General features: G+C 34.5%; 8 protein-coding genes and 2 pseudogenes across 24 annotated transcripts; 6 read left to right on the forward strand and 4 right to left on the reverse strand.

Annotated features, from left to right (window-relative positions):
• Positions 1-3,962: 3,962 nt before the first annotated feature.
• LOC127801611 (ABC transporter G family member 1-like) lies at positions 3,963-7,251 on the reverse strand. The gene is given in 9 exon segments (XM_052336883.1): positions 3,963-4,195; positions 4,198-4,783; positions 4,885-4,971; positions 5,063-5,257; positions 5,365-5,493; positions 5,596-5,682; positions 5,794-6,258; positions 6,374-6,453; positions 6,869-7,251. Coding segments are annotated over 9 exon segments (2,037 nt in total). The 5' UTR covers positions 7,188-7,251; the 3' UTR covers positions 3,963-4,106.
• A 9,504-nt stretch (positions 7,252-16,755) lies between these two features.
• LOC127801612 (ABC transporter G family member 1-like) lies at positions 16,756-20,131 on the reverse strand. The gene is made up of 8 exons (XM_052336884.1): positions 19,739-20,131; positions 19,285-19,364; positions 18,706-19,170; positions 18,502-18,588; positions 18,271-18,399; positions 17,969-18,163; positions 17,791-17,877; positions 16,756-17,692 (listed from the first exon to the last, which is right to left on the reverse strand). Exons 1-8 carry the CDS (start codon positions 20,055-20,057, stop codon positions 17,021-17,023), a joined length of 2,034 nt encoding a protein of 677 aa, XP_052192844.1. The 5' UTR covers positions 20,058-20,131; the 3' UTR covers positions 16,756-17,020.
• Positions 20,132-27,327: 7,196 nt separating this feature from the next.
• On the forward strand, positions 27,328-30,947 carry LOC127801920 (phospho-2-dehydro-3-deoxyheptonate aldolase 2, chloroplastic-like). The gene is made up of 5 exons (XM_052337452.1): positions 27,328-27,905; positions 28,764-29,041; positions 29,177-29,453; positions 29,702-29,947; positions 30,314-30,947. The coding sequence occupies exons 1-5, from the start codon at positions 27,384-27,386 to the stop codon at positions 30,569-30,571; spliced, it is 1,581 nt and encodes a 526-aa protein (XP_052193412.1). The 5' UTR covers positions 27,328-27,383; the 3' UTR covers positions 30,572-30,947.
• An 861-nt stretch (positions 30,948-31,808) lies between these two features.
• Positions 31,809-33,019, reverse strand: LOC127801921 (protein EXORDIUM-like 2). The gene has a single exon (XM_052337453.1). The coding sequence runs from the start codon at positions 32,923-32,925 to the stop codon at positions 32,017-32,019; it is 909 nt and encodes a 302-aa protein (XP_052193413.1). The 5' UTR covers positions 32,926-33,019; the 3' UTR covers positions 31,809-32,016.
• A 10,775-nt stretch (positions 33,020-43,794) lies between these two features.
• On the forward strand, positions 43,795-48,104 carry LOC127801908 (uncharacterized). Of its 3 annotated transcripts, none has more exons than XM_052337437.1 (6): positions 43,795-44,017; positions 44,338-44,538; positions 46,256-46,351; positions 46,514-46,659; positions 47,416-47,635; positions 47,747-48,104. In XM_052337437.1, the coding sequence occupies exons 1-6, from the start codon at positions 43,883-43,885 to the stop codon at positions 47,936-47,938; spliced, it is 990 nt and encodes a 329-aa protein (XP_052193397.1). In that variant the 5' UTR covers positions 43,795-43,882; the 3' UTR covers positions 47,939-48,104. The 3 variants fall into 3 exon arrangements, with proteins under 3 accessions (XP_052193397.1, XP_052193396.1, XP_052193398.1); XM_052337436.1 differs by having other exon boundaries at positions 43,800-44,017; positions 44,338-44,550; XM_052337438.1 differs by lacking the exon at positions 43,795-44,017 and adding an exon at positions 44,049-44,248 and having other exon boundaries at positions 44,338-44,550.
• Positions 48,105-82,552: 34,448 nt separating this feature from the next.
• On the reverse strand, positions 82,553-84,596 carry LOC127802280 (uncharacterized). Its single transcript, XM_052337996.1, has 5 exons — positions 84,407-84,596; positions 83,238-83,470; positions 83,035-83,148; positions 82,826-82,876; positions 82,553-82,723 (listed from the first exon to the last, which is right to left on the reverse strand). The coding sequence occupies exons 1-5, from the start codon at positions 84,594-84,596 to the stop codon at positions 82,553-82,555; spliced, it is 759 nt and encodes a 252-aa protein (XP_052193956.1).
• A 7,936-nt stretch (positions 84,597-92,532) lies between these two features.
• On the forward strand, positions 92,533-220,755 carry LOC127801906 (7-deoxyloganetin glucosyltransferase-like). Of its 13 annotated transcripts, XM_052337426.1 has the most exons (5): positions 123,793-124,469; positions 124,790-125,107; positions 125,399-125,859; positions 220,099-220,275; positions 220,368-220,755. In XM_052337426.1, the coding sequence occupies exons 1-4, from the start codon at positions 123,956-123,958 to the stop codon at positions 220,267-220,269; spliced, it is 1,464 nt and encodes a 487-aa protein (XP_052193386.1). In that variant the 5' UTR covers positions 123,793-123,955; the 3' UTR covers positions 220,270-220,275; positions 220,368-220,755. The 13 variants fall into 13 exon arrangements, with proteins under 13 accessions (XP_052193394.1, XP_052193395.1, XP_052193386.1 ...); XM_052337434.1 differs by lacking the exons at positions 123,793-124,469; positions 124,790-125,107; positions 220,099-220,275; positions 220,368-220,755 and adding exons at positions 92,533-93,074; positions 93,395-93,712; positions 147,591-147,881; XM_052337425.1 differs by having other exon boundaries at positions 220,099-220,384.
• Positions 109,960-113,220, forward strand: LOC127801909 (uncharacterized). 3 transcript variants are annotated; one of them, XM_052337439.1, is made up of 6 exons: positions 109,960-110,225; positions 110,435-110,647; positions 111,561-111,656; positions 111,819-111,964; positions 112,434-112,653; positions 112,764-113,220. In XM_052337439.1, exons 1-6 carry the CDS (start codon positions 110,091-110,093, stop codon positions 112,953-112,955), a joined length of 1,002 nt encoding a protein of 333 aa, XP_052193399.1. In that variant the 5' UTR covers positions 109,960-110,090; the 3' UTR covers positions 112,956-113,220. The 3 variants fall into 3 exon arrangements, with proteins under 3 accessions (XP_052193399.1, XP_052193401.1, XP_052193402.1); XM_052337441.1 differs by having other exon boundaries at positions 109,962-110,225; positions 110,435-110,635; XM_052337442.1 differs by having other exon boundaries at positions 110,060-110,345; positions 110,435-110,635.
• LOC127801910 (uncharacterized) lies at positions 131,340-135,600 on the forward strand (annotated as a pseudogene).
• On the forward strand, positions 198,876-199,541 carry LOC127801436 (7-deoxyloganetin glucosyltransferase-like; annotated as a pseudogene).
• Positions 220,756-222,250: the final 1,495 nt, after the last annotated feature.

Raw genomic sequence — 222,250 nt, forward strand, 5'->3', positions numbered from 1 at the left:
ATAATGAATTATGAGCTTCCTTGAGTCTTGCTCCTTGACAGGAGAGACTATGAAATCCATATGCCGCAGACACCTCATGAAGTAGGTACTTGGAGAGATATCACGGAGAGCTTGGGCCTGAAGGGAGCGCTTCTAGAGATTCACATGTCACCTCATGTTGCAGACACTTGGAAAGATGTAGTAGGAAGTTCAATCCCTGAAAGGAGAGACCGTAGGGAGCTAGATAGTGACATGGAGCCAATCTAGTATGCAACCTCAGAGCAAGTAGTTGAGGGCATAGTAGTTGTGTTGTCGTAGCACTAATTTTGATCAGGGTATCTCCGAAATGATGGGACTCTTTCTCCTCTCTGGCTATGTCCATAAGAGCTCACAAGCATAGGGCTTCAATGCTTTGTGGAAAGATCACAAGGCAGTAGGTTTGATAACGCAACCTTGGAAACTTCTTTTCTAATTGCCTTGATCTGCTGAAGAATACAGACAGTAAGGAACAGATTAAATTTGAAAGGATCAACATGACAGATGACTTGATATGCATTAGAGTCATAGCTCATTGTTTGGAATTCAGGACCAGATCAACAAATTATCAATAAGAGGGTCTGCTGTAGAGCATCAAACTTGAGATTCTGGAAGTCTTTGGATATTGTGGAAGCCAAGAAACATTAAAGAAATTGGACTTAGTACAGTGGATAATTGTACATGTTCCGCCACTCTCTGAGGCATATCTAAGAAATTTATAGGAATAGAATAGCAGAAGCACTGGCAATCAGGGAGGGTAATGCTTTACAAATACAGTTCTTTATACAAAATGATTTGATTATTTGTCTATTCATTGCACACTAAATGTAATGTCTCAAAATTTGAAGATAAATATTGATTATTAATTTTGAAGTTTGAAGCCATTAAGGAATATTTGGGGAATTAAGAGAAAATAATAATTTAAGTTGTTTGAGAAAATAGGAAATTAAGGGTAATTAATTAAATTATTTGAGGATATTTTGGAGTATTTAGAGATGCTGGAGAAAATATTTATTTAAAATATTTTGAGGAAATGGGAAAATTAAGGTAATTAATTGAATTATTTGGGAGTATTTATGGAAATAGTAAAATAATTAATTTAGTGTAATTTCTGGAAACTATGGGTGTTAGTTGAATAAGTGAGAAAAAAGGAGTTAGGGGTGTGAGTGTGTATTTCGAAAGTGCTGGGGGTGTTGGTGTAATTTCTGTAAAGGGGCAAGATGTCTCTTTAAAATTAATGGAGGGCGTTTAATTAATGAGGGAGGTGGTAGCTCAGGCGGCACGGGTGCGCGAGGGGGGACTCGGGGTTGCGGGTTCGATCCGCGGGGGAGGCAGCGCGCACGAGAGAAATGGCCAATTAATTTGGCCAAGAGGCAAAGCCAAAACGAGATGGCGCACACTGGCTTTCGGCCTTGAGATGGTGGTCTTCCGCGCCGCCTAGCGGCTGCCACGTGGCACACGCTGGGCCATTCTTTTTGAGGCTGCCGGGCAGCCTTCATGCATGCAATTTAAGGCCAATTTTGGCCATTTTTGAAGTAGAAACATAGAGCAATTGAGGAAGGAAAAATTGAAGAAGAAGGAGCAGCTAAGGCTAAAATGGTGGAAATTTAGGAGAAAAATTGAAGATTAATAGAGGTTTAATCGTGGTTTAATTATCCAGGTAAGTAGAAAAATAAGTATTAAATATTCTGTATGGTTAGGATTTTATTTTGGCTCTCATCTTGTTAATTTTGGGAGTTATTCTATTTTACAGCGTGTATTATTTTGGTGGCATTCAAGCGTAGAAACACTGTAATCAGCTTAAACGAGGCAAGCTCTCTCTACCCTTGCGATATCTTCTCATTTTAATAACCCCTCACATTCCCTTAATTAGTTTTGGTGTCGCGTATTAATTATAAATTGAGGACGTTATTAGCGTGATTTAATTTAAATTAAATATGAGACTTATTGAGATTTTATTTGTGGTGCGCCTACGTGGGATTTTAGACAGCTAAATTATTTATACTACATGGTAGATTTATTTAATTAAAGTAATAATTTTATTAATTGCTAGAAAATATTTCACTTCGCTACGGGAGCACAAAAGAGACAAGAATCAGTCAATTTCAAGCAAGCTCCTAACCCTCTCCTCGTGTTTTTTAATTCCCGTAAAAGTCTCCGTGGTTTCTAGTATTTTATTCCCTCTCTCACCATGACTCGGTTCCACGCATTAATAATAATACTCCGCGTGACAACCACCATATGATTTATATTTTATTAATAAGGTTATTGTTGATGGAATAAGTTAAGCAAAGATATCTTGGTGTCTTTCATTTTGAACGTTACGGAGCTTCGTATCGCTCTGTTTTCCTTGGGAATGATGTCGAAGCCACTGGGGCTAGGTTCTTAGAAAATGATATGGTATTATGGAAATATGTTAAAAGTCTATTATGTATGTTGAGATGGTTTTCTACAAATGAGAATGGTATCATGATGTTATGTGGTTATGTACATGAAGAGTTATGGAAAAATGTTAAGTAATGTTAAGTTTAGAAGATATAAAGTTAATAGTGTCATTAAGTGTGTTTAAGGGTATGGGGTACAAAGCCACTGACTGTCGACCGTGAGTCGTGGCAGTTGATGGTTGGATGTATGGGCGCCAGTCATTGGTTGTTACGATAAACGCTAGACGGCCAGAAGAGCTAATACTCTAGATTTCCGACTTGGTTTGTGCATATCATGATGTGTGTACTACAGGGGGCTGGGTTGCATTCACATGGGGACATGCTTTGTGTGTGATGGGATGTGTGAGCATTTGCATGATCCGGTTGGTCTAAGAGCCAACTTGTGTATCCTAGGTGAGCATATGCATTTAGAGCATGCCGCATGTGTGTATTCCTATATGGGCGTAGCAGGGCCTGATGTTTGGTTTATGGGGGTCTTGTCATCACGTTTATGCTACAGAAGCCATTGTATTTTTTATGTGTTGCATTGCATGGTTCTATTGTTACTGTTATTCTGGGCGAGAGTACCGTGCCAGGTATCGAGAGTACCAACTCGGGCAAGCTTCAGCTCGGCTTAGATATTAGCTCGGTGTTGGCCCGAGGGAAGACCAAGATCGCAGAAGTATATGACAATGTGATGGATGACAGGAAAAACACATGAGAGTATGATGGGTATCAGGAAGAGTATGAAACGAGTATTAGGAAAAGCCGACTAATGTCAGGAAAAGGCAAGTCTTTATGGATAATGATATGGTAGCCTATGTTAGGCTGCAATAGGTTTGTATGCAGGACCTGGGTGCCAATGTATGACTTATGTGGGCCCCTAGTTCCTTATGTGCAGTTAACTTTATGTTATGCATGTAGAGGTAAGGCACGTATAGATCATGACATGGTGTGGTTGCATTGGCATGAATTGCATGGGGTGTCATGGGAAGAGTCATATCCTAAACCTATAGCCTTTCTTTTATGAGCTTGCTGAGTTTCGCAACTCATATTTACTTTACATCATTATAGGTAAGAGCATCCTGTGACCGCAAGTGTGTACGGGCAGAGTTGGGTCCAGATAGTCGTGTCATGGTAGCAAGTGCAGAGCTCTCTCGAAACTAGATCCTGGGTATCATTGTGCCTTTGTTAAGGTTAATGTTTACGTTTTTGAGATTGTCGTATGTTATGTAAGCTCAGGTGGGCCCAAGTGAGGAATGATTTTGTAAAGATAATTATGAGATGTTATAATAAAAAAAAAAATTATGATTTAATAAGGGTTGTATGTCAAGTGTAGTTGTGTTATTGTTCGGTATCATTTTAGTAATGACCTTCTCACGAATCCTCTTGGTGCACGGGGGCTCCGGGAGACGGGCCATTACACTAAAACACCTATTATTCCGACGATAGCATCGTACTGGTAGATATTTCAGTGCAGTCTTTCTAGGCACACTATATCCCTGATTGCTATTCTCATAATACTTCAAGCCTAATAAAATTTCCTTGTTATACATATTGAAACACATATGCATATATTCCAGATGCTAAAAATTAAAAAGGATTAATGGTCCTCCGCTACTTGGTGATAGTACAGCTTCTTTGACTAAAGAGCTAATACTGAAGATATCAGATAGTCAGCTTAAAGGAGTTGGAAGCATTTGGGTTCTCCATGATTTGATTTCCCTGCTTAGGTGGTGCAGACATGAATGTCTGGATTTAAAAGTTTCTGTCGCCTTGATGATGCCAAAGAATAGGAATCGGTAGAAAACCACCATTCCTAACAAGATGGCTAGGTCTACCCACTTAGAGTATCCCATTTCTACCTGCCATTCATCTCTAAGCACATATTCACCATTGATGGGAGGCCCTCCTGGTTGATTACTAGGAAATGTTAGTCCTTTGAACTCATTCTTATACAGTCCCTGATATGCATATTTGTTGAAGGATATGTAGTATAGAGGGTATCTCCAGAATGGATTGGGCATGTCATTTGGCAGCCTGAAGAATCCACCACCTAATATCATCATGCCTTGTATCCCTGCCCCAGTTATTATGCCCATAAGGAAATTGGGCACAATACTCGCCACGATCATCATTAGGCTCTCCACCAGCATAGTACAAGCGAAAAGAACTGAAGCAAAGTACAAAAATTGTTCATATCCTGTTTGAAGACCAGCCAGGAAATAAGCAATAGCTCCAGGAATTAGTGAAATTAGTAACAAATATGGTGTTGCAGAAACTGTGTTGCCGATTACAAAGGCACTGGAACCATAGTGCCCGTTCAACCTTTCCCGTAAAAATACCTGGAGATTTTTGAGTTGGGAGAGTTGCGTGTGTTACGTTCAATGAATTCAAAGCAAATTAAACTTTAGTAGTAAGATGAGAATTACAACAATCATTATACCTTCATGTCCTCCACAAATGAGGGGAAGCCACCAATAGCCATAAAAGTCAGGAATGAAGCTACAAACATGATCAATGATACTCTGGCCTGCAATAATAAAAAAACCGTACTGATTCCCGTTGAAAATGCACTCTATTTGTTGGGTGTCCTACGTTTGGGCACTGTCCATCTCTCTTACCTGAATGGAACCGTAACTTGAGCCAAGTTTATGGAAGATAGTGCCCAGAGCTATGCCTATTGCCACATATATTGCTAGGCGGAGCCAGTAGTAACCAAGATCTCGGTACATGTTGAGGAAAGATCTTTGGGTTAGAACAAGGCATTGAGTAAGAAAACTAGCATGGCTGTTGCTCTTTCCAAGCGCTCCGCCTTCCTGAAATGCCCACAAATAGCATTATAAACATAAATTCCAGATTCCAGTATTTGCTTGCTTGTCTTCTATTTCATCAGATGTATTTTGTATGGCAGTTACTTGTTTACCTTTTTACTTATACCAGAAACTTGTCTTCTAACATCTTGGTAGCTGTCAGATGATTTATATGATTTTACCAGAATATTGATCACTTCCTCTGTTGTTTTCCTTCCAACAGAACCTTGTTCAATGTCCTCCTAACATACAAGTTTACCTTCCTTTAGTATCACATAAGGAAGATATAGAAAGGTGAAAATACTGTCAAAACCAAGGTACAGTACCAAATACTCCCTATTTACCTGATCGAAATCCTTGTTTATTGTTTTAAGAAAGTGGTCCGAAGGATTCTGCTGAATTGGGCAAGGGAAACCATTGGATGCAAAGAACTACACACATTGAAAATAAAAAAAAAAATTGAGACTGGTTAATAATCATCGATCAAACTTAAGAACAAACATTCTCTGTGAATAAGTTCCAAGGAATTCTCTTTTGCTAACCTCATCTGTTGCATTTGTGGGGCCAAAATAAACAGTTCTGCCAGAAGACAGGAGGCAGAGATTGTGGAACAGCCTGAAAACTTCACTACTAGGCTGATGAATGGATGCGATGATCGTCCTTCCCTCCTGTTGATCAAGGTGTGCAATCCTGCTCATTACATAATATGATGCTGCACTATCCAGCCCGCTTGTTGGTTCATCGAGGAAGAGAAGTTTAGGGCGTGTTAGAATCTCGATGCAAATGCTTACCCTCCTCTTTTGGCCCCCACTAAGGCCCTTCGCTCCCCATCCCCCAATTCTCGTGTCCATAGAATCTTGCAAGCCCATCTCTCTTATTGTCATGTCTGCTCTCTCTTTTTTCTCAGATCTCGGCATGTAGTTTGGCAATTGGAGTTGAGCAGAATAGTACACGGCTTCTCTAACAGTTAGTGTTGTAATCAAGGTATCATCTTGAGTCACATAAGCCTATTTTGTTGGAAGAAAGGCAAAACAAAAAATTATTCCAAGTGAATTATCAGCATACTAGTTTTGATGTTCACAAAACCAATCAAGACAATCTTTGCCCCTCTTTTTCCCTTACCGAAGTTCCATAAGCCAGTGCTTGTTTGTGACCGTTAACTAGGATATCACCAGCCTGTCTTGTGTTGGCTCCCAACCTTCCTGCAGCATCAACATGTTATACCTTTTTTTTATTTTTTTTATTTTTACGTGCATGCAGGATAATCAGGCACATGGCAACAGCATTTAAGTACAAAATTGTATGGTAAATTTGAATATCTAACGTTCCCTTGTTATCTTATGTGTCTTCATTTTCATCTATCCCTTTTGTTTGTTCTTGCAGACAAGCAGGCCCATGGAGAGAGGTAGACAAAATAAACTGTTTTGGGAAACTTGGATTTTTTTTTACTGAAGTATCTTAAGTTTCAATGAGCTTAATTCTTCATACTCCTTGACATCAATTTCTGTAACTATAATCCATATTACATCTATTTTTCCCTCCATAGATGAATTAGAATATTGAATTATCTCATTCTGCATAAAAACTTGTGTATTTGCTGATATAACATGTTGTTACCTGCCAATGCATCAAGCAGAGTAGACTTGCCACAGCCAGAAGGACCCATTATGGCCAAGAGCTCGCCGGGCCGGGCATAGCCTGTAATCCCCTGAAGGATTGGTCTGCTGCCGCCCTTTCCATTTGGTACTGTCACCCACAGATCCTCCCATGTCAAGAAAGCTCCCTCTCCATGATCTTTCACCCCACTTCCCAGCCTTGTTGCCACTGCATTTTCTTCTCGTTTGTGGGCTGCCATTGGAGCAGTAGTGTCCAGCTCCAATGAGTACCTGGTTTCTAGGTTGGGTGGTGGTTGTTTAGAGTGACTATAAGATGCCATTGGTATGAATATATATATATATATATGTTCAGACAGAGAGAGAGGGGGTGCTGCCGCTCCTCAATGGTATTAAAAGGGCAGGAAGATGGGTTTATATAGACTTTCAAGTTGCAGTGGTGTATTGTTTTTTAATTAACTGAATTGACAAAATACATATTTTAATTCTCGTATTTGCATGTTTTTGTTTTTTATTTAGATAGTTGAATTTTTTATTATTTTAATTATATTCTTAAATTATGTAATTTCGAATTAATTAAACATCTTGACAAATTTGTTAATGACGATGAATAAAAATAGTTTAAAAATATAATTAAAATAATAAAAAATTTAAGTGTTTAAATGAAAAAAAGTACAAATACAAGTACAGAGCTAAAATACATATTTTAATTGAGTGAATTCTATAATAGAGTACTAAGGATGGTTAAATCAAGTGAACAAAAATAAAAACTCACACATTATTATCTTAAATGTGTGGACAGAACGATATCTGTGTCTTTTCTGTGAGATAACTTGTTTTATTTAACATTAGTATCTTAAACATGTGAATAGAACGATATGTCTGTGTCTTTTCCGTAAAATAACTTGTTCTATGAAAAATACAGGTGCATTGTCTTGAAACCAGCCGCCCTAGGGTTGATGATGGGAAGATGGGATGACTAGCTGGTGGTCAAGGGCCATGCATTTGGCTTAAAACGTGTCTCTTGTGGACAAGGTAGACCTGCACTGATCCATGCTCGTGAGCAAACAAGGCCTGTCCCAAACAAATCCACATAATATAAACTTTTAATATAAATTTTATTATAAATTATCACATTCTTAGATTATAAGCTAACCACATAATATAAACTTTTAATACAAGACAAGACCTACTAAACACTACAATGTAAAAGAACTTAATTCAAGACAAAATTATTAAACTCTACAATGAAGCTGTGAAATAATCTTTTAGAGAAGTCTTTCGGCCATTATTCGATATGTCTCTTGTGTCGAGTGAATTTCATTTAAATTAATATATCAATTCGGATTTGAGCAAACTCAAACAACTGGTCCACACATCGTATTGATTTGAATTCCACAACAAGACTTTTGTAATCACATTGGGTCAAATTCTGTACAAGAAAAATTAAGAGAAGAAAGGAAATTAGCATATATGATTAAATACTACGTAGTTACCAACATCTATACATGCACCTTTCTTTTCTATTGTCAAGATTTGGAGAAAAACATACCAACAACAACAACATTTTTGAGAACCCATTCATATGTGTGGTAATAGTCACCATACACAATGATCACATTGGGGAATTCTCTTTTCAACTCTTTGATGGTTTCTTATAGAAGATTATTGTGATATTTTGCAAAATCATTTAACTGCTTGAGACATTGATTTTCATCATAGACTGAAGTGGAATTGGTCTCGAATGTTGTTAGGTAAATTGGAAGGCAACTTATTGGAAAGTTACCAAGGATGACAACTCTAGTAGCTCTATAGTGTATAACTCTCTACAACCACACCGTGAAATTATAATAAGGATGGATGATTATTTGAAATGAAATTCAAAGAAAGATAATAAATGTGAAAATTAAGATAAGAGAAAAAAAACTTTAAAATACGTACTCTTGTGGCTTTAGCTATTTCTTGGACAATCTCAGGTGCCAAATCAATCTTTACTTGCTCAATCAAGGGCGGAGCTAGGATTTTAGTTCAGTGAGGGCAAATTTAAATATAAAAAAATATAATCTTAAAAATAAAATAATATTATTATTAAAATAATTTTTTTTACAATTATTCCTTACAATTTTTCATTTTAGAAATTGTAATTGTTCAAGAAAGTTACGTTGATTTTTTAAATCTTTAGACTCGTCATGACCACGAAAGACTAGTTCTTGTCGTAAAAGAAATATAATTAATTGATGCATTTAGACAAATTTGATAATCACATAGTATTTGTTTTAACTGTCTAAAAAAAATAATATTTTACTCTTGATTCATTAAGGTTTCACAGTTGTTTCAAGCTTAATTGTGTGCATTATTACTATCTCCAACATAAACTTAAATTCTTATTTATTTTTTTAAATTACTCAACCCTTCTTTCATGAAAAAATCACCATCTCCTTATTGCCCATTATTTGTTTTAAAAAGATAACAATATAAGCAAAATGCGACATCTTTACTTATACTTTGTTTCAACTAATCGCCAAATTTATTTAACCAAGTTGGAATGAATCGTCTTGTTTTTTAGATTGACAGAGATCTCTTTGCAAGTAGGCTCTTCTAATTTGATCCTAAAAATTAATATTGTAATCCATTATTGTAGTTCTTAGTTCGGGATCTATAGGAATTTGTGTAACATCAATTTGCTCAATACTTACTTTGTTAATTTGTTTATTTTTTTTAATATAAATTTTCTTCAAGCATACTTTCTTTACTTCACAATTTTTTTCAATACTTAGTTTTATTTACATCATCATTGTAAAAAAAATAAAATTATAAGCAAATTGTAAAAAATGCTATAATGGTTACTACTAGGTCATTATATACTTGTTTTCTTCAATACTTATTTATTTTTTTTAGTAGTAAAATATAATATATATATTTTATTTTTAGTAGTAAATTATTGTAAAAAAATAAAATTTAAAAAAAAAAATATCTGACCCATTGCCCCCACTGGGCCTCAAGTGGCTCCACCCCTGTGCTCAATACTCTTACCTTGAAGCAACGCATAATTATAATCGTTTCCTCCTATCTCTCCAACCATTAAAAGAGAATCTCTAAGTTTTCCAAACACTGTCAATCAAAAAATAAGTAGATAAATAAGTAAAAATATGTCACCTATAATAGGTTAAAAGATTGCTTAAATTAAATTTTATCACCAACCTCTTTCTAAATAGCAAGTTGAATTAAAATGGGAAGACATCCAATCAAGTTATACTTTACGAGAGTTTGTAGTTATTAGAGAGACAATCTTCTTATTGGCGAGATTTTCTATTGGTAATGCAGTAGACCCCGCAATGACAAAGTTCAATCTATGTCTAAAGTTGGTTTCAGTGTCCTTATAGGGGTTGAGAAGTGGGAGTCCAACTGCTTTGGTTGAAAAAAATAAAATTAATATTTAATATAAGTAATCGACAAGAAGAGTTAATGTTAAATTAATATTGTCAATGACCATACTCAAGAATTCTTGCACTAATTAATTAAAAACAAGTGTGTGTTTGTGTATGTGCGCGCGCGCGTGCGCGTGTATAGGGAAAGAGAGTTAACTCATTAAACTAAAAAGTTATAGATTATGTACTGATATAATCGATCATAAAGAGACCGTTGGAACAACAACCAATTGTGCTATTGAGGAAGGTTTCCATGTATGGAAGTTTAGCAAAGGGAGTGGTAGTCTCGATAGGCTCGCGAATCAAATTGCCAATGTCAGAGATGGAATCTCCGAGTTGATAAATTTGGTTAAAGTGACATTTTGAGGGGTTAGACATTGCATGAGTGAGAAAGAAGAAAAAAAAAAGAACAAACAGTCATAAGCAAGACAAAAAGGGTTCGCTTGACAACCACTATTAGTATTAGTTATTGCAAAGAACTAAAATTACAAGTACAAATGCGCCCTAAATAGTATGTAGTTAATCAATGCATGGATGTGCATTAGAGTAGTGAATGTATAGGAAAAAATATGACAAAAAAAACCCCACCAAAATATGGTTTTGGATTCCATAATCCAACGTAATTTTTAAAGATATGACACAAATGAAAACCCACCAAAATACGGTTTTGAATTCAGTAATACAACATAATTTTTAAAGATATGGCACAATCAAATACCCACCAAAATATGGTTTTGGTTTCCATAATCCAACATGTTATGGTTTTGCACCGAGTATAGCCTAGAAGACTTAGAAGAAATCAGTACAGGCAAGTCGGTCAAGTGGTAGTGATTAGTTAGGTTTTTTCGTCTAACAGTAATTGAATTATAAGGGGCATTTTAGAGATTGTGTACTCTTTAAATTAGACCTTGTAATGTCCGCCCTATTTTTCTATAAATAAAAGGCATAGGGGGCGGCCGCTGATCAACATTCATTCTATGTGTATTAGTGCAGTGAAATTGAGAGAAAAGTCGAGACAAGATAGAGTTTGTAATCTTGGTTGTATATTGTACTCATGTGGGAAGATTCTCATACTGATTTCATCAAGTTTCTTAGTGAATTGCTCTCAGGACAAGAGATTGGATGTAGGATCACTATTGGCGGTTTGAATCAGGATAAAATTGGTTGTCTTCTTTGCGTTTTGCATGTTTTGTCTTTATTATTTGAACTTGTGTATGTTCTTATTTTCTGTTTCTGCTATTGAGGATCCAATCAAATTGTGTGTGTGTGTTTGTGGCTGTGTATTGACAAAAATTGAGAATTCAGTGCTCCCAATTCAACAAATTGATATCAAAACAAGGTTAACTCATCAAGAAAGCCAAGAACCATTAGAAATCGATAGAAATAGTTGTAGGAATGACTTTTACAACTTATGCTACTCGATATGATATCGAAAAGTTTGATGGTCAAAATAATTTTAATATTTGGAAAATAAAGACAAGGGCCCTATTAGGGACTAGAAGAGGTTCTCGAATGAGAGTCTAAAATGCTAGCGACTTATACCATAGAGAATAAAAGGAGATAGGAAAGAAGGCTTTCACTACAATGATTTTTAGTTTTGGAGACAAAGTTTTGTGAGAGATTTCAAAAATGAAAATTGCTGAAGAAATCTGGTTAAAATTAGAAAGTTAATATATGACAAAATCTCTTTCTAGTAGGCTATATTTGAAAGTAAAGTTTCACTTTTAAGATGCAAGAAAGGTAGAAACTTCATGATCATATTGATGATTTTAATAAGTTATGTTTTGACTTAGAAAACATAGAGGTGAAATATGATGACAAAGACAAAGCCCTAGTTTTATTGCATTCATTGCCGAAATCCTATGAAACCTTTGTAGATATTCTAAAACATGGTAGAGACACACTGACTTTGGATGATGTAATTTGAGCCTTGAACTCCAAAGAATTGCAACAAAAAGTTGAGGGCAAGAACATAACAAGGAATGTTCTTGTAGTCAAGGTTAGGGCAGAATGACTTTGGATGATGTAATTTGAGCCTTGAACTCCAAAGAATTGCAACAAAAAGTTGAGGGCAAGAACATAACAAGGAATGTTCTTGTAGTCAAGGTTAGGGCAGAATGACTTTGGATGATGTAATTTGAGCCTTGAACTCCAAAGAATTGCAACAAAAAGTTAAGGGCAAGAACATAACAAGGAATGTTCTTGTAGTCAAGGTTAGGGCAGAAAGAAAGAGACCCTAGGAGTAGGGGTAGGTCACGATCTAAATCTAGAAATGACAAAAAAGTGATTAAGTGTTATCACTGCCATGAAAAAATGGCATATTAAGAATCATTGCCCTAAAACAAAGAAGGAATTCCAAGAAAAATTAAATCTTGAAATTTCATCATTCATTTGTGAATTTAACTATAATAGTGCTTATGCATTAGTTGTATCTAGGAAGGAAGATAGAGAGGTTGGGTGCTTGACTCGGGTGCATGCCCATTCCTGATATTTTACTCTTGTGATTATAGAATTTTGATAATGATAAATTTTCAAGGATTTGGTGTTTAGTGGCATTCAAAATCAAATTCATTTTAACTCGACTTGAATTCAAAAGAAATAAAGTTAAGTGATTTCTAAATGAAATGATTCCATGGGTTGAAATCTTAGAATGTGTTTGATTGCACACATTTACCATAGAAAATATGTAATTATTATACATTTTTTTATGGAAAACAATCAAATACTCTTAGTTTTTCTATGAAAAAATATGTATGGTATAATCATTTAAAGTTTATTTCTATGGAATTCATTTTTCAAAGAGGTAGGGTGATTTTTATTTTCTAAGCAATATTACCTAAAATTAAATTCTAGATAATGCAATCAAGCATACCCTTAGATGAATTAGTTTAAGTAATCTTGAAATGGTTTCAGATGTTTGTGAATTAAATATCTAGCTTTTCTTTCAATCTGTTAACAAAGTATTCATTTTATGGTGGCATCTGTCGACTAAGTACAAAAATCTGTCGACTATCAAAGTATCGAGATTTGATTCTGTCAATAGAAGACCTTGGCTTTGCCGACTAAGTAAGTCTATTTTATTGTATATGGTGACTACTACCACACATACAAAGCGGCTTCTCAAGAATGTTGTTGCTCTTGGTAAGTCAATAACTAGAGACAAAAGAAAACAAGTTACACTGATTTAACTAAGAGTAATACCTTTTTTTTTTCTTTTTACTGAGAAGTAAAAAGTTTTTAATTGTACATACTAACTTTTTTTTTTTCTAAATTTGTTTCGTATAGGATTTGACTTTGATCCAATGTCAACACAGAAGTCTAGTTGTGAAACTAGAGGAAACTATAATTTCAATCTCAATAAAATGTGCGGACAAGATGTTTCAGTTTGCCCGAATCCAAGCTAATATATAAACATGGATGAGATTCACTCTACGCAAGAGGCATATCGGATCATGGCTGAAAGGCTTCTCCAAAATATCTTCCCGTAGCTTCATTGTAGCATTTAGTTGTTCTGTCTTTAGACTAAGTTCTTTTTCTTTTCAAAGTAGATTAAGTTGTTTTTCATTGTAGTGTTTAGTTAGACTTTTCTTGGATTAAGTTTTCATTGCAGTGTTTTTTAGATTGGTCTTCTCTTAGATTAAGTTCACTTATGTGGTTAGCATATAGTTTAAGAATTTGACTGTACAATATTTCTATTTTGAAGACCTAAATATTCAAGCAATTCCGAGCCACCCTCTGTAACCTTTGGAGACCCATCTAATCCATCGCCCATCTCAGTTTGATTCCCATGGCATCACATCTACACCAAATTGAAAATGTAGACATAGTTAGTGAGAATGTAGATCTGGTGGGTGTCGAATCCAATAAATTATAAATTCTTGCTCTTAAAAATGTAAATTATGATAGTGATGAACAAGGTCGTATCCACAGGAACTAGTTAGATCTATTCCTTTGAAAAATTAAAATAAATAGAAGAAACGATTGGGGGGGTTTGAATTTTGGAATTTAAACAATTTAAAATAAAACAAATGTAGGGATATGAATTAATAGCAAGTATCCAGTCCAAGGTATAATCTTAGAAGTGATTTGAGGAATTGATCATTGATGCAAAAATAAAATCCTCAATTCTTTCACTAAATTTGTTATAATTATTAACAAACTCTATTAACGTATCCCTCCTTACTTTGATGATAATCAAGACAAACTCATTGATTATTTCACTTGTTAATAAACAACCCTAAACAAGCTCTTAAGGTTTAATTTATCAACAACTTTAATTACTAGAAATACAACCAATTCTAACCAATGAATACATAAGCTCGATTCATTTAAGCTAGATTATATATCTCCTTAACATAAATTGAAAATTTATCCGTAATCAATTATGTTAATTGCCACTAATATTAGTACATCTAAACAATTACGGATTCAGATTTCTAATTAGCAATATATTGTTTTGACAATTATACAACGGGTTCTTTGTAATAATTAATCGAAACAATAATTTCAACAAATATAGAAGATATATAAATAGAGAAAGAATAAGAGAATAATGAAAATCAATTCGATCTCACAATTCCCTCATAATCAAAACTTCGATTATTCTTGTACTAGAATAAAACTTTAGCAACCCAAATCATGATGTGCCAACTAGGTTACGGCTGTGAATCTACAAGTGCCAAAATGGAAGAATCAAATCCTTAAAACTATAAAAATCTCAATCACCATTTCCATAGAAGAATTTCGGATCACATTTAAGATTTTTTGATATGCTCTTGAAGGATTGTGATCCTACACAATCCTAGTTAAAGCAACATTCATGTATAGAAGGAGAGGATCTTTTGCAAGCCAAAATCCATATACCTTGTCAGGACCCCAGGCCTAACTAAGGTTCGAAAATAGAGTTGGAAGTGAGGGAGTAGGAAAAAATGAAAACAGATAAAATTATAGAGATAAACAAAGAGAAATGAGGGAAAGATAGACATAAATAAATGAGAAACAAAGTAAAATGGGGGAGAAACTGAATTTTGGTATTCCTTAAATTTTGATTTCATATCCCTCTCAAAACTGTGGTATAGCCTTAAAATATAGTGGAAAGAAGAATCCATTAAAATGAATTCATATGAGAACTCTTGCATTGAGAATCTTTGAAAAATGTTTTATTATTTAAATAGAATCATGCTAGATGTACACCCATTTTGTACATTTTGGGTTACATAAGAGGGTATTATGACCAAAATACCCTGTGCCTCACATGCACCTCTATGCGCCTCATGAGAGGCTTTTTTGTCATAATACCCCCTTATGTAGTCTAAGATGTACAAAATGGGTGTACAAATAACATTTTTTATTTAAATATAAGATGCAAACTCTTATAAATATGATTGATGATATCAAACTAAACCTAAAAATACTTCTATGAGGGTTTTTCTTCATCCAAAACATCCCAAATCAATGCTTGGGCCTTAGAACCAATTTTGATATCCTTCTTGCATGTATTTAGAGGTTGCTTCCAATGTCCCCCATCACTACTAACCACTACATTTTCCTTCAATTTTTTAAAACTTTACTAGATCAAATATTTTTAATATTTTTGGAATAAGATCAGAATATTCCTTAATTTGTGTTTGCTTCTTGAGCTAAACCCAATCACCTAAGCCCAACGAACAGCAAAAGACATACTGGTTTAAAAAACAGTAAATAGGCATACAAATTTAGATAAAATCTTATGTGGGTTATGGGTAAATTATAGTGGCATTTCTACAATTATAAATCATTTTTCATTTTTTGTCATTTCAATGGATCTTTATGCATCAATGAGTCACTTGGTTCTATTTTAGATTTTGTGCATCAATGAGTCACATCCTTTTAATGAATATTTATATATGACTGGCTATAAGGGAACAAAATGGAATACCAAAAAAAGGAAAGAAAACAAGAGGCAAGCCGCATCACTGTTACACAATCACTACCAGGCCTTGCCCTATAACATGTAGACTGTATTATTAGCAGAATAACTGAAGTTAACAGAAAGCCTATTGATATCAATTCACATTCATACCTTTTAAAAAATCTGTGCGAATAAGTTTATTCCATCAAAGCCATAATTAACATAACAGAGCTGACAATAGGCTTAATAAATTAGAGACACAATTTTCTTGTTACTAGAGACACAAGAAAACATAAGAGATGGCTTGTGGAAAGATCACAAGGCAGTAGGTTTGATAGCGTAACCTTGGAAACTTCTTTTCTAATTGCCTTGATCTGCTGAAGAATACAGACAGCAAGGAACAGATTAAATTTGAAAGGATCAACATGAGAGATGACTTGATATGCATTAGAGCCATAGCTCATTGTTTGGAATTCAGGATCAGATCAACAAATTCATCAATAAGAGGGTCTGCTGTAGAGCATCAAACTTGAGATTCTGGAAGTCTCTGGATATTGTGGAAGCCAAGAAACATTAAAGAAATTGGACTTAGTATAATGCATAATTGTACATGTTTATAGGAATAGAATAGCAGAAGCACTGGCAATCAGGGAGGGTAATGCTTTACAAATACAGTTCTTTATACAAAATGATTTGATTGTTTGTCTATTCATTGCACACTAAAACACCTATTATTCTGACCATAGCATCAGACTGGTAGATATTTCAGTGATCCTCCACTACTTGATGATAGTACAGCCTCTATGACTAAAGCGCTAATACTGAATATATCAGATAATCAGCTCATATGAGTTGGAGTAGCATTTGGGTTAGCCATGATTTGATTTCCCTGCTTAGGTGGTGCAGACACGAATGTTCTGGATTTCAAAGTTTCGACGGCCTTGATGATGCCAAAGAATAGGAATCGGTAGAAAACCACCATTCCTAGCAAGATGGCAAGGTCTACCCACTTAGAGTATCCCATTTCTACTTGCCATTCATCTCTAAGCACTTCTTCACCACTGATGGGAGGCCCTCCTGGTTGATTACTAGGAAATGTTAATCCTTCGAACTCATTCTTATACAGTCCCTGATATGCATATTTGTGGAACGATATGTAGTACAAAGGGTATCTCCAGAATGGATTGGGCATGTCATTTGGCAGCCTGAAGAATCCACCACCTAATATCATCATGCCTTGTATCCCTGCCCCAGCTATTATGCCCATAAGGAAATTGGGCACGACACTCGCCACAATCATCATTAGGCTCTCCACCAGCATAGTACAAGTGAAAAGAACTGAAGCAAAGTACAAAAATTGTTCGTATCCTGTTTGAAGACCAGCCAGGAAATAAGCAATAGCTCCAGGAATTAGTGAAATTAGTAACAAATATGGTGTTGCAGAAACTGTGTTGCCGATGACAAAGGCACTGGAACCATAGTGCCCGTTCAACCTTTCCCGTAAAAATACCTGGAGATTTTTGAGGTGGAAGAGTTGTGGGTGTTACGTTCAATGAATTCAAAGCAAATTAAACTTTAGTAAGACTACAATTACAACAATAATTATACCTTCATATCCTCCACAAATGAGGGGAAGCCACCAATAGCCATGAAAGTCAGGAATGAAGCTACATACATGATCCATGATGCCCTGGCCTGCAATAACAAAAAAACCACACTGATTCCCATTGAAAATGCACTCTATTTGTTGGGTGTCCTACGTTTGGGCACTGTCCATCTCTCTTACCTGAATGGAACCGTAACTTGAGCCAAGTTTATGGAAGATAGTGCCCAGAGCTATGCCTATTGCCACATATATTGCTAGGCGGAGCCAGTAGTAACCAAGATCTCGGTACATGTTGAGGAAAGATCTTTGGGTTAGAACAAGGCATTGAGTAAGAAAACTAGCATGGCTGTTGCTCTTTCCAAGTGCTCCACCTTCCTGAAATGCCCACAAATAGCATTATAAACATAAATTCCAGATTCCAGTGTTTGCTTGCTTGTCTTCTATTTCATCAGAAGTATTTTGTATGGCAGTTACTTGTTTACCTTTGTACATATACCAGAAACTTGTCTTCTAACATCTTGGTAGCTGTCGGATGATTTATATGATTTTACCAGAATATCGATCACTTCCTCTGTTGTTTTCCTTCCAACGGAACCTTGTTCTATGTCCTCCTAACATACAAATTTACCTTCCTTTAGTATCACATAAGGAAGATATGGAAAGGTGAAAATACTGTCAAAACCAAGGTACAGTACCAAGTACTCCCTATTTACCTGATCAAAATCCTTGTTTATTGTTTTAAGAAAGTGGTCCGAAGGATTCTGCTGAATTGGGCAAGGGAAACCATTTGATGCAAAGAACTACGCACATTGAAAAAAAAATAAAAATAAACTGAGACTGGTTAATAATCATCAATCAAACTTAAGAACGAACATTCTCCATGTGAATAAAATTCCAAGGAATTCTCTTTTGCTAACCTCATCTGCTGCATTTGTGGGGCCAAAATACACTGTTCTGCCAGAAGACAGGAGGCAGAGATTGTGGAACAGCCTAAAAACTTCACCACTAGGCTGATGAATGGATGCGATGATCGTCCTTCCCTCCCGTTGATCAAGGTGTGCAATCCTGCTCATTACATAATATGATGCTGCACTATCCAGCCCGCTTGTTGGTTCATCGAGGAAGAGAAGTTTAGGGCGTGTTAGAATCTCGATGCAAATGCTTACCCTCCTCTTTTGGCCCCCACTAAGGCCCTTAGCTCCCCATCCACCAATTCTCGTGTCCATCGAATCTTGCAAGCCCATCTCTCTTATTGTCATGTCTGCTCTCTCTTTTTTCTCAGATCTCGACATAGACTTTGGCAATTGGAGTTGAGCAGAATAGTACACGGCTTCTCCAACAGTTAGTGTTGTAATCAAGGTATCATCTTGAGTCACATAAGCCTATTTTGTTGGAAGAAAGGCAAAACAAAAAATTATTCCAAGTGAAATATCAGCAAACTAGTTTTGATGTTCATAAAACCAATCAAGACAATCTTCGCCCCTCTTTTCCCTTACCGAAGTTCCATAAGCCAGTGCTTGTTTGTGACCGTTAACTAGGATATCACCAGCCTGTCTTGTGCTGGCTCCCAACCTCCCTGCAGCATCAACATGTAATACCTTGTTATCTAACGTTCAAAATTGTATGGTAAATTTGAATATCTAACGTTCCCTCCCTTGTTATCTCATGTTTCTTCATTTTCATCCATCCCTTTTGTTTGTTCTTACAGACAAGCAGGCCCATGGAGAGCGGTAGACAAAATAAACAGTTTTGGGAAACGTGGATTTTTTTTTTTTTACTGAAGTATCTTTAAGTTTCAATGAGCTTAATTCTTCATACTCCTTGACATCAATTTCTGTAACTATAAATCCATATTACATCTATTTTTCCATCTCCATAGATTAATTAGGATACTGAATTATCTCATTGTGCATAAAAACTTGTGTATTTGCTGATATAACATGTTGTTACCTGCCAATGCATCAAGCAGAGTAGACTTGCCACAGCCAGAAGGACCCATTATGGCCAAGAGCTCGCCGGGCCGGGCATAGCCTGTAATCCCCTGAAGGATTGGTCTGCCGCCGCCCTTTCCATTTGAAACTGTCACCCACAGATCCTCCCATGTCAAGAAAGCTCCCTCTCCATGATCTTTCACCCCACTTCCCAGCCTTGTCGCTCCTGGATTTTCTTCTCGTTTATGGGCTGCCATTGGAGCAGTAGTGTCCATCTCCAATGAGTACCTGGTTTCTAGGTTGGCTGGTGGTTGTTTAGAGTGACTATAAGATGCCATAGGTATGAATATATATATATGTTCAGACAGAGAGAGGGGAGGGGAGGGGGGGTGTGGCTCTCCTCAATGATACTAAAAGAGGAGGAAGATTGGTTTATATAAACTTTCAAGTTGCAGTGAAACTGTGGAAAACATGGAACATCTGCATCACAGTGCATGGAAGCCGGTGTCTACCGTGGACCTACATCAGCAGGATCAGGTGACATTTTTCATCTTTCTCTCTCTCTAGTAAATTGCACTTGGCATAGTAAAGGTTCTCTAAATTACATATACCTCCACATTTTAAAATTAGACTAATTTTTCATCTGTTAGACAGCTGAAAATAAATTCGTACAAGTATCTAAAATGTAAAATGTACCACCTACAACGTAAATTTAGCAACTTGGCTAATCAGTGTAATTTTAAAAACACGAATACCATTCTCATTAAGTGAACAAAAATAAAAACTCGACATGTTATTGATTTAATGTGTGAACAGAGCGGTGTCTACCAACTAACTTGTTTTATTTATGAAAAACACTGTTGCATTGTCTTGAAACCAACTACCAAGATGATGAGAGGATCGTTAAACCAAATGAACAAAAATAAAAACTTAACATGTTATTGATTTAATGTGTGGACAGAACAATGTCTATTAAATAATTTATTTTATTTATGAAAAATACAGTTGCATTGTCTTGAAACCAGCCGCCCTAGGCTTGATGGGAAGATGATGAGAGGACTGGCTGGTAGTCAAGGGCCATACATTCGGCTTAAAACGTCTATCTCGTGGACAAGGTAGACCCCCCACTGATCCATGCTTGTTAACAAACAAGGTCTGTGCCAAACAAATCCATGCTTGTTTGGATGCCTACATTATGGCAATGTTATTTTTAATTTGAATAATTTATTTATTGTGGCATATTTTTAGTATGGAGATGGGAATTGTGTGATAAAAATATATGGTTTCATGAAAAAAATAAAATGAAAATTGAAATTATTTGTAATTTGACCTTTCACTATTAGAGATATCATGCGTAGGGGTAATTATTCTGTTTGAACTGGTATTTGTTGAGATCTTAAATTGAAAATCGGTCTGATTAAGGTGGTCAGTACTTTTTTATTTTTTTCTTGTTTTTAATATAATTTTTTAAAAAATTAGTGTCATATATATTTTGTATATACAGTATATTATTTTTTATTTTAATAATTATTATTAATTTTTCATCTTAGATCCAATTGAAATTTGAACACTCTTCACCATATGATTAAGGGATAAGTCTCGAAAGTCAGAGAAGGTGATCGATGGGGTTACCGAAAAGGGGTAAAAAGATGAAATTGCCCCTGCTCAGCCTTCTCCTCTCTGCTATTCTCCTTCTCCCATGGTCTCGCGCCCAGCCCTCGCCTTTCTCGCTTCTCTCATGGCCGCCGACCACCACGCCTTGCCTCACATCGTCGCATCGCCTCGCAACACCTCGTGCGCCCGTCGCTGCATCCAGTGACGGGCGACGAGACGAGGTGATGATGCTGGCAACGAGGTGAGGCGAGGGCTGACAATGGCATCTATTGAAAATTTGTATTTTGAGTAAGGGTGTTTTGGTTTTTTTAATTATATTTTGTAAGTCTCTCTGCAAGGTTATTCGACCTTATAGTACAACTCATGATTAAGATAATTCGTTGGAACTAATGAAAGGTTATGATGAGTTGTCCTTTCGTAAAAATTTTTAAAAAAATTCTAAATGTCGTGATTGATGATGAGTTTCAATGAAACTGAAACAAATTTCATTTTGAATTTTTCACAACTCACCATGTGAGTCTCCACAAACTTTTTTGTAGGTTTCGAATGAAACCCAAAATGGTATATTTCATTGTTAAAGACAAAGAACCTTACTACTTTTCACTCGAGATATAAAACATAGACAATCATGGCGTAAAAAAAAAAATAAAAAAAAAATAATAGGTAATGATATTTAAAAAAGAGGGAGGACAAAATGATCGATTGTCATCGTAGACGGCTAATTGCGAAGTCAATGACATTTTTAAAAACACAAAATGGTTAATAAAATTCAATCAAACAGGGGAGGTTGTGAGTGAAATTTTATCTTTAAATTAATTATTCTTTATTTTAATAAATAAGCATTTTGTGAGCAAATTAAATTAATTAATTATATGATTAGGACAATGGAATGGAATGGAAGGCCATGACACTCTTGGCTGTGGCTGCTATTTCCATACATCAAAGTCTCTGTTGTTTGGTTCACATCTTCCGTCAAGAGGCCAAGTCTGTCTACCTTTTCCCACCTTACTCAGCTTTCTTTGACTACAAAAATAAATGTATTGGGTCCTTGTGGGCATAGCTAGTAGTTGAGATCGTACATGACTTGATACAAAAATTTTTAATTTTAGTTGTTATATAGTTGGTGTGAGGTCCCATATTTAAATTTTGCTTTGAATTCCGTGATTTACGTTTCTTGTTGAAATCTTAAGGCTAAGCAGTGGAGATCCTTAAAGTTAGGGATTTTTTTTTGTTTTTATATACAAAAATAAATGCATTGAAAATAATATATATGGTAGGGTAGAGGCTTACTTCTATATTTGGTATTTTTTCTTTCCTTTTACAATATATCAACTTCAATAATTCAGAGTTAAAGGTTTTACAGTATTTGGTAGGTCGCTTTCTCCATAAATGTTGGGGGGGAGAAATTGTTTATGATCACAATTATTATTTCTTTCATCACAACCACATCAAATTTTCAAACTTTGGAAACGTTTTGCACATGGAAGGTGAGAAATTAATCTTTTTCCATTGACGGTCACCAATATATCTTGACTTTGACTTTTGGGTAACTAAATGTTATTCTCTTAAAAAAATAAAAAATAAAAGGTAAATTACGCCCACCAGTTAAGATGTTTGATAAAAACACAAGTGACATCGATATTTTAAAAATAATAAAAAATCTTTTGTAACTCCTATTATTATTTCATAAATGTTAAAAAAAAAAATTAGTGAGATGAAGATAATACCTCACGTTTTCTCTCTCCATTCTTCTCGTGCGGTAAACTAACTAAAATTTAATTGTTTGTTTGTCCTTTTCTATTTCGTTCAACAATAGTTTAGATATTGTCAAACTAAAGATTGAGAGAGAAAGATTGATAAATTGTCAAATTTTAGCTAATTCGCGAGATAAACGAGGAGGATAGAGAGAGGGGAAATAAAATGTAACATTCCAAGAGTTCAGAAAAGTGATAGTATATATCGATAATAAGTAAGAAAAGAAACAATACCAGATGGATACCTTTTAAGCTAAATGTAGGCAAAAAACTCTCAGGTTAAGCATATTTGAACTGTGGAAGCTTAAGGATAGGTGACCCCCTGAAAAGTTCGTGTAGATCTATCAGGATAAATTGTTTCGATTCTTACTATCGCTCGATGCAGGATGTTACAAAAAATGCGAGAGAAAATTGTGACTTCCATTATATCTCCATGAAAAATCATGTGGTTGACTATGTTTATTCAAGGGGTCAAATTTTTAGACTTTATTTCGCGACGAAACCTATTAGTTCACATAGGTGAACTGTGGGTTTTAGATAGGGTAAAATAGGTCCGAGTCGAAAATTAATTGTAATTGAGGGACCTCTAGAGTTTTTCACGTTATAAAAAAAGTAAAAAAAATAATTTTAACAATAATAAGATAAAAGTAAAGTTAGAGTTTATAATGTTAGGAAATATTACTATTATTTGTTTAATATCGAGGTGTCTTCGTTTTTTTTTTTAAATCTCAAGAATATTATGTGTAATTTAATTTTTGAAAATTTATAAAAAAAAATATTTACATTCTCAATATTTGTGTGACTATGAAAGAATTTATTTATTTTTTAATATCTACCATTCATTAATCCTTAATTCTCCAAAAACATTAAATACCACGTGATGTTGTCCTTGACCGTTCCGCCTTTTTCGTGCGACAATAATTGGCTCATATTTTACATAAAAATAAAATAAAAAATAAAATTAGTGTACCATTTATCTTATTCTTGACTTTTTCTTCACAAAAAATTATTTTTTTATAGTTGTCAATATAATAATAAATCTATAATGGCGGCGGAGTACTCCTCTTGAACTTCCAATCTATGAGAGATCTGTAAAACAAAGAACGATTAGGAGTGCAGGGTATTTATTATGTGGGCCCTCTAATATTTTCATCAGTCTTAACAAAAAAAAATAGAAAATTATTTAAGTTTTATAATAATTATTGCGTATCTCAGTTAAAAAGATTATTATTTATATATAGAGATTGAGATTGTAAAATAAATATATATTTAAATTTTTTGAAATTATCTATTATAAATTTTTAAATACAAAAATTTTAAAAATTATTTAATGTATTCTCATTGTATTATATCAAAGACTCGAAAAAGGCTCCTCGGAGGGAGGGGAGGGTCTTCTGATGGACACCCGAGAAAGACTTCTAATATAGCTAGGAAGGAGAGACCTGTAGGAAGGTTTTTTTGGGAATTGTCCTGTCGAAAAGGTTCACTTCAGACCCTTCCTCTTGGATTTAAGCCCATTTTGTTAGGCATAACCATAGTGATTGATTGGAACGCGAGCCAGGGGGTTTTTATATTTAGGTGACGTCTCAAATTTTGATTAATTTAATAAATATTAAAAATAAAATATTAGATATTAAAAATTTACTAAAAAGTACAACAAAATTGAGAGCCAGTGGGTTCCAAGCTTTGTCTTCTTATTTTGTGGTTTATATATTTTACATCAAAATAAAATAAAAACAATAAATTTACAGGTCTTTATTTTTTTAATTTTTATTTTAGATTATGTGCTATCACTCATGTCTTATCGAACTCACTCCATGATCATTACGAGGGAGATAAATCAGAAATGTGCCTGGGTGACTAAATTATTTACGAGGTAGTATACCAAATAAGAGGTATAGTACATAATACCCATAAAGAATCATCCCCACAAAAGAGTAAAATTCTGATACTGCGACTGTCATGACAACACAACCGTTATTAATTGAGTAGGTGGATGGTCTAAAGACAGAAGTACTTGATAATAGTACGATGAAGAACGTGAGGCTAGGGATGGTCTAAAGAAAGAAGTAAATATTGTAGTTTGACATAGTATAATGAATGTTAAGGTACGATGAATTTGAAAAAAAAAAAAAATATCAAATTTGTCATTAGTACAGTAAAATATTAATGTTCTTTTCAATGGATGAGTAGGAAAAAAATAGCTCGTTTAAATTGATTTAATTAAATCGATCGAAATTATCAAAGTGTTGAATCATAAAAGAAGTCGATTATGACATGATAGTTTTAAAAATCGTGTGAAGTGGTTTGATTTGGACTTTTAACTTTCGTAAATTGACAAATTTGATTGCCCGCTGAAATTTCAAATAAAATTATATTTTTTGTGATTTGAATTTTTTACTTAATCATAAAATTATGAATTTTAATTGATTCTCGAGTAAATAACAAATTCAAAATACCATCAACTTTTGTACTTGACTCTGACAATATTAATTTGTAACTTGAGTGGTTGGGTTGGTTTAATCGATAATTAATGATTTGAATAAATGGATTATGAGTTCGTCAAGTAAATCGTAGAGGTGAGAGTGACAAGAATTAAGAGCAACTCCGATGAATGCACTAAACTCAACGCCAACTTCAATAAATACATCATTTTGGTATTTGACACAACTCCTAATTATCAAATTTGGTGTTGAGTAAATAGTGTAATATTAATTTTTTTTTTAATTTTATCTCTTTTCGTATAACTTCAAAACAACTTATTCATTTTTATATTGTTTATCACTTTTATTATATTTATATATTTTAATTAATAATTAAAAATATAAATTAAATTGTTATAAAATATATATATCGATAGAAATATTTTATTAAGATCTATAAAATAAATATAATATTGAATATATTTTAAAATATTTAATATATTTCATAAATATCATGTTAATATAAAATGAACTAAGTTTGTTTATGTATATGAAAGTTTTTTATTTTAATAATTACTTGATAGAAAGAAAATATTTTTAATGTAAAAATTTAATTAATTAATACTTAATATTATGCTAAGTTAAATAAATAAATTAATATTTATTAAATATTTATATATAAAATATCCTTTAAAGATTATCTTTGCACTAATTTAGTGTTGCACATTGGAGATAAGACCAAATTGATGTTGAAAAAATTGGTATCGGAGTTGCTCTAAGTAGAGAATGGCAAAATAGAGTTTGACAAAAGAAGAGAAAAGTCAAACGTAGAAGCCTATTTATACCCTACAAGGGCCTATATGTAATTAAAATATAAATATAAGGACATTTTTTAAAGAGTATTAAAAATTCAATTAACTTAGTTTTTAACCAAATATTTTTATATAGTCAAATTGAAACCAAAAATCAAATCTGTAATTGTTTTGTGAAATAACTCGTCTTTCAAGAGAAATTTTCTCATGAAAAATATTTGTCCGAGAGAAGTAGAGGGAAAGTCCTTCAGGATAAGAAGTTCTCGTAGGAAAATAACAAATATGTCCTAGTAGAGAACGAACAATAACGAGTTGCCTCCACGGGTGTAGCACAGATGGTTTACAGGGTAGAAAATTGCACTCAGTAATGTAGGTTCGAGTCATGACAATCATAGTGTGGGAGTTTCATCCTCTTGTGGGAGTGACTCCTTGTAGGCATTATGCACTGTGTTTCCTACCTTGGAGGCGGTCATGTACCATGATTAACCCCTCTCACGTGCGTGACGCAGTGTGTGAGGGGCCCTTAAGATGATGATGAATTTCACCTTTTACGCCCAATAAGGAGTTCTCTCAGAGAGACATACTGCAAGCCATAATCCACGCAGTCGACCCATCCGACCTTACAACACAAGTAGCTTGCTTGAGACATTTTTTCTTCATCCTCATATGGGGGATTTCTCACAAATGTCATTTCTGAGCTTAAATCTTAGGACAACACAACACTGTATAAAAATGACCTAAAAATATTTTGAAAACACAAAAATGACCCTGATGAGACGTTTTCGTGCATCATCATATGGTAATGCTGCAGTTACACTGAATAGTTTCTTCGCAATAGAGCCTAAACATAATAAAACAGAGATTGATCGTGGGCTTGGGCTTGGGCTTGGGCTGTGCGTTCAATGTGAGGCCCAACCGAAGCCCACGAGGCCCGACCACTGGACCGCCACACAGAGAGAGAGAGAGAGAGAGCTTATATATATCCATGGCTTTCTCTTTCGCTGACCAGTTCATATCTCTCTCTCTCTCAGCGGGAGATTCAGTGGAAAGGGAGAGACAAGATGGCTCTGCCAAGCGCCAATTCAGTCCATCTCCTCAACAATCAAGGCCAAATCTTCTTCTCCCCGCCACCTTCTTCCTCCTTCTCTGCCTTCCAAACCCCCGCCGCCGCCGCCGCCGCCAAGGGCCGACTCATCACCGCCGTCCACGCCGCCAAGAAGTCGTCCGATTCGGCGCCGCCGGCGACATCCACCGCCAAGCCGTCTCCATCTCCGCAGAAATGGACCGTCGAAAGCTGGAAATCCAAGCAGGCCTCTCAGCTTCCCGAGTACCCCGACAAGGCCGAGCTCGAGTCCGTGCTCAAAACCCTAGAATCGTTTCCGCCGATCGTCTTCGCCGGCGAGGCTCGCAGCCTCGAGGAGCGCCTCGGTCAGGCCGCTCTTGGGAACGCTTTCCTCTTGCAGGGCGGCGATTGCGCCGAGAGCTTCAAGGAATTCAACGCCAACAACATCCGGGACACTTTCCGGGTGCTTCTCCAGATGAGCGTTGTTCTTATGTTCGGTGGCCAGATGCCTGTTATCAAGGTCCTTAATCTTCTTCCCCCCCTCTCTCTTCCTTTCCCTTTCATTCATTTATTCATTCATTCTCTCACTCTTTGCCCTTTTCTTTCCGTGCCCAAAGTTTATAATATGGTATGCAATCAGCTCTGATACCAGTTGTTAGACATTATCATGCCGATTGGAGCAGTCTGTTTATGTTATTCTGCATCAAGTGGATATCAGAACAATGTTAACAAGTGATCTGATTTATTTCGGATTAAATGGTATCAGTATTGTATAATATCTGAGAGTAGGAATTTGAGTGTGGATTGAATATCCGATTTTAAAATCATGGTTGTTGATTCTTTTTCTTTGAAAGGTAAGGCAAGTGGATATTTTTATCTTTTTTGTTTGTGTTCTATGTCTCAGGATATGACAAAATAGGAAAGGGGTTAGAAATTGTGGACAAGAATATTCTCAAATAGTCTCATGGGTCAAATTTTGAGCATGAAGCTGTTTCTTTGTATCTTTTTACGATTTCGGTTCATCATGATTAAAAATCTCTGAGATGATTAGAAATGGTAGTAAAAATTAGTAGCAGTTAATCTTAATGATATTTTGGTAGTAAGAATAAGAATTGCAGGCCATTGTCAAAGCCGAGATTTAAACTGTTTTGTGTTATGCTAATTGGGTATTTTTGAGATGGCTATTGATTGAATGGTTCACTCTAGTAAAAAACTTGATGGGTGGATTTGGTTAGATCATAAGTTCCTTCTTATTAGTTGCAAATTTTATTTTTTTGAATTAATCTTTGTCCTATTTTTGATAATTGATTGATATGAAAAATTCAAAGACTGCAGCTTTTGTGATAAGGGACTGATAGTTATGAGGATGGCTCGTTAGGTTGGAAGAATGGCAGGCCAATTCGCAAAGCCAAGGTCAGATCCATTTGAGGAGAAGGATGGTGTGAAGCTTCCTAGTTATAGGGGCGACAATGTCAATGGGGACGCTTTTGATGAAAAGTCAAGAGTCCCGGATCCTGATAGGATGATCCGTGCTTATACACAATCTGTGGCGACATTGAACCTGCTTAGGGCTTTCGCTACCGGTGGGTATGCCGCAATGCAGAGGGTTAACCTGTGGAATCTTGATTTCACTGAACACAGTGAGCAAGGTGATAGGTATGTACTAGCTCCTTCAAATGAACTTCAATTTCCTAGGCAGAGTTGAAACTAGCTCCTTAAGTTTAACTTAAAACTTTTAGTTGGCTGGTATCATTGATTTAACTAGTTCTTCTCTATGGGGATGTCCTACAGGTACCGTGAATTGGCTCACAGGGTTGATGAAGCCATAGCTTTCATGGGCGCTGCTGGCATCTCGGTCAGCCACCCAGTGATGGCAACAACAGAGTTTTGGACATCTCATGAATGTCTGCTTCTACCTTATGAGCAGGCACTTACAAGGGAAGATTCAACTTCTGGTCATTATTATGATTGCTCTGCTCACATGCTTTGGGTTGGAGAGCGCACACGACAACTTGATGGGGCACATGTTGAGTTTCTGCGGGGAGTTGCTAACCCACTTGGAATTAAGGTATTCCTACGTATGAATATTGTTTTTTGTCTTGCTAATGCTTGTGGTCTATAGTTCCTAATTGTTATCTTTGAACTCTTTCTACATGGTATAAATTTCTTTTTTAACTTGTCATTTAAATCCGATAAAATAAAAAATGATATCATTTTTATATATCTTTTGCTTTTCAAATGGTGAAATTTGGTTTTCCTGTATTTGTGAATTCTGAATTAGAATTAAATAAGCTTTAGCAAGGCATCTGAATGCAGGTCAGTGATAAGATGGATCCAAATGAGCTGGTTAGGCTTGTAGATATACTGAATCCACATAACAAGCCTGGGAGAATAACCATTATAACTAGAATGGGGGCTGAGAATATGAGAGTAAAGCTTCCCCATCTAATCCAGGCAGTCCGCAGGGCAGGCCAAATTGTCACATGGGTCAGTGACCCCATGCATGGAAACACCATTAAAGCTCCTTGTGGCCTGAAAACACGTTCCTTCGATGCAATCAGGGTATGTTTGCTATACTTTTATCTCAGCGACAAGTTTCCCTATCGTGGTGAATTTATATATTAAATCCATTGGTGGATTGTTTTCTGAAAGTAACTACTGGACTTCAGTTTCAAGTGTTTGCTACTCATGCTGTTGATTTTGCAATTAGGGTTCTAGTTTATAATATTCTCTGGCTCAGAAACATTGTCTTTTTACAACCTACTATAACTGCTAAATCCCACTTAGAACATGGAAAGTTTATTATGAAATTAGAGTTCTCTTCTTCTTCTTCTTCTTCTTCTTCTTCTTCTTGTTTTGAGTTAAAAGGCCGTCTTTGATCTCCATGAAGAGGAGCATTGATCATATCATTCAATACTTGATGGACAGGCTGAGGTGAGGGCATTCTTCGATGTCCATGAACAAGAAGGAAGCTATCCTGGGGGGGTGCATCTGGAGATGACGGGGCAGAATGTGACCGAGTGTGTGGGAGGATCGCGAACTATCACTTACAACGACCTGAGCTCGCGCTATCACACTCACTGTGACCCGAGGCTCAACGCTTCGCAGTCTCTGGAGCTCGCCTTCATCATCGCAGAAAGGCTTCGAAAAAGAAGGCTTGGACCACACCCCTCTTTCAGGCTGTAGGAAGCAGCCAGCCACCTCTGGTTTGTTACCCTCTGCTTGAATTTCCAATACCTCCTTACTCTATGCATGCTTTAGTGAGTGTTTTTTTGTTACGAGTCACCAAAAGTTTTAAGTCTAGCTTCCAGGTTTAAAGCCATACCCTATATATCCTTGTGAAATGGATGTTTAGACCCGCAATAATAAACGTGGTTTAGTATCTTAAACCCTGAGTTACGGTTATGGAACATCTGGCAATCAGATCAGTTTTAGTACTCCACGAAACAAATATTGTCAGCTCTTCATTTGAGGGGGGGTCCCTTCTCTTTGCTAAATGTGTTTAATTTTCTAAGCTTGGAAAGTGCTATAAATAAATAGGATAATGTTGTTTCTTTGTGAAGTTCAACTCTATGGGTTTGAGTTGTAAAAATAATTATTTAAAAAATAAAAAGAGAGGAAAATGTTACAGATAGAAATGACGTGCCTTTAACGAATTAATGGTTATTTTTGAATGTTGTCACCTGGCCTTATTATTTAAAATTTAAAATTCCTTGTTTATTAAATTAAATATTTATCAAACACTTGTTTGTAATTAGTCTTCTTTTACTTCATCTTAACTTTACCCACATTTAGTTGATTTAGTTACTAAATTGACTAAATCGTTTAAATTGAATAACTTAATTTTTTAAAGAAAAATTAAATTAAATTGAAAAGTTTAAAAAAAAAAAAAAAAACAGAAAGATTGAACTGATCTAAAAAATTAAAAATTTGGTCAAATATTATTTTTGATATTTTGATCATTTAATTATTCGGACTTTGTTAAATATAAAGATTAAATTAAAATATTTAAAATATAAGATTGAACTGTCAATTTAATTATTTTAATTTAATTGTTGCCATCCCTTGCATCCAAACACCACGTCTCATCTTTTTGAGCCACCGACTCCAACCTGTGTAAACTAAAAATTGACAAAACTTATGCCCTTAAAACATGAAAAACGTAGGAGGATTCCCTTAAAAAACTATTAAAATGTTTTACAAACTTTTAACATTTTATTACACGTGAGTTACCTGTTAACGTTAATCTCTTGTTTATTGTATCAATTAATATTTACTTACTTCATATGTAACTCTTTAATTACGTTAAATATGTTATTTAATTATTATTTTCCTAATCATTTTTAAATGTGAATAATAATAATAATAATAATAATAATAGAATTTATAATAAGATATTGTATTTTAATGATTAACTCCCAAATAACAACGAACATATTTTTTTTATTTAGCTAAATTACAAAATACCAGAAATAACATATATTTTTTCTTCTGGGTTTGTGGAAGGAACAGGAATGTACACGTCACGCAAAACGACAACACGTACTCCCCACTCGTTTCGTAGTAGTATATCTACATTCAGACCACGTGTCCGCACGCAATCATTTCCCTGGTCCATCTCATCAGCAGCATCACACCAGCGTCGAGCACGCATATGTCTGCGGGTCCCACATCGCCGGCAGCAAAAACTTCCGCCCGTTAACCCCCCGCGCATTGTAGCTCGCCCCCGTCGTCTTATCCACCAGCACCTGCCCCGCGTATCCCGGGTACGCGCCCGACCCGAACACCCCTGGGCACGCCGTCACGGCCTCCAGCGGCGCGCTCTCGGGTCCCTGGAAGTACCCGTTGTTGAACGGGTTGGTCACCGTACCCGCCAGCACGGTTGCCAGGTTGATCACCATGCCGTCCACGCCGACGTCTCCGTTCGGCGCCACCAGCGGCGGCGTCTGCGGTCCATAGATCGGCTGGTGGAACGGCCACGCGCACTGGCCCGGGCACTGGGTCTCCGAATTCCCGACCCATGCATAAGCGAACCGGGCCTTCCCCCGGGTCGACCCGTGGGTGCCGCACCGGCTCATACAAAACCCCTCCACGGCGACGTCTTTCGCCGTCAATACGATATTGACGGCGTTAGGTCTCGCTCCGGCCTTAGAAGCCAACGCCACGATATGAGCGTTTTTCAAGCTCTTTCCCAAGGAGTAGCTCTCGTCCAGGACCTGTTTCCCGACGACGAGGGTGGAGGATCCTCCCTTGTACTTCTCTGTGGTGCCCCACCACGACGCGGCGGAAGGCCGGGGCCCATTGCCGGAGCCAAGCGAGCGAATGAAGTCGACGACGATGGATCGCTGGGCTGGAGAGAAGCGGCCGTACCAGACGAGATTGACGGCTACGTCGCCTTTCAGGAGAGCGCCGTTGTGGTACTTAAGAACTAGCGGCTGCTGCTTCACGAGCGCTGCCGACGATGGCGAAAACGCCGCGGCGGCGGCGGAGACGAGGAGCAGCAGCACCACAGGAGTCCAAGAGCGAGTGGCGAAAGCCATTGTTAGAGTGGAACGATGAATTGTTTTGACTGGTTAAAGTGCGAGTGGGTGGAGAAGGTATTTATAGTAGGGATGGGGTGAGGCCACTAGACCCTTGTTCCGTCTTAAGGTATTTATAGTAGGGATGGGGTGAGGCCACTAGAGCCTTGCTCGCCAAGACGGAACAGCTGGAGGGGCACTGTTGTTCTTGTCAGTGGACGCCACGTGGAGAGAAACGATTGGGTTTCAAGTCTCTTTACCAGGCTGTAAGGTTGTTCAGAGGGCTGGCTGACGTTATGGTCTCATCCTTGATTTTGGAAAGCCCCGTGCTATCCAGTATCTTATATTACACACTTTAGTCTAATTTTAATTTTAATTTATTTTTTTAAAATTAATAATTAAACTACTTATTTTTTATACCATTTGAAATTAATTAAATATTTTAAAGTTTAATATATTTATTGTCAAAGTACTTTGATTTTTTAAAATTTAAATATTTTATATTATTTCAATTACATTATTATACTTATATTTTTAAATTAATTTGATTTATGTATTTTAATTTTTTATGTGATAATTTAAAATTTTTATTTTTTAATTAAATTTATATAATTATATTTTTAAGTTAATTTAATTTTTATATTATGATATATATAAAATGTTGAGTCATCACTTTATTTTTTTTATACATCAAAATATAAAAATTAAATTAATTAAAAAATATAAGTATATAAGTGTAATAAAATAATAAAAAATTTAACTGGTCACAAAAAATAAAAATATAATGATTAAATTAAATAAAAATATATATTTAATGATATAATTAAAATAATAAAAAAAAATTAAATCATCGTAGGAAAGAATATAAAAATATCGGGGAAAAATATAGATTTTGCTTTATTATTTAAGGGGAATTGGGGGCACGGAGCCTGAGATGATAAGCTGACATCAGCTACGTGGATTAGGTGCATGAACTGAAGTAGACTTGGAGGGCAGGTGCGAAGTGCAGTATGATCCTATTATTATTATTATATATTATATCAAGCGAAGGCCTGCCATGATCATCAGGTCTGAGCCGTCCGATTAGACCCTCTTTCCAACCGTACTCTCCCTAGACTAGGTTAGAGTGGGGCCCTTGTCCCAGCTCGTGCTCTGTACCAAACTCTGCGCTTTCCCCCCCCCATCTGATGGCTCTAACCTCCAGGACCGTAGATACCTGTAGCTTTGCGTAATGGCTAGGCCAGATGGCAGCATCGTAAAATAAGGCGGTGAACAAGGGTGAATGACTAACCAAAGCGGGCCAAACCCATATTTTTATTTTTTAAATACTTACTCAAATTTTTTATTAATTAAAATTATATTCTTAAATTATATTAATGTTTAGTTATTTCATTTACATTTATATATTTATATTTTTAAATTAATTTTTTATATATGTCAAAATATATTGATTAAATTAATTTAAATTGATAATATAAATACGAGTGTATTTAAAATAATAAAATTTTTAAATAATTATATAAAAAATATAAATATATAGAGATAAAAATACTAATTTGGCCAACCAAAGTGTGAGATTCTTCTGGGAAAGATTTTCCCACTTCCCAGGCACGCCTTCCTGGGGGCGGCCACAACCCTGCCGACTCCTTGCTGGCACGTGACTTTTAACGTTCAAAACAATGACAACGAGGATCACGTGCGCAAGTGAAGGTGTTGGAAGCGCATGTATTGCATTGCGTAAAGTAAACCTCCGCGTTTAACCCGACCCGCTTTGCATGGTGCCGAACTTTATAGGGAAATTGGAAAGCCAAGCCCTCCTTTTTGACCGTCGATGTCACGAGATGGTATCGCCGGAGAATGATCGGATCACTTTAGATTTATCTGTCGCCGACCCAATCATATTTAATAATAAGGTATATATTAATTAATTTATTTATTTAAATAGATCATCATAATACTTTAATTAATATTAAATAATTATGTATAATTTTATTTACAAAATATAAATATCAAACTTACCCTCAAATAAAAAAATGGCAACAACTAATGATTTGAGCGGGAAACTAGAAAATTGTAACCCTGTAAAAATTATGTTATCTTTTTTAAAATATTATATAATTATTTAAAACATAATCTGCCGTCGTGAAGCAATTTATAGCATTTTTTTGTCACTTATAGCTCTTGAACTTAGAAACACAAATATAATGTTTGAAAATTTAATTAAAAATCTTTTTTATTGATATAAAAAAAGTAATAAAATTCAAAGAATTTGTGTATTTGAAATTGAATAAAAGATCATATTTATAGATAAAAAAAATTAAAAAAATCAATCAAAAATTAAATTATTTGGAAATTACTTTGTTTTCATGGGTGCAAATTGTTCGGGAGAACTGAAGTTGACCTTAGAAAAGACCTACAAGGCAAAAAACAAGTTAAAGGCACTCAAGAATTTCTCTCGCATGAGTCTGTTGATGCTTAAGTCTAACGAACATGTACTGAAGTTCGAATGCATATAAAATTTTGCAAAAGTGTGCAATAAGATGCAATGGAGAGTCGTCTAACATAAATATGCTTTTTCAGGAAAACTTATGTTGTTGATGTTCTCGAAATCCAAAAATCAAGAAAATGAAGAAAAAAGAGTCATCAAATATAAGAGATTGAGGGCTATTTATAGCCATTAGTTAGTAATTGGAACACGTGACACGCACGTATGAGAGTGCGGTGCCCTTTCAAATGGCAGATCCAGTATTGTTAAAGAAAACTCTTTCTCGAGGGAGAACGCTCCTAGGAAAGATATTTTCTCGGGGATAATGCGTTTTTTGAGAAAACTCTTTTTCGGATAATAACAGATTATAACAAAAATAAAATTATAAAAATATTAAATATTTTAAATTATAAATTAATTTAATGAATTTGAGCCAAATACTTATCTAAAGACTTTCATTTTCTTTGGGTAGACCAGAAGATTGCTTAGATGGGGAAAGGTCATGGACGTACATTAATTTGCCTTAATCATTTGCGGGTGCGCAGGTTGGCTGACATCGACTCATCACTCTCTCAAGCCTCTTCCACCATTTATTTTTATAGCTACAATTGCTTCACGTCGGCCATCAAAATTTATCTTAATCGAAGTTGTAGTGAGAAGTGAGGGGATTGAATTTTTAAGTTTAATTTTCAATACACAAAGTAATAGGTGTGTCATTTAAGATTTCTCAAATCGGGTTAGGATAACATCAAATCTGCCCGATTCATTTTAGATCCTTTAAGATTGAGATTCGAAGGTAAAATTCTTTAACTTGTCTCTTGAATTTGAATAAGGTAGAATGGCACGTGTTACTTCTTTATTACTTGAAGATGAAAACACATGACAAGTCATTTTTATCGTTGCATATGTAGGAAAGTGACCGTTTATTTATACCTTTCAACTTTTTATGACTTTTATTAATAAAAGATTGCCCTAGTTCAAAATTTCAATTAAATATTTAAGAGTTTTTATTATATCTGGCGCAAAACATTCTCCATTTTAATCATAAAATGTATGAATAACCTCTTAAATCGTATTGATATAAAATTATCACTCTTTGATGATGGATAGAGTCGATCATTGAAATTTATCCCATTTACTCTTGATTTAAGCACTTGCAATAAAAGGCATGGCTAGTTCTTCCCATTTAGCCTCAGACAGCAAAATAATGACAAATTACTTAGATTAGTGTCGAATTTTTGAGAATTCATATTCATGAGTTGAATTCTATTAACCTATCTATTACATTTCGATTGAATAAAAAGGCACTTATCAACATTTTATTACTTGACGTTGAGACATGCGATCGTCTATTTTTCATAACTCTCAAAGGTGTTAAGTGATTTCACTCTTTTGACTCATGCTTTTTATAAAATCGATGTGTTTAAGAGTTTTTAGTTAATAAAATTTTAGTAAAAGTGTTAATATTTTTGTATTAAAAATATTAAAAAGACAACAATGCCCCCAAATAATGGAAGGTGTAGGGGGGGTCTACAGTGTACAGCGCCGGCGTAGAATTTGGGTGGTAGTGAGGAAGATACATATTAATGGCCCATCATTTTGCATCACAGCCAGCCAGCCAGCCAGCCATCCAGCAAGCACTGAATTGGCCGATAAGCCTCTCATATATATCCATCTCATAAATGCATATTTGGGGACCTCCACCTGCATAATATTTATAATATTGATATTGATATTTATTAATCTATATTTAACCTTTTAAGATATATATATATTTATATGAAATCACTCAAAATGTCCTCTTATCCATAACCATTTTATCTAGTTATTGATTGGGTTTAGTATTTAATTAATTTGATTATCGAATCAATCGAATCGATCAAAATTAAATCTTTTTTCTAAAGATTAAACCTAATCTAATTGATAAAATAGTTGACCCAAAAAATAAAAAATAATCAAATAAAAGTAATTTAAAGAATGAAATGAAAGCTAAAAGATGACTCTGTTGAACAACTTCTTCTAATCTTTCTTTCTTTAATTTTTAATTTAATAAAAAATGACATTATTATTAACATAATGATAAGTTCAATTTTTTATTTTTTTTAATAAAGAGGTCGAACTAAACTAAAATAATTAAAAAACTTAAATTTAAAAATCAAAACAAATTAATATATAAATTAAATTGAATCGAACACTTCAATTATTTTGATTTAATTAATTTTTTTATCTTTAAATATAAAATATAATATATTGTTATAAAAATATAACATAAATTATCACAAAAAGTGTCGAAATAGCATTTGCCATCCATTCCATAAAAAACAAAAGTGTAGGGTGGTGTCAGTAAACCCCACAAGTGGGTGGCGAAAAATCAATTTATTTAATGCAAATATTCCTTAGAGATTTGATTGGAAGGAGCACACGCGTGGCGTGAGTGAGACGTGGATTTGTGTGCATTAATTCCCTAAAAGGACAACACGTGGCCGTATTTGATTTATTTAAATTTACCCGACAATTTATTAAAAAAATCACGTCACTATTTAAGAAAAAATAATTTGTATATTTTTTTTAAAAAATAATAAATAATTTAATAAAATATTTAAATACTTTATAATTTTATTATGATTATTTCATATCTCGATTTAAAAATATTCCAAAAAACTAAGATATGCCAAAAACATATTTTTGATCTGTTTTAATCATTTTAAAAGTATTTTAAGATTATTTTATAATATTATAAAAATATCTAAAATGCTTTTTTATTCATAAAAAAATTAACTCAAAATTTTAAATTTTTTAAAAATTGATTTGAATGTATTATGAAATTTATGTTTATTTTTAAATTGAATAATAATTTTTTATATTAAAATTTTTATTTATAAAATTTTTTTATATATATTTTTTATTTATAATTTTTTTGCTTATCCGTTTCTTTTTTTTTAAAAAAAAATTTATTTTCATTTCGTATCAATTTTTCATTTTAATTTCCATTACATAAGCAAAATACTCATTTTCGGTTTCATAAAATCTTGTTAATAAATTATATTTTTATCTTATTTTTAAAAAATAAAAATTAACTACACTAAAAAAATTTAAACTTATAACTCCCCATTTGGTCAAACAACTTTACCATTACATTAAGCATCATTTTGTTTAAAATTTTGCATAAAAAATAAACTGTAACCATCAGATGTTATAAAATGAATTTTTATTTAAATATATTTTTTTATATGCATATAACACGAGCCTAAAGGTGAGTAACATTTTAGTTAAATCAAAATAATTGAATTAAACTAAGCGAAATTGATGGTTCAATTTGTTTCAAGCTATATGTGGTTTGGTTCGATTTTTAAATTTGACAATTTTGATTATTTAAATTCGATTTGATCTCCATAGTTAAAAAAAAAAAAAAATTGAAATAGTCAAACTAATTGAAATGTCAAAAACATAAACTCTGTTCTTTTTGTTATTTTCAGATCGTTTTTAGTTTTTTAAAATAGTAAAAATGTGTTTATTTTTATATTTTAAAAAATATATTTTTAAAAATAATAAAAAAATTATAATAAAAACTTAAAATAATAAAAAGTTATTTTAACTATTTTTATCACAAATACACTTAAAATTTCTAAAATCCAAAAAATACTATAGATAAAAAAAACATATTTTTAACGATCTTAAAATAAATATTCAAAATATAAAATTAAAAATTGAAATACAAAGAAAGCATCCCCTAGTTTTTTACCAAATTTTTGGCTTTTTCAATTTTTTTTGGTTTTTTTAGTCCATTCAATTTTTTTCAATTAATTTGATTCAATTTTTAATATAGGTTTAATTTAAATAATTTAATTAATTCGATAAATGATTTAAACAATAGTTCACTTCCATGAGCCGCTCTCTAATTATTAATTAAAAATAAATAATGTGAACAAAATTTGGCCACATATTTTAAAATTGAATTTCCAGTACAAGAGTGGATGAGGATGATTTGTAGGAAGCAAAGCAGTGGAGTTGGATTTGACAGACAGGAAGGTGGCGAATTATTTATTTATTATTGTTTACCAGAAGAAGAAGAAGAGGAAGGAAGAAGCAAAAAATAGTGAGACCGTGTTTGGCACTTCAGTGGCGTGTCAATTCAAACAAGCCTTCACTTAAGGCAGGAGGACAGAGTCAGAGTGAGCAATGACCTGAGGCCACGCCCACGCTCACGCTCACGCTCACGCTCAGGCTCAGGCTCGGCAGGGCAGATAGATCACAAGGAAGAGGAAAATTCATCTGTGGCAGTGCGTGTGTGTGTGGAGTACATCAAATAAGTGACCCGTCATTTCACTAACTACACTCCATCCCCCACTTGACACAACAGGAAAATTTGGCATTATTTGGACTTGGCCTTTTATATGTAGACTCTCTTAAACTCACACTTGGCTTCACTTAAGTAGGTGGACAGGTGCCTCGTAGGCAGGCTGAATCTGGAGGACTAGACTCATCGTCTTCTTTTTTTTTAATCACACTCTATCACGGATATCTCTGTTGCTTTGTTTCTTGAATGAATAGACGTAACAGTCGTACAAAAATAAACTTAATCTCACGATCTTATATAGTAATCTAGTTTTACTTTGACATTTTATTAGAGTTTCAAATGTATTGATTGGTCTCTTAAATTTAAAAATTATTTTAAAGTAAGAATTTATGGTATTTATTTATGTGATATTAGATTCGATCGATCCAAAAGCAATACCGAGTGGGTGTGAATTAAAAAAAATAATTTAAATTGCCTCGACTTACATTGAGATATATGAGATTTTTAACATAACCACAACGCTTGAAATTAAAAAAAAAGTAAGGCTTTTTTTTATATATATATATATATATACACGTAAGAGAGAGGAGAGGAAAGAACAAAACTATGTAGTTCAGGTTGGGTTTCTAAATGGGCAGGGCATTAATTCGGCCCAGTTTGAAGAAACCCAATACCGGCCCTTAGCAATCTACAAGTTTCTAGCGCTAGTATAGCTAAGCTTTTTTTATTTTTTATAAGCAGTGTTTAAGTTGGGTAACATTTAAGTGGTTGATAGCGTTTAAGTTGAACAGCATTTAAGTTGATAACGTGTTTGGATAGATGTGTTTTTAAGCTGTCAGTGAATATTTACATGTTTGATTTGTAAAAACTAATAAGCTATCAAAATTTGATAAAAAGACTAAAATAGACATACTATTAAATAATAAGAATAAAATTTTAAAAATATTAATTTTTAATACAAATAATTAAATATATTAATATAACATATATTAATATTTATAATATATATGTTATATATATATACACACACATACAATAAGTGAATGATGGGGGTATGGGTTGAAAACGATGGAGGCAACGGGATTGGCAGATGGGGGATGACGACGATGGAGGCAATGAAGGCGATGGACGACAGGTCGGGGTGATTGACGACAGACGACGAGCTGGGGTGACGACAATGGCAATGGTTGAGGTGACGAACGACGGGCGATAGGGACAATTAGGATGATAACGAGGGTGATTGCGATTAACAATGTGATTGTGGCTATCGAAGAGGGCCTGGCGGCAAAGGGGAATGGCGTTGCAAAGGATGAAAATGAGGGTATGGGTTGAGAATAAGAAGAATCTATGAGGGTAAATCGATAAATTAATTGGTCAACTCAGCTTTTAATCTGTATAGCTTTTGCAAAAGTTGGCCCCATATAGCTTTTTTAAAATGCTGTTGGAGTAGTGTTTAAGCTACCTAACTTAAACGTTGTTAAATACATCCAAACATTTTGTCCACTTTTCTTAATAACGTATAAGCTATTGATTAAGCTTAACATAACTCTTGGGGTTGTTCAAGTTGCTCTTTTATCATAATTTCAGAGTTAGTTGGTACAAATTTGAGTCACTTGACAACACGAAGGGTATTTTTGCACAGACGTATAAGATATGTGTGGCTAATGTTATGTTTCGCTCATTATGTTATATTATGAGGTCTGTGCAAATATTGAATGCCTCTTTTGTTGTTGTTGTGCTTCGTTTATCATATGATAGTACTTTATTTGGTTCATATGGACAAGGTGGTTTGCATGGACTCATCGAGATTAGTTGATTTAAAGCTTCAGATCCTCTATATTAAAAGAAAAAAAAGGAAAGGGAGAAATGAAAAGAAGTCTCTAGACCTATTAACATTATGGGATTGTCCTTCTCCAAAGATGGGCTAAATTTGCTTGGCCTTGGCGTTGTTGGGATTGGAGGGGTGTGTTGGACATCTAGAAAGTGGAGTAGCAAGCATTCGTGACAAGTGTGCAACCATTTTGGCCTCCAAGAGATGGTCTACTACATATGGCGTGAGTGCAATAACTAGTATTTTTTTATCAAGTGCATTTATTGGACCAATTGGCTTATTTGATCGAGAAAATTGTCTAGATGTGTCTATCTACTTTTCAATTCCTTCAATTCCCCCGGTCTCTTCAGGGGTTAGTTTTGGTCCACTTATGGCATTTTTTCCTAAATTATCTTAGATAATAGTGTTTTTTTGGGGAGGGACTTATGTCCTTTGAGTCACTGTGTGTTTGGTCTATATTTAATTTTTTCTTGTGCTTTTCTTTCTTGCTCGAGATATATCGTAGCCATACTTGTGTATAATTTCACTTTTATTGTGTTATAAATTTCTACGAGAAAAAAAAAAAAATACTAGATTATTTGTTAATCTATGCTAAAAATAATTTCTTACAAAGGTCTGAGAGTCCAATTTGTATACAACTACCTAATTTTAAGAAAATTGGAATGAATTCTACTATAGGACAAGAAAAGGATATTATTAACTATTATGGGAACCTAATCCAAAGTATTTTTTATGGTATTTCCTTAAAAAGTAACTCTTTATCATTTAATAAATCTCAATTAAAGTTGATGCATTTGAAGATTTTGTATTAATAGAATTTATCGAGTCTTTAGTTATTCTCAATCTAATCTTGATTTTCTGCCTTTTAACACTTTTAAATATTGAATTCTTTTGTTAGAATTAACTTGCAAACATGAAACAAAGTAAATTGTCTAAGGCACCTCTGAATCTGTCTTCTTTTACTTAGGGTTTAATCTTGATATTTTGATTTTTGATTTATTAAAATTAAATAGATCAAAATTGTATAAAAAAAAAAACTGAATCAACCAAACAAACTAAGAAACTGAACAAATATGAAAAAAAAATTAATTGATCGAAAAAACCAAAAAAGCCTCAAAATATTGAAAAAAACACTGGACAAATAAAAAACACACACACACACAAAAAAAAAAAAAAAAAAAAAAAACTGAACCAAACAAACAGATAAAACAAAAAAACCCAAAAGAAATTGAAAAATAAAAAATTTTGATCGATTCGGTTTTTTTTAATATGAAAATCAAACCAAACTAAAATTACCAAATTTGATGACCGAACCTTATCAAAAATCATATTATCAGTTGATTCGGTTCGATTATTTTGATTAAATCAATTTTTTCCACATCTCTACTTAAATCAATTATGATATAAATAGTGCATTGTAATTTAATGGTTCGAGAAAGAATGTGTTTTTCCGCGAGTGTTTTGAATGCTCAAATGACTTTAGTGCCTTTTTTATATATATTTTCTTCACTTATCTCATAACTTATATACTGTTTTGTCTCTTAATACACATCATACCTCGAGGGAATAGACTATCGAACCATTTCTTAATCAAAAGTCTATTACCTTCTACCTTTCTTAAATAAATTTTATCCTTAAAATTCTCTTATTCTAAACCTCAAAATTACTACAAGTCCTCCAAATTCCTCTTAACCAAACATTATTTTCTAAAAATCTTAATGAGAAGTAATTGTGCTTTTAAAACCGAAACAAATACCAAACAATCTCTTTATAGGTAAAGGGTTGAAGTTGGGGTTTTTTTTTTGGCAAACACAGCAAATGCAGTTTAAACACTAAAACTTGATATTTGTGATGACAATCTTGATTGATGTCTTGAATATTTATATTTAATATAAATTATCACAATAAATATAAAAAAATATCTCAAAATCAGTAACCTCTTACATTTCAAGAAAAACTCCGAAACAAAGCTAAAAATGCATTCCCTAATGACTGCTAAAAACAGCACTTATCCAAACTCCCATTTCCCTAATAGTCTCCGTTAAATATAATTTATGTGAAGAATTTATACAAAGAGTTCAATTTGTATAGAAATACCCAATTTTGGGAACATTGAATCCAACCATTACCCTACTAAAAGATGAAATAGACTATAATGGCAAAGCGATTTCCTATTTGCCCCGCCCGCATGCAGGGTAAGAGACAAGGGCCGCCGCCTCACTGCTCCAAGACAGTTATCTGTTCCATAATTCTATATATATATATATATATGTTATATATATGTGTGTGTATATGCACAGCGATGATCGTCGGTGTATATATATATATATACATATAGTGAGATAGAAGAGAGTGAAAAGGAGAGATGGGTTGGAGAGGGATACTGGGTTTTGAGTATGGAATAGTTCAGGCGCCGTTGGGACCGGATATATCCGGGCCGGAGCTGGTCGCCGCCGTAGCCAACGCCGGCGGGCTTGGTCTACTCAGAGCTCCTGATTGGGTCACCCCTTCTTTTTCCTTTTCCGTTTATTTCATTCCTTAATTTCTTGTTCTTTTCGTTTAACGTCATGTATTTTGGTATTGATTGGTGTAAGGGGTTCTGTTTGGGGGTATCTAATTTCCCGATCATGATTTCAAATTACCCTAATTTTATTGTAACTTTTTATTATATCCAATTACAAGATTTGGGTTCCTCTGTGAAGTCGAGTAAATCAACATGTGTTATGTCGTGGTAAAAAGCCTGATCAATTTCTTAGTATTCTGCTATGAATTGCAATTTGGGATTTGGCATTTGATGGAGTGAGTGTGTTTGTGTACCAGGAAGCTCCAGATTACTTGAGAGATCTAATCAGGAAGACCAAGAAGTTGACTGGAAAGCCATTTGGGATTGGCGTGGTCCTAGCATTTCCTCATGAGGAAAATGTTAAGGCCATACTGGATGAAAAGGTTGCAGTTCTGCAGCTTTACTGGGGTGAATGTACAAAGGAGCTAGTCCTTCAAGCTCATCAGGCCGGCGTAAAGGTTGTTCCCCAGGTAGTTACCCCATTTTATTCAACCTTCTTCTCGTTTTATTACATGTAATGCGACGACGTAGAAAGGATATGAGTATTGATAGAGATGATTAGAACACTAGAATTCATATAATTGCTCTACTAAATCGAAAATAAACCACGATCAAACCATTAAACACATAAACGAACACAAAAGTTTCGCGAGTAGAAAAAACAAAATATTACTATAATGATATTGCTACAATAATTCTAAGGTATTGAGTACCTATTTATAAATCTACCACTTATCTATAGATGTATACAAGAAAGAATTTATATAAATCTATATTCTGATCAGAAAATGAGTGACGAAGAAGATAAATCTTCAATTATAAATGTGTCCCGGTCATAGTTAAATTTGAAGTCTTAATCACAATCCAATTTGAATTTCAGACCACAATTATCACATAAATATTAAATTTTATCTTGTGTGATTAGGGCTTATATGATGAAGGTGGCGCCAAACTTCCACTAGGTAGTCGTAGGGCTTTTGGTCAGCATAGTGTATAGATTTATTAATGTTTTGTAACAAGGGTAAAATTGCTCCATTGAGTGGAAGATCATGGTTGGAGTTGTGGACATTACATCTTTGCAAAGGAAGGGTAATGCCATGTATAAAATCGACAGTCCTGTTTACCCTTGGAAAGTGAGGAACCTTCTATACGAGGGACACCCTTCATGTTATTAGCAAAATTAAAATGCTCCTATAAACTTAATATTTTCTTATTAGTGCCAGGTACCCAATCTCAAGCTGAATCCCCCTAGACATTTATGTACCAAACCTAAAGAGGGCGTCCCTCGTGCACAAAGCTTCCCACTTTGCAGAAGATTGGAGAGAGTCGTCTTTGTACATACACTTACCCTTACTTTGCAAAGATGTAATGTCCAATCTCAAACTTATGGCCTTCCAATCACAAAAGAAGAACCTTACTGTGCTACTAAAGGTCACTCTCATTTTGTGGTCCTAGCCTAGCTACATACTTGAATAAGGCAGGTGGAGCAGATTATTTAGTATTTACAGTCACTCCCCAGATAAAACCTAGCTACACACCCCAAGTGGCCAAACACTCTCCATCAGTATGCAAAAATAAGAGCAGGTCATTTAGGTTGATTCAAACACTCTCCATATACAACCTCTTGCTGTCCCTACTCATAAATTTAAGTAAAGGGCTCATAAATTACAGTGACCATCCCATCAATATGCCAGCTTACGTGTCAAAGATTAGTTAAAGGGTTTCTGTTGAGGTAATTGACCACTGTGTTGGGGAAAATTCTATTCTACCAAAAATTTGTTTAGAAATCAATTGAAGAAAAATGTGGTTATAGCAGTTCTGAACATATATGCATCTTATTGTCATTTATATTAAAAGTGATGGAATATCATTTATTTGTTCGAAATGATTTGGAGCACGAAGACAGCCTATGCCCTGTACTTGTGTCAGGATGCATAAATCTGATTCTAGTTACAGCAGTGATCAGTGATCTGAGTTCTGTGCATTTCAGTATCCTCTTGTTCTTTGTTGTAAGTAACTTATGCATGCTAAATTTGGGGTTTTCTCCTAGGAGTTGGTCCAGTTGATATAAAAATGTTTTTCCCCTCTTTGTTCTCTTCCTCACTAATTTATTAGAATGCAGAAGCATCTATCTCTTCTTCTTTGTCTGATTAGTCCCATTTAATATCCTTTGAGGTTGGGAGCGTTAAAGAGGCAAAAAAAGCTATTGAAGTGGGCGTAGATGCAATAATTGTCCAAGGGCGGGAAGCAGGAGGGCATATCATTGGTCAGGTATGATATCTGTTAAACTATTTCAGGTAGATATATTCAACTTCACATAATTTGTCAAAGTTTGCCATGGGTTGCAATTATGGGTACTTAAACATTTCCCTAAGATTGTTGATATAGTTTTTAAGAATCCGTATTTCCTTGTTCTTGGCTTGTTTGGCTCAGGAGGCGTTGATTTCATTGGTTCCAAGAGTAGTTGATCTTGTTGGTGACAAAGATATTCCGGTAATTGCTGCTGGTGGCATTGTGGATGCACGTGGTTATGTTGCTGCTCTGGCACTCGGTGCACAGGGTGTCTGCCTAGGAACTAGGTTTGACCATTTAACCTTTGCTCGTGTCTAATGATCTTGTTTTGGGCATTACTCAAGCTCTCTTCTTGCCCGATACAGGCCCTCTAAGTCCTGCAACCATGAAACTGTCCCAATTTGTTCGCATGGAAAATGTTTACAACATATATCTGAATCTGGATTTTAGGACAACCTGGATCGACCTGAGAACTTTAACTCAATTCATCTGAAACTAAGTAAAGATTGTTAATAAAATTAAATAAACTGTATTAGTCCAAGATCAGGAAGATGCAATGGATTGGGTCGTGTTAACGGAACAATAGAAGTCCCAAAAAAACAGAGACTATTAAGTTAGCAGGAGGCAGAGTGTTGATATTAGATCTTTTCGTGAACATGTAGCTAAGGATTTCGTAGTCATGTTAGTTTGAGCAACTGGGAAATAAAGATGTACCCAGGATTGATTGGTCGTGTTTTTGCTTAAAAAACAGTAGATTACTCTGCATCTGGAGTCCAATGATTGGTCATGTTAGATCTTGGACTTGCCAAAAAAAAAAAAAAGGAATATGTGACGAGTTTCTTTTGATAGTAATGTGTGAACTCAAGCAAGGAATTTACATCTTGAACTAGTTTTAGGTTTGGATATTCATGAAACTGTTTCTGGATATCCAATCTTGCATTTGTATCTTAGTTTTTCGAACTTTTTTGAATTACTTGTATTATTGTTTACTTCTGTTGCGATCCCTTTTTCTCTTTATATCGGGTTGTATATTCCTTCTGCAGATTCCTTGCCACTAATGAAAGTTACGCGCACAAAACATACAAGAGGAAGCTGGTCGAGATTGAGAGAACCGAGTATACAGACATATTCGGGCGTGCAAGGTGGCCCGGGGCACCACATCGAGTCCTAGTAACACCTTTCTTCAGGGACAGTAAAACTCTGCCGGGCCATGAAAATGAGACCAATCAACCGGTCATTGGCCGCACAACCATACACGGCGTGGTAAAACTCTCTACCCTAGACCTGAACCGATCTTCTAACAGTACTCTCTTTGATCATTGTCAAAAAAATGCTCTCATTGGGTGGTTTGATCTGACTGAAACATGATATCAGGAGAAAGTGATTCGTCGATTCGCGGGCACTGTTCCGAATGCATCAACAACTGGGGATCTTGAGAGCATGGTGATGTTTGCTGGGGAAGGTGTAGGGCTGATCAAGGAAGTTGTGGCAGCAGGAGAAGTGGTGAAGAGGCTGGTTGAAGAGGCTCAGCTGCTCATCCAGCAAAGATTTAGCTCTGAAATGTAGTCACACTGTTTGCAGATCAATGGATGATCTTCTTCTCTAGGAAATCAATAATTCAATGAATAAAATCAGTTGGAAGGGTGCTTCATCCTTCTGTTGTCTTAACCAAAGCCTATAGATTTCAATTTGGAAATGCACGGGGATGTATATACTCACCCCTCAACTTTTACCCCCCTGCCCCCCGCTTTTTATATTTTTTTATTGTGGTACTTTCAATTTTGTTTGATTCTAATTATATCCCTGCATCAGCTAATATGGTATAAATTCACCTATCAATTTTTATCTTTTATCTTTTTTTTTTTTTATAATTATGACACTCTTAACTTTATTTTATTTCAATTGTACTCTTAAATTAATTAATTTTATATCCTATGAACACTTGGTCAACGTAAAACCTGTGATGTGCAATTGCTTAATAAAGAGTGATAAATTATTGCCGTTGATGATGTGAATTTTATTTGTATTAAAAAATTTAAAATCAAAAGAACAAGTAAATTTAATTTTTTTTTAATTTTCCTTCCATTTAAAAGAATTCTATTTGTAACATCAAAATTCACCTAACAAACCAGAAGAATCAGGCAAATCCTTAACTCAATTTTCAATCCAATCACTGTAATTTCATTGTCTTCTCATTTCGTTGGAAGACAGAGTAAGATTAGAAATAATATTATTTGGCGGGGTTATATTGAAAAGTTTCAAAATTAGAATGAAGATGGTGTCAAATGTTTGAATTCTATTTTTATTAATATCAACAATAGACTATAAAGTCGATCCAAACCTCGAGGCAATGGACCTCAAATTATCAATAATGAGTAAATATCAATTGTAGCTCTAAAATTAGTCAAAGTGTTCATACGATAAAAAATAGTTGATTTTGGGATATAATTAGGACCAAACAAAGTTGAGGGTATCTCAATAAAAAAAAAAAAAAAAGATGAAAGTTGAGGGGTGAATTTATATTATATTAGATGGTTAGGGTTGTAATTGAATTGAAACAAAGTTAAAGATACCATAATAAAAAAAAAAAAAAAGGGTAAAAGTTGAAGAGTGAACTGTAAATTGTGAATAGCAATGTAAATGTACAGTGAACAATTCATTTGACTTCTAAGAGGTTGTTTGGCTTATTATTTTTTATTTGAGTTTTTAAGCTAGTTAGCTTTCAACATAAAAGTTATATAGCGTTTAAGTCGATAATATGTTTGGATAAATGTGTTTTTAAGTTATCAATTAATAGTTATGTGTTTAGTTTATAAAAATTGATAAGTTAAATTTGACAAAAAAATTAAAATAGACATGATACTGAATAATATAAATAAAATTCATAAAAATACTATTTTTTATAAAAAAAATTATAAATTAATTTTTAATTGATAAAATACTTACAATTACAAGTTGATAAATTATACGTAATTATTAAAAAAATATATTAATACAATACTTAATGTTTATAAATTTAAATTTAATTCATAAAAATATTAAATATATATATTGAGACATTATATATAATTCTTTATTTTTATATTTTATCAACACATTTAAAACATTAATATTTAAATAAATTATTTCTAAAATATTTATTTGTTTGGTTCATAAATTTGATATATATTATAAAATTATAAAATTAGATAAGATTATTGTAATTGATAATCACAAAATAGATAAGACACAATATGCAAGTAGAGCCAGGTGATCTGGAAGAGAGAGGTGGCAGGAGATGATGATAATGGCGACGGGCAGCTTGCAGCGGCCTAGTTGGAAGTAAAGGCAGCGATGGAGCAAACAAATAGGAGACCTACAAGGTAACAGCAACGACGGTAATGGAGGAGAGACGATGGAGTTGGGCGGCGGATCTAGAAGCAAATCTAGCAATGGCATGACCCACTAATTCCTGTCAGCTTGAGTCGACCCAATTGGACGACGAAGATGATAGTTATGGAGGAGGGGCAATGACGATAGCGATAGTAATGGAAAATGTGAAAGAAAGATGGGAGAAGAAAGCAATAGAGGAGAAGGGGTAACGTTATAATAGCAGCGACAAATGGTGTAAATATTGAAAATATTTAAGGGCAAAATAGTAAATTAGTCGATCAACGCAATAAACTAGTAATAGTGTTGTTGCAAAAGTTGGGGGCACAAGCTTTTTTCAAACGTTATTATAATAGTATTTAAGTTACATAACTTTTAAACTATTTGGTGTTGTTAAACACATAGGAGGTGTTTGTTAACTAAGATAAGAGGGAGAAAATGTCAGATATGAGAAACATTCTGGATGTTTGGTTTCTCTAATGTGTTTGTTAAACTTATCTGATCATCTTTAAAAAAGCTCTCACACGACCTCTTATCTCTATCTTTCAAAATAAATTTATTTAACTTTCCATCTCAGATAAATTTATTTGACATTTTGCAAATAAGCCTCAATTACCTATATGTCCCTTATAAGATAGTTAATGTCATTTAATATATTTTAAAAATTTAAATTTATTAAAAGAACTTAGTTATTTACGTATTATAATTAATATTATTTAATACATTTTTAAATTATCATATATTTTGACAATTTTTAAAATTTAAATGACATTATTCCTTTTACCGATTTTTAAAATTTAGATTTCTCTCTCTCTATATATTTTATTAACTAATACAATTCCTTTTACTAATTTTTAAATTATTTTATTCAATTTTATATTTTATTATCTATTATGAAAATATGTTTTGGCCATTTTTAATTATTTAGGAGAAATTATTATAATTCCAACAATAATTATTTCTACTTTTTCAATTCCTTTTAAATCTATTTTTAACATGGATTTAAAAAATAAAATATTATTTTTATTTTTAATTTTTTTGATAATTTATATTAATCATAAAATACTATTTTAATCATGAATTTATTATTGATGTTAACAAATAAGTTTGAATGAATTTGGTAATAAAGATGTTTTGATAAAAAAAAAAAACTCTTATATTGGTGCATATGATATATATTAACAAATACATAAAAAAAAAAATAATTATCAGTAGATTTTAAAAAATTTAATAAACAATTTAATAAAAATTTTAAAATATTTTTCAATCTTACGTCGATTATTTTATATTTTAATTTAAAAATTATTTTAAATTTATCTTTTATGTTTATTATCTTCCACGTCTCTTTATAAGAGAACAACGTTATACGCTGCTTGTAAGCAATCAAACCGTTTAGCCCCACACCCTCTAAGTCAGCAAGTGAAAAGATAAGAGAACGGCATTGAATTTTCAAACTTGGCCCCCAGGCTTAAACGATGTCGTTTAATATGCTTCAAAGGTTTGAATAAATGCCACCAAATCTGTTTGGCCTTTGCCTCTGGTGTTGAGTTGAGAGGGAAGCCATATTTTCCAGGCCACTTTGATTTCAATTACTTATATCTTTAAAAAAATTCTAATGTCCAACTCATAAGAATAATGCAATTAGTGAACATTTTGAATTCCCGCAATCCAAACATAAGATTTATGTTTCAGAAGTACATATTCACCCCCTCAACTTTTACCCCCCCCCCCCCCCCCCCCTTTTTTTTATTGTGGTACTTTCAACTTTGTTTGATTCTAGTTATATCCCTGCACCAGCTAATATGGCATAAATTTACCTCTTAATTTTTTTTTATTATGACACTCTTAATTTTATTTTATTTTAATTATACTCTTAAATCAATCAATTTTACGTCATATGAGCACTTGATCAACATGACTCTCAACTTGCGATGTGCACTTGTTTAGTAAAGAGATAAATTATTAGCATTAATGATGTGAATTTTATTTGTATTAAAAAATTCAAAATCAAAAGAACTGGTAAATTCAATTGCTTTCTTTCATTTTCTTTCTTCCTAAACGAATTCTACGTGTAACATCAAAATTCACTCACCAAATCAGAAGAATCGGGCAAATCCTTAACTCAATTCTCTATCCAATCACTGTAATTCCATTGTCTTCTTATCTCCGTTGGAAGACAGAGCAAGACTAAAAATAATATTATTTGGCCAGGTTATATTGAAAAGTTTCAAAATTGGAATGAAGATAGTGTCAAAGTTTGAATTTTATTTCCATTAATATTGACAATAGACTATAAAGTCGATCCAAACCTTGAGGCAATGGACCTCAAATTATCACTAATGAGTGAATATCAATTGTAGCTCTAAAATTAGCCAATTGTTCATGTGGTATGAAATTAGTTGATTTTGGGATGCAATTAGAACCAAACAAAGTTGAGGTATCTCAATAAAAAAAGAGTGAAAGTTGAGGGGTGAATTTACTTTATATTAGTTGGTTCATGATTGTAATTGAATTGAAACAAAGTTAAAGATACCATAATAAAAAAAAGGGTAAAAGTTGAGGAGTGAAGCGTAAATTGTGAATAACAATGTAAATGTACACTTAGTCTAAACAATCCGTCCGACTTCTCAAACTAAGAGGCTGTTTAGCTTACCTTTTTTATTTGAGCTTTTAAGCTAGTTAGCTTTCAGTATAAAAGTTGTTTAGCATTTAAATCGATAACGTATTTGCATAAATGTGTTTTTAAGTTATTAATTAATAATTATGTGTTTAGTTTGTAAAAATTGATAAGTTGTCAAAATTTGACAAAAAGACTAAATAGACATGATACTGAATAATATAAATAAAATTCATAAAATAGTATTTTTTTTGAAAAAATTATAAATTAATTTTTAATTGATAAAATACTTACAATTATAAGTTGATAAATTATACATAATTATTTAAAAAATATATTAACACAATACTTTATGTTTATAAATTTAAGTTTAATTTATAAAAATATTAAATATATATATTGAGACATTATATAAAATTGTTTATTTTTATATTTTATCAACACATTTAAAACATTAATATTTAAATAAATTATTTCTAAAATATTTATTTGTTTCGTTAATAAATTTGATATATATTACAAAATTATAAAATTAGATAAGATTATTTAATTGATAATTACAAAATAGATAAGACATAATATGCAAGTAGAGCCTGGTGATCTAGAAGAAAGAGGTGGCAGGAGATGATGATAACGGTGACGGTCAGCTTGCAGTAGCCTAGCTGGAAGTAGAGGTGGCAACGGCGCGACCAAGGAGGAGACCCACAAGGTGACAACAACGATGGTAATGGAAGAGAGGTGATCGTGCTAGGCGACAGATCTGGAAGCAGATCCGACGATGGCGTAACCCACCAACTCCTAGCTGCTTGCAGCGACCCAGTTGAACGACGAAGATGACAGTTATGGAGGAGGGATGACGACTACAACGACGATAATGGCAAATGCGAAGGAAAGATGGGAGAAGAGAGCAATGGAAGAGAAGAGGTAACGTTATAATAGCAGGGACAAATGGTGTAAATATTGAAAATGTTTAAGGGTAAAATAGTAAATTAGTCAATCAATGCAATAAACTAATGATAGTGTTTTTGCAAAAGTTGGGAGCACAAGCTTTTTTCAAATATTATTATAATAGTGTTTTAGCTACATAACTTTTAAGCTATTTGGTGTTGTTAAACACTTAGGAGTGTTTGTTAACTAAGATAAGAGGGAGAAAATGTTAGATATAGAAAGCATTCCGGATGTTTGGCTTTTCCAACGTGTTTGTTAAACTTATATGACCATCTCTAAAAAGGTCTACACATGATCTCTTATTTCTCTTTTTCATGATAATTTTATCTGATATCCCCTCTCAGATAAATTTATTTGACATTTTGTTGATAAGTGTCAATTACATATATGCCCCTTATAGGATAGTAAATGTCATTTAATACATTTTAAAAATTTAAATTTATTAAAAAATATTATTCATTTAAGTATTATAATTAATATTATTTAATATATTTTTAAATTATCATATGTTTTGACAATTTTTAAAATTTAAATAACATTATTCCTTTTACTGATTTTTAAAATTTAAATTTCTCTCTCTCTATATATTTTATTAACTAATACAATTCCTTTCACCAATTTTTAAATTATTTTATTTGATTTTATATTTTATTATCTATTATGAAAATATGTTTTGGCCATTTTTAATTATCTAGGTAAAATTATTATAATTCCAACAATAATTATTTTTACTTTCAACTCTTTTTAAATCTATTTTTGAACATGGATTTAGAAAATAAAACATGATTTTTAATTTTTATTTTTATTTTTTGACAATTTATATTAATCATAAAATACTATTTTAATCATAAATTTATTATTGATGTTAATAAACAATTTTGAATTTTGAATGAATTTGATAATAGGGATATTTTGGTAAAAAAACTCATATCTTGGTGTTTATCATATACATTAACAAACATATAAAAGAAGTACAATTATTAGTAAATTTCAAAAAAAATAATAAATAGTCTAATAGAAATCTTGAAATATTTTTCAGTCTTATTTTGATAATTTTATCTTAGTCTAAAAATTATTTCAAACTTATCTTGATGCTTTTTATCTTGCACACCCCTTTTAAGAGAAAAACATTATATGCTGCTTATAAGCAGGTAAATCGCTTAGCCACACACCCTCTAAGTCACCAAGTGAAAAGATAAGAGAATAGCTTTGAAGTTCCTAGGGCACAAATCAAGTAGTTGGCCCATGATAAGTTGGGATTCGTACCAGTAGGTCATGGATTCGACTCCATGCCCTGCATAATGAATCAAAACCTCAACTTGTAATTTATCTCTTCTACTAAAATTGAGAATGCAAGTGATGAGAGATCATGCAAGGACGATAATCCCAAGAAAACGACTTTAAATTTTCAAACTTGGCCCCCAAGCTTATGCTTCGAAGGTTTGAATGAATGCTACCAAATCTGTTTGGCCTTTGCCTCTCGTGCTGAGTTGAGACGGGAAGCCTTATTTTCCAAGCCACTTTGATTTCAATTACTTATATCTTTAAAAAAATTTTAATGTCCAACTCATAAGAATAATGCAATTAGTGAAAATTTTGAATTCCTACAATCCAAACATAAAATTTATGTTTCATGTTATAAAAAAAAAGAACCAATGCCATGTTTTCTATTATCGCTATCCATTTCAAAGAAGAGTGAATCACGACGCACCATGTTTCACCAGCCAAATCACGCAATGTTATTGTTAATTGGAGAAAAGTCTACACGTGAGGTATCTTGCCGGAAGTTCGAGAATCTCAATGGAGAATCTTGTCCCAGCCATTGCAGGCTCAACCTATATAATGACTAAGACGTTACCAAGTAAACACATTTAATTTTAGAAACTTGCTCATGTATACTTACCTCAACTCTTTCCCAACTACTAACCTTATCGTAAGACGTTATACCAAAAAATAAGTCTACATTTGCCTAAACGTAAATGTTGTTGGTCCCTTAAGGTATGACTACTCAAGAGGGAGGGTAAATTGAGTAATTAATTTTTTTTCTTTTTTAATAAATATTATTGATTAATTATTTTTTTAAAGAATATATATTTGATAATTAAAATAAATTATGTTTGAGATTAATAATTAATGTAAATCACAACATATAACAAAAATAAATAAAATGAAACATAAGACAATTTATAGTGGTTCGATATTTTTACACATATCTAATTCACTCTCTCAATGTTTAACCACCATTGGGGTTCCATTAAATCAATTTCACCAAGGTTTCCATACTATTTTACCTTGAAAACTAAATACACACCTAAATTACAACGGATTTTAGGCAACTACTATACTAAGGTTTCTATACTAATTTATCTTGAAAACTAGATTCACATAGATTTTAATGGTTCTAGGAAACCTATACAATTCTCAATAATAATTTAAATGTTTACAAATAATTTTTCCACATTTAGATACAAATAATCAATTAAGAACAAATTATATAAGGCAATAATATTTAAATAAATAAATTTATAATCTCAAATGAAGAAGTTCGGATTTATTGTAGAAGATTTGAAAAACTTTTTTCCTCTTACCTCGTGGCCTTTCGATGGATGTGCAATAATGCTTTGAGAGTCTTGAATTGTTTGGATACTTTGCTTGAGAGCGTTTGAGAGCTTTCAGGTATTTTGAATATGTAATGGAAGCACTTGGATACTCAAAAAATAACTTTGAAGGATATTTATAAATATTTTGAACGCTTTTCAATGATAAAAAATCTGACTGTTATGGCAAGAAAGCTCAAAAGTATAATTTAAATTCAATATGTGCACTCATGCAAATAAGGAAGCTTATAGATCAACTAACATGCGAGCACAAGGAAAAACTTGAAATCTTGGGTCCAAAACATGGTGCATGTATTTAGTTTGTTAATTTTTTTTTGTTATATAATATATTATGAAAATATTTTATAAATTAATTTAAAATATATTTAAAAAATATTTTTAATAAAAAATAATATTTTTGATAATACATATGTTATAAAAAGGTATTTAATAAATTAATCTTAAAAATATATTAAAAAATATTTTTAATAAAAAATAATATTTTTATAATACATATGTTACAAATAAATTAATCTTAAAAAATATTTTTAATAGAAAATAATATTTTTGGTAATGCATATATTATGAAAAATATTTTAAAAATTAATCTAAAATTATATAAAAAATATTTTTAATAGAAAATAATATTTTTCATAATACATATAGTATGAAAAAATATTTTATAAATTAATACAAAATAATTTAATATTATATTTAATATAAATACTTTTTTATTAATCCCTAAAAATATTATAATTTATATACTAATATTTTTTATTAATCATAAAAACTTAATTAATATGAATAAATTGGCTCAACAAATGTTAGCGTGCCTGGCAATCTTTCCCAACATCATCATACACCATTTTATCCACCAAAATTCTAAAATAAAACAATTGAAATTGTCAATTGAACACAAAAACCTAAAAATTAATAGTGAGTAGATATGAAACCAACATGTAAATCAAACAAACTTTCTTATTTCTTTTTATGGGTCGGCAATATTGTCAACTAATTTAACATGCCCAATCAGCGTACTTGCCCTTATTCTTGTCTTTTCATTTAATTATTATTATTGATCCAAAACCTACCCTACAATTTAATAACTCTATCCATCATCCTAACAGCTATATATATATATATTATTGTTAATGAGCTCCTGCGTCACCCATGACCAAGTTATCACAGATGGTAAGCGCAGCAGCCCACAATTATATATAGTAATATTAAATACAAATCATTTTCACAGGACCTAAAGTTTTGTGAATGGGACAAAAAGGGTTGAGATTGGAAGAAAGAAATAAAAAAAATAAAATTAAAAGGGTGCAATGGTGCATTTAAATTAAGGTCCATGGCCATCAATAATTGAGAAAATTTGGTCAAAGCTCATAGGCTTTCTTAGAATTATTATTTTTGTGCGATTTTTCATCATTCGTGCTTTTAATTTCGATAAAAAAAATAAATTATAAGTAAAAATTTTATCTCATTATCCAAGACAAAAATCAAACTCACGATCTATACGAATCCAACTTATCGTGAGCCAATCACTTGACATGTACTTTAAGAATCTCATGATAATTTCTTGGAACTATTAGTAGAGATGGCCCTCATCTTACCTAATTTTTTATACATTTTGGGTAAGGAGTTTTTTATCTCTTTTATTATTATATTAAATTTTTTTTCTCTGAATATTAAAATAAGTAAGAAGAAGAAAAATACAAAAAAGCCCACATGTGTGAGGTAAACTTTCAATAACTGTTACAAGTAGGGATGAACAAAATTTTAGTTAAATCTAATTAATAATAGAATTGAACAGGTTGAAATTGGCAGTTTAGTTTCTAAATTTGAGATTTTCAATTGTTTTGCTTTAGTCTTCTTATCGAAAAAATTGAAATAATTGAATTAATTAAAATGTTAAAAATGATATCGTTTTTGACAAATTTAAGAAGTAAAGAAGGGTATATTCGACAGAATTGTAAAAGAAGAAGTAATTTAACAAGATAAAAGAGTTATTTTTGATTTTTTTTTTCAATTTGAACAACTATTCAGTTGATTTGATTAGTGCTCACCATTAGTTATGTTCATTCATTTTCACACATTTTAAGGGTAAAGCTTGATCAACCATCATTTTTAATATTATTAGTTTAGTTTAAAAGTGTCAATTAGTTGATGTCATAAAAGGTGATTTTGTAGGTTTATAGATTTTTTTAATACATTGTTAATGTATTATGATTGGGTCATGGTAAACTTTTTTTGTTTTTTAATATCCGACATTCTCGCTCAATAATCTCATATTGATCAATTAGACTAAGTCAGACTCTAAACATTTTCTAACTTGTATTTATCAATAGTTTTGAGTGAATTTCAATGTTATTTATATTCACCAAAAATGATAATTAACAATAATATATATATATATATTATTGTTAATGAGCTACTGCGTCACCCATGACCAAGTTGTCACAGATGGTACGCACAGCCCACAATTTATATAGTAATATTAAATAAAAATAATTTTCACCGGACCCAAAGTTTTGGGTTTAGGACACAAAGAATGGGACAAAAAGAGTTGAGATTGGAAGAATGAAATAAATAAAAAATTAAAAGGGTGCAATGGTGCATTGAACTAAAGGTGCATTGAACTAAGGGTTTCTTGGAACTATTAGTAGAGATGGCAACCTTTATCCCCCACCTCACCTAATTCTTTACACATTAATTCTTCACCCGTGCGATGCATGAAAAGTGGATTCACAAATGAAGATATAAAAAATATATAAACTTTCAATAAATATTGAAAACATAACAATTTAATTTTATTATATTGTAAATATCACAAGAAATAAAATTTATAATAAAATTAAATATTACAAATTCTGAAAAACTTTTTTGAATACAACATTTGTGGTTGAGTTTGTTTGTTTTCCTTCCTTATCACATATTAGTATCTTTAAACCATTCTGACTTGTAACTCTTGACACAGCTACATATAGCTGACCATGACTGAATATTGATTTTTTCAAATAAAGTCCTACATGCGATAATGATTGCCCCTGACTTTTGTTGATGGTCATAGCGTAGGATACAATCAAAGGAAATTGTCTTCTTTGGAACCTGAACGGCAATCTTGAATCTGATGGAGTCAATGACATCCTTGGAATGAAGACTTTGTGTCCTGCATTATTTTTCGATAGAATTTTACCCTCTAGAATATGATTTCCAAGTCTTGTGACAATAAGCCTTGTCCCATTGCACAACCCTACGGAATGATCAATATTTCTCAGTAACATCACTGGAATTCCAACTTTCAAATTCAACTCATGATTTGGCACCCCAGAACACCTAATATTGTTCAAAAATTCTGGTGAATGAATATATCCTAATAAATCAATGTTGTATTTGACCTACAAGTCGTATCCGAACTTAAATAGGTCTTTCCTTCAGTTTGGTTTAAAAAAACCATATACTCATTGATGGATTCAAAGACATCAAGCGTCGGCGCTAGTATGGCCCTTCCTTGCAAATATGATATATCATTAACATGGTCTGAGAAGCAAGGATATGTAATCTCCACAATTGCTTCAAGCAATTTATCAGACCCATTTATTAGAATATCATCTGGTATTTCAACAGATGCATGACCGTCATTTCTACCACCTAATGTTCTATCACCAATTTTCATAATCCACTTGGAAAAATTTTTCAATTACATTGACTGATCATCAGAATCAAGACCTTGTAGCCTCATGTTCTTTGTCAAATTCAATACCTTGCAGTATCTCCATAGATATGAGGAATTGATAGTTGCAAGAACAATATCTTGTCTACTCCCTTTTGGGACAATTGGCAGAATCTGTCTAAGATCTCCACCGAACACCATTGTTTTTCCTCCAAAAGGTTGATCCTGGCTCAATGGATTGGTGAACCTTAAAATATCCCTCATACTTTTGTCTAGTGTCTCGAAGTAGTATCGATTCATCATAGGTGCCTCATCCCATATTATGAGCTTTGTCTTTGCTATCAACTCTGTGAATGCACTCCCTTGTTTGATATTGCACGTTGAATCTTCATTGGGATTAAGAGGAATTGCAAACCTCGAATGTGCTGTCTTATCGCCTGGCAAAAGAAGTGATGCTATGCCGCTAGATGCCACATTCAGTACTATTTCTCCCTTTGATCGCAATTCAGCTGATAGAGTTTTCCAAACAAATGTTTTTTCAGTCCCTCCATAGCCGTACACAAAGAATACACCTCCCTTATTAGCTTTTACAGAATGCATTATAGTTTCATAAACATTTCTTTGTTCATCTGTAAATTTTTGCACAAAAACCTTATGATCTTCTGCCAAAGCTTTCCTGTCATACCTAAGCTCATCCTGAATTAGCCTATTTTTAGCGAGCGATGCATCGACAATACAAGGAAAGGGCAATGATGGAAAATCATGAAGACTTCTTCTAGTGCTCCTCAATATCTTCTCAATCTCCAAGAGAGCGTAGTTTTTGGTTTCTTCCTCGCTCAACTCCAAACCTATTTATTACCAAAAAAAAATGAAAAAAAAATATTGTCATGGGTTAAGAAAATGATTAAAAAAAATGCAAACCAAAAACCCTGAAAAAAATATGATGACATTTTACCTTGGTAGTTGAAAATGATTCTTTATCTATATAGAATATCATCTGAAAGAAATTGCCAACATTGTTGCCATACATATTCAGGTCTTGCCAAGGAGTTTGACATCAAGAGAGTTGAGAAAAGATTCCTTAACGAATGTGCAGAACCCCAATGACTTGCTTCAACTATGCCATTTACGTTCTCTTTATCATCGTCAAGTAAACCGAGTGCATAGCAAGCATCCCGAAATGATGAATATTGAATACCATTCACACATTTAATTTCTTCATAACTCATAGGGCCCCGTACAATATTCAATAGAGTTCTCAAGTAATACATTTCCCCACAGCCTGGAGGAACATAAAATACTCAACCTATTGAGAAACCACGTTGTCTAGGTTACCATTCTCGTTGACCTTGCTTCCAAACAAATCTTGTTGGGAATTTTGTGTACGTGAGATCCTTTGCATCACTGTACTTATTTGCATCCATCCACGCAGTGAACATGCTATGCTTTACAGTAGGACGACTTAATACATCATCTATTGGGTCCAAATCTGAAAAAATAACATTCTGCTCGTCAGGAAGATGAAATGACAACCTCTCAACCAGTGGATCTCTGTAGTGAATGTCAAATCCAAACATTCTCCAAGCATCTTCGGATGGGGAAATATATCTGCAATCGTAATACATATTTATCTCATAAGTCTTTTCAGCATTCCCATCGTCGACACTTTGATAAAAACTTGCAGTAAATCGATCGTGTCCCTTATTTACATACTTGAAAAGATATTTAATTGACCTTGACTGATTGCACCACTCCACGTTAATGTGAGCACCGTATTTCAGTAGCAAGTACTAGTTATGGGGAACCACATATCGATTATCAAGTTCAATACCATTCTTTTGTACAGTCCTTCCATTGTCTCGTCGTCGATAAACGGGGTATCCATCTTCATCAACATTGGTAGTATCAACAAACTTTTTTGGGAAATGTTTAGTGCATTGACCATTAACCATGCATGGTGAGCTGCTTCGCAAACTGCCACACGGACCATGAATCATTAGATCTTTGACGGCTACATAATAATTCCTCTCACTTGCTTCATCAGGGATTTCGGCCGATATGATACGGTCAATATTATCACCAGATGGAAACTTTACATTTTTAGCCAAAAAAAGCAATATGTGTGCATGTGGCAAACCACGTTTCTAGAACTCAATGGTATACATTACTACAACAAAATGTAATGTTTACAAAAAAAATTTAAATAATGATTAAAAATTCAAATAAGTAACATGACAAAAAATAAGAGCACATATATAGATGTAAACAATAAAAAAATAAGTACCTGCTTTAACTGTTCCAAAGACTTTGTTATGCCTAAGATCTTTCATCATATTATCTAACTTCATCTTGAATACTCTACAAAGTATATCAGGTTTGTCCTCTACTTTTAGTCTTCTTTTCTCTAGGAAACGCACAATCTCTAGCCATTTTGGATTACATGTGAATGTAATAAACAAATCAGGATATCCAGCCCACTTGCATATAACCATCGCATCTTGGTAGTTTTGGATCATATATCGCGCCCCACCAATAAATGTAGACGGTAAAATAATTCACTTGCCTTGAGAAACAGGATTAGTTTCACCTCTTAATATTGCTTCAGTTAAACCTCTATACATCTCACACCTCAATTCCTTTTGGTGCGTTCGTACATATGCCAATCTTGAAGACTCGACCATCGTGTAAGCATCGACCAAACATTGTTGGAACAACCATCTAGAGAATAAAATGATTGGTGATTCACATACCTTTTCCTGCAAACGATATGCAAAAAACTCTCTCATGCTTATTTTTTTTCGTCCAGACTTTGCTTTGGAATTTAAGTTTTTTAGTTCGACATCTTCTCTGTAACCGTCTTGACCATACACAAAATAGAAAACAAATAATGCAATTCAAAAGAAAAAGATTTATACCCTACAGCATGTAATCTATTTGCGACTTCGTTATCTGTATCGTAAATGTATAACTGTGCAAATTTAGGCGAAGATCCCTCAATCGGCAACAAACTCTCAATCATGTGATAGTTTTGACCGTGCAATCTGAACACAGGTGGTGAGTTCCCTCAGTTTACACTGGAGTCAATCTTTCCTCCATTGATGTGAAGGAAAACATCATGTTGTACATTCGAATGTTCTCAACAAAATGCTTGCTTTTCTCGTCACTCACATAGAGTAGATCATTTAGAATTTGAGGAGGGCATGGCATACGTGGAAGCTCAACTTTCCCTTGCATGCAGCACAATGAGAATTTTGGTTTTTTTGTATTATAATTTTTGCCAACTCTCTTGTCATACCAAAATATAGCACCACAAAATTCACATGTGTATGATGCATCATCGATGTCAGCATATTCTATCAAATAAAAAATAAAATATATTTTTAAGTTTTGAAAAATTGCAATACACTATAGTAAAAACATTAGTAAGAGAATATACCATAAATAGTTAGGAAAGTCATTTCAAACTTGTGAAAAGTATCAAAACATCATATTCAAATTCCATTATATAGATTCTCAAAGTTAGGTGTATTTATTATGTATCAAATGCAAATTACGATGCATGTTGAACAAAATTTTGTTAGATTTTTTTTTCTAATTTTTTACAAAATATATAAAATTGGTAAGTAAATTTATATGGGAAACTATATGCATGGCATTGAGCATTGCAAGTAGAAATGTTTCTGGAAAAGAAAAAAAAATGAGAGAACATATTTAGTGGGTTATAAAAAAATATTTAAATTTAAATTTAAGTATACAAATATGTTATACTATATGTAAATTTAAGAAAAAATGGTTGAAGCCCAAGCCCACTTTGTTGAAGCCTAAGCCCACCTTGGTTAACCCTAAACCCCTCATATATAACCCTTGAGTAGCCTTTCTTGATGTTTCCCTCTACGGTCGAAACCCTATCTCCCCCCCATTTCCTTCTTCGACCGATTCATGCTTTTTTGCTTTAGCTGATTGCTTGTGGGTTCTTGGGATTCTTGCCTTTCTTGGTTCAATCCTCTCGGCCTCCTTTCCTTATATGCGATAGATGATCTGTTAGGGCGATATCCTTCTCTATATATCTGAGACTTTGGTCTCTTGTTCGAGAAGTTGCTATCGACTTCATGCTTTCAACCCATCCCCTTTGTGATTCGTTTTTACCTTAGTGGTGACCTACTCTTTCTCGGTTTAATCAAATGGGGGTGAGAGAGCTTCTATTGGTTTCTGCTGAGAGGTGTTCGGGGCTTTTGTTTGGCTCTTTGTGATTCCTGTGTGGAAGACCTATTGTGTGTGGGTGCTTTGTTCGGTTGGGGTTCTGGGCTTTCGGTTGAGGGCTTTTTGTGTGGCTTTGTGGTTTCGTTGGCGTTACCTAAGTGGTGAATAGACCCAACCAGATCAGAGCCTTGGCCGATTAACATGGAAATCTATATTTTGTTATTCTTGTTCTTGATTATTTTCAGTTTAATTTGGTTTTGATTTGATGGTTGATTTTTTGTTGTTACTCTCAGATCTAGGGAATAAATAAGATCTATGTAAGTTACTCTCAGATCTATGCATTTTCAGTAGAGTTTTTTTGTTACTGTCATATTTATGTAGTTTTTTATATTTATTGCTTCTAATTTTTTTTTTAAATTATGTGATTATGTATTTATGGGATTTCGGTTGAGGGCATTCTGTGTGGCTTTGTGGTTTCGTTGGCGTTACTTAAGTGGCGAACGGACCTAACCAGATCTGAGCCTTGACCGATTAACATGGAGATCTATATTTTGTTCTTCTTGTTCTTGATTATTTTTAGTTTAATTTGGTTTTGATTTGATGGTTGATTTTTTGTTGTTACTCTCAGATCTATGGAATAAATAAGATCTATGTAAGTTACTCTCATATCTATGTAAGTTACTCTCAGATCTATGTATTTTCAGTAGAGTTTTTTTGTGTTTTCGTTGGCGTTACCTAAGTTACCTAAGTGGTGAACGGACCTAACCAGATCCGAGCCTTGACCAATTAATAGGGGAATCTATATTATGTTCTTCTTGTTCTTGATTATTTTTGGTTTAATCTGGTTTTGAGTTTGTTGGTTTTGTGTTTCCTAATGAGGCCCAAGGCTGTGACGATTTTTCGGGTGGGTTTTATCTTCATAGGCTTCGGCCCGGGACTGAAGAATCCAAGTCCATCACCACTTTTAGGCAACTCATTTTAGAAGTCAGGCCACAAACCCTATTCCCACTTTAGAGGAGAAATGGGCCTTAGCCCATTTGCTCAAGTGGGGGGAAGCCCATTATCTTTAAAGCCTAAAAGCCCTCATATAAAAGGCCCATTTTGTGCGGTCCATTCCCTGTTGTTTCCTTCGGCCGAACCCTAGCTTTTCTCTCTTTCTCGTTTCCTTGCTTGGCCAATTGCTTCCTTCGTGGTTTCCTTTTGTGGCTGATCTTCGATGGCTTTGTTTCGATGTCGGTCTGATGCTTCTTTCCATGTTGAGAGATAACATTTGTCCTTGTTGATCTTGGACGATTTGTTGGTATCGCATGCCCTATTTTGGGGGTTTCGATCATCCATTCTCGGTAAGCTTTTCTCTTTGCTTTGTGCTTTCTACCCTCTGTCTTTGTGATCAATCTACCTTCTGTGGTAACCTACTGTGTGTGGCTTTGATCGATTAGGTGAGAGAGGGCTTCGTTTGGGTTCGACCGAGAAGTGTTGGGGTTTTATGGGTTTTCGGTTTGAGGGTTTCGTTGTGGCTTGTGGTTCCTATTCATTAGCGTTACCAAAGTGGTGAACAGACTCACAGATCTGAGCCTTGAATCGATTTTATACAGGGAGTTTTTTACTTCGTGTTCATCTTCTTGTTGTTGTTATCGATACTTTGTGTATTGTTCTTTACATTCGATTAAATCTGGTTCGATGTTATTGCACTAACCCTACTATTTTGTAGAGATTTTCCGCAACAATTGGTATCAGAGCCTTGTGTGGCTCCTGGGTAGTGCTTGTTCAAATCAGATCTGAAAAACCCCATCATTTTTAGATCCGATTTCACGGTGAGTTCGTTCTATATCAGATCTGATCTCGGTTCGATTATTCTTTGCAGGTTGTGAGTTGGGTCGAAAGGACCCCAGATCCGGATCTAGCAAGTCGTGGGTCATCTCCCCGAGCAGCACATGGCTGCTCACTCGCCTACCGGCCAGTGGCGTGTGAGCTTACATGTGGTAGCACGTGGGGGCCGGGGTGCCCTTCATCTGTTCTAGATCTGATCCTGCATCACTCACAGATCTCAGCCCTGAGATCTGTACTGGTAACCTCTGTGGTTTTAAATTCTGTAATTCTCATTTTCAGCATCTAGCAAGTCATCGTGTGGGGGTGGCCATTAGGTTTGGGGTTATCCTGTGGTGGTAACCATTGCTTGTTGCTAGAATTAGGATTATCTGTGATTTTCTTATGCTAGCATAACCTGTTTTGGTGCGGTTAAGTCTTGCTTAGAAAATCAGTTGCTTAGTGTTGTGTGTGACTTCTGCCCAGTCTGATCCTTTGTGGGTTCCAGTGGCTATTTTTTTATTTACTGTTATCTAAACTGCTTAGTGTTTTTTATATATTGTTGAGTAAACCTGTGTTAATCTGTGTGATTACTAAAATTGCTAAGTGCTTGAAAAATCTTTTGCTAATTGGCTCTTTGATTCTTTGTGAATCTGCTGCCTAAGTTTTCTTTAAATTAAAACTTTGTGTTTTCTTTAAAGTCTCCTTAGTTTGCATATCTAATTTCTTATACTCTTAGTGGGTATCCAGTGTTTGTTTTGAAATTTTTTTTTTATGATTTACTTGAGGCTATTTTAATTGCTTAAGTACTTTAAAATTGTGCCTAGTAAATCCGCCCCTTGATTGCTTAGTGTTTTAAAATTTTTATCTCTGTTAAAAATTTTGCCCCTTGATTAAATTTGTTTTGTGCATATCCATTGTATAGGATATAGTGTGAAGAACTTAGTGTTTTGTAGGTTGCACTACTTATTTGTGTTAAGCATTTTCTTTGTGAACATGGCCACACATTATGAAATAGGGATTTTCAAAGGGGAGGGGCATTTTGTCTATCTTTTGAAACAAAAATGAAAGGGATACTACCTTGAGTGAGGTGGAGTCACTTAATCACCCTAAGTGGGAAGATGATGAGAGGGCCTAACCCTAAGTGGGATTAGAGAAAGAGATCTTAACCCTAAGTGGGAGAAGGAGAGAAGGCCTAACTCTAAGTGGGAGAGGGATCCTAGCCTAAGTGGTAGGATGAGGAATATCCTAACCTAAGTGGGAGGATTAGAGAAATCCTAACCTAAGTGGTAGGATGAGTAGATCCTAGCCTAAGTGGTAGGATGAGTAAGATCCTAGCCTAAGTGGTAGGATAAGTGAGAAATCCTAGCCTAAGTGGGAGGATTAGGGAGATCTTACCCTAAGTGGGAGGATTAGAGAGACCTTTACCCTAAGTGGGAGGATTAGTGAGATCCAAATCTAAGTGGAATGGAGAGAGAGCTAGCTCTTATTTATGCATTTGTTGCATTTCCTATATGGATAATATGCATTTGTTGCATTTCCTATGTCGATAATATGCATTTGTTGCATTTCCTATGTGGATAATATGCATTTAATGCATTTGTTGCTTGTCTAAGCTTTTGTTACCTATCGTATGCATTTGTTGCATGTTTATGCTTTTGTTGCATGTTTATTTCCTATGTGGATGAGTAGGCATTTGTTGCATGATTAGACATTTGTTGCTAATACATGCATGTGTTGTGCATTTGTTGCATGGTGCTTGTGTGTGTTGGCCTCATTAGGAATCAAGGTGGAGATTGTTGGTTTTGTGTTTCCTAATGAGGCCCAAGGATATGACGATTTTTCGGGTGGATTTTATCTTCATGGGCTTCGGCCCGGGATTGAAGAATCCAAGTCCGTCACCATTTTTAGGTAGCCCATTTTAGAAGTCAGGCCACAAGCCCTATTCCCACTTTAGAGGAGAAATGGCCTTAGCCCATTTGCTCAAGTGGGGGGAAACCCATTGTTCTGAGCCCAAAAGCCCATTATCTTTAAAGCCTAAAAGCCATCATATAAAAGGCCCATTTTGTGCGGCCCATTCCTTGTTGTTTCCTTCGGTCAAACCCTAGCTCCTCTCTCTCTCTCTCTCTCTCTCTCTCTCTCTCTCTCTCGTTTCCTTGCTTGGCCGATTGCTTCCTTCGTGGTTTTCTTTTGCGGCTGATCTTCGATGGCTTTGTTTTGATGTCAGTCTGATGCTTTTTTCCATGTTGAGAGACAGCATCTGTCCTTGTTGATCTTGGATGATTTGTTGGTATTGCATGCCCTATTTTGGGGGTTTCGATCATCCATTCTCAGTAAGCTTTTCTCTTTGCTTTGTGCTTTCTATCCTCTGTCTTTGTGACCGATCTACCTTCTGTGGTAACTTACTGTGTGTGGCTTTGATCGATTGGGTGAGAGAGGGTTTGTTTGGGTTCGGCCGAGAGGTGTTGGGGCTTTCTGGGTTTTCGGTTTGAGGGTTTCGTTGTGGCTTGTGGTTCCTATTCGTTGGTGTTACCAAAGTGGTGAATGGACTCACAGATCTGAGCCTTGAATCAATTTTATACAGGGAGTTTTTTTACTTCGTGTTCATCTTCTTGTTGCTGTTATCGATACTTTGTGTTTTGTTCTTTACATTCGATTAAATCTGGTTCGATGTTATTGCACTAACCTTACTATTTTGTAGAGATTTTCCGCAACAAAGTTGATGGTTGATTTTTTTTTTGTTACTCTCAGATCTATAGAATAAATATGATCTATGTAAGTTACTCTTAGATCTATGTATTTTCAGTAGAGTTTTTTGTTACTCTCAGAGCTATCTAAGTTTTTTATATTTATTGCTTCTGATTTTTTTTTTTAAATTATATTTGGCAGATTATACATTTATGGGCTTTCGGTTGAGGGCTTTCTGTGTGGCTTTGTGGTTTTGTTGGCTATGAGATCCTAAGTGGTGAACGGACCTAACCAGATCCGAGCCTTGACCGATTAACAAGGAGATATATATTATGTTCTTCTTGTTCTTGATTATTTTCGGTTTAATCTGATTTTTAATTGATGGTTGATTTCTTTTTTTTTTTGTTACTCTCAGATCTATGGATCTCATTGCTCCTTTGAATAAACCCTTATTTTGGAACTAAAAGTCTGCCTCAACACTGCAGTGTAAGTTTTTTATATTTATTGTATCTATTTTTTTTTTAAAAATTATGTCTGATAGATTATATATTTTTGCTCATAGTCTATATTTTAACATATTTATTGGTTTGATGTGTTTGAATGGACTGTACTTACTTGATTGTGGACAAAACTGAACATAGCAGCCATTTCCTTAGCACCGTCTATTAGATCTGCATCTTTTTTTTTATTTATTTTTCTTGCTCAAATCTACGTGTTTCTGCATTTTAACATATATCTTTTATAAAAATGATTTATCTACTATATTGGACACAAAAAGGATTTTTTTTTAAGTTTCTCTTATGTATATGGGGTTCATTACTCTTTTGAATTAACCCTTGATTTCAAATCAAAACTCTGTCAAAGACTCATTTATTTCAAAAATAAGGGATTTTTTTTTTATTTTTTCTCCATATGAACAAATTAATGTTGTAAATAAAATGTTTACAGAAACTCATCATTGGATAATCGGTGTCTCAGAAATTCATTCTAAACCTGCCTATATTTAAGCCTTTTTGTGTAGACAATTATTTTAATATACATAAAATCTTCATTGTTCAATACTAATTATTGTCTTAATTTGAACATGAGGACAATGTCATTTGCTGAAAAAGATAACACTCACTAGGAGAAGTGCGCAAATCTTCAATCTACTTCAATCACATAAGGTAAGTAATTAAAAGAACCTACTTGTTTATATTTTTGTCGAAATAATTTTCATTTTCATATATACAAATGGGTCCATAAGTGAAAATTTAAGAAAATTATAAATTATTGTTTGAACTACTCTTTTTATACTTAATTTGATCAAACTGACAATCTACTTGGTTTTCCGGTCACACTTTGGTGTCTAAAAAAATTAGTGCTACAATACGGTCACATGTACACTATGTAATTTTTTTTTAAACATCAATAATCACTTTTAATTAAATATTTTATAGAATTTATTATTGTTATTCAAATCTTTAAGAAGTGATTCAAAAATCATTATAGATGCCAGAATTTCGGAATGAAAAATACCATAAATCCAGAAGTGATGCTATTCAATTATAATCGATCATCGATTATGCGACAATACTTTAAGATTTTTTAAATAATAGGACCAATAAAAAAAGTTCATATTCATATATTTAATTAAAGTCTATCATCTAATGCCAAACATGATTGCACACAAGTGATAATATATTATCATTCATGACATATAACATTATTCTATTCAATGATATATCTAATTAAAGGGAAATTTAGGAAAAAATATAAGTTGGCAGTTAAAGATTTCACTTGTATTGAAAATCACTGGAAATTCAACATCATCACCTAAAGAAAATAAAAAATACAATTACTACAAAATATGGGGGTGCCATTATACGGACTTTAGCACCATGTGATAGAATTGTTACCCTTATCTACAATTTCTTCGAAAATTGGAACTTGCATTCCAAAATCGAGACAACTGTTTAATCTTGTAGGTAAAAGATATAGCAAGACATTGGTAATTTTTTAACATGCAATTCTCAAACTGTCACTGAGATGGTGGAAAGTTTATTTATATAAAATGAACAATATAACTCACATTTGGTAAAAATTGCATATTCTTGCATATTTGGAGTAAAAACACCATCGTCCACAGACAACAATCTCATTTATGGTGAAGACGCAATACATCTTCCCTTGGTTATCTTGTGCTTATCGGAAAAAAGTGTTCTCAAAGTCCCACATGTGCCACTACTTTCTTGGCATTGAAAATTATCCGATAATGTAACTGGTGCATCACCAATGGAAAAACCAATACGTTGGCATTGTGAAATTGTTAAAACATTAAATTATAGTTTCCATAAACATTATTTTTTCAAAATAAAAATTAAGCTTTATAGTAATAATAATAGGTCATTACCATTTGTAATAACACTGAAAGGCGTCCTTGACAGTTTGTTTGAGTTAATCGTCAAAATTTTCCTAGAACAACTTGCCGTTCTGTTAATTTCTCCCAAACATTCAATGGAGTTTGTTTTTGAATGGCTACTGCACCAATTTTTTGCAGGAAAATTGAGAGACTAAATGGGTAAATTATTTCGGTTGTGTCCTAAAAAAAATGGGATGATATCACAATACTCATCACGCTAACAGGTAAGACCCTCTTTCCAGACTAAACTTTTTCAATATTTCATTCATGTTTTCTTCCACATTAATCACATTGTTTTGCTTTTATGATAAATGTTAGAATAGCAACAATATAATAATGATAACAACACAAAACACGATATGGTATCTACTAACTGCTACAACAGTATAAAAAAATATTGTATTTAATTGTAGTCTTTTGGGAAAATCCTAACTGCTATACATGACATTTGTGTATATTGCCTTGTGAATAGTAGGGAAAAAAATAATAATATAAATTTTAATAGTAGATTAAAAACTTCATAAGTAGCGATTATTTAAAAAATTAATGAGTACATATCGAAAAAAACTGTGAAAACAATATGAGTGCACAATACTAATGAAAATATTCATAATTATAAACACAGTAACATAGATATACAGGAGAAATCACAGTCAGATTTGGGGAGAGACGAATAGAAAATAATACTGATAATCTTAACTTAAATGTGTGTAAATTGCCACATAAATAGTAGGGAAAAAAGTAATATTAAAAAAAAGTACATTGTATGCATGTAAAGATTTTCATTAACAGAGATATAATGAAGCATTTTCAAATCAGTGAATTTGCATTGTCTAACCCTATAGAATTTTTTTTTGATAAACAACTTCATAAAAGAATGTAACAATTTAGCATTAAGTAGTAACATCTCTAATAAGACAGTATTGTTATGGATAGGCTTAATGAATAGAACAGTAAGAATTGAAAAAATAGTATAAACACAAAAGAAGCAGTAGGGAAAACATTGGATCAAAAATCATTTACTTGGCCCGGTTGCTTTTATCTTTTGTCGCTTGCCTACTCCCCCATCCATATTCTTTGATCGTTGTCTACTGGTAGTTTCTGCTTAGATATGGGCGATAGAAATTGTAACGCCCCGTAAATGGAAATTTAATTTAATTATTCGTTATTGGGGTAATTTAATTTAAAAGGAATATTAATATAACTTGTTGTTATAAATAATAATAAATTATGTGGTTTTAAGGAAATAAGAAATTAGGGTAATTAATTATTTATTTTAGAATATTTCTAGAATAAGAAAAAGATTGAAATAAATTAAATTGTGTGATTTTTGGTAGTTTTGGACGTTAGTGTAATTAATAAAGGGGGTGTGTGTGTGTAAATAAGGGAAGTTGGAGGGGGCTGGTGTGTTTTCGTAAAAAGGATCGAAGATCCCTTTAAATTAAATGGGGCGCAGTATAAGGTTAAAGGCGAGCGTGGGCGCTGGTGGTTCGCGGGCGTGCGGGCGTGGGTGTGGTCACGGGTTCGAGCTCGCGGGTGTGTGCGCGCGAGGCAGGGAAATTCGGATGATTTTAATCAGCCATAGGCGTCCCAAAACGACGCCGTTTTGGGTTAGAGGCGGTGGCCTCCCTGCGGTTGCCATGTGGCCGCGCCTCAACCGCTCATTTTGCCTCAAATTAAGCCCGATTTCGGGTGTTTCTTTCACCAGCAGAAGCAGCAAATAAATTAAGAAAAGTTAGTGCGTGCGCGAGCTCAAAATTTGGAGAATTTTGGTGGAAAAATCAGGATTTAATCAAGTTTAATCAAAGATTTAAATTGCTAGGTATGTAGAGAAGCTAGTAATAAATATTCTGTACAGTCAAAATTTCGTTTAGAGTCTAATTTTGTTAATTTTGGTAAATTATTGGGGTGTTGCAGTTTGTATAATTTTTACCGTGTTGGGTCAAATCAAGCCTAAGGATATCTTCGTAAAGGCAAGTTCTTTATACCCTCCACGTTGATTCTTTCGTTGTCAATTTATTTAACCTCCCTTCGTTTGTTTCGGTCGTTAATTAATTATGAAATTTTAAATGCTTAGTTTTAAAATTTAATTAATTTATTAAACTAGTCTCGTGGATTTTATTCGTTGGTTGCCTTACGGGGGTTTGTTCCACCCCCATGCCTATGGGAATGATGCCGTACTCACTCGGGGCTAGGTTCTTAGCTGTTCGGGTATTATTATGGATTTTGGTTGTTTATAGGCTAGAGCGGTTGTGCAGTGGGGGCTAGGATCGGCTGATCGGTGACGGAGTGACTGTTGTACGGTCTTTTCTAGGCCGTCGGCTGGTCTCTCCTATTCACTGACCGTTGACTAGTGCCAAGCACTGTTGACTAGCTCTGCCGTTACGTGATTATAGCATGATTGTTTACATTCTATTCTTGTTGCATGGTTTGGTGTGCACATGGGTATGAGCTGCATGTTGGGGTTTTCATGATCTGATTATGCTTGGTCACGAACATCCTAGCTTGGTTATGATGCATCCAGCACGAGCATATGCATCGCGTGTGGTTTACTATGTGGGCGGAGCATGGCCTGATGCCTGGATGTATGGGCGCCAGTGTATCACGTTGATGCTCACTACGCCATTGCATTTTTATGTGCATTGCATGGTTACTGGTAGTTATTAGTTCTCGGACGGGAGGACCATTCCGAGGGAGCCTATGGCTCGGGTGTCGGGAGTACTGACATGGACATATGGGTGACGGGAGTACCGACTCGGGACAGCACGCGTAGGTTTGTGGAGATTTCTGTTGCCTTTCAAAGCAGCGGCAGGTTGGTATGGGACTTGGGTGCCAGGTGTCTTATGTGGGCCCCAAGGACCGGTATGTGCTTTTATTATGTTGCACTATTGTATTATGGCGTCACATGACTTGTATGTACGTGCGGGACTATGTCGGGGGTGATTTCCTCTTCTGTTTAATTTATAGCCTTCATTTTCTTATAACTTGTTGAGTCTTGCGACTCACCTTGCTTTCCATCATTCCACCTAGCAGCCAGCCGTGTCGGTAGGGTGTACATTTGGTTTGCCCCTATTGTCTCTGATATTTTCTCAGGATTATGTTTTTAATTTTTTACTGTGCCGGGTCGTTCCTTGTGTTTTTATTTACTGGCATAGGTGTCTGTATATATTTTTATATACTCCGTGACCGCTGTTCTAACGGGGTACTTGTGTGCGTGAATGTTAGTCATTTCGCTTTCGCTATTGTTTTCCTTACATATGCATGCCAGAGTATTTTCATCTTGTGTTTATTTCTCTTTCCTTATGTAAGCGCTTTCGTTCGGATAGACCGGGTGGTTGGGATATCCGGGCAGGAGTGCTTACATAAATTATGGTAGAACAACAAAAGAAAAGCAATCAGAATGATAGTAGAGAAGCCCAACCATATATATATATGAGGAAGTTGATAGTGAATAATTAATGTAACTAAACTACCCCCAACTGATTATCCCAAAACGTGTGGCTCCTAGGAAGTGTAAATGTCACATTGAAAACTAAACCAATAAAAAAACAAAAGAACAGCAAAAAAAATCGTGTTTATTTTTTAAAAAAAATCGTGTCTATATTAACTGTGTGAATAATAATGATAGTGAATAATTGTAGGAAGTGTGAAGGTTACATTAAAGAGCTAAAACAAACCGTGAATGTACTGGACGTCAGAGTTATGGCTGTGTTTACTGTTCTATTGCTTTAGCTTCATATTGAGCATAATTTTGTAATTTTTTTAGTTTAATAATTGTACAAATTTAAAATATTAATTATTAATTATTTGATTAATAATAATAGTGAATAATTATTATAACACCTTCAGAATGTGTGGGTTTTTATACCAGCTGATTGCCCATCTTCTCGTGTTTTTGAAAGTGGTTGCCAGATATTTGCAGAAAATTAATTTAATTGCATAGAAACTGCTTATTTTAATTAATGTAATTGCATAGAAAGTTGTCCCACCAGATTATTCTAAAACGTGTTACTGCTAGGAAGTGTGAAGGTTACTCAGAAAATTAAATTAATAAAAAAAACAAAATTAATAATGGTAAATAATTAATATAAGTGCATAGAAGCTGTCTCCAGATTATTCAAACGTGTGAAGTGTGAAGGTCACATTGAAAATTAAATTAATAAAAAATTAAAGATGAGTATAAAAAATTGTGAAAGGTGCCTCGTTTATCTGATTATCTATCTATCTTTCAATGACAGTAAAAATTAATTGTCTGATTATCTGTCTATCTTTAAATGATAGTAGAAATTAATTGTCTAATTATCTGTCTATCTTTAAATGACAGTAGAAATTAATAACATTAGAAATTTTTTATATTAATTATTGAAACACATTTTTAGAAGCTGCAACTGATTAGTGATTATCCCCAAAAAATTGTGTATACATTTTAAATGAAGTGTTATCTTAAATAATAATAGTAGAAAATTTAAATATAATTTATTTCTTGAAAAAGGAAAAAATTAAACCAATAAAAAATAAAAGAGCAAAAAAAAAAAAAATGAAGCTACTGGACCGTCAGAGTTATAGCTGTGTTTACTTTTCTAGTGTTTTAGCTTCATATGGAGCATACTTTTGTTATGTTTTTATTTTAATAACAATAGGAATTTAAAATATTAATTATTTGATTAATAATGATAGTGAATAATTAATTTAATTGCATAGAATCTGTCCCAACTGATTATCCCAAAATGTGCCACTGTTAGGAAGTGTGAATGTCACATTAAAAATTAAATGATGTCTGATTTCAATAATAACATAAATTTAAAATATTAATTGTCTGATTATTCCAGCTGATTAATAATAGTAGTGAACAATGAATGTAATGGCATAGAAGGTGAGTTGATTAGTGAGTAGCTAAAAAAAATTGCATATACCTTTTAAATGAAGTGTTATTTTAAATAATAAAATCAAAAAATTTAAATATTAATTTATTTCTTAAAAAGAAAAAAAAATAAAAGCTAATTTTTGGGTGGGAAAAATTTGTGCAGCAATCCTGCTACTTTTATAGTGCTTTAGTTTCATATGGAGCATATTTTTGTTATGTTTTCATTTTAATAATAGTAGAAATTTAAAATATTAATTATTAATTATATGATTAATAATGGTAGTGAACAATTATGTAACTTTATAGAAGCTGCCCCAAGTGAGGCCCAAGGGTATGACGATTTTTCGGGAGGATTTTATCTTCATAGACTTTGGCCCGGGATTGAAGAACCGAAGTCCGTCACCACTTTTAGGTAGCCCATTTTAGAAGTTGGGCCACAAGCCCTATTCCCACTTTGGAGAAGAAATGGGTCTTGACCCATTTGCTCAAGTGGGAGAAGCCCACTGTTCTAAGCCCAAAAGTCGTCTTGTCCCTTAGCCCATAAGCCCACATATAAAAGACCCTTTGTGCGGCCCCTTCTTTTGGTGTTATTCCCTTTCTTGGCCGAACCCTAGTCCATCCCTTTCTCTCTCCTTCATGGTTTCCTTTTGTGGCTTATCTTCCATGGCTCTGTTCCTATCTCGGTCTGATACCTCTTTCAATGTTAAGAGGCAGCATCTTTCCTTATTGATCTTGGCCGATTTGTTGTCGATGCACACGCCCTATTTAGGGGGTTTTTGATCATCTATTATGGGTAAGCTTTCTCTCTTGGCTTTGTGCTTCATACCCTTCGTCTTTGTGACCGATCTACCTGCTGTGGTAACCTACTGTGTGTGGTTTTGATCGCTTGGGTGAGAGAGGGTTTCGTTGAGTTCGACTGAGAGGTGTTAGGGCTTTCTGGGCTTATGGTTTGAGGGCTTCTGTAACAGCCCACCTTCTTAGGGCATGTTATGCCTTAGGAAATTTGAGTCTTATTTATTTATTTTTTTTTCTAATTTACGTTACACCCGAAATTTCCTAAGACCTATCTAGTGCTTAATTTTCACACCAGAGATAAATATAGTTTTATAAAGTGGAAGCTGAATCGAACCTGCTCATGGCATAAATAGCTGAACATGACATTTATTACAACATCAGTTACTGAAGATAAATTAAAACGTACATAATTCTTGAACTAACAGTCTTTCAACATATCATGGTACATTTACTTGTTTCTTGACGTCTCGCGTCACTACACATCTCCAATCTCTGTATCATCATTGCAAATCCCGGCTGGAACGTTGAATGTTCCAGGGGCAAAGCCCAAGTTAGATGATGAATCATCTAAGTAAGGGTACAGAAACATATTTCGTGTATGAATGCAATGTCTTTCATCGTAGGTGTCAACTGCACCCCTCATGCTACCTACCATTTTAGCGGCCCCCTTCTTTCGAAACCGAGGTGTATGGGTGCACCCTTGGTAAGGCAGCGGTGCCAGTTCATACTCCCTACGGCCTCATATGCGAGTGATCAATGATATCAACGTGTATTTATGCATTTCATAGTCATGTCATGTATGCAGTCTACGTGATGGATTCATATCAGGGCATGTCAATATGATGAAAACATTTTCGAGGAAACATAAACCACTTACTAACCAAGCATTTTTCGTAAAACTAACTTTAATTGGGGAGTACCACTTACCTTCTAGAGCTTATCAAGCTACCTCGATATTCGTGCCTTACCTCGATTTGCGTGCCAACCTCAAAATTTACACGAGTCTCTTCAACTTCAGCCTCAAAGTATCCTAATCACCATAATTATTTAAATAAACATTAAAACCTATTTTTTTCATAATTTCTGGCATTTTCTATAATTTTCTCTCTATTTCTTTCTATTTTTCCTCGATAATTCCAAATTAAATATTTCTAAAATATTTTCTCAATTATTTCACTACGAAAATTCATAAAATAATATTCTTGAATTTCTGAAATTTTCTAGAGAATTTTACTTACCTTGACTTAGCATCTCGAATTTTCTCGGTATGCGTGCCCTATCCTTGAAATGCTTGCCCGGGCCGTTTTTCTCACCAAAATCTCTGGGATATCACCAAAACATAATTTTCTATTTTTCGGATTTTTTTTTTTTTAACATTTCCCTATTTTTCTTTTATTTTCCTTTTTCTTTCTTTTTCTTTTTCTTTTTTTTTTCTTCTTTTTTTTTTCTTTTCTCTTTTCCTTCTCTTCTTCCTCCTTCCTCCTTCTTCTTCCTCCCCTGCCCCTGCAGCGAGCGCTGCCATGCGCACGCATGGCCGAGCTCCGCCGGCCTTCTTTCCCGCGTCTACCGGTCGCCATGATCGCCCTCGCCGACCGCTACCGCCTTCATCGATCGCTGCACCTGCCTCCCGCCTCGCCCATACGCACGCCCAGTATTCCTACCCACCTGCTCGCTTGCTGCCGCACCGCCATGGCCATCTCTAGCTTGCGGTTGCGGCTTATTTTGGCCGCCTCTGGCCGATCTCGAGGCTATCTCTAGCCCGCGCTCAGCTTTCCATTGCTACTCGACCCGTCGGCCTCCACTGCTCCGCTCGAGCGCTTGATGTCGCTGCTGCCATGGCCGCGCTGGTGCTGCTCGCCTGCCATGGCTGTTTTTGGCCATCTCTCTCTCTCTCACTCTGATCTCTCTCTCTTTCTCTACCTCTCTCTCGATCTCCCACTTGTTTGCTGCCCTCAATCGGCTAACTTCTTTGCCTATTTATAGGCAGCCATGGACGACCGTATATATATGTATCTATATATTTTGCATTTCACATTTAATTGCTAAATCTCTCAAAATCGGCTGCCATATCCCTTAAATCCAACTACAATTCTCTTCCTCAATCCTTGCTGCCATAATCTCCCCATTTTGCGGCTGAAATCTCGGCCATTAAAGCTTCACAGAAGCTGCCTCTGCCATTCTCGCACACACGCACACGGATGTGTATATATATTTATATATTTTGCATGTTACATTTAATCAAATCATCTTGTCCTTCCTACACCATGTCTCTTGGAGATTTTTTCCTCAATTCATGCTCCCAATATCTCTCCCATTGCAGCAAATCTCGGCCATTAAAGCTTCTCTGGCCACGCGTACGTGCATATATATATATATATAACTATTTATTACACTTTAAATTAAGAGAAATTATATATTAAACCCCAATTTTATCATAATATCACTTAGGTAATTTTCTTATTGCAACCATGCCCTCAAACACTGATTAAACTTGCATTTTAATACCGAAAATCCACAATTAATAACTTAAATTTTACTCGATATAGATGATTTTTGCCCCAATAACCTTACCGGGCTGCCGATTCATCCCAAAACCACTAAAGGGTTGATCGTTACACAAAACCGGAGCCCCCCTAGGGTTCCGTTGATTTTTCGGAAGTCTCCTACGATAATTCAATTTTACAGCCTAAATGGCAATTGTATTTTAGTTGTATCTAAAACTGTTCCCAATCTGATTTCTTTCGATACCATAAATTTTATCTCGAAATACTCATCAAAACCATATAATTTTCCTTAGACAATTTCACTCCGAGGCATTCCCTGTAGCCGATTCGATACTAATAACTGCTATTAAGCCAATTTTTTGGTGTCCTAAACTCATCGAAATTACGTGGCATCCTCATACGAACATGGGATATTACAGCTTCGTTGTGGCTTGTGGTTCCTATTCGTTGGCGTTACCAAAGTGGTGAACATACTCTTCAGATCTAAGCCTTAAATGATTTAACAGGGAGTTTTTACTTTCTGTTCATGTTCTTTACGTTCGCTTATATCTAATTCGATTTGTTTTGCACTAATCCGTTTGTGTTGTAGTTGATTTTTCGCAATATAAATAATAACAACAGATGTAAGCACCCCCGCCTAGATATCCCCAACCACCCGGACTACCCGAACGGAAGCACTTACGGAAGGAGAAAGAATGAGACACAAGACAAGAACCACCCTGACATGCATAAACAAGAATAAGAACAGCAGAAGCAAAGCTATATATACATGCATGCACTACAGGTACCCCGCTAGCATAGCGGTCACAAGATAAACAAATGGATACAGACTCCTGTGTTGACATACACGAGACACGAGGAATAACCTAGCACAGTAAGAATAATAGAGTAAATCATACTCAACCTTCAGAGTTGACAGGGACTGATGGGACTACTTGTACACCATATCGAGTCTGCTGCTAAAAACTGACTCCCTTGCTCGGACCCACGCTGCCACTACCTGGAATGATGGAAAGCAAGGTGAGTCGAGAAACTCAGCAAGCATAAGAAAAGAAAGGCTGAAGGCTGGACATAACCAGAAAACTCTCCCCAAAATCAACCCCCAGGTACACACAAGGTATGGGACGCTACAACATATCAGTATAGTATAATAAAACACATACCGGTCCTTGGGGCCCACACAAGACACCTGGCACCCAAGTCCCATACCAACCTGCCGTTGCCCTGAAAGGCAACATAAATTTCCAACAAACCTGCGCGCGCTGTCCTGGGTCGATACTCCCGTCACCCGTCCATGTCGGTACTCCCGACACTTGAGCCATAGGCTCACTCGGAACGGTACTCCCGTTCGAGAACTGTATACTACCAGTAGCCATGCAATGCACATAAAAATGTAATGGTGTAATGAGCATCAACGTGATACAAGGCGCCCATACATCCAAGCATCAGGCCATGCTCCGCCTACATAGTAAACCTCACGCGATGCATATGCCCGTGCTGGATGCAACCTGACCAAGCTAGCATGTCTGTGTCCAAGCATACTCAATAAATGAATATCCAAATATGCAACCCATACCCATGTGCATATCAAATCATGGACAACAATGTAATAAATCTAAACATGCAGTAAATCATGTACTCGCAGAGCTAGTCAACAGTGCCCGGCACCGGTCAATGGCCAGTGACTAGGAGTGTCCACCCGACGGTCCACTTCAGGGCCATACAATAGTCTATTCCAATATCACCAACAACCGACCCCTGCCATACTGCTTGATAGCTCTAACCGAACCATAAATAAATCCGAGAAAAACTGTAAAGAAACCCGATAAAATCGTAAATAAAGCCGCACGTCTAAGAACCTAGTTCCCAGACTGGTTCAGCATCATTCCCAAAAGGAGTGGGGGCGGTACAAACCCCCATGGACTCACAACGAATAAAATTCTAAAAGCCTCGGATTTAATTTAAATTAAAGCAGATGAATAATAATTCAACAAATAAGGCTAGGTGCCGAATTAAAGTAAGGGAGAAGATAAAATACGGGAAATCACGGGGTCTTTCACGGGAATTAAAGAACAGGAAGAGGGGGTTAGGAACTTGCCTGAAATTAGCTGCTTTCAGCCTCTCTTGTACTCCCGATGCAAATTAAATCATTTCCTAGCAAATAACACAACCGAGACTTAAATTAATTAATTCTAATCGCGTAAAATTTATAATTTAAACATATCACGCTTCTACTAATTTTTACCCACGTACCTGATCACTTTCCATGCCGACAAAATCCCAAAATTCTATTATTTTTCCTTTATTTTTCTTTTCTTTCCTTTTCTTTTCTTTCTTTCATTTTCTTTCGTCTTCTTCCTCTCTTCTCCTCCTTCCCGCGCCCCTGCTTCCTGCGCCTTGCTTCTTCCTCTTTCTTCTTTCCTTCTTCTTCTCCCTTTCTTCTTTCTTTTCTTCTTCTTCTTCTTCTTCCCGCGGCTGAGCCAGCACTGCCGCGGCCTCCTTCCTCCAGCCACCGCTGCCTCCAGCTCCGCCTCCCACGGCCGCGCGCGCCGCCGTTGCTACTGCCTCGCGTTGCCGCTGCCACCGCCGCTGCTTAGCGTCGTCCATGGCCGCGACTTCTTCAATCCGCTGCTGCTCCTCGTCGGCCATGGCAGCGGCTGCCATGGCTGATTGGCCTTCTAGCTCTCTCTCTCTCTCTCTCTCTCTCTCTCGCATCAGCTCTCGGCTCGCTGCTCTCTCCCTCACCCGATCTCCTTCTCCAACTCTGTGTGTGTGTGTGTGTGTGTGTGTTAATTCTCTGGTTTCCATTTGACAAAAAGTGGCCACTTTGCTTAATCTCTAAGCACATGTGTGTGTTAATTCTCTGGTTTCCATTTGACAAAAAGTGGCCACTTTGCTTAATCTCTAAGCACACGCGCACCGCCACTCATTTTAATTAAATTAATTTTATTTACTCACTTTTATTATTATTATAGTTATATTATTATCCCTATTATTTTTGGGATATTACAACAGAAATTTAAAATATTAATTGTTTGATGAATAATGATAGTGAATAATTAACGTAACTACATAGAAGCTGCCCCAGCTGATTATCCTAATGTTTTTTTGGAAAGTGGAAATTTTTTTTATCTTATTTTTTTGTGGTTTGTATCTGTTATATGAGTTGTTAGTTTAATCAACTTCTGCCAAATGTTACTGGAGCTATTTATGTCAACATCTTAATTTAGTGCAACTACTTAATTCAGCTCAATATTATTTTGTTAGAAGTAATATAATTAATATGTTAAATAATGTAAATATACTTAAAATTAGTTTAAAAATTAATTTTAAATTAGTCCATGTGGAAAACATTTTAAATAATACCTACCAAATTGAATAACTTAAGAGTTGTTCGTTTTCTTTCTTTTCCATTTTCAGGCCCAATGCCTTAAAACAATAAAGTTCCCAATTCAACATATGACCAATCCAATATCTTCCAATCATTAAACAATCAAATTGTAAATACTGTAGCATATAGGCATATAAATAAGTAAGAATAGATAAAAGTCACATAACATTTAACAGCAAAAGCATAATCAGGTTACCCAACAAAGTACAATAATAATGATGACAAACAACTTGAAGATACCTAGAACAACCAACTATAATAGAACCTTAAGTGCTTAAAGATTAACGGTCTATTTGCTTGAGAATATTCTTAATTTGTTTATATCTAGTCCTTTTCAACTTTCACGAACTTGCGAAGCTTATTGCTTGACAACTGCGTGGACGAACCCTTGTCTTCGTTTGGAACAATGCTACTCACATCATCGCACGTAGAGGGATGAGTACGTTTCGCTGGAGTCTTTACCGGCGTGCTAACCTCATTGTCTGAAACAGACCCCTGTAAAATAATTTGAAAAATAATACTGATTACAACTTTGAGAATGAAACCCATATAATTGATCACCCTTACACATTACTGACATTTCAAGGCAAATAGTACCTTGGAATCAGCATCAATAGTCTTTTCCAATTTTGACAGCAAGTCAGGTTCCTATTGATGTTACACACAATCAAACAATCATTTAGCGGTGATCATGTGTGTTTTAAGAAACACAATAGATGATGTGAACTATATGTAACCTAATTCTCAGTGTAATCATTTATCTGATATTTCATGATCAGGTCATTGTCCTCAGTAAGTCTTATCACAGTGTACAAATCATCAGTTCGAGATAAATTCTGATCTCTTATCTGAACCTTGAACAATAGCCTCATATTCACCAAGGTCTCTACCTCGCCTGGATAGTAATCCTCAGCACCATCCTATGAGAATAAAATTCAGGCAAATTAATGTAAACATTAATTATTGTTCGATAAAGGAAAATATTTTGAAGATAAAATATATCTCTCACTCGTGCCAAACAATCCCTTAGCTCGCTGGTAGATTTCCCAATCAGTTGCAGGCACTCACGATCCCACAAAAGAAAACTTGCACTTTCCGTTCCATCAACAATCCTAACCCGTATCTTAAACCTAGGATTGCCTGACGTGTCGAACCTTTCACACTTCTCCCAATAGAAGCGGTTTCCATTTTCTTTAACTTTTTTTGCACATTTCTTACAACTTAGATACCACCAACCTCGATCTGATTCAACATCAACAATTGTACAAACTACCCAATAGCTACCAGCCTGCGGTTCGATGCGTTGTTAGATGGTTGTAATATGTGTAGTGTTAAATATATATGCCTAACAAAGTGAAATTACCTCAGTAGACTCAAGCAATTGTTCAATTGTTTTGACTTCACACATTCCATTCTCTAAATCATTAGTTATAGAGTATGTAGTCGAAGAAGAAATTTGACTAATCCTCTGTGAGAAACACTCTACATTGTTCAACAACCTAAAGTTTTATAACAACATTGGTTATGTATGATAATGAAGCATGATAAATGAATGAATATATAACAATAGCGTATAATGGTAGCCCCATACTTGTCACGGAAATCCTCAACCTCAAAAACTGCTGCATTGACAAACACCTTTGTTACGTAATATGTACTTGTAATCCTAACTTCTCCTGATATTTTAAATTAGGTCATCACTCTACCGTGCCACACATTTAATAGTCTAAACAATCAAAATTTAGAGATAAGGAATTAGAAGATATACCCCTAAAAATCTTCGTGTGACACATCTAAAGTAGAAGAATAATAGGTTCATCCTTAGCAGATTCAAGGTGAGAGTTCACCAGATCAGCGTGATCACCCCAGAGGGTACACGGAAGATGATTTTTCCTAATTAAGGAAAATCTGTTTACTAAAGTAGATAAATAAACACCAAATATATAGATGAAATGTAAGAATTTTCGTACTCCAAATCTTCTATCATGACATCAATTGAATTGGTAACAGACGCAGATGATGCGTGGAGCCAAGCATTATCCTTAGCTACAATTTCCCCTATCAAATCTATTTTTTACAAAAAATAATAATAATAATCAATGAACCACAGGGTTAAACAATGTGAAGGTAAAAAAAAAAAAAAAAGAAGAAAAACAAAACATTAAAATTAAAACGTACCAAAGAGCCGTGTTTCATCCACGTTTTCTTCGCTCAATATATCATTAAATGCTCTGAAAGCGAATATAGTAGCAGGAACGGTTACATCGTGCACCTCAATTACTTGCGTTGTTTTTGTAAAATTTAACTTGTATGCGTGCGACGTAGTCTTAAATTTCATGGTGTTTTGAACAATAACAAAGTTTCGCATGACATAGACTAAGTTTTCACAGATCTTATCCGTGAAAGAACTTATAAAATAATTTTTTATACTTGCATGCATCCTTGTGCCCTGTGAACATAAATAATTTTTATAAGATAATTTTGAACAACAACAGTCTTAAAAATCCTAATTGATATACTACTTAAACTAACAAAGATATAATAGGCTCACATTCTACCAATAAGAGCAAAATATATATATATATATATATCACTGTAATAATAATAATTTCAACTCGTATATAGTTTTCATGTATGCACGACACTAAAAAATTTGCGGATATCGGGGCTGTTTGATATATATATGGTTTGATACTAATACTTTACTAAATCGCCTACAGTGTAAGTTTTTTATATTTATTACTTTTAATTTGTTTTTTTAAACTATTTTTGGCAGATTATACATTTTTTCTCATCCTATATATTTTATAAATTATTGGCAGATTATACATTTTTGCTTATCCTCTACATTTTTGCTTCTAATTTGTAAGAGATTTTTTTTTTTTCTCTATATGAATAGATTAATGTTTAGTACCATTTGTTCATGTAATAGTATGAACAGATTAATGTTTTTTTTTAATTTTTACTCACTGGCAGTGAGTAATCCCTACCTTAGCTTGCTGCTTACTCACTGTTTGTAACGAATTTTTTTATTTTTTTTAATTTTTACTCACTGGCAGTAAGTAATTCCTATCTTAGCTTGTTGCTTACTTGTATGCTCACTCACTGCCATACGACCCTGCCTTACTTACTGTTTGTAAGGGATTTTTTTTTATCTATATGAACAGATTAATGTTGTAAATAAAATGTATACAAAATTATTGTATGCTTCATTTATGTGTGTAAATAAGGATCAACAGGGGTAAGAAGTAGTATTATCGGGGTCTCACTGTTATCATATAATAGGCTCACATTCTGCCAATAAGACAAAAAAAAAAAAAAAATCATTGTAATAAAAATAATTTCAACTCGTATATATTTTTGCTCATCCTATATATTTTATCAATCATTGGCAGAGTATACATTTTTGCTCATCCTCTACATTTTTGCTTCTAATTTGTTTGTTTTTTTGCTCATCCTCACTGCATTACTTAGTGTTTGTAAGGGATATATTTTTTTTTTCTACTCACTAGCAGTGAATAATCCCTAGCTTAGCTAGCTGCTTACTCACCGTCTTGCAAAAATATTGTATGCTTCATTTATGTGTGTAAATAAGGATCAATAGGGGATTGAAGTAGTATTATTGGGGTCTCATTGTTATCAATCTCTCACAAATTAGACAATGAGGACAACGTCATTCTAAGGATAATAGAGGTAAGCATCAACAGGGATATGGATCACTATTATCGTTCTTTCACAAATTCATTCCAAATCTGCCTATATTTAAGCCCTTTTGTCTAGACGACTACTTTAATATATATAGAATATTCATTGTGCCATACTAATTGTTGTCTTAATTTGAAAATGAGGACGTCTTCATCTGCTGAAAAAGATAGCACTCACTCAGAGAAGTGTGCGAATCTTCAATCTACTTCAATCATATAAGGTAAGTAATTAAAAGAACCTACTTGTTGCTACATTTTTACACACATAACAATGTCTAATTTGTGAGAGATTAATGTTTAGTACCATTTGTTCATGTAATAGTATGAATAGATTAATATTTTTTTTTTTTTTTTACTCACTGTTTGTAAGGGATTTTTTTTTTTATCTATATGAACATATTAATGTTGTAAATAAAATGTATACAAAATTATAGTATGCTTCATTTATGTGTGTAAATAAGGATCAACAGGGGATTGAAGTAGTATTATTGGGGTCTCATTGTTATCAATTTCTCACAAATTAGACAATGAGGACAACGTCATTCTAAGGATAACAGAGGTAAGCATCAACAGGGATATGAATCACTATTATCGATCTTTCACAAATTCATTCCAAATCTGCCTATATTTAAGCCCTTTTGTCTAGACGGTTATTTTAATACATATAAAATATTCATTGTGCCATACTAACTGTTGTCTTAATTTGAAAATGAGAACGTCTTCATCTGCTGAAAAAGATAGCACTCACGCAGAGAAGTGTGCAAATCTTCAATCTACTTCAATCATATAAGGTAAGTAATTAAAAGAACCTATTTGTTTCTGCATTTTTACACACATAACATTGGGTAAAAAACTTACCTCACGGTCTATTAAGACCATTTCCACAGAGTTAATCTAAGATTTATCTTCGAACTTTGGCAGATCCCACTTACGTACTACACGTACTTTTATTGCCCAATTAGCTCGAGTAGAATCCACAGTCTTCAACATTTGAAACAATGAGACATTTCAAGACCGGATACAATATCAAATTAGGTGATATGAAATAAAAGTGAATATGGTGATTCTCTCAAAATTTGTGGGTTTTTATACCAGCTGATTGCCCATTTTCTCGTGTTTTTGAAAGTGGTGGCCAGATATTTGCAAAAAATTAATATAAGCTACCCCATCTTCTCGTGGCCAGATGTGTTTGCAGAAAATTAATGTAAGTTGCCCCATCTTCTCGTGTTTTTGAAAGTGATGGCTAGATGTTTGCAGAAAATTAATTTAATTGCATAGAAGCTGCTTATTTTAATTAATGTAACTGCATAGAAAGTTGTCCCAGCAGATGATTCCAAAACGTGTTAGTGCTAGTAAGTGTGAAGGTTACTCAAAAAATTAAATTAATAAAAAAATAAAATTAATAATGGTGAATAATTAATATAAGTGCATAGAAGCTGTCTCCAGATTATTCAAACTCGTGGAGTGTGAAGGTCACATTAAAATTTAAATTAATAAAAAATTAAAGATGAGTATAAGAAATTATAAGAGGTGCCTCGTTTATCTGATTATCTGTCTATCTTTAAATGACAATAGAAATTAATTGTTTAATTATCTATCTTTAAATGACAGTAGAAATTAATAACATTAGAATCCATTTATTTTAATTTTTGGAATACGTTTTTAGTGGAAGGAATATTATTTATTGAAATATATACATAAAAAAAAAATAAAGGCTGGTTTTGGGCGGGAAAGTTCTTTGCAGCAACTCTGTTACTTTAATATATATTAAGATATTGGGTGGGGGTTCTTTATCTCTCTTATTATTATATTAAAAAAATGTTTTCTCCAGATATTAAAATAAGAAAAAATAAGAAAAATACAAAAAAGCCCGCATGTGTGAGGTTAACTTTCAATAAGACTGTTACGAGTCGGGATGAGCAAAATTTTACTTACATTAAAATAATAGAATTGAACAGGTTGAAATTGGTAATTTAATTTTTAAATTTGAGCTTTTCAATTATTTTGCTTCAATCTTTTTATCAAAAAAATTGAAATAATCGAACCAACTGAAATGTCAAAAACAAAATGATATTGTTTTTGACAAAATTAAGAAATAGAGAAGAGTATATTCGACAGAACCATAGAAGAAGAAGTTGTTTGACAGAATAGAAGTGTTGTTTTTGATTTTTTTTTTTTCAATTTGAACAACTATTCAGTTGATTTAGTTTGATTTGAGCAATTCAGTCGGTCCGATTAATGCTCACCCTTGGTTATGTTCATTCATCTTCATACATTTTAAGGGTAAACCTTAATCAATCATTATTTTTAATATTATTATTAGTTTTAGTTTAAAAGTGTCAATTAGTTGAAGTCATAAAAGGTGATTTTGTAGGTTTATAGATTTTTTAAGTACATTGTTAATGTATTATGATTGGGTCATGGTAAACTTTTTTTTTTTTAATATTTGACATTCTCACTAGGTCAGTAATCTCATATTGATCAATTCAACTCAAGTCAGACTCTAAACATTTTTTAACTTGTATTTACTAGTAGTTCTGAGTGAATTTCAATGTTATTTATATTCACAAAAAATGATAATTAGAAAAGCTTATGGACTCAAGATCTCCTAATAGTTATACATATCTAAATATTTATTCTTTTGGATGTTAAAAATTATTTAACTTAAGGGTAAAGTAAAATAAAAAATGTAGAATTTATTGTTTAAGATCTTATTTATTTTATCATAAAATAGTAATACCATAGCTCAAAAGTGTCAATTTGATTGTACATGCACACCTCCATGTGGTTCAAAGTCTGATGTTGTGAGAGGATAGATGAATTTCACGTTGAGAAGTCATCAAAATTCATTTTGATGATGGTTGGAGTCTATCATCACTGAGCTTAGATTTGCTGTTCTCAAATGGCGTCTTGCTTCTCCACCAATCAGAAATTGTCACATCATTAAAATATTATACATCATCAAATCGTAATTATCCCAAATTAACAACAAAAAAACTTAATATTCTTCTTTTAAAATTTATTTTATAATTTACAGAAAAAAATCTCTCTAATATATGAAAGTATTCTGTCCGAAAAAACCCATCCCTTCATCTAGAAGAGATGAATTTTTTTTTTTTTTTGTAAATTATAGAATGAATTTTAAAAGAAGAATATTAAGATTTTTTGTCGTTGATTTAGAATAATCACTATTTGATAAAAAATATTTTTTAGTAATGTGATAGGTTCTAATTGGTGGACAACCAAGGGGACACTATTTGGGGACAACATATATGGGCCCTAGCAACCCACGATCATCTAAAACTTATTTGATCTGGAAAGTTGAGTCTTGATCATTTAAGTAGCGTTTGTTAAAATAAATAAGATAATATTATATTAAGATAAAATTAAAATATTTTTTACGTAAAGATATAAAATAGTCAAAATAGCCTAAAAAGTATTCTAAAATTTGTATTATACTGTATATTAAAATTTTTTAAATGCATTGGGAACGTGTAAATTATTTTTTCTTATCTGTAAGATTCAAGATAAATTTATTTGAAGAGAAAAAAATAAATTTATTTAAAAAATCCTAGATAAGAAGTTACATGATTTATTTTCAATGGATTTTCATATAAATTTAATAAATATAATAAAAAATACTTTTGTTTGAAATATTTTTCATATCTCGTTTTTCTAATCCATATCTTAATTAACAAACACTAACTTAGTATATTATCCAATAATTAAGTTAGTCTCAATACCTAAGATAAAACCTGACAATCATCACTGAAATGATACATAATAAATGACGTATTTATCTCGTGAAATTTGTGCTTTTATATAAATATATTACAAGATAGAAAATAATTATAATTGTGCCAAGTGAGTCAAATCATAACTCATGAGTCTGTTTGGACAAGCAAAGATCCAATAAAGTGGACTAAGTCGAGTTAAATTCATATTCAAATTTAAATATCTCAAGCCATTGTCTCTAAATATTTAACTTAGATGAAAAGTATTTTCATAATTTTAACCAAATACTCCCTTTGTGATAAAAACTAATTTTATATATAATGACGAAGGAGACATGATTATAAACATGGTCAAAATCAAAATAATGCTTAAAAAATCATCTCATTATTTTTAATTATTTCTTTGCCGCCGACCTGTTTGGATTGATCGTTAATTTTATCTCAATTTTTGGTGCCTAAGAGAAACATGAGTTCATGAGTTTAGAGATATCTAATTTATTAACAAGAAATAAAAGATTAATCTAATAAAGACAAACACGTGAATAAGGGCTATAGAGACAAACATATGAAGGGTATTTGGTACCGATCCAAACTTGTCCATTGCCATTATTGACAAGTTGATAGATGCATGTGATACCTATTTTTGTTTTTATCCAAATATATTATATTTTGAAATATTTACTTAACTAAATAAATTATTTTGTTGTGAAAAATAACATGCAATAAATATACTTTAGTTGTCTATAAATAGAAGGATAATGCTACACGGACGAACAGAACGACAAACAGATTGACAAACTTAGATTAAATGACAAATTTATCCTTTACTTTAATTACAAATCTACCCTCAATCAACTAAAAAATTAAAATCCCGCCCAACCGTTGTTTCTTCTTCACCTTCTCTCTCTCTCTACTTGCCTCACCTCGGTTTCTTCTTCACCTTCTCTCTCTCTCTACCCGCCCAATAGTTGCTTCTTCCTCACCCATTCTCTTTCTCTCTCTCCCGCGTGCGACTGCGTCTTCTCTGGCTTCCCATTGCACCAGCTCAACAGCTGCCTTTATGTCTTAGATCGACTCGAGCATCTCAAGGCCCACCGCACCGTTTTGTACACGGGCAGCAACATCAAGAGGTCCGGGGAGCTCAACAAGATGTTCAACATCTTTACCACCGACCCCACCCAACATACACTCGCCCAGCCCTCATGCCCATCCACATTCTCTTCTCGGCACAACAGTGGATCCTTTAGATCTGGCTCCAACTCCACTCGAGTATGTGACCAGCGATTGTGTCTCCTTCATTTTCGACGGTCCAGCATCCCTTGGGTTTCTCACGCGTGTGTGATTGACTAAAGATTTCCCTTCCATGGATTCAAACCCTTCTTCTTCTGTATAAACTTAATTATAATATTTGAACTTATAATGTTGTTATATCAGTGTCTACATTGTGTATGGTTATATGTTTAGATGAGATGTATAAACTTGTAGAGTATATTGATTGGTTGTTAAGAGTAGCTTGTGAAGTGGTTGTATGATTGTGAAATGGGTTTTGTATGGATTAAGAGTAGCTTGGAGCCAGGAATTTATGCTTTATATATGGTGTTTGGCAGATTCCATAATCAGTATTTTGCTGGTGATCATATGTGGGTGCAACTTCTTTTTATTTTATGTTCTCTTTATGTGATTCTTGTTGGCTGTCCAAATTTTTGAAGGATGTTTAAAATTAACAGAAACAATCCAACCTAACAAGTAAGGAAGAACATCCAACAGAGAATTTTAGCACAATGGGTTTGGGCGTATCAGAGATTAGCACCAAAAAAGAAAGACTGTATCAAGGCATATCATCCAGCAATCCAAGTTCTCATTAAAAGACAAGGCCACTCAGCACCCACAATCATCCACGATTCACATACTATCAATGGTCCATGGTCTTCCTACAGGTTGCTTGCACTTATATTTCAATCCATAAAATGTGAAAACTGGAGTCAAGGTTCTAGTATATTGTAGTTGCAACAATAAAAGAACACTTTGTAGAATGACAAATTAAATTATCTTATTATAAGTTTCATATGTTAGGCCTAAAACAACAATAAACAGAAAAAATAGAGAGATTAAACTTCTTAAAATCTTGCACAATCTCTCTCTGAAACAAAAGTTTCTTGATAAGGAGTTCTTAAACATCGCACGAAGAAATCGAACTTCTCAAATCAGCAACCTTGTGACGATTTGACGACGATAGTGGGCATCGTGCATCGACCACCGACCACCGACTTAGGTGAGCTCGCCGGCAACGTAGGCAGCTCCTTCTTCTTTGAGCTCGCTGGCGATCGATTTCCTTCGTCTTCAAGCTCGTCGATGGCTCCTTTGTCTTCAAGCTCACTGGCAACGTAGGCTAGGTGGGTAAGGAAGAGAGAGAGAGGCACGCCGACGCCCAACGCTGTTGCTAGTGGAAGTCCGACGACGGCAAGAATGAGCACCGAAGGGTTGTAGGTGGAGGAGATCCATTGGAGGTGAAGGAGATGCAGTGGAGAGAGAAAGTGAGAGAGATAGTTGGAGATACAATGGAGAGGAAAGAAAGAGAGACACTCTGAAGTGAGAGAAAGAGGGAGAAAGAGATAGGGGTAGAGTACAAGCGCCCAATTTTGGGCGCTTCTTCAAATAATTTGGATTCAAGTTCTCGCGATATTTTTGTGTCAAAATCTCGTGAGAATCTGGGTTAGTCAACCCGTTTGTCGTTGTGTTCGTTCGTGTAGCATTGTCCTAAATAGAAACCCGTCAACCCCAGCTGCTTCTGCAACTTCATAAATACATCTCAAAGAGAGAGAGAGAGAGATCTTCATCTTCATCTCCGTCTGCATCTTCATCTTCATAAACATTTGAGAGAGAGAGAGAGAGAGACGGGTTCGTTAGAAAGAGGTAAAATGAAGGGACACGCAGTGTGTATTCCGTTCCCCGCGCAAGGGCACATCAACCCAATGTTGAAGCTGGCCAAGCTTCTGCATTCCAGAGGCTTCCACATCACCTTCGTCAACACCCACTTCAACCACCGCCGCCTCCTCCGCTCCCGCGGCCCCCGCTCCCTCGACGGCCTGCCGGACTTCTGCTTCGCAGCCATCCCCGACGGTCTGCCCCTCTCCGACACCGACGCCACCCAGGACATCCCCTCCCTCTGCTCCTCCACCCCCGTCCACAGCCTCCACCCTTTCCGCTGCTTGCTCTCCGACCTGGCCGCCTCCTCCGACGTCCCACCCGTCTCCTGCATCGTCTCGGACGGCGTCATGAGCTTCACGCTCGATGCCGCCAGAGAATTCGACATCCCTGAAGTGCTCTTCTGGACCCCCAGCGCCTGCGGCTTCCTCGGTTATACCCAGTACAAAGCCCTCCTCCAGAGAGCCCTCGTTCCTCTTAAAGGTAAACCATAATCATATCTCATATACATAGCATCATTTCCTAAATCCTTAACCGATTCTCTGTCAAACAAATCATCATATTATCTTGATTAAAAGTATGATTTCTTTGCTTATTTTTCAATGATGAAAATGATTCTTTTGATCTCTCTCTCTGTGCTTATTTTTCAATGATGAAAAGGATTCTCTCTATCTCTCTCTTGCCTTCTTCTGTGCAGCGTTGTGCCATCAGTAACTGTAAACTGTTTCACATGCATCTCACTAATCATTGCATTTTGCTTAATTTTCTAATAATGAATCGATTAAACAAACTCAATTGAACAGATCGGAGTTGCCTCACAAACGGGTATTTAGAGACGAAAATCGACTGGATGCCGGGGATGATGAAGAACGCCAGATTGAAGGACATTCCGAGCTTCATCAGAACCACAGATCCAGACGACGTCATGATCAAATTCTGCGTCACTGAAACGGAGCGATCCTCCAAAGCCTCTGCCATCATCATCAACACGTTCGATTCTCTTGAAAGAGACGCCATTGACGCTCTCTCCGCCATGTTTCCAGCCCCTGTTTTCACCATTGGCCCTCTCCACTTGATGCTCAATACCCACATAAAAGACAACCACCAACTCAAATCCATCGGTGAGTTAGTCACCTCTTAGTTCGTCTTATATATGATATCTATCATTCACGTATTAAAGGACACCTCAGTCCAAAATGAGCCCTTAGACATGCATGGTAGATTGAGCTAAGAGGCGTAAATTTAGTAGGATTCCTCGTTCAATCACCTAGATCTCACCTTGAAAAACTAACTCCGGTGACCCTGTGGTATGCCCTTGAAGTCGCCGGTCTTCTCCCTTTTATACACATATAAGATAAGATAACAGAATGCATTATGCATGCATTTCAATGTTTTGTCTTTCAAACAGGATCAAATCTATGGAAAGAAGACAGGGGGTGCATGGAGTGGCTGGATTCGAAGGAGCCCAACTCGGTTGTGTACGTGAACTTCGGAAGCGTCGCCGTGATGACGAGCCAACAACTTGTTGAGATGGCGTGGGGGCTGGCCAACAGCAAAAAGGACTTCCTTTGGATCATCCGGCCAGATCTCGTCACAGGAAAGTCGGCCGTCCTGCCGCCGGAGTTCTTGGAGGAGACGAGAGGGAAGGGGAAGCTGGCAAGCTGGTGCCCGCAGGAGGAGGTGTTGAGCCACCGGGCCGTGGCCGGGTTCCTGACGCACAGCGGCTGGAACTCGACGCTGGAGAGCCTGGGCGCCGGCGTGCCGATGATCTGCTGGCCGTTCTTCGGCGAGCAGCCAACCAACTGCCGGTACAGCTGCGAGGAATGGGGGGTGGGGATGGAGATAGCGAGCGACGTGAATAGAGAGGAGGTGGAGAGGGTAGTGAGGGAGTTGATGGACGGGGAGAAGGGAAAGGAGATGACGAGGAAGACCGGGGAGTGGAAGAAGGCGGCGGAGGCGGCTGTCGCGCCCGGTGGCTCGTCGGACGTCAACTTGGAGACACTTTTTAGTATAATGCAAGGTCTGTCCTTTGATCCCTAAACAGACATAATGTCAGATATTTTGAGATATATTTTTGTAATTATTTTGAATAATTTTTATAATAATTAATTGAATGAGAAAATACCCATTTCATGTAAATAATTTTTACCTAAGTCTTGAGATTACATTTGAGCAATCCCCTATTTGTACCATTGATTTCGATTAAAAAGATAAATCTTAAGTGAAGTCTTTGTCTTACCGCATATGACAAAGAATTAAACTCACGACTTATTGGTACGAATCTTATTTTATTTTGACCTATCTACTTGACCTATATTCAGAGGACATTTATTACCTAAATCTTCAAATTATAGTGGATAAATGATTCATGTATTCGTTAAATTTTGATTATTTTATTTAAAAAGTTGTGATTTTGAGAATTTCATTGTGATATTATGAATAAAGTTAGAAAACATATATAGATTGAAAGACTAAAAGTTAATGGGTTTTGTCGCCTAGTCAATTTAATTACCTAATAATAATCCCTAATAAAAATTTTGTGTAATTTTGACCGTGCAACGTATGTTATTGTTGCCAAAGTTTATTTATTATATCCACATATATATATATATATATCCTAAAAATGTGGTCCACGTTCATGGGTGATGATAACGAGGCAAAGAATTACACCTACAGCCTTGAAGTTGGAGGGAACGAAAGGAAGATGATCTGGCAAAGGGCACCTAGAAGCATAAGGGACAGCCACGGGAAGGTTCGTGATAGTTTTGACGGTCTCATCATCCAACGAAACATGGCTCTCTTCTTCTCAGGAGGAGATCGTAAGGAACTGAAGCTCAGGGTTACTGGAAGAATCTGGAAAGAACAGTGATGCTGGGTGTATCCTTCATCATCTTCTATTCAACCAAACCGTTAAGTACGGTGATTCCTTTTAGCAGTCTAGGTCAGCTCTGGTCATCATGTATTTTGTGGGATTTTGGAGGCAAACTCTCTTTGCTTGTCCATGCTTTACATGAGTGGGAAGATAGCTAGGTTCTGCAATGACAGGGATATATGTTTATCCTATGGTGGCCTTTCCCTCTGTTTTGTTTACATGCATGAGCTATGTAGTTCGTAGAAGAGAGGAAAACTATGTGATCAGTTTACTTGCAGTATTTACTATAAATAATCTCCAGCTGCTTGACGATTGCAGTTTGTTGTATAACCTGATAAAACTTAGTAACACCACACCCAAATGACTCTTTTCTTTTTTATATCGGAATAGATAATCAGAAGAGAAGCCTAATAAAGGATATGTCAGGAAACTGCCAAAAAGATTTAAATAAAATCGAGAATGGTTGGTTCCCTTTGAGGACATGGACAGTCCTTCAAAAAACTCTCCCCCTTCTAGCTCGGGCTGAAACCTAACCGTATGAAACCAAAATCAATCCCTTTTATGCTACATCCTATTGTTGAAAGTTGATAAACCTAGCTAGTAAGTTTGTCATAATCTAGTATTCAATTAGCAATTTAGTGTTGAAAACGTGTACATGAATTCCATGGATTAATAATCTAGTATTCATATGAAGTTATTAATTAACTATATGAAATACATTTGATTAGAATTATTTGATGTCTTTGCACCTTATCTATATGAAACGTGTACATGAATTCCAATGCAATCAATTCCTGGTAGCTGCTGAAGCTTTGGTGTAACAAACAAATAAGGCAGCAGAATCTGCTGCCATTAGCAAAGTTTCAGCAACTTGGTTGCTCTCTTGTTTTGTGCGTACGCTGCATTTATAAAACGAGTGTTATGGTTGCACACCCCTAATAATTTGTATGACACTCTGAAAGTAGGCACCAACCGAACCCAATTCAAGTTGCGAGCCGATCATGCATGAGCCAAATTCCCGGTTGTTACACATTTTCATCAATTCGTAGTTATAAGCAATAAAAAGAAAAGCCTTTGAATGCTACAATTTCCATGAGCCAAATTCGCGGTTGTAAGCAAGAAAAATAAAAGCGCTATAATTTCAAGCACTAATAAACGCCTGAACGTCTCTTTTTTTCATTTCAGAATAGCACATTCATATATCCATCAACAGAGAAGCATATAAGGTAAGGTAATGTATAAAAATGATGACCCTAGGCAACAGGAGAAGCATTGAAATGCCATTAACATAACCATTTTCCATGCCAGCCAGACTCCACCAAGCTGCCATTAAAAGCATTCAGTGATGGGATACATATTTACATGCCAGCCAGGCTTGACCAGTTGGGGCAATACATAATTACATCAAAGCTAAGTATCTAAATCTACTTCCATCATTTTTCATCACCTATAAACTAAGCAAAAAATATAACAATCCTAACACTATCATACCCCTAACAAACCTATTATACTCTTGAAGTTTTATTTTCAATTTTATATTTTCTTCTATAATACAGTTACGTTCTTTCCGAAACTTCAGTAACTTTTTTTTTTTTCTTAATTTTTTTTTTTTTTCAAAATCCTTGACTTGTTCTTGTAAAACTCTCTCCTTATCCAACAAGACTCTGTATAATGCTTTCTCACGGACTGTGCATTCATCATCAATCTACTGAAACTATTTGCAATCATCATCCTGTCCACCAAAATATTCAACAATTACTATAATTCATATTAACGACTTATACATTTATAAGAGAATAAATTACCTTCCAGAATCGACACCTCAAGAATTTTCTTCCAGGATTACGTTTAGTCCATGATGTTTAGGACGAAACAGATACACCGTGCTTACACACAATTGTCTGATGTGAACTAGAGAAGTTAATTGAGGCTTCACTCATTTTGAAATTGGAAGTCATGAATCCTAAAATAGTAAAATTCCTAATGATTTCCTATATCCAGAAATACTTTTTATTTGTTTTACATAGTATAGGAAAACACAAGTTGATGAAGGAATTCCAAACAATCAAAGCCAATGAGAAGGGTCGCACAACGGTCGAAACGAACTTGTGCTATAGGGAAGGTCGAACGAGAGAGAAGGAGTGAGAGAGAGAGAGAGAGAGAGAAGAGAAGAGAAGGGAGCGAGAGATTGAGCGATATGGTAGGTCGAAAGGGAGAGGGAGCGGGGAGGGTTGTTCCGAGTGGTCGAGAGGGAGAAGGCCGAAAAGTTGAAAATATTTGGGCTTCTAGGCGGGACTTCATATCGCAAAAGGTCGCGACTTTTTAGCCTAGAGATATCGTGATATCTCTTCAATGGGCACTTTAATGGGCCGAATAACATTGCTCTTATTATACATGTAAGATGTAGTCATAGTTTGAGTTAGAAAATGGACAGGTCGGGCCTGTTTGGCTAACCCATTTCGTGGGCCAGGCTGAATTTGGTCCTCAAATGAGGCAGGCTGGGCCAGGCAATGGGAAATGAGGGCCTGACACAGCCCTATGACCCTTAATAAATGGGCTAAGGTGGGCCAGGCCAAGCCATTTTGGTGGGTCACTCCCATTTTGGTCACCACCCTTATTTTTGATGGGTCGAGCTAAGCTGGGCCATTTTGGTGGGTCGGGTTGAGGGCCATAAAGCACTGGCCCGGCATGACCCTGCATTCTTAGAGCAGACTGGCTCGACTCATTTGCTATAGTACTAGTCGAGTCAGGTTGCATTGAGAGGCAGGCTGATCGAGTAGGCTCATGGGCCGCCCAACCCATTTGCCAACTCTAATCATAGGGATTGAACTATCTTTTCTTTATTATTTCAAAAGTTGATAAATGTATAGTACCATTAAGTCAAATGGATTGCACATCACATCACATCACATCACATGCCATGGCATTGGATGATGAATTAAAAATAGACAAAAGGATAAGGCTTAATACATTTTTTAGTGGACTAATCAAAAAAACGGCTTGAAGGATATCAACTAAATTGTACTCATTATTCATCCTTGGACAAAAAAAATTTATACACTTTTAGTCCCTGGCTTAACCGACGTTAACTGAGACGTTATGTAACACCCCAATTTTCTTGAACGTGTTATAATTTAGGATTTATGGGAATATAAAAATTTTTCATATCACAATAGCTGTCATACATCACACAATATCCCAAAAATCCTAATTTTCACCTTCTCAGCTTAACAAACCCAATAATCAAATAGCTAAGACAGGCGTTAAAATCTTGAATGCGGAAGCTAGATCGAACCTAATATGGTTCACAACCATAATACTTTATTTATCATAAAATTGTTCAAGACGTCTACAAAATATATTACATGGACATCATCAAGTGATAACTGAACATCTTAAACATATCCAAAATTACATAGGTTCGCACATAAACAAAAATATGCTAAACATGATACAGACAGCAGATTAAACTTATTTTTCAGCTACCTCCTTTCCCTCAGAGTCGCTCGTCGAATCTGGAACGTTTGAATATTCCAGGGACATAGTCCAATTAGAAGATGAATCTTCTAGTGAGAAACTCCAAAAATAGTTTATATCGATGCATGATTAGATATAAAATGTATGAGAAGACAAGGAGAACTATTCTGAAGTGCCTCGTGAACATGTCAGCCTCCTCCAACGAGAGCTTTCTCAATGGCGCACGCATAGCGCCTCTCGGGAGGTCCCTAACCATGTCACTTTGGCCCGACTTCATAGCACTCATGCAAGCACCACATCCGTTGTCCCTTAGGCTCACGGTCTTCCCCACGAGAGCTTTCTCAATGGCGCACGCATAGCGCCTATCGGGGGATATTTGACTTTTGCCCTCAGCAAACAACAAATAGGTACAACAGTATGGCCACACGAATTTTATAAATGCAACAGTTAAAAAGCCAATAGCATATAATTTTCAAAAAAATACATTTTATATATGTATCATGATTTCACATAAGAGAATAACAAGCGTTTATGTGTAAGAACTTCACGAAACACGTCTCATGCAATAGAAGTCTCTCATAAGAGAATAAAAAATAGGATTTGGAGTATAGGAGTCTCACCTTGTTGGTTTATTTCTTCGACAGTATAATTTCACAGCAAACGGCCTAGGTTTCTACAGAAAACATGCATTTTGGTAAACCTAACCTTAAATATTTGTACATAGGGTTGAAGTGTATTAAATTAGGGGCATAACTAAAAATTTTCATAGAAAAAGGACCCCTCACGCGCCCTAAGAATGCTAGCCACGCGCCCTCACGCGCTGCACAGTAGTCTCGGATTGCTTCACCTCCGGTTGGTATTTCGGCCATAACTTCCTCATTTTAACTCCGATACGACCCCCGTTTGAACCTACGCGACCCTCTCTTCCCCCTCTATAGGATTATCAAAAAAAATCTGACTTACCTAGCTTTTTTGCTGACTGATTTTGGCGAACTCCGGCGAAGACCCGCAACTCCGACGAGGCTCGTTCTCCCCGGCTTCTCCTTCAATTCCTTCCCGCCTTCTTGCCGAACTTCCTACTCTCTCTCTAGAGCAAGCTCCTCCTCTTAGAGTGATTCAACTCTTAAGCTTGCTTGGAATGATTTGAGAACAACCCATGTTGCCTTTTTATAGATTTCTCCAACCAATCACATTATGCCACTTGTTAAAATCTTAGCCATGGACTCCAAATACTCAAAGCCATAATTGAGTGGCTTTTGAAATCCAAAACTAGAATGAATTGATCTTTTGACATCCAAGCTAAAACCTAAACTTCTTTCAAATAACACTTTGGCCCTTATTTCAAGTCCTCAACTTCAATATTTTACCACATAAGCTCTTAATTTTATTCTTATTTCGTTTGAATAATTCTCTAATTACAATTACACCCTCAAACATCAAATTTATCGAGATACTTAAAATCCCAAAATTAATAACTCAAAATTACTCAATATATACGATTTTCGGAAGCCCCTTACCATCATTCGGTCTTTTTAGGCTACAACTTAGCTTAACCGAAAACCATTTCTAATTTGATTTCTTTCAGCGTCATAAATCTCGCCTCGAGACGCTCATCAAAAATATACCTTTAACCTTAGGTATCTAAGCTCTAGGGTACTCCCTACGACTAATTCAGTCACTCGTTGCCAATTCAAACATATTTTTGGTATTTTAAACTCACTTAAAATTCGTGGCATCTTCACAAAAATATGGGGTATTATACGTTAACTTTGCCTTATCACGCTACCACGTCACTCCTATTATCTTTGTCAGCATTGCCATGTCACCACATATATATACACACACCTAGCCAATGGGGAGCCCGGGTTTCCCTCTTCCCCATTTTTCTTCCCTCTTCTCCCTCTCTCCTCGTTCTGGGTCATTGATTCAGCCACCGTCTGTCGCCTCGGACGTAGTAGCTGCCGCTGTCTTTATCTTTTTTAGCGCTAGTCACCTCCGTTGCTATCAATCAACATCGCTCTAACATTCTCTGCATCATGACTGCCATCGTCGTTGATGTTGTTCAACCATCGTAACTGTTCGCCTCTATGCCATCAAACGTTGTTGCCTCTGTCATCCTCGCTATCGCCTTGCCATTTGATTGGCGGCCTCGCTTCTTATTTTGAAATCTACAACTAACGATTTCAGCCACTAACCGTCGCTGCTTCTTGTCTCTGTCGACAGCCATAGTCGGCCGATCTCTTCCTTATCCTCCCATCTTTCTCTTTATCGTGATAACCGGCCACCGTGACCACCGACCAAGCTTCGTCTCCACCAAATCAGGTCTTCGACCAAATTGGTAAGTTCAACCAAACCCCCACATAAACATGCAGATGCCTCTCTCTCTCTCTCTCTCTCTCTCTCTCTCTCTCTCTCTCTCGCCTAGATCTGTTCCTCGACCGTTGGGGGTCGAGGAAACTTGGGCTCCCCGACCCCCAACGGTAGGGGAATGGTTGGGGGTCGAGGACCAAGGTTATGGGGTTCCTCGACCCCCAACAGTCAGCGACCATGGTCGGGGATCTTAGCTTCCATGGCCCCAGGTAGGGAACCTAGGTTCCCCAACCCCCAGCTGCCCGACCGCTGGGTTCCCAGTCCCTGCCGCGGCTGGGTCGGGGAACCCAACCTCCCTATGGCTACGGTCTGGGAGCTTAACTGTGGAGACGTTGTTTTCTTTTATTTTTATAAAAATATGGATAGTAAACGTGGATATTATGAGTGACGTGGTAGTGATGTGTCATTGATGTGGCAGCGTGATGAGGTAAAGTTAACGTCTCAGTTAATGTCAGTTAAGCCAGTGACTAAAAGTGTATAAAATTATTTTATTCAAGAATGAATAGTAAGCACAATTTAGTTGATATCCTTAAAGTTATTTTTTGATTAGTCCAAGGACTAAAAAATGCATTAAGCCAAAGGATAAATATGACTTTCAAATTTAGTTTTTTTGCTATTTTAACACTTTCAACTTTAAAATGAATTTCTTCTGCCCTAAATTTTTAATTTTAGCACAATCGCTCCATAACTTTTAATTTTATAATAATCACACACTTCTTATCCAATCAACATAACACGTGACTTTAACGCATAGTTGAGAAGTATGTAATGGCTAAATTTTTCAACTTATTCTTCCTTATTTCTCGTCGACACCAATCTCTCGTCTTTCTCGTGGCCACCATCGACGATTAAAATTTTGCTTTCTTTTTCATCAACCAACCTCTCTCTTACCTCATTGTCGTCGCCAATAACCTATTTCCTTCCTCACCGTTGTCGATTAACCTCCTGTCGACTGACCTTTCACCTACTTCACTGCTAACTGACTTCTTGCATTCCTATTATCGACCCATCGATTTGTGTTGCACAAAACGACAACACCGTGCACGAAATTGTTGATTCATGATGGTTCAACCTAGTTTGTGTCTGTGAATCGATGGAGACATGAGCAAATAGGGTTGTTGTCTTCACCTTCATCGTCCGTGAGGTTAGGGTTGCTGGCTCCGACCTCTACCTCCAACCCCAGCTCTGCTGTGCATCATTTTACACATGACACACTCTTATTGGCTTGATCAATGCCACATCAGACATGTGTAACTCACACACAATAAGATGTGTGATTGTTACAAAATCAGAAGTTGAGGTGTGCAATTGTTCCAAAATTAAAAGTTCAGGGGCACAAGAGGTCCACTTTAAAGTTGGAAGGGCTAAATAGCTAAAAGACCAAAGTTGGAGGGCACATTTATGCTTTTGCCTTCAAAATATGGTAAACCTATATTTTTGTTATGTAGTTTCATGCATGACTATTCAAATTTTTTGTTATTTTAATTATATTTTTTAATTTGTATTTTGGAGTCAATTTAATCTCTGTACTTTGACTCTATTTTTCGTATGACAACTCAAATATTTCATTATTTTGATTACACCACTAGACTTGCATTTTTTAGTCAACTTAACTTATGTATTTTGATATGAATAAAGTGTAATGTGTACTTTGTTATCTCACTTTATTTTTTTTACACAAAAAAATATAAAATTAAATTGTCTCAAAAATGTAAGTTCAGAAATGTAATCGAAATAACAAAAAATTTGAATAGCCTTACACACAAAATATTCATATTTAATCTATTAATAAACAAAAAGATTTTTTCAATTCGATTTTGGAAAAGAGAAATGCTACTTTTAGAGAAAGTTCAGAGAAAGGTTTACCGAAAATAATAATTTATTTTTAAATAATTTTTTAGTCATTTTCTCTTAAGCCCGCCCAACTTCATTTTCTCTCCCATTCTTTTTCCCTCTTCCACTATCTCTCCCTCTCTCTCTCTCTCTCTCTCTCTCTCTCTCTCACTCACTTACTCACGCACGATTGCCCAAACTTCACCCATTCTCTCTCCCCTCTCTCTCTCACCCTTGACCTTGAGGGAGGAATGTGCCACCGCTGTCACCCCGGCCACTACTGTGACGGTGGGGGGTTTCTATGGCTAGTGGGTGTGTAATACCCGGGAGGTTCTTGAGGCTATAAATGACATTTAATGAAGGGTATAAGTGGAATTTTCAAAAAAATAGGGCTATATGGTACACTATCATAGTTGTAAGCGATCAAATTGATCGAATGGAGTACCTTAGACCATAGATAGCTAAGAAAAATGGGATAGTATTGACGAGTGATTCGAGGTGTGATTTTAGGTGATAAAAGAAATTGGATCGGGAATAGATTTTGGTACACCTATCGACTGGGCTGAGAAAACTAAATTGACGTAGGGAACGTTCAAAAAGTCAACGGAGTGTCTTGAGGACTTAGATTTTACATATTAAACAACCCTCTAGCGATTTTGGGTTGAAACGAAAGGATTTAGGGTCAAAATGATTAATCGGGCAAAGTGTAATTTTCTAAATTTGCCTGAGGAAGGTCAAAAGGACAATTTTTTGGAAATTTTGAGGATGAAACGAATAGCACAAAGCTTGTGGGTCTTAGTGCTATTGTTGGATAGTTCAAGGGTGTTTTAGAAATGGCCAAAATGGCATTTGAAGAAAACAGGGGGTCAAAGTGTAAAAAACCAAAGTGTGGTAGTATGAACGTAAGCCAAAAATCGGCTGCCACCTTCCACCGCACATGGCCGTCGTTTTCAGCGATGGGACGGGCGAGGGAGAGCTGGGGGAGGTCGTATACGGCCAAGAGATGCTTGGGGGCTAAGCTTTGGCCTCTGATTGGATGCAAAACAGTTAGAAATCTTCTATAAATACCTAGGTTTTTGGCCAAAAATTAACACACAAATTGCTCACGTTTGGGAGTGAATCGAAGGCAAGGGATAGATGGATTTTGTTCTCGAGGGATCAAGGATCAATCCTGGAAAATTTGGTTAGCAAATGAGTGGTTTTGAAGTTGTTTTGGAGCTTGGCCGGAAAGACGAAGCGAACTGTCACCACCGACCTGCAACTCGTCGTTTGAGGCATTTTTCTGTGGCCTTTCGGCCTGAAAATTGTACCATCATGATCGACTGGATAAGAGCTTCAAAGGGGTACCCTCTGATTAGCCATCGGAGCCGTCGTCGGCGACTAGAAATCAGAGAAGAATGTGGCGCGTGGGTTACACGCGCCACACTTCACACGGAGGGTGCGTGAGGGTGAGTAACATAGGGGATTTTTAGATATTTTCTCTTAGTATTTTTCTAAATTTATTTTAGGAATTATCATGTTGAAATATTTGGGAAAAAGTTTGAGGAGATAATTATTTTTGAATTATCAAGGTGAAAATTAGCAGAAAAAATAGAGAAAATTATGAAAAAAGTAAGGAAAATGGATTTTGATGCTCCTTTAATTAAAAATGGTGTTCAGGGAGTGTCATGACTTCAGGTTGTGTATAAAGTTCGGGTGTGTGTGATTTGACACGTAAATCGAGGTAGTGCACGAGAATCGAGACATTTCGAATATGTTCAGGTAAGTGGTCTGATTCCAATCTTACCCTTGCTTGGAAGTGTCTTGGTGTGCGTGTAGTGAGTTTAGGTAAGTAATTTTACCCTCCCGAGTTTAGGTTACACGTAATTAAACCAGTTTAAGTGAGCGATTATACCCTCCAGAACTTAGGATATCCTGCATAGATGTTTTTCTTATATACTTGTGACCTCATATGCATATTGAACATGTTGTATATTGCATCAACTATTTTTACTTGTAAAAGAGTTGGTGCATGACGTGTGGTTTTCATATCATCGGTGTGTTGATTTCGTGTGGTGTTATGTCTGTGTGGGACGAGATGAGGTCTTCTTGAGAATGGGACAAGGTTAATCCAGGTGAACGGGTGACACAGTAGTGGCTGCACTCTCACCCTGCAATTAAAACACAAAACAAAACACAATAAAAATTTTATATTTTTTTTCTTTATTTTGGTGAGAGGTTTATACTCGTCAGTGTACGAGTGCAGTTGTAGTCCAAATTTAAATTTATATTTATTGGATGAGTCCAGATCGTTCACTGAGAGATTTATTTATGGCAAAAGAAAATGAATGTCACACACACGCACATGCATTTGGATGAATTGGCAATAAGATTTTTTTTTAGATTTTTTTAGATAACAGATACTAGGAAATAAAGCAAGGCAGAAGTTGAAATAAACGCTAAAGGTGTGAATATGAAATTGGATAGCACTTGAGTTAAGACAATTTCAGCACCAACCCATTGATTCCCAAATTTTAACAGAAAAGATTAGCAACATTAATTTAATTTCAGATATGAGAGTTTGTTATTAAATGCAATTAGAGATTATGATGGTTCTAGTTTAAGCAATCCCCATACATGATATTCGGGATTCTAATTTAAGCAACTACCATAAATTCAATTGCAATTAATACACAAAATAACTAAATTAATCATCAGAGTTTGGATATGATAGCGTTTCCAGTTCTAGTAAGTCTTATGTGTGACATGAAAGCTCCAAGTTAGGCTTACGCTCCAATCCAAACCTAGTGATTTCTCAATAATTAAGACACACTTATACTGAAATTTAAATTACTGTTACTCATTTAAAACGCAGCTTTTTTTGAGAATCATTGGCGTTGGACACTGTCCTTGTCTTAACCCAATATTAGATTTAGCTACTCATCTCCATTTGAAAGTTAATTGACAGGAATTTAAATGAAGTAATTTAAATAACAGAATTTAAATGACAGGAATTAAAATAGTAGAAACTAACCGGCCATTTAGGCGGTGAATAATTAAATGACAAGAATTAAAATTATAGAAATTTAAAGGCATAAACTAACCGGCCATTTAGGCAGTGGATAATAAAGTAACAATAAATGATATAAGAATTTAAAAGAAGAAAGAAAGGAATTAAGATCACAAGAGAAAATAAGAGAGAACAAAAGTAATTCTCAAAAAGAGAATTTTAAGAAAACAACAAAGTTTTGATTCAAGAATAATAATCACCCTTACAAATGCAACCAAGTGAGCTATTTATAGCCCACAAGATGCAATATAAACCACACAATTTTAATTATTCAACTAGACATAATTATATCTAATGGGCACTCACATACTTAAAGTTAAATGGATTTTAATTATAATACACTCCTAATATTAAATGGATTTTAGCTAAAATACATATATAATAAAGCACTCATAAAATTAAATGAATTTTAGCTATAATACACACCTAATAGTTAAATAGATTTTAGCTAAAAAAACACACCTAATAAAGCACTCACAAAATAAATATTAAAAAAAAAATTCTACAATTGGGTTTTTGATCTTTCTTAGAATTAAAAATAATGTTTGGGCATTCTCCAAATGATATCTTCCATGGGTTGCTCAAGTTGAGCCTTAATTTTTCATGAGATTTAATTCTTCATTCTTCAATCCAATTTGAGTCTCCAAGCCCACATTCTTCATGCCTACAAATAAGCAATTGAGTGTTATTAAATTATATATTATGTATGTATTTATATGATATATTATATAGTATATTATATACTTATACATTATATAGATGCTCCATACATGCACTCCATTGAGTATATGTATTATGTTATAATATATATTATATTTACATGTTTATTATATTATATATATATATATTACACATAACTATTCAATTAAACCAATTTAAAATCAAAATGGGGGTTATAATTATAACAAAATTTTACAAAATTAACCACTAATCAGGTAGGGCACTCGAGGATTAAGTATGTCGTGGCAATGTCAACCCCAAATGTGTATGGAATGGATTTTCCACGGGAGGTTGAATATGTCAGGGAGATTTCTCAAGTTTGACGTGCTGCATGTTGTCGTGCCTACAAACAAGCAATTAAATGTTATTAAATTATATATTATATATGTATTTATATGATATATTATATAGTATATTATATACTTATACATTATATAGATGCTCCATGCATGCACTCCATTGAGTATATGTATTATGTTATAATATATATTATATTTACATGTTTATTATAATATATTGTATATTATATATATATATATTACACATAACTATTCAATTAAACCAATTTAAAATCAAAATGGGGGTTATAATTATAACAAAATTTTACAAAATTAACTACTAATCAGGTAGGGCACTCGAGGATTAAGTATGTCGCGGCAAGGTCAACCCCAAATGTGTATGGAATGGATTTTTCACGGGAGGTTGAGTATGTCAGGGAGATTTCTCAAGTTTGACGTGTTGCATGTTGTCGTTGTCTGTATATGCTATGCTCATGTGTGTTTCATGCATTCAGTAAACTGTATCATGCCATCACTTAGATGTTTTATCATCTAATCTAGGTTATGCCCCTGGAATATTCAACGTTCCAGCTAGGGACTGCTGCGAAGGCGAGGATGTGGCCAATTGAAGGCCAACTGTGTTTAGTATGATAGATGTTGTAGCTTTTGAGGCGATAGTATTTACTTTGATATATGTATGAACGACTGTATGATAATGTTGTTAACATTTGGTAGCTTTATACAACATATTTTATTATGGAAATACTATGTAAGAATCTCGTGGAAGGCCACGACATTTCAATGTTATTATATTCGTTGCGTTATTCTATGACTCGTTTAGTTTAAGATTATTGATCTTATTAAGTTAAATAGGCATGACTAGGGTCTTCTAGGATCTTATCTACATGTGAAGGTTGTTCTTGTAATCACCGCAGATGCTGGCCATCGTATGTGTCGGGCGTGTTAAAGCATGTGACGATTGATCATGAAGCACTGTGGATGTAGAACTTGAAAAAAAAAAAATCCTAAGAATTCCCTTATAGTGACACGCCTGACGAGGTGGGGTGTTACATGATGGGCGATGACGGGGATGGGACGTGCGATCGTGTAGGGGCGAAGGTGGTGCTATGCAAGTGGCTGGCGAGGTGGGTAGGCGATGGTAGTCGGAGCGACGGTGTGGAGGAGGGCGACGGTGGTTAGTGGTGGAGGCAACGGCTGTGCAAGCGGCAGAGGGAGGGATGACGGCTATGCGAGCGAAGGGGTCGACAACGAATAGTGCTCGTGGTGTTGGTCAGGGAGATGACGGTGGCGCCATCATTGGGCAACTACGGTGCGAACAGTGGTGGCGGGGGTGACAACACGTTCATCCCTCAAGGTAAAATGTGAGAGAGAGAGAGAGAGAGAGAGAGAGAGAGAGAAAATGGGTGAAGTTTGGGCGATCGTGGGTGAGTGAGTGAGAGAGAGAGAGAGACTAGAAGAGATAGTGAAAGAGAGAAAGAGAGAGAGACTGAGAGTGAAAATGAAGTTGGGCGGGCTTCACAGAAAATAATGAAAAGATAATTTAAAAATAAATTATTATTTTCAATAAACATTTCTCCGAAACTTTTTCTACAAGCATTACTCTTTCAAAAAATGTTTGATCTATTCGATTTGAACAATTCAGTGTTCAATTAATGCTGACCGTAGTTATCTTCATTCATCTTCACACCTTTTAAGAGCAAAGCTTGATCATTCATCATTTTTAATATTTTTAGTTTTAATTTAACAATGTCAAATAGTTGAAGTCATAAAAGGTGATTTTTGTGGATTTATAGATTTTTTAGTACATTGTCATATTATAATTGGGTCATGATAAACTTTTCTTTTTTTAATATTTGACATTCTAATTAGGTCAATAATCTTATATTGATCAATTTGACTCAAGTCAGACTCTAAACACTTTCTTAATTTGTGTCTAACGGTGATTCTGAGTTAATTCCGATGCTATTTATATTCATCAAAAATAATAATTAAAAGTGGCTTACATACTCAAGATCTAATATTCATGCATATCTAAATGTTTATTCTTTTAGATGTTAACAAGTTATTTAAGGGTAAAGTAAAATGAAAAATGTAAAATTTATTGTGTAAGGTCTTATTTATTTTATTATAAAATAACAATACCTTAGCTCGAAAATGTTAATTTGATTGTACATACACACCGTCATGTGATTCAAAGTCTGATGATGTCGAAGGATGGATGAATTTTACGTTAACAAGTCATGAGAATTCATTTCGACGATGGTTGGAGTAAATTATCACCGACTTTATCTTAGATTAAATGCATTTAGTAGCAGCCCTCATCATTCAAAATTTATTTGATATGGAAAGCGGGTCTTGAATCCTAGTGTTCAAAAAACATTTTTGCGATAAAAAAAAACTCAAAATTGGTTTCTTACATTTCAAGAAAAACTCCCAAACAAAGCTAAAAATGCATTCCCTAATGACTCCTAAACACAACACTTATCCAAACTCCCATTTCCCTAATAATCTCCGTTAAATATAATTTATGTGAAGAATTTATACAAAGAGTTCAATTTGTATAGAAATACCCAATTTTGGGAACATTGAATCCAACCATTACCATACAACAGGTAAAAGATGAAATAGACCATTCTGGCAAAGCGATTTCCTACTTGCCCCGCCCGCATGCAGGGTAAGAGACAAGGGCCGCCTCACTGCTCCAAGACACAACTATCTGTTCCATAATTCTCTCTCTCTCTCTCTCTCTCTCTCTCTCTCTCTATATATATATATATATGTTATATATATGTGTGTGTGTATATATGCACAGCGATGATCGTCGGTGTATGTCTATATATATATACATATAGTGAGAGAGAAGAGAGTGAAAAGGAGAGATGGGTTGGAAAGGGATACTGGGTTTTGAGTATGGAATAGTTCAGGCGCCGTTGGGACCGGATATATCCGGGCCGGAGCTGGTCGCCGCCGTAGCCAACGCCGGCGGGCTTGGTCTACTCAGAGCTCCTGATTGGGTCACCCCTTCTTTTTCCTTTTCCGTTTATTTCATTCCTTAATTTCTTGTTCTTTTCGTTTAACGTCATGTATTTGGGTTCCTCTGTGAAGTCGAGTAAATCAACATGTGTTATGTCGTGGTAAAAAGCCTGATCGATTTCTTAGTATTCTGCTATGAATTGCAATTTGGGAATTGGCATTTGATGGAGTGAGTGTGTTTGTGTACCAGGAAGCTCCAGATTACTTGAGAGATCTTATCAGGAGGACCAAGAAGTTGACTGGAAAGCCATTCGGGATTGGTGTGGTCCTAGCATTTCCTCATGAGGAAAATATTAAGGCCATACTGGATGAAAAGGTTGCAGTTATGCAGCTTTACTGGGGTGAATGTACAAAGGAGCTAGTCCTTGAAGCTCGTCAGGCCGGCGTAAAGGTAGTTCCCCAGGTAGTTACCCCATTTTATTCAACCTTGTTCTCGTTTTATTACATGTGATGCGATGACGTTAGAAAGGATATGAGTATAGATAGAGATGATTAGAACACTGGAATTCATAGAATTGCTCTACTAAATCGAAAATAAACCACGATCAAACCATTAAACACATAAACGAACACAAAAGTTTCGCGAGGTGGAGCAGATTATTTAGTTTTTACAGTCACTCCCCAGATAAAACCTAGCTACACACCCCAAGTAGCCAAGAATATGTTAAGTAAAGGGCTCATAAATTCCAGTGAACATCTCCATCAGTATGCAAAAATAAGAGGAGGTCATTTAGGTTGATTCAAACACTCTCCATATACAACCTCTTGCTGTCCGTACTCATAAATTTAAGTAAAGGGCTCATAAATTACTGTGACCATCCCATCAATATGCCAGCTTACGTGTCAAAGATTAGTTAAAGGGTTTCTGTTGAGGTAATTGACCACTGTGTTAGGGAAAATTCTATTCTACCAAAAATTTGTTTAGAAATCAATTGAAGAAAAATGTGGTAATAGCAGTTCTGAAAATATATGCATCTTATTGTCATTTATATTAAAAGTGATGGAATATCATTTATTTGTTCGAAATGATTCGGAGCACGAAGACAGCCTATGCCCTGTACTTGTGTCAGGATGCATAAATCTGATTCTAGTTACAGCAGTGATCAGTGATCTGAGTTCTGTGCATTTCAGTATCCTCTTGTTCTTTGTTGTAAGTAACTTATGCATGCTAAATTTGGGGTTTTCTCCTAGGAGTTGGTCCAGTTGATATAAAAATGTTTTTCCCCTCTTTGTTCTCTTCCTCACTAATTTATTAGAATGCAGAAGCATCTATCTCTTCTTCTTTGTCTGATTACTCCCATTTAATATCCTTTGAGGTTGGGAGCGTTAAAGAGGCAAAAAAAGCTATTGAAGTGGGCGTAGATGCAATAATTGTCCAAGGGCGGGAAGCAGGAGGGCATATCATTGGTCAGGTATGATATCTGTTAAACTATTTCAGGTAGATATATTCAACTTCACATAATTTGTCAAAGTTTGCCATGGGTTGCAATTATGGGTACTTAAACATTTCCCTAAGATTATTGATATAGTTTTTAAGAATCCGTATTTCCTTGTTCTTGGCTTGTTTGGTTCAGGAGGCGTTGATTTCATTGGTTCCAAGAGTAGTTGATCTTGTTGGTGACAAAGATATTCCGGTAATTGCTGCTGGTGGCATTGTGGATGCGCGTGGTTATGTTGCTGCTCTGGCTCTCGGTGCACAGGGTGTCTCCCTAGGAACTAGGTTTGACCATTTAACCTTTGCTCGTGTCTAATGATCTTGTTTTGGGCATTACTCAAGATGTCTCTTCTTGTCCGATACAGGCCCTCTAAGTCCTGCAACCATGAAACTGTCCCAATTTGTTCACATGGAAAATGTTTTCAACATATATCTGAATCTGGATTTTAGGACAACCGGGATATTGTTTTTGCTTAAAAAACAGTAGATTAGTCTGCATCTGGAGTCCGAGCCCCAGATCTTGGACTTGCCAAAAAAAAAAAAGAATATGTGATGAGTTTCTTTCGATAGTAATGTGTGAACTCAAGCAAGGAATTTACGTCTTGAACTAGTTTTAGGTTTAGATATCTCCATGAAACTGTTCCTTTGCTGCCAATCTTGCATTTGTATCTTAGTTTTTCGAACTTTTTTGAATTACTCATATTAGTGTTTACTTCTGTCGCGATCCCTTTTTCTCTTTATATTCCTTCTGCAGATTCCTTGCCACTAACGAAAGCTACGCACACAAAACATACAAGAGGAAGCTGGTCGAGATTGAGAGAACCGAGTATACAGACATATTCGGGCGTGCAAGGTGGCCCGGGGCACCGCATCGAGTCCTAGTAACACCTTTCTTCAGGGACAGTAAAACTCTGCCGGGCCATGAAAATGAGACCAATCAACCGGTCATTGGCCGCACAACCATACACGCCGTGGTAAAACCCTCTACCCTAGACCCGAACCGATCTTCTAACAGTACTCTTTGATCATTGTGAAAAAATGCTCTCATTGGGTGGTTTGATCTGTGACTGAAACATGATATCAGGAGAAAGTGATTCGTCGATTTGCGGGCACTGTTCCGAATGCATCAACAACTGGGGATCTTGAGAGCATGGTGATGTTTGCTGGGGAAGGTGTAGGGCTGATCAAGGAAGTTGTGGCAGCAGGAGAAGTGGTGAAGAGGCTGGTTGAGGAGGCTCAGCTGCTCATCCAGCAAAGATTTAGCTCTGAAATGTAGTCACTCTCTGTTTGCAGATCAATGGATGATCTTCTTCTCAAGGAAATCAATAATTCAATGAATAAAATCAGTTGGAAGGGTGCTTCATCCTTCAGTTGTCTGAACCAAACCAAAGCCTATAGATTTCAATTTGGAAATGCACGGGGATGTATATATTCACCCCTCAACTTTTACTTTTTATTTTTTATTTTTTTTATTGTGATACTTTCAGCTTTGTTTGGCTCTAATTATACCCTTGCATCAGCTAATATGGCATAAATTCACCTCTCAACTTTTTTTTTTTTTAATTTTATTATGGCACTCTTTAACTTTGTTTTATTCCAATTGGACTCTTAAATCAGTAAATTTCACATCATATGAACACTTGATTAGTGTGACTCAACCTGTGATGTGCACTTGCTTAGTAAAGAGTGATAAATTATTAGCATTAATACTGTGAATTTTATTTATATTAAAAAATTCTAAATCAAAAGAACAGGTAAATTCAATTGTTTTCTTTGATTTTCCTTCTTCTTAAATGAATTCTACCTGTAACATAAAAATCACCCACCAATCCAGAAGAATTGGGCAAATCCTTAACTCAATTCTCAATCCAATCACTGTAATTTCATTGTCTTCTCATCTTCGTTGGAAGACGGAGCAAGACTAGAAATAATGTTATTTGGCTGAGTTATATTGAAAAATTTCAAAATTAGAATGAAGATGGTGTCAAACATTTGAATTCTATTTTCATTAATATCGATAATAGACTATAAAGTCGATCTAAATCTTGAGACAATGGACCTCAAATTATCACTAATGAGTGAATATCAATTGTAACTCTAAAATTAGTCAAGTGTTCATATAATATGAAATTAATTGGTTTTGGGATGCAATTAGAACCAAACAAAGTTGACGATATCTCAATAAAAAAGGTGAAAGTTGAGGGTCGAATTTACAGTTACAATTGAAAGTTCAGGGTTGTAATTGAATTGAAACAAAATTAAAGATACCTTAATAAAAAAAAAAGGATAAAAGTTGAGGAATGAATTGTAAATTGTGAATATCAATGTAATGTACAGTTTGCCTGACCAATCTATCCGACTTCTCAAACTAAGAGACTGTTTGGCTTATCGTTTTTTATTTGAGCTTTTAAGTTAATTAACTTTTAGCATAAAAACTGTATAACATTTAAGTTAATAACGTGTTTGGATAAATGTGTTTTTAAGTTATCAATTAATAGTTATATGCTTAGTTTGTAAAAACTGATAAGTTGTCAACATTTGATAAAAAGATTAAAATATATATGATGCTGAATAATATAAATAAAATTCATAAAAATACTATTTTTTATAAAAAAATTATAAATTAATTTTTAATTGATAAAATACTTACAATTACAAGTTGATAAATTATATATAATTATTAAAAAATATATTAATACAATACTTTATGTTTATAAATTTAAGTTTAATTCATAAAAATATTAAATATATATATTGAGACATTATATAATTTTTTTATATTTTATCAATACATTTAAAATATTAATATTTAAATAAATTATTTCTAAAATATTTATTTGTTTCATTCATAAATTTGATATATATTACAAAATTATAAAATTAGATAAAATTATTTAATTGATAATTAAATAAAATTGATAATTACAAAATAGATAAGACACAATATGCAAGTAGAGCCGGGTGATCTGGAGGAAAGAGGTGGTAGGAGATGATGATAATGGTGATGGGCAGCTTGCAGCGACCCAGCTGGAAGTAAAGGCGACGATGATATGACCAATGAGGAGACCCACAAGACGACAACAACAGCGGTAATGGAGAAGGGGTGATGGTGTTGGGCAACAGATCTGGAAGTAGATTCGGCGATGGTGTGACCCACCAATTCCTAGCAGCTTGCGGCGGCCCAACTGGACGATGGAGATGACAATTATGGAGGAGGGGCGACGACGGCAATGGCGATAATGGCAAATGTGAAGAAAATATGGGAGAAGAAAGTAATGGAGGAGAAAAGGTAATGCTATTATAGCAGGGAGGTGTAAATATTAAAAAATTTAAGAAAAAAATAGTAAATTTGTCAGTTAACACAATAAACTAGTGATAGCGTTTTTGTAAAAGTTAGGGGCGCAAACTTTTTTCAAACGCTATTATAATAGTATTTAAGCTACATAACTTTTAAGATATTTGGTGTTGTTTCACTTAGGGAGTGTTTATTAACCAAGATAAGAGGGAGAAAATGTCAGATATAGGAAATATTTCGGATGTTTGACATTTCCAACGTGTTTGTTAAATTTATCTAATCATCTCCGAAAAAACTCTCACATGATCTATTTTCTCCATTTTTCAAAATAAATTTATCTGATCTCACTCCTCAGATAAATTTATTTGACATTTTGCAAATAAATCTCAATTACCTATATGCCCCTTGTAGGATAGTTAATGTCATTTAATACATTTTAAAATTTTAAATTTATTAAAAGAACTTATTCATTCAAGTAATTAATATTATTTAATACATTTTTAAATTGTCATATATTTTGATAATTTTTAAAATTTAAATGACATTATTCCTTTTACCGATTTTTAAAATTTTAATTTCTCTCTCTCTCTCTCTCTCTCTATATTTTATTAACTAATACAATTTCTTTCACCAATTTTTAAATTATTTTATTCAATTTTATATTTTATTATCTATTATGAAAATATGTTTTGACCACTTTTAATTATCTAGGTAGAATTATTGTAATTCCAACAATAATTATTTCTACTTTTCAACTCTTTTTAAATCTATTTTTGAACATGAATTTAGAAAATAAAATATTATTTTTATTTTTTTAACAATTCATATTAATCATAAAATATTATTTTAATCATAAATTTATTATTGATGTTAAGAAACAATTTTGAATGAATTTGGTAATAAAGATATTTTAGTAAAACAAACTCTTATCTTGGTGTTTATTGTATACATTAACAAATACATAAAAAGAAAAAAAATAATTATTAGTAAATTCAAAAAAATTTAATAAACAGTCTAATAGAAATCTTGAAATATTTTTCAACCTTATTTTGATCATTTTATATCTTTGGCTGTAAAGTATTTCAAGCTTATCTTGCTACTTCTTATATTGCATACCCCTTTTAAGGTAACATTTGTTAAAATGAACAAAATAAGGGAGTATCAAGATAAGTTTGGAATGATTTTCAGACCAAGATATAGAATGACCAAGATAAAGTTGGGAAACATTCCAAGATTTTTATCAATTTGTTTGTTAAATTTTTTGAAATGCATTAGAGGATACAAATGTCATTTTTTTCTTATATGTAGGGATCAAGATATGCTTATCTTGAGAGGAATGAGAGATATGCATATCTTGAAAAATCAAGATAAGAGGTTATTAATAATTTTTTTAAGAATTGTCTAATAAGCTTAACAAACATGTTGAAAAGGATAAAAATGTGAGATACATCTCATATCTTGACTTTTTCATCCTATATCTTAATTAACAAACGTCTCATAAGAGAAACACGTTATATGCTACCTAGAATCATTCAAACTGCTTAGCCACACACCCTCTAAGTAGGGATGGCAATTGCAACCGAAACCGTGAGGAACCGAACTAAAACCGAACCGGTCAACGCGGTTAAAAACCGTTTGACTAGGTAATGGTTTGGTTCGGGGAAAAATCAAACACTGTTTCAATGGGTATGGTTTGATTATGGTTTTCATTAAAACCAAACCAAAACGCGAACCGAATGGTGGGTAACTGAATCGAACCGAATATATATAATATAATATGTATAATATGTATATATGATATATATTATATACAACCCCGCCTACCTGAGCCCAGCCTACCTGAGGCTAGCCCACCCCAACCCAATTGCCTTGTTTGCAAACCCTTTTCCCTTTCTCTTCTCCTTCCTCTCTCAACCTCACTCTCATTTTCTCTCACCTTCGCTGCCTCTCGCTCGTCCGCCCGCCCTCGCCCTTGCTCTCTGCATGTCTCTTGCTCTCGCTCGCCCTCACTGGATCTCTCTTGCTCTTGATAGGGCTCGGCCCCTACTCTCGCTTGCCCTCAATCTCTCTCACATTTTCTGCCTCATTTCTCTTGCTCCTCCCCGCGAGCTCGCCAATCGCCCTCGCTCTCTACATCTCTTTGGCTCTCACTCACCCTCGCTAAAATCTCTCTTGTTCTCGCTAGGGCTTGGCCCCTCTTGCTCTTGCTCGCCCTCGATCTCTCTCACCCACGCTCTCTGCCTCATCTCTCTTCCTATTAATTTATTTTTTATATTTATAATTTTGTTAGATGAAGTTGGCTCATTCATTTCAAATGGATATGCATCAATTTACGAATAATATATTAATGTTGATGAAGGTATTAATTTTCGTAGCTAATTTTTTTTATCTTAAATTACAATTTAATTATGCACATATTAATTTATTGATTTTAACAATTGTAGGTTTGTAAATATGATTTTATATCCAATAAGTTTTGTAACTTTATGCAAGAATAAGGTAACTTTATTATAATTTATCTTTGTTTGTTGTGAAATTATCAAAAAAATTTATGAATGCTATTTGTCGTTGTTTGTTGATATGGATTAAACTAAAAAAATCGTGGTTAAACCGAAATCGAACCGAAACTGAATGGTTTGATTATGGTTTTAAATTTTCAAAACCAAATGGGTAATGGTTTGGTTTTAGTTTTAGTAATTTAAGTTTAATTTGATTATGATTTTGACAAAAACCAAAATCAAACCGAACCATTACCAACCTTACCTCTAAGTCACCAAGTGAAAAGATAAGAGAACGACTTTGAATTTTTAAACTTGGCCCTTAGGCTTAAATTGCATCGTTTAATATGCTGCAAAGGTTTGAATAAATGCCACCAAATCTGTTTGGCCTTTGCCTCTCGTGTTGTTGAGTTGAGAGGGAAGCCTTATTTTTTAGGCCACTTTAATTTCAATTAAAGTGGGTTTGATTATATATATTTATTATAGAAAATATATAATTATTATATATATTTTTTATAATAATAATTAAATATTTTTAATTTTTTCATGAAAAATATATATATATATGATATAAGTATTTAAAGTTTCTTTCCATGAAATTTATTTTCTAAGGAGATGAGGTGGTTTTTGTTTTTTGGGCAATCATTACCTAAAATTAAATTCTAGATAATGCAATCAAACACACGCTCACATATATCTTAAAAAAAATTCTAATGTCCAAGTCATAAGAATAATGCAATTATCGAACATTTTGAATTCCCGCAATCCAAACATAAGATTTGTGTTTCATGCTGATAAAAAAAAGAATCGATACCATATTTACTATTATCGCTATTCATTCCAAAAGAGAGTGTATCACGACGCACGATGTCTCACCAACTAAAGCACGCAATGTTATTGTTATTTGGAGAAAAGCATACCTCTAAAGTATCTTGCCTGGAGTTCGAGAATCTCAAGGGAGAATTTTGTCCTATCCATTGCAGGCTCAACTTATATAATGACAAAGACTTTACCAAGTAAACACATTTAATTTTAGAAATTTGCTCATGTATGTATACTCATCTCTAACTCTTTCTCAATTACTAACTTTATCATAAGACATTATACCAAGAAATAAGTCCACCTTTGCCTAAACGTAAATGTTGGCGTGCTTGGCAATCGTTCTCAACATCATCAGACACCATTTTGTCCACCAAATTCTATAATAAAACGATTGAAATTGTCAATTGAACACAAAAACCTAAAAACGAATAGTGAGTAGATATGAAACCAACATTTAAATCAAATAATTTTTCTTATTTCTTTTTATGGGTCGGCAATATTGTCAACTAATTTAACATGCCCAATCATGGTGCTTGCCCTTATTCTTGTCTTTTCATTTAATTATTATTATTGATCCAAAACCTACCCTACAATTTAATAACTCTATCCATCATCCTAACAGCTATATATATATATATATTATTGTTAATGAGCTCCTGCGTCACCCATGACCAAGTTATCACAGATGGTAAGCGCAGCAGCCCACAATTATATATAGTAATATTAAATACAAATCATTTTCACAGGACCTAAAGTTTTGGGTTTAGGACACAGAGAATGGGACAAAAAGGGTTGAGATTGGGAGAAAGAAATAAATAAAAAAATTAAAAGGGTGCAATGGTGCATTGAACTAAGGTTCATGCCCATCAATTAATAATCGAGAAAATTTGGTCAAAGCTCATAACGGTTTCTTGGAACTATTAGTAGAGATGGCAACCCTTGTCCCCCACCTCATCTAATTTTTTACACATTTTGGGTGGGGGGTTCTTTATCTCTCTTATTATTATATTAAAAAAATGATTTCTCCAAATATTAAAATAAGTAAGAAGAAGAAAAATACAAAAAAACCCACATGAAGTTAACTTTCAATAAGGCTGTTATGGCAGGGATGAACAAAATTTTAGTTAAATCAAAATAATAGAATTGAATAGGTTGAAATTGATAATTTAGTTTTTAAATTTGATCTTTTCAATTATTTCGTTTCAATCTTCTTATCAAAAAAATTAAAATAATCGAACCAATTGAATTAAAAAATAGAAAATGGTATATTCGACGGAATCGTAGAAGATAAAGTTGTTTGACAAGATAAAAGAATTCTTTTTTATTTTTTTTAATTTGAACAACTATTCAGTAGGTTCAATTCGATTTAAGCAATTTAGTTGGTTCGATTAATGCTCATTATGTTCATTCCTCGTTACACATTTTAAGGTTCGAATCGATTTAAGCAATTTAATCGGTTTGATTAATGCTCACTATGTTCATTTCTTTACACATTTTAAGGGTAAAGCTTGATCAATTATCATTTTTAATATATTATTAGTTTTAGTTTAAAAATGTCAATTAGTTGGAGTCATAAAAGGTGATTTTGTAAGTTTATAGATTTTTTTAGTACATTGTTAATGAATTATGATTGGGTCATGATAAATCTTTTTTTTTTAATATATGACATTTTCCTTAGTTCAATAATCTCATATTGATCAATTTGACTCAAATCAGACTCTAAACATTTTTCTAACTTGTATTTACTAGTAGTTCTAAGTGAATTTCAATGCTATTTATATTCACAAAAAATGATAATTAGAAATGCTTATGGACTCAAGGTCTTCTAATATTTATACATGTTAGAACGGGAGGTGCTATGGCACACACCAAGAGGGGAGATGAATTGGTTATTTTAAAATTCTTGATAGAACTTGAAAACTTTTTGACTCAATTGAGGTTTTAGTGATTTAAAACATAGAACATATAAAATGATAAATGTAAAGCAAGAAGAATAAATAACACAAAGGATTTATAGTGGTTCGACTTAAACCAAGTCTAATCCACTACCTTAGCTCTCACTAAGGATTTTGAACCAATTCACTAAAACCTTTTACTTACACAAGTAGGCCCTCTATCTACACAAGCTAGGAAATACAACCTCCTACTTAAACCAAGTAGGCCCTCTAGCTACACAAGCTAGGAAATACAAGAAGTGTACAATTGGAGAGAATCTAAGAGATGAATCTCTTAGTTACAATGTCTCTCAAAATGAAAACTAGGCTTAAGAATAGATTTACAATGATAAAACGAAGCCTTACATAGAAAAATATAACAATGAAAGAACAAAACACTGTAAGCTCAAATAAAACGATTTGTAATATTTAGATCATCTCATTTCCATCCATTAGCCGACTCTTGATCTTGCTTGAGTTGTATATATAGGCTTCCCAAAAGGTTGAAGAGAAATGTAGCCGTTTGTGACCGTTAGAGTTTGAAAAACTAGCCGTTGGAAGCTTTCTGCAAAAGATATAGTCGACAGAAGAAAATGCATAGTTGACTATTTTTACAAGTAAAACAAGACATAGTCGACAGACAAAAAAGCATAGTCAACTATCTTCTAACACAAATTTCTCATAGTCAACAAACACAAAGACATAGTCGACAGATGTAAAAATATAAAGAGAATTTTGAATTTTATGAACAAAAATAGTCGACAGATGAAAAGCCATAGTCGACTATCCTTACCTGATAGTCGACAGATGCAAAAATAGTCGACAGAACCCTTAAATAGTCGACAGATCAATCCAGCATAGTAGACAGATCAATCCAGCATAGTCGACTATTTTCAGGCATAGTCAACAGAAAAAACCACATAGTCGACTATCCTTTTTAAAACATGAAAACTTAACAAAATCTCATTTTAATTCTTTTAAAAGTAAGTTGAGATTATCAAAAATATATTTATTTTGAATCTAAACACACTCAACCATACTCAACATATCTCCTATATAAATTTTCATAACTTTATTTCAAGAAGATTTAAAGATTGATTTTCTCATACATATAATCCATATAATAGAGATTGATTTTCATATAGTCATTATCAAAACTATTTTATTACTAAGAGTAACATATCAATACTTATCTAAATATTTATTCTTTTGGATGTTAAAAATTATTTAACTTAAGGGTAAAGTAAATAAAAAATGTAGAATTTATTGTTTAAGATCTTATTTATTTTATCATAAAATAGTAATACCATAGCTCAAAAGTGTCAATTTGATTGTACATGCACACCTCCATGTGGTTCAAAGTCTGATGCTGTGAGAGGATAAATGAATTTCACGTTGAGAACTCATCAAAATTCATTTTGATGATGGTTAGAGTCTATCATCACCAACTTTTATCTTTAATTAAATGCATCTAGTAGCAACTCGAGCTCAAATTTTCTCTTCTCAAATGGTGTCTTGCTTCTCCACCAATAAGAAACTGTCACATAATTAAAATACTATACATCATCAAATCGTAATTATCTCAAATTAACGACAAAAAATTTAATATTCTTCTTTTAAAATTTATTTTATAATTTACAAAAAAAAATCTATCTCATTATATGAAAATATTCTGTCTAGAAAAAACCCATCCCTTCATCTAGAAGAGATGGATTTTTTTTTTTTTTTGTAAATTATAGAATGAATTTTAAAAGAAGAATATTAAGTTTTTTTGTCGTTGATTCAGAATAATCACTATTTGATGAAATATATTATTTTGGTAATGTGACATGTTCTAATTGGTGGACAACCAAGGGGATACTATTTGGGGACAACATATCTGGGCCTAGCAACCCACGATCATCTAAAACTTATTTGATATGAAAAGTCGAGGCTTGATCATTTAAGTAGTATTTGTTAAAATGAATAAAATAATATTATATTAAGATAAAATTAAAATATTTTTTACGTTAAGATATAAAATAGTCAAAATAACCTAAAAAGTATTATAAGATTTGTATTATACTATATATTAAAATTTTTTAAATGCATTAGAGAACATGTAAGTTATTTTTTCTTCTCTGTAAGATTCAAGATAAATTTATTTGAACAATCTTAGATAAAAAGTCACGTGATTTCTTTTTAATGAATTTTCATATAAATTTAATAAATATAATAAAAAATAATTTTTTCTAAAATATTTTTCATGTCCTCATTTTTTAACCCATATCTTAATTAACCAACACTAACTTAGTATATTATCCGATAACTAAGTTAATCTCAATACCTAAGATAAAATCTGATAATTATTACTAAAATGATACACAATAAATGACGTATTTATTTTATAAAATTTGTGCTTTTATATAAATATATTACACGATAGAAAATAGTCATAATTGTGCCACGTGAGTCAAATCATAACTCATGAGGGTTTGGACAAGCAAAGATCGTGGACTATGTCGTTAAATTTATATTCAAATTTAAATATCTCAAGCCATTGTCTCTAAATATTTAACTTAGATGAAAGGTATTTTCGTAATTTTAACCAAATACTCCCTTTGTGATAAAAACTAATTTTATATATAATGACGAAGGAGACATGATTATAAACATGGTCAAAATCAAAATAATGCTTAAAAAACCATCTCATTATTTTTAATTATTTCTTTGCCGCCGACCTGTTTGGATTGATCGTTAATTTTATCTCAATTTTTGGTGCCTAAGAGAAACATGAGTTCATTAGTTTAGAGATATATAATTTATTAACAAGAAATAAAAGATTAATCTAATAAAGACAAACACATGAATAAGGGCTATCCATTGTCATTATTGACAAGTTGATAGATGCATGTGATACCTATTTTTGTTTTTATCTAAATATATTAAGTTACGTTGTTTTACTTTTTAATTTTTAATTTTAAAATTTAAATTTATTTTTATTTTTCTATTTTGATAGTCTATTTTTAAAAAATTAAAAACGCGTTCTCTTTGTTATTTTAAAAAATTATTTATCAAAACAAAAAATTATAAAATACGTTCTATTTGAAATTTTGAAAATAATTTTTTAATGATATTTTATTCAATAAATTTGATTATTCAGTAAATTAAAAATATTTAATGTTAATATATTATTAAAAAATATATACATTTTAAAGTTAATGAATTTTGTAATATTTTTTCTTATTATAATAATAAAATACAAATAAATAAATGTGTTTTGAGTTTTGAGTTTGTTTTGGATGAAAACACTCAAAACAACTTTTTGTTGTTTTGAGTTTTTTTTATAATTTTTTTTATTTTAAAAAATGTATTTTTAAAAATAGTAAAGAGAACGTGTTTTCATTATTTTAGAAAATTAAAAACTAAAATGACTTGAAAACAACAAATAGAACGTAACCTTATATTTTAAAATATTTAATTAACTAAATGAATTATTTTGTTGTAAAAAATAAAAGGCAATAAATGTACTTTTTTTTTTTTTGTCTATAAATAGAAACCCGTCAACCCCAGCTGCTTCTGCAACTTCATAAATACATCTCAAAGAGAGAGAGAGAGAGATCTTCATCTTCATCTCCGTCTGCATCTGCATCTTCATAAACATCTCAGAGAGAGAGAGAGAGAGAGATCTTCATCTTCATCTCCGTCTGCATCTGCATCTTCATAAACATCTCAGAGAGAGAGAGAGATGGGTTCGTTAGAAAGAGGTAAAATGAACGGACACGCAGTGTGTATTCCGTTCCCGGCGCAAGGGCACATCAACCCAATGTTGAAGCTGGCCAAGCTTCTGCATTCCAGAGGCTTCCACATCACCTTCGTCAACACCCACTTCAACCGCCGCCGCCTCCTCCGCTCCCGCGGCCCCCGCTCCCTCGACGGCCTGCCGGACTTCCGCTTCGCAGCCATCCCCGACGGCCTGCCCCTCTCCGACACCGACGCCACCCAGGACATCTCCTCCCTCTGCGCCTCCACCCCCGTCCACAGCCTCCACCCTTTCCGCTGCTTGCTCTCCGACCTGGCCGCCTCCTCCGACGTCCCCCCCGTCTCCTGCATCGTCTCGGACGGCGCCATGAGCTTCACGCTCGATGCCGCCAGAGAATTCGGCATCCCTGAAGTGCTCTTCTGGACCCCCAGCGCCTGCGGCTTCCTCGGTTATACCCAGTACAAAGCCCTCCTCCAGAGAGCCCTCGTTCCTCTCAAAGGTAAACCATAATCACATCTCATATACGTAGCATCATTTCCTAAATCCTTAACCGATTCTCTGTCAAACAAATCATCATATTATCTTGATTAAAAGTATGATTTCTTTGCTTATTTTTCAATGATGAAAATGATTCTTTTGATCTCTCTATCTGTGCTTATTTTTCAATGATGAAAAGGATTCTTTCTATCTCTCTCTTGTCTTCTTCTGTGCAGCGTTGTGCCATCAGTAACTGTAAACTGTTTCACATGCATCTCACTAATCATTGCATTTTGCTTAATTTTCTAATAATGAATCGATTAAACAAGCTCAATTGAACAGATTGGAGTTGCCTCACAAACGGGTATTTGGAGACGAAAATCGACTGGATGCCGGGGATGATGAAGAACGCCTGCTTGAAGGACATTCCGAGCTTCATCAGAACCACAGATCCAGACGACGTCATGATCAAATTCCTCGTCACTGAAACGGAGCGATCCTCCAAAGCCTCTGCCATCATCATCAACACGTTCGATTCTCTTGAAAGAGACGCCATTGACGCTCTCTCCGCCATGTTTCCAGCCCCTGTTTTCACCATTGGCCCTCTCCACTTGATGCTCAATACCCACATAAAAGACAACCACCAACTCAAATCCATCGGTGAGTTAGTCACCTCTTAGTTCGTCTTATATATGATATCCATCATTCATGTATTGAAGGACACCTCAGTCCAAAATGAGCCCTTAGACATGCATGGTAGATTGAGCTAAGAGGCGTAAATTTAGTAGGATTCCTCGTTCAATCACCTAGATCTCACCTTGAAAAACTAACTCCGGAGACCCTGTGGTATGACCTTGAAGCCGCCGGTCTTCTCCCTTTTATATATACACATATAAGATAAGATAACAGAATGCATTATTCATGCATTTCAATGTTTTCTCTTTCAAACAGGATCAAATCTATGGAAAGAAGACAGGGGGTGCATGGAGTGGCTGGATTCGAAGGAGCCCAACTCGGTTGTGTACGTGAACTTCGGAAGCATTGCCGTGATGACGAGCCAACAACTTGTTGAGATGGCGTGGGGGCTGGCCAACAGCAAAAAGGACTTCCTTTGGATCATCCGGCCGGATCTTGTCACAGGAAACTCGGCCGTCCTGCCGCCGGAGTTCTTGGAGGAGACGAGAGGGAAGGGGAAGCTGGCAAGCTGGTGCCCGCAGGAGGAGGTGTTGAGCCACTGGGCCGTGGCCGGGTTCCTGACGCACAGCGGCTGGAACTCGACGCTGGAGAGCCTGGGCGCCGGCGTGCCGATGATCTGCTGGCCGTTCTTCGCCGAGCAGCCGACCAACTGCCGGTACAGCTGCGAGGAATGGGGGGTGGGGATGGAGATAGCGAGCGACGTGAATAGAGAGGAGGTGGAGAGGGTAGTGAGGGAGTTGATGGACGGGGACAAGGGAAAGGAGATGACGAGGAAGACCGGGGAGTGGAAGAAGGCGGCGGAGGCGGCTGTCGCGCCCGGCGGCTCGTCGGACATCAACTTGGAGACACTTTTTAGTATAATGCAAGGTCTCTCCTTTGATCCCTAAACAGACGTAATGTCAGATATTTTGAGATATATTTTTGTAATTATTTTGAATAATTTTTATAATAATTAATTGAATGAGAAAATACCCATTTCATGTAAATAATTTTTACCTAAGTCTTGGGATTACTATATTTGAGCAAATCCTTTTGTTTCGTTTGTGCCCTCAATTTCGACAAAAAAGATAAATCTCAAGTAAAAACTTTATGTTACTATGCGTAGAACAAAGAATCTAATTCACAACTTATTAGTGTGAATCTTATTTTATCACGACCCACCTACTTAACGTATGTTCATAGGATATTTATTATCTAAATCTTCAAATTATAGTGGGTAAATGATTCATGTATTCGTTAAATTTTAATTATTTTATTTAAAAGGTCTGATTTTGAGAATTCCGTTGTGATATTATGAATAAAGTTAGAAAACATATATAGATTGCAAGACTAAAATTTAATGGGTTTTGTCGCCTAATCAATTTAATTACCTAATAAAAATTTTGTGTAATTTTGACCGTGCAAATTATGTTATTGTTGCTAAAGTTTATTTATTATATCCATACACACAAACACACACATATATATATATATCCTAAAAATGTGGTCCTCACTCCAACTCACAGTCTAAATAAATATATATATATATATCTTTATATTTATAGATTGACAAAGTTGATTTATTATACATGTAAGATGTAGCCATAGTTTGAGTTAGAAAATGGACGGGTTGGGCCCGCTTGGCTAACCCATTTCGTGGGTTGGGTTGAATTTGGCCCTCGAATGAGGCAAGTTAGGCCAGACAATGAGAAATGGGGGCCCGACACGACCCTATGACCTTAATAAATGGGCTAAGATGGGCTGAACCAGGTTATTTTGGTGGGTCACCCCTATTTTGGTCACTACCCTCAATTTTTTATGGGTCGGGCTAAGCTGGGCCATTTTGGTGGGTCGCGTTGTGGGCCACAAAGCAATATCCCGACATGACCCTGCATTCTTAGGGCAGGTTGGCTCGGCCCGTTTGCTACAATACTGGCTGGGTCGGGTTTCATTGAGAGACGGGCCGATCGAGTGGGCCCCTGAGCTGCCCAACCCATTTGCCAACTCTAATCATAGGGATTGAACTATCTTTTCTTTATTATTTCAAAAGTTGATATATGTATAGTACCATTAAGTCAAATGGATTGCACATCACATCACATGCCATGGCATTGGATGATGAATTAAAAATAAACAAAAGGATAAGGCTTAATACATTTTTTAGTTCGTGGACTAATCAAAAAATAGCTTAAAGGATATCAAATAAATTGTACTCATTATTCATCATTGGACAAAAAAATTTACACTTTTAGTTCCTTTCTTAACCGACGTTAACTTTGCCTCGTCACGCTGCCACGTCACTCCTATTATCTTTGTCAATACTGCCACGTCACCACATATATATACACACACCTAGCCATGGCTACAGGCAACCATGGGGAGCCCAGGTTTCCCTCTTCCTCCTTCTTTTTCCCTCTTCTCCCTTTCTCCTCATTCTGGGTCATTGATTCAGCCACCGTCAGTCGCCTTGGACGTAACAGCTACCGTCGTCTTTATCTTTTTCAGCACCGGTCACCTCCGTTGCTATCAATCAACATCGCTCTAGCATTTTCTGCATCGTGACTGCCATCGTCATTAATGTTTTTCAACCATCATGACTGTTCACCTCTATGCCGTCGAACGTTGTTGACTCTGTCATCCTTGCTGTCACCTTGCCATTTGATTGGCGGCCTCGCTTCTTATTCTAAAATATGCAACTAACGATTTCAGCCACTAACCGCTCCGACAGCCATCGTCGGTCGATCTCCTCCTTATCCTCCTCATCCTCTCTCTCTCTCTCTCTCTCTCTCTCTCTCTCTCTCTCTCTCTCTCTCTCTCTCTCTCCCTTTCTCTCTTTGTCGAAATAGTCGGCCACTGCGACCACCGACCAAGCTTCATCTCTTCCAGATCTGGGCGACCGCCGACTAAGCTTCGTCTCCACCAAATCGGGTCTTCAACCAAATTGGTAAGTTCAACCAAACCCACACACAAACACGTGGATGCCTCTCTCTTTCTCTCTCTCTCTCGCCTAGATCTGTTCCTCGACCGTTGGGGGTCGAGAAAACCTAAGCTCCCTAACCCCCAGCGATCGGGAAATGGTTGGGGGTCGAGGACCAAGGTTATGGGGTTCCCCGACCCCCAACAGCCGACGACCATGGTCGGGGAACCTAGCTTCCATGGCCCCAGATGGGGAACCTAGGTTCCCCAACCCCCAGCTGCCCAACCGCTGGGTTCCCAATCCCAGCCACGGCTGGGTCGGGGAACCCAGCCTCCTTATGGCTACGGTCTAGGAGCCTAACTATGGAGACATTGTTATTTTCTTTTATTTTTATAAAAATATAGATAGCAGACGTGGATATTATGAGTGACGTGGTAGTGATGTGTCATTGACGTGGCAGCGTGACGAGGCAAAGTTAACGTCAGTTAAGCCAATGACTAAAGTGTATAAAATTATTTTGTCCAGGAATGAATAGTAAGCACAATTTAGTTGATATCTTTAAAGCCATTTTTTTGATTAGTCCAAGGACTAAAAAATGCATTAAGCCAAAGGATAAATATGAATTTCAAATTTAGTCTTTTTGCTATTTTAACACTTTCAACTTTAAAGTGAATCTCTTCTACCCTAAATTTTTAAATTTTGCACAATTGCTCCTTAACTTTTAATTTATAATAATCACACACTTCTTATCCAATCAACATAACATGTGACTTTCACGCGTAGTTGAGAAGTATGTAATGGCTAAATTTTTCAACTTATTCTTCCTTATTTCTCGCCGACACCAATCTCTCGTCTTTCTCGTGGCCACCATCAACAACTAACATTTTGCTTTCTTTTTCATCGACCAACTTCTCTCTTACCTCATTGTCGTCGCCAATAACCTCTTGCCTTCCTCACCATTGTCGATTAACCTCCTGTCGACTGACCTATCACCTACTTCGCTGCTAACTGACTTCTCGCATTCCTATTGTCGACCCATTGATTTGTGTTGCACAAAGCGACAACACCGTGCACGAAATTGTCGATTCATGATGGTTCGGTCTAGTTTGTGTCTGTGTATTGATGGAGACATGAGAAAATAAGGTTTTTGTTTTCACCTTCATCGTCCGTGAGGTCAGGGTCACTGGCTCCAACCTCTACCTCCAACCCTAGCTCCGCTGTGCATCATTTTACACATGACACACTCTTATTAGCTTGATTAACGCCACATCAAACACGTGTAACTCACACACAATAAGATGTGTGATTGTTACAAAATCAGAAGTTGAGGTGTGTAATTGTTCCAAAATTAAAAGTTCAAGGGCACAAGAGGTCCACTTTAAAGTTGGAAGGTCTAAATAGCTAAAATACCAAAGTTGGAGGGCACATTTATGCTTTTGCCTTAAAAATATGGTAAACCTATATTTTGTTATGTAGTTTCATGCATGACTATTCAAATTTTTTGTTATTTTAATTATTATTTTGGAGTCAATTTAATCTATGTACTTTGACTCTTTTTTTCGTATGACAACTCAAATATTTCATTGTTTTGATTACACCACTAGACTTGCATGTTTGAGTCAACTTAACCTGTAACAACCTATTAGGGGGTCTAAACGTTTTCGAGTATTTTATTTTGGGTTCAAAAAATTTTGATTTAATTAATTGAGGCTTGAAAATATTCTCCTTTGTTTATTGGATTAAAGAGTAAGTGGAAATAAGAATTTTGTAGCCTATTTAAATGGGATCCAAAAATGTGGGGAAAGTCCAAATAAATTGGGCCATTGAGATGTGTTTAAAACTTTAAGTATATTATGAATGGGCTTGGATTATGATAATTTATTTAGGTTAATGAGTTGGGCCATGGAATGGCCCATGGTATGGGCTAAGTCCAATTGGGAAATAAGATTTGAAATTTTGAAAGAAAATAATAATAAATTAAATTGGCCAGCAAATGTCAATAGTGCCCTTGGTCTTTCTTTTGACCATTGTAAGGATGAGGGCTAATTAAGTAATTTGTCATGAAATACAGGGGCAGACCTGTAACCATCTCTTTATCCCTTCTGTTACGCCGAGGAGTTCCTCTTTGGTATATCATTTCTGGCGCCCAACTTCCCTGCCTGTATTCTTTCCTCGTTCATCTCTGTCTGCAACTTTATCTTCAGCCTCTTCTTCTTCTTCTTCCTATTCAGCATCCTTCTTCTTCTTCGCTGTTCATTTGTTACTGTTGCAGCGTGGCTTCCATTTCGCTGGAGGAGGCATCTTCATCAGGCAAGTTCTTCTTGCACTCCCTCTTCATTTTCAGTGCAAGCTTGTTTATACATTCAGTATTTCACTTCCTTGATTTCCTGCCTTTTCATTTACTGTTCTGCAAGTTCTTCACGCACTTCCACTTATTTTTAGTGCGAGTTCTCCTATATAGATATATTCATTTTCAATGCAAGCTTCCTTGATTTTTACCTTCTGCTTTAACTTCATGCTGCAAGTTCTTTTATACATCATTTTCTGTTAATACGGTTCAGGTGTACATGTTGGTTCACTATAACACCCCAATTTCTGGGACGGCGTTACGTAACGTAAGATTCCAGGGATATATATATATTTTTTTCCAAACAATCAACAACAGAAACCCAACACAAATCGTACCCCAAAAATCTCGTTACATCTTCTTAGTATATCAATTATGAACCATCAATAAACTAAGATAGGTTCACCAACTCAAATGCGGAAGTTAGATCGAAACCTTAACAAGTCATAACCAAAACCACTTTATTTATATATAAAGTTGCACCAACATTTACATGACATTTTCAAAAGTAAACAACATTATTGAAAAAACATAATGTAAACTATCCACTAATCGTCGTCACTCCTCGACGATCCCTTTTCTTTTGCACCGCTGCCTTCACCTAGAACATTTGAATATTTCAGAGACATAGTCCAAATTAGATGACATCCCTAATGACTCCTAAACACAACACTTATCCAAACTCCCATTTCCCTAATAATCTCCGTTAAATATAATTTATGTGAAGAATTTATACAAAGAGTTCAATTTGTATAGAAATACCCAATTTTGGGAACATTGAATCCCACGATTCCTACCATTACCAGACAACAGGTAAATGATGAAATAGACTATTATGGCAAAGCGATTTCCTACTTGCACCGCCCGCATGCAGGGTAAGAGACAAGGGCCGCCTCACTGCTCCAAGACAACTATCTGTTCCCCAATTCTCTCTCTCTCTCTCTCTCTCTCTCTCTATATATATATATATGTTATATATATATGTGTGTGTGTATATATGCACAGCGATGATCGTCGGTGTATATTTATATATATATACATATAGTGAGAGAGAAGAGAGTGAAAAGGAGAGATGGGTTGGAGTGGGATACTGGGTTTTGAGTATGGAATAGTTCAGGCGCCGTTGGGACCGGATATATCCGGGCCGGAGCTGGTCGCCGCCGTAGCCAACGCCGGCGGGCTTGGTCTACTCAGAGCTCCTGATTGGGTCACCCCTTCATTTTCCTTTTCCGTTTATTTCATTCCTTAATTTGTTTTTTTTTCGTTTCACGTCATGTATTTTGGTATTGATTGGTGAAAGGGGTTCTGTTTGGGGGTATCTAATTTCCCGATCATGATTTCAAATTACCCTAGTTTTATTGGAATTTTTTTATTATATCCAATTACAAGATTTGGGTTCCTCTGTGAAGTCGAGTAAATCAACATGTGTTATGCCGTGGTAAAAAGCCTGATCGATTTCTTAGTATTCTGCTATGAATTGCAATTTGGGAATTGGCATTTGATGGAGTGAATGTGTTTGTGTACCAGGAAGCTCCAGATTACTTGAGAGATCTTATCAGGAGGACCAAGAAGTTGACTGGAAAGCCATTCGGGATTGGTGTGGTCCTAGCATTTCCTCATGAGGAAAATATTAAGGCCATACTGGATGAAAAGGTTGCAGTTCTGCAGCTTTACTGGGGTGAATGTACAAATGAGCTCATCAGGCCGGCGTAAAGGTAGTTCCCCAGGTAGTTACCCCATTTTATTCAACCTTGTTCTTGCTTTATTACATGTGATGCGATGACGTTAGAAAGGATATGAGGATAAACGAACACATTTATAGATTTACAAACGAACACATAAACGAACACAAAAGTTTTACAAGCAGAAAGAATAAAATATTACTATGATAATATTGCTACAATAATTCTAGGGTATTTGGTACCTATTTATAAATTTACCACTCATTTATAGATGTATATAAAAAAATATTTATATAAATCTATATTCTAATAAGAAGATAGCCACGAAGAAGATAAATTTTCAATTATAAATGTGTCGCACGGTCAAATTTGAAGTCTCAATCACAATTAAATTTGAATTTCGGGTCACAATTATCACATAAATCTTAAATTTTATCTTGTGTGATTAAGGTTTATATGATGAAGGTGGCGCCAAACTTCTACTAGGTGACTGTAGGGCTTTTGGTCAGCATGGTGTATAGATTTATTAATGTTTTGTAACAAGGGTAAAATTGCTCCATTGAGTGGAAGATCATGGGTTGGAGTTGTGGAAATTACATCTTTGCAAAGGAAGGGTAATGCCATGTATAAAACCGACAGTCTCGTTTACCCCTGGAAAGTGAGGAACCTTTTATACTAGGGACACCCTTCATGTTATTAGCAAAATTAAAATGCTCCTATAATCTTAATATTTTCTTATTAGTGCCAGGTACCCAACCTCAACCTGAATCCCTCTTGACATTTATGTACCAAACCTAAAGAGGGCGTCCCTCGTGCACAAAGCTTCACACTTTGCAGAAGTTTGGAGAGAGTCGTCTTTGTACACACACTTACCCTTACTTTCCAAGAAGTTTTTGGAACTCAAACTTATGGCCTTCCAATCACAAAAGAAGAACCTTACTGTGCTACTAAAGGTAAGTCTCATTTGTAGTCCTAGCCTAGCTACATACTTGAATAAGGCAGGTGGAGCAGATTATTTAGTATTTACAGTCACTCCCCAGATAAAACCTAGCTACACACCCCAAGTAAAGGGTCATAAATTCCAATGAACATCCCCATCAGTATGCAAAAATAAGTGCAGTTCATTTAGGTTGATTCAAACACTCTCCATATACAACCTCTTGCTGTCCCTACTCATAAATATAAGTAAAGGGCTCATAAATTACAGTGACCATCCCATCAATATGCCGACTTACGTGTCAAAGATTAGTTAAAGGGTTTCTGTTGAGGTAATTGACCACTCTGTTAGGGAAAATTCTATTCTACCAAAACTTTGTTTAGAAATCAATTGAAGAAAAATGTGGTAATAGCAGTTCTGAAAATATATGCATCTTATTGTCATTTATATTAAAAGTGATGGAATATCATTTATTTGTTCAAAATTCGGACTGTACTTGTGTCAGGGTGCATAAATCTGATTCTAGTTACAGCAGTGATCAGTGATCAGAGTCCCGTGCATTTGAGTATCCTCTTGTTCTTTGTTGTAAGTAACTTATGCATGCTAAATTTGGGGTTTTCTCATGGGTTTTCTCCTAGGAGTTGGTCCAGTTGATATAAAAATATTTTTCCCCTCTTTGTTCTCTTCCTCACTAATTTATTAGAATGCAGAAGCATCTATGTCTTCTTCATTATCTGATTAGTCCCATTTAATATCCTTTTGAGGTTGGGAGCGTTAAAGAGGCAAAAAAAGCTATTGAAGTGGGCGTAGATGCAATAATTGTCCAAGGGCGGGAAGCAGGAGGGCATATCATTGGTCAGGTATGATCACAGTTCAACTATTTCAGTTAGATATATGCAACTTCACATAATTTGTCAAAGTTTGCCATGAGTTGCAATTATGGGTACTTTAAGCATTTCCCTAAGATTGTCGATATAGTTTTTAAGAATCCGTATTTCCTTGTTCTTGGCTTGTTTGGTTCAGGAGGCGTTGATTTCATTGGTTCCAAGAGTAGTTGATCTTGTTGGTGACAAAGATGTTCCGGTAATTGCTGCTGGTGGCATTGTGGATGCGCGTGGTTATGTTGCTGCTCTGGCTCTCGGTGCACAGGGTGTCTGCCTAGGAACTAGGTTTGACCATTTAACCTTTGCTCGTGTCTAATGATCTTGTTTTGGGCATTACTCAAGCTGTCTCTTCTTGTCCGATACAGGCCCTCTAAGTCCTGCAACCATGAAACTGTCCCAATTTGTTCACATGGAAAATGTTTACAACATATATCTGAATCTGGATTTTAGGACAACCTGGATCGACCTGAGAACTTTAAATCAATACATCTGAAACTAAGTAAAGATTGTTACTAAAATTAAATCAACTGTATGAGCCCAAGATCAGGAAGATGCAATGGATTGTGTTGAGTTAATGGAACAATAAAAGTCCCAAAAAAACAGACTATTAAATTAGCCGGAGGCTGAGTGTCGATATTAGATCTTTTCTTGAACATGTAGCTAAGGATTTCATGGTCATGTTAGTTTGAGCAACTGGGAAATAAAGATGTACCCAGGATTGATTGGTCGTGTTTTTGCTTAAAAAACAATGGATTACTCTGCATCTGGAGTCCGAGCCCCAGATCTTGGACTTGCCAAAAAAAAAAATATATATGTGACGAGTTTCTTTCGATAGTAATGTGTGAACTCAAGTCTCAAGCAAGGAATTTACATCTTGAACTAGTTTTAGGTTTAGATATCTCCATGAAACTGTTCCTTTGCTGCCAATCTTGCATTTGTATCTTAGTTTTTCGAACTTTTTTGAATTACTCGTATTATCGTTTACTTCTGTTGCGATCCCTTTTTCTCTTTATATCGGGTTGTATATATATTCCTTCTGCAGATTCCTTGCCACTAATGAAAGTTATGCGCACAAAACATACAAGAGGAAGCTGGTCGAGATTGAGAGAACCGAGTATACAGACAGACATATACGGGCGTGCAAGGTGGCCCTGGGCACCACATTGAGTCCTAGTAACACCTTTCTTCAGGGACAGTAAAACTCTGCCAGGCCATGAAAATGAGACCAATCAACCGGTCATTGGGCGCACAACCATACACGGCGTGGTAAAACCCTCTACCCTAGACCTGAACCGATCTTCTAACAGTACTCTCTTTGATCATTGTCAAAAAATGCTCTCATTGGGTGGTTTGATCTGACTGAAACATGATATCAGGAGAGGCACTGTTCCAAATGCATCAACAACTGGGGATCTTGAGAGCATGGTGATGTATGCTGGGGAAGGTGTAGGGCTGATCAAGGAAGTTGTGGCAGCAGGAGAAGTGGTGAAGAGGCTGGTTGAGGAGGCTCAGCTGCTCAACCAGCAAAGATTTAGCTCTGAAATGTAGTCACTCTCTGTTTGCAGATCAATGGATGATCTTCTTCTCAAGGAAATCAATAATTCAATGAATAAAATCAGTTGGAAGGGTGCTTCATCCTTCAGTTGTCTGAACCAAAGCCTATAGATTTTCAATTTGGAAATGCACGGGGATGTATATATTCACCCCTCAACTTTTACCCTTTTTTCTTAATTGTGGTACTTTCAGCTTTGTTTGGTTTTAATTATACCCCTGCATCAGCTAATATGGCATAAATTTACTCTTCAATTTTTATCCTTTTTTTTTTTATATATATATTATGACATTCTCAATTTATCAATTTCACCTCATAGGAATACTTAGCTAATGTGACTCTCAACCTGTGATATGTACTTATTTAGTAAAGAGTGATGAATTATTAACGTTGATGATGTAGATTTTATTTATATTAAAAAATTTAAAATCAAAAGAAGAAGTAAATTTAATTGTTTTTTTTATTTTTTTTTCTTAAATGAATTCTATCTCTAACATCAAAATTCACCCACCAAACTAAAAGAATTGGCCAAATCCTTAACTCAATCCTCAATCTCATCACTGCAATTTCATTGTCTTGTCATCTTCGTGTTGGAAGATAAAACAAGATTTTAAATAATATTATTTGGTTGCGTTCTATTAGAAAGTTTTAAAATTGAAGTGAAATATGGTATCAAATGTTTGAATTCTATTCCCATCAACATCGACAATAAAATATATAAAATCGATCCAAATAGATTTCAAATTATCAATAGGGCACGAATATCGTACTTTCAAAACTAACTAAGTGTTTATATAATGTAAAATTAATTAATTTTGAGAAGCAATTAAACCAAATAAAGTTGAGTGTATCTCAATAAATAAAAAGATAAAAATTGAGGAATGAAGGTTATAATTGAATTCAAACAAAGTTAAAAGATATCATATTAAAAAAAAAAAGTTAAAAGTTGAGGAGTGAACTGTAAATTGTGAATGGCAATGTAAATGTACAGTCGGCCTGAACAATCCGTCCGACTTCTCGGACTAAGTCACCAAGTGACGAGACAAGAGAACGGCTTTGAATTTTCAAACTTGGCCCCCAGCCTTAAACGGCCTCGTTAACATGCTACAAACCAAACATTGTTGACTAAAGGCAAAAGTCAACATTCCACAAAAGCAAGTAGCAATGAAAGTCAAAGGTTTGAAAAAATGCCACCAAATCCGTTTGGCCTTTGCCTCTCGTGTTGAGTTCAGAGATATGCCCTACTTTCTACGCCACTTTGATTTCAATTACTTATATCTTTGAAAAAAATTCTAATGCCAACTCATGAGATTAATGCAATTAACAAATATTTTAAATTCACGTAATTCAAATATAAGTAAAATTTATGTTTTATGTCGATAAAAAAGAACTAACATTATGTTTACTATTATCGCTATTCATTTTATAAGAGAGTGAATTATGACGCATCATGTCTCATTAGTCAAAATATGTAACGTTATTGTTATTCAGAGATAAGTCTACACCTAAGATATCTTATTTGAAATTCGATAATTTCTTATGCCAACCTTCGGAGGCTTAACCTATATAATGACTAATATTTTCATTTAATTTTAGAAATTTACTCATGTATACTCACATCAATTCCTTTCTAAGTACTAACCTTATCGTAAGATATTATATCAAGAAATAAGTCCACATTTGCCTAAACGTAAATGTTGGCGTGCTTAGCAATCTTTTTTAACATCATCAAACACCATTTTGTCCACCAAATATTAAAATAAAACAATTGAAATTGTCAATTAAACACAAAAACCTAAAAATGAATAGTCAACTAATTTAACATGCCCAATCAGGGTACTTGCCCTTATTCTTGTCTTTTCATTTAATTATTATTGATTCAAAACCTACCCTACAATTTAATAACTCTATCCCTGATCCTAACAGCTATATATATATTATTGTTGATGAGCGACTGCGTCACCCATGACCAAGTTGCCACAGATGGTAAGCGCAGCCCACAATTATATATAGTAATATTAAATAAAAATCATTTTCACAAGACCCAAAGTTTTGTGAATGGGACAAAAAGGGTTGCGATTGGAAGAAAGAAATAAATAAAAAAATTAAAAGGGTGCAATGGTGCATTGATATTAAACGTGTGTTTAATTGTATTATTTAAAATTTAATTTTAAATAATTATTATTTAAAAAATAAAAATCACCCATCGCTTGAAAAATAAATTTCATAGAAAAAAGTTTTAAATATTTGTATCACATGCATATTTTTCAATAAAAAATTAAAAATATTTAATTATTTCTATAAAAATATATATATAATAATTATATATTTTATATAATAAATATGTATAATTAAACACACTCTAAGTTCAATGGCATTAATAATAGAGAAAATTTAGTCAAAGCTCATGACTATTTCTTGGAACTATTAGTAGAGATGGCAACCCTTATCTCCCACCTCACCTAATTTTTTACACATTTTGGGTGGGGGTTCTTTTATCTCTCTTATTATTATATTAAAAAAATGTACGTTTTCTCCAAATATTAAAATAAATAAGAAGGAGAAAAATACAAAAGAAGAATAAGACTGTTACCATTAGAGGTGAGTAAAATTTTAATTAAATTGAAATAATAAAATTGAATAAGTTGAAATTAGTAATTTAGTTTTTAAATTTAAATTTTTCACTTATTTTGATTTGGTCTCTTTATTAAAAAAATTAAAATAATTGAACCAACTAAAATATCAAGAATGATATTATTTTTAACAAAATTAAGAAATAGAAAAAAACATATTCAACACAACGGTAGAAGAAGAAGTTGTTCGACAAAACATAAGGGTTATTTTTTATTTTTTTTATTTGAGAAACTATTCAATTAATTCGGTTCGTGTAATATCCCAAAACTTGGGAATTAAATAAATTATTATTAATTTGGTCAGAATAATTAATAATTGTTAAATATTTTTGGTGATTATTGAGTGTTTATTGTTTAAAGAAAATAATTATTTATTGGGAAGTATTTATGAAAATAGTAGAATAAATTAATTTATTGGATTTCTAAAAATTTGGATAAAAGTGGGATTCTCAGAAGTTTTGGGGTGTTTGTGTAATTAAATGTGGGGTGCAAGTGAGGTTTTCAGAAGTTCAGTGGCGTTGATATAAAATTCGGAAAGTGATTGGGAGTCACTTTAAATTTAATTAGAGGCATATTATGGTGGAAGGTGAGTGCGGGCGCGAGCGGCTACGCGTGTGCGTGTGCAGGTGGCTGGTGCGGGTTCGAGACGTGGGAAAAGCAACCGCGCGCGACTGGGGGAAAAATGCTGATTTTAATCAGCAGCCCAGCCCCAAAACGACGTCGTTTTGGGGCTAGGCGGTGGCACCAGCTGGCTGCCACGCGGCAGCTTCTGGTGGCCCAATTCTTTGGCTTTTTAAAAGCCAATTTCAGCAAAGTTCGTCCCAATTTTTAACCGGCAAACAGGAAGGAAAATTGGAAGGAGAAGAAGCGCGCAGTGAGCTCGAAGAAGGAAATTTTGGGAGAAATTAAATGTTTAATCAAGATTTAATTGGGTTTTAATTAGCAGGTACTTAGAGAATTATGTGTTAATTAATCTGTATGGTTGGAATTTAATTTTGAGCCCAATTTTATTAATTTTGGGAGTTTAATTTAATTTACAGCGTGTATTAATTTGGTGATGTTTAAGCGTGAAAACACTGTAATCAGTTAAACGAGGCAAGTTCTCCTCTACCCTTGCGATCTATTTCCATTTGGTGAACCCCTTGTCTTCCCTTAATTCGGTTTGATTTTGCGTATTAATTATATAAATTAGGGATGTTTTGGGCATGATTTAATTTAAAAGAAATATGAGATTTATTGGGATTTTATTTATGGGGTGCCTATGTGGGATTTAGATGGCTAAATTAATTATATTATACGGTTAGATTTAATTAATGTGAGTCTCAGGTTTTATTAATCACTATTAAATGTTTTACTTCCCAGCGGGAATGCAAGAAATAGAGAAAACGGCCGTGTAAAGGCAAGTTTCTAACCCTCTCCTTGTGTTCTTTAATTCCCGTAAGAGACTTCATAGTTCTTCGTATTTTATCATCTCCCTTACTTTAATTCGGTACCTGGCCTTATTTGTTGAATTATTATTTATTGGGTTTAATTTAAATTAAATCCAAGACTTTTAGAGTTTATTTGTTATGAGTCTACGGGGGTTTGTATCGCCCCTCATTCCTTTGGGAATGATGCTGAACCAGCTTGGGAATTAGGTTTCTAGACGTGCGAGTTTATTTATAATTTTTCTCGAATTTATTTATGGTACGGTTAGAGTTATCGAGCAGTAGGGCAGGGGTCGGTTGTTGGTGATATTGGGGTAGACTATTGTACGGCTCTGAAGTGGACCGTCGGGTGGACACTCCTAGTCACTGGCCGTTGACCAGTGCCGGGCACTGCTGACTAACTCTGCCGGTATGTGATTTACTGCACGTTTAGATTTATTATATTGCTGTCCATGATTTGATATGCACATGGGTACGGGTTGCATATTGGGATATTCATTTATTGAGTATGCTTGGACACAGACATGCTAGCTTGGTTAGGTTGCATCCAGCACGGGCATATGCATCGCGTGTGGTTTACTATGTAGGTGGAGCATGGCCTAATGCCTGGATGTATGGGCGCCGGTGTATCACGTTGATGCTCACTACGCCATTGCATTTCTATGTGCATTGCATGGCTACTCGTAGTATTTAGTTCTCAGACGGGAGTACCGTTCCGAGGGAGCCTTTGGCTCGGTTGTCGGGAGTACCGACGGGGACGGGCGACGGGAGTACCGGCCCGGGATCGCGCGCGCAGGTTTGTGGAGATATTTGTTACCTTTCAGGGCAGCAGCAGGTTGGTATGGGACTTGGGTGCCGTGTGTCTTGTGTGGGCCCCAAGGACCGGTATGTGTTTTATTATGCTATTCTGCCGTGTTATAGCGTCTCACGCTTTGTGTGTACCTGGGGGTTTATTTTGGGGAGAGTTTTTCTAGTTATGTTCAGCCTACAGCCTTTCTTTTCTTTATGCTTGCTGAGTCCCTCGACTCACCTTGCTTTCCATCATTCCAGGTAGAGGCAGCGTGGGCCATGGCACGAGAGTCAGTTTCTAGCGGCAGAGTCGGTATGGTGTACAGGCAGTCCCGTCAATCCCATGTCAACTCTGATGTCTAAATAGGATTTACTCTATTATTTTCGTACTGTGCCAGGTCTTTCCTCAAATCTCGTGTATGCCGGCACAGGAGTTTGTGTTTATTTATTTATCTTGTGACCGCTGTGTTAGCGGGGTACTCGTAGTGCATGCATGTCTTGAGCTTTGCTTCCGTTGTTCTTATTTTTGTGTATGCATGCCAGGGTGGTTTTTGTCTCGTGTTTCATTATTTTTTTTCCTTTCGTAAGTGCTCCCATTTGGATAGTCCGGACGGCTGGAATATTCGGGCGAGAGTGCTTACAGTTTGATTTTTAAAATATATTTGAACTATTTGATTTAAACAATTGAGTCACTTCAATTAATGCTCACCCTTAGTTATGTTTATTCATCTTCACACATTTTAAGGGCAAAGCTTGATCAATTATTATTTTTAATATTATTAGTTCTAGTTTAAAAATGTCAATTAGTTGAAGTCATAAAAGGTGTTTTGTGGGTTTATAGATTTTTTAGTAGATTGTTAATGTATTATGATTGGGTCATAATAAACTTTTTTCTTTTAATATCCAACATTCTCGTTACGTCAATAATCTCGTATTGATCAATTCGACTCAAATCGAACTCTAAACACTTTACTAACTTGTATTTAATGGTGATTCTTAGTTAATTTCGATATTATTTATATTCATAAAAAATGAGTCCAAAGTGGAACTCAAGATCTCCTAATATTTATACATATCTAAATATTTATTCTTTTGGATGTTAAAAATTATTTAACTTAAGGGTGAAGTAAAATAAAAAATGTAAAATTTATTGTTTTAAGGTCTTATTTATTTTATTATAAAATAGCAATACCATACCTCGAAAGTGTCTATTTGATTGTACATACACATTCCCAAGTGATTCAAAGTCCGATGGTGTGAAATGATGGATGAATTTCCCGTTGAGAAGTATCAGAATTCATTTCTATGATGATTGGAGTCGATCACCACCGACTTTATCTTAGATTAAATGCATCTAGTAGCAACCCTCGATCATTCAAAACTTATTTGATTTGAAAAGACATGTATTGATCCCTTAAGTAGCGTTCGTTAAAATAAATAAGATAATATTGTATTAAGATAAAATTAAAATATTTTTTATACTAAGATATGAAATGGTCAAAACAAGACTAAAAAATATTTTAAGATTTTTATCATATTATTTATTAAAATTTTTGAAATGCATTAGGGGACATGTGAGTCATTTTCTCTTATCTTTAAGATTCAAGATAAATTTATTTAGAGAGAGAAAGATAAATTTATTTGAATAATCTTAGATAAGAAGTCTCGTAACTTTTTTTTAATGGGTTTTCACATAAATTTAACAAATACAATATAAAATATTTTTGATTGGAATGCTTTCAATATCTCTATTTTTTTAACACATATATTGGTTAACAAACACTACATTTATATATTATCCAACAATTAAGTCAGTCTCAATACTTTAGATAAAATCGGACAATCATTATTGAAATGATGCTCAATAAATGCAGTATCTATCTCGTAAAATTTGTACTTTTATGTAAATATACTATAAGGTAGAAAATAGTCATAAAAAAAATAGTCATAATTGTGTCTCGTGAGTGATCAAATCGTAGCTCATAAGCCAGTTGGACAAGTAAAGATCTAATGGAGTGGACTAAGTCAAGTTAAATCCATATCCAAATCTAAATATGTCGAAACACTGTCTCTAAATAACTAATTTAGACGAAAGGTATTTTCATAATTCTAACAAAATATTTCCTTTATGATAAGAACTAATTTTATATCTAATGACCAGGGAGACCTGATGGCAAACATGGTCAAAATCAAAATAATGCTTAAAACATCATTTCATTATTTTTATTAATTATTTCTTTGCCAACATGTTTGGATTGGGTTAATCTTTTTATTATATTTCCATAAAGTATCTCTAAATTGTTCCATTCACACCATGAATGACATAAACCTCTGACCCTAAACTCTTTATCGTTAATTTCATCTCAATTTTTAGTGTGTAAGAGAAACATAAGTTCATGAATTTAGAGATATCTAATTTTTTTAACAAAATAGACGTGCACAAATAAAAAAAAATAAATCAACATAATAGAGACGAATACATGAATAAGCTATAAGAGGACCAAAAAGATTACTTACAATATCAAGTGAATTGTCTAGTGTCATGCATGTGCTACCTACTTTTGTTTTTAGAATTTTTGGGAAATGATTATCAAAGCTAATAGTATTGGATACAAAATCTTGTTTTTATCCAAATCATTTTATTAAAATTTAATCAACTAAATGAATTATTTTATTGTTAAAAATAATATGTAATAAATATACTTTAATTTTCACGTGTAATAGTATGAATAGACATAAAAGATTAAATCTATATTTTTATCGTTATATTTTTATATTTTTTTGTGTGATCATTTGAACTTTTTATTATTTTAATTATATTTATGAACTTATATTTTTGAATTAATTTTATCTCTATACTTTAATTTTTTCTTGTAACAATACAAACTTTTTATTATTTCGATTACATTCGTATATTTGTATTTTTAAGTCAATTTAATTCTTGTATTTTGATGTGTTAGAAAAAATATAAAATGAGATGAATCAATTCTAACTCTTTTTTCTTTACAAATTAAAATATAAGTATTAAATTAATTCCAAAATAGAGATACGAGAGTGTGATTAAAACAACAAAAAAATTTGAATTATCGTATAAAAAAATTAAAATATATTAAATAAATAAATTTTAAAATATAAATATAAAATATAATTAAAATAATAAAAAATTAAATAATTACATAAAAAACTAAAATTATCAGACCAAAAATAGATTTGGTCGACTTAAAAAAGTACAAGTCACGCGGGTGACTGGAAGGGGTAAGTGCATGCAGAGGAGTTTGAAAGGTAGCTCTCTAGGGATTGCGTATATAATAAACCTAAGGTAGCTGTCTAGCTAGCAGTACCATAGCTCCAAAGTGTCAATTTGATTGTACTTACAAAAGCCCCACCCCCCAACATGTGGCCCAAAGTCTGACGCTCTGAGAGAGTACATGAATTTCACGTTGAGAAGTGATCAAAATTCATTTTTTAGAGTCATCACCAATTACTTATGTGTGTTTTGATTATATTATTTAGAATTTAATTTTAAATAATATTTATTTAAAAAATAAAAATTACCCCACTTTCTTAAAAAATAAATTTTATAAAAAAAATTTAAATACTTGTACTATATATATTTTTTCATAAAAAAATTAAGAATATTTAATTATTTTTATAAAAAATATTATAATAATTACACATTTTTTTATAATAAATATATGCAATCAAACACATTTTTAGATTAAATGCATCTAATAGCAACCCTACATCATCCAAAACTTATTTGATCTGAAAAGGCTAGTTTTTAATCCCTTAAAGATAATATTGTATCAAAATAAAATTAAAATATTTTTTATATTAAAATATAAAATAGTTAAAACAAGCATAGAAAGTTTTCTAAAATTTTTAGTATATTGTTTATTAATTTTTTTAAATACATTATGAGATATGTGAGTCATTTTCTCTTATTTATAAAATTCAAGATAAATTTATATGGATGAAAATAGATAAATTTATTTTAACAATCATAGATAAGAAATCAAGTGACTTATTTTCAATGAGTTTTCATATAAATTTAACAAATATAATGAAAAATATTTTTGTTCAAAATAATTTTCTTATCTCACTTTTTTCTAACCCATATTTTAGTTAATAAATACTACGTTAGTATTAATACCTAAGAAAAAACTTGACAATCATTACTAAATTGATGCATAATAAATGACGTATTTATCTTATGAAATTTGTGCTTTTATATAAATATACTGTAAGATAAAAAATAGTCATAATTGTAACACGTGAGTGGTTAAGTTGTAGCTCATGAGTCAATTTGGACAAATAAAGATCTAGTGAAGTGGAAGTGGATCACGTCGAGTTAAATTTATATCCAAATCTAAATATATGTCGAGTTAAATTTATACCCAAATTTAAAAATCTCGAAATACTGTTTCTAAATATCTAACTTAGATAAAGGGTATTTTCATAATTTTAATCAAATATCTCCTTAAGATAAGAACTAATTTTATGTCTAATGACAGGAGACGTGATGGCAAGCATGGTCAAAATCAAAATAATGTTTAAAAAATCATCTCATTATTTTTAATTATTTCTTTGCCCGCATGTTTGGATTGAGTTAATCTTTTGAATATAGAGTCCTAAAGAATCTTTGAATTGTTCCATTTACACCATGAATGACCTAAACCTGTAACCCTAAACATTTGATCTCAATTTTTTATGTGTAAGAGAAACATAAGTTCATGAGTTTAGAGATACTTAATTTCTTAATAAAATAGACATGCACAAATAAAAAATAAAAGATTAATCTAATAAATACCAGCACATGAATAAGGGCTATGGGGACCAAAAGATCGACAAGGATCTTTGGTTCTGATCCAAACTTCCATTGTCATTACTGGCAAGTTGATACATGCATCATATATCTAACAAAGGGGCAGCAAGTAACAGAGGGGGCTGCCCCCTCTGGTAGACATAACCCCCAAAATATTTGGAGGTTATATTCACCCCGTTAAAGGGGTGAACACAATCGCAGTCGATTTGGCCGACATAAAAAGAGTCCAAGTCACGTGCTTGAATTGGAGGTGTAATTTAAATAATTTGCTACTTTGATTAGATATTTTATATTTTTAAAATTATATATATATATATATATATATATTCTATGGTGCCGGCCGGTGAGTTCTCCTCTCCGAAGCCAAGTTGTTTATAAATAGAAACCCGTCAACCCCAGCTGCTTCTGCAACTTCATAAACACATCTCACAGAGAGAGAGAGAGATGGGTTCTTTAGAAGGAGGTAAAATCAAGGGACACGCAGTGTGTATTCCGTTCCCCGCGCAAGGGCACATCAACCCATTGTTGCAGCTGGCCAAGCTTCTGCATTCCAGAGGCTTCCACATCACCTTCGTCAACACCCACTTCAACCATCGCCGCCTCCTCCGCTCCCGCGGCCCCCGCTCCCTCGACGGCCTGCCGGGCTTCCGCTTCGCAGCCATCCCCGACGGCCTGCCCCTCTCCGACACCGACTCCACCCAGGACATCCCCTCCCTCTGCGCCTCCACCCCCGTCCACAGCCTCCACCCTTTCCGCTGCTTGCTCTCCGACCTGGCCGCCTCCTCCGACGTCCCCCCAGTCTCCTGCATCATCTCGGACGGCGTCATGAGCTTCACTCTCGATGCCGCCAGAGAATTCGGTATCCCTGAAGTGCTCTTCTGGACCCCCAGCGCCTGCGGCTTCCTCGGCTATACGCAGTACAAAGCCCTCCTCCAGAGAGCCCTCGTTCCTCTCAAAGGTAAACCATAATCACATCTCATGTATATATCATCATTTCCTAAAAACTTAACCGATTCTCTGACAAACAAATCATCATATTATCTTGATTAAAAGTATGATTTCTTTGCTTATTTTTCAATGATGAAAATGAGTCTTTTGAGATCTCTCTCTCGATCTTGATATATATGCGTGCATATCTCTGTCAGAACCATACTGTACTGTACTGTTGACACAGAAGCAGCCATTCAATTTGTCTTCCTTCTGTGCAGCGTTGTGCCATCAGTAACTGTTTCACATGCATCTCACTAATCAGTGCATTTTGCTTAATTTTTTAATAATGAATCGATTAAACAAGCTCAACTGAACAGATCAGAGTTGCCTCACAAACGGGTATTTGGAGACGAAAATCGACTGGATGCCGGGGATGATGAAGAACGCCAGCTTGAAGGATATTCCGAGCTTCATCAGAACCACAGATCCTGACGACTTCATGATCAAATTCCTCGTCACTGAAACGGAGCGATCCTCCAAAGCCTCTGCCATCATCATCAACACGTTCGATTCTCTTGAAAGAGACGCCATTGACGCTCTCTCCGCCATGTTTCCGGCCCCTGTTTTCACCATTGGCCCTCTCCACTTGATGCTCAATACCCACATAAAAGACAACCACCAACTCAAATCCATCGGTAAGTTAATTAGTCACCTCTTGGTTCATCTTATATGTGATATCCATCGTGTGAGGGGGTAAATGGGCTAATGTCGATGTCAGTGAAGTATATGATGAGTTTGGCTTTGACTTTGGACATACGTACAATGAATTGAGTTTATGATCAAATATAGATGAGATGTCTGGTAGAATTCAATCGAGTTTAGTTCAACTCAACTTACGTTAGGTGTATTGAAGGATACCTCAGTCCAAAATGAGCCCTTAGGCATGCATGGTAGGTTGAGCTAAGAGGCGCAAATTGAGTAGGATTCATCGTTCAAGCCGCCGGTCTTCTCCCTTTTATACACATATAAGATAAGATACCAGAATGCATTATGCATGCATTTCAATGTTTTCTCTTTCAAACAGGATCAAATCTATGGAAAGAAGACAGGGGGTGCATGGAGTGGCTGGATTCGAAGGAGCCCAATTCGGTTGTGTACGTGAACTTCGGAAGCATCGCCGTGATGACGAGCCAACAACTCGTTGAGATGGCGTGGGGGCTGGCCAACAGCAAAAAAGACTTCCTTTGGATCATCCGGCCGGATCTCGTCACAGGAAACTCGGCCGTTCTTCCGCCGGAGTTCTTGGAGGAGACGAGAGGGAAGGGGAAGCTGGCAAGCTGGTGCCCGCAGGAGGAGGTGTTGAGCCACCGGGCATTGGCCGGGTTCCTAACGCACAGCGGCTGGAACTCGACGCTGGAGAGCCTGGGCGCCGGCGTGCCGATGATCTGCTGGCCGTTCTTCGGAGAGCAGCCGACAAACTGCCGGTATAGCTGCGAGGAATGGGGGGTGGGGATGGAGATAGCGAGCGACGTGAATAGAGAGGAGGTGGAGAGGGTAGTGAGGGAGTTGATGGACGGGGAGAAAGGAAAGGAGATGAAGAGGAAGACCGCGGAGTGGAAGAAGAAGGCGGAGGCGGCCGTCGCGCCCGGTGGCTCGTCGGACGTCAACTTGGAGACGCTTTTTAGTAGAATGCAAGATCTCTCCTTTGATCCTAAACAGAAGTAACGTTAGATATTTTTAGATATATTTTTGTAATTTTTTATAATTATTTTCATTTCATGTAAACATTTATTGCCCAAGTCTTGAATTAATCATTATGGGTAAATGATTCATATATTCGTTGAACTTTGATCATTTTATTTAAAAAGACAAAGTTTTCAAGAATTTTATTGTGATATTAGGACTAAAGTTTATAAAATATATATAAATCGAAAGACTAAAATTTAAAAGATCTGGTCGCCTAATCAATTTATTTACCTAATTGTAATCCCTAATGAAAATTTTGGGTAATTTTGCCCATACAAATTGTGTTATTGTTATTATATCAACATAATATTTATAGATCGCCAAAGTTGATTTATTATACATGTAGGATGTAGCTGCAGACATTGAACTCTCTTCTTTATTACTGTTACTCAAAGAGTTGTGTTATTTGTACAGAAAGATGTTTACAATAGCTTTACATAGATGTTGAAATGACCAATTTATCCCTCATGAATGACCCAATTTGCCCCTTAAGTTTAACGGCTCATTACTCATGAATATTGAACAGTATTTTCAGAATTTGCCTTTGTTTTACGGTCTATGTCCTTCCCTTCTATAAAAATGAATGCGGAAGAAGATTTTGAATAGAAGAAAGTCATGATTTTTTTTTATTAGTTTGTGAAGAAAATGCCAAAAAAATTGAAAGAAAATCCAAAACAGAGAAGATAAATTTGGAAAGAATTTTCTGTGATGAAAAATATTTTATTTCTTGTCATTTCTCTTTCTCTTGTTTTTACACTTGAAAATCAAACAAAAGCCAAACCAAAAATCTGTAATCTTCTCCTCAAGCCAATCTACACAAAACAAAATATAATCACTTTGAATAGCCAATTTCTACATTTAATCGGAGAGAGAACTTGAAGAAGTTCGAATTCAATACTGATAGTTAGGTTTTATATAAAAAAATCAGATGAAATAAAGAGCGAACACAGCCCAAAAGAAAGGAAAAAAAATTCTAGAAAAACCAAACCCAAACCCAAATGAATCTCAAATTAGATGTGGCAGTCGCAAAGAGGTAGAAGAAGTAGAGAGTGGCCACCAGAGCAATGGCTTCTAAGACAAAGACAATCTTGAAGAGAAAGTCGTCGACGAACCAAAGTTGGAAGCTAAGTCTCTTTCACCGAAGGCTGGAGCTTTTGAACCACCACAACTATGAGTCCTTCTTCCCCAGCCGCTTGAAGAAGAACGATCCCGACTTCTTCTCCATTCTTCTCTCTCTCTCTCTCTCTCTCTCTCTCTCTCTTTCTCCTTGTGCTTAGTCTCTGCAACTGCAATGGCAATATCGGGATAAGAACGGTGGCTCTACGACTCATTGTCGAGGAAGGGGTTGTGGAGGAAGTAGCTTCTCCTGCTTTCTGTGTCGTCGAGAACGATGTCTTTGTTGGTTGAGAGAGAGGGTTTTGCGCAAGGGTTTGTCCTCTCTTTCTCTCTCTCTCTTTTCATTTAGATCAGATTCATGAGAGACAATAAATCGAGATAAATTACTTTACTTTACACAAGAGATATTTCTAATTTCTTGCGATATTTTGGCTCTGTAAAGTATTCTGTAAAAATGCTTATCTACAAATAGCACAACTCATTACTCAAAAGTTGCATTGAAAGATATTATATATATATATATAGTACATTACGTAAGATAGATTGCACATCACCTCACATGCCATGGCATTAGATGATGGATTAAAAATAGACAAAAGACATAAATATGACTTTCAAATTTATTCTTTAGCCATTTAACACTTTCAACTTTAAGATTTCTTGTGCCCCTAAATTTTTAATTTTAGAATAACCACATCTCAACTTCTGATTTCATTATAAGAGTAATGTTATTCGTCAACCCTCAGTGCCACCCTCAAAGCCACTCACAAGACATCGTGATATCTCACGTTGTATCGACTTCAAAATATTGTGATATTAAGAGTAGTAGAAAATCGAATTATTTCAAATTTCTGCCAACTCTCACTCTTGTCCGGGTTGAATTTTCCCTTTCTCTCTCACTTTCACCCAAGCTAAAATGAGTCTTTCCCTCCATTTCCCTTCCAGTTGTCGAGTCTCTCTCTCCCTCTTCCTTTCGGCAATCGGTCTGTCTCTCTTCCAGTCGTTGGTTGGTCTTCATTCCGACTGTCGAGTCTCTCCCACCCTTTCCTTTCGGGCTATCGGTCTGTCTTCATTTCAGCCATCGCTCTCTCTCTCTCTCTCTCTTATGATAGCCCTTGGGTCGGTTCGGCGCAAGCATTATCCACCGGCGTCTCTTAGCTCATCCAATTTGATTGTCTCTCTCTTTCTCTCTCTCTCTCCCTTTTTGGTCGTCTCTCTCTTTCTTCCTCCTATGCGACTGATCATCCTCCATTGCAACAACTTTCATTGTCTCTCAAGAACTCTGTAAAACACTGATTTTGTAAAATCCAACTGTCTAATCTTCGATCCGAGCGTATTTTTACTATGAAAGTGCTTCGATCCGAGGTAAATCTTTTAGTTATATCAGTAATGATTTTCAGCATACATCTATAATATATATGTATATACATACGATTTGGGTTTGACTGAAAATTTAAACAGTGATTTATAGAGATTTGGCCATTGGATGTTGTTGGTTTTTGGGTATGTGGGTCGATGGGGATAAGGGTGTCGGGTGGTTGCCTCGAATCGCCAGAAATCACTGGCCATGGTGGCCGGTGGCGTCTGGCAATCCGTTTACGCGAGTGTTGGGTTTGGCTAACTAATTTTTGGGTATCTAGGTGTTGAGCACATACATTTAAAAGACTATTGTCCTAAAACACTCAACTAATCTCAACATTTAAAAGACTCACATAATATTGGTAATATGCACAAACTTTATTTGTTTAGGAAAGATTCTTATTTGTTCAGGATGATGAATCTGATGACTAGCCTTAAATTGTCAACTTCCTTGTGTCAAAAGAAGATAACAAGAGATAATGCATAAACAAAAGCATGTTTTCAAACCCCTCAAGTACCAATAGAAGCGTTAGGACTCAAACTATGAAATCTTACCTCCTCTTCTTAACTATTCAATGTGATATAAACTTATCAAGGAGGAAAAAGACCTATGTGTTGATATCCATATCCAAGTGGGAGAGCAATTATGAATTATATATATATTACATGCTCGAGAGGTTGAAAACTAATAACGTCTCGATATTCATCAGTTAAGGAGTTGAAGAAGTAAATTCATTTAGACCACAAATAATTGTTAGAACCACGGCACAACTGGTATGAAAATACACAGATAACCAATGTCCCCCAATGCTATGCAAGTAACGCAAAATACCCCTTAAACGCCAACAACAATGCATATACAAATTCAGTTAAACAACTATAGCAGCCAGCAACAATAGAATCACAATAATGTAATAACAACCAGTAGGGAAAGACAGAAACTGAAACCCAGAACTTGGATATCACAGAACCGCACAAAAGAAGAAGGTAGAGACTGATGCACGCTTAAAAACGCCGACCTGAAGACAGATTCGCCCTGCTATGGTCACTGGCAAGTTCCGACGACTGTCAAAGTAGGATACAACGATCACACTCCGGCAAACCGCAACCTCGATCAACCGGATCTGGAAGAACAAAAGGAGATAACTCTCTGTAGGATAGGATAGGAAGAGAGAAGACTGACGCTGCAACTCGGATGCCTTGAACAGGAGGCTCGACCATCCTTTTATAGACTGATTCGAGGGCACTGAGACGACGCACCATTCAAGTCGGCATTGATCGCTGGCTTGAATGTCCGACGCTCTAATAATAATTTATTTTTAATTTTCTTTGTATAAAAATATTTCTATATAAGCTGACCGTCCAACCGGACGGACGGTAGTGGCGGCGTGCGCGAGGGCTAAGGGGTTCGCCCGCTCACAAAATCTAGGTGCCCCTTAGGGCCCAAACCCAAGTGTGAAGGAGGAGTATAAATACCCACTCTCACCTTCTTACATAACCAATGTGGGACAACCACCCACACACACACTTACACTCACACTAGGAGACACAACAATCCCCCACATGAGTGTAAGTGTGTGTTAAACTAAACAGACCGACACTACCCCCACAAAGAGCAAACAATAAGTTATGCATCAGGAAATGTGTCTTTTGGACTTGAACCTCCCTTAATGAGTATCTATCGAACTTACTGAAGAAGTAGTGAGCTTAGCTCTTGAACTACCCTCCTGGTGGTAAATTAAGACAACAGATATCACACACAACTCATCTTACACCTTCGACTTCTATACGATTGTGTCCATTTTGGTCCTGGACAGTATCCTGAATTCATGAGAGCTCTAGAGAACCCAAGCCTTTAGAACAGTTCTCATAGAAGCGACCCACTTCTACTCTCACATAGGTAATCATTGATTAAGAGCACTCTGTTAATGCTCATCTTATAACAAGATACCAACATTACCTGTACCACCAACAGAATACACACTCTTACTACAGGGAATTGGGAAGGAACTATAAGTTCCTTAGTGTGTAAACTATGAATAATCCCAGCCAATTTGCCTATTTAACCCAGATCTTGGGATTTCCAGTCAACTGGGTTAGGTTACCATCGAGTAATTCATTTCACAAGCTTTAACCCCATTCCTTTCGATGTAAAAGTGACTTGGTTCCTCGTCACTCCTTTTGTCAAAGGATCTACCAAATTTTCCTTCGACTTCACATAATCCCATTGGTGAGCAGCTGCCTGACAGAATTATGCTTGCGCCTTATGTGTCTCGACTTTCTATTGTAGACATTATTTTTAGCTCGCATAGAAGCAGCTAAGTTGTCACAGTAGATACATATGGCATTTACAGGCTTAGGCCACAATGGAACGTCTTCAAGGAAATTTTGAGATATCGAGATTTGAGCAAGAGTGCAATTATTAGGTCCCGGCACAACAATCGAGATCAACACACACTTCAAGATTTCAATGTTAAATTAATTTTAGAGTATGTGATTCGACCCAAAACTCGGTCTTATGTAAATGCTTTTATCATGTTGATATGCCTTGTTATGTTATGCATCATGTAGATTGAATACACATGTTATAATGATGAAATATGCATATATTCACGATGATATTGTTGATCATGCTTCGCATACGTTTGAGAGTACAGACATGCATTATTGCTCTACCACGGATGCTCCCATACACCTCGGCCTGGTGAGGAGATTGTAAAAATGAACAGTAGTAATAAAGTGTGGTTAATGCCTCGTCGGCTCAAACGAAATGAATGAGGACATTTTGGATTTTACACACATACACGAAATATGAATTTTGTACCCTTACTTAGATGATTTAGCATCTAACTCAGGCTATGCCCCTAGAATATTCAAACATTTCAAATGGAGATTGAAGTAGAAACGAGAATGAAATATGCATGTAATGACACTTAGCAAAAGTGCATGATGTATTGTTTATATGTATATTCAACCTATGTTTTTAAAGTTTTGCTATTTTGAATTCTAAACATTTTGAAAAATAACGATGTATAACCTTATTTAGAGTTAATGTTAAAATGTAAGGTTCAATTCTTGCTTCCATTATTGATGAAATACCTAATCTAGCGTATTTGATGTATGATGAATCTCATGCTAGATAGGGAGATGGGGAATTTTGAGAGTTTTAGCCCAGAATTTTCTAAGTTATAACATGCCTGGGAAAATGGGGTGTTACAACTAACCCTTCACTTTCCCTTCTGCCGACCGACCTCTCCCATACCTCACTGTCGCCACCGACAACCTTTTACATTCCTCACCGCTATCGATTAACCTCTCGTTTCCCCTCCGCTGGTTGACTTTTCACCTACCTTGATGTTGATCGACTTCTCGCCTTTCTATTATCGACCCATCAATTAGTGTTTCACAAAAATTGCAGCACCATGCACGAAATTGTTGATTCATGTTTGTGAATCGACGACAATTTAGCTTAGTTTGTGTTTGTGAATTGACAGCAGCACCGATCAAACGGGGTTGTGAATCGACGGCACTAGCACCACTGTCTTCATCCTTCGCAAGGTCAGGGTCACCGACTCTGACCCCCACCACAAGCCCCGGTTCCGTTATGCACCACTTTATATATGGCACCCTCTCATTGGCCTAATCAATGCCATATTAGACGTATGTAACTCACGCACAATGAGGTGTGTGATTGTTACAAAATCAAAAATTAAGGTGGGCAACTGTTCCAAAATTAAAAGTTCAAGGGTACAAGAGGTCCACTTTAAAGTTGGAAGGGCTAAAAAGCCAAAGTTTGAGGGCACATTTATGCTTTTGCCTTAAAAATATGTCAAACTTATATTTTTGTTACGTTGTTTCATGCATAACTATTCAACTTTTTTGTTATTTCAATTATATTTGTGAATCCGTATTTTGGAGTCAATTTAATCACTGTATTTTGACCCTTTTTTGGTATGACAACCTAAATTTTTTATTATTTCGATTACACCACTAGACTTACATTTTTGAGTCAATTTAACCCATGTATTTTAATATGAACAAAATATAATGTGTACTTCGTCATCTCACTTTAACTTTTTTTTACACATAAAAATATATAAGTTAAATTAACTCAAAAATACAAGTGCAGAAATGTAATTGAAATAACGAAAAGTTCAAATAGCCATACACACAAAAAAATTATATTTAATTTATTAATAAACAAAAGCCTTTTCAATTTGAGCGACTATTGATCAGTTAATTCAATTCGATTTTTAAAAAATGTTCAATATATCCGATTTGAGCAATTCAGTCAGTTCAATTAATGCTCACCCTTAGTTATGTTCACTTATCTTCACACCTTTTGTAAGCACCCTCGCCCGAATATCCCCAACCACCCGGACTATCCGAACGGGAGCGCCTACGGAAGGGAAAAAGAATGGACCACAAGACAAGAACCACCCTGGCATGCATACACAAAGATAAGAACAACGAAAATGAAGCTAAACACATGCATTCACTACGGGAACACCGCTAGCACAGCGGTCATAAGATCAATAAATAAAAATAGACTCCTGTGCCAACATACACGAGACTCGAGGGATGACCTGGCATAGTCGAAAATAATAAAGTAAATCCTACTGAACTATCAGAGTTGACCGGGACTACCTGTACACCATACCGATTCTACCGCTAAAAGATGACTTCCTTGCCATGGCCCACGCTGCCACTACCTAGAATGATGGAAAGCAAGGTGAGTTGAGAGACTCAGCAAGCATAAGAAAGGAAAGGTTGAAGGCTGTATAAATCCAATTAACTCTTCCCAGAATAAACCCCCAGGTACACACAAACCATGAGACGCTACAACAGAATAGCATAGCATAACAAAAGCACATACCGATCCTTGGGGCCCACACAAGACACACGGCACCCAAGTCCCATACCAACCTGCCACTGCCCTGAAAGGCAACATGTATCTCCAACAAACCTGTGCGCGCTGTGCCGGGTCGGTACTCCCGTCACCCGTCCATGTCGGTACTCCTGACATCTGAGCCAGAGGCTCCCTCGGAACGGTACTCCCGTCCAAGAACTAAATACTACCAGTAGCCATGCAATGCACATAGAAATGCAATGGTGTAGTGAGCATCAACGTGATACATGACGCCCATACATCTAGGCATCAGGCCATGCTCCGCCCACATAGTAAACCACACGCGATGCATATGCCCGTACTGGATGCAACCTGACCAAGCTAACATGTCCGTGTCCAAGCATACTCAATAAATGAATATCCCAACATGCAACTCGTACCCATGTGCATATCAAATCATGAACAGCAATATAATAAATCTAAACGTGCAGTAAACCTCATACTGGCAAAGCTAGTCAGTAGTGCCTGGCACCGGTCAACGGCCAGTGACAAGGAGTGTCCACCTGACGGTCCACTTCAGGGCCATACAATAGTCTACCCCAATGTCACCAACATCCAACCCCTGCTCTACTGCTCGATAGTTCTAACCGAACCATAAATAAATCCGAGAAAAACTGTAAATAAACCCACACGTCTAGGAACCTAGTTCCCAGGCTGGGTCAACATCATTCCCAAAAGGAGTGGGGGCGGTACAAACCCCCATAGGTTCACAACGAATAAAATTCTAGAAGTCTTGGATTTAATTTAAATTAAAACAAATGAATAATAATTCAACCAATAAGGTTAGGTGTTGAATTAAAGTAAGGGAGATGATAAAATACGAGAAATCACGGGTCCTTTACGGGAATTGAAGAACACGAGGAGAGGGTTAAGAGCTTGCCTTTACACGGCCGTTTCTTCTCTTTCTTGCACTCCCGCTGCGAAGTAAAATGTTTAATAGCAATTAATAAAAATCATGGCTTGCATTAATTAATTCTAACCATGTATTATAAATAATTTAACCTTCTAAAATCCTACGTAGGCACACCTCAAATAAAACCCCAATAAATCTCATATTTATTTTAAATTAATTAATGCCAATAATATCCTCTATTTATATATATAATTAATACGCGATACCGAAACGAGTTAAGGGGAGACGAGGGGTTCACAAAATGAAAAGAAATCGCAAGGGTAGAAGAGAGCTTGCCTCGTTTAAGCTGATTACAACGTTTCCCCGCTTAAATACCACCAAATTAATACACGCTGCAAATAGATTAAACTTCCAAAATTAACAAAATATAACCCAAAATAAAATTCTAATTGCGTAAAATTTATAATTTAAACATAACACTCTTCTACTAATTTTTACCCACATACCTGATCACTTTCTTTGTCGAAAAATCCTAAAATTCTTTTATTTTTTCCTTATTTTTTTTCTTTTCTTTCTTCTCCTTCCCTTCTTCTTCTTCTTCCCGGCGTACTGCTCCTCCCTGCTTCAGCCTCGCCTATGGCCATCGCACCCGCGCACGCTCGCGACTGCCGCTGCTGCTGCAACCGGCCGCCCTCGCTGGCCCTGAGCCGGTCACCGCGCGCCACCGCACCTGCTAGCCCGCTGCTCCGCCTTCCTCGCGTCGCTTCCATCGTTGGGCAGCCATGGCCGCCTGCCTCATGGTTGTTGCTTCCATCGTCGGCCATGGCAGCTACTGCCATGGCCGATCTTCCTTCTCCCTCACAAAGCTCTCACTCTCTCTCTCTCTCTTGAACGAACTCGCTCCTCTCGGCCATGGCTTTCTCTCGATCTCATCTCCCTCACTCTGCTCTCGCCTTCTCTCTTTCTCGCAAGCTCTCTCTCTGCTCGCTCCCTCTATCTCTCACTCTCTGTTTCTTCATCTCGCCAGAAGCTTCCTTGAGAGACAAAAGCATCAATTTCTTTTTGATGCTTAACACACACGCACCGCCTCTCAATTTAATTAATTTAGATAAATTTAATTTTAAACTTTTATTATTTTTGGGATATTACACCTTTTAAAGGCAAAGCTTGATCAATCATCATTTTTAATATTATTAGTTCTAGTTTAACAGTGTCAATTAGTTGAAGTCATAAAAGGAAATTTTTGTGGGTTTATAGATTTTTTAGTACATTATCAATGTATTATGATTGGGTTGTGATCGATTTTTTTTTTTTTTTAATATCTAACATTCTCGCTACATCAATAATCTCATATTGATCAATTCGACTCAAGTCGGACTCTAAACACTTTCCTAATTTATATCTAACGGTGGTTTTGAGTTAATTTTGATGCTATTTATATTCACCAAAAATGATAATTAAAAGTGGCTTACGGACTCAAGATCTCCTAATATTTATACATATCTAAATATTTATTCTTTTGGAAGTTAAAAGTTATTTAATTTAAGGGTAAAGTAAAATAAAAAATGTAGAATTTATTGTTAAGGTCTTATTTATTATATTATAAAATAGCAATACCATAGCTCGAAAGTGTCAATTTGATTGTACATACACATCCCCATGTTATTCAAAGTCTGATGCTGTCAGATGATGGATGAATTCCTCATTGAGAAGTATCAGACTTCATTTCGATGAAGTATCAAAATTTATTTTGATAGTGGTTGGAGTCGATCACAATCTACTTTACCTTAGATTAAATGCATCTAGTAGCAACCCTCGATCATCCAAAGCTTATTTGATTTGGGAAGGCAGGTATTGATCTCTTAGGTAGCATTTATTAAAATGAATAAGATCATGGTCGATTTAAGGGGAAGGACACTAAGGCTTGTGCTTAGGGCCCCCCAAAGAGGAAGGGCCCCAAAAACTTTTTAGCCTAGCTTTAGCCTTCAGGAATTAGTAGGCCGCCAACCACCTAGGAGGAGGAAGCTAGCACTGATTTGCCAATGGAGATTAGAGGAGAAGGCGAGAAAGGCGAATGACGTTGTCGCCAATCGGTTCATGTAGATGCAAAATGACGGTCGACGAGAGAAAGAATATCACCTTGCCTCTAGGATACACCGTTGCTGACCGTCGGCCTCACACTTGCCTCCAGCCCCCGGACTGCCATCTCATTCCCTATTGGTTGCTGTTGATGCTGACCTACGTATCTAAGGTGAGTGAGGTCACTGAGCCGAGAAGGAGACATCAAAGAGGAGACTCCAAGATGCTAATCGGATCGACAAATGGAAAGAGAGAAAGAGATAGAGAGAGAGCCTATGCCACTGCCCTTACCAGCCCCTTCCCTTTCCTACCGCAGTAATAAATGTAGGTGAGGCTCCTAAACTAGTAACCGCCTAGGGCCTTTGTAATACCCCATATTTTTGTAAGGTTGCCACGTATTTTAAGTGAGTTTAAAATATTAAAAAATATGCTTGAAATGGCAACAAGTGACCGAATTGGTCGTAGGGAGTGCCTTGGAGCTTAGATACCTAAGGACAAAGGTATATTTTTTACGAGCGTCTCGAGGCGATATTTATGGTGCTAAAAGAAATAAAATAAGAGACGATTTTCGGTTAAACTAAGTTATAACCTGAAAAGACCGAATGATGGTAAGGGCTTCCCAAAAATCGTACATATCGAGTAATTTTGATTTATTAATTTTGAGATTTTAAGTATCTCGGTAAATTTGATGTTTGAGGGTGTAATTGTAATTAGAGAATTATCCAAACGAAATAAAGATAAAATTAAGAGCTTATGTAGTAAAATATTAAAGTTGAGGACTTGAAATAAGGGTCAAAATGTCATTTGAAAGAAGTTAGGGAATCATCTTGGATTTCAAAATCCATTCAAATATATCTTTGAGTCTTTGGAGTCCATGGCCTAGATTGTGACAAGTGGCATAATGTGATTGGTTGAAGAAATCTATAAAAAGGTACCACGGGTTGTTCTCAAATCATTCCAAGCAAGTTTGAGAGTTGAGGCACTCTAAGAGGAGGAGCTTGCTGTAAAGAGAGAGAAGGAAGTTCGGCATGAAGGTGGGAAAAAATCGAAGGAGAAGCCGAGGAAGACCGAACCTCGTCGGAGTTACGAGCCTTCACCGGAGTTTACCAAAATCAGTCAACAAAAAAGCGAGGTAAGTCCCTTTTTTTTGATAATCCTGTAGAAGGGGAAGAGAGGGTCGCATAGGTTTAAACGGGGGTCGAATCGGAGTTAAAACGAGGGAGATATGACCGAAATACGAAAACGATGCAATGCTATCCGAATTCTGCTGTGCAGCGTGTGAGATACATGCGCCGAAAGTGGCTGCACGTGAAGGCGCGTGGGCCACCTTTCCATGGCGCATGAGGGCGCATGAGGGACCTATTTTTCTCCAAATTTTTCAGTTATGCCCCTAATTTAATGCCCCTCAACCCCATGTAAAAATATTTGAAGTTAGGTTTACCAAAACATGTGTTTTCTACATAAATCTTGGCCGTTTGCTGTGAAATTATACTGTCCAAGAGATAAACCAACAAGGTGAGACTCCTATACTCCAAATCCTATTTTTTATTCTCTCATGAGAGACTTCTATTACATGAGACATATTTTGTAAAGTTCTTATACGTAGACTCTTGTTATTCTCTTACGTGAAATCATGTTGTATATATGAAATATATTTTTCTGGAAAATATATGTTGTTGGCTTTTTAACTGTTGCATTTATAAAATTCGTGTGGCCATACTATTGTACCTATTTGTTGTTGGCCGAGGGTAAAAGTCGGATATCCCCCGAGAGGCGCTATGCGTGCGCCATCGAGAAAGCTCTCGTGGGGAAGACTGTAAGCCTAAGGAACAACGGATGTGGTGCTTGCATGAGTGCTATAAAGTCGGGCTAAAGTGACATGGTTAGGGACCTCCCGAGATGCGCTATGCATGCGCCATTGAGAAAGCTTTCGTTGGAGGAGGTTGACGTGTTCACAAGACACTTCGGAGTAGTTCTCCTTGTCTTCTCATACATTTTATACCTGATCATGCATCGATATAAACTTTTTTTTTTGGAGTTTCTCACTAGAAGATTCATCTTCTAATTGGACTGTAAGCACCCCTGCCCAGACTGTCTGAAAGAGAGCGCCTACGGAAGGGAAAAAGGAATGAAATACAAGACAGAGACTACCCTGGCATGCATATACAAAAATAAGAACAGCGGAAGAGAAGCTAAACACATGCATGCACTACAGGTACCCCGCTAACACAGCGGTCGCAAGATAAATAAATAAATACCAACTCCTATGCCAACATACACGAGACTCGAGGAATGACCTGGCATAGTAAAAATAATAGAATAAATCCTACTCATACATCAGAGTTGACAGGGATTGACGGGACTGCCTGTACACCATACCGACACTGCCGCTAGAAGCTGACTCTCTTACCATGGTCCACGCTGCCACTACCTGGAATGATGGAAAGCAAAGTGAGTCGAGAGACTCAGCAAGCATAAGGAAAGAAAGGCTGAAAGCTGTATAGAACCAATAAGCTCTCCTCCAAAACACCAACCCGCAAGCACACATAAGCCATGAGACACTACCACACAATAGTATAGCATAATGAAAGCACATACCGATCATTGAGGCCCACACAAGACACACGACACCCAAGTCCCATACCAACATGTCGCTGCCCTAAAAGGCAACATGTATCTCCAACAAACCTGCGCGCGCTGTCCCGAGTCGGTACTCCAGTCACCCGAGCCATAGGCTTTCTCGAAACGGTACTCCCATCCGAGAACTATATACTACCAGCAGCCATGCAATGCACATAAAAATGCAATGGCGTAGCGAGCATCAACGTGATACACTGGCGCTCATACATCCAGGCATCAGACCATGCTCCGCCCACATAGTAAACCACACACGATACATATGCCCGTGCTGGATGTAACCTAACCAAGCGAGAATGTCCGTAACTAAGCATACTCAATAAATGAATATCCCAACATGCAACTCGTACCCATGTGCATATCAAATCATGAACAGTAATATAATGAATCTAAACGTGCAGCAAATCACATACTGGCAGAGCTAGTCAGCAGTGCCCAGCACCGGTCAACGGATAGTGATTAGGAGTGTCCACCTGATGGTCTACTTTAGGGCCATACAATAGTCTACCTCAACGTCATCGAACAGCCAACCCCTGCCCCACTGCTCGATAGCTCTAACCGTGTTAGAACGGGAGGTGCTATGGCACACACCAAGAGGGGGGGTGAATTGGTTATTTTAAAATTTTATTTAAACTTGAAAAACCTTTTGATACAAATTGAGATTTTAGGACTTAAAAACGTGAAGCATATAAAATGACAGATGTAAGTTTACAAAGATAAATATGTGAACCAAGTGAGGAAAAATGAAATGCTTGGAAAGATAAATAAATCAAGAAGCATAAGCACAAGAAACACAAGGATTTATAGTGGTTCGGCTTAACCCAAGCCTAATCCACTACCTTAGCTCCTCACTAAGGATTTTGCAAATAATTCACTAAAACCCCCTACTTAAACCAAGTAGGTCCTCTAGTCCAAGACTTGGAATTACAACCTCTTGCTTATACAAGCAAGCCCTCTAGCACCTATCTAGGAATTATAGCCCATTGCTTTAACGAGCAAGTCCTCTAGCACAAAGCTAGGAAAATAAAAGTGATACAAATGTAAACGAGATGCTAAGAGTTGGCACTCTTAGTTACAAGTTCTCTCACAAAGAAAACAAGACTTGAATGAATTAATACAAGTTAAAATCAAAGTCTTGAAGAGAGAAAAAATTGAAACCCAATCACTGTAAATACAAACGAGAGTAACAGTAAGCTCAAATTATTTCATTCCTGTCTATTAGCGTTCTCTTGATCATCCATGACTTGTATTTATAAGCTTCCCACAAGATTGAAGAGAAATGAAGCCGTTTGTTACCGTTGGAGAATGAGAAACTAGCCGTTGGAGATTGAAAAACTAGCCGTTGTAAGTTTCTGTGAAACACATAGTCGACAGATCAAATGGGTTAGTCAACTATTTCTTCAAATAAAACCAAACATAGTCGACAGACTGAAAGTGATAGTCAACTATTTCTAACACAAAAATTCCATAGTCGACAGATACATATGCACAGTCGACTATTGTAAAAATGTGAAGAGAATTTTGAATTTTATGAACAAAAATAGTCAACAGATGAAAAGCCATAGTCGACTATCCTTATGCATAGTCGACAGATTGAAGCCCACAGTCGACAGATGAGGAAGATTTTCAACAAAATAAAGCTTGAAAACATTACAAGAAAGTAAATGTCTTTATTTTGTTTAATTTATATTTTACCTTCCATTTACTTTAATACATAAATGTAAATAAGAAAGTACCCCCCATTTGGATTCAATAAAAATATCAAAAAAATCAAAATCCATAAGAATAAAAAAGTAGAATTTGGGTTTTAGTAGGAACTTAGGATTTTGCGATTTTACCACCTCCAAAATATACACTTTTCATTTCTTGAAAAATTCGTTAAAAATTATTTTATCACTAATGAATGTTAGCTATTGAATTATCGGGAGTTAGTTTTCTAAAAAAAAAAACATTTTCATATATGTCTCCTTATAAGGTACTAGTCTTCCAGACTTAAAAAAATATTGAAACGTTATCAAAACGAGTTTCAAAACATGATGCATGAACTAAAGGATTTTTCATACGATTAAGTTTCAAATCAAAACCTTTCATGCATGCTTCAAAATATGAAAGCTTATTCTGAAGAATGAGATTAACATAAATGATTTTTCATACTTAAGATTGGATTTTCATCAAACACATTTATGTTCAAGTTGGTCTTTTGCCTTAGAACAATTTTTGTTCTATGTTGACCAATGACTTCAAAACTAATTTGAAAATCATTTTAGGAGATTCTTTTAAGACTAAATACTTGACTTTGCAAATCTCCAACTAATATAGAAAATCATAAATCTTTTTGGATTTCATTTTAACAAAGCACTTGAAACTGATTTTTATTGAAAACCACCACCTTGATTCATGACTTAGGGATTTAATAAAATATGTTTTTCATCATCAAAACTAAGTATACAAAAGTAAAACAACAAACCGAACCATAAATAAACCCGAGAAAATCGGAAATAAACCCGCACGTCTAGGAATCTAGTCCCCAAGCTGGGTTCAACATCATTCCCAAGAGGAGTGGGGGCGGTATAAACCCCCGCAGGCACACAATAAATAAAACTCTAAAAGCCTCGGATTTAATTTAAATTAAAACAAATGAATGATAATTCAATAAATAATGCTAAGTGCCGAATTAGAGTAAGGGAGGGGATAAAATACGAGAAACCATAGGGTCTTTCACGGGAATTAAAGAACACGAGGAGAGGATTAGGAGCTTTCCTTTACACGACCGTTTCTTGCCTTTCTTGCACTCCTGCTGCGAAGTAAAACATTTAATAACGATTAATAAAATCGTGACTCATATTAATTAAATCTAACCGTGTAATAAAAATAATTTAGCCATCTAAAATCTCACGTAAGCACACTGTAAATAAAACCCTAATAAATCTTATATTTAATTTAAATTATATCACGCCAATAACATTCTCAATATATATAATTAATTATTATATAATAATAACAACTCACTAATATGCAACATCACTTCCTGCTTAGCTTATACACATAGGAAAGTATATATATCTTTTATTAATAGCATATGCACATATCTCCATTAACCTGTATACATGGCTGTGGTCAATTCTTTTCTTTTCTTTTATTTTAATTCCCTTACACTCACACACAGTGATTCTCACGCCATACACTGTGTTTATATATATATATATATATATATAACTTGGCACACTCATAGCAATACAAACTTTCACAGTCAAAATAATATACACTCACGCACACAGTGAGCCCACTCCTTGCACACAGTGCACTAGTGTATATATATACTTGCACACTAAATTAATACACGTAACATAGCATAATCACCCAAAATTAATAAAATCAAACTTATAATTAAATCATAACCGTACAAAATTATTTATTCACCTAGCTAATTAAAACTCAATTATACCGCATTTAAACCTGAATTTGCTCCCAAATTCCACCATTTTTCTCACTGTGTGCGAGCTTCATCTTCTTCAAATTTTCTTACTATTTTTTGCTGGCTCGGGACGCCTGAATCGGGCTTAAAAAGGATAAAAAATAAGTGGCTAGAAGACAGCCACGTGGCAGCAGCGGAGGCACCACCGCCTTAGGCGAAACGACTCCGTTTTGGGCGTCTTTGCTGATTAAAAATCAGCATTTTTCTCCATCGCGTGCGGGCAGAATCGAACCCGCGTCCAGCCCGGGGTCGCCCTCGCAGGCGACCAACTCGCACCCGCGCTCACCTTAAACATATATATGCCTTCCATTAAATTTAAAGTAACTTTCAATCACTTTCGTAAATCACGCTTCAGCACCCACTATTTCCGTTAATTACACAAACACCCTAGATTCCAATTTTCCTGTTATTACACTTACACCCTGACTTTTCAGAAATTTCACTAATTTAATTTATTTTATTATTTTCCTAAATACTCCCCAATAAATAATTATTTTCTTTAAACACTCAATAATCACCAAAATACAATTTAAATCATTATTTCCTTATTTCCATAAATACTCCCAAGTAATTTAATTAAATAACTAAATTTCCTATTTCCTCAAAACTACATAAATAAATATTTTTCTTTTAAATCCCCAAATATTCCATACTAGCTTCAAATACCATAATTAATATTCATTATTTATGTCCCAATTTTCAGGGTGTTACATGGACTATGTCCCTGGAATATTTAAACGTTCCAGATTCGATGAGGGACTCTAAGGGAAAGAAGGTAACTGAAGAATTAGATTAAATTACTGTCTGTAGCATGATTAACATATTTTTATTTATGTGCGAACCTATGTAATTTTGGATATGTTTAAGATGTTCAGGTATCACTTGATGATGTCCATGTAATATATTTTGTAGACATCTTGAACAATTTTATGATAAATAAAGTATTATGGTTGTGAACAATATCAGGTTCGATCTAGCTTCCGCATTTGAAATTTTAACACTTGTCTTAACTATTTAATATTGAGTTTGTTAAGCTGAGAAGGTAAAAATTAGGATTTTTGAGAATTTGTGTGATGTGTGACAACGATTGTGGTATGAAAAATTTTTATATTTCCAAAATCCTAAGTTATAACACGCCCGAAAAATTTGGGGTGTTACAGCCTTAAAATCCCTTGCCAGCCCCTTCCCTTTCCTACCGTAGTAATAAATGTGGGTGAGGCTCCTAAACTAGTAACCGCCTAGGGCTTTAAAACCCCTTGAGCCGACCCTGAGTAAGATAATATTGTATTAAGATAAAATTAAAATATTTTTTGCACTAAGATATGAAATAATCAAAACAAGATTAGAAAACATTCTAAGATTTTTATCGTATTATTTATTAAATTTTTTAAAATGCATTAAGGGACATGTGAGTCATCTTCTCTTATTCGAAAAATCCAAGATAAATTTATCTGGTGGGAGAGAGATAAATTTATTTGAACAATCCTAAATAAGAAGTCGCGTGACTATTTTTCAGTGGGTTGTCGTATAAATTTAACAAATATAATGAAAAATATTTTTGTCATGAATACTTTTCATATTTCACTTTTTTTAACACATCTTAGTTAACGAATACTATCTTAGTATATTATCTAACAATTAAGTCAATCTCAATGCCTAAGATAAAACCTAACAATCGTTACTGGAATAATTCGTAATAAATGACGTATCTATCTCTTGAAATTTGTGCTTTTATATAAATATATTATAAGTTAAAAAATAGTCATAATTGTGTCATATAAGTGGTCAAATTGTAACTCATGAGCCAATTTAGACAAATAGAGATATAGTGAAAGTCTGAGTTAAATCTATACCCAAATCTAAATATCTCGAGTCGATGTCTCTAAATAACTAATTTAGATGAAGGGTATTTTTATAATTTTAACAAAATATTTCCTTTATGATAAGAATTAATTTTATATCTAATGACCAAGGAGACTCGATGGCAAACATGGTCATAATGTTTAAAAAATAATCTCATTATTTTTAATTATTTCTTTGCCAACATGTTTGGATTGAGTTAATCTTTTGAATATATTCCCTAAGGCATCTCTAAATTGTTCCATTTACACCATGAATGACCTAAACCTGTCGTCTCAATTTTTGGTGCATAAGAGAAACATAATTCCATGAGTTTAAAAATACTTAATTTCTTAACAAAATAAACATGCACAGACCAAAAATAAAAAATCAATCTAATAGAGTACACATGAATAAGGGCTATGGGGACAAAAAGGTCGACAAAGTTCTTTGGTCTTAATCCAAACTTGTCCATTGTCATTACTCGCAAGTTGATACATGCACATGCTACCTATTTTAGTTTTTATCTAAATATATCGTATTTTAAAATATTTACTTAATTAAATGAATTATTTTATTGTTAAAAATAATATACAATAAATTTATTTTTTATATATAATAATATGAAATAAAAATATAAAATGAGATAAGTCAACTTAACTCAATTTTCTTTACACGTCAAAGTATTTAGTTAAATTCATTACAACATACAGATACAAAGTGTAATCAAAATAACAAAAAATTTGAATTATTATACGGAAAAAAATATAGTATGAGAAATTAAATTAATTTAAAATATAAATATAATAATATAATTAAAATAATAAAAAATTAAATAATTATATAAAAAGACATAAAAATTATAAAGTAAAAGTATAAATTCGGCCGACATAAAAGGAGTAGAAGTCACGGGCTTGAATTAGAGGGGTGAGTGGATGAAAGGAGTTTGAACAGTAGCTCTAAATGAATTGCAAAGAGTAGAAGTCACTCCGAGATATTTGTTAAGTGGGCCCATTGAAAGGCTGATATTTTTTTAATGTTATAATTATCTTAATTATTTTTATATTTTTTTTCTTACATATACTTTTTATTGGCAAAATTCATTTTTTTCTACACTTTGACTTTTTTTTTTGTGATTATCTTAATTTTGTTTTGTCTTGATTATATTTTAAAATTTATTTTTTAAGTTAATTTAATACTTATATTTTAACATTTTTTTTATGTCAATTTGAATTTTTCTTACTTCAATTATGTCTTTGTATTTATATTTTTAAGTTGATTTAAATGTATAAAAAAATAAAATAAAATAATAAAATATTCATTATATTCATTCACGTAAAAGTATAGAAATTAAATTAATTTAAAAATATAAATTTAATAGTTTAAATATATATTTAAAATAATAAAAAATTTAAATTACTATAAAAAAATCAAAATACAAAACTATGGAGTTCTAATCAAAATAATTCGCGACTTTTGTTAGCTATTTTATATTTTAAAATTAAATATATATATATATATATTCTATGGTTCCGATGAGTTCTCCTCTACAAAGCCAAGTTGTCTATAAATAGAAACCCGTCAACCCCAGCTGCTTCTGCAACTTCATAAATACATCTCAAAGAGAGAGAGAGAGAGAGAGAGATCTTCATCTTCATCTCCGTCTGCATCTTCATCTTCATAAACATCTCAGAGACAAAGGGAGAGAGAGAGAGAGAGATGGGTTCGTTAGAAGGAGGTAAAATGAAGGGACACGCAGTGTGTATTCCGTTCCCCGCGCAAGGGCACATCAACCCAATGTTGAAGCTGGCCAAGCTTCTGCATTCCAGAGGCTTCCACATCACCTTCGTCAACACCCACTTCAACCACCGCCGCCTCCTCCGCTCCCGAGGCCCCCGCTCCCTCGACGGCCTGCCGGACTTCCGCTTCGCAGCCATCCCCGACGGCCTGCCCCTCTCCGACACCGACGCCACCCAGGACATCCCCTCCCTCTTTGCCTCCATTCCCGTCCACAGCCTCCACCCTTTCCGCTGCTTGCTCTCCGACCTGGCCGCCTCCTCCGACGTCCCCCCCGTCTCCTGCATCGTCTCGGACGGCGTCATGAGCTTCACTCTCGATGCCGCCAAAGAATTCGGCATCCCTGAAGTGCTCTTCTGGACCCCCAGCGCCTGCGGCTTCCTCGGCTATACGCAGTACAAAGCCCTCCTCCAGAGAGCCCTCGTTCCTCTCAAAGGTAAACCATAATCACATCTCATGTATATATCATCATTTCCAAAAACTTAACCGATTCTCTGACAAATAAATCATCATATTATCTTGATTAAAAGTATGATTTCTTTGCTTATTTTTCTCTCTCTCCCTCTGCGTATTATTTATCAATGATGAAAATGATTCTCTCTCTCCCTCCCTCTCCCTCTCTCTCTCTCTCTCTCTCTCTCTCTCTCTCTCTCTCTCTATATATATATATATATATATATCTTGATATGCTTGCATATATATGTCAGATCCATACTGTACTGATACGGCTGATACAGAAGCAGCCATTCAATTTGTCCTCTTCTGTGCTGCATTATGCCATCAGCATCTGTTTCACAAGCATCTCACTAATCATTGCATTTGCTTGATTTTCTAATAATGAATCGATTAAACAAGCTCAACTGAACAGACTGGAGTTGCCTCACAAACGGGTATTTGGAGACGAAAATCGACTGGATGCCGGGGATGATGAAGAACGCCAGCTTGAAGGATATTCCGAGCCTCATCAGAACCACAGATCCTGACGACTTCATGATCAAATTCGTCGTCACTGAAACGGAGCGATCCTCCAAAGCCTCTGCCATCATCATCAACACGTTCGATTCTCTTGAAAGAGAGGCCATTGACGCTCTCTCCGCCATGTTTCCGGCCCCTGTTTTCACCATTGGCCCTCTCCACTTGATGCTCAATACCCATATAAAAGACAACCACCAACTCAAATCCATCAGTAAGTTAGTCACCTCTTTAGTTCATCTTATATATGATATCCATCGTGTATTGAAGGACACCTGAATCCAAAATGAGCCCTTAGACATGCATGGTAGATTGAGCAAAGAGGCGTAAATGAGTAGGATTCATCGTTCAATCACCTAGATCTCACCTTGAAACAGGATTCTCCCTTTTATACACATATAAGATAAGATAACAGAATGAATGCATTTCAATGTTTTCTCTTTGAAACAGGATCAAATCTATGGAAAGAAGACAGGGGATGCATGGAGTGGCTGGATTCGAAGGAGCCCAACTCGGTTGTGTACGTGAACTTCGGAAGCATCGCCGTGATGACGAGCCAACAACTCGTTGAGATGGCGTGGGGGCTGGCCAACAGCAAAAAAGACTTCCTTTGGATCATCCGGCCGGATCTCGTCACAGGAAACTCGGCCGTCCTGCCGCCTGAGTTCTTGGAGGAGACGAGAGGGAAGGGGAAGCTGGCAAGCTGGTGCCCGCAGGAGGAGGTGTTGAGCCACCGGTCCGTGGCCGGGTTCCTGACTCACAGTGGCTGGAACTCGACGCTGGAGAGCCTGGGCGCCAGCGTGCCGATGATCTGCTGGCCGTTCTTCGCCGAGCAGCCGACCAATTGCCGGTACAGCTGCGAGGAATGGGGGGTGGGGATGGAGATAGCGAGCGACGTGAAGAGAGAGGAGGTGGAGAGGGTGGTGAGGGAGTTGATGGACGGGGAGAAGGGAAAGGAGATGAAGAGGAAGGCCGCGGAGTGGAAGAAGAAGGCGGAGGCGGCAGTCGCGCCCGGCGGCTCGTCGGACGTCAACTTGGAGACGCTTTTTAGTAGAATGCAAGATCTCTCCTTTGATCCCTAAACAGACGTAACGTCAGATATTTTGAGATATATTTTTGTAATGTTTTTCAATAATTTTTATAATAATTAATCAAATGGGAGAAAATACCCATTTCATCTAAACATTTATTGCCCGAGTGTCAAAATTATAGTGGATAAATAATTTATATATTTGTTGATCTTTGATCATTTTATTTAAAAAATCAAGATTTTTGAGAATTTTATTGTGATATTACGACTAAAGTTTAAAAAATATATATAGATCAAAAGATTAAAATTTATAGGGTTCCGTAGCCTAGTCAATTTATTTACCTAATTATAATTCCTAATGAGAATTTTGTGTAATTTTGTCCATACAAATTATGTTATTGTTGCCAAAGTTTGTTTGTTATACATGTAGGATGTAGCCATGGGAATTGATGTCTCTTCTTTATTACTTTAAAAGTAGCATTGAAAGATAGAGAGAGAGAGAGAGAGAGAGAGAGAGAGTACCACTAAGTCAAATGGATTGCCGTGGCATTGGATGATGTGTTCCACTGGATGCACCTTCCTCCCCAACGAGGCCAGTGTCGTCAGCTCCAACCTCTACCGCCGGCCCCAACTCCATTGTGCACCATCTCATTGGCCACATCAGACGGGTGTATCTCACGCACAGTGAAGTGTATGATTGGAGGGCACATTTATGCCTTTTGCCTTCCAATACGCCAAACCTATATTTTTGTCAAGTAGTTTTTTGTGTGATTATTTAATTTTTTTTATTTTAATTATATTTTTAAATTCATATTTTAAAGTTAATTTAAGTTCTGTACTTTAATTTTTTTTTCTTATGATAATTTAAATTTTTTATTATTTCAATTATATTACTAAACTTGCATTTTCGAATCAATTTAATTCATGTATTTTGACATAAACAAAGTGTAATGTATATCTTGTAATTTTACTTTATTTTTTTTTACACATAAAAATTTATGAATTAAATTGATTAAAAAATATAATTAAAATAAAAAATTTGAATAATCATAAACAAAAAATAATGTCAAATTACAAGAGTTAAATTAGCTCAAAAATTAGGTTAGTAGTGTAATCAAAAGAACCAAAAATTTGGATGATCATACCAAAAAAAAAAAATCTAAAAATATAATGACAAAAATATAAAATTGGCCATTAAAAATATGCTTTAAAGTATAACAATAACCCTAAATTTTGTTATTTTGAACGCCTAGCACTCTCAATTTAAACTTTAACTCATTGTACCTCTTAACTATATAATTTTACAATAATTAGACATCACTATCTAGTCAATGAAAATACGTAGTCAATGAAAGTGAGCTCCACTGGTGGTGTCGCGTGTGCCAGACTATATTGCAAAAATTGATTTCTCCAAGAAGCGATTTAAATTGACATTTGGAGGTGGACGGTTGATGTTTAAAATTTGTAATATTTTGTTAAATAATTTGAAATATGTAATATTTTATTGATTTATTTTTAAAATAATAATATTTTTAAGAATTCCTATTGTGCGCTGTCAAACATTGATCAAATAGTTAGGTGCACGTCTTGTACGGTCACTTGTAGATAAAATTTAATTATGTTTATTAATAAATTTATATTGAATTTATTAATAAATATTAGTTTTGTGTTTCTTAATAAGATCTAAGATGGTGACAATGTTTTGGGTGGATCTAATCTTTATAGGTCTGGGCCCATGATTGAAGTATAACTTATATCACCATTTTTGACAGTCTAATATAGAAATCGTGGCATAAGCCCATTAATTATTTTCTTGAAAGAGAAATGGGTCTTATCCCATTTGCTTAAAAAATGAGAAGCCAAGCCCACTACTTCTTGCCCTAGCTATATCATATAAATTCCTTGTATTCTTTCCTTCTATCTTAGTGTGTGCCAGCTAAAATGCGCTCTCTCTCCCTCATATCGACACCGAATATCCCTCATATCACAACAAAAAATTAGAGTTTTAGTGACGAAAATTTTCGTTGCTAAAATATAAAAATTCATCGCTAAATTTTTTAGCGACGGGTGGCATTTTGCAATGGATTCAACGACGGGAAGTGGACCCGTCGTTGATTTTCATGCAATAAAAAAATAAACTGCGACAGGTTGTTTACCCGTCGTTGATCAGCTGTAAAATAAAAAAAATTAAACGTAAATAAAAATTAAAATTATTAATAATTTATATAAATAATTTTTTTTAAATTTTAAAAAAATAAAATAAAAAATTTATAATTTTAAAAGATAAAATAAAAATAAAATTTTTAAACGAAAATTAAAAATAAAATTATAAAAAATTACAATAAATAAAATTTTATTTATAAAAAAATTCATATTTAATTATTATTCAAAAATTTTATATTTTATATTTATTTAAAATAAAATTTATTTATAAATGAAATTAATGATAATTAACAATTTATTTTAATTAATTAAATAGAAATTAAAAATATATTATTTTTAAAAAATCAAAATTCATATTAATTATTAAAATAACAAAACTGAATTTGTAAGTCAAACTGATTAATTCATAAATATTCAGTTACAATCATCATCATTTTCTTCCTCATTATCAAAAAACTGATTACTAGATCCTGATTGAATCGATGGTCCAAGTTGCTGATAAGACGGGCCAGATTGTTGTAATATCATCATTTATCTATTCATCTGCTCCTGCCATACCATCATCTGTTGCTGCCACTGACACAGGTGCACATTCTCATTTTTCATATCTGTCGCCACGGTCCGAGCAGAATGCAACTCCTCGTCCATCCGAGACCGGGTGGAATGCAGCTGATTTTCTACCTCGACCACCTTGTTTTGAGCATAATGTAACTCCTCGTTCATCTGGGTGACCCTCAATCTCATTTGTTCTAATTTTGACGACAACCCATATGAACCACTACAACTACTATCGGATCCAACCAGGAAGGACTGCCTACCTTAAGAGCCAAGACCGTAGACATGACCCTTCTTGTTCCTACCAGAGACAGTTTGATAAAAAATCTGACATTTGTCGATTATAGGTGGAGAGGACGACTCACTACCGCGGGCTAATGCTTAAAGATGCCTCTGCACTTAATCTCTCGAACGCCTCATATATATATATATAAATATTAAAACATTGACGTGGTTAATTAATAAAAAAAATCATTAAATTATAATGTTAATTAAATTATAGAAAATATAATTACCGCGACGGTCTTTGATCTATTATCAACCACACTTCTTGTCCTTGATCATCCTTGTGAGTGTGGGTTCTCCTGAAAATCTCAAATTCATTGGACTCTCGGTCTAATTCATTTGCCTGCATGACAAATATATGAAATAAATAAAAAATAATATAAACCATTATATAAAATTTACATTTAATTAGTAGAAAAACTAATTACCATCCTTCTTTGACTCTTTGTGAAAGGAATAGATCTGCCTGTGTGGACTGACCCACCAGTCTCGAATGCGCGATTCTTTTTGTTTTGTTCTACTCTCTTCTTGTATTGATTTTCATCCCACTTGGCCTGCAATGCTCGCGGCATCATCGAATGCATCCACTCGCCCTTATTTGTACCTCTTTTAATTTTATTTAAATTATTTCTAAAACTTCTCCGACCAGATTTATTTCAAGTGATCCATATACGATCACTCTCATCAGGTTGCCACTTAAACTCCTTCTACAAGAAATTAAAAACAAATAAATATATATAAAATTTTAAATTGAAACTTTCTATAATTAAGAATTATAATTAAATTATAATTATGCTAAATTGGTCCAGCCACATCCGTCGTGTTAATTCAGGCACGTCATCCCAATGAAGCCAAGCTTTAGTGTACCGTCTCTTCCAAATCTTGGATTGTACATCTGGTGGGCCAATCTCAGGGAAAAAATTATAAAACCAATATTTATCAAGTAAGAAATTACATTTCTATGTAAAACAATCACAAATAATTAATTAAAAATAATATATATCAAATACACACTGATCACAGTTCTGATTGCAGGATAACTTTACTCAGTGATCAGCTCGGTCGGTATTAATTGGCTCAAATGGAGTCAGGTCAACATTCTGTACAGGAAAAGATGTCGAAGGATGTGCATGTGGTGTTGGCATAAATGAGTATGGGTATGGACCTCTTATGGGATGAAAAGTAGACCCAAAATAGGGGACAGAATGTGGTGCAGTCTCAGGTGGGTAGGATGTTGGTGAGACTGTAGTATAACCCATATGATATGGCATAGAGGAAAATGGTTATTGGAACTGAGGCATGGGAACAAAAGCATGTGGGTGCGATGGCTGAGGATATAAAGGAGTAGACGGAACAGCATGTGTGGAGACAGAAGAAGAAGACTGTGAATCAACACTACTAGGATCTGGGGAAGGTGTGTCCCTATAAGATCGACGTCTTCCTCTACCCCTACCCCTGCTTGATTCGGGAGATGAATGTCTTGACATCTGTTTTTGAGAATTACATGAAACATAAAAATACGGTAAAATGTACAAGGTCACAGACATTAAAAAATACAAAAGATATTATATCATAACATATATATATATATTGGAATTCACATGTATTCATAAATATATCAATCTTCTTTTACAAATTCATCACTATCTATGTCAACAGACAATAACTCTTCTTCGTCGTCTTCTGATATAGATTCTTCCTCTGCATCATCATCTTCTTCTTGCTGAACAATATTTGAAACATCTATTTCCTCGATTATCCCATCTAAATCTTGTAAACTACCTCTATGGTTATCATTTTGATCAATTTGCGGGAGTTCTAGTATTTCATTCTCCTAGAAAGGTTCTTCCATGTTAGTCTCGGGAGCCGTTATTGTTGGTCGTGCCTTTGTTTTAATAACAACCATCCAATCACGTTTATCACGGCAAGTGTCAGGGTACGACGCGTAATACACTTGTTCAGTTTGTTGAGCAAAAATGAAAGGATCATATTTCTTATACCTTCTTGACAATCGAACCTCGATAATACTATACTTTTTATTGATTTTGATTCCTCTAAGAATTGGATCGTACCATTCACATTTGAACATAACTACCCTTTTGATTAGTAAGCCTGCATATTCCAATTCAATAATATCTAAAAAAAAAATTGTAATAATAGGTCTCTGATGATCCAACCCCTGTCCTAGGCACGCAAACACCAAAATTTTTGGTAGATTTACTAGTACTCCATTCGACGGTATGAAATTTATATTCGTTCACAAAATACATTGACCAATACCGCACGTTTGGAGTCGGTCCCCATCCTATATTCTGAATTAATGGATTTGTAACAACTTGAGTATTTGAATTAACCTGAGAAAATATTTTAATCACGTAATGTATTTTTAAAATTCAATTAAAAAATAATCTAGTATGAAGTAACATACTTGATGATGGAACCACTTAGGAAAATATTTCTCGATTTCTTTGTCTATTTTTGCATCTATGATATTTGAAGATAGCTGACGCAATAAATTGGTGTATATGCTGAAAAATTTAAATGATATATCAATCATTTAATATGAACCAAGTATGAACTTATAAATATATTTATTTAAATTTTAATTCTTACTCGATATAAGGTTCGACCTCCAGAATATTCAACAAAACAAATAATTTGGCGGTTTCAAACTCTTTCCCATCCATCCACCTAATTTTCATTGCTCCTGCAGCACGGCCTAGATAATTGAACACGAAAATTTGTGGATATGAAGAATCTCCCCCCATCGTCATTTCGAGAGACTCTCGTTCTTCTTAATGGAACATTTGGTGTAAAATAATATGAACTAAATGTGGATGTCTCCTCAATTAAATATGCCACATATAGATCCTTCTACATGAGTTTTATTGCGAACCTTCTTCTTTAAAGTGTTGAGAAATCGAAATCATTCGAAAATTTCCTTAATATAAATTTTTTTTATTATCTTTAAAAATTAACGATTCAAATTATATCAGATGTACATTTCAAATGGATACATCCATCTGTATTGTACTGGTCCCCCATCTTTTCTTCATAAACTAAGTGCACTGGGAGATGCTCCATTGGGTTAAACCATCCGGGAAGAAATGCACGCTCTAATTTGCATAAAATGATGAGTATATTTTATTCCATGCTTCCCCGTTAGACGGGTATGACAAGACACCAGGCTCTCTCTGACTTTCATGATGCCATCTCATGCTCGCAGCTGTAACCGTAGAAGCATATATTCTCTGCAGTCTTGGTATGAGAGGCAAATACTATATTTTTTTATAAGAAATTTGTTTAAATTTTTCTTTTCCACTTCTTATAGGTTTAAACGAGAATGACCGCAAAACTTACAACTCATCTCGAATTCGTCATCCTTGTAATACAACATACACCCATTTGAACAACAATCAATCTTCTGATAACCGAGGCTAAGCTGCGAAACCAATTTCTTGGTATGATAAAAATCAATTGGCACACGATTACCAGTTGGCATTGTTTGCTGCATGATTTCATTATATCCACTTTCGGGAATGTTGTAATTAGACTTTATACTCAACATTCTAACTGCAGTAGAAAGTTCACTTTCTACTTCGCAGTTTGGATACTAATATTTTACTCTTGCTAATAAAATAGTTTTGATAATGACTATATGAAAATCAATCTCTATGGATTATATGAATGAGAAAACAAATTTGTAATATATGATTTTTGAAGCAAGGTATGAAATCCTATGGAAGAAATATTGAGTATGGTTGAGTGAGGTTTTGTTTCAAAATATACTTTTGATAATCTCAACTTGCTTTTAAAAGATCAAAATGAGGATTTATTAAGTTTTCAATGTTTTCAAATAGATAGTCGACTATGCTGATTTGATCTGTCGACTATTTAAGGGTTCTGTCGACTATTTTTCAGTCTGTCGACTATCATGTAAGGATAGTCGACTATAGCTTTTCATCTGTCGACTATTTTTGTTCTTAGAATTCAAAATTTTCTTTACATTTTTGCAATAGTCGACTATGCATATGTATCTGTCGACTATGGAATTTTTGTGTTATAAGATAGTCGACTATGCGTTTTTGTCTGTTGACTATGTTTTGTTTTATTTGTAAAAATAGTCAACTATGCATTTTCTTCTGTCGACTATATCTTTTACAGAAAGCTTCCAACGGCTAGTTTTTCAACTCCAACGGTCACAAACGGCTATATTTCTTTTCAATCTTTTGGGAAGCCTATAAATACAAGTCGTGGATCATCAAGAGAAGACTAATGGATGGGAACGAGTTGATCTAAAGAGTTCAAATCATTTTTACTTGAGCTTATAATATTTGCGCCTTCACTGTTGTATTTTCTCTCCAAGGCTTCATTGTTCTATCATTGTAAATTTATTATTAAGCCTTGTTTTCATTGTGAGAGAACTTGTAACTAAGAGTGTCAACTCTTAGCTTCTCTCTTTCATTTGTATCACTCTTATTTTCCTAGCTTTGTGCTAGAAGACTTGCTCGTTGAAGCAAGTGGCTGTAATTCCTAGCTAGGTGCTAGAAGGCTTGCTTGTATAAGCAAGAGGTTGTAATTCCTAGTCTTGGACTAGAGGACCTACTTGGTTTAAGTAGGGGTTTTAGTTGATGGTTTGAAAAATCCTTAGTGAAGAGCTAAAGTAGTGGATTAAGCTTGGATTAAGCCGAACCACTATAAATCCTTTGTGTTATTCTCTTGTGCTTGTGGTTTTATTTCATTTATTATTTCAAACAATTCAATAATCCTCACTTGCATTGAATTTTCAATTTAAAGGATTTCAAAGTTTTAAATCAAGTTTTTAAAATAATCAATTCACCCCCCTCTTGGTGTGTGTCATAGCATCTCTTGTTCTAACAGATACAATGGAGCTTGTGCAGTAGACAACATGTCATAAAATGCTTGTGCATTTTCATTCGGTGCTTCATCTATATTGTAAATCTGATAACCACTTCCAATACCATTCTCTTGCATTATATATGACGCATTTGATGGCCCAACCGCATCCATTACCATCTGTTCATAGGAATTAAACTGATCCCTAAAATTGTCTTCTCTACAATATTCATTTTGAACATCCGAATGAGGCACAACGGATACTTCCTCACCATGATGCATCCAATAATAATAACCTTTCATGAATCCATGTTTATAAATATCATTTTTCACCTCATTGACTGATTTAAACCTTAAACACTTGTATTTCATACAAGGGCACTTTAACTTTCTCTCTAATCTTATAAAACTTTTTGGGTAGACGCAAATTGAATGAACTCATCGACACCCTCATAAAATTTTCTAGTAATCCCACCCCTTCTTGTGTTACACCTATTATCAATTCACTTACGATGCGACGGAGTTTCCATTTTAAATTAAATAATATGTATAACGAAAAAAACTATCCTGAAAATTCACAAAACCATCATTTAGTATTACAGACCAACATAATTTATAATTGCACTTTCAGACATACACTATTTTTAAATTTTTTACCAAGTAACAAAAGTTTAACCAAATAATAACATTATATTTGTTTGTCATAATTTTAAAATCGTATTAAATAAATAACTAACCCGACAACAATATTATTGACATTCAACTGTTATATTTAAACATATTATTTATCATTAAACTAATCATTTTTTACAATCAAACTAGACTAGACCACAAGTTTTTATTTATTTTAATTATGTATTATTGTATAATTTTGTTAAGGTTAGTCTTCATTAAACCTAAAGTTAAACCCAGTTTAAATCTTGAAATCCACCCATTATTATTAAAAAATTAAAAAACATATATTTAATATTTTTAATTTATAATATATAATTAATTAAATTAAAAAATTAAATTCTTTTAATTTCTAATAAGAGATTTAATAAAAAATTAAGTTAAAAAATTAGGCTATATTCTTAACAACTAAACTAATACACAATTTTTTTTGTGAATATTTATTTTAATTAAAATTAAAATCAAAATATAAAAATTAATTAAGAAAATATTGATTTGGCCCTAAACAAATTAAGTAACAACCAAATTTATAGTAATAATATTAATAACTTAATAAAAATTTAATAAAAATTATTTTACAAATTTAAATTTTATTCCAAATTTACAATTAACCAAACCCCAAGTGTAAACTAAAGCCCCCGCCACACCACATTTAAAACCCTAATTGTAATTATTATTAATTTAATTAAAATTATATATTATTATCTAATTTTATTAAGATTATACATTTAAAACCCCCATTGTGCAAAATGTTTTTATTTTTACCTACTAAAATTATTTAACTATATTATTAATATTAATAAGATGAAAGTTTATAATTAATACTAAATATAAAATTAAAATTTTATTTAAAACTTATTAATAATTTACTATTAGAACACTCCTCCGCCCACTGAACCCCTAATCGGCCCCATTTTATTATTTAATTATAATTTTTTAATAATTTAAATTAAATTTATAATTTAAATTTAACATTAATTAAACCCATATATCTTATATATCCCAAAACATGAGACATGTAAAAAAAATTATATAACTCTTCAAACTTTGTCATTAATTTTTGGCATCGCAATTCATTAGCATTTGAAAATGTTGAGTATGAGATAAATTAATTTGATACCTCATAATCCTCATAGTCAACATGCTAAACATAAATGCAACTCCACACTTAATGCCAAATATAAATTAATTTATGAATTTTGTGCAAGCAATTGCAATTACAGTGGGATCAGCATGGAATATTTCATGTTTGATTTCAGTGCTTGTCGTACCAATGGCTAGAGCATTGAATTGAATGATCACATCACAAATTAAATCATTTTTCAATTACAAATTAAATCACATCATAAATTTTAAATTAAAACATTCAAGAATCCACCTCATTTAATGTTTTTATTTTAATTCTAATGTTTAATGTTTTGATTTCTCTTTAATTCTAACTAGTTCTCGACCCATGCGATACACGGGATACAATATTCAACAAATATATATATATATAAAATAATAGTTTAAAATATAAAATGCACATTACCGTAAATTTAATATACTACATGAATTAGTAAAGAAACAACAATTTTATTTCATTATGATTAAAGTAAATTTTGGAAGACTTCTTTGTATACAACATTTGTCCTTTGTAGTGGATCCAGTTATATAAAGATACATTCTACAACAAAAAAAGATAAAAAAAAAATATTAAAGACAGATAAACAAAATTAAAAGATCATACTCCAAATCTTCAAGAACAATATCAATATACTTTGTAGTGGATCCGGAAGATGACTGAGTTCTAACTTTGTCCTTCTAGACGACTTCACCTATCATATCTTTAAATATGAGATAAACATGGACAAAACAAAAATGAAAATGTATTATAATTGTGGAATAGTGCGTCTCACCAAAAAGAGATGCAAGCAAACAGTAAAGAATAATTTTAAAAAAATAAACTAAAAAATTGATTTAAATTAACTGGGAAAAGAGACAAAACAATGTAGTAAAAAATTGATCGAAAAAAGAGGTAGAAAAAGATTAACTTAAAAAAGGGGGCCAAACACACACTAAATAGATAAGTGTTTTTGGACTGTGGACTTGACATAATTTCGGCAAAAGGCTTGATCCTATATATATTAATAGGAAATGATTGATCTTTAACCTCAATCACTTGAGTGGTCCTCACGAAACTTAACACGTACATATGTGTGGTAGTCTTGAACATCATAGTATTATGATCAACTTCGAAATTTTTCATTATGTACAACTTGTGCTCTTCAATTTTATCTGCAAAGTAACGCATCAAGTTTTTCGCGATTATTGCATGCATTCGTGTCCCCTACATAACATGATAAATGACACATTACACATATTATATATTGGCAAAAACAACAAAAGTGCATGGTACAAAAAATAGCGTTTTTCAAACTTACATATTTGTCAGACAATACTAAAGCAATATTATTAACCTCATTCTGGTTATGATAACTGTAAACTTCCCACTTTCGGATGACTCGTATCTTGAACACCCAATTTGCCTGAGTGTTGTCAACATATCTCAGCATATGTAGTATTTGAGTTATGGCAAATACTGTGTCTCAATTTTAGTTTGTAGAGAAATCGATTGAATGAAGAATATTTATCTGCTGTATTCCTAAATATTTATATGTTATATTCAGATGCCATTTAGGGAGCAGATAATTTTTTTTGTTTGACAAACAGGTTCCAAAGATGTTTCACTCGTTTGGAAGGGTAATTTTATCTACTGTTTAATGTGTAAGATATGTTTTTTTATTTCTTAATTCCTAAATATTTATCTATTATATTTAATAAATTGAATAACTTGTTTTTTTTATGCATTGGAACTGTTATATTCAATAAATTGAATAATTCATTTTTTGGTGCATTGAAACTTGTGGTATTTAATAAGTTTAATATATTATAATTGAATATTTTATTTTTTGGTGCGTTGGAATTTGCACAAAAAAATATTTATCTGTTGTATTCCTAAATATCTATCTATTGTATTCAATAAATTAAATAAATCATAATTGAATAATTTATTTTTTGGTACCTGTATTCAATAAATTGAATGTAAGATATTGAATTAATATTGAAATCATCATCAATCATATTTATTTGTTGTTTAATGTGTAAGATATATTTTTTTATTTTTTAATTCCTAAATATTTATATGTTATATTTAGATGCCAGAAGGAGCTTGAAAGTTTTTTTGTTTGACAAACAGGTGCCAAAGACATTCCACTCGTTTGGAGGGATAATTTTATCTGTTGTTTAATGTGTAAGATATATTTTTTTTTTAATTGCTAAATATTTATTTGTTGTATTCAATAAATTGAATAATTTAGTTTTTAATGCATTAAAACTGCTATATTCAATAAATTGAGTAATTCATTTTTTGATGCATTGAAACTTGTTGTATTTAATAAGTTGAATAAATTATTATTGAATAATTTATTTTTTGGTGCATTGGAACCTGCACCAACAAATATTTATCTGTTGTATTCAATAAATTAAATAATTTATTTTTTGATGTATTGAAATTGTTGTATTTAATAAATTAAATAAATCATAATTAAATAATTATATATTTTATTCAATTACTATATGCTGTATTTAGATGCCATAAAGAGCTTGAAATTTTTTTTGTTTGACAAACATGTTCCAAAGACGTTCCACTCGTTTGGAGGGGTAATTTTATATGCTGTTTAATGTGTAAGATATATTTTTTTATTTAATAATTCATTTTTTGATACATTGAAATTTATTGTATTTAATAAGTTTAAATAAATTATTTTTTGATGCATTAAAATTGCTATATTCAATAAATTGAATAATTCAATTTTTGGTGCATTGAAACTTGTTGTATTTAATAAGTTGAATAAAATATTATTGAATAATTTATTTTTTAGTGCATTTAAATAAGTTATATTTAATAAATTGAATAATTAATTTTTTAGTTTAGTGCATTGAAACTTGTTGTATTTGATAAATTGAATAAAATATTATTAAATAATTTTTTTTGGTTCATTGAAACCTGCTATATTCAATAAACTTGCTACATTGAAACTTGTTGAATAATTAATATGAGCAGAGTAATAGCTTGGGAAAAAAATAAATAAATCAGCATAGTTTAGGCGAAAAATTGGGCAAGTCAACTCTTAGCAATGACTATCCTACTTTTATATATATAAAGATTTGCCCAATTAATATTGATTAAATTTTCAGGCTTAATCAATGACTTAAAAACTAAACAAAATCACCTAATATACATATATTATTAAAAAATAAAACTCCTATTCTTATTATTCATTCTATGTGTCAAAAGAATGAAATTAAAAATAAAAAAAATCATTTTTAACTTAGAAACAAAAAAAATTCCCAGACGAAATTTTACTCAAAAAATTTAATTTTTTTAAATTTGTTTAAAATCATTATAAAATTTATATCTATTTTTAGATTGAATAATTATTTTTGATATTAAAAATAATAATTACAAAAAACTCTTATATTTTTTTATTTATAATTTTATTTTCTATTTAAAATATCATATACCTATTTTAATTCATTTCTCATCTTCCTTATAATCTAAAATCTAACGTATAAAAGGCATAGAGAGAAGAAACTCTTATTTTTCCTGTGTTAAAACTCTTACTAATTTATACGTTAAAATTGTAGGCGCCCTTAACCAGGGACCCATAACAAGATGACATAAATGCTCAAAACCCATTAAAACATTACACATCCTCCTTGATATTGACAACGGAAGCCACGCTCATACATTTTTACTCATAAACAAATATATTTGGGTCCACATACCCACCTTATTAGAGTTCACAACCCACCATATCCCCTCAGAGGTACAATCTAAAATATAAACAAGTATAATTTAACATTACACACCACAAAACACCCCCAAGGACCTTTGATTGAGATGGCTCTGTACACACTGCTACCCCATGGATCCTGTTTCACTTGGCTCGCCCTTTACTTTAATCTTACCCTTACCTGGAATGATGCAAGCAAATATGAGCCACAAGGCCCAGCAAGTATAATTGGAAGAAAGTGAGCATAAGAGTCATGGGTATCAAGAAGCAAAAGAGACACACTACAAGGAAAAGGGGTATTGCCGGCGAAATTTTCCCGGCGGTTTTAACAACCGTCGGGAAAACACGATAATCCCCGGCGGTTTAAGGACCGCCGGTGATATTGAACCATCCCCGGCAGTTTCTAAAAACCGCCGGCAATGTTGACACATTACCGGCGGTTTTATAAACCGCCAGTAATTGTGACCCATTACCGGCGGTTTATAAAACCGCCGGTAATTTTTGCACATCCCCGCGGTTTTAAAACCGCCGGGGATATACGATTTATATACTCCCCCGCCCTCGCCCAAATTAATCTTCCCCTCACCCGGCCCCTTCTCTTGCAAAGTCTCCCCCTGTAAACCCTAACCCTCTCTCGCCGCTGATTCGCTGCCTCCCTTACCATCGATCACTCTCAGTCGCTGTCGGCCTCGCTCGCGCACTCTCAGTCGCTCTCGGCCTCTCTCGCTTACTCTCAGTCACTCTCGGCCTTGCGAGTCACGTTGTCTCTCTGGCCCAGTCGCTGCCTCTCTTTGAATCATCAGGTATGTCTCTGTCTCTCTCGCCCTCTTTGAATCGAATTTTTAAAATTTCAATTCAATTAAATTCTATTTTATGCGTACAAATTTGATTACATCATCAAATCACATTATAATCTAACAAATAATTAATTAAACTGAAACTTGAAAGTGAATATGCTATGCAACTTGTGATCCCTCTGTGAATATTGTAGTCAATGGCAGGATTTTGGGGATATTTTTTATATACAATAATTCAATAACGTGTGATCCCTCTGTGAATATGATCGAGCAAGTCACGTAATGGTCACTGACTCACTGTTTTAGACATCAATTTGTTACTATGTGTCAATTAAGTTTGTTAGCAATGTCAATCTACAAAGCCAGTTATTAGTAGCATGCCTCTACTCTTAATTACCAGGAAGTAGTAAAGATTAAGTCACTTCACATAGTTTTTTATTGATTGTTCACCACCGTTAATATGTCTTCTTGATCACCACCGTTACTATGTGTCAAAAATACCGCCTGGGGTGGACCCAGAACAGTGGAAGGTTCTTGTGGAGTATTGGGGATGTGAGCAAGCACAGGTATGTATGATTTATGTATGGTAGATATATCAAATGAATTCTCTATACCTAGTTCTAATATCATATTACAAGTAGGAACGTAGTGCGACAAATCGTGCCAATCGAGATAAGCAAAAGATGGGTCACACCAGCGGTAGGCGATCACATCCTCAGGTTAGACACCAGGTAAGAATAGAATGGATATTAGTTATATATATTTATTGATAATTTAATTAGTAATGCTTAAACTTTAAACAGTTAATATATTTCATGTCTTATATATGTTTTTAGATGACTATTGAAAGTGGAGATGAGCCAGATAGAATCAATCTTTTTAAAAAGACACACACCAAAAAGAGCGGAGAGATAGTAGACTCTACATCTTCATATATAATCATATGTATTTCTAAAATTTGAAAGTTGTAGATATATTTTATTTCTTTTACTTGTCAATTTATGTAACTAACTTGTGAAATGTTTCTTGAGGAACAAATGGATGAAAGATTGTCACAAATACCTGTTGATGAACAAACCCCAGATTCGCTAGAGGATGTCTTTACTCAAATACTAGGCAAAGATGGGCATGGCAGGGTAAGGATGGGAGGACTTGGAACATGCCCAACTAAGGTTAGACAAAGACAACAGTATCAGGTGCCCCAAGAGCAGTATGACCAAATGTGTGCGCAAATTACTGCCGAGCTAGAAGAAAAATTTTAAGTTCAAATCCAAAGTCAAGTTCAAATGCAAGTTCGTGCAATACTTGAGGCAATGGGACATACACCACCAGCTCCGGACAATACAACACAACCGAGACAGGTATGTTGTTCCATTAGTGCATTTCGTGATTTAAAATTACATGTTTACTATATATATTAACTAAATTATTTTGAAATATAGTCATCCTCATATGCTAGTGCTTCTGCCGCACATACAAGCACACCATCACCCGAAGTTGAATGCGCTAGATTATCGACACCAGAACGTGGTCATCATTTAGAGGTAATATTAATAATGCTAGTGCTTGCATGTTTTATTTTATTTCATTACACTTGCATGTTGCTAAGAATTCAAAATATTAATAATGGTTTATTATGATATCTTCACACAATAATAAATGTCTAAACATAAGATTATAAATCTGAAAATAATGGATTGATATGATAGCTTCAATTTTATCTTATCCATTGATATGCTTTAAGTTTTCATTTTTTTTCTTTAGAGGCTGTCAATGGCAATAAATGGCCTAAAACAACTTCTTCTTCTTCTAATTTTTTATTTATTATTTTTGGTGGGGTTGGTTTATGTTATTCAAATTTTGTTTGAACTTTATATATTTTGTATCATATGAATCTAGGATGAAATTGAATACTCATCTAATCTGGTTATGATATGCAATTTCATAGTTAATGTACATACTTATAGATCTATTGTTTTTCAATGCAGATCGAAAAAATATGATATGCAATTTTGGTTGAAGCAGTATGGTGGCGTAATCAAGGGTTATTTGAGGTCATTTAGACAAGTTTTAGTTTAGGGTTGATTTGTATGTGTAAAAATGTATTGTGTAATGAGACGAGACAATGTCGATTTAAATGATCAAATGTGTTGTACATAGATCTATTGTATACAATTGTGTGTAGTGGGTGAATTTTTTAAAATTGTTAGTGATTTTTTGGTTATACAGGTTATACAGCTTTTTGATTAATGTTTTTTTAAAATTTTTTTTGAGTATTGCCGGCGGTTTAAAAACCGCCGGCATACGATTTTAAAAAACCTTTGCCAGCGGTTTCAAAATCGCTGGCAAAGGATTCTTTACCGGCGGTTTAAAAACCGCCTGTAAAGGTCATACTTTACCGGCGGTTTTATTAAACCGTCGGAAATTTATCGGCAATTAAATAAAACCACCGGTAATGTTTTTTTACCGGCGGTTTATGAAAATCGCCGGTAAAGGTAATTTTCCAGCGGTTTTTAACCGCCGGAAAACTTTTCCGACGGAGGTATTTCCGGCAGAAATAATTACCGCCGGTAAAAATTTTACCGACGATTTTTTTACTTTTTCCAGCGGTTTTTTAACTGCCGGGAAAAATCAAACCTCTTGTAGTGACATGAATGCCATTTAGGGTACTTTCACATGATAAAATGATGATACATGCATCCATGCTCATACGCAGTATTTTCACATGATAAAATGATGATACATGCATCCATGCTCATATGCAGTACTTTTTAGAATTATAAACATGGGACCGAAGTCCGAAACCTTAGGACCAAAGTCCATAACATAAACTTAGGACCGAAATCCAACTTTGAGCTCGACACTTTCTTTGCAGATATATCCTGCGGACTTGTCCGCTGCGCGCATCATGAGGCCTTTACACATTTGTTTAAAAAACCATTTTCATGTACATGCTTCATGCATCCTCATAACATGTATATTTGCAATAACTTCTCATATATAATTGACATGCATTTAACGAATCAATATGCACAATGGGCAACATTCATGCAAGACAATATCAAACTCTTGCATGTCCACAATAAAGCATCATTCTTAAGGAAAGATAGGGTGATACAAACCCTATTTGAGATTCAATAGGTATAAATGTAAATTATGGAATAATTTACTGGCAAAGGGGAAATAACATGTAAAATAGGAAAATAACATGAAATTTAGAAATTAGGTGGTAGGATCTTGCAATGACAAGAGTTATAAAATAGAACTTGTAATTTAAAACATAACTTGAGAAAAGATAAACTGAACTTGTAAAATAGGAGAAGACTTGCAATTTAAAAGATCAGGAACTAATAACTTGCATATTAATAAGAAAATTGAGATCTTGCCTCTTAAATGGAACAAAGAGGAAGAAGAACTTGTCTTAATAGGAATAAGAACTTGCAAATTAAAACATGAACTTGAGAAGAGGGAGAAACTGAACTTGCAAGATAGGAATAAGAACTTGCAAAAATTAAGGAGAGAACTTGCCTTTATTATTTTTCCTCAACTTTGGCAAGAACAGACTCGCTACTCAAGCCCATGCCGCCAAAATCTCCTCTTTCTCTCAAGCATTTATCCCAAAAATATAGGCTACGGAGAAAGAAAGTTGCTGCACTATGAAGGCAAAGCAACCTTTCATTTTCCTTCTGCAATTTCCCCTATTACACACGCATTTATTGCCTATTTATAGGCCAAGAAGAAAAACAAGAAGGAAACAAGTTTCTAGAGCAGAAAAAGGTGCTTGGACACCTAGCAGGCGAAGTGGCCACGTGGCCACAGCTTGCAGCCGCGTGGGGTGGCCTAGCCACGCGCATGCGAGCCGCTTAGCCGCGCACACGCGCCTGGGCGCCTCCTGGAGCCTAAAACGGCGTCGTTTAGCGCCTGGCTGGTTTATAAAAACCAGTCATTTCCTTGCACGGTCGCAGGTTCGACCCGCGACCTTCCCTAACCTCCTAGGTATGCCCAACCGCCTGATCTAGCTGCTCCTTCACTTAATTACCACTTCCCATAAAATTTAAAGCAACTCGCACTCTATTTTTTTCAGAATTTCTCTTTAACCCCATAACTTTCAGAAATCAATTAATTTATTTTATTTTAATAATTCCATACATATTCAAATAATTAATTACCTTAATTTCTCATTTTTCCTTTAAACACAATAAATAAATATTTTCTCTAAAATTTCCAAATATTCATTAATAACCTCAAATAACAACATACCAAAATTAATATAAAACTTCACATAACTCAATAAATCACCCCAAAACCTAAGAATTAAATATTTTTCATAAGTCCTCAAATATTCAATAATCACTTCAAATACCAGAATTAAAAATTGCTAATTATTTCAAATTTCGAGATGTTACAAAAACTTTCACTAATTATTTAATTTCCTATATTAAAACTCCTATTTTCATTCATTTCTCCTATTTTTAATCATTTCATTAATTATTTAATATAATATTTTTTATATTAAACTTATATTTTTAATTTAACCACCCCTAAAATCAACAATCATCTGCGACGGACAGTCACCCATCGCAGATGGAGAATTAGTGCGGGGTGATTGTTCATCGCTAGAAATAATTTTTTTTTAAATTAATATATATTTTTAACTAATAAAATTAATATAGTTCTTTTATAGATATTTGATTTTACGACTTCACATTAATTAAAAAATAAGTATAAAAGATAAAGAAATAAGGAAAAAAAGTAATAGAAATAAAATATTAAAGAGTAATTATTTATTCTAAATACATTTAATGCAATTCAACCGTGTTCAATAGTTCAACTGTCAACTAAAAACACTTGGGTGGTGCAGCATTAATTAATTATGGGATGAGAGAACATTCATTACAAGTGTTCAAGTATTCTAATTTATGAGTTCTTATATATTTATCTCTCATGTTTTAAATTGACAAAATTTTTCAATTGTTATTGTTGCATTCATTATTTTATGTTTATTTTGTAAGCCTTCAGTCAATTGAAAAATATTATAACTGAGAAGTTTAATTCTTATATTAATTATCTCTTTTGATTGAAGCATTTTTTTTTTTTTTTTTGTATTACTTAGCAATAGCATGTGCTATAGACAAGTATTGTAGAAGGTTGTATTATTTAGCATTATTGATAGAAAGCCTATATTGTGGATAAGATATGTCTCTGAAGAGGAAAACAAAATGAATAATCATTTATTTAAAAGTGTTCTCTTTGAGATAAAGTTGAATATAAAATTATTTATTAAAGAAGAAAATTTTATATTATTGTTGATCAAATGACTAAAACAATATAGATATTATATAGTAGCAAAAAAAAAATTGTAGACTTACTTTATATTTTTCACTAAAAATACTTAAAATATTATAAAAAAATTATTATTCATCTCAATTATACAATTAATTGGAGTGTAGCATAGTAAAAAATATAGTTACCTAATTAAATATATATTTTTTAGTATATATGATATTACAACTAATAAATTATTATATTAAATATATATTTTTTAGTATATAAATTTTTTAGTATATATGATATTACAATTAATAAATTATATTTTTTAGCATACTCATTCTTAATTAAAATTTGTATAAATTATATATTTAACTATGAAAATTTGAATTTTCAAATCAAATTTTAAATTTAATTTAAATAATTTATAAATTTCACATTAAATTTTTATTAATATTTTGTTAAAGGTTAATTTCAACAACATTACTAAATTCTTGAATTATATAGTATGACATCATATAATTAATGATGAAACGTGGATATTATCATTTGAATATCGTGGATATTATTTTTATTTTATCTGTAAATTATTCATTTAAAAAGATGGGTATTCGCTAAAGAAAAACATATTACTCAATAATGAAGATCAATATCTTTAAAAAAATGTATGTGTATATAGGGCACATTTAGATTTTTATTTATGTACTATAATGTTTTTTTTGTACAGTCATTTTAAATTTTTGTTTTTTAATTACACTTATTTATTTATATTTTTAGGTTAAATTTATTTTTATATATGTATTTTTAATTTAATTTAACTGCTTTACTTTATTGTATAAAAAAAGAAAAAGATAAATACAAGTAAATAGATATAATCAAAATAACGTAATATATCAATTATCACAATTAAAAATACATATTTAAATAAATTGCGTCAACAATATAAATTTAATTACTAAAATGTTTGAATTTCACATTTTATAAATTTTTTCCAAATTTTTACACATTTTTTAAAGTGTAAAAAATTATGTTTTGAAATTACAAGTTTTTTATTTTATTTTTCCTTTTTTCTTGCTACATATTTTTTTATTGTTTTAGCGACGAATTCTGTCGTTAGATTCTGTGCATGCCCCAAAATTTAACGCACGCTAGCTCCTACCCTCCCCTCATGAGCGCGTCGCGTGGTAGCGCTGGGATATTAATCCCAGCAATAATTAAAAGTATTGCACCTTGCAATCGAACTACCAAAGTTTTACGACAGATGCATTCCTGTTGCTAATTTTTAATTTTAAATTTATTTTTTTGTTCTTTTTTAGCATATTTGCTCACCCACGTGACAGCACTAGAATATTACTCTCAACTATTATCTCAGACTCTTTACCGGATTCGAACCCCAACCTCTTATGACCAAGTTTCGCGCGCGAGCCAACCAATTTGGAAGCCCTCTTGTTTATTGATGTATATAAAATATATTTATAATATTCTCTTCCAAATATTTTAGAATTATATTTATACACCAAAATTTCTCAAACTTTTTAATGATATTAATGTTAGTAAAGGGAAATGAATATTAATTTTAAATTTATTTAATTATTAATTCAAATAAAAATTTATTAATTTATATATTAGCATTGAAAAATTATGTTATGTTTAAATGTAATGTTTTTAATTAAATTTTTAATATTTTTTTAAATTTTTTTATTTTTTAGCGACGGGGTTAACCTGGTCGCTAAATTTTAATTTTATTTATATTTTTTAGAGACGAGGTTGTTCCCGTCGTTAAATTTGAATTATTTCTTTCATGTTGGGTAAATTTGAAATTATTTATTTAATTTTTTTTATTTTTTAGCTACGGTCCAGACCCCGTTGCTAAATTTTATTTTTTTTAAAATTTTTTAGTTCTAAATTTGAATTTATTTATTTATTTATTATTTTTTAGCGATGGGAATTGCCCTGTCTCTAAATTTGAAATTTTTAATTTATTTTTTTATTTTTTAGCTATGGGTTTGGCTTCGTCGCTAAATTTTATTTTATTTTTTATTTTTTTTATTTTTTAGTGATAGGATTGGCCCCGTCACTAGATTTTAATTTTTTTTATTTTTTAGCGACGGGTTTCTCCCCGTTGCTAAATTTTAATTTTTTTATTTATTTATTTTTATTTTTTAGCAACTAGTTTCTCTGCGTTGCTAATTTTTTTTTTTCAATTTTTTTTATTTTTTAGCGACGGCTTTCTCCCCGTCGCTAAGTTTTATTTATTTTTTTATTTTTTAGTGACGAGATTGGCCCCATCGCTAAATTTTAATTTTTAGCGAAGAAAATATCGTCGTTAAATTTAGTAACGGAATTTCCATTACTAAACATTATTTTTCTTGTAGTGTATCCGACTTTCCTTGCCGTTTTGTGTAGCGTTTCTTTACTAGTTTGTGTGATGCCTTCTTGCCATTTCTAGGCTACACCTGTCGATTTCCCCTTCTATATATTTGATATGGCTGATCCTTAGTAGGTAAGCTTCGTAGTCTTGATCTATTTTCGCTTTTCACTTTATCTTTGTGATTCTTGTTCTTGTGTGGACTCTATTTCGTGTAGAGCATTCGTTTCTTCTTGGGCGAATGGATAGATTTGGGTTCAGCTTTGTTAAGGTTTTGTTGTTCTATTCTAAGTGTTGCCTAAGTAGTGATTCAATTTCCCAGATCTGAGCCATGAACACCTCTATCATGACTGCCATTGGCGGCCAAAGTGAGAGTTTTTTTTTACTTTGTGTATTTTTGATTAATTTCTTATTTCAATTAATACTTACACTAACCATCTTTTTGAAAATCTTTCAGTCACAATAAACAATTTTTATTTTTTAATTTGAGCAACTATTCAATTAGTTTTGTTCAATTTTAAAAAATATTCAATTTATTTGATTTAAGCATTTCAGTCAGTTCCATTAATACTCACCCTTAGTTATGTTCATTCATCTTCATACCTTTTAAGGGCAAAACTTGATCAATTATCATTTTTAATATTATTAGTTCTAGTTTAATTTGTGTCAATTAGTTGAAGTCATAAAAGGTGATTTTGTGGGTTTATAGATGTTTTAGTACATTGTCAATGTATTACAATGGGGTCGTGATAAAAAAAATATTAATATCCCACATTTTTGCTAGGTCAATTGTAAGGGCCCACGCTCGAATATTCCCGCTAGCATAGGATATTCAAAAGGAGGTCATTACAGAGATGATATAGAACAAACCATAATAAAACATACAACTCAATTTATTACTAGCAGCGGAAACTAAATTAAGATTCAATTACACTTCCAATATTTCAAGAGTTTGGGCTCAACGGCCATACAAAATAAATAAGAGACTCTAATGTTAACTAACAAAATAAGAGTCATTTCATCTCAAGTCTCACCAAAATGCTAAACAGGATCTTTAAGTTAGGACGCGTCCCCGTACACCACTATCCTTAGGCCTTAGTCCCACTGGACTCGCCCCCAATAATAGCTTTCCTTTTACCTGGAATGGCAAAGAAGATCAAGTGAGCCACAAGGCTCAGCAAGTTCTAGGACAATAAACAATGATCATGAACCGAGAATAAGGTGACACCAAAAAGAGAGTAATCCAGAACTCAACAATTGTATACAAGTATCACAATTTAAGAATTGATCAATTCCAAGTTAAATGTATCATGCCACCATGTACTATTTTGAAAATGTGCATATAATTTAATGTTAGTATCAAATCTCATAGGCTCGCAAGCCATCAATTCACACATGCCCAAGTGCATCATGTAAATAGAAACTCACAAATAAATATGGAGCCAACCTGCCGGGCTATGGTCATCTCATCCCGTGCCAAGTGCTCTAGGGTACCCTTTCCTTCCGCGCAAAATAATAGGTGCGCAAAGATAAATAATACAAGGTATCATAACATACACATGTTAAACATGTACGGAACATATCATGCATTCCTTTCCATATATATATAGAATCCACGAAATTTCATCTCACAAATTATTGTCATACTTATACAAATAATTTCTTCCCATTCACATTATTGAGTAGCTTTTCGCTTACATCAAGCGTACACACGCTACAATAATTTATTTAAGAGTTCATTAAATCGATTACTAAGATTTATAATTTACCGGGTGCATAACAAGTATTCATATATATATATACACGTATATTATTTATACATATACCTTTAGCTATTAAAATTTAGAACATCACCAACTATATAAGATATTTTCTATTATGATTATAATAGAAATATGTGGCTAAGGATAAGGTGCAACGCAGGGTCATTCCAATGGGCTTTTAATACATTGAATGGCTTGGAATATATATATGGACCTTGAATATTTATGTGGGTGGGCTTGAGTATTTATATAAGTGGGCTTGAATATGTACATATAAATGCACTCTAATAGTATATATGAGTTTGCTTGGACATCCAGTAGCTTATCTTGGACGTGTGTAGATATATATATATATAAATATAAAATTTTAAATGGGTTTACATGGAGCATCCAATGGGTATGGATAGATATATGGCTTCCAAATGTGAACAATGGTTGGACTTCACTTCTTTACAGTGGGTACTATTATATGTATATATTTATATATATATAAGTTAATGTAAATGGTTTCCAGTGGCTTGAACGTGTATATGTATACATATATATATATATATAAATGTAGATGAGTTGTTTGGAGCAGAGTATTTGCTTGGACGTGTAAATGTACATATATATATATATATATATATATGAATGTAAATTGGTTGCTTGGGGTAGGGCATTGGCTTGAATGTATCTGTAAATATAAATGTAAATGGGTTCATTTGGGGCAGGCATCCAGCAACTTGGGTGTGTATGTATATAAATATATATATATCTACAAATGTGGGGTGGCCGAACAGAAACAGGGCATGTTGTATATGCATATATACATCTTGGGTGGTTCAAATGGGCAAAAAGGAGTTTTCGGGTGTAACAGTGAGGGGAGAGAGAACCCCATTTGGATGGTTTTATTGATATATATATAGAGAGAGAAAGAGAGAGAGCTTCCAGTGAGCAAGCAGCTACTCTGCTACACACAAAAGTATATAAGTATGAAGATGTAAATGGGTCTACTGGGAACAGAGCATCTATGGCCGAACTGTGTATGCATATATATTTATATATATATATGTAAATGTAGATGGGTTGCTTGGGACAAGGCATTCAACGGCTGATACAGCTACAACAATATATATATACAAATGGGTTTGCTATTCTGGTTAACGCATTCAACAGAGATGGTGCATATATATAAATATGTGTATATATACATCTCTATATAATTTAGCTGTTATGGATACAATGAATTAAGATTTGCATCCTTATCTACCGAGGAGCCATTCACTTGAAATAAATAGGGCGATCCGAGTCCCCACTGTAACTCAACAATTTTGTATGTATATGCTATTTACCTTACAGCATGCTAGCAAGTTGCAAAATGCTAAGAAGTTGAGTACGAAATGTAGCGAGTGTAATAAAGGTTGAGTAAGAAACTTGCCTGATGAAGATGCAAGCAAGAAAAGCTTCACCAGCATAAAAATGGAAGGCAGCAGCGAGATGAACATAAAATGGAAGGGGAAGGTGAAGGTGAAGGTGAAGTATAAGAAGATGCTAGGGAGTGAGGAAAGGAATCAAAACAGTGAAGAAAGGAAGGGTGATATGCACTTAAATTAGAAATTTTCTGCACACAGAAAGGCTGTGCAAATTGCACGCCAACTCTGAAATTTTACCAACATGCCCCTCTTCTCATATAATAGACAAAAATATTTAGGGGTTTTATCGACAAATGCTAACTTAATTTATTTTCTTATTTTTATTTTATTTATTATTGTTATTATTATTCTTATTTTAGTTTATTTTTATTACACCACCAATTTCATTATTTTCAAGCTATTTATCACCATGGGCCTAAGCACAGCCCCATGTACTCCATATATATATATCAAGCCCACTAGGCTTGATTTCCCACCCTGGTCAAACCCATGATCTCGTTAACTAATTAATTGCGGCCCATTACATCAATAATCTCATATTGATCAATTCGACTCAACTCAGACGCTAAACACTTTCCTAACTTATATCTAACAGTGGTTCTGAGTTAATTCCGATACTATTTATATTCACCAAAAATGATAGTTAAAAGTCGTTTACGCAGAGCCGACCTTGGGCTAGGGCTACAACCCAAGGCCCACAACTGAGGGGGGCCCAAATTTTTTTTTTAAGCCTACGTATATATGTGTATAAAAAATTTAAAAAACAATTAACAAAAGAAGTTGCCGCATATACCCTGTCAATGAAAAGGGAAGCCAATCAATCAATTCTCAATCTCAAGAAGAAATGTAATGAGGAAGAAAAGTCTCTTATTAATTATATAATATAATATAAAACAAATAAACAAAATATGGGAAATCAAAACAGACTTTTTTATTAGCCACAAAAAAAAAAGAAAAAACCCTTCGACTTTCTCAATTCATAACACAACGCAAGCAAATTTTTTTTGGTGATTCTCCTCTTCTCCAATACAAAGTTGGAACTTGGAAGATAAATCATTCACAAGCTAGACCAGTGCCTTTCTTTGAATGTATTTTTTTTTATAGATACATATAGAATCTAGATGTATAAATTTTGTAAATTGTAATACATATCTTTATTAACTTTTTCTTTTTTATTATTGGATTCAACAAAAAATTTGATAAGGATTCTTGTTCTTTATAATTTGAAGTTTCAAGTGGAAGAAAATATGCTCAAAATTCAGGTTTTATTCTTCTTTGTTAATTAGTTTTATTTTTTTTATTGTGTTGTGTTTCTTATAAAAATTAAAAAATATTTCCTAAGAAACAATTTTCTGAAAATCTCAAGAGACAAAGAAAGAAAAAAGAAGAAAAAATTGCTCAAAGTTTAAGAGGATCTTTCAATAAATATTTTGTTAAACAAACCAATGCTTCACTTGAAAATTTAGATGAAGATTTACCAACTAAATGTGAACAACCAATTCAATTGGAAGAATTAGTAGAAAATGAGAATGAAGTGAATGAAGAAATTGGTGACCTAGATGAAAATGAAAATATTGATGAACCTTTCCTTGAGGAAAATAAAAATATTAATGAACCGTGCCATGAAAATGAATGTCCCGAAACAAGATTTGATTTGAACATTTATGATCCACAAGTTTGGGATAATCTTGATGCAAAAATGAGAGATTTAATTGTAGAAAAATGTCCCATAAGACAATTAGGACTTGTTTAATTTTTTGAAAACTATATAATAAATAGGTTTATTTTTGTCATATTGATGCTAAAGAAATGTCCCTTGATATGGGAATTGAGCCTGTATTTCCAAAAAAAACGTCAAGTTTGTAAAAAAAGGCATTTTGATGAAGTTTTCAATAGTGATAGAGAACAACAATCAACGGAAGAATCATTAAATAAATTAAATAAAAAATTAAAAATTTTACATTTAAACATATCACAATAATTTTTACCAACATTAATATTAGTAAAAATTAAACTAATAGTTTTTTAAATATATTAAAATTAAAATCAAAATCAAAACATAATTATTCACTGCTAATATAATAATTAATAATGTTTTATTTAAATTAATAACGAAATAAAATTAAAATTAATATTCATTTCCCTTTACTAACATTAAATATTAAAATTATTATCATTAAATAAGTTTGAGAAATTTTGGTGTATAAATATAATTCTGAAATATTTAAAAGAGAATAGTATAAATATATTTTATATACATCAATGAACAAGAAGGCTTCTAGATCGGCTAGCTCGGGCGCGAAACTTAGTTATAAGAGGTTAGGGGTTCGAATCTTATTGAGAGCATTAGATAATTGTTTGGAATAATATCCCAGCACTGCCACGTGGCGCACATAGGGGTGGCTGGGGCCTGGCGCGGTTGAATTTTGAATTTTGAAATTGAATTTAACGACGGGGTAAAAAATTTAAAAAATAAAAAATAAAAAAAATTCAAATTTAGCGACGGGGTCGACCCCGTCGCTAAAAAATTTAAAAAATTAAAAATAAAAAAAATCAAATTTTGTGACGAGGGGTTAACCCCATTGCTAAAAAATAAAAATAAATAAATAAAAAATTTTAATTTAGCCCCGTCATTAAAAAATAAAAATAAAAAAAAATTAAAATTTAGCGACGGGGTCAACCTCGTCGCTGATTAGTGACGAGTACAACCCCCGTCGCTGAATTTCAGCAATGCCCTTTTTAGCGACGAAAAAGTGCATGTCACTAAATTCGTCACTAAATTTTTTAGCGACGGAATTTTGTGTCGCTAAAACGTTGATTTTTTGTAGTGGCAGCAGCCACGAACGATGAAACACTCCAATGAGCAGATCTGATAAACACTCCAAAAACGAAAACTAATAACAATGGGTTGGAATGGACATCAGCAACCAAACAGCTCCGACAAGAAAGTAACCGAGGCAGATCTTGAAGCGGCAAAATGACAACGACGGCTATTCTTATTTTGAGAAGATCTGGAAATGGCGAACAAGGAAGTCGATTTGCAGATCGCTGATCGAAGGAGACCACTATTATAGAAAAAATGGAACTCCGAAATTGATGGACAAAATCGCAAAGAAACATAGATCAGAAGGAAAAGAAAAAAATAACAGGAAGCAAGATCTAGAAAAAAAAACAGAACATCGAAGGAAATTTACAATGGAACAAAGAAGAATAACAGAACACTAGACACAAAGAAACACTGAACTGAACACAAAGAATCACAATGAAAGCAAAACAGAACAAAATGCTGAAGAAGATTTTAAATTAGAAAAGAGACACAATTGGAAATCTTTCGATTAAAAAAATAATTAAATCGGAACGCGGAAGAAACAGAGGAACAAAGGCTTATAAAGCAGCGTCACATATTGAAGGAAACCGCAAGAAATGAAAATGGAAATGATGCAAACCAGATGCAAAATCAAAAAATGCAACTCACTTACGGCAAAAGAAAAAAACAGATCTAAGAAGATCTGGAGATAAATCTGGAAAAAAAAAAATAGAGGTTGCGAAAACAGAGATTGCAAGAAGTAAAATAGCAAAATCGCAAAATAGAAACAAAAACGATAGAACAGAAAGTCGAAGAACAGATCATCAAAGAACAAATCGCGAAAAGAAACAAAATCCAAAGAAGAACAGCGATCGAAGCACAAACAGATATCTTGATAGAAAAGAAATGAAACAGAGAATACCTCCTAACAAAGGAGGAAACACAGGCGAACAGAGTGCCGAAAGACCAACGGAGCAAGAGAAAGCCGACAGATACGCAGCAAAAGTTAGGGTTGCTCTGATACCATATTAGATTCTGAGAGAGAAAACCCTAGGGAGAAGAAGATATATTATTATTCAACCCAAAATGAAATTGATTACAATATTTTGTATTTATACTAAACTAACATACTAAAGCTAATACTAAAATGACATCACTAATACACACACTCTAATACCCTTGAAGCCGCCGGTCTTCTTCCTTTTATACACATATAAGATAAGATAACAGAATGCATGCATTTCAATGTTTTCTCTTTCAAACAGGATCAAATCTATGGAAAGAATACAGGGGGTGCATGGAGTGGTTGGATTCGAAGGAGCCCAATTCGGTTGTGTACGTGAACTTCGGAAACATCGTGGTGATGACGAGCCAACAACTTGTTGAGATGGCATGGAGGCTGGCCAACAGCAAAAAGGACTTCCTTTGGATCATCCGGCCGGATCTCGTCACAGGAAACTCAGTCGTCCTGTCGCTGGAGTTCTTAAAAGAGACGAGAAGGAAGGGGATGCTGGCAAGCTGGTGCCTGTAGGAGGAGATGTTGAGCCACCAGTTCGTGGCTGGGTTCCTGACGCACAACGGATGGAACTCGACGTTGTAGAGCCTGGGCGCCTGCGTGCCAATGATTTGCTGGTTGTTCTTTGCCGAGCAGCTGACCAACTGCCAGTACAGCTGCGAGGAATGGGTGGTGGGGATGGAGATAGCGAGTGACGTGAATAGAGAGGAGGTAGAGAGGCTAGTGAGGGAGTTGATGGATGGGGATAAAGGAAAGGAGATGAAGAGGAAGACCACGGAGTGGAAGAAGAATGCGGAGGCGGCCGTCATGCCCAGCAGCTCGTCGAACGTCAACTTGGAGACACTTTTTAGTAGAATGCAAGATCTGTCCTTTGATCCCTAAACAAACGTAATGTCAGATATTTTGAGATATATTTTTGTAAGGGAAAAGCTATTTGTACATAATGCGGTTACAGATTACTTTATAGGGGAGTTAAAATGACCAATTTGTCCCTTTGAAAAATTACCCAAATGCCCCAATCCCAAAAGACCCAACTGACTGCACTCTTACCCTGCAATTAAAACACAAAACAAAACACAATACAAATTTTATATTTTTTTCCTTTATTTTGGTGAGAGGTTTATACTCATCAGTGTACGAGTGCAGTTGTAGTCCAAATTCAAATTTATATTTTCTGGATAAGTCCAGGTCATCCACTGAGAGATTTATTTATGGCAAAATAAAAAGAATGTCACACACAAACACACGCATTTGGACAAATTGGCAGCAAGGTTTTTTTATGATTTTTTTAGACAACGTAACTAGGAAATAAAGTAAGACAGAAATTGAAATAAATACTGAACGTGAGAATATAAAATTGAACAGCACTTGAATTAAGACAATTTCGGCACCAGCCCGTTGATTCCCAAACTTTAGCATAAAGGATTAACAACATTAATTTAATTTCAGATATGAGGGTTTGTTATTAAATTCAATTAGAGATGATGATAGTTCTAGTTTAAGCAATCCTAATACATGATATACGAGATTCTAATTTAAGCAACTACCATAAATCCAATTGTAATTAATACACAAAACAACTAAATTAATCATCCGGGTTTGGGTATGATAGCGTTTCCAGTTCTAGTAACTCTCATGCATGACATGAAAGCTCTAAGTTAGACTTACGCTCCAATCAAAACCTAGTAATTTCTCAATAATCAAGACACACTCATACTGAAATTTAAATTAATGTTACTCATTTAAAGTGTAGCTTTCTTTGGGAATCATTGGCGTTGGACACTGTCATTGCCTTAACTCAAGATTAGATTTAACTACTCATCTCCATTTAAAAGTTGATTGACAGGAATTTAAATGACGTAATTTAAATAACAGAATTTAAATGGTAGGAATTAAAATAGCAGAAACTAACAGGCCATTTAGGCGGTGGATAATTAAAAAACAAGAATTAAAATTGTAAAAATTTAAAGGCATAAATTAACCGACCATTTAGGCTGTGGAAAATAAAATAACAATAAATGACATAAGAATTTAAAAGAAAAAAGAAATAAAGTAAGATCACAAGAGAAAATAATAAAGAAAATGAGAAAGAATAAGAACAATTCTCAAAAAGAGAATTAAAAAGAAACAACTAAACTTTGATTCAAGAATAATAATCACCCTTACAAATGCAATCAAGTGAGCTATTTATAGCCCACAAGATGCAATACAAACCACACAATTTCAATTATTCAACTAGACATAATTATATCTAATGGGCACTCACACATTTAAAGTTAAATGAATTTTAACTATAATACACACCTAATATTAAATGAATTTTAGCTAAAATACATACCTAATAAAGCACTCATAAAGTTAAATAAATTTTAGCTATAATACACACCTAATAGTTAAATAGATTTTAGTTAAAAAAACACACCTAATAAAGCACTCACAAAACAAATAAAAAAAATAAATTTCTACAATTGGATTTTTTTATCTTCATTAGGATTAAAAATAATGCTTGGGCCTTTTTTAAATGATATCTTTCATGGGTTGCTCAAGTTGGGCCTTAATTCTTTTAATTCTTCATGGATTTTAATTCTTCGTATGCTTTAAGTCTCCAAGCCCACCTTTTTGATGCCTACAAAAAAAAAATAATTTAGTGTTATTAATAAATTATATATTATATATATATATTACACATGACACATATATATTAGATTATATTATATATAAATATATATATATATTACATGTACGCATGTAATGGTGTATATGCATTATATATATTTATATATATATATTATTTTTAAATTTTATTTTAGAACTTCATTTCATTTATTTTTCAATTTAAACTTGCATATAACTATAAAATATATATTAATATCTAATTTAAACCATTTTTAAGATCAAAAGAAGGGTATAATCATAACAAATTTTTTACAAAATTAACCACTAATCACCAACCCCTCTCTCTCCCTCCCTTTGTCTCTCTCTGGCTTTCCCTCTCTCAGCCACCCAACTGCAAACAATATGATAGTCCTTTTCTGAAATGAAACTGTAAATACTTTCTTCTTCCTCTCTTTATCGAACATGACAACCTCTTGGACGTCGTATCTCGTCACCATAAAACCCTCATCAGTGGATATAACCAGACAATACATCATTCCGATGAACTCTTCTTGACAATCCCTGAATTTTGATACTGTGTAGACTGACTGAAGTTGTTTCTCCATTTCGTACCTAGATGCACATGGGATCATTTGAGAAAAGGATCTAAAATTTGCTTGAAACTCCTTTTCCACTTGGCTCCTCAATGCCCGTTCATACTATTCAACAAATTGTTTCAATGAAATCCTTGAGTTAACATACCCGTCGAAGAACGTATTCATACTCTCACTCCTTTACGTTGTCGACATCCCTACCCAAAAACTTGTCTTCAAAAAACATAGCACCCAATGATTTCTTTCTATATAAAGTCCTGCCAACCATTCATTCTCATGCAATGTGTACATATTAATTATTGAAGTCCAGCCCTGTTCAAATTCTTCAGGAGTTTGGAATTCATATACTACATCGTGGATTGTTGAATGTATAGAACCCTTATGAACATAGTTCCCAAATTTTTCTGGTAACTTTTTAAGAATATGCCACAAACACCATTTATGCTTAGTGTTTGGAAAAACTATCTGAATTGCATTCTGTATTGCCCTATCTTGGTTCGTTATTATGCTAGTGGGAACTTAACTATGCATACACTAGAGCCATGTCCTAAAGAACCAAACAAAAGTCTTAGTGTCCTCGTTCGACACTAAACCACATCTAACCAGTGTCAATTGGCCATGATGATTCACACCAACAAAAGGGGCGAACGGCATGTCATACTTATTCGTAAGATATGTGGTATCAAAGGTGACTACATCGCCGAACTCCTTGTAGGCTTCCCTACACCTATTATCTGCCCAGAACACGTTCTTCAATCGAGCATCGTCATCCAAATCAATACTGAAATAAAAACTAGGGCAATGAATTTGCATTCTGGATAAGTATGCTTATATTGCAACAACATCTCCTTCCCCTAGTCTTAATCGCCTGACTTTTTCAATGTAGTTTCTACAATCTTTTTCAACGCAAGTCATTTGGTCATATCCCCCTACCTCAACAACTGCTGAGTTAAAACTTTTGTACAATGGAATCCCAGCAACATCATTTACTTCAAGCCTGTGTTTCACATGTGCACTAAGTTCTCAATTGCATCGATACAACCTAGACTTTGAAGGACTTATTAGATGATTATGTTCAAGAATGACAGAGTTAATCCGCCACACTTTGAAGGACTCATTAAACATGCTATAACATCCCGCATCGAGCGATAGGAAGGACCGGAACAACTTATCCTAATGGCCCTACGCGAACCTCCCAGGGAGTCACCCATCCCTGAGCTTTCCCAAAGCAAACACGCTTAACCCGGGAGTTCCTTGTCTACATTCAGCTCAAAAGGTATCCAGTTGGTATTATTTCCTTCCTTATACTATTCTCGATATATACTAACTTCTCTAGGCTCTTGGGATATTACATTCTCCCCCCCTTAAGCACATGACGTCCTCGTCATGCGACCTTACAACTGGTCCCAGATCTTAGCCCCCTTGGAGGCTTCCATCCTAGAAGCCTGCTAAAAGCCACTCCTTGAACAGGCCCTCGAGCCCCGACGCCAGTCCCTGCACTTATCAGACTGCCTTCACCAAGGGTCGGCTCTAATACCACCTATAACATCCCACATCAAGCAATAGGAAGTACTGAAACAACTTACCCTTTAATACCCCATATCTGTGTGAGGTCACCATGTAATTTTGATGAGTTTAAAATACCAAAAAGTGCGTTTGATACTAAAATAAATTATTGAATCAGCTGTAGAGAGTGCCCTAGAACCTGGGTTTCTAAGAAAAATAATACGACATTGACGAGTCTTTCAAAATAGGATTTATGGTATTAAAAGAAATCGAAATCGAGATGATTTTTGGTACAATTATGATTTGTCCTGAGAAGCTAAATGATCATAAAGGACTTCCAAGAAGTCAACGGGACCTTAAGTAGGCTCATATTTAGCATAAGAAGCAACCCTTAAGTGGTTTTAGAAAGAAACAAAAGGATTTTCGATAAAAACACGATCTTACTTATATTTGGACCTAAGTGTAATTTATTAATTTTGGCCGAGGGAGGTCAATGATGGTTTTCTGGAAGTTCAGGGGTGAAATGAAGATTTTGGAACTTAAGGGACTTGATGAAATTATTGGATAATTCAGCGGCTTGAGAATGAGGGTCAAAATGTAAAAGTTTTAAGAGGGCCAAAGTGTAAATAACAGAAAAAGAAGAAAGAAGCTCAGCCATGGCCGCCGCTGGCCACTGCCATCACCGTCCAGCCTTCGGGCTGTGCCGTTAAGGTCGTTTGGTGGTACGAAAATGGGTCCCACCACATGGGGGTTTCATTAGGATCAGATATGGCTTAAGATCGGCCGAGCATGGCCATGATTTGACAGAAAATGGCTAGGCATGGCCGCGGTCGCCGAATTTTTGGGGAAGGACGATTCGTATCGAATCATCATGATTTGAGGCCATTAAACGGTTGTAAGGATGATATAGGCGTCGATTTGACCAGGCATGGCTCGATTGGGCTTCAAAAACAATTATAAATAGAAGTTCGAATGTGGCCGAATGCATCAAAGATTTTACTTCGGATTTCTCACGTTTGGGAGTGAATCAAAGGTTGAGGATAAGGGGCTTTTATTCTCCATGTACTGAGGATTATTTCTGGAGAATTTCATGATGTTTCATCAAAGTTTAAAGGTGTTTCGAAACTCGTCGGAAAATGAAAAGCTTCACCGGAACCAAACTATAAATCGACCATTCGGGCTATTTTTGGCGGGTCTTTCAACCATCTAAGTGCCATTGTGATCGTCTTGAGGAGGGATTCAAGGTGGTGTCATCGGATCATCCATCGGAGCAGGTCACCGGTCGCTGTCGCCAGAGAAGATGACCGAAGGTAATTTCTGTATTTTTTTAAATGTTGAAAATATAGGAAATTCGATAAAAAAAATAAATGGAAATAAAATTCTGAAAAAATATCCAGAAATTCAAGAAAAATGAATAGTTTAGTTTGATGAATTTTTATCTTGGAAATTTCTTTAGGAGATAGTTATTTTGGATTTTTGAAATGAAAGGTAAATGGAAAATAAATATGAGAGATTTTTAGAAAATTCTGGGAAAATTCTACCAGGATAAGGAATTTATTTTATGAATTTTGGTGATTTTCATGGAGGAAATTCGAAGGAAATCAAGGAGAAATAATTTTTCTAAAGGAAAAGTAATTATGGAAATTGGAGAAAATAGGAGAAAAATTTGAAAAAATTTCAGAAAATTCCATAGGCTTATAAATATTGTTTTATGAATTTTTGTGGAGAAAAAAATTTGGAAAAAATGATTGAAGAGGTATTTACTTGAAATTATCGAGAAAAAAATATGAAGAAATTAGAGAAAAATTATGAGAAAATTGGAAAAATAGATATTGATTTTCCTTTGAATGTATATGATGTCTAAGGTATCGTTAAGGCACGAGGTTGAGCTATAGTGCACCTGGCACAAGAATTGAGGTCGGGCACGCATTTCGAGAAATCTTGAATTTAACCCAAGGTGAGTTGTTCAATTCAATCCTTGTTCATATTCTTGTTACTTTTGATCACTCTTGATTTATTGTGGGTGGTACGACCCTATACTCGATTTTGTTGCATACAAATGGTTGATCCGTGATAGGTTGATTTATATGGATGGTTCATCCAAAATGTTTATGCATATGCATTGAAATTCATGCATTGAAATCTTGTTCGTAATTCATTGATATATGTTGTGGTTATGGTGTTGGCATACCATTTGCATGTGTTATTCATATGGGATGTCGGGATGTCAAACCGTGTTATGGCATTTGAGTGATAGCACTAGGGAAATGTGCCAAGGATCAATGCCCACCTATGACGAGGGCTAAGAATAGACACCACCCCAGGTTCCTTTGAGCGACAGCATTGTTTCCAAGGTGAATGTGAATTCCCAGGGATAGTGTTGATCATCTGGTGACCTGGGTTTGTGTTGATGCTCACCTATGACGAGGGCTGAGAGTGGACACCACCCCAGGTTCCTTTGAGCGACAACATTGTTTCCAAGGTGAACGTGAATTCCCAGGGATAGTGTTGATCATCTGGTGACTTGGGTTTGTGTTGATGAGACCCGGAATGCCTTTGAGTGGAAATGTAATGATGACGGGATGATTCCCGAGTTCACCCATTGATGTTGCCCCTCTTAAAGCTAGGGTTGTGTTATGCCAATATGTCTGGTTGTCTCTAGAGAGATTTGCTCTTTCCTCGTGGTATGGGTTAAGCGCTCTATGGGATTCTTTTGGGCTGAGGTGTGTCGGGATATGTCAGTTTTGTTCATGGTCTTACATATATCATGAAAATATTTTTGAACTCTCACTTAGATGATTGGCTGCACTCTCACCCTATAATTAAAACACAATAAAAAAATACAATAAAACTTATATATATATATTTTATTTTGGTGAGAGGTTTATACTCATCAGTGTACGAGTGCAGTTGTAGTCCAAATTTAAATTTATATTTTCTGGATGAATCCAGATCGTCCACTGAGAGATTTATTTATGGCAAAAGAAAAAATAATGTCACACACACACGCATTTGGATGAATTGGCAATAAGATTTTTTATGGATTTTTAGATAACAAATACTAGGAAATAAAGGCTAAAGGTGTGAATATGAAATTGGATAGCACTTGAGTTAAGACAATTTCAGCACCAACTCGTTGATTCCCAATTTTTGGCAGATAAGATTAGCAACATTAATTTAATTTCAGATATGAGGGTTTGTTATTAAATGCAATTAGAGATGATGATAGTTATAGTTTAAGCAATCCCCATACATGATATGCGGGATTCTAATTTAAGCAACTACCATAACTCCAATTGCAATTAATACACAAAATAATTAAATTAATCATCCAAGTTTGGGTATGATAGCGTTTCCAATTCTAGTAACTCCCATATATGGCATGGAAGCTCTAAGTTAAGCTTACGCTCCAATCCAAACTTAGTGATTTTTCAATAATTAATACACACTCATACTGAAAATTAAATTAATGTCACTCATTTAAAATGCAGCTTTCTTTGGGAATCATTAGTGTTGGACATTGTCCTTGCCTTAACCCAATATTGGATTTAGCTACTCATCTCCATTTGAAAGTTAATTAACATGAATTTAAATGGCGTAATTTAAATAACAGAATTTAAATGATAGGAATTAAAATTGCAGAAATTTAAAGGCATAAATTAATCGGCCATTTAGGCGGTGGATAATAAAGTAACAATAAATGACATAAGAATTCAAGAAAAGAAAGAAAAAAAAAAGTAAATAAGATCACAAGAGAAAACAATAGAGAAAAAAAAGAGAATAAGAGTAATTCTCAAAGAGAAAATTTAAGAAAACAACTAAGTTTTGATTCAAGAATAATAATCACCTTTACAAATGCAATCAAATGAGCTATTTATAGCCCACAAAATGCAATACAAACCACACAATTTCAATTATTCAACTAAATATAATTATATCTAATGGGCACTCACACACTTAAAGTTAAAGGGATTTTAGCTATAATACACACCTAAAGTTAAATAGATTTTAACTAAAATACACACCTAAAGTTAAATGGATTTTAGCTAAAAAACACACCTAATAAAGCACTCATAAAATAAATATTTAAAAATAAAAAAATAAATTTCTACAATTGGGTTTTTGGTCTTCATTAGGATTAAAAAATACAGGGGCCTTCATTAGGATTAAAAAATACTTGGGCCTTCTTCAAATGAAGTCTTCCATAGGCTCTTCAAGTTGGGCCTTAAACATGCACTGGGCCATTTCTTCATTCCAACTTGCAATTAAATGTGGGCCTTTCTTGCTGGGTCTTCTAAATTGGGCTTCAATTGCAATTTTAATGATTTTATCCTCGAAGTAAGCCATGCTTCATGCATGAACATATGTGATATTAATATATTATATATTATGCATGATTATATGATATGAACGCATAGGGTGCACTTATATGGATATATATATATGTGTATTATGTTTATATATTATATTAAATATTATAGATATATATTATATATATTTATATATATTGTAAATAACTATTCAATTAAATCAATTTAAAATCAAAACATGGGTTATAATTATAACAAAATTTTACAAAATTAACCACTAATCAATGATTCAGCATCTAATTTGGACTATGTCCCTGGAATATTCAAGCGTTCCAAGTGAAAGCAGCAGCGCTAAAGGAAAAGACGTGGTCGAGATATAGCCGCTATGTTTAATCTTCGTAGGTATTTGTCTATGATTATGATGTTCAAAGGTTATATTATATTTTGATATTTTCATGTGAAACATCGATTTAGTTATTTGAATGTAAAAGGAATATGTCGGTTATATATTATTGAGATTTCGATCTTGCTTCCGCTGATGTGATTGATATTACATGTCTTATTCTATTAATTATTAAATTTGATATACTGAGAAGGTATAATCGGGATTGTCGGGAAATGATTATGTTGAGGGTATGTATATCGAGAGACTTATGTTGTGTGTATGATGTTAAAAAAAAAATATTTCTGAAATCTCGAGTTAATGCACGCTTAGAAAAAGTGGGGCGTTACATACCCTGATGGGTCTACGGGAACTTCCTAGGGGGTCACCCATCCCTGAGCTTCCCCAACTCAAGCACGCTTAACCCAGGAGTTCCTTGCCTACATTCAACCCAAAATGTATCTAGCTGTTGTTATTTTCTTCCTTACACTATCCTCGATATATACTAACTTATCTGGGCCCTTAATTGGGGTATTACACATACTGACACCCTAGGTTTACACCCTATTTGAGTCATTTGTTGAGGCTTCAAAGAAGTGCTTGCAGTGCTACTTCTTCAGCCTTCTCGACTACACTTGAATGTCACATACTTTACAACCCCATCGTCACCCTTCTTCGAGTTTCTTTTCCTAATTGGGAAGCCTATCTCATAAGCATATGATTTGTAAAAATCGAATACTGCATTTTCATTATTAAACTTCATCCCAACCTTAGGCGCAAGCGGACCATCTTCTCCTAACAATTCATCATCCAATGTGTTCACATCCTTCCTTATTATCACATTATCAGCTTCTCCCAAAAGTTCATCATCCTCAATTTCAAAATTTTCATTTCCTTCATAAACACATCAATTTTGAAAGAAATAACATCAATTACACATACAAGATAATTACATGTTCATTAAGATGACATTTCTAACCTTTGTCGACCATCTTAAATGCCGGATGTTGTTGGTCGCCCCAATCGCAAGGGATGGGTCAGTTCCGAAATCAGCAAAATACAAAATCAAGTGCAAAACCAAAATCAAGTTTCAATGCACACTTGTAAACCAATTGCACAAATAGCTAGTGGCTAAAGAAGAAACAAGTATACAAAGATCTAAAAAGTTCACTTCATGATATTATCAATTAAACTTACAAATTTGTAACATCACCCACTATACACCATCACACATTCAAATGAGAGTAAAGGAGGATCCAAATGTCACAAGTTACATTACAATACAAAAGCAAATGACCCACAAACTTCCCATTTGTAAACTGCCCATTCTTTTAACATAGAAAGCACCAATTCACCCTATTTCCTAAAATCTCCTTGAAACGGCATAAGCAATAATGAGATAAAGGTCATTTTTCAATGATAGATATACATTGCATTTGGAATACTCTAATTTTTATTCATGGATTTTTCCAGAACATTAAATTAAACTAAGTTTGGTCTGGCATTTACAAAACTCTCTTGAACATGAAAGAATTTTTATTCTTTCAACACATGCATATACATATACACAACATGCACGCACATTATGAACACATGTAGAGGCGTGAAATCAATGTGAAATTCAAGAAGAATAGATCGAAGGTTGAAGAAAAACAAAACGTCGAAGTGTTACCTAGGGTAGAGACAACTGGCTAGAGGAGGAGGAACTGGCAGGCAAAGACAAAGTTGAGGATGAACGTTGTGAAAACGAGTCCCCTCCACGCTACCAAATCCATGGGCTACGCAAGCCCTAGCAGATTCATCTTCTCTCACTGTTTCTTTCTCTCCAAATCTCTTCTACATTTGGAGGGACCAAAGAACTCAGTGAGTCGATGTGTCATTTTTTCTCCCACTTTCTCAATCGCCCGTGGAGAATGGTGGCTTCGTTGGTGGTCGATTGGTCGCCAGTGATCTTTGTTGATTGACAGAAAGGGTTTTGGGAAAGGGTTTTATCCCGTCTCTCTCCCTCTCTCTTTCATTTAGATAGGCGAGATATCGCGATAAATTGATCTGTTTTACACCCAATATATTGCTAATTTATCACTATATCTCGCCCTTGTAAAGCAATTTGTAACTCTTGTTCTGTACAAATAGCGGAACTCTTTTGTAATGCTTTTGAATAATTTTTATAATAATTAATCAAACGAAAAAAAATACCCATTTCATATAAACATTTATTGCTGGAGTCCAAAATTATAGTGGATAAATAATTTATATATTTGTTGATCTTTGATCATTTTGATCATTTTAATTGAAACGTCAACATTTGGAGAATTTTATTGTGATATTACAATTAAAGTTTACAAGATTAAACGTCAAAAGATTAAAATTTAAAGGGTTCCGTAGTCTAATCAATTTATTTGCCTAATTATAATCCCTAATGAGAATTTTGTGTAATTTTATCCATACAAATTATGTTATTATTGTCAAAGTTTGAGATTATCGTTCTTACACGATCCCTTATCGCTTGTGCTTTTAATTTCGATAGAGGATGTAAATCGCATGTGAAGATTTTGTTTCATCGCACAGGATAATAAATCGAACTCACAATTTACTAGAATGAATCTTAACTTATCGTATTCCAACCACTTAATCTTGAGAACAATTGTTGCCAAAGTTTATTTATTATACATGTAGGATATACCTTGCGAATTGAACTCTTTTCTTTATTACTTTAAAAGTTGCATTGAAAGATATATATATATATAGAGAGAGAGAGAGAGAGAGTACCATTAAGTCAAATGGATTGCACGTCACGCTTCCAACTTTACAGCAGACTTTTTGTGGCCCTAAATTTTTTTATTTTAAAACAATTACACATCTTAAATTTTTATTTTATAATAATCACACATCTTATTATCAATCAACAGAACAAATGACTTTCAGGTGTGGTTGTGGAACATGTAATGGCTAAATTTTTGAACTTATTCTTCCTCATTCCCCGTCAAAGACGACCTCTCAGCTTTCTCGCGGCCACCGTCGACCTCTTGCATTCCTCATCATCATCAACTAACCCTTTACTTTTCCCTCCGACCATTGACCTTTCCCCTACCTCGTCACCAATCGACTTATCGTTTTTCTATCGTTGATCCATCAATACGTGTTGCATGAAAATGACAGCATTGTGCACGAAATTGTTGATTCATGTTCGTGAATCGATGATGACTGGGCCTAGTTTGTGTTTGTGAATCGACGACGCTAGTTCTGTTGTCTTCACTTTCCTCCTCTATGAGACCAAGGTTGTCGACTCCAACCTTCACCGTCGACCCCGACTTTATTGTGCACCATCTCATTGGCCTGGTTAACACCACATCAGACGAGTATAACTAACGCACAATGAAGTGTGTGATTATTACAAAATTAGAAGTTGAAGTGTGTGATTGTTCCAAAATAAAAAAAATACAAGGACACAAGAGATTCATGTTAAAGTTAGAGAGATTAAATGACTAAAAGACCAAGGTTGGAGGGCACATTTATGTCTTTTGCCTTAAAAATATGTCAAACCTATATTTTTGTAGCGTAATTTCATGTGTCTTTTTTATTATTTCAATTACATTATCAGACTTAAATTTTTTAATCAATTTAACTCATATATTTTGATATAAACAAAGTATAATGTATATTTTGTGATCTCATTTTATTTTTTTTTTACACATAAAAATATATGAATTAAATTAACTCAAAAATATAAGTTAAAAAATGTAATTGAAATAACGAAAAGTTCGAATAATCATATACAAAAAATAATATCAAAATATAAAAATTAAATTGGCTAAAAAATTAGGTTCAATAGTATAATCAAAAGAATCAAAAATTTAGGTGACTATAAAAAAAATTGTAAAAGTAGAAAAATATAAATATAAATTTGACTATTAAAAATATGCTTTTTAAAATATAAAAATAACCTGAACTTTGTTATTTTGACCGCGTAGCACTCTCAATTTAAACTTTAACCCATTCTTCCTCTTAACTATATAATTTTACAATAATTAGACATCACTATCTAGTCAATGAAAATACGTAGTCAATGAAAGTGAGCTCCACTAGTGGTGTCGCGTGTGCCAGGCTATAGTGCAAAAATTGATTTCTCCAAGCAGCGATTTAAATTGACATTTGGACGTGGACGGTTGATGTTTAAAATTTGTGATATTTTGTTAAATAATTTGAAATGTGTAATATTTTATTAATTTATTTTTAAAATGATAATATTTTTAAGAATTCCTCTTTTGTGCTGTCAAACATTGATCAAATGGTTAGGTGCTCGTCTTGTACGGTTACTTGTAGATAAAATTTAATTATGTTTATTAATAAATTCAGATTTAATTTATTAATAAATGTTGATTTTGTGTTTGATAATAAGGCTCAAAGCGGTCACGATTTTTTGGGTGGAACTAATCTTCATAGGCCTCAACCCATTATTGAAGTATAATCTATATCACCATTTACCGACGGTCTAATATAGAAATCAGGACATAAGCCCATTAATCATTTCTTTGGAGAAGAAATGAACCTTAACCTATTTGCTTAAAAAATAAGAAGCCCAACACACTTCTTCTTGCCCTAGCTATATCATATAAATTTCTTGTGTTCTCTCCTTCTCTCTAAGTGTGTGGCAACCGAAATGCTCTCTCTCTCCCTCTCATATCGACACCAAATATCCCTCATATCCGACTATATTTGCCACTTTGTGCAGCATTTCCTTGCTAGTTTGTGTGATGTTTTCTTGCCATTTCTAGGCTACACCTCTTGATTTCCCTCTCTATATATTCAATATGGCTAATGCTTGGTAGGTAAGCTTCACAATCTTGATCCATTCTCGCTTCTCGCTTTATCTATCGTGATTCTTGCTCCTGTGTGGACTCTACTTTGTGTAGAGCATTCATTTTCTCTTGGGCAGATGGACAGATTTGGGGTTGGGCTTTGTTGAGGTTTTATAGTTCTATTCTCAGTGTTGCCTAATTAGTGATTCAATTGCTCAGATCTCAGCTTTGAACACCACTATCGTGATTGTCATTGGTGGTTAAAGTGGGAGTTTTTCTTTACTTTGTGTATTTTTTGATTAATTTCTTATTTCGAATAATACTTGCACTAACCATTTTTTTTAAAATCTTTCGATCACAATGAACAATTTTTTTTTTTTCAATTTGAGCAACTATTCATTTAGTTTTGTTCAATTTTAAAAAATATTCAATTTAAATAATTCAGTCAGTTCATTAATACTCACCCATAGTTATGTTCATTCATCTTCACACCTTTTAAGGGAAAAACTTGATCAATTATCATTTTTAATATTATTAGTTCTAGTTTAACGGTGCCAATTAGTTGAAGTCATAAAAGGTGATTTTGTGGGTTTATAGATGTTTTAGTACCTTGTCAATGTATTATGATTGGGTCATGATAAAAAAAAAAAAAAATTAATATCCCACATTCCCACTAGGTCAATAATCTCATATTGATCAATTCAACTCAACTCGGACGCTAAACACTTTCCTAACTTGTATCTAACGGTGATTCTGAGTTAATTTCAATACTATTTATATTCACAAAAATTATAGTTAAAAATGGTTTATAGAGGCAAGATCTCCTAATATTTATGCATATCTAAATATTTATTTTTTGGATGTTAAAAGTTATTTAACTTAAGGGTAAAGTAAAATAAAAAATGTAGAATCTATTGTTTAAGGACTTATTTATTTTATTATAAAACAGCAATAAATGTCAATTTGATTACACATACACACTCCCACGTGGTTCAAAGTCTGGCGCTGCCAGACAATAGATGAATTTCGCATTGAGAAGTCATCATAATTCATTTTGATGATGGTTGGAGTCATCATCACTAACTTTATCTCAAATTAAATGCATTTAGTGGCAACCCTCGGTCATTCAAAACTTATTTGATCTCGAAAGGGAGTCTGTTAAAATAAGTAAGATAATATAAGCTTATTTGATCTCGAAAGGGAGTCTTGATTGTTAAAATAAGTAAGATAATATTATATTAAGATAAAATTAAAATATTTTATGCACTAAGATATGAAATGGTTAAAATAAAATTAGAAAACATTCTAAAGTTTTTATCATACTATTTATTAAATTTTTTGAAACGTATTAAGGGACATGTGAGTCATTTTCTCTTATCTATAAGATCTAAAATAAATTTTTATGAAAAGGGAGACATAAATTTATTTAAACAATTCTAGATAAGAAGTCGCGTAACTTCTTTTCAATGAGTTACCATATAAATTTAACAAATACAATAAAAAATACTTTCTTCTAAAATATTTTCTATATCTCACTTTTTCTGACACATATCTTAGTTAACAAACACTATTTTAGTATATTATTCAACAATTAAGTCAATCTCAATACCATAGATAAAACCTCATAATCATTACTGAAATGATGCACAATAAATGACATATTTATCTCGTGAAATTTATGTTTTTATATAAATATATTGTGAGGTATTTGTGCCACGTGAGTGGTCAAATCCTAACTCATGAGTCAGTTTGAACAAGTAAAAATCCAATGAAGTGGACTAAGTCGAGTTAAATCCATACTCAAATATAAATATCTCAAGGCATTGTCTGTAAATATCTAATTTAGACGAAGGGTACTTTCATAATTTTAATCAAATATTTCCTTTATGATAAGAATTAAGAGAAATTCTATTTGTAGCCACTAATTTTGCTCTTCATAGCTACTATTTAATATACATAAAATACCCTCATTTGAAAATCTATTTTTACCCTCCATGTTGCAACCACTTTCTCCCTTAATGAATTGTCTGCCAGCTGCCATACGCGGCCGCCCATTCACACCGAAGACGATAAAGCCAAGAATGCCAGATACGATGGGGCGAAGACAAAAAATGAATGGAAATACAGTTATGGAGTAGAAGAACAATGGCTATGCATCAGAATGCATACACAGACACACATATATATGCACACACATGCACACACATATACATACACAATCACACAGACACCCATATATACACATATACACACATTTGAACGGATAAACAGACATACATATATATATACACACGCATACACACACACACACCTATATATATACACAGACACACACAATTGGCTGCAACCATACTCGCCGACGGTGACCGCCCTTCATGGCCCCGCAAACCCTAGGTTCGAGGGGCCATAAAATCTGCCCCTGAACCCCTGGGGTTCGGGGAGCCTTAATGGCCCTCGAACATGGGACCTTGAAACCTCAAACAAAGGGGTTCAGGGGTGATCTTCATGACCTATATATATATATGTATGTGTGTATCTATATATATATATATATGCATGTGTATCTATGTGTGTATATATATATATGTGTGCGCGTTCGCATATGCATTGTATACATATATATGTGTGTGACTGTGTATATATATTTGTATATGTCATTGATTTTGCAATCTTCTCTTATAAAACTCGTCTTTGTGGATTCGATTTATTAGATTCGATTTGTTAGAGTTTGAAAATGTGTTTTAGATATGACTATGTGGGAATGGTTGTGGCTGTTGAGTGCAATTGTAATAGAAAATGATATTTTTGAAAAATATTAATCGTAAAAAGTTATTAACGTAGTTGTAAAGAGTAAAATGAGGAAAGTAAATTTTTACTGACTACGAATAGAAAAAAATTGACTGCAAATAAAATTTCTTATATCTAATGACCAAGGAGACGTGATGGCAAACATGGTCAAAATTAAAATAATGTTTAAAAAATAATCTTATTATTTTTAATTATTTTTTTGCTGACATGTACGGATTGAGTTAATCTTTTCAATCTATTCCCTTAAAGGATCTCTAAATTGTTCCATTTACAACATGAATGACCTGAACTATAACCCTAAATTCTTTATCGTTAATTTCAACTCAATTTTTGGTGCGTAAGGGAAACATAAGTCCATGAGTTTATAGATACCTAATTTCTTAACAAAATAGACACCCACAAACCAAAAATAAAATATCAATCTAATAGAGACGAACACATGAATAAGGGCTATGGGGACAAGGTCTTTGGTCCCGATCCAAACTTGTCCATTGTCATTACTCGCAAGTTGATACATGCATGTGCTACCTATTTTTGTTTTTATCCAAATATATCGTATTTTGAAATATTTACTTAACTAAACGAACTATTTTATTATTAAAAATAATATGCAAGAAATTTATTTTTCATGTGTAATAGTATGAATAGACATAAAAGACTAAACATATATTTTTGTCCTTATATTTTAACTTTTTTTTGTTAGGTCAACAGAATTTTTCGTTATTTCAATTATACTTCTAAATTTACATTTTCGAGTCAATTTGATATCTATAATTTGATTTTTTTTTCTTGTAGCAACATAGACTTTTCGTTGTCTCGATTACATTCATGTAGTAATATTTATTAGTTAATTTAAACCCTTGTATTTTGATGTGTTAAAAATATATAAAATAAAATAACTCAATTTAATTCTTTTTTCTTTACTCATCAAAGTACTTGGTTAAATTGACTACAAAACACATAGTGTAATCAAAATAATAAAAAAATAAATTATGATAAATTAAATTAATTTAAAAATACAGATTCAAGAATATAATTAAAATCATAAAAATTTAAAATAATTATATAAAAAAACATAAAATTATAAGGTAAAAGTATAAATTTGCATGATGTAGAAGTCACGTGCACGTAAAGGAGAACAGCCACGGCGGCGAACAGCGACGGAGGGGAGAGAGAGAGAGAGAGAGAAGAGAGTGTGAGAGCATGATGAAGAAACCGAGGGAGGAGGTTAACAAATTTGAGGGTAAATTTGTAATTGAAATAAATTGTCAAATCAATTATCTAAATAATTGTGCAAGTAGCATTACCGCGAAGAGTACAAGTTACTCCGAGATATTTGCTAAGTGGGCCCACTGAAAGGCTGATATTTTTTTTAATGTTATATTTATCTTAATTATTTATATAATACTTTTCTTACATATACTTTTTATTGGCAAAGTTCATTTTTTTCACACTTTGACGTTTTTTTATTATGATTATCTTAATTTTTTATTGTCTCAATTATATTTTAAAATTTATTTTTAAAGTAAATTTAATATTTTTTTATGTGTCAATTTAAATTTTTATTATTTCAATTAAATCTATATACCTACATTTTTAAGTTAATTTAATCACTTTAATTTTATATATAAAAAAATAAAATAAGATAACAAATTATTCCTCATATTAAATGTAAGAGTTAAATTTAGTTAAAAATTTAAATTCAACTGTCCAAATGTATATTTAAAATAATAAAAAAATCTGAATTACCATAAAAAAAAAATCAAACTACAAAAGTATAGAGTTCTAATCAAAATAATTCACCTACTTTTATTAATATTATATGGTGCCGGCCGGTGAGTTCTCCAAAGCCAAGTTGTCTATAAATAGAAACCCATCAACCCCAGCTGCTTCTGCAACTTCATAAACACATCTCAGAGAGAGAGAGATCTTCATCTTCATCTCCGTCTGCATCTTCATCTTCATCTCCATAAACATCTCAGAGAGAGAGACAGAGAGAGATGGGTTCGTTAGAAGGAGGTAAAATGAAGGGACACGCAGTGTGTATTCCGTTCCCCGCGCAAGGGCACATCAATCCAATGTTGAAGCTGGCCAAGCTTCTGCATTCCAGAGGCTTCCACATCACCTTCGTCAACACCCAGTTCAACCATCGCCGCCTCCTCCGCTCCCGCGGCCCCCGCTCCCTCGACGGCCTGCCGGACTTCCGCTTCGCAGCCATCCCCGACGGCCTGCCCCTCTCCGACACCGACTCCACCCAGGACATCCCCTCCCTCTGCGCCTCCACCCCCGTCCACAGCCTCCACCCTTTCCGCTGCTTGCTCTCCGACCTGGCCGCCTCCTCCGACGTCCCCCCCGTCTCCTGCATCGTCTCGGACGGCGTCATGAGCTTCACTCTCGATGCCGCCAGAGAATTCGGCATCCCTGAAATGCTCTTCTGGACCCCCAGCGCCTGCGGCTTCCTCGGTTATATCCAGTACAAAGCCCTCCTCCAGAGAGCCCTCGTTCCTCTAAAAGGTAAACCATAATCACATCTCATATACATAGCATCATTTCCTAAATCCTTAACCGATTGCAGTTTAAAAACTGCCATTTTTAACTTCTAATTTCAAAACAAATTGGGACGGAGTATTTGTTTTAACTTATAGAATTCTAACTTATAACTTCTACTAACTTTTAGAAGGGGTAGAAGTTGGCTTTTTCAAAACTGGGGTACCCCAACTTTTACAATTTCTGCTTAAATAATTATATTTTTATAACAATTTTATCCTTGTTTTTAATAAAGAATTACCCTATTATCTACATAATCATGAATTTTTCTCCTCCACCGCCATCTCCATTTTTAGATCTCTTCCTCTCTCTCGTCATCTTCCTCTCTCTTTATACTTTAATTAATTTTTTTATAACACTTGAAACTTATACATATACACTAATTAATTTTTAAATTATTATTCTATAACTACTAAAAGTATTATAGACAATTATATAAAAATAAGTTATTTTATAGCTTATGGTATCAAATACCACAACTACTTAACTACAACTTTTAAGAAATTGCAACAAACAAGTTCACAATTTATTCTAAATTTTAGAAACTATAATTTAAGAAGTTAGAATGTATAATTTCTTTAATTAAGGCATTATCTTGATTAAAAGTATGATTTCTTTTCTTATTTTTCAATGATGAAAATGATTCTTTTGATCTCTCTCTCTCTCTCTTCTTTTTTTTCAATGATGAAAAGGATTCTCTCTATCTCTCTCTCATCCTCTTCTTCTGTGCAGCGTTGTGCCATCAGTAACTGTTTCACATGCATCTCACTAATCATTGCATTTTGCTTAATTTTCTAATAATGAATCGATTAAACAAACTCAATTGAACAGATTGGAGTTGCCTCACAAACGGGTATTTAGAGACCAAAATCGACTGGATGCCAGGGATGATGAAGAACGCCAGATTGAAGGACATTCCGAGCTTCATCAGAACCACAGATCCAGACGACGTCATGATCAAATTCCTCGTCACTGAAACGGAGCGATCCTCCAAAGCCTCTGCCATCATCATCAACACGTTCGATTCTCTTGAAAGAGACGCCATTGACGCTCTCTCCGCCATGTTTCCGGCCCCTGTTTTCACCATTGGCCCTCTCCACTTCATGCTCAATACCCACATAAAAGACGACCACCAACTCAAATCCATCGGTAAGTTAGTCACCTTGTTCATCTTTTATATGATATCCATCGTGTATTGAAGGACACCTCAATCCAAAATGAGCCCTTAGACATGGTAGATTGAGCTAAGAGGCGTAAATGAGTAGGATTCGTTGTTCAATCACCTAGATCTCACGTTGAAAAACTAACTCCGGCGACCCTGTGGCATTCCCTTGAAGCCGCCGGTCTTCTCCCTTTTATACACATATAAGATAAGATAACAGAATGCATGCATTTCAATGTTTTCTCTTTCAAACAGGATCAAATCTATGGAAAGAAGACAGGGGGTGCATGGAGTGGCTGGATTCGAAGGAGCCCAACTCGGTTGTGTACGTGAACTTCGGAAGCATCGCCGTGATGACGAGCCAACAACTCGTTGAGATGGCGTGGGGGCTGGCCAACAGCAAAAAGGACTTCCTTTGGATCATCCGGCCTGATCTCGTCACAGGAAACTCGGCCGTCCTGCCGCCTGAGTTCTTGGAGGAGACAAGAGGGAAGGGGAAGCTGGCAAGCTGGTGCCCGCAGGAGGAGGTGTTGAGCCACCGGGCCGTGGCCGGGTTCCTGACGCACAGTGGCTGGAACTCGACGCTGGAGAGCCTGGGCGCCAGCGTGCCGATGATCTGCTGGCCGTTCTTCGCCGAGCAGCCGACCAATTGCCGGTACAGCTGCGAGGAATGGGGGGTGGGGATGGAGATAGCGAGCGACGTGAAGAGAGAGGAGGTGGAGAGGGTGGTGAGGGAGTTGATGGACGGGGAGAAGGGAAAGGAGATGAAGAGGAAGACCGCGGAGTGGAAGAAGAAGGCGGAGGCGGCCGTCGCGCCCGGCGGCTCATCGGACGTCAACTTGGAGACGCTTTTCAGTAGAATGCAAGATTTGTCCTTTGATCCCTAAACAGACGTAAGTCAGATCTTTTGAGATATATTTTTGTAATTTTTATAATAATAATTAAACGAACTGAGAAAATACCCCTTTCATGTAAACATTTATAGATGTCACTATTTATTCACCCCTTCTCTTTCTTCCATTTTCCTCCGCCCGCCTCGCCTCACCTACAACCTCATTGTCGTCTCTTGTCACTGCAACCTCACTGTCTCTCGTCACTTAGCCTCTGCGCCTTACTGCCTAACCTTCGCCATCTCACCGCTGCAACCTCTAGCAATCGGCGACCACCCAAATCAACCAAGGTGCTGCAGGCGACAACGATCGACAAGTGACGAGGGCAAGCGCGACGCGGATGATAGAGAGACATAGGAGAGAGAGTAAGTGTGTGTGTGTTTTGGGTCATATCAAATGAGTAATTTTGTCATTTTATTTTTTTGTAAAGCTTTCTGTACATCCCTTTCTGTATAAATAATTTTATCCAACATTTATTACCTACCTCGCTACTGCTGCCAACCTCTCTCATATCTCGTCACCATCGCCAACCTCTTGCCTTTCTCACCACCGTCGACTAACCTCTTCCCCTACCCTGTGATCAATCGACGTCTCGTTTTCTTATCGTCAACCCATCAATTCACGGTGCATGAAATATAAAAGTTAAATTAATTTAAAACTATAAATATAAATATATAATTCAAATAATAAAAAAAAATTAAATAGTCACACAAAAAAATAATATCAAAATATAAAAATTAAATTGATTTAGAAATTATATTTAATAATATAATTAAAATAATCAAAATTTTAAGTGATTTTATAAAAAAATATAAAGACAAAAATATAAATTTAACCATTAAAATTATACTTTAAAGTTTAAAAATAATTTTAAATTTTGCTATTTTAGTGCACTCTCAATTCAAATTTTAACCCATAGTGCCTCTCAAATATCTAATTTTAGGACAAGTAGACATCACTATCCAATCAATGAAAATATTTAGTTAATGGAAGTAACTAGTGGTGTCCCGTGTGCAAGACTATATTGCAAAAATATTTTGTCTTATTTAAATTGACATTTGGACGTGGACGCTTGATGTGTAAAATTTGTAATATATTTTGTTAAATAATTTGAAATATGTAAATACTTTATTAATTTATTTTTAAAATGATGATATTTTTAAGAATTCCTCTTGTGTGCTGTCTTGTACGGCCACTTATAGATACATACATTCACACATATATATATATTAAATAGTTAAAATTTAATTATGTTTATTAACAAATTCATATTTAATTTATTAATAAACAAAAAGAAATTCCAATGCTATTTATATTCACCCAAAATGATAATTGAAAGTGACTTTAAGGACTCAAGATCTCCTCATATTTATACATATCTAGATATTTATTCGTTTGGATGTTAGAAGTTATTTAACTTAAGGGTAAAGTAAAATAAAAAAATGTATAATTTATTATTTAAGCTCTTATTTATTTATTAAATTTTTTCAAATGCATTAGGAGACTTGTGTGTCATTTTCTCTTATCTCTAAGATCTAAGATAAATTTATAGAGAGGAGAAGAGATAAATTTATTTGAATACTCCTAGATAAGAAATCGTTTGATTTCTTTTCAATGAGTTATTATATAAATTTAACAAATACAATAGAAAATATTTTTTATCTGAAATATTTTTCATATTTCACTTTTTCTAACACATATCTTAGTTAACAAACACCACCTTAGTATATTATCCGACAATTAAATCAATTTTAATGCCTAAGATAAAACATGAATCATTACTGAAATGATGCGCAATAAATGACATATCTATTTTGTGAAATTTGTGTTTTTATATAAATATACTATAAGACAGAAAACAATCATAATTGTGTCATATGAGAGATCAAATCATAACCCATGAGCCACTTTGAAAAAGTAAAGATCTAGTGAAATAGACTACGTCGAGTTAAATCTATACCCAAATTTAAATATCTCG

This window comes from Diospyros lotus, chromosome 5, assembly GCF_014633365.1.
Source record: "Diospyros lotus cultivar Yz01 chromosome 5, ASM1463336v1, whole genome shotgun sequence".
In the NCBI taxonomy this organism is placed as follows: Eukaryota; Viridiplantae; Streptophyta; class Magnoliopsida; order Ericales; family Ebenaceae; genus Diospyros; species Diospyros lotus.

Coding starts and splice junctions, on each gene's coding strand:
- LOC127801909 (XM_052337439.1), top strand. CDS start 110,091: ATGGGTTGGAAAGGGATACTGGGTTTTGAGTATGGAATAGTTCAGGCG. Junction 111,657..111,818: donor GAGGGCATATCATTGGTCAG/GTATGATATCTG, acceptor TGTTTGGTTCAG/GAGGCGTTGATTTCATTGGT. Junction 112,654..112,763: donor GCACAACCATACACGCCGTG/GTAAAACCCTCT, acceptor ACATGATATCAG/GAGAAAGTGATTCGTCGATT.
- LOC127802280 (XM_052337996.1), bottom strand. CDS start 84,596: ATGCGAAACTTTGTTATTGTTCAAAACACCATGAAATTTAAGACTACG. Junction 83,471..84,406: donor GGATGAAACACGGCTCTTTG/GTACGTTTTAAT, acceptor ATGTTGAATCAG/ATCGAGGTTGGTGGTATCTA. Junction 83,149..83,237: donor TAAGGGATTGTTTGGCACGA/GTGAGAGATATA, acceptor TTATTCTCATAG/GATGGTGCTGAGGATTACTA.
- LOC127801921 (XM_052337453.1), bottom strand. CDS start 32,925: ATGGCTTTCGCCACTCGCTCTTGGACTCCTGTGGTGCTGCTGCTCCTC.
- LOC127801908 (XM_052337436.1), top strand. CDS start 43,883: ATGGGTTGGAGAGGGATACTGGGTTTTGAGTATGGAATAGTTCAGGCG. Junction 46,660..47,415: donor GGTGTCTGCCTAGGAACTAG/GTTTGACCATTT, acceptor TTCCTTCTGCAG/ATTCCTTGCCACTAATGAAA. Junction 47,636..47,746: donor GCACAACCATACACGGCGTG/GTAAAACTCTCT, acceptor ACATGATATCAG/GAGAAAGTGATTCGTCGATT.
- LOC127801906 (XM_052337422.1), top strand. CDS start 123,956: ATGGGTTCGTTAGAAAGAGGTAAAATGAACGGACACGCAGTGTGTATT. Junction 124,470..124,789: donor AGCCCTCGTTCCTCTCAAAG/GTAAACCATAAT, acceptor TCAATTGAACAG/ATTGGAGTTGCCTCACAAAC. Junction 125,108..125,398: donor CCACCAACTCAAATCCATCG/GTGAGTTAGTCA, acceptor TCTTTCAAACAG/GATCAAATCTATGGAAAGAA.
- LOC127801920 (XM_052337452.1), top strand. CDS start 27,384: ATGGCTCTGCCAAGCGCCAATTCAGTCCATCTCCTCAACAATCAAGGC. Junction 27,906..28,763: donor GCCAGATGCCTGTTATCAAG/GTCCTTAATCTT, acceptor ATGGCTCGTTAG/GTTGGAAGAATGGCAGGCCA. Junction 29,948..30,313: donor GTTCCTTCGATGCAATCAGG/GTATGTTTGCTA, acceptor CTTGATGGACAG/GCTGAGGTGAGGGCATTCTT.
- LOC127801612 (XM_052336884.1), bottom strand. CDS start 20,057: ATGGCATCTTATAGTCACTCTAAACAACCACCAGCCAACCTAGAAACC. Junction 18,589..18,705: donor CCACAAATGCAGCAGATGAG/GTTAGCAAAAGA, acceptor CAATGTGCGTAG/TTCTTTGCATCAAATGGTTT. Junction 18,400..18,501: donor TAAACAAGGATTTTGATCAG/GTAAATAGGGAG, acceptor TTTGTATGTTAG/GAGGACATAGAACAAGGTTC.